Consider the following 284,103-nt stretch of genomic DNA (forward strand, 5'->3'; position numbering starts at 1 on the left):
TGATGTTGATAAAAGCCTCCATCCTCTGAAACTCAGCTGCCTTATCAGCTCATATTTTGTCATCTTTGGTCAGTGTAGCCTGTGAGCGTGTGATGGAGCTCTGGCAGACAGACCTTGCCATTACAAGCATTCATATGTGCCATTTTGCAATCAGGTTTCTAAATAAAAACCTGAGCAGCAATTGTCAGAGCTGATTACCATCTATCTCATTAGTGGATCTTTTCATGGGTATGAGGACCTTTGGTTTCCTTATTATATATAAAAAGCCTGGACTTGGGTTTAGGGAGCACAATTTTGAAATTTGCAGGAGATACAAAACTTGGCAATGTCGTAAGTAATGAGGAGGATCGTAGCAGTCTTCAGGAGGACTCAGATGGGCTGGTGAAATGGGCAGGCAAATGGCAAATGCAATTTAATGCAGACAAGTGTGAAGTGATGCACTTTGGGTGTAACAGCATGGAGAGGCAGAATAATCTAAATGGTACAATTTTGAGGAGGGTGGAAGGGCAGGGGGACCTGGGGGCACTTATTCACAAATCTTTGAAGGTGGCAGGGCAAGTTGATAAGGCGGTTAAGAAAGCGTATGGTGGACATAGCTTTGTAAACTCAGCTGCCTATAGTAAAATCAGCTAATACTTTGACATCTTTGGACAGTGAGAGCTCATTGCATGGACTGCGTGTCAGTGCAGCCTGAGAGTGTGTGATGGATCTGGGTCAGACAGATCTCGCCATTGCAAGCGTTTGTATGTGAGACTTTGAGATCAGGTTTCTAAACAAAACCCGAAGGAGCGATTGTCAGATCGGATTACAATCTCCTCATTGGTGGATCTTTTCGTGGGTTGAGGAACTTTGGCAGGGTAAGTTGATAAGGCCGTGAAGAAAGCATATGGAGTACATGGCTTTGTAAATATTGGCATTTAATACATAAACAAGGCATTCATGCTTAAGATTTACAAATCACTGGTGAGGCATCAGCTGCAGCATTGTGTACAATTCTGGGCATCACACTTTGGGAAAGATGTCAAGGCCATGGAAAGGGTACACAGGAGGTTTGGAATGATGATGCCAGGGATGTGGGACTTCAGTTATGTGGAGAGATTGGAGAAGCTGGGATTGTTCTCTTGAAAGGAGAGCAGGTTATGGGGAGACCTAACAGAGGTATTCAAAATTATGAGGGGGTTTGATTGTGCCAGTAGGGGGAAATTGTTTCCACTGACAAGTGGGTCAGTAATCAAAGGTTTAAAATAATTTGCAAAAACACTAGGGGGGAAATCAGGAGAAATTTTTTCACACAGAGGATTGCTGCGATCTGGAACGAATTGCCTGAAATGGTGCAGATTCCATTGGAGCTTTCAAAAGGCAATTGGACATCTATTTGAAGAGGGCAAATTGGCAGGGTTATGGGAAAATGCTGGAGGGTGAGACTAAATTCGACAGGTCTTTCAAAGAGCAGTCACCAGTACGATGGGCTGACTGGCCTCTTTCTATCCTGTAAGTTTGCATGATTCTCGAGGGAATTTAGCATTGTCAAATTTTTTTGTATTCGTTCATGGGATGTGGGCGTCACTGGCGAGGCCGGCATCTATTGCCCATCCCTAATTGCCCTTGAGAAGGTGGTGGTGAGCTGCCTTCTTGAACCGCTGCAGTCCGTGTGGTGACTGTGCTCCCACAGTGCTGTTAGGAAGGGAGTTCCAGGATTTTGACCCGGCGACAATGAAGGAACGGCGATATATTTCCAAGTCGGGATGGTGTGTGACTTGGAGGGGAACGTGCAGGTGGTGTTGTTCCCATGTGCCTGCTGCTCTTGTCCTTCTAGGTGGTAGAGGTCGCGGGTTTGGTAGGTGCTGTCGAAGAAGCCCTGGCAAGTTGCTGCAGTGCATCCTGTGGATGGTACACACTGCAGCCACAGTGCGCCGGTGGTGAAGGGAGTGAATGTTTAGGGTGGTGGATGGGGTGCCAATCAAGCGGGCTGCTTTGTCCTGGATGGTGTCGAGCTTCTTGAGTGTTGTTGGAGCTGCATTCATCCAGGCAAGTGGAGAGTATTCCATCGCACTCCTAACTTGTGCCTTGTAGATGGTGGAAAGACTTTGGGGAGTCAGGAGGTGAGTCACTCGCCGCAGAATACCCAGCCTCTGACCTGCTCTTGTAGTCACAGTATTTATATGGCTGGTCCAGTTAAGTTTCTGGTCAATGGTGACCCCCAGGATGTTGATGGTGGGGGATTCGGCGATGGTAATGCCGTTGAATGTCAAGGGGAGGTGGTTAGACCCTCTCTGGTTGGAGATGGTCATTGCCTGGCACTTGTCTGGCGCGAATGTAACTTGCCACTTATGAGCCCAAGCCTGGATATTGTCCAGGTCTTGCTGCATGCGGGCTCGGACTGCTTCATTAGCTGAGAGGTTGCGAATGGAACTTAACACTGTGTAATCATCAGCAAAATCCGCATTTCTGACCTTATGATGGAGGGAAGGTCATTGAAGAAGCCACTGAAGATGGTTGGGCCTAGGACACTGCCCTGAGGAACTCCTGCAGCAATGCCCTGGGGCTGAGATGATTGGCCTCCAACAACCACTACCATCTTCCTTTGTGCTAGGTATGACTCCAGCCACTGGAGAGTTTTCCCCCTGATTCTCATTGACTTCAATTTTACTAGGGCTCATTGGTGCCACACTTGGTCAAATGCTGCCTTGATGTCAAGGGCAGTTACTCTCACCTCACCTCTGGAATTCAGCTCTTTTGTCCATGTTTGGACCAAGGCTGTAATGAGGTCTGGAGCCGAGTGGCCCTGGCGGAACCCAAACTGAGCATCGGTGAGCAGGTTATTGGTGAGTAAGTGCCGCTTGATAGCACTGTCGACGACACCTTCCATCACTTTGCTGATGATTGAGAGAAGACTGATGGGGCGGTCATTGGCCGGAACGGATTTGTCCTGTTTTTTGTGGACAAGACATACCTAATGAATGTAAGAAATGTGGTGGCTGGGCACTCACCACCATCACACAGCTGAAAGCTATACTTGACACACAGTATAATGTATAGGTTTTGAATAGAAACCTGATTTCAAAGTGACACATATGTATGCTTGCAATGACAAGGTCTGTCTGCCTGTAGTTCCCTGTTTTCTCTCTCCCTCCTTTCTTGAATCACGGTGTTACATTTGCTACCTTCCAATCCGTTGGGTCCACTCTAGAATCTATGGAATTTTGGAAGATCACAACCAATAGATCCACAATCTCTGCAGCCACTTCTTTTAGAATCCTCGGATGTAGGCCATCAGGACCAGGGGATTTGTCGGATTTTGTTCCCATTATTTTCTCCAGTGCTTTCTCTCCACTGATATTAATTACTTGAAGTTCATAAGCATGCTTGTAATGGCAAGGTCAGTTTGCCAGTGATCCATCACACGTTCACAGGCCACATTGACATGCAAGTCCATGCAATGAGCTCTCACTGTCCAAAGATGTCAAAGTATTAGCTGCTGAGGGAGCCGGGTTTCAGAGGACGGAGTCTTTCATCAACATCAGAGGCGTTTTTCCAGTTGGTGTTTGGGAATTAGACCCTGAGAAGGCAGAAGTCGACAAAATGGAAAGAGTGTGAAAGGAATTGCATATTGAGCCTTTAAATATCTTGAGAGATGGTTAAATTGATTTGATTGTCAACATTTTGTTATTCTCTTTCTTTGTGAGCTTTCCTTTTTCTGTGTATATTGCTTTTTGTGTGAATATTTCATTTCATAAATACTTTCGAATTGCTTAAAAGAAAATAAGATACTTCAGAGCAGGCTGTAGGATTACTATACTGTGTGTCAAAAGGGGGCTTTCAGCTGTGTGATGGTGGTGCAGTGGTGAGCATGGCTACTTTCCAAGCAGTTGACCTGGGTTCAATTCCCAAACATCACATTTCTTACTTTCAATTTGACAATATAAAGTTCCTTATTGAATCACACAAGCTAACAGCATGGAGAAAGGCTGATCGGCCCATCGTGCTGGTGCCAGCTCTTTGAAAGAACTGTCCAATTTATTCCCACACCCACCATTTTCCCCATAACCTTGCCAATTCGTCCTCTTCAAGTAGTTCCTATGGAATCTGCTCCATTTCAGGCAAAGTATTCCAGATCATAACAATCCTGTGTTTTAAAAAATTCCCCTCATTTCCGCTCTAGTTCTTATGACAATTATTTTAAATCTATGTCCTTTGGTTACCAACCCACTTGCCAGAGGAAACAGTTGCTTCCTACTTGCTCTATCAAAATCTTTCATCATTTTGAATACCTCCATTAGGTCTCCAGATAACCTTCTCTGCTCCAAGGAGAAAAATCCCAGCTTCTCCAATCTCTCCACATAACTGAAGTCCCTCATCCCTGGTACCATCATGCTAAGCCTCCTCTGTATCCTCTCGAAGGCCTTGACACCCTTCCTAAAGTGTGGTGCCCAACATTGTACACAATACTCCAGCTGTTGCCCAACCAGTGATTTGAAAATGTTTAGCATGACTTCCTTTTTTGTATTCGCATTGTATTCAATGCTAATATTTACAAAGTGATGTATCCCATCTACTTTCTTAAAAACCTTATCAACTTTCTCTGCCACTTTCAAAGATTTGTGAATATGTACCCCCTTCAAAATAGTACCATTTAGATTATACTGCTTCTCCATGTTGTTACTCCCAAAGTGCATCACTTCACACTTATCCACATTAAATATTCTAAGAGGAACTTAGTATCGTCAAATTGAAAGTAAGAAATGTGATGGGTGGGAATTAAACCCAGGTGAATTGTTTGGAAGACGACCATGCTCACCACTGCACCACCATCACACAGCTGGAAGCCACACTTTGCAGCACAGTAAACCTCCAGCCCTGCTCTGAAGCATCTGTTTTTCTGATTATGCAATTCGAAAGCATTTATGAAATGAAATATTCACAGAAAAAGCAAGATAGTCAGAAAAATGAAAGAGTTGAAATAAAGAGAATGAAATTTCAACAAAATGTTGACAATCAAATCAATGTAATCATCTCTCAAGGTTTGTCAAGGCTCAATTTGGGATTCCATTCACACAATTCCCATTTTGTCTACCTCTCCCCTTTCAGGGACCACTTCCCAGACACAACGAGAAAAACACCATGGATGTTGATAAAAGCCTCCATCCTCTGAAACTCAGCTGCCTTATCAGCTAATACTTTGTCATCTTTGGACAGTAAAAGCGTGCATGTGAGTGTAGCCTGTGAGTGTGTGATGGATCACTGGCAGACAGGCCTTGTTATTGCAAGCATACATATGTACCACTTGGAATTCTGGTTTCTAAACAAAACCCGAGGCAGCAATTATCAGAGCAGATTACAATCTGCCTTTTTAGTGGATCTTTTCGTGGTTATGAGGACCATTGGTTTTCTTGTTATTTATAAAGGAGGACTTGAGTATAGGAAGTACAATTTGGACGTTTGCAGATGTTGAAAACCTTGGTAACATCGTAAATATTGGGAGGATAGTAGCAGAGTTCAGGGGAACTTCGATAGGCTGGTGAAATGGGCAGACAGATGGCAGGTGCCATTTAATGTGGATAAGTGTGAAATGATTTAGTCCGGGAGAAACAACATGGAGCGGCAGTATAATCGAAATGGTATTATTTTAAGAGGGGTGCAAGAACAGAGGGTTCTGGTGGTTCATATTCACAAATACTCGAAGGTGGCAGGGCAAGTTGATAAGACAGTTAAGAAAGCCGACAGGCTGCTTGGCTTTGTAAAGAGCGGCATTGAATATAAAAACAAGGAAGTCATGCTAAACATTTACAAATCACTGGAGTATTGTGAGCAATTCTGGGCACCTCACTTTAGGAAGGATGTCAAGGCCTTTGAGAGAGTACAAAGGAGGTTTGCCAGGATGATAGCAGGTATGAGGGACTTCAGTTATATGGAGGGATTGGAGAAGCTTTGATCGTTCTCCTTAGAACAGAGAAGGTTATGGGAAGACCACATTGAGGTATTCAAAATTAGGAGGGGTTTTGATTGAGCAAGTAGACAGAAAGAGTTTCCTCTGGCAAGTGGGTCGGTAAAATGGGGTCATAGATTTGAAGGAATTGGCTGAAGAACTGGAGGAGAAATTAGGAGAATTTTTTTCACACAGAGCGTTGTTACGATCTGGAGTGTCATGCCTGAAAGAGAGCAGATTCCACAGGAACTTTCAAACTGCAATTTGATATGTACTTGAAGAGGATTAATTTGCACGGTTGCGGGACTAAATTAGACAGCTCTTTCAAAGACCCAGCACAGGCACGGTGGGCCGAATGGCCTCCTTCTGTGCTTTAAGATTGAGTGATTCTCTGAGTGAAACTTGGAATCCTGAAATAAAAAGTAAGAAATGTGATGGCTGGGAATTAAACCCAGGTCAACTGCTTGGAAGGTAACCATGCTCACCACTGCACCACCATCACACAGCTGAAAGCATCCCTTGATACACAGTACAGTAATCCTGCAGCCTGCTCTGGAGCATCTTTTTTTCTTTTTGTGCAATTCGAAAGCATTTTTGAAATGAAATATTCACACAAAAAGCAAGATAGACAGAAAAAGGAAAGCTTGCAAAGAAGGATCCTAAATTTCTACAAAATGTTCAGAATCAAATAATTTCAAACATCTCATAAGATATGTAAAGGCTCAATATGGGATTCCATTCACAATCTTCCCATTGTGTCTACTTCTGCCCTCTCAGGGATCGGTTCCCAAACACCAACTGGAAAAACGCCACTGATGTTGATAAAACCCTCCATCCTTGAAACTCAGCTGCCTTATCAGCTCCTACTTTGATATCTTTGGACGAGCTCATTGCATGGACTTGCTTTTCAGTGTAGCCTGTGAGCATGTGATGGATCACTGGCAGACAGACCTTGACATTGCAAGAACACATATGAGCCACTTTTAAATCAGGTTCCTAAACAAAACACTGGGCAGCAATTGTCAGAGCTATTTACAACAGCCTCATTAGTGGATCTTTTTGTGGGTATGAACCATTGGTTTTTTTTGTCTTTTTAATTGTCCTGGACTTGGGTATAGGGAGTACAATTTCGAAATTTTCAGGTGATGCAAAACTTGGCAACTTGATCAATATTGTGGAGGATAGTAGCAGACTTCAGGAGGACTTACGGAGTCTGCTGAATTGGGCAGACTGATGGCAGATTCAGTTTAACGCAGATTAGTGTGAAGAGATCTCCCAAAGTTCCCGAGAATATAGAATGGGCCCAGTGGATTGAAAGGTAGCAAATGTAACACCGCTATACAAGAAAAGAGGAAGAGAGAAAACAGGGAACTACAGGCCAGTTAGCCTGACATCAGTCGTCAGGAAAATATTGGAATCCATTATGAAGGAAGTGGTAAAGGGCACCTAGAGAATCATAATTTGATTAGGCAGAGTCAACATGGTTTTATGAAAGGGAAATCATGCTTGACAAATTTATTAGAGATCTTTGAGGATGTAACTAGTGGGGTAGATAAAGAGGAACCAGTGGATGTAGTATATTTAGATTTCCAAAAGGCATTCAATAAGGTTTCACGTAAAAGGTTGTTATGCAAGATAAGGGTTGGGGGTAATATATTAACATGGATAGAGGATTGGTTAACGGAAAGATCTCAGAGTGTAGTGATAAACAGATCATTTTCAGGTTGGCAGGCTGTAGCTAGTGGGGTCCCGCAAGGATTGGTGTTTGGGTCTTAGCTATTTACAATCTGTTTTAATGACTTAGATGAAGGGACCGAGTGTAATGTATCCAAGTTTGCTGATGAGACAAAGCTAGATGGGAAAGTAGGTTGTGAGGAGGACACAAAGAGTCTGCAAAGGGATATAGACAGGACAAGTGAGTGGTCAAGAAGGTGGCAGATGGAGTATAATGTGGGGAAATGTGAGGTTATCCACTTTGATAGGAAGAATAGAAAAACAGAATATTTTTTAAATTGTGGGAAACGAGTAAATGTTGGTGTTCAGGGGGATTTGGGTGTCCTTTTCTTTTATTCGTTCATGAGATGTGGGCATCGCTGGCGAGGCTGGCATTTATTTCCCTCCCTAATTGCCCTTGAGAAGGTGGTGGTGAGCCGCCTTCTTGAACCGCTGCAGTCCGTGGCGAGTTGCTGCAGTGCATCCTGTGGATGGTACACACTGCAGCCACAGTGGGCCGATGGTGAAGGGAGTGAATGTTTAGGGTGGTGGATGGGGTGCCAATTAAGTAATTCTGCGCCCTGCTCTGCAGCATCTTTTTTCACGCAATTCCAGAGCACTTTGAAATGAAATATTCAATCAAAAAAGCAAGATAGACAACAAAAGGAATGCATGCAAAGAAAGAGACCAAAATTTCAATAAAATGTTCACAATCAAATCAATTTTCCCGTCTTGCAAGGTCTGTAAAGGCTCAGTTTGGGGTTGTTTTCACAATAGCGATCATAATATAATAAGGTTTATTGTGATCGTAAAGTAATTAGGGTTAAAATAATGATCGTGAAAGACATAAGTGAGACTAAGAGCAAAGTAATAGATTGGGGAAAAGCTAACTGATAATATAACTCGGGAAAGTAAACTGGAAAAAACATTTGACCAAAAATGAAATCGAACATCATTGGGAAATATTTAAAACAGTGATCAATAGATTTCAGGAGAAATACATTCCTCTAAAATACAAGAACAAACTGGACAATAGCGAAACACCCTGGATGAATTAAGAGATAAGGGTACAATTGAAACTAAAGACAATGGCATACACTGAGCACTTAGACAATAAATGACAGCAAGACAAAAGGGAATACGAAGAGGTTATGAAAGAAGTCAATTAGGAAAGCAAAGAGGAAATACAAAATTAAATTGTCAAGGAATATAAAAAGAGGAATTGAAGGGTACGCTGATAAGGTTAGATGAAGAGGAGTGGGAGGAAGCTTATGTGGAGCATAAATTCCAGCATGGACTAGTTGGGCCAAATGGCCTGTTTCTGTGCTGTAGACTTGATGTAACTCTTCCCATTTTGTCCACCTTTGCCCTCTCAGGGACCACTTCCCAGAGCCACAATGTCACACTTTCATCATTTTGTGAGCAACTGCATTCTGTTCTGTGACCCTCAACACTGTCTCAAGTTCCGTTCAAAATCGTTACACTCACATTGAGAACCTGGATTGACTCAGTTGGGTGCTCGCTGTGTTCTCAATTCCTGTCCTGGTTGTGCTCTTGATATATCTGTGCCCAAGTCACAAAACAAAAATGTTTCACTGCTGTGAAGTAATGGGCAACCAGTGTTTTTTTTTATTTGTTCATGGGATGTGGGCGTCGCTGGCAAGGCCAGCATTTATTGCCCATCACTAATTGCCCTTGAGAAGTTGGTGGTGAGCTGCCTTCTTGAACCGCTGCAGTCCGTGTGGTGAAGGTTCTCCCACAGTGCTGTTAGGAAGGGAGTTCCAGGATTTTGGCCCAGCGACGATGAAGGAACAGCGATATATTTTCAAGTCGGGATGGTGTGTGACTTGGAGGGGAACATGCAGGTGCTGTTGTTCCCATGTGCTTGCTGTCCTTGTCCTTCTAGGTGGTAGAGGTCGTGGGTTTGGGAGGAAGAAGCCTTGGCAAGTTGCTGCAGTGCATCTTGTGGATGGTACACACTGCAGCCACGGTGTGCTGGTGGTGAAGGGAGTGAATGTTTAGGGTGGTGGATGAGGTGCCAATCAAGTGGGCTGCTTTGTTCTGGATGGTGTCGAGTTTCTTGAGTGTTGTTGGAGCTGCACTCATCCAGGCAAGTGTAGTTCCAATCTAATGGAAAAATACCACTAATGCTGATAAAGTCCACCATCTTCTGAAACTCCATTGCCTTATTCCCAAAAGATGGCCACAACTCCTACTTTAACATATTTGGACAGTGAGAGCTCATTGCATGGGCTTGGGTGTCAGTGTAATCTGTGAGTTTGTGATGGATCGCCGGCAGACAGCCCTTGCCATTGCAAACATATATATGTGGCACTTTGAAAATGAGGTTGCATCGCAACATCCCATGGCGGCAATTGTCAGATCTGATTACAATCAGCCTCATTAATGGATCTTTCATCCTCAAGAAATGTGATGGATGGGAATTGATCCCAAGCCAACTGTTGAGAAGGCAACCATGCTTACCACTGCATCACCATCACACAGCTGAAAGCATCACTTGATATACAGCTCAAGAATCCTGCAGCCTGCTCTGAAGCATCTTTTTTTCTTTTTATGCAATTCAAAAGCATTTATGAAATGAAATATTCACACAAAAGCAAGACAGGCAGAAAAAGGAAAACATGCAAAAAAAGTGAGTTCAAATTTCAACAAAATGTTCACTATCAAATCAATATAAGCTTCTCGCAAGGTATGTAAAGGCTCAATTTGGGATTCCATTCACACAATTCCCATTGTGTGCACCTCTGCCCTCTTAGTGACAACATCCCAGACATCAACTAGAAAAACACCACTTATGGTGATAAAAGCCTCCATCCTCTGAAACTGGGCTGCCTTTGTTATCTCTGGACAGTGAGAGCTTATTGCATGGACTTGTCTGTCACTATAGCTTGTGATGGATCTCTGGCAGGCAGACCTTGCCATTACAAGCATTCATATGTGCCACTTTGCAATCAGGTTTCTAAATAAAAACCTGAGCAGCAATTGTCAGAGCTGATTACCATCTCCCTCATTAGTGGATCTTTTCATGGGTATGAGGACCTTTGGTTTCCTTATTACATATAAATAACCTGGACTTGGGTTTAGGGAGCACAATTTTGAATCTTGCAGGTGATACAAAACTAGGAAAATTAGTAAACAATGAGGAGGATCGTAGCAGTCTTCAGGAGGACTCAGATGGGCTGGTGAAATGGGCAGGCAAATGGCAAATGCAATTTGATGCAGACAAGTGAGAAGTGATGCACTTTGGGTGCAACAGCATGGAGAGGCAGAATAATCAAAATGGAACTATTTTGAGGAGGGTGCAAGGGCAGAGGGACCTGGGGGTGCTTATTCACAAACCTTTGAAGGTGGCAGGGCAAGTTGATAAGGCGGTTAAGAAAGCGTATGAGATGCATGGCCTTGTAAATATTGACATTGAATACAAAAACAAGGAAGTCGTGCTAAACCTTTGCAAATCATTGGTTTGGCATCAGCTGGAGTATTGTGTACAATTGTGGGCACCACACTTTAAGAAGGATGTCAAGGCCTTGGAGAGGATACAGAGGAGGTTTAGCATGATGATACCAGGGATGAGGGACTTCAGTTATGTGAAGAGATTGAAGAAGCTGGGATTGTTCACCTTAGAGCAGAGAAGATTATGCAGAGACCTAATAGAGGTATTCTATTTGGTTAGATTTAAGGAACAATAGAAGTGCCATTACACAGAGGTGTATTCTATAGGCCACCAGCTAGTGGGAAGGATATGGAGGAGCAAATTTGCAGGGAAATTATAGAGAGGTGCAAAAGCCATCGTGTAGTGATAATGGGGGATTTTAACTATCCTTATATAGACTGGGATAACAATAATATAAGGGGCATAGAATGAGAGGAATGTTTGAAATGTGTTCAGGATAACTTTCTCGACCAGTACCTTCCCGGCCCAATGAGGAAGGAGGCATTAATGGACTTGGTTCTGGGGAATGAGACGGGCCAAGTGGAGCAAGTGTCAGTGGGGGAGCATTTAGGGAGCAGCGATCATAGTATCATAAGGTTTAGAATAGCTATGGAAAAGGACTTTGACTACTCTAAAGTAAAAATACTCAATTGAAGGAGGGACAATTTCAGTGGGATGAGAACAGATCTGGCCCAGGTAAATTAGAATCAAAGATTGGCAGGCAAAACTATAATTGAACAGTGGACGGCCTTTAAAGAGATGATGATTTGGGTACAGACAAGGTACATTCCAAGGAGGGAGAAAGGTGGGGCAACTAAAGCCAGAGCTCCCTGGATGACAAAGGAGATAGAGAGTAAGATGAAGTGGTAAAAGGGGCATATGACAAATGTCAGGTTGATAACACAAGTGAGAACCAGGCAGAATATAGAAAGTTCAGAGGGGAAGTGAAAAAGGAAATAAGAGGAGCAAAGGAAAAGTCTGAGAATAGACTGGCGGCCAACATAAAAGGGAATCCAAAAGTCATCTACAGACATGTTAACAATAAACGGGTAGTAAGAGGAGGGGTGGGGCCGATTAGGGACCATAAAGGAGATCTCCTCATGGAGGCAGAGGGGATGGCTGAGGTACGAAATGAGTACTTTGCATCGGTCTTTACCAAGGAAGAAGATGCTGCCAGAGTCTTCGTAAAGGAAGATGTAGTTAAGACACTGGAAGGGTTAAAAATTGAGAAAGAAGAGGGACTAGAAAAGCTATCTATACTTAAAATAGATAAGTCACCCGGTCCGGATGGGATGCATCCTAGGATGCTGAGGGAAGTAAGGGGGGAAATTGCGGAGGTACTGGCCATAATCTTCCAGACATCCGTAGATACGGGGGTGGTTCCAGAGGACTGGAGAATTACAAATGTTACACCCTTGTTCAAAAAAGGGTGTAAGGATAAACCCAGCAATTACAGGCCAGTCAATTTAACCTCAGTGGTGGGAAGCTTTTGGAAACGATAATCCGGGACAGAATTAACAGTCACTTGGATGAGTGTGGATTGATTTGGGAAAGCCAGCGCGGATTTGTTAAAAGCAAATCGTGTTTAACCAACTTGATAGAGTTTTTTGCCAAGGTAACAGACAGGGTAGATGAGGGCAATGCAGCTTATGTGGATTTTCAAAAAGCATTTGATAAAGTGTCACATGTTAGGCTTGCTATTAAGATTGTGGCCCATGGAATAAAGGGGGCAATAGCAACATGGATACAGAATAGGCTAAATGACAGGAAACAGAGAGTAGTGATGAGCGGTTGTTTTTTGGACTGGAGGGAGATGTAGAGTGGTGTTCCCCAGGGGTCAGTGCTGGGACCACTGCTTTTCTTGATATATATTAATGACTTGGACTTGGATGTACAGGGCATAATTTCAAATTTTGCAGATGACAAGGTGATTGACAAAAGAACCGAGTGACATAAGGAAAAACATTTTTACACAGCAAGAGGTTGCAATCTGGAATGCACTGCCGGGGGGGTGATGGAGGCAGATTCAATCGTGGCCTTTAAAAGGGACCTGGATAAGTATTTGAAATGAAAAAATGTGCAGGGCTACGGGGATACTCTCCACTTGCCTGGATGAGTGCAGCTCCAACAACACCCAAGAAGCTCGACACCATCCAGGACAAAGCAGCCCGCTTGATTGGCACCCCATCCACCACCCTAAACATTCACTCCCTTCACCACCTCCCTGCACAGTGGCTGCAGTGTGTACCATCCACAGGATGCACTGCAGCAACTCGCCAAGGCTTCTTCCTCCCAAACCCGCGACCTCTACCACCTAGAAGGACAGGAGCAGCAGGCACATGAGAACAACAGCACCTGCACGTTCCCCTCCAAGTCACACCCAAACCGATTTGAAAATATATTGCCGTTCCTTCATCGTCGCTGGGTCAAAATCCTGGAACTCCCTTCCTAACAGCACTGTGGGAGAACCTTCACCACACGGACTGCAGTGGTTCAAGAAGGCGGCTCACCACCACCTTCTCAAAGGCAATTAGGGATGGGCAATAAATGCTGGCCTCGCCAGAGACATCCACACCCCATAAACGAATAAAAAAAAACACTGGTTATCCGTTACTTCACAGCAGTGAAACATTTTTGTTGTGTGACTTGGGCACAGATATATCAAGAGCACAACCAGGACAGGACTTGAGAACACAGCGAGCACCCAACTGAGTCAATCCAGGTTCTCAATGTGAGTGTAACGATTTTGAGGGCCACAGAACAGAATGCACTTGCTCGCAAAGTGATGAAAGTGACATTCTGGCTCTGGGAAGTGGTCCTTAACAATTTAATTATCTATTTCCTCTTTGCTTTCCGAATTGACTTCTTTCATAACCTCTTCATATTTCCTTTTGTTTTGCTGGCCTTTATTGTCTAAGTGCTCAGTGTATGCCTTTGTTTTTAGTTTCAATTTTACCCTTGTCTCTTAATTTATCCAGGGTGTTTCGTTATTGTCCAGTTTGTTCTTGTATTTTAGAGGAATGTATTTCTCCTGAAATCTATTGATCACCATTTTAAATATTTCCCAATGATGTTCGATTTCTTTTTTGGTCAAATGTTTTTTCCAGTTTACTTTCCCGAGTTATATTATCAGTTAGCTTTTCCCCAATCTATTACTTTGCTCTTAGTCTCACTTATGTCTTTCTCGATCATTATTTTAACCCTAATTACTTTACGATCGCAATAAACCTTATTATATTATGATCGCTATTGTGAAAACAACCCCAAACTGAGCCTTTACAGACCTTGCGAGACGGGAAAATTGATTTGATTGTGAACATTTTATTGAAATTTTGGTCTCTTTCTTTGCATGCATTCCTTTTGTTGTCTATCTTGCTTTTTTGATTGAATATTTGATTTCAAAGTTCTCTGGAATTGCGTGAAAAAAAGATGCTGCAGAGCAGGGTGCAGAATTACTGTGCTGTCTGTCAAGTATGGTTTTTAGCTGTGTGATGGTGGTGCAGTGGTGAGCATGGTTACCTTCCAAGCAGTTAACCTGGGTTCAATTCCCAGTCATCACATTTCTTACTTTTTATTTCAGGATGCTAAGATCCACTCATGGAATCAAATCATCTTAAAGCACAGAAGGAGGCCGTTCGGCCCATTGTGCCTGTGCTGGGTCTTTGAAAGAGCTGAATAATTTAGTCCCGCAACCCAGCATTTTCCCCATAACCCTGCAAATTAATCCTCTTCAAGTACATCTGTTATTGCAGTTTGAAAGTTCCTGTGGAATCTGCACTCTTTCAGGAGTGGCACTCCAGATCGTAACAACGCTCTGTGTGAAAAAAATTCTCCTCAAGTTCTTTAGCCAATTATTTTAAACCTATGACCCCGGTTACCGACCCACTTGCCAGAGGAAACTCTTTCTGCCGACTTGCTCAATCAAAACCCCTCCTAATTTTGAATACCTCAATGTGGTCTTCCCATAACCTTCGCTGTTCTAAGGAGAACAAACAAAGCTTCTCCAATCCCTCCATATAACTGAAGTCCCTCATCCCTGGTATTATCCTGGCAAACCTCCTTTGTACTCTCTCAAAGGTCTTGACATCCTTCCTAAAGTGAGGTGCCCAGAATTGCTCACAATACTCCAGTGATTTGTAAATGTTTAGCATGACTTCCTTGTTTTTATATTCAATGCTGCTATTTACAAAGCCAAGCAGCCCGTAGGCTTTCTTAACTGTCTTATCAACTTGCCCTGCCACCTTCGAGTATTTGTGAATATGAACCACCAGAACCCTCTGTTCTTGCACCCCTCTTAAAATAATACCATTTCGATTATACTGCCGCTCCATGTTGTTTCTCCCAGACTAAATCATTTCACACTTATCCACATTAAATGGCATCTGCCATCTGTCTGCCCATTTCACCAGCCTATCTAAGTTCCCCTGAACTCTGCTATTAGCCTCCCAATATTCAATATTTACTATGTTACCAAGGTTTTCAACATCTGAAAACATCCAAATTGTACTTCCTATACTCAAGTCCTCCTTTATAAATAACAAAAAAACCAATGGTCCTCATAACCACGAAAAGATCCACTGAAAAGGCAGATTGTAATCTGCTCTGATAATTGCTGCCTCGGGTTTTGTTTAGAAACCAGAATTCCAAGTGGTACATATGTATGCTTGCAATAACAAGGCCTGTCTGCCAGTGATCCATCACACACTCACAGGCTGCACTGATATGCAAGCTCTCACTGTCCAAAGATGACAAAGTATTAGCTGATAAGGCAGCTGAGTTTCAGAGGATGGAGGCTTTTATCAACATCCATGGTGTTTTTCTAATTGTGTCTGGGAAGTGGTCCCTGAAAGGGGAGAGGTAGACAAAATGGGAATTGTGTGAATGGAATCCCAAATTGAGCCTTGACAAACCTTGAGAGATGATTACATTGATTTGATTGTCAACATTTTGTTGAAATTTCATTCTCTTTATTTCTACTCTTTCATTTTTCTGACTATCTTGCTTTTTCTGTGAATATTTCATTTCATAAATGCTTTCGAATTGCATAATCAGAAAAACAGATGCTTTAGAGCAGGGGTGGAGGTTTACTGTGCTGCAAAGTGTGGCTTCCAGCTGTGTGATGGTGGTGCAGTGGTGAGCATGGTCGTCTTCCAAACAATTCACCTGGGTTTAATTCCCACCCATCACATTTCTTACTTTCAATTTGACGATACTAAGTTCCTCTTAGAATATTTAATGTGGATAAGTGTGAGGTGATGCACTTTGGGAGTAACAACATGGAGAAGCAGTATAATCTAAATGGTACTATTTTGAAGGGGGTACATATTCACAAATCTTTGAAATTGGCAGAGAAAGTTGATAAGGTTTTTAAGAAAGTAGATGGGATGCATAACTTTGTAAATATTAGCATTGAATACAATGCCAATACAAACAAGGAAGTCATGCTGAACATTTTCAAATCACTGGTTGGGCAACAGCTGGAGTATTGTGTACAATTGTGGGCACCACACTTTAGGAAGGGTGTCAAGGCCTTCGAGAGGATACAGAGGAGGCTTAGCATGATGGTACCAGGGATGAGGGACTTCAGTTATGTGGAGAGATTGGAGAAGTTGGGATTGTTCTCCTTAGAGCAGAGAAGGTTATCTGGAGACCTAATGGAGGTATTCAAAATGATGAAAGGTTTTGAGAAAGCAAGTAGGAAGCAATTGTTTCCTCTGGCAAGTGGGTCAGTGACCAAAGGACATAGATTTAAAATAATTGGCAAAAGAACTAGAGGGGAAATGAGGAGAAATTTTTACAACACGGGATTGTTACGATCTGGAATGCATTGCCTGAAATGGTGCAGATTCCATAGCAACTTGCAAAAGGACATATATTTGAGGAGGACTAAATGACAGGGCAATGGGACTATTTGAACCGCTTTTCCCAAGAGCCAGCACCACCACAAAGGGTTGATTGGCCTCTTTCTATGCTGTAAGTTTGTATGATTCTGTAAAGTACTTAATATCATCAAATTGATGGTAGGAAATGTGATGACTGGGAAATTGAAACTAAATCAATTGTTTGAAAGGTAATTATGCTTACCACTGCACCAACACCACACAGCTGAAAGCTGTTTTTGATACACAGTATAGTGATCCTGCAGCCTGCTCTGAAGTCACTTTTTTTCTTCTTATTCAATTCGAAAGCATTTTAGAAATTAAATATTCACACAAAAAGCAAGTTCATCAGAAAGGTAAAGCATGCAAAGAAGGAGACTGAAATTTCAACAAAATGTTCACTATCATTATCATTTGAACCATCTCTCAAGGTATGTAAAGACTCAATATGGGATTCCATTCACACTCTTCCCATTGTGTCTATTTCTGCCTGATCAGGGACCAGTTCCCAGACTCCAACTGGAAAAACACCACGGATGTTGATAAAAGCCTCCATCCTCTCAAACTCGGCTGCCTTATCAGCTAATACTTTGACATCTTCGGACAGTGGGAGCTCATTGCATGGACTTGCGTGTCGGTTTAGCCTGTGAATGTGTTATGGATCACTGGTTTACATTGCAGATAGAATCATGGAAATCATAGAAAGGTTACAGCACAGAAGGAGACCATTCAACCCATCGAGCTGGTGCCGGCTCTTTGTAAGAGCAGTCAATTGGTGCCATTCCCCCGCTCTTTCCCTGTAGCCCTGCAAATTTTTTCGCTTTAACTCTTTATCCAATTCCTTTTTGAAAGCTATGATTGAATCGGCTTCCACCACCCTTTCAGGCAGCGCATCAGAGATCATAAATACTCGCAGCGTTAAAACGTTCTTTTTCATGTCGTCTTTGGTTCTTTTGCCAGTCACCTTAACACTGCGTCCTTTCATTTTCAACTCTTCAGCCAATGGGAACAGTTTCTCTTTATTTAATCCAAAGGCTGATAATTTTGATGATTCTATGAATGGAACTTAACATCCTCAAGTAGGAAATAAGAAATGTGATGGCTGGGAATTGAACCTAGATCAACTGCTGAGAACACAACCATGTTTCCCACTGCACCACCATCACACAGTTGAAAGTAAGAACATGATTTAGAGCTCAAGAATCCTGCAGCCTGCTCTGAAACATCTTTTTTTCTTTTTATGCAATTCAAAAGCATTTATGAAGCGAAATGTTCCCACAAAAAGCAAGACAGGCAGAAAAAGGAAAACATGCAAGAAAGAGAATAAAATTTCAACAAAATGTTGACAATCAAATCTATATAAGCTTCTCAAATGGAATGTACGAGCTCAATTTGGGATTTCTGTCCCACTCCACCCAGACATCGATTGGAAAATCTCAACTGATAGAATCATAGAATCATAGAATCATAGAAGTTACAACATGGAAACAGGCCCTTCGGCCCAACATGTCCATGTCGCCCAGTTTATACCACTAAGCTAGTCCCAATTGCCTGCACTTGGCCCATATCCCTCGATACCCATCTTACCCATGTAACTGTCCAAATGCTTTTTAAAAGACAAAATTGTACCCGCCTCTACTACTGCCTCTGGCAGCTCGTTCCAGACACTCACCACCCTTTGAGTGAAAAAATTGCCCCTCTGGACCCTTTTGTATCTCTCCCCTCTCACCTTAAATCTGTGCCCCCTCGTTATAGACTCCCCTACCTTTGGGAAAAGATTTTGACTATCGACCTTATCTATGCCCCTCATTATTTTATAGACTTCTTCATCCTCTGAAACTCGGCTGCATTATCAGCTGAAACTTTGTCAGCTTTGGACAGTGAGAGCTCATTGCATGGATTGTGTGTCAGTATAGCCTGTGAGCGTGTAATGGATCTCTGGTGGACAGACCTTGCCATTGGAAGCACATGGTCGAAGGTTGTTTTTGTGACTGGAAGCCTGTGGCCAGTGGGGTACCACAGGGATCTGTGCTGGGGCCCTTGCTGTTTGTGGTCTACATTAGCGACTTGGATATGAATGTAAAAGGTATGATCAGTAAGTTCGCTGATGATACAAAAATTGGTAGGGTGGTAAATACCGAGGAGGATAGCCTCAGTCTGCAGGACGATATAGATGGGTTGGTCAGATGGGCGGAACAGTGGCAAATGGAATTTAACCCGGAAAAGTGCGAGGTGATGCACTTTGGAGGGACTAACAAGGCAAGGGAATACACAATGAATGGGAGGACCCTAGGCAAGACAGAGGGTCAGAGGGATCTTGGTGTGCAAGTTCACAGATCCCTGAAGGCGGCGGAACAGGTAGATAAGGTGGTAAAGAAGGCATATGGGATACTTGCCTTTATTAGCCGAGGCATAGAATATAAGAGCAAGGAGGTTATGATGGAGCTGTGTAAAACACTGGTTAGGCCACAGCTGGAGTACTGTGTGCAGTTCTAGTCGCCGCACTACAGGAAGGATGTGATCGCTTTGGAGAGGGTGCAGAGGAGATTCACCAGGATGTTACCAGGGCTGGAGCGCTTCAGCTATGAAGAGAGACTGGGAAGATTGGGTTTGTTTTCCTTGGAGCAGAGGAGGTTGAGGGGGGACATGATTGAGGTGTACAAAATTATGAGGGGCATAGATAGGATGGATACTAAGGAGCTTTTTCCCTTCGTTGAGGGTTCTATAACAAGGGGGCATAGATTCAAGGTAAAAGGCGGGAGGTTTAGAGGGGATTTGAGAAAGAACTTTTTCACCCAGAGGGTGGTTGGAGTCTGGAACTCACTGTCTGAAAGGGTTGTGGAGGCAGGAACCCTCACAACATTCAAGAAGCATTTGGATGAGCACTTGAAATGCCATAGCATACAAGGCTACGGACCAAATGCTGGAATATGGGATTAGATTAGACAGGGCTTGATGGCCGGCGCGGACACGATGGGCCGAAGGGCCTCTATCCGTGCTGTATAACTCTATGTCTATGACGTTTGTGCCATTTTGCAATCAAGTTTCTAAACAAAATCCTGAGCAGCAATTGTCAGAGCTGATTACCATCCGTCTCACTAGTGGATCTTTTCGTGGGTATGAGGACCATTGGTTATCTTGTTATATATAAATGACCTCACCTTGGGTTTAGGGAGTACAATTTTTAAATTTGCAGGTGATACAAAACTTGGCAATGTAGTAAGTAATGAGGAGGATCGTAGCAGTCTTCAGGAGGACTCAGATGGGCTGGTGAAATAGGCAGGCAGATGGCAAACGCAATGTGAAGTGATGCACTTTGGGTGCAACAGCATGGAGAGGCAGTAAAATCTAAGTGGTACTATTTTGAAGGGGGTGGAAGGGCAGAGGGACCTGGGGGTACTTATTCACAAATCTTCGAAGGTGGCAGGCAAGTTGATAAGGCAGTTAAGAAAGCATATAGGATATTTAGCTTTGTAAATATTGGCATTGAATGCAAAAACTTTACAAATCACTGGTTAGGCATCAGCTGGCGTAATGTGTACAATTGTGGGCACCACACTTTAGGAAGGATGTCAAGGCCTTGGAGAGGATACAGACGATGTTTAGCATGTTGATACCAGGGATGAGGGACTTCAGTTATGTGGAGAGATTGGAGAAGTTGAGATTGTTCTCCTGAGAGCAGAGAAGGTTCTGCAGAGAGCTAATAGAGGTATTCAAAATTATGAAAGGTTTTGATAGAGCAAGTAGGGAGAACCTGTTACCTCTGCCAAGTGGGTCGGTATCGAGAGTTCATAGACTTATCATAATTGGCAAAAGAACTAGAGGGGAAATTAGGGGAATTTTTTTCACACAGAGGATTGTTACGATATGCAATGCAATGCTGAAAGGATGCAGATTCCAGAGGAACTTTCAAAAGACAATTGGATGTTTCCATGAAGAGGACTAATTTGCAGGGTTATGGGGAAAATGCTAGGGTGTGGGATAAAATTGGGCAGCTCTTTCAAAGAGCAGGTACTGGCTCAATGGGCCGAACATCCTCCATCTGTACTGTAATGATACATGATTTTATGCATGGAACTTAGCATCATCAAATGGAAAATAAGAAACATGATGGCTGCAAATTGAACCCAGGTCAAATGGTTAGGAGGTAACCTTGCTTACCACTGCACCACCATCACACAACTGAAAACTAGGTGTGATAAACAACACTGTAATCTTGCAGCCTGCTCTGAAGCACCTTTTTCTCTTTTCATGCTATTCCAAAGCATTTTTGAAATGAAATATTCAAACAAAAAGCAAAATAGACAGAAAAAGAAAGATAATGAAGTTTCAACAAAATATTGACAATCAAATCAATTGAAACATCTCTCAAGATATGTAAAGGCCTAATTTGGGAATCCTTTCACAATCTTCCCATTTTGTTTACCTCTGCCCTCTCACGGACCACTTCCCAGATCTGGAACATCACTGTTTCTACAATTTATTGGCAAATGCATTCTGTTCTTTGACTCTGAAGACTGCTTCAAATTCCGTTCTAAAGCATTACCTCACATTGAGAACCTGGATTGACTCAGTTGGGTGCTCGCTGTGTTCTCAAGTCCTGTCCTGGTTGTACTCTAACTATATCTGTGCCCAAGTCACACAACAAGAATGTTTCACTGCTGAGAGATTTTTGGCAACCAGTGTAATTTCAATTTACTGGAAAAACACCACTGATATTGATGAACTCTTCCATCCTCTTCCTTATTCCCAGAAATTGACCCCAGCTCCAACTTTGACATCTTTGGACAGTGAGAGCTCATTGCAGGGATTTAGGTGTCTGTCGCCTGAGAGCGTGGATCACTGGCAGACAGATTTTGCCACTGCAAGCGTACATATGTGGCACTTTGAATCACAAACCCCTGGGCAGTAATTGTCAGAGCTGATTACAATCAGCATCGTTAGTGGATCTTTTCATCCACAAGTAGAAAGTGAGAAATGCGATGGCTGGCAATTAAACCCAGGTCAATTGCTTAGAAGGTAACCATGCTCACCACTGCACCACCATCACACAGCTGAAAGAAGCAATTGATACACACCACAGTAATCCTGAAGTTTGCTCTGAAGGAACTATTCTCTTTTTATGCATTTCGAAAGCATTTATGAAATGAAATATTCCCACAAAAAGCAAGATAGACAGAAAAAGGAAAGCTTGCAAGAAAAGAGAATATCATTTCTACAAAATGGTCACAATCAAATCATTTCAAGCATCTCGTAAGGTATGTAAAGGCTCAATTTGGGATTCCTTTCACACTCTTCCCATTTTATCCACCATTGCCCTTTCAGGGACCCCATGCCTAGCCTGGAACATCATTCATTCTACACTTTGCAAGCAACTGCACACTGTTCTTTGATCCTGAACACTGCTTCAAGTTGCTTTCCAAAGCATGATCCTCACGCTGAGGAACTGGATTGACTCAAGACAAGATTGCTAAAGCAGACATATGTGGCACTTTGAATCACAAAACCCCTGGGCAGTAATTGTCTGAGCCAATTACAATCAGCATTGTTAGTGGATCTTTTCATCCTCAAGTAGAAAGTAAGAAATGTGATGGCTGGGAATTGAACCCAGGTCAACAACTTGGAAGGCAACCATGCTCACCACTGCACCACCATCACACAGCTGAAAACCATTCTTGATACACAGTACAGTAAGACTGCATCGTGCTCTAAAAAATCTATTTTTCTTTTTGTGCAATTCACAATCATTTATGAAATGAAATATTCACACAAACAGCAAGATAGACAGAAAGAGGAAAGCATGCAAAGAAAGAGAATAAAATTTCAACAAAATGTTGACATTCAAATCAATTTAAACATCTCTTAAGGTATGTAAAGGCTCAATTTGGGATTCCACTCACATAATTCCTATTTTGTCTACCTCTGCCCTATTAGGGACCACTTCCTAGACGGCAATTGGAAAAACACCACAGGTGTTGATAAAAGCCTCACATCCTCTGCAACTCGGCTGCCTTATCAGCTAATACTTTGACATCTTTACACACTCAGAGCTCACGGCATGGGCTTGCGTGTCAGTGTAGCCTGTGAGCGTGTGATGGATCTCTGACAGACAGACCTCGCCATTGCAAGCGTATGTATGTGAGTCTTTGAAATCAGGTTTCTAAACAAAACCCTGAGCAGCAATTGTCAGAGCTGATTACAATCTCCTCATTAGTGGATCTTTTCGTGGGTATGAGGACCATTGGTTTTCTTTTTATATATATATATATTCTTGGGTATAGGAAGGACAATTTTGAAGTCTGCAGATGATACAAAGCTTGGCCACGAAGCAAATAGTGAGGAGGATACGAGCAGACTTCAAGAGGATGAGATAGGCTGGGGAAATGGCCAGACAGTTGACTTATGCAATTTAATGTGGATAAATGTCAAATGATGCAGTTTGGGAGGAACAGCATGGAGAAGCAGTGTAATCTAAATGGTACAATTATGAGAGGGTTGCAAGAGCAGATGGACTGGGGGTACATATTCACAAATCTTTGAAAGTGGCAGGGCAAGTTGATAAGGCGTTTAAGAAAGTGAATGGGATACTGACTTTGTAAATGTTGTCATTGAATACAAAAACAAGGAAGTCATGCTAAACTTTACAAATTACTGGTTAGGCATCAGCTGGAGCATTGTGTTCAATTGTGGGCACCACACTATAGGAAGGGTGTCAAGTCCTTGGAGAGGATACAGAGGAGGTTTAGCATGATGATTTCAGGGATGAGGGACTTCAGTTGTGTGGAGAGATCGGAGAAACTGGGTTTGTTCTCCTTAGAGCAGAGCAGGTTATGCAGAGAGCTAATGGAGGTATTCAAAATTATGAGAGATTTTGAGAGCGCAAGTAGGGAGAAACTGTTTCCTCCGGCAAGTGGATCAGTATCGAGAGGTCATTGACTTAACATAATTGGCAAAAGAACTAGAGGGGAAATGAGGAGAATTTTTTTCACACAGAGGGTTGTTACGACATGGAATTTTTTAAAAAATTTGTTCATGGGATGTGGGCTTCGCTGGCAAGGCAGCATTTATTGCCCATCCCTAATTGCCCTGGAGAAGGTGGTGGTGAGCCGCCTTCTTGAACCGCTGCAGTCCGTGTGGTGAAGGTTCTCCCACAGTGCTGTTAGGTAGGGAGTTCCAGCATTTTGACCCAGCGACGATGAAGGGACGGTGATATATTTCCAAGTCAAGATGGTGTGTGACTTGGAGGGGAACATGCAGGTGGTGGTGTTCCTATGTGCCTGCTGCCCTTGTCCTTCTAGGTGGTCTAGGTCACGGGTTTGGGAGGTGCTGTCGAAGACGCCTTGGCGAGTTTCTGCATTGCAGCCACAGTGTGCCGGTGGTAATGGGAGTGAATGTTTAGCGTGGTGGATGGGGTACCAATCATGCGGGCTGCTTTGTCCTCGATAGTGTCGACTTTCCTGAGTGTTGTTGGAGCTGCACTCATCCAGACAAGTGGAGAGTATTCCATCACACTCCAGACTCGTACGTTGTAGATGGTGAAAAGGCTTTGGGGAGTCAGAAGGTGAGTCACTCGTTACAGATTACCCAGCATCTGACCTGCTCTTGTAGCCACGGTATTTATGTGGCTGGTCCAGCTAAGTTTCTGGTCAATGGTGACCCCCTGAAAGGGTGAAGATTCCATAGGAATTTTCAAAATGCAATTGGACATTTACTTCAGGAGGACTAATTTGCAGGGTTATGGAAAAAAATCTAGAGTGTGGTTCTAAATTGGGCAGCCCATTCAAAGAGCAGGTACCGGCACAATGGTCCAAACGGCCTCCTTATGTACTGTAGCGATACATGATTCTATGTGTGGAAATTAGCATCGTCAAATGGAAAATAAGAAACATAATGGTCAACAGCTTGGAAGGTAACCATGCTTACCACTGCACCACCATCACACAGCTGAAAGCTGCACTTGATACACAGTACAGTAATCCTGCAGCTTGTTCTGCAGCATCTTTTTTTCTTTGTATGCAATTCGAAAGCATTTATGAAATGCAATATTCCCACAAAAAGCAAGATAGACGGATGAAAGAAAGCATGCAAGAAAAGAGCATATCATTTCTACAAAATGTTCACAATCAAATCATTTCAAGCATCTCGTAAGGTATGTAAAGACACAATTTGGGATTCCTTTCAAAATCTTCTTATTTTGTCTACCTTTGCCCTTTCAGGGACCCCATGCCTAGTCTGGAACATCATTCATTCTGCACTTTGCCAGCAACTGCATACTGTTCTTTGATCCTGAACACTGCTTCAAGTTGCCTTCAAAAGCATGATCCTCACATTGAGAACCTGGATTGACTTGCTGTGTTCTCAAGTCTTGTCCTGGTTATGCTCTTGCTATATCTGTGCCAAAACATACAACAGGAATGTTTCACTGCTGAGAGATTTTTCGTACCCAGTGCATTTCCAGTTTACTGAAAAAATACCACTAATGTCGATAAAATCTACAATCGTCCGAAACTCCTTTGCCTTATTCCCAGAATTTGGCCCCAGCTCCCAACTTTGAGACATTTGGACAGTGAGAGCTTATTGCATGGATTTGGATGACTGTCGTCTGTGAGCGTGGATCACTGGTAGATAGATTTTGCCACTGCAAGCATGCATGCGTGGCACTTTGACTATCAGATCGCTAAACAAAACCCCTGGGCAGAAATTGTCAGAGCTGATTACAATCAGCATTGTTAGCAGATCTTTTCATCCTCAAGTAGAAAGCAAGAATTGTGATGGCTGGGAATTGAACCCAGGTCAACTGCTTGGAAGGCAACCATGCTCACCACTGCACCACCATCACACAGCTGAAAACCACATTTGATACACAGTACAGTAATCCTGCACCCTGCTCTGAAGAATCTGTTTTACTTCTCATGCAATTCACAATCATTTATGAAATGAAATATTCACACAAACAGCAAGATAGTCTGAAAAATGAAAGCATGCAAAGAAAGAGAACAAAATTTCAACAAAATGTTGATAATCAAATCAATTTAAACATCTCTCAAGGTATATAAAGGCTCAATTTAGGATTCCACTCACATAATTCCGATTTTGTCCACCTCTGCCCTTTCCAGACACCAATTGGAAAAACACCACGGTTGTTGATAAAAGCCTCCGTCCTCTGAAACTCGGCTGCCTTATCAGCGAATACTTTGACATCTTTGGACAGTGAGAGCTCATTGCATGGACTTGCGTGTCAGTGTAGCCTGTGAGCATGTGATGGATCACTGGCAGACAGACCTCGTCATTGCAGGCGTATGTATGTGAGACTTTGAAATCAGGTTTCTAAACAAAACCCTGAGCATCAATTGTCAGATTGGATCACATTCTCCTCATTAGTGGACCTTTTTGTGGGTATGAGGACCATTGGTTTTCTTTTTATATAAAGACATCCTTGGGTATAGGAAGGACAATGTTGAAGTCTACAGATGATATAATACTTGGCCACGTAGCAAATAGTGAGGAGGATACTCGCAGATTTCAAGAGGATGGGATAGGCTGGTGAAATGGGTGGACAGTTGGCCGATGCAGTTTAATGTGGATAAGTGTCAAGTGATGTACTTTGGGAAAAACAACATGGAGAAGCAGTGTAATCTAAATGGTACTATTATGAGAGGGTTGCAAGAGCAGAGGGACTGGGGATAAATATTCACAAATCTTTGAAAGTGGCAGGGCAAGTTGATAAGGCATTTAAGAAAGCATATGGGAGAACTGACTTTGAAAATATTGGCATTGAATACAAAAACACGGGAGTCACGCTATATGTACAGGGAGTGCAATTTTGAAGATTGCAGATAGAATCATAGAAATCATCGAATCATCAAAAGGTTACAGCACAGGAGGCCTTTCGGCCCCTCGAGCCTATGCCGACTCTTTGTTCGAGCAGTCCAGTTGATGCCTTTCCCCTGCTCTTGCCCTGTAGCCCTGCAAATTTGTTCCCCTTCAGGTATTTATCCAATTCCTTTTTGAAAGCCACGATTGAATCTGCTTCCACCACCCTTTCAGTCAGCGCATCAGAGATCATAACTACTCGCAGCGCAGAAAGGTTTTTCCTTATGTCGTCTTTGGTTCTTTTGCTAATCACCTTAAACTTGTGTTCTCTCATTTTCAAACCTTCCGCCAAAGGGAACAGTTTCTCTTCATTTACTTCATCCAAGTGCTGATGGTTTTGATGATCCTCTGAATGGAACTTAACATCCTCAAGTAGAATGTAAGAAACGTGATGGTTAAAATTAAACCCAGGTCAACTGCTTAGAAGGAAACCCTGCTCACCACTGTACCACCATCACACAGCTGGAAGCAATCATCAATGATACGAAACTTGGCCACATGTAAATACTGCAAAGGCTAGCAGTTGACTTCAGGAGGACATGGATCGGCTGGTGTAATGGCAAATAGATGGCAGATGCAATTTGATGCACATAAAAATGAAGTGATTTACTTTGGGAGGACTAACATATAGAGGCAGTATAATCTCATTGGTACTATTTTGAGTGTGGTGCAAGAGCAGATGGACTTGGCGGTACATATTCATTACATTTGAAGGTGGTAGGGAAAGTTGATAAGGCAGCTGATAAAGCGTTTGGGATGCTTGGCTTTGTAAATAGTGGCACTGAATATAAAAACAAGGAAGTCATGCTAAATATTTACAATTCACTGTTTATGTATCAGCTGGAGAATTTTCTACAATTCTGGGCATCACACTTTAGGAAGGATGTCAAGGATTTGGAGAGTGTACAGAGGAGCTTTAGCAGAGTGATGTCAGGGATGAGGGACATCAGTTATGTGGAGAGATTAGAGAAGCCGGGAGTGTTCTCCTTAGAGCAGAGAAGGTCATGAGGAGACCTAATAGAGGTACTCAAAATTATGAGGAGTTTTGAAAGATCAAATGGGGATAAACCATTTCCTCTGACAAGGTAACCAGAGGTCACAGATTTAAAATAATTAGCAAAACAACCAGAGGGGAAATGAGGATAATTTTCTTCACACAGAGGGTTGTTACGATGTGGAATGCACTGGCTGAAATAGTGCAGATTCCATTGGAACGTTCAAAGGCATTTAGACACGGACTTAAAGAGGACGAATTTGCAAGGTTATGGGGAAAATGCTAGTTGTGGGACGAAATTGGCCAGCTCTTTCACAGAACCGGCACAGTCACAATAAGTTGAACAGCCTCCATCTGTGCTGTAAGATTATAAGAGGAACGTAGCATCCTCAAATAGAAAGTAAGAGATGTGATGGCTGGGAATTGAACCCAGATCAACTGCTGAGAAGGTAACCATGCTCACCACTGCACCACCATCACACAGCAGTAGCCCTTCCCTGACACACAGCATAATAATCCTGCACCCTGCTCTGTACCCTATTCTTATGCAATTAGAAAGCATTTATGAAATGAAATATTCACACAAGATTGACACAAAAAGGAAAGCACACAAAGAAAGAGCCCAAAATTTTTACAAAACGTTCACAATCAAATCGTTTCAAGCATCTCGTAAGGTATGTAAAGGCTCAATTTGGGATTCCTTTCACAATCTTCCCATTTTGTTCACCTTTATCCTTTCAGGGATCCCATACCTGTCCTGGAACATCATTCATTCTGCACTTTACTAGCAACTACATACTGTTCTTTAACCCTGAACACTGCTTCAAGTTGCCTTCAAAAGCATGACCCTCGCACTGAGAACCTGGATTGACTCAGATTGGTGCCTGCTGTGTTCTCAAGACCTGTCCTGGTTATGCTCTTACTATATCTGTACCCAAATCACACAACAAGAATGTTAAACTGCTGAGAGATTGTTCGTGACCAGTGTATTTCCAGTTTACTGAAAAAATACCACTGATGTCGATAAAATCTACAATCGTCCGAAACTCCTTTGCCTTATTCCCAGAATTTGGCCCCAGCTCCGACTTTGAGACGTTCGGACAGTGAGAGCTCATTCATGGATTTGGATGTCTGTCGTCTGTGAGCGTGGATCACTGGTCGATAGATTTTGCCACTACAAGCATGCATGTGTGGCACTTTGACTATCAGATTGCTAAACAAAACCCCTGGGCAGTAATTGTCAGAGCTGATTACAATCAGCATTGTTCGTGGATCTTTTCATCCTCAAATAGAAAGTAAGAGATGTGATGGCTGGGAATTGAACCCAGGTCAACTGCTTGGAAGGCAACCATGCTCACCACTGCACCACCATCACACAGCTGCCATGGTCCCTTGACACACAGCATAATAATCCTGCACCCTGCTCTGTACCCTGTTCTTCTTATGCAATTAGAAAGCATTTATGAAATGAAATATTCACACAAGATTGACACAAAAAGGAAAGCACACAAAGAAAGAGCCCAACATTTTTACAAAATGTTCACAATCAAATCATTTCAAGCATCTCGTAAGGTATGTAAAGGCTCAATTTGGGATTCCTTTCAAACACTTGCCATTATATCGACCTTTGCCCTCTCAGGGACTTCCCTGACCTGGACTATCACTTATTCTGCACTTTCTTGGCAACTACATACTGTTCTTTAACCCTGATCACTGCTTCAAGTTGCCTTCAAAAGCATGACCCTCGCACTGAGAACCTGGATTGACTCAGACGGTGCTAACTGTGTTCTCAAGTCCTGCCCTGGTTGTGCTCTTATATCTGTGCCTAAGTCACAAAACAAGAATGTTTCACTACTGAGAGATTTTTGGTAACCAGTGTATTTCCAGTTTAATCAGAAAACACCATTGATGTTGATAAAATTCTCCTTCCTCTGAAACTCCACTGACTTATTCCCAGAAATTGTCCCCAGCTCTGACATGGACATCTTTGGACAGTGAGAGCTCATTGCATGGACTGGGTGTCTGTAACCTGTGAGCCTGTGATGGATCGCTGGCAGGTAGATTTTGCCATTGGAATGTGGCACTTTGAAAATCAGGTTGCTAAACATCACCCTGGGCAGTAATTGTCAGAACAGGTTACAATCAGCATCATTAGTGGATCATTTCATCCTCAAGGAGAATGTCAGAAATGTGATGGTTGGGAATTGAACCCAGGTCAACTCCTTGGAAGGGAACTCTGCTTCGAGGAGGACCAGGAGAATCGTTCCAGTGTTAACTTCACCCCCCACAATAACAGCTCCACACTGAAGGGTCTGTGATGGATTCGACACACCAGCCTCAGAGGCCCAGTTGTTGGAGACAACATTTTTTTTTAGACATAGTTACTCAGCCACTCTGCAGTTTCTCAAAGATAAAATAATAACCTAGTTGTCTGGTTGGTGAGATTTAATTTAATAATTTTCATTTGCCTGAAATGCCTTGCGTTGTTGAAGAGCTGTGACTGTACAGAGTCGTACAAAATGTGTAAACTGTGACTTAAGTTTGGCCCTTCTACGATGAGGAAAGAACCAGACCTCCATACTGATAGAGAAGATCGGATATACGTGGCAACTCAGTTGGTAGTGCTCTTGCCTCTGAGTCAAAAGGTCATAAGTCATAGGTCAAAGAAGAGCAGGGGAGTGTTGTGGCCGTTATTTGTTATCTGTTTGTGGGATCTTGCTGTGCACAAATCAGCTGCCGTGTTTCCTACATTACAACAGTGACTACACAGTAAGATTACTTCATTGGTTGTGTAACACTTTGGGACGTCCTGAGGTTGTGAAAGGCGCTGGATAAGGGCAAGTTCTTTCTTAGAATTCAAAACATTGTCGTATCTTTTCTAGACCCCGAGTGTTTATCACAACCGCTCTCATGCAAGTCCCTCTCCGCCACTAGTCCTCCCATCCCGTCGAACGTGAGAAACATGTGACATGGTAGTAAATGTGGTACTGAACAATCACGGGCATCGTGCACCATTGGCATCTCTGCTGATAGTCTTTATGGTGTCACTTTTCTTCAGATTGGACCCCTACTTCCACAATTCTTTCCAGATGTGGGCACCACTTTCACCACCACCCCAACCCCGACCCTGGACAAACACTTCCCCCCATGTACCAGACAGTCACCTCCCCCCGCCCCCAGACAGTCAACTCCCATGCCCCCAGACAGGCACCTACCTCCCCCTGCTCCCAGACAATCACCTCCCCCCGCCCCCAGACAGTCACCTCCCACGCCCCCAGACAGACACCTACCTCCCCCCGCCCCCAGACAGTCACCTCCCCCCGCCCCCAGACAGTCACCTCCCCCCGCCCCCAGACAGTCACCTCCCATGTCCTGCCGCTGGTTGGATGCTGTCCTTCCGAACAATAGAAGACCTTTTGTCTTTCCATGCCACTGTTCACAATTACCTGAAGGGTCTCCTCAAAGAAATAATAACTTTCTATGCTTACTCCTTCCAATTGGCACACTCCAAACAGCTGGATTGATGCATTGTTTCGAGCGTTACCACACCCATTAATGGAAGATTCACAACCATTTCCAAGTTTGTCGTGAATTAGCTGCTCAGCTCTGCATTCGTTATAATGCAAAAAAACTCCAAGAAAGTGTCCCGACTCTTCCTATATCTCCTGCAAGTGTGCTGAAAGGGACAAAATTAACTCATTTAACTCAGAATCAATGTGCTAACAGTGAGTTAAGCTCCTAGGAGGGATTTTGAGTTGAGGATTAAGGAAACGTCCTACAATTCCCCTTCCTTTCCTAAACACCGTGTTGTTCACAGCTCCTACTTTGACACCTGTGGTCAGTGAGGGCTCATTGCATGGACTGGGTGTCTGTAACCTGTGAGCCTGTGATGGATCACTGGCAGATAGACTTTGCCATTGGAAGTGTACATATGTGGCACTTTGAATCTCGGGTTGCTAAACAAAACCCTGGGCAGCAATTGTCAGAGCTGATTACAATCCGCCTCGTTAGTGGATCTTTTTGTGGGTATGAGGACCATTGCTTTTATTGATATGTATAAATGACCTGGTCGTAGGAACATAGGAACATAGGAACAGGAGTAGGCCATTCAGCCCCTCGTGTACCCTGTTCTATCCTTTTTTGATCCAAAGTGGATGACCTTACATTTGATTACATTGAATTCCATTTGCCACAGTTTTGCCCATTCACCTAATCTATCAAATCCCTTTGTAATTTTATGTTTTCATCTACACTGCTTACAATGCCACCAATCTTTGTGTCATCGGCAAACTAAGATATGAGACTTTCTATGCCTTCATCTAAGTCGTTAATAAATATTGTGAATAATTGAGGCCCCAATAAAGATCCCTGCGGGACTCCACTAGTCACATCCTGCCAATGTGAGTACCTACCCACTATCCCTACTCTCTGTCGCCTTTCGCTCAGCCAACTTCCTAACCAAGTCCGTACTTTTCCCTCGATTCCATGGGCTTCTATCTTAGCTGACAGTCTCTTATGTGGGACCTTATCAAATGCCTTTGGGAAGTCCATCTAAATAACATTCTTTGACATACCCCTGTCCACTACTTTAGTCACCTCTTCAAAAAATTCAATCAGGTTTGTCAGGCACGACTTACCTTTCACAAATCCATGCTGGCTCTCTCTGATTAACTGAAAATTCTCATTTTCCCCACAACAGATGTTAGGCTAACTGGTCTATAATTCCCTGGTTTCCCTCTCTCTCCTTTCTTAAAAAGTGGAGTGACATGTGCAATTTTCCAATCTGGAAGGACAGTTCGTGAATATAGAGAACTTTGAAAGATTATAGTTAGGGCATCTGCAATGTGCTCACCTACTTTCTTTAAAACCCTTGGATGGAAACCATCTGGTCCTGGGGATTTGTCACTCTTTAGTGCTACTATTTTCTTCATTACTGTTGCTTTGCTTATATTAATTTTATTGAGTCCCTGTCCCCGATTCAATATTAGTTTTCTTGGGATTTCCGGCATGCTATCCTCTTTTTCTACTGTAAATACTGTGCAAAGTAATTGTTCAACATGTCCACCATTTCCCCATTGTCAATGACAATAACCCCACTTTCAGTTTTTAAGGGGCCATCACTGCTCCTGACCACCCTCTTTTTCCTAATGTAACTACAAAAGTTCTTGGGTACAGGGCATACAATTTTGATGTTTGCAGATGATACAAAACTTGGCCATGTGGTAAATAGTGAGGAGGATAATGGTAAACTTCAAGAGGACTTAGATAGGCTGGTGAAATGGGCAGGCAGATGGCAGATACAATTTAATGTGGATAACTGTGAAGTGATGCACTTTGGGAGCAACAGCATAGAGATGTAATATAATCTAAATGGTATTATTTTGAGGAGGGTGCAATGACAGAGGGACCTGGGGGGACATATTCACATATCTTTGAAGGCAGCAGGGCAAGTTGATAAGGCGGTTAAGAAAGTGTATGGGCTGCATGGCTTTGTAATTATTGGCATTGAATAAAAAACAAGGAAGTCATGCTAAACCTTTACTAATCACTGGTTAGTCATCATCAACAACAACAACAACTTGCATTTATATAGCGGCTTTAACGTAGTAAAACATCCCAAAGCACTTCACAAGAGTATTACCAAACAAAATTTGACACCGAGACACATAAGGAGATATTAGGACAGGTGTCCAAAAGTTTGCTCAAAGAGGTAGGTTTTAAGGAGTGTCTTAAAGGAGTAGAGAGATCGAGAGGCGGAGAGGTTCAGGGAGGGAATTCCAGAGCTTAAGGCCTAGGCAGCTGAAGGCATGGCCGCCATTGGTGGTGCGATTAAAATCGGGGATGTGCAAGAGGCAAGAATTGGAGGAGCGCAGATATCTCGGAGTGTTGTAGGGCTGGAGGAGGTTACAGAGATAGGGAGGGGTGAGGCCATGGAGGGATTTGAAAACAAGGATGAGAATTTTTAAAACGAGGCATTCCCGGGCCGGAAACAATGTAGGTCAGCGAGCACAGAGGTGATGGGAGAACAGGACTTGGTGCGAGTTAGCATATAGGCAGTAGAGTTTTGGATGAGCTCAAGTTTATGGAAGGTCAAAAGTGGTAGGCCAGCTAGGAGAGCATTGGAGGTAACAAAGGCATGGATAAGCTGGAGTATCGTGTATAATTGTGGGCACCACACTTCAGGAATGATGTCAAGGCCTTGGAGAGGATACAGAGGATGTTTAGCATGATGATACAAGAGATGAGGGACGTCAGTTATGTGGAGAGATTGGAGAAGCTGGGATTGTTCTCCTTAGAGCAGAGAAGGTTATGCAGAGAACTAATACAGGTATTCAAAATTATATGGGGTTTTGATAGGACAAATAGGGAGAAATTGTTTCCTCTGGCAAATGTGTGGGCAACCAGAGTCATAGATTTAAATAATTGGCAAAAGAACTAGAGGGGAAATAAGCAGAATTTTTTTCACACAAAGGGTTGGTACGATCTGGAATACAATGTCTGAAATAATGCAGATTCCATTGGAACTTTTATAAGGCAGTTGGACGTGTGCTTGATGAGGACTAATTTACAGGTTCAATGGGGAAATGGAGGGAACTGAGACTAAGTTGAATCGCTCCTTCAAAGAGCTGGCACTGGCACAATGGGCCGAATGGACTCTTTCTGTGCTGTAAGATTGTATGATGCTGTGAGTAGTACTTAGCATTGATAAATAGAAAGTGATGCATATAATTGAACCCCGGCCAGTAGCTTATCAGGAAACCATGCTTCCCATTGCACCAACATCACACAGTTGAAAACAGAACTTGCTGCACATCACAGTAATCCTGCAGCCTTCTCTAAAGCATCTTTTTTTCTGTTAAGCAATTCAAAAGTATTTATGAAATGAAATATTCACACAAAAAGCAAGATCGACAGAAAAAGGAGCGCCTACAAAGAAAGAGAATAAAACTTCAACAAAATGTTGACAATCAAATTAATTTAACCATCTCACAAGGTATGTGAAGGCTCAATTTGGGTTTCCATTCACACAATTCCCACTTTGTCTACATCTGCCCTGAGTGAGAGCTCATTGCATGGATTTGCGTGTCAGTGTTGCCTGTGAGCATGTGATGGATCACTGGAAGACAGACCTCGCCATTGCAAGCATCCCTATGTGCCACTTTGAAATCAGGTTTCTAAACAAAACCATGGGCAGCAATCGTCAGATCTGATGACAATCCACCTCATCAGTGGATCTTTTTGTGGTTGTGAGGACCATTGGTTTTCTTGTTATTTTTAATTGACCTGGACTTGGGTATAGGGAGTACAATTTTGAAATTTGCAGGTGATACAAAACTTGGCATCTTGTTAATCAGTGAGCAGAATCATTGCAGACTTCACAAGGTCTTAGGTGGGCTGGTGAAATTAGCAGACAGATGGCAGATTCAATTTAATGCAGATAAGTGTGAAGTGATGCACTTTGGGAGGAACAACATGGAGAGGCAGTATAATCTAAATGGTACTATTATGAGAGGGGTGCAAGGGCAGAGGGACTGGGGGTACATATTCACAAATCTTTGAAGATGACAAGACAAGTTGATCAGGTGCTTAAGAAAGCTTATGGGATACCTGACTTTGTAAATATTGGCATTGAATACAAAAACGAGGAAGTCATGCTAAACCTTTACAAATCACTGGTTAGGCATTAACTGGAGTAATGTGTACAATTCTGGGCACCACACTTTGGCAAGGATGTCAAGGCCTTAGAGAGGGCACAGAGGAGGTTTAGCATGATGATGCGAGGGATGAGGGACAACAGTTATGTGGAGAGATTGGAGAACCTGGGCTTGATCGCGTTAGAGCAGAGAAGTTTATGGGTAGACTTAATAGAGTTATTCAAAATGATATTCGGTTTTGATAGAGCAAGTAGGGAGAAACTGTTTCTTCGGGCAACTGGGTCAGTAACCAGAGGTCTTAGATTTAAAATAATTGGCAAAAGAACTAGGGGCGAATTGAGGAGAATTTTTTTCACACTGAAGGTTGTTAGGATCTGGAATACATTGCCTGAAAAGGTGCAAATTCCACAGGAACTTTCAACAGGCAATTGGTCATGTGCTTAAAGAAGACTTATTTGCAGGGTATGAGGAAAATGCTGGGATGTGGGACTAAATTGGACAGCTCTTCCAAAATCCGGAACAGGCATGATGGGCCGAATGGCTTCCTCATGTGCTCTAAGATTGTTTGATTCCATGAGTAGAACGTTGCATCTTCAAAGAGAAAGTAAGAAATGTGATGGCTGGAAATCAAACTCAGGTCATTGGTTGGAAAGCAACCATGCTTCTCACTGCACCACCATCACACAGCTGAAAGCATCACTTGATACAAAGCACAGTAATCCTTCACCTGTCTGAAGCATTTTTTTTGCTTTGTTGCAATTCAAAAGCATTGATTAAATGAAATATTCACACAAAAAGCAAGATAGACATAAAGCATTCAAAAAAAGAGTAAAATTTCAACAAAATTTTGAAAATCAAATCAATTTAACCATCTCACAAAGTACGTAAAGGCTCAATTTGGGATTCCAGTCACACTTTTCCCATTTTGTTTACCTTTGCTCTCTCAGGGACCACTTCCCTGACATGGAACATCACTCTTTCTGCAATTTGTTGGCAACTGCATACTGTTCTTTGACACTGAACACTGCTTCAAGTTCTGTTAAAAGCATGACCCTCACACTGAGAACCTGGATTGACTCAGTTGGGTGCTCGCTGTGTTCTCAAGTCCTGTCCTGGTTTGTGCTCTTACTATATCTGTGCCCAAGTCACGCAACAAGAATGTTTCACTGCTGAGAGATTTATCGTAACCAGTTTAGTTCCAATTTAATGGAAAAACACCACTGATGTTGATAAAATCCTCCATCCGCTGAAACTCCTTTGCCTTATTCCCAGAATTTGACCCCAGCTCCTACTTTGACATCTTTGAACAGTGAGATCTCATTGCATGGACTTGGTGTCTGTTGCCTGTAGTGTGTGATGGATCGTTGGCAGATAGATTTTGCCACTGCAAGCATACATATGTGGCACTTTAAATATCAGGTTGCTGAACAAAATCCCTGGGCAGTAATTGTCTGAGCCGATTACAATCAGCATCGTTAATGGATCTTTTCATCCTCAAGTGAAAAGTAAGAAATGTGATGGCTGGGAATGGAACCCAGGTCAACAACTTGGAAGGCAACCATGCTCACCACTGCACCACCATCACACAGCTGAAAAGGAGATTTGATACACAGTACAGTAATCCTTCACCCTTCTCTAAAGCACCTCTCTTTTTTGCAACTGAAAAGCATTTTTGAAACAAAATATTCACACACAAAGCAAGATAGACAGAAAAAAAGAAAGCATGCAGAGAAAGAGACTGAAATGTCAACAAAATGCTGTCAACCAAATCTATTTAACCATCTCTCAAGATATCTAAAGACTCAAAATGGGATTCCATTCACACTCTTCCCATTGTGTCTATTTCTGCCCTCTCAGGGACCACCTCCCAGACACCAACTGGAAAAACACCACTGATGTTGATAAAAGCCTCCATCCTCTGAAACTCGGCTGCTTTATCAGCAAATACTTTGTCATCTTTAGACAGTGAGAGCTCATTGCATTGATTTGCATGTCAATGTAGCCTGTGAGTGTGTGATGGATTACTGGCAAACAAACCTTGCCATTGCAAGCGTGTATATGTGGCACTTTGAAATCAAGTTACTAAACAAAACCCTGGGCAGCAATTGTCAGAGCTGATTACAATCTCCCTTAATAGTGGATCTTTTTGTGGGTATGAGGACCTTTGTTTTTCTTGTTATATATAAATGACCTGGTCTTTGCTCTTGGGAGTACAATTTTGAAGTTTGCAGGCTCATAGATATTATAGAATCATAGACTGGTTACAGCACAGAAGGAGGCCATTCAGCCCATCAAGCCCGTGCCTGCTCTTTGTAAGAGCAATCCACTTGGTCCCATTACCCCGCTCTTTCTAAGTTGCCCTGCAAATTTTTTCCCTTCAAGTATTTATCCAATTCCATTTTGAAAGCCATGATTGAATCTGCTTCCACCACCCAGCGCATTAGAGATCATAACTACTTGCTGTATAAACAGATTTTTCCTCATGTCACCTTTGGTTCTTTTGCCAACCACCTTAAACCTGTGTTCTCTCAATTTCGACTCTTCTGCAAATGGGAACAGGTTCTCTTCATTTACTTTATCCAAACGCTCATGATTTTGATGATTCTATGAATGGAACATAACAACCCAGGTCAACTGCTTGGAAGGTATTCTTGCTTACCACTGCACCACCATCTCACAGCGGAAAGCAACAGTTAATGATACAAAACTTGGCCACATATAAATAGTGAGGAGGCTTGCAGTAGACTTCAGGAGGACATGGATAGGCTGGTGAAATGGGCAGATAGATGGCAGATGCAATTTAATGCGGATAAGGGTGAAGTGATTTACTTTGGGAGGAATAACATAGAGAGCAGGAGAATCTAAATGGTACTATTTTGAGGGAGGTGCAAGAGCAGGGAGACCTCGAGGTACATAGAATCATAGAAAGGTTGCAGCACGGAAGGAGACCATTCGGCCCATCGAGTCCGCGCCGGGACTATGCAAGAGCAATCCAGCTAGTCCTGCTCCCCGGCCCTATACTCGTTGCCCTGCAAATTATTTTCCTTTCAAGTACTTATCCACTTCCCCTTTGAAGGCCACGATTGAATCTGCCTCCACCACTCCAGATCATAACCACTCGCTGTGTAAAAATGTTTTTCCTCATGTCACCTTTGGTTCTTTTGCCAATCACTTTCAATCTATGTCCTCTGGTTCTTGATCCTTCTGCCAATGGGAACAGTTTCTCTATCTACTCTGTCTCGACCCTTCATAGTTTTGAATACCTCTATCAAATCTCCTCACAACCGTCTCTATTCCAAGGAGAACAACCACAGCTTCTCCAGTCTAGTCACGTAACTAAAGTCCCTCAGCACTGGAATCATTCTGGTAAATCTCTTCTGGACCCTCTCTAAGGCCTCCACATCTTCCCTAAAGTGCGGTGCCCAGAACTGGACACAATACTCCAGTTGTGGCCGAACCAGTGTTTTATAAAGGTTCATCATGACTTCCATACATTTGTTCTCTATGCCTCTGTTTATAAAGCCCAGGATCCCGTATGCTTTTTTAACCGCTTTCTCAACCTGCCCTGCCACCTTCAACGATTTGTGCACATACACCCCCAGATCTCTCTGTTCCTGCACCCCTTTTAGAGTTGTGTCCTCTAGTTTATATTGTCTCTCCTCATTCTTCCCACCGAAATGTATCACTTCGCATTTCTCTGCGTTAAATTTCATCTGCCACATGTCCGCCCATGCCACCAGCCTGTCTATATCCTCTTGAAGTCTATCACTATCCTCCTCACTGTTCACTACACTTCCAAGTTTTGTGTCATTTGCAAATTTTGAAATTGTGCCCTGTACACCCAAGTCCAAGTCATTAATATATATCAAGAAAAGCAGTGGTCCTAGTACTGACCCCTGGGGATCACCACTGTACACCTCCCTCCAGCCCGGAAAACACCACGACTCTCTGTTTCCTGTCACGTAGCCAGTTCTGTATCCATGTTACTACTGCCCCCTTTATTCCATGGACCGCAATCTTGATGATAAGCCTACCATGCGGCACTTTATCAATCGGGTTTTGAAAGTCCATATATACCACATCAACTACATTGCCCTCATCGACCCTCTCTGTTATCTCATTAAAAAACTCTATCATGTTCGTTAATCATGATTTGCCTTTAACAAATCCATGCTGGCTTTCCCTAATCAATCCACACTCGTCCAAGTGACTGTTAATTCTGTCCCGGATTATCGTTTCTAAAAGTTTCCCCACCACTGAGGTTAAACTGACTGGCCTATAGTTGCTGGGTTTATCCTTGCACCCTTTTTTGAACAAGGGTGTAACATTTGCAATTCTCCCGTCCTCTGGCACCACCCCCCGTATCTACGGATGTTTGGAAGATTATGGCCAGTACCTCAGCAATTTCCACCCTTACTTCCCTCAGCAACCTGGATGCATCCCATCTGGACCGGGTGACTTATCTACTTATCTACTCCAAGAAGATCGCGCATTTAGACACAGACATCAAGTTTTTACAGAGCTGCAAGAAAGCAGACAAGATCCCGAAAGGACTCCAGATCACGAACCCACTCAAGTCCACATACAACTCGGATTACGCTGAGAGACTCTGCCGCCGTACCTCTCGCACACTCCGCAACCATCTCATACACCAACTCTACAGCAGACGCCACAACCTCGAAACCAAGATAGAGTCCATACTCTCAACCTGTACTCAGGACACAGCAGACCAGCTACGTTATACCGCCAAACAGACGAGGCAACGGAACTACGCTGCCTACATGAAAACCAAGAGCAGGAAGCTTGAGAAACTCGGCATCACCACCAGCAACGACCAAGCTTCCCCTGGTACCACGGTTGCAACCACAGGGAAGTCTATTGTCAATTTATCCGACCACACCCTTCAACCAGACGAAATCGAAGTTCTCAGCCGAGGGCTCAATTTCTGCCCCACTACCAAAATGGACCCCACTAGTCTCGCGGCGGACACAGAGGAATTCATCAGGAGAATGAGGCTCCGGGAATTCTACCACAAACCCCAAGATTTCAGCAGCGAACCCAATGAGACAATCGACGATCCGGAACAGCAGACAGAGGGATCCGCGGTACAGCAACCGAAGAGGAAAGAGTCAAACTGGACTCCTCCGGAGGGTCGCTGCCCTCAGCTGGACATGTATGCTCAAGCTGTCAGGAAATGCGTCAATGCCAGATTCATCAGCCGCACTCAGAAGACAGTCCAGAATGTCACCCGAGCACAACGCAACGCCATCAACGCTCTCAAGACCAACCGCAACATCGTCATCAAACCAGCGGACAAAGGAGGAGCCATAGTCATACAGAACAGAACAGACTATTGCAAAGAAGCATACCGACAACTGGACAACCAGGAACACTACAGACGGTTACCCGCAGATCCGACCAAAGAACACACCCACCAGCTCAACAAACTGATCAAGACCTTCGATCCAGACCTTCAAAGCATCCTACGCATTCTCATCCCACGTAATCCCCGCGTGGGAGACTTCTACTGCCTCCCAAAGATACACAAAGCCAACACACCCGGACGTCCCATCGTATCAGGCAACGGAACCCTGTGTGAGAACCTCTCTGGATACATCGAGGGCATCCTGAAACCCATCGTACAGGGAACCCCCAGCTTCTGTCGTGACACTACAGACTTCCTACAAAAACTCAGTACCCACGGACCAGTTGAACCAGGAACACTTCTCACCACGATGGACGTCTCGGCACTATACACCAGTATCCCCCACGATGACGGCATCGCTGCGACAGCATCAATACTCAACACCAACAACAGCCAATCTCCGGAAGCCATCCTACAACTCATCCGCTTCATCCTGGATCACAATGTCTTCACCTTCGATAACCAGTTCTTTACCCAAACACACGGAACAGCCATGGGGACCAAATTCGCACCCCAATACGCCAACATTTTCATGCACAAGTTCGAGCAGGACTTCTTCACTGCACAAGACCTCCAACCAACACTATACACCAGATACATCGACGACATTTTCTTTCTATGGACCCACGGCAAGGAATCACTAAAGAGACTACACGATAACATCAACAAGTTCCATCCCACCATCAAGCTCACCATGGACTACTCCTCAGAATCAGTTTCTTTCTTGGACACACGAATCTCCATCAAAGACGGGCACCTCAGCACCTCACTCTACCGCAAGCCCACGGACAACCTCACGATGCTCCACTTTTCCAGCTTCCACCCTAACCACGTCAAAGAGGCCATCCCCTATGGACAGGCCCTGCGAATACACAGGGTCTGCTCAGACGAGGAGGAACGCGATGGACACCTACAGACGCTGAAAGACGCCCTAGTAAGAACGGGATATGACGCTCGACTCATCGATCGACAGTTCCGACGGGCCACAGCAAAAAATCGCATAGACCTCCTCAGGAGACTAACACGGGACGCAACCAACAGAGTACCCTTTGTCGTCCAGTACTTCCCCGGAGCGGAGAAACTACGCCATGTTCTCCGCAGCCTTCAACATGTCATCAATGAGGACAAACACCTCGCCATGGCCATCCCCACACCTCCACTACTCGCCTTTAAACAGCCACCCAACCTCAAACGGACCATCGTTCGCAGCAAACTACCTAGCTTTCAAGAGAACAGCGTCCACGACGCCACACAACCCTGCCACGGTAACCTCTGCAAGACATGCCAGATCATCGACACAGATACCACCATCACACGAGATGACACCACCCACCAGGTGCATGGTTCATACTCCTGTGACTCAGCCAACGTTGTCTACCTCATACGTTGCAGGAAAGGATGCCCCAGAGCATGGTACATTGGCGAGACCATGCAGACGCTGCGACAACGGATGAACGGACACCGCGCAACAATCGCCAAACAGGAGGGTTCCCTCCCAGTCGGGGAACACTTCAGCAGTCATGGACATTCATCCACCGACCTTCGGGTAAGCGTACTCCAAGGCGGCCTTCGAGACACACGACAACGCAAAATTGTCGAGCAGAAATTGATAGCCAAGTTCCGCACCCATGAGGACGGCCTCAACCGGGATCTTGGGTTCATGTCACGCTACACGTTACCCCACCAGCGAACAAATGTTATCTGTTTTTAATATAATGGGTCATTTGCTGGCTCTCTCTGCCTTCCGGATGTTTCTGCCTCTCTCTGTGTTTTTTTTTTCTCTGTTTTTTTTCCCTGTTTGTTTTTTTGTTGAATGTGTATTCGGAGGTTCTGCAGGTAACACCTCTCTGTCTGAACACGGTGATTGCCTTGGCAACGGGCAGTTGCAGGGGCAGTCTGTAAACACCATGTATTATTGTTCAATATGTATAAATGCGTAGGCTTCAAGGAGATCTTGAAACATTTGCCTGAGGAAGGAGAAAATCTCCGAAAGCTTGTGAATTTAAAATAAAATTGCTGGACTATAACTTGGTGTTGTAAAATTGTTTACTTTAAGTACAGCTAGCCTTACTAGTATCTCTTCTTTATCAATTTTTAGCCCATCCAGTAACTCAACTATATCTTCCTTTACTGGGACTCTGGTGGCATCTTCTTCCTTAGTAAAGACAGATGCAAAGTATTCATTTAGTACTTTGGCCACATATTCACAAAACTTTGAAGTTCGCAAGGCAAGTTGATAAGCCAGTTAAGAAAGTGTATGGGATACTTGGTATTGAGTAAAAGAACGGGGAAGTCATGCTAAACCTTTTAAAAATCATTAGTTAGGCATCAGCTGGAAGGTTGTCTCAGCCTTGGAGAGGATACAGAGGAGGTTTAGCATGATGGTACCAGGGATGAGGGACTTCAGTTATGTGGAGAGACTGGAGAAACTGGGATTGTTCTCCTTAGAGCAGAAAAGGTAATGGGGAGAACTTATAGAAGTACTCAAAATTATAAGGGGTTTTGATTGAGCAAGTAGGGAGAAACTGTTTCCTCTGGGAAGTGGGTCAGTATCGAGAGGTCATAGATTTAAAATAATTGGCAAAAGTACTAGAGGGGAAATGAAGAGAAATTTTTCATGCAGAGGATTGTTAAGATCTGGAATGCATTGCCTGAAATGGTGCAGATTCCATAGGAGCTTTCAAAAGGCCATTGGACATGTACTTGAAGAGGGCCAATTTGCAGGATTATGGGGAAAGTACTGGGGTGTAGGACTAAATTAGGCAGCTCTTACAAAGTGCCAGCACAAGCACGATGGGCCAAATGGCCTCCTTCTGTATTGTACGTTTGTATGATTCTATGAGTGGAACTTTGCATCTTCAAGTTGAAAATAATAAAAGTAATGACTGGGCAGTGAACTGCTTGGAATGCAACCATGCTTACCACTGCACCACCATCACACAGCTGAGAGCCACACTTGATACACAGTACAGTAATCCTGCAGCCTGCTCTGAAGCATCTTTTCTTATTCTTATGCAATTCGAAACAATTTATGAAATGAAATAGTCACACAAAAAGCGAGATAGATAGAAAAAGGAAAGCATGCAAAGAAAGAGAGTATCATTTCTACAAAATCATTTCAAGCATCTCGTAAGGTATGTGAAGGCTCAATTTGGGATTCCTTTCACACTCTTCCCATTTTTTCTACCTTTGCCCTCTCAGGGACCACTTCCCTGACCCGGAAGATCACTCTTCCTGCACTTTGTTGGCAACTGCGTACTGTCCTTTGACCCTGATCACTGCTTCAAGTTGCCTTCAAAAGCATGACCCTCACACTGAGAACCTGGATTGACTCAGTTGGGTGCCCGTTGTGTTCTCAAGTCCTGTCCTGGTTTGTGCTCTTACTATATCTGTGCCCAAGTCACACAACAAGAATGTTTCACTGCTGAGAGATTTTTCATAACCAGTGTAATTCCAGTTTACTGAAAAATACCACTGATGTTGATAAAATCATCAGTCCTCTGAAACTCCTTTGCCTTATTCCCAGAAATTGGCCCCAGCTCCTACTTTCATATCTTTGGACAGTGAGAGCTCATAGACTTGGGTGTCTGTAGCCTGTAAGCATGGATCGCTGGTAGATAGGTTTTGCCATTGGAAGTGTACACATGTGGCACTTTGATTCTCAGGTTACTGAACAAAACCCCTGGGCAGTAATTGTCAGACTGATTACAATCAGCATCGTTAGTGGATCTTCTCATCCTCAAGTAGAAAGTAGGAAATGTAACGGCTGGGAATTGAACCTAGGTCAATCTACTTGGAAGGTAACCATGCTCCCCACTGCTCCACCATCACACAGTTGAAAGCAGCATTTGACACACAGTACAGTAATCCTGCACCCTACTCTCAAGCATCTTTTTTCCTTTTTATGCAATTCAAAAGCATTTATGAAATGAAATATTCACACAAAAACCAAGATAGACAGAAAAAGGAAAACATGCAAAGGAAGAGGCTAAAATTTCAACAGAACATAACATCATAAGAAATAGGAGCAGGAGTAGGCCATACGGCTCCTCGAGCCTGCTCCGCCATTCAAGATCCACTAACGATGCTGACTGTAATCAGCTCTGACAATTACTGCCCAGGGGTTTTGTTTATCATCCTGATATTCAAAATGCCACATCTGTAGGCTTGCAATGGCAAAATCTATTGGGCAGTGATCCATCACAGGCTACAGACACACAAGTCATAGAACATAAGACGTAAAAAATAGGAGCAGGAGTAGGCCAATCAGATTATGGCTGATCTTCAACCTCAACTCCACTTTCCGGCCCTATCCCTTGATTCCCGTAGTGTCCAAATATCCATCAATCTCAGTCCTGAATATACTCAACGACTGATCATCCACAGCTCTCTGAGGTGGAGAATTCCAAAGATTCACAACACTCTGAGTAAAGAAATTGTTCCTCATCTCGATCCTATGTGGCTGAGCCCTTATCTGAATTCTAGGTCTAGACTCTCCAGCCAGGTGAAACAGCCTCTCATCATCTACCCTGTCAAGACCTCTAAGAATTTTATACATCACCTCTCATTCTTCTAAACTCCAGAGAATATAAGCCCATTCTAATCAATCTCTCCTCATAGGACAACCCTCTCATCCCAGGAATAAATCTAGTGAACTTTCGTTCACTATGCAGAATGTTGAAATTAAATCATTTCAAGCATCTCGTAAGGTATGTAAAGGCTCAATTTGGGATTCCATTCACACTCTTCCCATTTTGTCTACCTTTGCCCTCTCAGGGAGCAGTTCCTAAACTCCAACTGGAAAAACGCTACTGATGTTGATGAAAACCTCTGTCCTCTGAAACTGGGCTGCCTTATCAGCTAGTTGAACCTTCATAAATCCCTGGTTCGGCCACAACTGGAGTATTGTGTCCAATTCTGGGCACTGCACTTTAGGGAGGATGTGACGTCCTTAGAAAGGGTGCAGAAAAGATTTACTAGAATGGTTCAAGGGATGTGGGACTTCAGTTACGTGGATAGACTGGAGAAGCTGGGGTTGTTCTCCTTAGAGCAGAGAAGGTTGAGAGGAGATTTGATAGAGGTGTTCAAAATCCTGATGGGTTTAGATAAAGTATCTAAAGAGGAACTGTTCATAATGGTGGAAGGGTCGACAACCAGAGGACACAGATTTAAGGTGATTGGCAAAAGAACCAAAGGCAACATGAGGAAAAACTTTTTTACCCAGCAAGTAGTTATGATCTGGAATGTGCTGCCTGAAAGGGTGAGTGGATGAAGACTCAACCATTGTTTTCAAAAAGGAATTGGATAAATATTTGAAGAGAAAAAATTTGCAGGGCTACAGGGAAAGTGCGCGGGAATGGGACTAACTGGATTGCTCTTACAAAGAGCCGGCACGGGCTAGATGGGCCGAATGGACTTCTTCTGTGCTGTAACAATTCTATGATTCTTTGATTCTAATACTTTGACATCTTTAGACAGTGAGAGTTCATTGCTCGGACTTGCATGTCAATGTAGCCAATGAGCATGTGACGGATCACTGGCAGGCAGACTTTGCCATTGCAAGAATACATATGCCCCACTTCGAAAGCAGGCCACTAAACAAAACCCTGAGCAGAAATTGTCAGAGCTAATTACAATCTGCCTCATTAGTGGATTTTTTTGTGGCTATGAGGACTATTGGTTTTCTTGTTATTTTTAATTGACCTGGACTTGGGTATAGGAAGTACAATTTTGAAATTTGCAGGTGATACAAAACTTGGCAACTTAGTAAAGAGCGAGATGGATAGTAGCAGACTTCAGGAGGACTCAGATAGGCTGGTGAAATGGGCAGACAGATGGCAGATTCAATTTAATACGGGTAAGTATGAAGAGATGCACTTTGGGAGGAACAACATGGAGAAGCAGTATAATCTAAATGGAACTATTATGAGAGGGTTGCAAGGGCAGAGGGATTCACAAATCTTTGAAGGCGACTGGGCAAGGTGATAAGGCGTTGAAGAAAGCACATGGGATACCTGACATTGTAAATATTGGCATTGACTACAAAAACGAGATAGTCATGCTAAACCTTTACAAATCACTGGTTCGGCATCAGCTGGAATAATGTGCACAATTCTGGGCACCACACTTTAGGAAGGATGTCAAGGCCTTGGAGAGGTTACAGAGGAGGCTTAGCATGATGATACCAGGGATGAGGGACTTCAGTTATGTGGACAGATTGGAGAAGTTGGGATTGTTCTCATTACAGCAGAGAAGGTTATGGGGAGGCTTAATAGAGGTATTCAAAATGATATTGGGTTTTGATAGAACAAGTAGGGAGAAACTGTTTCCTCTGGCAAGTGGGTCGGTAACCAGAGGTCACAGATTTAAAATAACTGGCAAAAGAACTAGCGGGGAATTCAGGAGAATTTTTTCACTCAGAGGCTCATTAGGATCTGGAATGCATTGCCTGATTGGGTGCAGAGTCCGCAGGAACTTTCAACAGGCAATTGGACATGTACTTAAAGAAAGACCGGTTTGCAGGTTTATGGGGAAAATGCTGGGGTGTGGGACTAAATTGGACAGCTCTTCCAAAGAGCTGGAAAAGGGAACACTGGGTTGAATGGCCTCCTCATGTGCTCTAAGTTGATGTGCTTCTATGTACTTAGCATCCTCAAACAGAAAGTAAGAGATGTGATGGCTGGGAATTGAACGTAGCACAACTGCTTGGAAGACAACCATGCTCACCACTGCACCACCATCACACGGCTGAAAACAGCAATTGGCACACAGCACAGTAATCCTGCCCCTGCTCTGAAGCATTTTTAAAATTTTTTTTACAATTCAAAAGTATTTATGAAATGAAATATTCACACAAAAAGCAAGAGAAACAAAAAAAGGAAAACACGCAAAGAAAGGGAATGAAATTTCATTAAGATGTTGATAATCAAATCAATTGAACCATCTCACAAGGTATGTAAAGTCTCAATTTGGGATTCCATTGACATTCCTCCCATTGTGTCTACCTCTGCCCTCTCAGGGACCACTTCCCAGTCTCCAACTGGTAAAACACCATTGATGTTGATAAAAGCCTTCATCCTCTGAAACTCGGATGCCTTATCGCTAATACTTTGAAATATTTGGACAACGAGAGTTCACTGCATGGACTTGCTTGCTAGTGTAGCATGTCAGCGTGTGATGGATCACTGGCAGACAGACCTTGCCATTGCAGGCATACGTATGTGCCACATTAAAATCAGGTGCCTAAACAAAACCCTGGCCAGCAATTGTCAGAACTGATTACAATCCGCCTCATTAGTGGATCTTTTCGTGGGTATGAGAACAATCGGTTTTCTTGTTGTATTTAAAGGACCTGGACTTGGGTATAAGGAGTACAATTTGGAAGTCTGCAGATGATACAAAACTGCGCAATCCAGTAAATAGTGAGGAGGCCATAGTAGACTTCAGGAGGACTTAGATAGGCTGGTGAAATGGCAGACAGATAGCAGATGCAGTATAGTGTGGATAAGTGTGAAGTGATGCACTTTGGGAAGAACATTGAGAGGCAGTATAATGTAAATGATACTATTTTGAGTGCGGTGTAAGAACAGATGAACCTGGGGGTACATAGTCACAAATTCTGAAGGTGGCAGAGCAAGTTGATAAGGCAGTTAAGAAAGTGTACGGATGCTTGGCTTTGTAAATAAGGACATCGAATATAAAAACATGGTAGTCATGCAAAACTTTTACAAATCACTGTTTAGGTGTCAGCTGGAGAATATTGTGCAATTCTGGGCACCACTGTTAGAGAGTGTACAGAGGTGGTTTACCAGGGTCATACCAGGAATGAGTGACTTCAGTTATGTGGAGAGATTGGAGAAGCTGGGATTGTTCTTCTTACAGCAGAGAAGGTTATGGGGAGACCTAATAGAGGTATTCAAAATTATGAGGGGTTTTGATTGAGCAAATAGGGAGAAACTGTTTCCTCTGGCAAGTGGGTCGGTAATCAGAAGTCATAGATTTAAAATAATTGGCAAAACAACTAGAGGGGAAATTAGGAGAATTTTCTTCACACAGACGGTTGTTATGATCTGGAATGCACTGGCTGAAAGACTGCAGATTCCATAGGAATTTTCAAAAGGCAATTGGACACATACTTAAAGAGGACTAATTTGCAGAGTTATGGGAAAAATGCTAGGGTGTGGGACTAAATTGGATAGCTCTTTCAAAGAACCAGCATGTGCATAATCACCACTTTCTATGCTGTAAGTTTAGAGCTTAGCATCTTCAATTTAAAAGTAAGAAACTTGGTGGTTAGGAATTGCACTGAGGTCAACTGCTTGGAAGGTAACTATACTTACCACTGCTCTACCATAATACAGCAGAAAGCAACACTTGATACACAGCAAAATAATCCTGCAGCCTGCCCTGAAGCATCTTTTTTTCGTTTTATGGAATTCAAAAGCATTTATGCTTTATTCACACAAAAAGCAAGACAGATAGAAAATGGAACGCATGCAAAGAGAATAAAATTTCAACAAAATGTTGACAAATCAATTTAACCATCTTGCAACGCTCAATATTGGATTCCTTTTACATTCTTCCTATTTTGTCTACCTCTACCCTCTCAGGGACGACTTCTCTGACCCAGAATATCACTCTTTCTGCACTTTGTTGGTAACTGCATGCTGTTCTCTGGCCCTGAACACTGCTTCAAGACTTCTTCAAAAGCATGACCCTCACATTGAGAACCTCGATTGACTCAGTTGGGCGCTCGCTGTGTTCTCAAGTCCTGTCCTGTTTGTGCTCTTACTATATCTGTGCCCAAGTCACACAACAAAAATGTTTCACTGCTGAGAGGTTTTTGGCAACCAGTGTAATTCCAATTTAATGGAAAAACACCACTGATGTTGATAAACTCCTCCATTCTCTGAAACTCTTTGCCTTATTCCCAAAAGTTAACCCAACTCCTACTTTAACATCTTTGGACAGTGAGAGCTCATTGCATGGACTTGGGTGTCTGTAAGTGAGAGTGTGTGATGGATCACTGGCAGACAGACCTTGCCATTGCAAGCAAACATATGTGGCACTTTGAATATCAGATTGCTAAAAAAAAAATCCCCTGGGCAGTAATTGTCAGAGCTGAATCCAATTAGCATTGTTAGTGACTCTTTTCAACCTCAAGTAGAAAGTAGATAGCTGGAAAGTGAAGCCAGGTCAACTGCTTGGAAGGCAACCATCCTCACCACTGCACCACCATCACACAGCTGAAAATAGTACAGTAATCCTTCAGCCTACTCTAAAGCACCTTTCTTACTTTTTTGCAATTCGAAAGCATTTATGAAATGAAATATTCACATGGAAAACAAGATAGACCAAAAAAGGAAAGCATATAAAGAAAGAGACTAAAATTTCAACAGAACGTAACAACTCAAGAAATAGGAGCTCTGCCATTCAGGAAGGTCATGGCTGATCTTCTACCTCAACTCCACTTTCCCACCCTATTCCCATATCCCTTGATTCCCTTAGTGTCCAAATATCCATCGATCTCAGTCTCGAATACATTCAACAACTGAGCATCCACAGTCCTCTTGGGTAGAGAATTCCAAAGATTCACAACCCTCTGAGTTAAGAAATTTTTCCTCATCTTGGTCCGAAATGGTTATGATCTGGAATGAACTGCCTGAAAGGGTGGTGGAGGCGGATTCAATCCTGGCTTTCAAAAGGGAATTGGATAAGACTTGAAGGAACAAAATTTGCAGAGCTACAGAGAAAGGGCAGAGGAGGTGGGATTAGCTGTATTGCTCTTGCAGAGAGCCGACATGGGCTCGATGGGTGAATAGCCTTCTTCTGTGCTGTAACCATTCTATGATTCTTTGATTCTAAATGGCTGACCTCTTATCTTGAGAAAAACACCGCTGATGTTGATAAAATCCTCCATCCTCTGAAATTCGGCTGCCTTATCAGCTAATATTTTGACATCTTTGGACAGTGAGAGCTCATTGCATGGACCTGAGTGTCAGTGTAGCCTGTGAGCGTGTGATGGATCACTGGCCAACAGACCTTGCCATTGCAGGCATATATATGTACCACTTTGAAATCAGGTTTCTAAACAAAATCCTGGGCAGCAATTGTCAGAGCCGATAATAATCTCCTCAATAGTGGATCTTTTCATGGGTATGAGGACCATTGGTTTTCTTGTTATTTATAAATGACCTGTACTTGGGTGTTGGGAGTACAATTTTGAAGTTTTCAGTTGATACAAAACTTGGCAATGTAGTAAACAGTGAAGAGGATAGTAGCAGACTTCAGGAGGACTTAGATAGGCTGGTGAAATGAGCAGACACATGGCAGATGCAATTTAATGCGGATAAGTGTCAAGTGATGCACTTTGGGAGGAACAACGTGGAGAGGCAGTATAATCGAAATAGTTCTGACGAAAGATCTTCGACCTGGAACGTTAACTCTGTTTCTTTCTCCACAGATGCTGCCTGACTCGCTGAGAATTTCCAGCAATTTCTGTTTTTATTTCACATTTCCACCATCCGCAGTATTTTGCTATTGATAATCGGTATTATTGTCATGGGGATGCAAGAGCAGAGGGACCTGGGGGTACATATTCACAAATCTTTGAAGATGGCAAGTTGATAAGGTGATTTAGAAAGCATATGGGCTACATGGCTTTGTAAATATTGGCATTGAATACAAAAACAAGGAAGTCATGCTAAACCTTTACAAATCACTGGTTAGGCATCAGCTGGAGTAACGACTACAATTCTGGGCACCACACTTTATGAAGGCCTTGGAGAGGGTACAGAGGAGGTTTAGCATTATGATGCAAGGGATAAGGGACTTCAGTTATGTGGAGAGATTGGAAAAGCTGGGATTGTTCTCCTTAGAGCAGAGAAGGTTATGGGGAGACTTAATAGAGGAATTCAAAATTATGAGGGGTTTTGATAGAGCAAGTAGGGAGAAACAGTTTCCTCTGGCAAGTGGGTCAGTAACCAGAGGACATAGATTTAAACTAATTGGTAAAAGAACTAGAGGGGAAAAGAGGAGAAATGTTTTCACACCGAGGATTGTTACGATCAGGAATGCATTGCCTGAAATGGTGCAGATTCCATTAGAACTTTCAAACAGCAATTGGACATGAACTTGATGCGGACTGATTTGCAGGGTTATGGAGAAAAATCTGGGGTGTGGGACTATTTTGGACGGATCATTCAAAGAGCTGGCACTGGCACGATGGGCCAAATGGACTCTTTTTGTGCTGTAAGGTTGTATGATTCTGTGAGCAGAACTTAGCATTGTCAAATAAGATATGCAATGGTGAGGAATTGAGCCCAGGTTAATTGCTTGGAAGGCAACCATGCTTACCACTGCACCACCATCACACAGCTGAAAGCAGCCTTTGGTACACAGTACGATATTCCTGCAGCCTGCTCTGAAGCATTTTTTTTTTCTTTTGATGCAATTCAAAAGCATTTATGAAATGAAATATTCACACAGAAAGCAAGATACACAGAAAAGAGAAAGCAAGCAAGGAAAGAGCATATCATTTCTACAAAATGTTCACAATCAAATCATTTCAAGCATCTCGTAAGGTATGTAAAGGCTCAATTCGGGATTCCTTTCATACTCTTCCCATTTTGTCTACCTTTGCCCTCTCAGAGAGCCTTTCCCTGAACTGGAGCATCACACTTAATGCTCTTTGTTGGCAACTGCATACTGTTCTTTGACCCTGAACACTGATTCAAGTTGCCTTCAAAAGCACGACCCTAACATTGAGAACCTGGATTGACTCAGTTGGGTGCTCGCTGTGTTCTCCAGTCCTGTCCTGGTTTGTGCTCTTACTATATCTGTGCCCAAGTCACACAACAAGAATGTTTCACTGCTGAGAGATTTTTGGTAACCAGTGTAATTTCAATTTAATCACCACTGATGTTGATAAACTCCTCCATTCTCTGAAACTCCTTTGCCTTATTCCCAGAAGTTGGCCTCAGCTCCTAATTTGACATTTTTGGACAGTGAGAGCTCATTGCATGGACTGGGTGTCTGTAACCTGTGAGCCTGTGATGGATCGCTGGCAGGTAGATTTTGCCATTGGAATGTGGCACTTTGAAAATCAGGTTGCTAAACATCACCCTGGGCAGTAATTGTCAGAACAGGTTACAATCAGCATCATTAGTGGATCATTTCATCCTCAAGGAGAATGTCAGAAATGTGATGGTTGGGAATTGAACCCAGGTCAACTCCTTGGAAGGTAACTCTGCTTCGAGGAGGACCAGGAGAATCGTTCCAGTGTTAACTTCACCCCCCACAATAACAGCTCCACACTGAAGGGTCTGTGATGGATTCGACACACCAGCCTCAGAGGCCCAGTTGTTGGAGACAACATTTTTTTTTAGACATAGTTACTCAGCCACATGATTTCTGCAGTTTCTCAAAGATAAAATAATAACCTAGTTGTCTGGTTGGTGAGATTTAATTTAATAATTTTCATTTGCCTGAAATGCCTTGCGTTGTTGAAGAGCTGTGACTGTACAGAGTCGTACAAAATGTGTAAACTGTGACTTAAGTTTGGCCCTTCTACGATGAGGAAAGAACCAGACCTCCATACTGATAGAGAAGATCGGATATACGTGGCAACTCAGTTGGTAGTGCTCTTGCCTCTGAGTCAAAAGGTCATAAGTCATAGGTCAAAGAAGAGCAGGGGAGTGTTGTGGCCGTTATTTGTTATCTGTTTGTGGGATCTTGCTGTGCACAAATCAGCTGCCGTGTTTCCTACATTACAACAGTGACTACACAGTAAGATTACTTCATTGGTTGTGTAACACTTTGGGACGTCCTGAGGTTGTGAAAGGCGCTGGATAAGGGCAAGTTCTTTCTTAGAATTCAAAACATTGTCGTATCTTTTCTAGACCCCGAGTGTTTATCACAACCGCTCTCATGCAAGTCCCTCTCCGCCACTAGTCCTCCCATCCCGTCGAACGTGAGAAACATGTGACATGGTAGTAAATGTGGTACTGAACAATCACGGGTATCGTGCACCATTGGCATCTCTGCTGATAGTCTTTATGGTGTCACTTTTCTTCAGATTGGACCCCTACTTCCACAATTCTTTCCAGATGTGGGCACCACTTTCACCACCACCCCAACCCCGACCCTGGACAAACACTTCCCCCCATGTACCAGACAGTCACCTCCCCCCGCCCCCAGACAGTCAACTCCCATGCCCCCAGACAGGCACCTACCTCCCCCTGCTCCCAGACAATCACCTCCCCCCGCCCCCAGACAGTCACCTCCCACGCCCCCAGACAGGCACCTACCTCCCCCCGCCCCCAGACAGTCACCTCCCCCCGCCCCCAGACAGTCACCTCCCCCCGCCCCCAGACAGTCACCTCCCATGTCCTGCCGCTGGTTGGATGCTGTCCTTCCGAACAATAGAAGACCTTTTGTCTTTCCATGCCACTGTTCACAATTACCTGAAGGGTCTCCTCAAAGAAATAATAACTTTCTATGCTTACTCCTTCCAATTGGCACACTCCAAACAGCTGGATTGATGCATTGTTTCGAGCGTTACCACACCCATTAATGGAAGATTCACAACCATTTCCAAGTTTGTCGTGAATTAGCTGCTCAGCTCTGCATTCGTTATAATGCGAAAAAACTCCAAGAAAGTGTCCCGACTCTTCCTATATCTCCTGCAAGTGTGCTGAAAGGGACAAAATTAACTCATTTAACTCAGAATCAATGTGCTAGGAGGGATTTTGAGTTGAGGATTAAGGAAACGTCCTACAATTCCCCTTCCTTTCCTAAACACCGTGTTGTTCACAGCTCCTACTTTGACACCTGTGGTCAGTGAGGGCTCATTGCATGGACTTGGGTGTCTGTAACCTGTGAGCCTGTGATGGATCACTGGCAGATAGATTTTGCCATTGGAAGTGTACATATGTGGCACTTTGAATCTCGGGTTGCTAAACAAAACCCTGGGCAGCAATTGTCAGAGCTGATTACAATCTGCATCGTTAGTGGATCTTTTTGTGGGTATGAGGACCATTGCTTTTATTGATATGTATAAATGACCTGGTCGTAGGAACATAGGAACATAGGAACAGGAGTAGGCCATTCAGCCCCTCGTGTACCCTGTTCTATCCTTTTTTGATCCAAAGTGGATGACCTTACATTTGATTACATTGAATTCCATTTGCCACAGTTTTGCCCATTCACCTAATCTATCAATATCCCTTTGTAATTTTATGTTTTCATCTACACTGCTTACAATGCCACCAATCTTTGTGTCATCGGCAAACTAAGATATGAGACTTTCTATGCCTTCATCTAAGTCGTTAATAAATATTGTGAATAATTGAGGCCCCAATAAAGATCCCTGCGGGACTCCACTAGTCACATCCTGCCAATGTGAGTACCTACCCACTATCCCTACTCTCTGTCGCCTTTCGCTCAGCCAACTTCCTAACCAAGTCCGTACTTTTCCCTCGATTCCATGGGCTTCTATCTTAGCTGACAGTCTCTTATGTGGGACCTTATCAAATGCCTTTGGGAAGTCCATCTAAATAACATTCTTTGACATACCCCTGTCCACTACTTTAGTCACCTCTTCAAAAAATTCAATCAGGTTTGTCAGGCACGACTTACCTTTCACAAATCCATGCTGGCTCTCTCTGATTAACTGAAAATTCTCATTTTCCCCACAACAGATGTTAGGCTAACTGGTCTATAATTCCCTGGTTTCCCTCTCTCTCCTTTCTTAAAAAGTGGAGTGACATGTGCAATTTTCCAATCTGGAAGGACAGTTCGTGAATATAGAGAACTTTGAAAGATTATAGTTAGGGCATCTGCAATGTGCTCACCTACTTTCTTTAAAACCCTTGGATGGAAACCATCTGGTCCTGGGGATTTGTCACTCTTTAGTGCTACTATTTTCTTCATTACTGTTGCTTTGCTTATATTAATTTTATTGAGTCCCTGTCCCCGATTCAATATTAGTTTTCTTGGGATTTCCGGCATGCTATCCTCTTTTTCTACTGTAAATACTGTGCAAAGTAATTGTTCAACATGTCCACCATTTCCCCATTGTCAATGACAATAACCCCACTTTCAGTTTTTAAGGGGCCATCACTGCTCCTGACCACCCTCTTTTTCCTAATGTAACTACAAAAGTTCTTGGGTACAGGGCATACAATTTTGATGTTTGCAGATGATACAAAACTTGGCCATGTGGTAAATAGTGAGGAGGATAATGGTAAACTTCAAGAGGACTTAGATAGGCTGGTGAAATGGGCAGGCAGATGGCAGATACAATTTAATGTGGATAACTGTGAAGTGATGCACTTTGGGAGCAACAGCATAGAGATGTAATATAATCTAAATGGTATTATTTTGAGGAGGGTGCAATGACAGAGGGACCTGGGGGGACATATTCACATATCTTTGAAGGCAGCAGGGCAAGTTGATAAGGCGGTTAAGAAAGTGTATGGGCTGCATGGCTTTGTAATTATTGGCATTGAATAAAAAACAAGGAAGTCATGCTAAACCTTTACTAATCACTGGTTAGTCATCATCAACAACAACAACAACTTGCATTTATATAGCGGCTTTAACGTAGTAAAACATCCCAAAGCACTTCACAAGAGTATTACCAAACAAAATTTGACACCGAGACACATAAGGAGATATTAGGACAGGTGTCCAAAAGTTTGCTCAAAGAGGTAGGTTTTAAGGAGTGTCTTAAAGGAGTAGAGAGATCGAGAGGCGGAGAGGTTCAGGGAGGGAATTCCAGAGCTTAAGGCCTAGGCAGCTGAAGGCATGGCCGCCATTGGTGGTGCGATTAAAATCGGGGATGTGCAAGAGGCAAGAATTGGAGGAGCGCAGATATCTCGGAGTGTTGTAGGGCTGGAGGAGGTTACAGAGATAGGGAGGGGTGAGGCCATGGAGGGATTTGAAAACAAGGATGAGAATTTTTAAAACGAGGCATTCCCGGGCCGGAAACAATGTAGGTCAGCGAGCACAGAGGTGATGGGAGAACAGGACTTGGTGCGAGTTAGCATATAGGCAGTAGAGTTTTGGATGAGCTCAAGTTTATGGAAGGTCAAAAGTGGTAGGCCAGCTAGGAGAGCATTGGAGGTAACAAAGGCATGGATAAGCTGGAGTATCGTGTATAATTGTGGGCACCACACTTCAGGAATGATGTCAAGGCCTTGGAGAGGATACAGAGGAGGTTTAGCATGATGATACAAGAGATGAGGGACGTCAGTTATGTGGAGAGATTGGAGAAGCTGGGATTGTTCTCCTTAGAGCAGAGAAGGTTATGCAGAGAACTAATACAGGTATTCAAAATTATATGGGGTTTTGATAGGACAAATAGGGAGAAATTGTTTCCTCTGGCAAATGTGTGGGCAACCAGAGTCATAGATTTAAATAATTGGCAAAAGAACTAGAGGGGAAATAAGCAGAATTTTTTTCACACAAAGGGTTGGTACGATCTGGAATACAATGTCTGAAATAATGCAGATTCCATTGGAACTTTTATAAGGCAGTTGGACATGTGCTTGATGAGGACTAATTTACAGGTTCAATGGGGAAATGGAGGGAACTGAGACTAAGTTGAATCGCTCCTTCAAAGAGCTGGCACTGGCACAATGGGCCGAATGGACTCTTTCTGTGCTGTAAGATTGTATGATGCTGTGAGTATTACTTAGCATTGATAAATAGAAAGTGATGCATATAATTGAACCCCGGCCAGTAGCTTATCAGGAAACCATGCTTCCCATTGCACCAACATCACACAGTTGAAAACAGAACTTGCTGCACATCACAGTAATCCTGCAGCCTTCTCTAAAGCATCTTTTTTTCTGTTAAGCAATTCAAAAGTATTTATGAAATGAAATATTCACACAAAAAGCAAGATCGACAGAAAAAGGAGCGCCTACAAAGAAAGAGAATAAAACTTCAACAAAATGTTGACAATCAAATTAATTTAACCATCTCACAAGGTATGTGAAGGCTCAATTTGGGTTTCCATTCACACAATTCCCACTTTGTCTACATCTGCCCTGAGTGAGAGCTCATTGCATGGATTTGCGTGTCAGTGTTGCCTGTGAGCATGTGATGGATCACTGGAAGACAGACCTCGCCATTGCAAGCATCCCTATGTGCCACTTTGAAATCAGGTTTCTAAACAAAACCATGGGCAGCAATCGTCAGATCTGATGACAATCCACCTCATCAGTGGATCTTTTTGTGGTTGTGAGGACCATTGGTTTTCTTGTTATTTTTAATTGACCTGGACTTGGGTATAGGGAGTACAATTTTGAAATTTGCAGGTGATACAAAACTTGGCATCTTGTTAATCAGTGAGCAGAATCATTGCAGACTTCACAAGGTCTTAGGTGGGCTGGTGAAATTAGCAGACAGATGGCAGATTCAATTTAATGCAGATAAGTGTGAAGTGATGCACTTTGGGAGGAACAACATGGAGAGGCAGTATAATCTAAATGGTACTATTATGAGAGGGGTGCAAGGGCAGAGGGACTGGGGGTACATATTCACAAATCTTTGAAGATGACAAGACAAGTTGATCAGGTGCTTAAGAAAGCTTATGGGATACCTGACTTTGTAAATATTGGCATTGAATACAAAAACGAGGAAGTCATGCTAAACCTTTACAAATCACTGGTTAGGCATTAACTGGAGTAATGTGTACAATTCTGGGCACCACACTTTGGCAAGGATGTCAAGGCCTTAGAGAGGGCACAGAGGAGGTTTAGCATGATGATGCGAGGGATGAGGGACAACAGTTATGTGGAGAGATTGGAGAACCTGGGCTTGATCGCGTTAGAGCAGAGAAGTTTATGGGTAGACTTAATAGAGTTATTCAAAATGATATTCGGTTTTGATAGAGCAAGTAGGGAGAAACTGTTTCTTCGGGCAACTGGGTCAGTAACCAGAGGTCTTAGATTTAAAATAATTGGCAAAAGAACTAGGGGCGAATTGAGGAGAATTTTTTTCACACTGAAGGTTGTTAGGATCTGGAATACATTGCCTGAAAAGGTGCAAATTCCACAGGAACTTTCAACAGGCAATTGGTCATGTGCTTAAAGAAGACTTATTTGCAGGGTATGAGGAAAATGCTGGGATGTGGGACTAAATTGGACAGCTCTTCCAAAATCCGGAACAGGCATGATGGGCCGAATGGCTTCCTCATGTGCTCTAAGATTGTTTGATTCCATGAGTAGAACGTTGCATCTTCAAAGAGAAAGTAAGAAATGTGATGGCTGGAAATCAAACTCAGGTCATTGGTTGGAAAGCAACCATGCTTCTCACTGCACCACCATCACACAGCTGAAAGCATCACTTGATACAAAGCACAGTAATCCTTCACCTGTCTGAAGCATTTTTTTTGCTTTGTTGCAATTCAAAAGCATTGATTAAATGAAATATTCACACAAAAAGCAAGATAGACATAAAGCATTCAAAAAAAGAGTAAAATTTCAACAAAATTTTGAAAATCAAATCAATTTAACCATCTCACAAAGTACGTAAAGGCTCAATTTGGGATTCCATTCACACTTTTCCCATTTTGTTTACCTTTGCTCTCTCAGGGACCACTTCCCTGACCTGGAACATCACTCTTTCTGCAATTTGTTGGCAACTGCATACTGTTCTTTGACACTGAACACTGCTTCAAGTTCTGTTAAAAGCATTACCCTCACACTGAGAACCTGGATTGACTCAGTTGGGTGCTCGCTGTGTTCTCAAGTCCTGTCCTGGTTTGTGTTCTTACTATATCTGTGCCCAAGTCACGCAACAAGAATGTTTCACTGCTGAGAGATTTATCGTAACCAGTTTAGTTCCAATTTAATGGAAAAACACCACTGATGTTGATAAAATCCTCCATCCGCTGAAACTCCTTTGCCTTATTCCCAGAATTTGACCCCAGCTCCTACTTTGACATCTTTGAACAGTGAGATCTCATTGCATGGACTTGGTGTCTGTTGCCTGTAGTGTGTGATGGATCGCTGGCAGATCGATTTTGCCACTGCAAGCATACATATGTGGCACTTTAAATATCAGGTTGCTGAACAAAATCCCTGGGCAGTCATTGTCAGAGCCGATTACAATCAGCATCGTTAGTGGATCTTTTCATCCTCAAGTGGAAAGTAAGAAATGTGATGGTTGGGAATTGAACCCAGGTCAACAACTTGGAAGGCAACCATGCTCACCACTGCACCACCATCACACAGCTGAAAAGGAGATTTGATACACAGTACAGTAATCCTTCACCCTTCTCTAAAGCACCTCTCTTTTTTGCAACTGAAAAGCATTTTTGAAACAAAATATTCACACACAAAGCAAGATAGACAGAAAAAAAGAAAGCATGCAGAGAAAGAGACTGAAATGTCAACAAAATGCTGTCAACCAAATCTATTTAACCATCTCTCAAGATATCTAAAGACTCAAAATGGGATTCCATTCACACTCTTCCCATTGTGTCTATTTCTGCCCTCTCAGGGACCACCTCCCAGACACTAACTGGAAAAACACCACTGATGTTGATAAAAGCCTCCATCCTCTGAAACTCGGCTGCCTTATCAGCAAATACTTTGTCATCTTTAGACAGTGAGAGCTCATTGCATTGATTTGCATGTCAATGTAGCCTGTGAGTGTGTGATGGATTACTGGCAAACAAACCTTGCCATTGCAAGCGTGTATATGTGGCACTTTGAAATCAAGTTACTAAACAAAACCCTGGGCAGCAATTGTCAGAGCTGATTACAATCTCCCTTAATAGTGGATCTTTTTGTGGGTGTGAGGACCTTTGTTTTTCTTGTTATATATAAATGACCTGGTCTTTGCTCTTGGGAGTACAATTTTGAAGTTTGCAGGCTCATAGATATTATAGAATCATAGACTGGTTACAGCACAGAAGGAGGCCATTCAGCCCATCAAGCCCGTGCCTGCTCTTTGTAAGAGCAATCCACTTGGTCCCATTACCCCGCTCTTTCTAAGTTGCCCTGCAAATTTTTTCCCTTCAAGTATTTATCCAATTCCATTTTGAAAGCCATGATTGAATCTGCTTCCACCACCCAGCGCATTAGAGATCGTAACTACTTGCTGCATAAACAGATTTTTCCTCATGTCACCTTTGGTTCTTTTGCCAACCACCTTAAACCTGTGTTCTCTCAATTTCGACTCTTCTGCAAATGGGAACAGGTTCTCTTCATTTACTTTATCCAAACGCTCATGATTTTGATGATTCTATGAATGGAACATAACAACCCAGGTCAACTGCTTGGAAGGTATCCTTGCTTATCACTGCACCACCATCACATTTGATGATACAAAACTTGGCCACATATAAATAGTGAGGAGGCTTGCAGTAGACTTCAGGAGGACATGGATAGGCTGGTGAAATGGGCAGATAGATGGGAGATGCAATTTAATGCAGATAAGGGTGAAGTGATTTACTTTGGGAGGAATAACATGGAGAGCAGGAGAATCTAAATGGTACTATTTTGAGGGAGGTGCAAGAGCAGGGAGACCTCGAGGTACATAGAATCATAGAAAGGTTGCAGCACGGAAGGAGACCATTCGGCCCATCGAGTCCGCGCCGGGACTATGCAAGAGCAATCCAGCTAGTCCTGCTCCCCGGCCCTATACTCGTTGCCCTGCAAATTCTTTTCCTTTCAAGTACTTATCCACTTCCCCTTTGAAGGCCACGATTGAATCTGCCTCCACCACTCCCTCGGGCAGTGCATTCCAGATCCTAACCACTCGCTGTGTAAAAATGTTTTTCCTCATGTCACCTTTGGTTCTTTTGCCAATCACTTTCAATCTATGTCCTCTGGTTCTTGATCCTTCTGCCAAAGGGAACAGTTTCTCTCTATCTACTCTGTCTCGACCCTTCATAGTTTTGAATACGTCTATCAAATCTCCTCACAACCGTCTCTATTCCAAGGAGAACAACCACAGCTTCTCCAGTCTAGTCACGTAACTAAAGTCCCTCAGCACTGGAATCATTCTAGTAAATCTCTTCTGCACCCTCTCTAAGGCCTCCACATCTTTCCTAATGTGCGGTGCCCAGAACTGGACACAATACTCCAGTTGTGGCCGAACCAGTGTTTTATAAAGGTTCATCATGACTTCCATACATTTGTACTCTATGCCTCTGTTTATAAAGCCCAGGATCCCGTATGCTTCTTTAACCGCTTTCTCAACCTGCCCTGCCACCTTCAACGATTTGTGCACATACACCCCCAGATCTCTCTGTTCCTGTACCCCTTTTAGAGTTGTGTCCTCTAGTTTATATTGTCTCTCCTCATTCTTCCCACCGAAATGTATCACTTCGCATTTCTCTGCGTTAAATTTCATCTGCCACATGTCCGCCCATGCCACCAGCCTGTCTATATCCTCTTGAAGTCTATCACTATCCTCCTCACTGTTCACTACACTTCCAAGTTTTGTGTCATTTGCAAATTTTGAAATTGTGCCCTGTACACCCAAGTCCAAGTCATTAATATATATCAAGAAAAGCAGTGGTCCTAGTACTGACCCCTGGGGATCACCACTGTACACCTCCCTCCAGCCCAGAAAACACCACGACTCTCTGTTTCCTGTCACGTAGCCAGTTCTGTATCCATGTTACTACTGCCCCCTTTATTCCATGGACCGCAATCTTGATGATAAGCCTACCATGCGGCACTTTATCAATCGGGTTTTGAAAGTCCATATACATCACATCAACTACATTGCCCTCATCGACCCTCTCTGTTATCTCATTAAAAAACTCTATCATGTTCGTTAATCATGATTTGCCTTTAACAAATCCATGCTGGCTTTCCCTAATCAATCCACACTCGTCCAAGTGACTGTTAATTCTGTCCCGGATTATCGTTTCTAAAAGTTTCCCCACCACTGAGGTTAAACTGACTGGCCTATAGTTGCTGGGTTTATCCTTGCACCCTTTTTTGAACAAGGGTGTAACATTTGCAATTCTCCCATCCTCTGGCACCACCCCCATATCTACGGATGTTTGGAAGATTATGGCCAGTACCTCAGCAATTTCCACCCTTACTTCCCTCAGCAACCTGAATGCATCCCATCCGGACCGGGTGACTTATCTACTTTAAGTACAGCTAGCCTTACTAGTACCTCTTCTTTATCAATTTTTAGCCCATCCAGTAACTCAACTATATCTTCCTTTACTGGGACTCTGGCGGCATCTTCTTCCTTAGTAAAGACAGATGCAAAGTATTCATTTAGTACTTTGGCCACATATTCACAAAACTTTGAAGTTCGCAAGGCAAGTTGATAAGCCAGTTAAGAAAGTGTATGGGATACTTGGTATTGAGTAAAAGAACGGGGAAGTCATGCTAAACCTTTTAAAAATCATTAGTTAGGCATCAGCTGGAAGGTTGTCTCAGCCTTGGAGAGGATACAGAGGAGGTTTAGCATGATGGTACCAGGGATGAGGGACTTCAGTTATGTGGAGAGACTGGAGAAACTGGGATTGTTCTCCTTAGAGCAGAAAAGGTAATGGGGAGAACTTATAGAAGTACTCAAAATTATAAGGGGTTTTGATTGAGCAAGTAGGGAGAAACTGTTTCCTCTGGGAAGTGGGTCAGTATCGAGAGGTCATAGATTTAAAATAATTGGCAAAAGTACTAGAGGGGAAATGAAGAGAAATTTTTCATGCAGAGGATTGTTAAGATCTGGAATGCATTGCCTGAAATGGTGCAGATTCCATAGGAGCTTTCAAAAGGCCATTGGACATGTACTTGAAGAGGGCCAATTTGCAGGATTATGGGGAAAATACTGGGGTGTAGGACTAAATTAGGCAGCTCTTACAAAGCGCCAGCACAAGCACGATGGGCCAAATGGCCTCCTTCTGTATTGTACGTTTGTATGATTCTATGAGTGGAACTTTGCATCTTCAAGTTGAAAGTAATAAAAGTAATGACTGGGCAGTGAACTGCTTGGAATGCAACCATGCTTACCACTGCACCACCATCACACAGCTGAGAGCCACATTTGATACACAGTACAGTAATCCTGCAGCCTGCTCTGAAGCATCTTTTCTTCTTCTTATGCAATTCGAAACAATTTATGAAATGAAATAGTCACACAAAAAGCGAGATAGATAGAAAAAGGAAAGCATGCAAAGAAAGAGAGTATCATTTCTACAAAATCATTTCAAGCATCTCGTAAGGTATGTGAAGGCTCAATTTGGGATTCCTTTCACACTCTTCCCATTTTTTCTACCTTTGCCCTCTCAGGGACCACTTCCCTGTCCTGCAATATCACTTTTCCTGCACTTTCTTGGCAACTGCATACTGTTCTTTGACCCTGAACACTGCTTCAAGTTGCCTTCAAAAGCATGACCCTCACATTGAGAACCTGGATTGATTCAGTTGGGTGCTCGCTGTGTTCTCAAGTCCTGTCCTGGTTTGTGCTCTTACTATATCTGTGCCCAAGTCACACAACAAGAATGTTTCACTGCTGAGAGATTTTTCATAACCAGCGTAGTTCCAGTTTACTGAAAAACACCACTAATGTTGATAAAATCATCAGTCCTCTGAAACTCCTTTGCCTTATTCCCAGAAGTTGGCCCCAGCTCCTACTTTCATATCTTTGGATAGTGAGAGCTCATAGACTTGGGTGTCTGTAGCCTGTAAGCATGGATCGCTGGTAGATAGGTTTTGCCATTGGAAGTGTACACATGTGGCACTTTGATTCTCAGGTTACTGAACAAAACCCCTGGGCAGTAATTGTCAGACTGATTACAATCAGCATCGTTAGTGGATCTTCTCATCCTCAAGTAGAAAGTAAGAAATGTAACGGCTGGGAATTGAACCTAGGTCAATCTACTTGGACAGGAAATTGGACATGAAGCTGAGTTCGGATCGGTCAATGCCCTGTGGGTGGCGGAGAGGGCCCAGGGGCTATGTGGCCGGGTCCTGCTCCGACTTCTTGTGTTCTTTAGATTTGTGGTTGGGATCAGATCAGCCATGATCTTATTGAATGGCGGAGCAGGCTCGAGGGGCCGATTGGCCTACTCCTGCTCCAATTTCTTATGTTCTTATGTTCTTATGTTCTTATGTAACCATGCTCCCCACTGCTCCACCATCACACAGTTGAAAGCAGCATTTGACACACAGTACAGTAATCCTGCACCCTACTCTCAAGTATCTTTTTTCCTTTTTATGCAATTCAAAAGCATTTATGAAATGAAATATTCACACAAAAACCAAGATAGACAGTAAAAGGAAAACATGCAAAGAAAGAGGCTAAAATTTCAACAGAACATAACATCATAAGAAATAGGAGCAGGAATGGGCCATACGGCTCCTCGAGCCTGCTCCGCCATTCAAGATCCACTAACGATGCTGACTGTAATCAGCTCCGACAATTACTGCCCAGGGGTTTTGTTTATCATCCTGATATTCAAAATGCCACATCTGTAGGCTTGCAATGGCAAAATCTATTGGGCAGTGATCCATCACAGGCTACAGACACAAAAGTCATAGAACATAAGACGTAAAAAATAGGAGCAGGAGTAGGCCAATCAGATCATGGCTGATCTTCAACCTCAACTCCACTTTCCGGCCCTATCCCTTGATTCCCGTAGTGTCCAAATATCCATCAATCTCAGTCCTGAATATACTCAACGACTGATCATCCACAGCTCTCTGAGGTGGAGAATTCCAAAGATTCACAACACTCTGAGTGAAGAAATTGTTCCTCATCTCGATCCTATGTGGCTGAGCCCTTATCTGAATTCTAGGTCTAGACTCTCCAGCCAGGTGAAACAGCCTCTCATCATCTACCCTGTCAAGACCTCCAAGAATTTTATACATCACCTCTCATTCTTCTAAACTCCAGAGAATATAAGCCCATTCTAATCAATCTCTCCTCATAGGACAACCCTCTCATCCCAGGAATAAATCTAGTGAACTTTCGTTCACTATGCAGAATGTTGAAATTAAATCATTTCAAGCATCTCGTAAGGTATGTAAAGGCTCAATTTGGGATTCCATTCACACTCTTCCCATTTTGTCTACCTTTGCCCTCTCAGGGACCAGTTCCTAAACTCCAACTGGAAAAACGCTACTGATGTTGATGAAAACCTCTGTCCTCTGAAACTGGGCTGCCTTATCAGCTAGTTGAACCTTCATAAATCCCTGGTTCGGCCACAACTGGAGTATTGTGTCCAATTCTGGGCACTGCACTTTAGGGAGGATGTGACGTCCTTAGAAAGGGTGCAGAAAAGATTTACTAGAATGGTTCAAGGGATGTGGGACTTCAGTTACGTGGATAGACTGGAGAAGCTGGGGTTGTTCTCCTTAGAGCAGAGAAGGTTGAGAGGAGATTTGATAGAGGTGTTCAAAATCCTGATGGGTTTAGATAAAGTATCTAAAGAGGAACTGTTCATAATGGTGGAAGGGTCGACAACCAGAGGACACAGATTTAAGGTGATTGGCAAAAGAACCAAAGGCAACATGAGGAAAAACTTTTTTACCCAGCAAGTAGTTATGATCTGGAATGTGCTGCCTGAAAGGGTGAGTGGATGAAGACTCAACCATTGTTTTCAAAAAGGAATTGGATAAATATTTGAAGAGAAAAAATTTGCAGGGCTACAGGGAAAGTGCGCGGGAATGGGACTAACTGGATTGCTCTTACAAAGAGCCGGCACGGGCTAGATGGGCCGAATGGACTTCTTCTGTGCTGTAACAATTCTATGATTCTTTGATTCTAATACTTTGACATCTTTAGACAGTGAGAGTTCATTGCTCGGACTTGCATGTCAATGTAGCCAATGAGCATGTGACGGATCACTGGCAGGCAGACTTTGCCATTGCAAGAATACATATGCCCCACTTCGAAAGCAGGCCACTAAACAAAACCCTGAGCAGAAATTGTCAGAGCTAATTACAATCTGCCTCATTAGTGGATTTTTTTGTGGCTATGAGGACTATTGGTTTTCTTGTTATTTTTAATTGACCTGGACTTGGGTATAGGAAGTACAATTTTGAAATTTGCAGGTGATACAAAACTTGGCAACTTAGTAAAGAGCGAGATGGATAGTAGCAGACTTCAGGAGGACTCAGATAGGCTGGTGAAATGGGCAGACAGATGGCAGATTCAATTTAATACGGGTAAGTATGAAGAGATGCACTTTGGGAGGAACAACATGGAGAAGCAGTATAATCTAAATGGAACTATTATGAGAGGGTTGCAAGGGCAGAGGGATTCACAAATCTTTGAAGGCGACTGGGCAAGGTGATAAGGCGTTGAAGAAAGCACATGGGATACCTGACATTGTAAATATTGGCATTGACTACAAAAACGAGATAGTCATGCTAAACCTTTACAAATCACTGGTTCGGCATCAGCTGGAATAATGTGCACAATTCTGGGCACCACACTTTAGGAAGGATGTCAAGGCCTTGGAGAGGTTACAGAGGAGGCTTAGCATGATGATACCAGGGATGAGGGACTTCAGTTATGTGGACAGATTGGAGAAGTTGGGATTGTTCTCATTACAGCAGAGAAGGTTATGGGGAGGCTTAATAGAGGTATTCAAAATGATATTGGGTTTTGATAGAACAAGTAGGGAGAAACTGTTTCCTCTGGCAAGTGGGTCGGTAACCAGAGGTCACAGATTTAAAATAACTGGCAAAAGAACTAGCGGGGAATTCAGGAGAATTTTTTCACTCAGAGGCTCATTAGGATCTGGAATGCATTGCCTGATTGGGTGCAGAGTCCGCAGGAACTTTCAACAGGCAATTGGACATGTACTTAAAGAAAGACCGGTTTGCAGGTTTATGGGGAAAATGCTGGGGTGTGGGACTAAATTGGACAGCTCTTCCAAAGAGCTGGAAAAGGGAACACTGGGTTGAATGGCCTCCTCATGTGCTCTAAGGTGATGTGCTTCTATGTACTTAGCATCCTCAAACAGAAAGTAAGAGATGTGATGGCTGGGAATTGAACGTAGCACAACTGCTTGGAAGACAACCATGCTTACCACTGCACCACCATCACATGGCTGAAAACAGCAATTGGCACACAGCACAGTAATCCTGCCCCTGCTCTGAAGCATTTTTTAAAATTTTTTTACAATTCAAAAGTATTTATGAAATGAAATATTCACACAAAAAGCAAGAGAAACAAAAAAAGGAAAACACGCAAAGAAAGGGAATGAAATTTCATTAAGATGTTGATAATCAAATCAATTGAACCATCTCACAAGGTATGTAAAGTCTCAATTTGGGATTCCATTGACATTCCTCCCATTGTGTCTACCTCTGCCCTCTCAGGGACCACTTCCCAGTCTCCAACTGGTAAAACACCATTGATGTTGATAAAAGCCTTCATCCTCTGAAACTCGGATGCCTTATCGCTAATACTTTGAAATATTTGGACAACGAGAGTTCACTGCATGGACTTGCTTGCTAGTGTAGCATGTCAGCGTGTGATGGATCACTGGCAGACAGACCTTGCCATTGCAGGCATACGTATGTGCCACATTAAAATCAGGTGCCTAAACAAAACCCTGGCCAGCAATTGTCAGAACTGATTACAATCCGCCTCATTAGTGGATCTTTTCGTGGGTATGAGAACAATCGGTTTTCTTGTTGTATTTAAAGGACCTGGACTTGGGTATAAGGAGTACAATTTGGAAGTCTGCAGATGATACAAAACTGCGCAATCCAGTAAATAGTGAGGAGGCCATAGTAGACTTCAGGAGGACTTAGATAGGCTGGTGAAATGGCAGACAGATAGCAGATGCAGTATAGTGTGGATAAGTGTGAAGTGATGCACTTTGGGAAGAACATTGAGAGGCAGTATAATGTAAATGATACTATTTTGAGTGCGGTGTAAGAACAGATGAACCTGGGGGTACATAGTCACAAATTCTGAAGGTGGCAGAGCAAGTTGATAAGGCAGTTAAGAAAGTGTACGGATGCTTGGCTTTGTAAATAAGGACATCGAATATAAAAACATGGTAGTCATGCAAAACTTTTACAAATCACTGTTTAGGTGTCAGCTGGAGAATATTGTGCAATTCTGGGCACCACAGTTAGAGAGTGTACAGAGGTGGTTTACCAGGGTCATACCAGGAATGAGTGACTTCAGTTATGTGGAGAGATTGGAGAAGCTGGGATTGTTCTTCTTACAGCAGAGAAGGTTATGGGGAGACCTAATAGAGGTATTCAAAATTATGAGGGGTTTTGATTGAGCAAATAGGGAGAAACTGTTTCCTCTGGCAAGTGGGTCGGTAATCAGAAGTCATAGATTTAAAATAATTGGCAAAACAACTAGAGGGGAAATTAGGAGAATTTTCTTCACACAGACGGTTGTTATGATCTGGAATGCACTGGCTGAAAGACTGCAGATTCCATAGGAATTTTCAAAAGGCAATTGGACACATACTTAAAGAGGACTAATTTGCAGAGTTATGGGAAAAATGCTAGGGTGTGGGACTAAATTGGATAGCTCTTTCAAAGAACCAGCATGTGCATAATCACCACTTTCTATGCTGTAAGTTTAGAGCTTAGCATCTTCAATTTAAAAGTAAGAAACTTGGTGGTTAGGAATTGCACTGAGGTCAACTGCTTGGAAGGTAACTATACTTACCACTGCTCTACCATAATACAGCAGAAAGCAACACTTGATACACAGCAAAATAATCCTGCAGCCTGCCCTGAAGCATCTTTTTTTCTTTTTATGGAATTCAAAAGCATTTATGCTTTATTCACACAAAAAGCAAGACAGATAGAAAATGGAACGCATGCAAAGAGAATAAAATTTCAACAAAATGTTGACAAATCAATTTAACCATCTTGCAACGCTCAATATTGGATTCCTTTTACACTCTTCCTATTTTGTCTACCTCTACCCTCTCAGGGACGACTTCTCTGACCCAGAATATCACTCTTTCTGCACTTTGTTGGTAACTGCATGCTGTTCTCTGGCCCTGAACACTGCTTCAAGACTTCTTCAAAAGCATGACCCTCACATTGAGAACCTGGATTGACTCAGTTGGGCGCTCGCTGTGTTCTCAAGTCCTGTCCTGTTTGTGCTCTTACTATATCTGTGCCCAAGTCACACAACAAAAATATTTCACTGCTGAGAGGTTTTTGGCAACCAGTGTAATTCCAATTTAATGGAAAAACACCACTGATGTTGATAAACTCCTCCATTCTCTGAAACTCTTTGCCTTATTCCCAAAAGTTAACCCAACTCCTACTTTAACATCTTTGGACAGTGAGAGCTCATTGCATGGACTTGGGTGTCTGTAAGTGAGAGTGTGTGATGGATCACTGGCAGACAGACCTTGCCATTGCAAGCAAACATATGTGGCACTTTGAATATCAGATTGCTAAAAAAAAAATCCCCTGGGCAGTAATTGTCAGAGCTGAATCCAATTAGCATTGTTAGTGACTCTTTTCAACCTCAAGTAGAAAGTAGATAGCTGGAAAGTGAAGCCAGGTCAACTGCTTGGAAGGCAACCATCCTCACCACTGCACCACCATCACACAGCTGAAAATAGTACAGTAATCCTGCAGCCTACTCTAAAGCACCTTTTTTACTTTTTTGCAATTCGAAAGCATTTATGAAATTAAATATTCACATGGAAAACAAGATAGACCAAAAAAGGAAAGCATATAAAGAAAGAGACTAAAATTTCAACAGAACATAACAACTCAAGAAATAGGAGCTCTGCCATTCAGGAAGGTCATGGCTGATCTTCTACCTCAACTCCACTTTCCCACCCTATTCCCATATCCCTTGATTCCCTTAGTGTCCAAATATCCATCGATCTCAGTCTCGAATACATTCAACAACTGAGCATCCACAGTCCTCTTGGGTAGAGAATTCCAAAGATTCACAACCCTCTGAGTTAAGAAATTTTTCCTCATCTTGGTCCGAAATGGTTATGATCTGGAATGAACTGCCTGAAAGGGTGGTGGAGGCGGATTCAATCCTGGCTTTCAAAAGGGAATTGGATAAGACTTGAAGGAACAAAATTTGCAGAGCTACAGAGAAAGGGCAGAGGAGGTGGGATTAGCTGTATTGCTCTTGCAGAGAGCCGACATGGGCTCGATGGGTGAATAGCCTTCTTCTGTGCTGTAACCATTCTATGATTCTTTGATTCTAAATGGCTGACCTCTTATCTTGAGAAAAACACCGCTGATGTTGATAAAATCCTCCATCCTCTGAAATTCGGCTGCCTTATCAGCTAATATTTTGACATCTTTGGACAGTGAGAGCTCATTGCATGGACCTGAGTGTCAGTGTAGCCTGTGAGCGTGTGATGGATCACTGGCCAACAGACCTTGCCATTGCAGGCATATATATGTACCACTTTGAAATCAGGTTTCTAAACAAAATCCTGGGCAGCAATTGTCAGAGCCAATAATAATCTCCTCAATAGTGGATCTTTTCATGGGTATGAGGACCATTGGTTTTCTTGTTATTTATAAATGACCTGTACTTGGGTGTAGGGAGTACAATTTTGAAGTTTTCAGTTGATACAAAACTTGGCAATGTAGTGAAGAGGATAGTAGCAGACTTCAGGAGGACTTAGATAGGCTGGTGAAATGAGCAGACACATGGCAGATGCAATTTAATGCGGATAAGTGTCAAGTGATGCACTTTGGGAGGAACAACGTGGAGAGGCAGAATAATCGAAATAGTTCTGACGAAAGATCTTCGACCTGGAACGTTAACTCTGTTTCTTTCTCCACAGATGCTGCCTGACTCGCTGAGAATTTCCAGCAATTTCTGTTTTTATTTCACATTTCCACCATCTGCAGTATTTTGCTATTGATAATCGGTATTATTGTCATGGGGATGCAAGAGCAGAGGGACCTGGGGGTACATATTCACAAATCTTTGAAGATGGCAAGTTGATAAGGTGATTTAGAAAGCATATGGGCTACATGGCTTTGTAAATATTGGCATTGAATACAAAAACAAGGAAGTCATGCTAAACCTTTACAAATCACTGGTTAGGCATCAGCTGGAGTAACGACTACAATTCTGGGCACCACACTTTATGAAGGCCTTGGAGAGGGTACAGAGGAGGTTTAGCATTATGATGCAAGGGATAAGGGACTTCAGTTATGTGGAGAGATTGGAAAAGCTGGGATTGTTCTCCTTAGAGCAGAGAAGGTTATGGGGAGACTTAATAGAGGAATTCAAAATTATGAGGGGTTTTGATAGAGCAAGTAGGGAGAAACAGTTTCCTCTGGCAAGTGGGTCAGTAACCAGAGGACATAGATTTAAACTAATTGGTAAAAGAACTAGAGGGGAAAAGAGGAGAAATGTTTTCACACTGAGGATTGTAACGATCAGGAATGCATTGCCTGAAATGGTGCAGATTCCATTAGAACTTTCAAACAGCAATTGGACATGAACTTGATGCGGACTGATTTGCAGGGTTATGGAGAAAAATCTGGGGTGTGGGACTATTTTGGACGGATCATTCAAAGAGCTGGCACTGGCACGATGGGCCAAATGGACTCTTTTTGTGCTGTAAGGTTGTATGATTCTGTGAGCAGAACTTAGCATTGTCAAATAAGATATGCAATGGTGAGGAATTGAGCCCAGGTTAATTGCTTGGAAGGCAACCATGCTTACCACTGCACCACCATCACACAGCTGAAAGCAGCCTTTGGTACACAGTACGATAATCCTGCAGCCTGCTCTGAAGCATTTTTTTTTTCTTTTGATGCAATTCAAAAGCATTTATGAAATGAAATATTCACACAGAAAGCAAGATACACAGAAAAGAGAAAGCAAGCAAGGAAAGAGCATATCATTTCTACAAAATGTTCACAATCAAATCATTTCAAGCATCTCGTAAGGTATGTAAAGGCTCAATTCGGGATTCCTTTCATACTCTTCCCATTTTGTCTACCTTTGCCCTCTCAGAGAGCCTTTCCCTGAACTGGAGCATCACACTTAATGCTCTTTGTTGGCAACTGCATACTGTTCTTTGACCCTGAACACTGATTCAAGTTGCCTTCAAAAGCACGACCCTAACATTGAGAACCTGGATTGACTCAGTTGGGTGCTCGCTGTGTTCTCCAGTCCTGTCCTGGTTTGTGCTCTTACTATATCTGTGCCCAAGTCACACAACAAGAATGTTTCACTGCTGAGAGATTTTTGGTAACCAGTGTAATTTCAATTTAATCACCACTGATGTTGATAAACTCCTCCATTCTCTGAAACTCCTTTGCCTTATTCCCAGAAGTTGGCCTCAGCTCCTAATTTGACATTTTTGGACAGTGAGAGCTCATTGCATGGACTGGGTGTCTGTAACCTGTGAGCCTGTGATGGATCGCTGGCAGGTAGATTTTGCCATTGGAATGTGGCACTTTGAAAATCAGGTTGCTAAACAAAACCCCTGGGCAGTAATTGTCGGTACAGATTAGACTCTGCCTCATTAGTGGATCATTTCATCCTCAAGCAGAAAGTAAGAAATGTGATGGCTGGGAATTGAACCCAGGTCAACTCCTTGGAAGGTAACTCTGCTTCGAGGAGGACCAGGAGAATCGTTCCAGTGTTAACTTCACCCCCCACACTAACAGCTCCACACTGAAGCGTCTGTGATGGATTCGACACACCAGCCTCAGAGGCCCAGTTGATGGAGACAACATTTTTTAGACATAGTCACTCAGCCACATGATTTCTGCAGTTTCTCAAAGATAAAATAATAACCTAGTTGTCTGGTTGGTGAGATTTAATTTAATAATTTTCATTTGCCTGAAATGCCTTGCGTTGTTGAAGAGCTGTGACTGTACAGAGTCGTACAAAATGTGTAAACTGTGACTTAACTACGGCCCTTCTCCGATGAGGAAAGGACCAGACCTCCATACTGATAGAGAAGCACAGATATACGTGGCAACTCAGTTGGTAGTGCTCTTGCCTCTGAGTCAAAAGGTCATAAGTCATCGGTCAAAGAAGGTCAGGGGAGTGTTGTGGCCGTTATTTCTTATCTGTTTGTGGGATCTTGCTGTGCACAAATCAGCTGCCGTGTTTCCTACATTACAACAGTGACTACACAGTAAGATTATTTCATTGGTTGTGTAACACTTTGGGACGTCCTGAGGTTGTGAAAGGCACTGGATAAGGGCAAGTTCTTTCTTAGCATTCAAAACATTGTCGTACCTTTTCTAGACCCGGAGTGTTTATCACAACCGCTCTCATGCAAGTCCCTCTCCGCCACTAGTCCTCCCATCCCGTCGAACGTGAGAAACATGTGACATGGTAGTAAATGTGGTACTGAACAATCACGGGTATCGTGCACCATTGGCATCTCTGCTGATAGTCTTTATGGTGGCTCTTTTCTTCAGATTGGACCCCTACTTCCACAATTCTTTCCAGGTGTGGGCACCACATTCACCACCACCCCACCCCCGCCCCTGGACAAACACTTCCCCCCATGTACCAGACAGTCACCTCCCCCCATCACCGGACAGCCATCCCAGACAGTCACCTCCCATGCCCCCAGACAGTCATCTCCCATGCCCCCAGACAGTCACCTCCCATGCCCCCAGATAGTCACCTCCCATGCCCCCAGATAGTCACCTCCCATGCCCTCAGACAGTCACCTCCCATGCCCCCAGACAGTCACCTCCCATGCCCTCAGACAGTCACTTCCCCCGCCCCCAGACAGTCACCTCCCCCCGCCCCCAGACAGTCACCTCCCATGCCCCCAGACAGTCACCTCCCATGCCCCCAGACAGTCACCTCCCATGCCCCCAGACAGTCACCTCCCATGCCCCCAGACAGTCACCTCCCATGCCCTCAGACAGTCACCTCCCCCCGCCCCCAGACAGTCACCACCCCCCGCCCCCAGACAGTCACCTCCCCCCGCCCCCAGACAGTCACCTCCCATGCCCCCAGGACAGTCACCTTCCATACCCCCAGACGGTCACCCGCAATGCCTCCGGACAGTAACCTCCCATGCCTCTGGTCAGTCATCTCCCCCCATGCCCCCAGACAGTCACCTCCCATGCCCCCAGCCAGTCAACTCCCATGCCCCCAGACAGTCACCTCCCATGCCCCCAGACAGTCACCTCCCATTCCCCCAGACAGTCACCTCCCATGCCCCTAGACAGTCACCTCCCATGCCCCCAGACAGTCACCTCCCATGCCCCCAGACAGTCACCTCCCATGCCCCCAGACAGTCACCTCCCATGCCCCCAGACAGTCACCTCCCCCCGCCCCAAGACAGTCACATCCCATGCCCCCAGAGAGTCACCTCCCCCCGCCCCCAGAGAGTCACCTCCCCCCGCCCCCAGACAGTCACCTCCCATGCCCCCAGGACAGTCACCTTCCATACCCCCAGACGGTCACCCGCAATGCCTCCGGACAGTAACCTCCCATGCCTCTGGTCAGTCATCTCCCCCCATGCCCCCAGACAGTCACCTCCCATGCCCCCAGACAGTCACCTCCCATGCCCCCAGACAGTCACCTCCCATGCCCTCAGACAGTCACCTCCCATGCCCCCAGACAGTCACCTCCCATGCCCCTGGACAGTCACCTCCCATGCCCCCAGACAGTCACCTCCCATGCCCCCAGACAGTCACCTCCCATGCCCCCAGACAGTCACCTCCCATGCCCTCAGACAGTCACCTCCCATGCCCCCAGACAGTCACCTCCCATGCCCCCAGACAGTCACCTCCCATGCCCCCAGACAGTCACCTCCCATGCCCCCAGACAGTCACCTCCCCCCGCCCCCAGACAGTCACCTCCCCCCGCCCCCAGACAGTCACCTCCCCCCGCCCCCAGACAGTCACCTCCCATGCCCCCAGGACAGTCACCTTCCATACCCCCAGACTGTCACCCGCAATGCCTCCGGACAGTAACCTCCCATGCCTCTGGTCAGTCATCTCCCCCCATGCCCCCAGACAGTCACCTCCCATGCCCCCAGACAGTCACCTCCCATGCCCCCAGACAGTCACCTCCCATGCCCTCAGACAGTCACCTCCCATGCCCCCAGACAGTCACCTCCCATGCCCCTAGACAGTCACCTCCCATGCCCCCAGACAGTCACCTCCCATGCCCCCGGACAGTCACCTCCCATGCCCCCAGACAGTCACCTCCCATGCCCCCAGACAGTCACCTCCCATGCCCCCAGACAGTCACCTCCCATGCCCTCAGGCAGTCACCTCCCATGCCTCTGGACAGTCACCTCCCATGCCCCCAGACAGTCACCTCCCATGCCCCCAGACAGTCACCTCCCATGCCCTCAGACAGTCACCTCCCATGCCCTCAGACAGTCACCTCCCATGCCCCCAGACAGTCACCTCCCATGCCCCCAGACAGTCACCTCCCATGCCCCCAGACAGTCACCTCCCCCCGCCCCCAGACAGTCACATCCCATGCCCTCAGACAGTCACCTCCCATGCCCCCAGACAGTCACCTCCCCCCGCCCCCAGACAGTCACCTCCCATGCCCTCAGACAGTCACCTCCCATGCCTCTGGACAGTCACCTCCCATGCCCCCAGACAGTCACCTCCCATGCCCCCAGACAGTCACCTCCCATGCCCTCAGACAGTCACCTCCCATGCCCTCAGACAGTCACCTCCCATGCCCCCAGACAGTCACCTCCCATGCCCCCAGACAGTCACCTCCCATGCCCCCAGACAGTCACCTCCCATGCCCCCAGACAGTCACCTCCCATGCCCCCAGACAGTCACTTCCCATGCCCCCAGACAGTCACCTCCCATGCCCCCAGACAGTCACCTCCCATGCCCCCAGACAGTCACCTCCCATGCCCCCAGACAGTCACCTCCCATGCCCCCAGACAGTCACCTCCCATGCCCCCAGACAGTCACCTCCCCCCGCCCCCAGACAGTCACCTCCCATGCCCTCAGACAGTCACCTCCCATGCCTCTGGACAGTCACCTCCCATGCCCCCAGACAGTCACCTCCCATGCCCTCAGACAGTCACCTCCCATGCCCTCAGACAGTCACCTCCCATGCCCTCAGACAGTCACCTCCCATGCCCCCAGACAGTCACCTCCCATGCCCCCAGACAGTCACCTCCCATGCCCCCAGACAGTCACCTCCCATGCCCCCAGACAGTCACCTCCCCCCGCCCCCAGACAGTCACCTCCCATGCCCTGCCGTTCCGAACAATAGAATACGTTTTTCCTTTCCATGGCACTGTTTACAATTACCTGAAGGTCCTCCTCAAAGAAATAATAACTTTTAGCACACTCCAAACAGCTGGATTGATGCATTGTTTCGAGCGTTACCACACCCATTAATGGAAGATTCACAACCATTTCCAAGTTTGTCGTGAATCAGCTGCTCAGCTCTGAATTCGTTATAATGCGAAAAAACTCCAAGAAAGTGTCCCGACTCTTCCTATATCTCCTGCAAGTGTGCTGAAAGGGACAAAATTAACTCATTTAACTCAGAATCAATGTGCTAACAGTGAGTTAAGCACCTAGGAGGGATTTTGAGTTGAGGATTAAGGAAACGTCCTACAATTCCCCTTCCTTTCCTAAACACCGTGTTGCACACCATAGTGATGGAGTATTGGCCAACCATGACTTGTCTTCTTGTTGGCTTTCTTGCTAATGTGTGACACCGACAGGTTAAAGTAGACAGTTTGTTATGACCATTTGCTGCGATGACTATCCTTTTCTTTGCATTTGTTTTCAGGCTGATAGTTGTACTGCTTTTCGTTTCTCAACGACTTCATTCCTTCATGACGTAAATTTGATAAAATGCTCCTCGCAAAGTACAAAGCTGACTCACAACCAAGATCAGGGAGGGAGTGAAACACCTGCCACTACACTTTGTGGGTGGGTTGGGTGGGGGGAGGGGGGAAGTCTTTCCATCATCTTCACTGTCTTCATTCCTAACCCTTCACAATGCAATGTAGGCATCAACGTGTTTTGCTTCAAAGTTGAGAAAAAATGCAGTCGGGGGGAATTTTGATCGTATCAACAGGCCTGCAGGGACAGAGGGAATTCCACAATTTTGGTCCGAATATTTGATGACTGATTCCTGGTGATTTTATCTCAAGCCTTCTATGGGGAAGAAAGAATCTAAAATATCCAGAAAGAATCCAGAATGTTCAAACGTTTGTTTCAGGGGTTTACTAGGTCCTTGGTAAACGGCTGGACTCAGTGTTATGAAGTCTTTGATCTGTTCCATTGCCATTTATAACACAGAAGCCAACAATGCTCTTTAGAAGTAAAAAGAGGGAAAAAAATGACTACGACAGGGCAGGATCAGCATAGACGAAAGGTATGTCAGGATTTTAGCTGTAAACCCTTCAAGAGCTCTTCATGTAATGGGTGGGTGGGGTTCTGTTAACCTGTGTATTCTCCTCACAGATTCTAAGGGACCTATGTGACCATACTTAAGAAAAGACATACTTGCTCTCGAGGCAGTACAAAGAAGGTTCACTCGGTTAATCCCGGGGATGAGGGGGCGGACCTATGAGGAGAGGTTGAGTAGATTGGGACTCTACTCATTGGAGTTCAGAAGAATGAGAGGCGATCTTATTGAAACATATAAGATTGTGAAGGGGCTTGATCGGGTGGATGCGGTAAGGATGTTCCCAAGGATGGGTGAAACTAGAACTAGGGGGCATAATCTTAGAATAAGGGGCTGCTCTTTCAAAACTGAGATGAGGAGAAACTTCTTCACTCAGAGGGTGGTAGGTCTGTGGAATTTGCTGCCCCAGGAAGCTGTGGAAGCTACATCATTAAATAAATTTAAAACAGAAATAGACAGTTTCCTAGAAGTAAAGGGAATTAGGGGTTACGGGGAGCGGGCAGGAAATTGGACATGAACTTAGATTTGAGGTTAGGATCAGATCAGCCATGATCTTATTGAATGGCGGAGCAGGCTCGAGGGGCCGATTGGCCTACTCCTGCTCCTACTTCTTATGTTCTTATGTTCCAGTGTTTTCTGCTTTTATAACAAAACTCCTCAGTTAACACAACAGGTAGAGAACTTGTCCTGTTTACATTGCAGTCACCTGCCCATGTGAAGAGTTTTTAAGCTAAACTTGGCCCAATGCTCTCTGATTATCCAAGGCTATACAAATACAGAGTCCAAGGCCATGCAAATACATAGTATAGTAAATTTGGAAGAGTATACTGCCCTTGTGACAGCTGGCAACTGGCAGACAACTTACCCATTAAGTACTGTGCATGAGAGCAATGAAAGCTTTTACATCTTGACTCAGGATGGTTCTGAAAAATTTCAAAGAGGCACAGATCGCAAAGACTCAGGCCTGGGGTGGGGGTGGAGTGGCGCTGGTGGGGAGTGGGGGGTGGAGGGAGGGAGGGAGGCTTACTGTCATGTGACACACAATCTGTATTACGACTGCCTCTCCTGAGTTCGAAAGCAGGTGCTGCTCACTTCTGTTCAATTGGGTCTGAGAGGGTGTAGTCAATGGGCAATGAGAGATTGTGTGTTTCACTCCTTAATGGAGAATGGAGTGGGGACTGAGGGTTTGCTCAGAGACAGCTTGGACTGAAGAGGCCCGTGTCGGGGTACAGTACCAAGCTGTAAAATGACCACTATATTCCCTCTCTATATAGGTTCTGCTGGACTTGTGGCACCAAGACAGGTCATCATAATCTGTCTCATAAATCTTCCTACATTGAACAAATAGAACACTCTGGCTGGGAATTTCTTTCCCCCTCTCCCCCCACCACCCTGATAGTTCTGTTAGCAAGTTCACTGTCCACCGTAGCACTGAGGTGTTCAGAGACAAAGCTCCAGTCTTCAATTGCTGATCTGATAGCTGGTCTCAGCCAGGGAGCCAGTAGGGGTGCCATTATTGGCATTGATGTCTATGGCAAGAACACCTCAATTTTAAAATTCTCATCCTCGTGTTCAAAGCCCTCTATGGCCTCGCCCCTTCCTATCTCTGTAACGTCCTCCAGCCCTCCAACCCTCCGAAATTTCTGTGTTCCTCCTACTCTGGCCTCTTGTGAATCCCCCACTTCCTTCACTCCATGATTGGCAGCCATGCCTTCAGCCGTCTAATCCCGAAACTCTGGAATTCCTATCTCTCTTTACCTCCCTCTTCCTTTAAGATGCTGCCTATAACCTACCTTTTTGACCAACCATTTGGTCACCTGTCTTATATCTCCATCTTTGGCTCAATGTCAAATTTTGTCTGATTACCGCTCCTGTGAAGCACCTTGGGACGTTTTACCAGGAATAAGGTGATATATAAATGCATGTGGTTGTTGTTATAAATTCAATTCTCATTGCCAGAAGAGAGTTAGACACACATGTGCTCACAGACATGTACTATACACATGCTCACAGACACATTCTATACACATGTGCTCACAGACATGTCCTATGCTTGTGTACTCACAGACATGTACTATACATGTGTGCTCACATATACTATACAGGTGTGCTCTCAGACATGTACTATACAGGTGTACTCACAGACATGTACTATACACGTGCTCACAGACATGTACTATACAGGTGTGCTCACAGACATGTACTATACACGTGCTCACAGACATGTACTATACACGTGCTCACAGACATGTACTATACAGGTGTACTCACAGACATGTACTATACACATGCTCACAGACATGTACTATACATGTGCTCACAGACATGTACTATATAGGTGTGCTCACAGACATGTACTACACACATGCTCACAGACACGTACAGAGCTCTCAACTGGTAATTCTCACGGGTTTTGAGAGTGGGGCAGCAACGCTTCAAATTATAACTTGCTCAGGAGATCCTGCACTGTTTCTTTTAAACTCGGCTTGACTCAGCACCCGAGATATACTCCACAGGATGCCAAGCCGAGTCATGTATAACAACCTTCCCCAAGGAGGCCTGACAACCTCTGCAACTCCGGAGTCAGGTCAGAACCCAACTCTGGAGTTATACTGTCACTGGTGCAACACTGCAAGGGCATAAAACTAGCAGTATGATTGCGCACGTAGTGCCCAAGATTCCGATTGGGCCCCGAGCAGAACTGAGGTGGGTTGTTTGACTTGGGGACTGGAAAAATGTGGCAGAATCTGATTCCACCGTAAGATTCCACTGGTTGGGTCAACCCAACGGTTTTCCGGTGTGGAGGAAGATGGTGAATCTTCGGTCTGCCTCCCTCCTCTCCCCATGTCAAGGGGGCCGTGTCTGGGCGGGGGGAGATCCCAGGCTATTCTAGGGATTCCACCCAGTATCCCCTTAGCAGGCCTCAGTGGCATCTGGGACCTGAGTGAACAGAGCGAGCAACTGTGTATCTCCTTCATCAATCAGATTGAAGGATTGTGAGATTACCAGCACAGAGCCTGAACCAGGAGGTGTAAGTTAGAATAATGAATTCAATGTCAAAAAGGGAAAGAAAAATGGGATTAAGAGAGAGAGAAAAAAGAGACATAAAGAAAAAGTCCAAAAAAATTAATTTACTTTTTTTAAAAATCTCCAACAACAATTAAAAGCTGAAGGAATGAGACTCCACACCTGTAATGGTTAATTTTCAGTGCCAGAGGGGTTGTTTGGCAGTAATTACCACAGTTAAACATTATTAAAAAGGGTACTTAGACTGAAATGGGCAAGCCTTAACTTCCTGTGGCAAGTTTAGTCCGTATCTACCATCCAAATACAGGAACTACGCGCGGTTAAACTTTGCACATTTGAACGGTCAGCCAGATGGCGAGATACTGTTTTCGTGACGCATCTCGGACAGCAACTTCCGGGTTTTCACGTTTAACCGTGCATCTGCCCTCGCCTGGAGTTGCTATGCGATTTGTGCATAAATAACGGTGAGCGCGTTAGCCTCACCTTTACCTCTGCAGCAAATTCTGGGCCAATATAGAAGGACAAAAACTCAGTCAATACTTCTTAAAAACAGCAGTTTTTTTTTACTATATCGTAACTGTTAGTGCTCCCTTGACATGCCTCAGTGGAGTTCTCCTCAGCTGAGAGGTGGCATGAGTTCTGACTAGGCCCCAGAAGCCTTGCTGCCCAGAGTCCGAATAGATTACATGCTCACTTATTTGTTTCTGGAAACAGGGTCTCGACACACGGTTTGAGGCACTTGTCCAATAATTGCAATTACTGATGATTAACGGGAAGCAACACAATCTCAGGTCATCTTAGGTCAAAGGGTAGAAAAACAAAGAATATTAATGTGCACCTTCAGGGCGTAATTAACCAATTTAAGACAAGATTTCTGATCCTTATATTTTACGGTTATATAAACCCTGACCCTAAGCCCGAGCAACTTATACACAAAGAAGCTCCCTACCTCAGCAAACAAGGTGAGTTTGCAGTCATTTTAAGTTCTTACATTTATTGGCATTTTATGTGATATCTTTAAACTGTTTAATATCACCAGTTTGTGTGCTGCCTCACTCAACAGCCAGTGTCTGATGTGAAGGTAAAGTTGAGCCTGTTTCAATCTGCTTTTATATTACCCGGGTGATGTGCCAATGTTACCAGCTCGTGCCACCTGGGTCAGTTGACAGCACTGGTAACATACAGAGCAATGTAAGAGTAGCTGTAGTTAAGATACAGAATAATACAATTGTTATTGAGAGCTTCAAAGTTTTGAATGGTTCCTAACAGCCACTCTAATTAGAAGTACAGCTCCCATCTTATAACGAGCACGTTGGTGTTAACATAATTTGGCCGCTATATGCAGTGTCTGGTTAAACCATAACAGGTTAAGTCTCCTCATTTCAATCTCAATGTTAAATTTCCTCATTTCAATCTCAATGTTAAATTTCCTCATTTTAATCTCAGTGTTAAATTTCCTCATTACGATCTCAGTGTTAAATTTCCTCATTTCAATCTCAGTGTTAAATTTCCTCATTACGATCTCAGTGTTAAATTTCCTCATTACGATCTCAGTGTTAAATTTCCTCATTACGATCTCAGTGTTAAATTTCCTCATTTCGATCTCAGTGTTAAATTTCCTCATTACGATCTCAGTGTTAAGTCTCCTCATTTTTTGATCTCAGTGTTAAATTTCCTCATTACGATCTCAGTGTTAAATTTCCTCATTTCAATCTCAGTGTTAAATTTCCTCATTACGATCTCAGTGTTAAATTTCCTCATTACGATCTCAGTGTTAAATTTCCTCATTTCGATCTCAGTGTTAAGTCTCCTCATTTTTTGATCTCAGTGTTAAATTTCCTCATTACGATCTCAGTGTTAAATTTCCTCATTTCGATCTCAGTGTTCAGTCTCCTCATTTTTCTATCTCAGTGTTAAGCCTCCTGATTCCGTTGCTCTAACAGACTGAAGTGAGCTAAGAGAATTCTCAACAGGCTGAAATCAAACAATATTCAGGTCTTAAGGATTAACAGCAACCTTTGAATTCACGGCCAATTCGATTGTGTCTTTCTCTCTTCCTCTCTTCCCCCTTCACGGCTCCATTTTGATGCCTTTGATGAATCCAATTGCCAAGGACAGATATCACAAATATGGGGGATTAGCACAGTGCAAATTTATTGAAGAACCTATTGAGGGGCCCAAAGTAGCTGGTGGCCTTAATGCATTATAAGCGGTGCCTTTGTAATTGACTTCTATGGTAATGGCAAATGTTTAGTGCCATTTGCCTGATAAAGGCATGAGAAGTGCGGACAGTGTCAGTGGTGGGGACTGTACTTCCGATAAACGATCAGGAAAGGAGATAGTAACTAGAGGTGCTAATATATCAAAGGAGTGCAATCGATGGAGATGCAATGGGTCTCCTTCTATCGTGTAAGCACGGTGAGCTTTCAAGACAAGAGTCTACGAATGCTGACAGGTTAAGGGAGCAGCTTTCAGTAAATGGTGAGTCAGTTCTGGCTGTTTAATCCTTAGGGCTGAATATTGTTTGATTTCAGTCTGTTGAGAATATGTTAGCTCGTTTCAGTCTGTTAGAGTCTGTTTGCAGCATATTAAGGAACTGAAGCCCAGGACCTGTAGTGGGGACACTCCCAGGCTTACCCTGGGAGTCCTGCCAGACACACGTCTGATAGGCCGAGCAGTACCTACATCTACTGAGAACAGGTGTGGACGCTGTTCGAGGCCGTACGTAGGCACCACCTAGCATTAACTCAAAGTAGGATCAATAACCATTCGATTAGGGGCCTTCCATCAAGAGAGGGAGAAACTTAAAAATGTCCTGCCTTAGATCTAACTTTGGTAAGACAGTTTTAGCTACCAAAGCAAAACAGTGCTATGATTTCAGAAAACATTTTTATTAGTATAATAATAGTAGTGATGTCCACTAAGTTAGCCACTAGCCACATGGGGCTAATTGGAAATCCACATGTGGCTAATTGGAAATCCAGATGTGGCTAATTGCATTTCTAATTAGTAAATAAAAAGTTGAGTAATACACACTGTCATTGGGCCTGTGATCTCAATACTCATTCGCACGGAGTGTGCATGTGAACTTTAACCTTTTTGTACGTTTGTTGGTAAAATGATGAGATGAAAAGCAGAGTGTGCGAGTGTTTGTTTGGTCGTTGTGGGTTACTGAACAGTGGGAGATGTTTGTTAAGTAAATATGCACATGTGAAGTACATTTACCTGCATGGTGTGTGAGGTGTTTTCTATTAAAATTAGTGCCTGTGGCTAAAACAGTGTCGCCATAGCCACACATGTGGCTAGTCAGCAATTTCTTTTGGACAACATTGGTGTAGTCAACACAATAACAGGCTTCTACGTCATCAAACAAAAGAATCTGATGTTAGTCCTGCTCATATCCAGGGGTCTCATTTCGAGATGTTTCAGCACAGTTTCTTGCATCTATAAAGCACCTTATCACCTCTCACAGAAATGTCTCAAGCCGCCTCATAAACAATGAGTTATGTTGAAATGCAGTGACGCTTGTTATTTGGGCAAAAACAGCAGCCATTTTATGCACAGCAAGATCCCACAAACAACTAACCTGTTTTTGGTGTGTTTGTTGAGGGAGGAATGTTGGCCAAAACACCAGGTGAATTCACTGCCCTTCGTAAAAGAAATCCAGGCAAATAAGCTACAACATTGAAACAGGCCATTTAGCCCAACCAGTCCGTGTCAGCGTTTGCCCTCCATACGAGCAAATAGACACATTTACCTGCCCTGTTCCCATGCACCTTCATCCACCTATGCAATCTAATCTTGAATGTTGAAGCAGCTTCTGTCTCAAACACCAACCCTGAAAGTGAATTCCCCAGCTTGACCAGCCTTTCCCAAGGTGCCAGCTGTGGCTCAGTGGGTTGCACTCTTGCTTCTAAATCAGAAGGTTGTGGGTTCATAATCCCACTCCAGTGATTTGAGTGTATAATCCAGGCTGATACCTCAGTACAATACTAAGGGTGTGCTGCATTGTCAGAGGTGCCCTCTTTCAGAAAAGTTGTTAAACCAAAGCCCTGTCTACCTTCTCAAGTGGATGTTAAAGATCATAAAGGCATGACTTGAAGAAGAGCAGGAGGTTGTCCTGGCCAATATTTATCCCTCAATCACATCACTGAAAAAAAACAGATTGGGCTCTATTTTCACACCCGCGATCGGGTGCGTTGGTGGCAGGGTGGGGGGGCTGCGAAAATCCGGGATTCCCAGGGCGGGTGGGGAGCCCGGCTCCAACACCGCCCATTTCCGGGTTCCCCAGTCACGTGCTCACATGCACACACAGCCCCCACATGTGGGACTCCCACCGGCAATTAAAGTCAGCGGGGTGCCAATTAAAGTAATTGAACAGATACTTCAGGTTGTTTACAGACCCGATTGACCTGATATTTTAGGAGGGATCGGATTTTGCAATTAACTGGGGGAAACACTCCCAGTTGAAATGGACGTGTTGCAGCCATCAGCCTGCAGCAGCTGCAAAGGTCCTTTTGACAGGTGGTTGGGGGAGACCCTCACTCATTGCAGGAGGTCACTCTATCACTTTGGACAAAGTTTGGCCTCCACCACCCTCCTCCTAACAATCAAATGCATAAACTTGCACACTTACCCCGGTGTCCAGACACATTTACCTACCTTGCGGACCCCCTCAAATGTCTTCTTACTATCTTACCACTATCTTCTTACCTGTCGCTGTCAAAGTCGCCACTGCCCTCAACAACGTCTCCTCCGCATCCTTCCAGGGTGCCACCGGGGACATCGCCGACATCTCTCAGTCGTTGAAGCGCCTCCTGCACTGTATGCAGGTGGGCGATATGTTGGTGGTGCAGGTGACCTCCTCTGCCACCTCGAGCCAGGCCTTCCTGGTGGCAGAGGCAGGCCACTTCCTCCCGCCCGCCGGGGGGAAGATCTCTGTCCTCCCCCTCCTCCTCACCCCATCCAATGATACCTGGAGTGAGGCATCATTAAACCTGGGAGCAGCCTTCCCCCTGGGCTGCTCCATGCTGTAATTTTTCCTATTTTCTGGAGCATCAGTCAGCGGAGGACTGCCCCTTTAAATAGAGCTCCTCCAGCTGACAGACCTTACTGCGCATGCGCAGTCCGCCCGCTGCGCAGCTCAGCAGCGAGGAACCCGGAACAAGAGGTAAGTGGCTCCAATTATCCTGTAATTGCGTGCAGAGCACCCCGATTTCACAGAGCGCGTTACCCATGCGCCCAGTCGACCCCCCGCTGAAAACCCGCCGCCCTGCTAATATCGAGCCCATTATCTGGTCATTATCACATTGCTGTTTGTGGGATCTTGCTGTGTGCAATTTGGCTGCTGCGTTTCCTACATTACAACAGTGATTACACTTCAAATAGTACTTCATTGGCTGTAAAGCTCTTTGGGACGTCGTGATAGGTGCTAAATAAATGCAAATTCTTTCTTTCTGGAGCTGCGTTTACATCAGGCAAGCTCAGTTCTAGCCCCTCCCTGCCTCGAACATGGTTCTTGAGCAGCTGGCTGCTGCTCGACGGTGAACCCACTGGATTCACTTAGGCCGCGTTCAGCGGGTCGACCAGCCTGAGGTAATCTGCAGTTTTCCCCACCGGTTACAGCTGGCTTCAATAACCCATTGATCAGGAAGCAGCGGTGAGGAGAGCAGATTCTCTGGGACAACGCAGCAGAGCCTCAACTCTTTATGACCACTCGTGTCTGGCAAGGTGACAGGGAATTTACTTTCAAAACGTCGAGGAGTTACACATTATGCGAATTGTTTAATGCTAAACAGGTTTTCTTCTCGGTTGTTGTACAATGGCAGTCACAGGTAAAGTGGCACTACGCCATCTCCCAACTCTTTCCCTTTGATAAACTAAACCCTTCTCTTGACTTCATTTCAGCCACTTTGTCTGGAAGATTACAGGTTTGTTGAATGAAGCTTTGAAAAATAATTTGAATTTTAACCGCCTTGGTTAGAAACCCCAAATGTCCTGGATATTGTCCAATGAGTCTTTAATAAAACCCCAAGAAAATATTCCAATTATATATGACAGAACGCAGCACCAATATAACACAGTTATTAACATCCAGCTCATAAAGAACTCACAGCTTGTGAGCTATGAGGTAAAAACTCAACGGTTCAAGTCCCACTATAGATTTCAGCATAGAATCTAGGCTAGTGCTTCAGTGCAGTACTGAGGGTATGCTGCATTGTCATGCTATCTTTTGGATGAGACGTTAAACCAAGGCCATGCCTGTCCTCTCAGGTGCACGTAAAACGTCCAGAGGAGCTTTTTGAAGATGAGTAGAGGCATTCTGGATCCTGACCAAAATTCTTCCTTCAGCCAATATCATCAAAAAACAGTTTGTTCTTTATCCAATTGCTGCTTATGGGACCTTGCTGCATGCTTATTGGCTGCTATGTTTGTCTATCTAACAGTAACTTCAAACGTAATCCGATGCTTCAAGATCTCCTGTTCTTATAGGCAAGGATCTCCTCTAAGGAAATGTAAGGCATGTCATTTGTGAGCCTCTTCCAATTCAAATCTGTTCCCTTGTATTCTCTGCCATCTTGTCACATAAGCATAGAATTAGACTTCAGATATTGTAAATTGAAGGAATTCACACACACACACACACACACGCAATGACAGATGCGCTCAATCTTCAACCCATCTTGGATGTGAGTAGACAATCATGCATTACGCTGCTAGGTTGTCTTACAGCAATTATATGTGTGAAGATCCTTGAAATATGTATGAATGTGCCTGGGGTTTCAATTGTAAGTTGCAACCTGAATGTATGCCTTGCTGCAGTGCGGGTATGCATGGTCAGCAGTGAAAGAGCAGCAAATTGTCTGAAGGCTTGGCGTGGCCATCAGTAAATGAGTTGACAGTTTGACAGGCAACACTTTGGGTTATCTGCCTGGTAAATGGTCCTGTTAGATCATCTTCACTTGGCAGCTTCTCCTCTATCTGTTCCCAGATTGTGTTCGTACAGCTCTTAGCATTGACCCAGGCCAACACCACCGGGCATACTGCAACTCCTGGACTTGGAGGGAGAATGCCCTGGGGTGCCAAACTGGGAAATCTTCCTCACTCCCCCTCTTCATGGTGGAGCACCTCCACATCACCAGGTAGTCTGGGGGCTTCAATGCTCCATCACGTTCCCTTTCCAACTCCACATTTATTTTGGATGCCATTCATTTTTTCCGTCCATCTTTTTGCCCCTTCAGAGCCTTTTATAAAGGATGAAAGACACGTTTGATACATATACGGGTTCTGCAAAAGCTGCAATAGTTTATGCCCCCATTGTGGCCGTGTACCTTTAGTTAGCCGCCTCCTTATATATTTAAGGGCTGCTGGCGTCTAATTCCATCCCCTTTGCCCCCCCCCCCACTTTTTGTTGAGCTCCCAGTTCCAGCCCCAGAGCACACCCTGAATAACTAATTAGGGCTGACTCCAGAAAACCCCAGAAGGCTGGCCAAGTGGAAGGTCGGTGAAAGCTAAGATCACCGTGCTCCGGATCTCAGAGAAATTACCGCCATACTTTTCATTTCTGAAACGTCTGCATGATTGAGGAGATCCTGCACGGACTGTGGAAGGAAGGGGCCCGAGGAGCCGAGTGGTCTGTTCTCATTTCAAGCCATGTTATATTGTTGTGTCAAACAGTTGACACCATTGAGTATCCAGGCCCACACCTAGGCAAGGTTCTTGAGAGCTACCACTCCCTTGGAGCCATACTGCAGTGTGACTCAGTGACTTTAGAAGAGGGAGAAACGAGTAAGGAAAATGGGGTGAAATTAGAGCTTTGTGAAGGAAAGGAAAGTTATTAACTTATTAACAAGCGTCCATGACTGACTTTCCCCTTTCAATCCAGAGCTCTCCACAAGGCGTTTTCGCTGTGACATGTCACCTTCTAGATACTGCTTGATGGAGCTTTACCTGCTTGTGACCTGTGTTCTGATCACAGTCTGTGCCTCCTCAACCACCCCAAGCTCAAATGAGGACTGGGAAACCTGGAAGGCCATCCATGGGAAGAAATACAGCAGTAAGGTGAGAAACAGGAGAAGAAATTCCAATTGCGGAGAAAATCTCCCATCCCTGCTGTCCCTTGAATTGGACAGCTAAGTTTCGTCTAATAGTGGCATTTTCAACATATATTATATGAAGGTTCCCCAATGGTGGTATAGTCTGGAATCTCAAAAAAGGAAGTGCTCAGCATCATATTAGACACAGTAAAATAGCAAGTCGATCATAACAATCTTAAGTTTCAGCCGTGGCTCAGTGGTAGCATTCTCTGAGTCAGAAGGTTGTAGGTTCAAGTCGCACTCCAGGGACTTGAGCACAAAACCTAGGCTGACAATCCAGTGTGCTGCTGAGGGAGTGCTGCAATGTCGGAGCTGCTGTCTTTTGAATGAGACGTTAAACTGAGACCCCGTCTGCTCTCTCAGGTGGATGTAAAAGATTCCATGGCACTATTCGAAGAAGAGCAGGGGAGTCCTCCCTGTCCTGGGCAATACTTATCTCTCAACCAACACCTAAAAACAAATGATCTGGTCGTTATTTCACTTCAAAATTACTTCATTGGCTGTAAAGCACTTTGGGATGTCCTGAGGTCATGAAAGGCGCAATAAAAATGCAAGTTCTTCCTTTACAAGTCAGTAACAGTCTAACACCTGAGGTAAAATTAAGCCAATTGTTACAGATTCAAGTCTTCTCGTCTTCAGTAGTATCAGTTACTCCAGTAAGTGATCTGAACATCTTACTTTTGCTGTTGGCCCGTGCTGCCCCATATCTGCTTGTGAGGTAGTGTAACCTAGGGGCGTAACAGTAGCAGCCCATTGTAATCTGAATTTGTGTCTTTCACAATCTTCATTGTCTCTGAAGGTGGACCAAGCAAACACTTAGTGAGAAAGGGAAAATGAATAGAGTTGTGGCAGCAGCAATAAGTGTGAATGACCACTAGAATGTTAAACTATCTTTCATTGTCTGTAACACACAATATCATCCGAAAACACAATGTCAGGATCCACATATACGCTGACGACACCCAGATCTACATCACCACCACCTCTTTCCACCCCTCCAATGCCTCCAATTTGTCACGCTGCTTGTTCGACATCCAGTATTGGATGAGCAGAAAGTTCCTCCAATTAAATATTGGGAAGACTGAAGCCATTGTCTTTGGTCCCCGCCACAAACTCCGTTCCCTACCCACCGACTCCATCCCTCTCCCTGGCCACTGTCTGAGGCTGAACCAGACCGTTTGCAACCTTGGTGTCCTATTTGACCCTGAGCTGAGCGTCCGACCCCATATCCGCTCCATCATCAAGACCGCCTACTTCCAACTCCGTAACATCACCCGTCTCCGCCCCAGCCTCAGCTCATCTGCTGCTGAAACCCTCATCCATGCCTTTGTTACCTCTAGACCGACTATTCCAATGCTCTCCTGGTCGGCCTCCCATATTGTACCCTCCATAACCTGGAGCTGATCCAAAATTCTGCTGCCCGTATCCTATCTCGCACCAAGTCCCGTTCACCCATCGACACTGTGACCTACATTAGTTCCCAGTCTGGCAACACCTCAATTTTAAAATTCTCATCCTTATTTTAAAATTCCCCCATGGCCTCACCCCTCCCTATCTCTGTAACCTCCTCCAGCCCTACAACCCTCCGAGATCTCTGCGCTCCTCTTGCATAACCTCGATTTTCTTCATTCCACCATTGGCAGCTGTGCCTTCAGCTGCCTCGGCCCTAAGCTCCGGAATTCCATCCCTATACCTCTCCACCCCTCTCCCTGTCTCTCTCTCCTCCTTTAATACGCTCAATAAAAACTACCTCTTTGACCAACCTTTTGGTCACCTGTCCAAATATCTCTTTATGTGGCTCGGTGTCAAATTTTGTTTGATAATCGCTCCTGTGAAGCACTTTGGGATGTTTTACTATGTTAAAGGTGCTATATAAATGCAAGTTGTTGTTGTATTGTTGTTCACCTAATCTGAATCCTAATCTCTATCTCCCAGCCCTGCTGTGCTGTGAATTTAACCCCATGACAGCGAAGTTTAGCTTAATAGTATCATTTCCAACATATATTACATCAAGGTTCCCCCAATGTCATCATAGTCTGGAATCCCACTTGACATCAATGAACAGTAACATCGAAAGGACAAACAAACTAAAGCTGCCTTTGCAGCCCAGGAGTCCTGTACGAGTGATACTGGCACCTGATGTGCAGGTCTCATGCAGCCGACAAAGTCACCAAAGTAAACTTGCTGGGTTCACCAAGGCCGACGATCCCTGAAGACCTGTTTTTACCAAGTCTTCCCTTCCACTGGCAAATCTGGAGAGTTCACTTCGGGCTTGTTGCTCCCTGTGTGAGAGCCATGTGTCAGGTGTCAGCCATGGCTCAGGGGACGCACACTCACCTCAGGGTCAGAAGGTTGTGGGTTCAAGTCCCACTCCAGCGAGTTGAGCACAAAATCTAGGCTGACACTTCAGTGCAGTATAGAGGGAGTGCTGCACTGTCAGAGGTGCTGTCTTTTGAATGAGACATTAAACCGAGGCTCCATCTGCCTCTCAGGTGGTCGTAAAAGATCCCACGGCACTGTTTTGAAGAAGAGAAGGGAGGTTCTCCCTAGTGTCCTGGCCAATATTTAACATTAAAACAGATCATGTGGCTATTGTTGTTTGTGGGATCTTGCTGTGCACAAATCGGCTGCCGCATTTCCTACATTTCAACATTGACTGCACTTCTAAAAGAACTTCATTGGCTGTAATGCGCTTTGGGATGTCCTGAAGTCATGAACAAGGAACAAGGAAATGGCAGAGCAATTAAACAAATACTTTGGTTCTGTCTTCACGGAAGAGGACACAAATAACTTCCCAGAAATGCTAGGGAACCAAGGGACTAGTGAGAAGGAGGAATTAAAGGAAATTAGTATTAGTAAAAAAATAGTGCTGGAGAAATTAATGGGACTGAAAGCCAATAAATCCCCAGGACCTGATAATCTACATCCCAGAGTACTAAAAGAGGTAGCCATGGAAATAATGGTTGTCATTTTCCAAAATTCTATAGATTATGAAACAGTTCCTGCAGATTGGAGGGTGGCAAATGTAACCCCACTATTTAAAAAAGGAGGGAGAGAGAAAACAGGGAATTACGGACCGGTTAGCCTAACATCAGTAGTAGGGAAAATGCTAGAGTCTATTATAAAGAATGTGATAACAGGACACATAGAAAATATCAACGGGATTAGACAAAGTCAACATGGATTTATGAAAGGGAAATCATGTTTGACAAACCTACTGGAGTTTTTTGAGGATGTAACTGGTAGAATAGATAAGGGAGAACCAGTGGATGTGGTTTATTTAGATTTTCAGAAGGCCTTTGATAAAGTCCCACATATGAGGTTAGTGTGCAAAATTAAAGCACATGGGATTGGGGGTAAGATACTGGCATGGATTGAAAATTGGTTAACAGACAGGAAACAGAGAGTAGGAAAAACAGAAAGGCAGAGTATTATTTAAATGGCGATAGATTGGGGAATGTTGATGTACAAAGGGACCTGGGTGTCCTTGTACACCAGTCACTGAAAGCAAACATGCAGGTGCAGCAAGCAGTTAGGAAGGCAAATGGTATGTTCGCCTTCATTGCAAGAGGATTTGAGTAAAGGAGCAAGGATGTCTTACTGCAGTTATACAGGGCCTTGGTGAGACCACACCTGGAGTATTGTGTGCAGTTTTGGTCTCCCTACCTAAGAAAGGATGTACTTGCCACAGAGGGAGTGCAGCGAAGGTTCACCAGACTGATTCCTGGGATGGCAGGACTGTCATATGAGGAGAGATTGGGTTGACTTGGCCTGTATTCACTTGAGTTTAGAAGAATGAGAGGGGATCTCATTGAAACATATAAAATTCTGACAGGGCTAGACAGACTGGATGCAGGGAGGATGTTTCCCCTGGCTGGTGGGGGGGGGGTCCAGAACGAGGGGTCTCGGGTTACGGGGTAGGACATTTCGGACTGAGATGAGGATAAATTTCTTCACTCAGAGGGCGGTGAACCTGTGGAATTCTCTACCACAGAAGGCTGTGGAGGCCAAGTCACTGAATATATTTAAGAAGGAGCTAGATAGATTTCTAGACACAAAAGGCATCAAGGGGTATGGGGAGAGAGTGGGAATATGGTATTGAGACAGAGGATCAGCCATGATTGTATTGAATGGCAGAGCTGGCTCGAAGGGCTGAATGGCCTACTCCTGCTCCTATTTTCTATGTTTCTATATTTCTGTGAAAGGCTCTATAGAAATGCAAGTCTTTCTTTCTTTAATGTCAGGAACCAACGACACCAACATGGCACTTAGTAGCTTTAGACAAGTGGTACTGTAGTGGATGTCTCACACTAGAAATACAGATGAGCGAGGCCATTTAACTCCATGTAGCTCATCTGCCTGGAAGAAATAAACTTACACTCCCCTCATCACATTATTTAACTGACTGAAGAATGATTTTCCACTTTTGTCTCCTCTACTCCACCCAGCGTTGATTTCTCTTTGTATGAAGAAATTCTTTCTGACATCATTCCTGAATTCACCATTGACCAAGCTGAGGAAACCGTGAGGCCAGTTTTGGCCCAAAGTTGACAGGGGAGGTTGGGACCAAGACAAGTCATGGAATTTAGAGTAGGAATGGCTGGGCCTCAAACATTACTGTGTATGAGACTTTGGATGAGACATTAAGCCGAGGCCCCTTAAACAACATCACTAAAACAGATTATCTGATCATTATCACGTTGCTGTATGTGGGATCTCGCTGTGCGCAAATTAGCTGCCTCGTTTCCTACATTACAACAGTAACTTACACTTCAAAAGTACTTCAATGGCTGTAACGCGCTTTGGGACGCCCTGAGGTTTTGAGTGGCGCTATATAAATGCAAGTCTTTCTTTCTTTCTTTTTATGTGTCTCTCATTCATGTTGACAACATCTTATAGTAACTTACCACTGTTCTGTGTTCAGAAAACCGAGTCTCTCAGGAAAGAAATCTGGCAGAACAATCTGAAGAATATTAACGCCCACAATTCCATGCATGGAAATTCGACATATATAATGGTCATGAATAGTTTTGGCGATTTGGTGAGTAATGTTATGGAGTATGGTAGCCTACTGGTTATGGTACTGGTCTAACACTCTATAGAGGTTGTGGGTTCATAATCCTATGATATCATGTTGGGGAAGTTAAATTTAGTAAAATCTTGGTAATTTGTGGGCTGGCACCAGAAGAATAACCATGAAAAGTATTGGTTTAGGTGTAAAGGAAAAACTGGTTTATTAATGTCTTTTCGGGATGGGAATGTTCTACTCCTATCTGGTCTGGCCTACATGTGACTCCCGTTCCACACTACATGGTTAAGTTTTAACGACCTCAGGTCATTTAGGGATGAGCAATAAATGTGGCCTTGCTAACATTGCCTACATCCCGAGAATAAATATTTTTTTTAAATAATCGCTACAAGATCTGCGATCAATATGATCCGTAGTAACTGGGCCCCAGTTAAACAAGCACACCTCCTAGAATAAGCACACTGAAAGCTCCGTTAGCTGCTTTCGGTTATCTGCAAGACTTTCTATAGGAGTCAATGATTTATTTTGCATAAACCAGCTGTAGTGAATTGAACATTTTGATTTGAATTTTTACAATGGGCTGTTGGTCCAACAGAATAAATGGTTGTCTCCTAATTTAACTTTGGGCTGGGAGACCAGTGGTAACCAGAGCTTTGGATGAGGAAGATCAACAGGAGTTGGAGAGATGGGCCATTCAAGAATACTTAAGTTTTTAAAAAGGAAAAACATGGGTCTTATCTACAGATAATGGGATCTTGATTAGATCATCTAAATAGACCAATCAAAAGCTAAAAACTCACTATTCTCTGCAAGTTCCCATTATCCTTGCCTCTAGTTTGTCAATGGTATTCACTTGAGAAGTCCAATATGCCCCAAATATTATCTAAACATAGTCTCATGATTAATATAGCTCTAGATGTCATTTCAGTGGGTGATGTGGGATCAGATATATTTCTTTAAGGTGTCAGCTATGGCTCAGTGGTAGCATCTCACCTCCGAATCAGAGAGGTCATGTATTCATAGACGCACCCCAGGGACTAATGAACATAATCCAGGCTGATATTCCAGTGCTGTACTGAGGGAGTGCTGCACTGTCAGAGGTGCTGTCCTTTGGATGAGACGTTAAACCGAGGCCCAGTCTACCCTTGCAGGTGAATGTTAAAGATCCCAAGGCATATTCGAAGAAGAGCAGGGGAGCTCACCTGGTGTCGTAGCAAATATTTATCTTCCAACCATTGTCACTAAAACAGGTGATCTGGTCATTATCTCATTGCTGTTTGTGGGACCTTGCTGTGTGCAAATTAGCCGTCGCAATTCCTACATTGCAACATTGACTGAATTTCAAAAGTGCTTCATTGGCTGTAAAGCGCTTTGGGACGTAATGAGGTTGTGAAAAGTGCCATAGAAATTCAAGTCTTTCTTTCTTTTCCTTCAGACAGAAAAGGAGTTTGCTCAATTCTTCAATACACAGGACAGGAAAGAAGTGGCAGTGAATAACCAGACACAAGAGGAGACTAAGGCCAGACAGGCCCATCATCTTCCAGAGAGCGTGGACTGGCGCACAGCTGGCTACGTTACCTCACCGAAGTACCAGGTACCAACTCTTTTCACGCCGTCAATTCAACATTCCACGCAGGGCTGCCTGCTCACGGCGCTTGTGTGATGGCTTAGTTCAGTCATCTGCCCTCTGGAGATCCCCCTGAGCAGTATTCCACCATTAACCAACGGCACCAGTAAAACACATTAACTGGTCACTCATCTTTTTGCTGTTTATGGGATGTTGTTGCCATGGAATGGCTGCCCTGTTTGCCTATGTAATTGTCCCATCATTTCAGAAGTAAAACTGAGATATATGCCCACTGACTACCTACTATGGATGTTCCTTCATCATCATCGCTGGGTCAAAATCCTGGAACTCCCTACCTAACGGCACTGTGGGAGAACCTTCACCACACGGACTGCAGCGGTTCAAGAGGAAGGCCCATCACCACCTTCTCAAGGGTGGGCAATAAATGCCGGCCTTGCCAGCAGCGCCCACATCCTGAAGAATGCTTTTTTAACAACTAATTTACTCTGTGAGATGTTTCAGTGTGATATAAAATGGCAGATTTTACTTATTATTATGATACAGGTTCAGAATAAGCAAAAGCACCCAGTAAATTAGATACGGTCATGACCTTCATCGTGACATGTGTCAGCCGTGGCTCAGTGCCTGAGTCAGAAGATTGTGGGTTCAAGTCCCACTCCGGAGACTTGAGCACAAAATCTAGGCTGACACTCTAGTACAGTACTGAGGGAATGCTACACTGTCGGAGATGTCGTCTTTCGAATGAGACTTCTGCCATCTCAGGTGGATATATTGCGGTGAAGAGCAGGGTAGTTCTCCCCGGTGTCCTAGCCAATATTTATCTCTCAACCAACATAACTAGAAAAGCAGATTATGTGGTAATTATCTCATTGCTGTTTGTGGGATCTTGCTATGCACAAATTGGCTGCTACCTTTCCTGCATTACAACAGTGACTACACTTCAAAAGTACTTATTTGGCTGTAAAGCGCTTTGGGACGTCCTGAGGTCTTGAAAGGCTTCCCCATTGAGAGGTTCACAGGTTTACTGAGCCTTATTAATTTCTGTAGTGCAAATTCATTTTGTTAGGATTTCTTTTCCCCTGGTTCCCCTTTTCTCCTAAAGTTGGGGTTGCATGTTAGGGCACGGTTCCATGGACACCAGTCATCCTCCGGTACCTCTCTCGAGTGATGTACGACACTGATTTGAGAGAGCCAGGTACTAACTGCCCCTCCCGTGGTAATTTTGAGGACTCACAATCCACTCCCAACCCCAAGCCTGCCACCCGATGATTGCCTCAATTGGAGAGTCAGTAGTTGTTGTTTTCCTTTCTTTGCGCTATTCCCTTGGAGATTAGTGTGAAGTAGTCGCAGGCTGATTAACAGTCTGACAGGATGGTGTTGTTATTGTTTTCGTGATATGTACGGCAATGTAGACTCTTTCAGTACTCCACCTGCTCAAGTCAAGGAGTGGAGCTGAAACTCATAACCTTCCAATTCCTCACCAGGGTAGGTGCAGCGGCTGCTGGGCGTTTAGTGCAACCGGGGCATTGGAAGGGCAGATGTTTAAGAAGACGGGCAGCCTCATCACCTTGAGTGAACAGAACCTCATTGACTGCGCAAAGGGTCACGGAACCTATGGATGCAATGGAGGCTGGGCATCCGGTGCCTTTGACTACATACGTGACAATGGAGGAATAGAAGCCATGTCCACCTATGCCTACACTGCGAAGGTACCTCCACGTTCTGAATTTCACCATTCTGACAGTGACTCACACTTAAAATACATTTAAACGTAGATATGTATTTTAAAAGCTCCACTGAATTATTTAAATGAAGCTCTCCAAACTTTTCTTTGTTAACCATAGAATATTGAGCCCTCTCATTGGAATAAATATGTAACCAATTATAGTGTCGAATAGATAAGAAAGTACGACCTGCATTTTTAGAGCGCCTTATCAGAAATATCTCCAGGACACTGATTTACAGCAACTGTTATGCAGGTAAATGTGGCAGCCATTGGCGCAGAGCAGGATCCCACAAACAGCAGTGAGATGTGGTTCAGTTTGTAGCAATCCCACCTCAGGTTCAGAAAGGTCTGGATTTCATGCACCGCTCAAGGACTTGAACGTATAGCAGATACTGGCACTGAGGGGGTGCTGCATCGTTAGCGATGCCAACCTTCGGACAAGATGATAAGCCGAGGCTCCAACTGCCTGTGTCAAGGGGTAGAGTTCGGTGTTAAAGATTTCATGGCACTATTCAGAGAAAAACAAGGAGTTGCCCTCATCAGTATTCTTCCCTCAATCAGCAGATGGACTGATCGTTCCTCTCAGTTTTGTTTATGGGACCTTGCTCTGTACAAAATGGCTACTGTGCTTGCCTACATAACATCAGTCACTGCATTTCACAGTAATTCACCTCAAAGTAGGTGAAGTGCTTTGAGATGTGATACAATGTTATATAAATACAAGTCGTCCTTCCTTGGCATCACCCAATCACTATTTCATGATTTGCTTTGACCCTTCACCAATGTTTCTCAATAAAGAAGAAAAACCTTCAGAATTCAGCTTGAAAAGATATATTTTAAAGGGTTGACGCAGTGACAGTTATAATTAATTAATTTAAGTTTAATGGATTCAATGTATGGGGAGTAATCACTTGTACAAATGCTGTGGGGAATAAAAGATTTCCATGAGGCACCATGGAGCAAAGGCATTTGGAATCGATCTTCTGCCATGTCAGCACTCTTGCCTCTGAGTCAGAAGGTTGTGAGTTCAAGCCCCACTCCAGAGACTTGAGCATAAAACCTAGGCTGATACTCCAGTGCAGTACTGAAGGAGTGCTATACAGTCGGAGGTGCCGTCTTTCGGATAAGATGTTAAATCGAGGCCCTGTCTGCCCTCTCTGGTGGATGTAAAAGATCCCATGGTATTCTGTTGGAGAAGAGCAGGGGAGTTCCCCTCATAGCCTGGCCAATATTTATCCCTCAACCAACATCACTAAAATGTGACTACACTTCAAAAAGTAATTCATTGGCTGTAAAGTGCTTTGGATGTCCTGAGATTGTGTAGTGAGGTGAGATCCCCAGCCTCTGTTGAGCAGTTTTTACTTTCACTTGAGAGAGTAGACAGGGCCTCGGTTTAATGTCTCATCCGAAAGATGGCACCTCTAACAGTGCAGCGCTCCCTCAGTACTGCACTGGATCGTCAGCCTAGATTTTCTGCTCAAGTCTCAAGTCTCTGGAGTGGGACTTGAACCCACAATCCCAATGAACCCACAATCTTCTAACATGGAAGCAAGAGAGTTACCTCTGAGCAACAGCTGACATAAACCTAAGATCTGTGAATTTGACACCTATATTTTTCCGCCTGTTCTTTTTTCCCACAGGACGGCGAATCTTGCAAATACTGTACGTCTAAGAGTGTGGCTTCCATCATGGGCTATGAGATGCTTCCTTATGGTGACGAAGAAGCCTTGACTAGAGCAGTGGCTGATATTGGACCCATAGCTGTGGTGATTGATGCAGGACTGAAATCCTGGCAGTTTTACAGCTCAGGTGAGGACCCCCATTGGTCCTGCAACCAACTCTTCAAAGCACAACCTGCAGGCTAATTTTATCAGATTTCCATGTAGAATCTTGTCGGGCCCTGGAAGGGAGGGAGTTGAGGGGGGAGGAGGGGCGGCGGTGGAGGTGCAGCCGAGCGGGTCTTCCATCCATACTCTGGCTTCTCGGTGACCTCTTCCCAAATCACTGTGACAGGGTCATCGGGATAATCGCGGTGTGGGGGGGGCATTTGTAGAGCGCAACAGGGACCGTTGTCCCTCTGCGCTGCCAGAGTCTCAGAGCGGCACGTGGCTGATCCAAGCTGAACAATCTTTTTCTCAAAGTGCCTGCAGTGGACAATTGGCTGGCCATTAGCGGCTGGTCGAGCCCTCTGGGATCACCAGGTGCAGGAACCATTGGATAGAAAGTTGGGATTCCTGGGGGGAAATTCCGGGAATGCCCTCCCCCCGCCCCCCGCCAGACATGCTGGCAAACTGCTGTCGGAACGTAAGCAGGACAGTCGGAAGATGCACCCAAGGGTTCGGAATTGAAAACCTAAGTTAAGTGGAGTGAAATGGCAGTGAATCCACTCTTCCATCTCCACCTCCATCCCAATTCCACCAGAATTCCACCCCCACCCATTGCTGCATCTAATTGTTTCTTAAATGATTCCAGAGTTTTTTTTCTCAGAGTCCATCCTAAGTGTTGGTCACTCTCTGCATGAAGTGGCACCTCCTAAACTTACTGTTCACTAGTTTGAACTTGTGTCTCCTTGAACTACTCTCACTGTTTAATTTAATGTAGTGTTCCTGATCTCCCTTTGCCATGTCATTTACTATCTCATATAACTCTATAAGATCACCTCTCGGATGTTCCTTTTACTGCTGAAAAGCCCAGGTCTCTCCAGTTCTTTACTCATAACTCTGACCCCTGACACTAGGGATCAGACTTGTGGCTATCTCTGCTCTGCCTCCAGGTATTGGATACCTCTCTTGTATCTTGGGGACCAGAACTGGACACAGTCTCCAATTGTGCTTTGATCACTTCTCTCTTGTGTTGTACACTCTGTGTAGTTTAACATTGTACTGTCTGTGTAGTTTAACATTGTACTGTCTGTGTAGTTTAACATTGTACTGTCTGTGTAGTTTAACATTGTACTCTCTGTGTAGTTTAACATTGTACTCTCTGTGTAGTTTAACATTGTTCTGTCTGTGTAGTTTAACATTGTACTGTCTGTGTAGTTTAACATTGTACTCTCTGTGTAGTTTAACATTGTACTGTCTGTGTAGTTTAACATTGTACTCTCTGTGTAGTTTAACATTGTACTCTCTGTGTAGTTTAACATTGTACTCTTTGTGTAGTTTAACATTGTACTGTCTGTGTAGTTTAACATTGTACTGTCTGTGTAGTTTAGCATTGTACTCTCTGTGTAGTTTAACATTGTACGTTTTGTGTAGTTTAACATTGTACTCTCTGTGTAGTTTAACATTGTACTCTCTGTGTAGTTTAGCATTGTTCTGTCTGTATAGTTTAACATTGTTCTGTCTGTGTAGTTTAACATTGTTCTGTCTGTGTAGTTTAACATTGTTCTGTCTGTGTAGTTTAACATTGTTCTGTCTGTGTAGTTTAACATTGTACTCTCTGTGCAGTTTAACATTGTACTGTCTGTGCAGTTTAACATTGTACTGTCTGTGTAGTTTAACATTGTACTCTATGTGTAGTTTAACATTGTACTCTATGTGTAATTTAACAATGTACTGTCTGTGTAGTTTAACATTGTATTTTCTGTGTAGTTTAACATTGTTCTGTCTGTGTAGTTTAACATTGTACTCTCTGTGTAGTTTAACATTGTACTCTCTGTGTAGTTTAACATTGTACTCTCTGTGTAGTTTAACATTGTACTGTCTGTGTAGTTTAACATTGTACTGTCTGTGTAGTTTAACATTGTACTCTCTGTTTAGTTTAACATTGTTCTGTCTGTGCAGTTTAACATTGTACTCTCTGTGTAGTTTAACATTGTACTGTCTGTGCAGTTTAACATTGTACTCTCTGTGTAGTTTAACATTGTTCTGTCTGTGTAGTTTAACATTTTACTGTCTGTGTAGTTTAACATTTTATTGGTTTTATTGATTGCTGCTCTGCTTTAGTTGGATTGTTGAGCGTTGAATATGCTAAGATCCCTGGGTCTCTTTAAACTTTATCTGTAGCCATTTCAACACCATTCATGGAATATGTGTGCTGCCCATTTGTGCTTTCTACGTGCAGTACTTCACACTTGTCTGCATTAAATTTCATCTACCACTGATCCGCCCACTTACATATTTTGTAAAAACACATTCTATAAATTCTGAGGGGCCTCCTTTGTCCCTCCCAGTTCAGTATCATTGAAAATTTGATCAATTTGCATTGGGTTTCTGAATCCAATTCATTAATATAAATTAGAAGCAGTAATGGTCCCAGCACTAAGCTCTAGGGAACATGCCTTCTTCACCCTACCTGGACATCCCTTCCATGAAGAAAACCTTTCTCCATCCGTCCTAAACTTGCCATTCATTAGTTCCCCTTGTCCTACTGTCATGGTTTAATATTGAAGTGTGCTCTTTACAATCTGATATCTTGATATAGTTGGCACTAAATTGGGCCATGTAGCGCCCGTTGTTTCCGTGCCACGTGGCCTCCCGAATATCCAAGATAGTGTCTTGGATGCACAGGTACGAGCGACAGACGCCATCTTGGTAAAGGATATCGGGTATGCGGAGATAACGGATGCTGGCATCATGTAAAGTAGGGAGAATATGCGTTTGATTAATGCGCAACGCTGATTTAAACTGATAGACACCATTTTGGCACTTATCACTCCACTCAATGCGCAGTCTTAACCACGACCATCCAAATATGTCTTAGAGTGCCTGGAGGACCCCCAACCACTGCTATTTAAAGGGAACATGCAGGATTTACAGGTTAGTTGCTGGATTATTGCTTCTGGCTACTGATGCATTTGTAACTGTTTTTGGAGGTCTCCTAGACTTGAATACCAGGATGAGGGGACATAGCCTAACATTTAGAGCCAGGACGTGCAGGAGTGAAGTTAGGAAATGCTTCTACATGCAAAGGGTGGGAGAAGTTTGGAACTCTCTTCTGCAAATGGCAGTTGATGCTAGCTCGATTGTGAATGTTAAATCTGAGATTGATAGATTTCTGTGAACCAAGGGTATTAAGGGATATGGGGCTAAGGTGGGTGTATGGAGTTAGGTCACAGGTCCACCATGATCTCACTGAATGATGGAACAGGCTCAAGAGGCTAAATGCCACTGCCACTTGCTGCCTCCTGCTCTGCCCCACCGTCTCCAGCAAGAAAGCGAGAAGTGTGTCTGGGTGATGTGTCATGGTTGAATAGCTGCCATGTGTGTGGCCTGTGAGTTCTGGGTGGGAGGCTTGCAACAGTGATAATGTGTGAAGGTGAGAGGAAGCATTTGATTGAAAGAGTTGGGTACTGATTGAAAGAGTTTGTTGGTGGGTGGGTGATGGGGGGATGTGGTGTGTGGATCAGTGGATGCGGCCAATAGTGCAGTTTATAGGAGACGCCACTTGACAGTTGACCTCACTCACCTTGACCACTCACGTCAAAGCACTGAACTTCTTCCTGCACTGCATCCATGTTCCTGGTGCTGTGCGCCTGGCAGTGACTTTGTCCCCCGCTGCCTCCCACTGCCTTTTGGGCCTATGTCTGGAGGGCATCTTGCCCACTTCAGCCCCTACGGATATAGGATGTCTTTCCTTCTGTCCACCTTTTGCACCAAGGCCTCTAGTGCATCAGCAGTGAACCTTGGTGTACGCACTCTCGCAGGCCTGGTACCAACTCAGATCGGCAGATTGGTGAGGTCTGGCACGCAGTTTGGAGGATGTGGAATTAATAGTGCGCAACCTTTATTCAATGTTTTAACATAACTCCACAGTTTGTAAACATAGGGACGGGACCTGAATCTGTGTTTCACGTGTGCGATGTCTGATCTCCGTTCAGACTCCATGCAGACCCGTATTTTATTTTTAGCAAATATCAGGTATCATCTACCTTTAAGAGATGCAGGCTGCCTGTCAGAGATTGGCCCCCCCCTGTTGGTGGAAAGTATGAATGTCGTGGAATCCTCGTGTCAAGGCCTGGATTTTTCACATGATACGTTCTCTGGTAGCACAGATGTCTTGTCTACCTGCGACAGGTCGACCAGGCACGGGTTAAACACACAATGCGATGCCCGCGCCCGTTTCCGGGGGTTAACAAATTTAACCCCCAGTAAATCCCCGCCCAGCCACTTCTTTTCAAGAGACTCTTGCTGTAGGAGTGACAGCAGAGAAATACTCTTGGAATGTGTTTCATTTTCAGTTTTAGATGAAAATTATATATTGATGTGATTAATATGATCTTTTCATGAGACGGTACAGTCATTACCAAATCTTCATAAACTTAGAAATATTAGAACAGGAGTAGGCCATTCAGCCCCTCGAGCCTGTTCCACCATTCAATTAGATCATGGCTGATCTGTATCTTAACTCCATTTACCAGCCTTAGTTCCCTAACCCTTAATACCCTTGCCTAACAAAATTCTATCAATCTCAGTTTTGAAATATTCAATTGGTCCCCAGCCTCAACAGCTTTTTGGGGGAGAGAGTTCCAGATTTCCACTCCCCTTTGTGTGAAGGAATGGAAGGGATATGGGGATCGGGCGGGAAAGTGGAGTTGAGGTTGAAGATCAGCCGTGATCTGATTGAATGTTGGAGCAGGCTCGAGGGGTCATGTGACCCACTCCTGCTCCTATTTCTTATGTTCCTGATATCACCCCTGAACGGCCTGGCTCTAATTTTAAGGTTATGCGCCCTTGTTCTGGACTCTCCCACCAGAGGAAATAGTTTCTCTCCATCTACCCTCTCAAATCCTTTAATCATCTTAAACACATCAATTAGATCACCCCTTAATCTTCTATCGTCAAAGGAACACAAAAACCTTTGAAAGGTGAGTTTTGATGGACTTCTTGCTGTGGTTATGACAGTGTGTTTAATTTTACAGGTGTTTATTATGATGCTAATTGCAGGACTAACACTTTTAACCATGCTGTACTCGTTGTGGGATATGGAGTTCAATCAGGAATGAAGCACTACATTGTTAAAAACAGGTTTGTTAAACCAGTAATAAAACCCCAGGACTACTTGGAAACTAGGAAGGAGGAGAAACTTTCGGATCAGACATTAAACCGAGCCCTATCTGCCCTCTCAGGTGGACGTAAAAGATCCCATGGCACTATTTGACGAAGAGCAGGGGAGTTCTCTCCAATGTCCTGGCCAATATTTATCCCTTAACCATCATTACTAAAAATCAGATTGTCTGGTCATTATCACATTGCAGTTTGTGGGATCTTGCTGTGTGCAAATTGGCTGCTGTGTTTCCTACATTACAACAGTGACTACCCTTCAACAGTATTTCAAAGGCTGTAAAGCGCTTTGGGCTGTCCTGAGGACGTTCCCCTCAGGATCACCTCACATTACCCTCCCTCCCCATTCCCGGACTGTTGATCAGCTCCGTGTAGGAGCAGAATGATTTTCCGCCTTCCCTGCCAATTACCGGCCACAAAATCCTGACGGTAATGGCAGCGGGACTACGGCGGCAGCACCAGGAGAGGCAGCCAGGTAATTGAAGGGCAAAAGTGCCATGAAGATGGCAAGATGGCCGTCCTGGTAGGCCTCGGCAGAGGACAAGGCCTACACAAGGTGAACAGGGGCTGAACGGGAGGGAGTGGAAGCTACAACAAGGCCCTCTCCTCCCACGCTGGCAACTGAGGCTCGTCACTCCTGCTTCCCAGTGACTACCACCAGCTGTCGCATAACAGCTTCGGGAAGCAGGGCTAACATGGCCAGAAGGGAGGTAAGTCCTCCTGGGACCCGGGCCTCATCCCTTCCCTTCCCACTGCCATTTACATTAGGAGGTAGGGAAGAAGAGGCCAGCAGCGGTCCTAAGGGGGGCAGCCGGGCAAGGGGAGGGAAATCCAAGTTGGGGCAGGTGATGCAGCAAAAGTGATAGCAGAAGAGAATCACGGCCTTGAACTCTGAACTCTGCGTAGGCAAACAATTTTTACTTTCCAAGTATATTTTCTAAACTATAACAATTTTGAATTTTAACTACTGTTACTTCTTGCCACTGTGTGTACAACAAGAACAACGACTTGCCTTTATACAGGGCCTTTAATGTAGTAAAACGTCCCAAGGCGCTTCACAGGAGCGATTATCAAACAAAATTTGACACTGAGCCACATAAGGAGATATTAGGACAGGTGACCGAAAGCTTGGTCAAAGAGGTAGATTTTAAACAGTGTCTTAAAGGAGGAGAGAGAGAGAGAGAAGTGAAGAGGTTTAGGGAGAGAATTTCAGAGCTTAAGGCCGAGGCAGCTGAAGCGATTAAAATCAGGGATGCGCAAGAGGCCAGAATTGGAGGAGCACTGAGATCTCGGAGGGTTGTGGGGCTGGAGGAGGTTACAGAGATAGGGAGGGGTGAGGCCATGGAGGGATTTGAAAACAAAGATGAGGATTTTAAAATCGAAGCATTGCCGGACCGGAGTGATGGTTGAGCACAGGAGTGATGGTTGAGCACAGGAGTGATGGGTGAGCACAGGAGTGATGGTTGAGCACAGGAGTGATGGTTGAGCACAGGAGTGATGGTTGAGCACAGGAGTGATGGGTGAGCACAGGAGTGATGGGTGAGCACAGGAGTGATGGGTGAGCACAGGAGTGATGGGTGGCTGGGACTTTGGATACTCTCAGCAGAGTTTTGGACGAGCTCAAGTTTACGGAGGGTTCAAGGTGGAAGGCCGGCCAGGAGAGCATTGGAATAGTCTCTAGTAATAATCGCCTTTTATCTCAGTGCTCCTAACCTCTTACTTGAGGGGGTCACTGAGTGATGTGAGGCTGATCGGTGGGTAGCAAGATTCCTCTGGAGCCTTCGAGAACGAGACGAACCTTGTCTCAGTGAAGCTGAGGGTCCTGCTTGTGGTATCCTTTCTCTTGCTATGTCAAGGTCTGAAGCTCCTTCACGTGGGGGCACTGGGAGAGGCACCTTCAAATTAACCAGTCATGAGGCATTCCCTGAGTGCAGGGCGCCATCAATTTATCTCAAGCCCCCACTCCAGAGACTTGAGCACATAATCCAGACTTACACTCTAGTGACACTAATTTTGGTAGATTACTGAGGAGAGGCAATATAAACTAAATGGTACAATTTTAAAGGGGGTGCAGGAACAGAGAGACCTGGGAGTGTACGTAAACAAAGCTTTGAAGGTGGCAGGAAAAGTTGAGAAGGCTATTAAAAAAGCATCTGGGATCCTGGGCTTTATAAGCAGAGGCATAGAGTACAAAAGCAAGGAAGTTATGCTAAACCTTTATAAAACACTGATTAGGCCCTTGTCAGAGAATTGTGTCCAATTCTGGGCACCACAGTTTAGGAAGGATGTGAAGACCTTAGTGAGGGTGCAGAGGAGATTTACTAGAATGGTACCAGAGATGGGACTTCAGTTATGTGGGGAGACTGGAAAAGCTGGAGTTGTTCTCCTTAGAGCAGAGAAGGTTAAGAGGAGATTTAATAAAGGTGTTCAAAATCATGAAGGGTTTTGATAGAGTAAATAAGGAGAAACTGTTTCCAGAGGCACAGATTTAAGATAATTGGCAAAAGAACCAGGGGCAAGATGAGGAGAAATTTTTTTATGCAGCGAGTTGTTATGATCTGGAACGCACTGCCAGAAAGGACGGTGGAAGCAGATTCAATAATAACTTTCAAAAGGGAATTGGATAAATACTGGAAGGGGAGAAATTTGCAGTGCTATGGGGAAAGAGTGGGGGTGTGGGACAAATTGGATAGCTCGTTTACAGAGCCGGCACAGGCACGATGGGCCGAATGACCTCCTTCTGTGCTGTATCATTCTACCATTCTATGATTCCTTTCTGTTTAATTTTTATTCCAGTTGGGGAAAAGATTGGGGCCAATCCGGCTACATCTATATGTCCAGGGGGAGGAACAACAATTGCGGAATTGCCAGCTATGCCACATATCCTCTCGTCTAAGGGTCCAGGCTTCAGAAGATCCAAATGCAACTTCTCTGACAAGCAACCTTTCGGAATTAGTCGAGCGACGATGCTGTTTAGCAATCAGAGTGTAAGAGAGATCCCGACAGTTTACCCAGAGCTCATGGTCATGTCTTTTTTACTTTCAAAAACTCCACTTCCTCGGACTGGAATTCCCCACTTTCCAAATAAATGATTTCATTAGGAAGCTTTAGAGTGGACGTGTCCAACACACAGCCTGCGAACCCCTTTATCCAGCCTGCGAACCCCTATATCAGGCCCACAAGCTCCTTGATCCAGCCCACAAGCTCCATTATCTGGCCCATGAGCCCCTTTCTCCGACCTGTGAGCACTTTATCCAGCCCGAGCTCTGTACTTGCTTAAAAGCTGTTCATCTCGAACATCTTCCCGTTCCAATGAAATGTCATCGATCGGAAAATTTAACTCTGTTTCTCTCTCCACAGATGCTGAGTGTTGTTAATTGTATCCATGTGATTTATATCAATTAGTGTTAATTGTATCCATGTGATTTATATCAATTAGTGTTAATTGTATTCAGGTGGTGCATATCAATTAGTGTTAATTGTATTCAGGTGGTGCATATCAATTAGGGACTCTCTTGTATCCATTTATGAGAGCTTATCTAGGGGGTGCACCATGTGGGTAATGTAGATCTCTGTGAATAAAGGCTTGGAAGCAACTGAAGACCAGGCTCTCGTATTCTATCCTTCACCACCTGGCTATCCAGTTTATTACAAGTGTTTCCAGCATTTTCTGTTTTTATTTCATATTTCCAGCATCCATGGTATTTTGCTTTTGTTATAGTTTTTGATATTGAGTTTGTTTCATTTTGTAAAACAATGTAAGATTTTAGTCACCAGCATGTGCAGCAATAAAATTCCTTAAAGTTTTCAGACTCTGTCTATTCTCATGCTCTATACATTTGGTATTTCAATTACAGGGCAGTTAGATGTGTTTGTTCACATACAGTCCAGTGACGCCCCCAGTCTGACAATCACAGTACAAGTTATATGTTATATGGTCACGTCTAACAGTGACTGCCAGGTAGAGGTGTCTGTTTCTTTTTGTGGAGAGTGAATGTCTTGTAAATGAACTACTTAAGCTGAGGCTGACAATGCACATGTCAATTGACCCTTGCTTTAAGTCCAATGACCCAGTAAGACCAGGATGACATTTATATCCTTGAATGGAGTGGCCTGTCTCTTTAAGGTCGCTGCTTAGGTGTTTCCTACGAGGGATCTAAATAGGCACGTCATGAGGTCAAGTAGTTGCTAAATGCTAAAGTAGCTGCTTATATATAATTGACGTCATGGAACCCCATTCTGCATACGTCAATTAGGACCCTGCAGGCGTCAAGCAGGTGCCTTTGCTGGCTGCTGGGAAGTGCATGTTAAAATTGGACATGGCAGGATCCAGGCAGCTTTCCGGTGGGTAAGTAACCCGGGGCATTTTAACTGCCTACCCGCCTGGTTTCCGCTGGGTGTGTAGGGTTAAAATCTCCCCCCTTGGTCAACAGAGGCGGAAAATCATTCAGAGTTTCTGCTCCTATTTCGGATCCAGTGGGATCTTGCTTGAAAATGTGCCTGTGCAGATTTAGGGCCGGGTTGTTATGCTTGGCTGTGATGCTGCCAATAGTTGAATAGTTCATCTATTTACTCAGTTCAGGTTAACATTTGAAAAATGGTTCCCTAATGACAGAGGGCCTCTGGTGTCAGTAGAGCTGCTGCAGGAGTAAAAACTGGGCTAAAGATTTTCGGACCCGACAACCAGGAGGCCCGAGGCCGGCCCAAAATTGGGCCTCTGGCCTCATGAATATTTTACGCGCAAGCTGCCAGCACCAGTCGCACCTCCACGAGCAGCTCATCCATTTGAACAGCACAAACATCAGACCATTAGCCTCCCCGGGTTCAATCAGGCAACCAGGGAGGAGGGTGACCATGAGGACCGGGGAGATGAGGAGAACTCCTCCTGGCTTCGCAGAAAGATTCTTTTCAAAAACTTCCCTCTCGTTGGTGGCCGCAGCTTAGGCCCCAGAAGCAGCTAAAGAATCCTAAGGCCTGCCTCACACGTCGCCGTTCAATTTGTGCCTCATTTACATAGTTAAGAGGCCTAACACCCGTTTCAGGCAGCCACCAGGGACGCCTGAAAAATGTACCTCAACTCTATTTACCCGCCTTTGCTCCATATCCCTTGATTTACTTACCCAACAAAAATCCATCGATCTCAGTCTTGAAAATGCCAATTGTCCCCAAGCATCCTTTTGGGGGAGAGTTCCAGATTTCCACTACCCTTTACATGAAAAAGTGCTTCCTGCTTTCACTTATGAGCAGCCTAGCTCTAATTTTAAGATTATGTTCCCTCGTTCTTCATTCCCCCATCAGAAGAAATAATTTCTCCATTTAACCCTATCAAATCCTTATACCATTTTAAACATCTCAATCAGATCATTCCTCAATCTTATAAACTCAAGGGAATACAACCTGTCCTCATAATTTAACCCTCTAAGCCCCAGCATAACTCTGTTCAATCTGCGATGCACCCCTTCCAAGGCCAATATATCCTTCCTGAGGTGCAATGCCCAGAACTGAACGCAGTATCTCCAGATGGGGTCTGTACAAGGCCCGCGTGATTTTACAAACGTTAATTTTAATAGATGGAAAATCGCGGATCGAGTTCACTAGCTGCCATGTCCAAATTCCCAACGTGCACTCCCATGGCGTGAAACAAGATTTATTCCAAAAAGAAATCACTCATGTCTATAATATCGTCACAAATCACACAGTTTAGGAAACGATTTGACACAAGTGTATTTCACAAAGAAAAGATGCATAAAAAGTGTATAGACTATATCTGCCGTGCTTATTGGTAATTAGTTTTTAGTGAAATGCTCCACCTCTGTGTGTCTGCTCCTTTGATGGAAACCCGTAAGAAATGCTTGGTGTGTCAGCGGTTATAAGCACTTTGCCACCTGGAGCAGATTTAGCCTCAGAAACGCCAGCACTTGCACAGTTTAATCACACTCAATTGGACCATAGACGTGCAGAGACAGCCGGGCTCCAATCACTGGATTCACCATTGTCAATAAAATCCTTTGCTGCAACTTCCACAAAGTATAAAGCTCGGGATCGCAGGCCGCTCAGGGTATAGCTGGTTTGATCGCTGACCTCAATCTGTGGGGCATAAAAGAAACAGGAAGCCAATTTTACCAAAGCTCAAAGGTAACTTGACAACTGAGAAAAAGGTTAATGGACAACTGAGAAAAAGGGTAATGGACAACTGAGCAAAAGGGTAATGGACAACTGAGAAAAAGGATAATGGACAACTGAGAAAAAGGGTAATGGACAACTGAGAAAAAGGGTAATGGACAACTGAGAAAAAGGGTAATGGACAACTGAGAAAAAGGGTAATGGACAACTGAGCAAAAGGGTAATGGACAACTGAGCAAAAAGGTAATGAGCAACTGAGAAAAAGGGTAATGGACAACTGAGAAAAAGGATACTGGACAACTGAGCAAAAAGGTAATGGACAACTGAGAAAAAGGATAATGGACAACTGAGAAAAAGGATAATGGACAACTGAGAGGAAGGATAATGGACAACTGAGAAAAAGGGTAATGGACAACTGAGAAAAAGGATAATGGACAACTGAGAAAAAGGGTAATGGACAACTGAGAAAAAGGATAATGGACAACTGAGAAAAAGGGTAATCAACAACTGAGAAAAGGGATAATGGACAACTGAGAAAAAGTGTAATGGACAACTGAGAAAAAGGATAATGGACAACTGAGAAAAAGGATAATGGACAACTGAGAAAAAGTGTAATGGACAACTGAGAAAAAGGGTCATGGACAACTGAGAAAAAGGATAATGGACAACTGAGAAAAAGAGTCATGGACAACTGAGAAAAAGGATAATGGACAACTGAGAAAAAGGGTCATGGACAACTGAGAAAAAGGATAATGGACAACTGAGAAAAAGGATAATGGACAACTGAGAAAAAGGGTCATGGACAACTGAGAAAAAGGATAATGGACAACTGAGAAAAAGGGTAATGGACAACTGAGAGAAAGGGTCATGGACAACTGAGAAAAAGGATAATGGACAACTGAGAAAAAGGGTAATGGACAACTGAGAAAAAGGGTAATGGACAACTGAGAGAAAGGATAATGGACAACTGAGAAAAAGGGTCATGGACAACTGAGAAAAAGGATAATGGACAACTGAGAAAAAGGATAATGGACAACTGAGAAAAAGGATAATGGACAACTGAGCAAAAGGGTAATGAGCAACTGAGAAAAAGGGTAATGGACAACTGAGAAAAAGGGTAATGGACAACTGAGAAAAAGGATAATGGACAACTGAGAAAAAGGGTAATGAACAACTGAGAAAAAGGGTAATGGACAACTGAGAAAAAGGATAATGGACAACTGAGAAAAAGGGTAATCGACAACTGAGAAAAAGGGTAATGGACAACTGAGAAAAAGGATAATGGACAACTGAGAAAAAGGGTAATGGACAACTGAGAGAAAGGATAATGGACAACTGAGAAAAAAGGTAATGGACAACTGAGAAAAAGGGTAATGGACAACTGAGAAAAAGGATAATGGACAACTGAGAAAAAGGGTAATGGACAACTGAGAAAAAGGATAATGGACAACTGAGAGGAAGGATAATGGACAACTGAGAAAAAGGATAATGGACAACTGAGTAAAAGGATAATGGACAACTGAGAAAAAGGGTAATGGACAACTGAGAAAAAGGATAATGGACAACTGAGAAAAAGGGTAATGGACAACTGAGAAAAAGGATAATGGACAACTGAGAGGAAGGATAATGGACAACTGAGAAAAAGGATAATGGACAACTGAGAAAAAGGATAATGGACAACTGAGGAAAAGGATAATGGACAACTGAGAAAAAGGGTAATGGACAACTGAGAAAAAGGATAATGGACAACTGAGAAAAAGGATAATGGACAACTGAAAGCATTCACAGATTACGTCACTACCTCACTACCTCACAGATCAATCTGTGAATTCTGATCAATCTGACATCTATTTCCACTACCAAACAATCTAAAAAGATCAGCTCCAAGGCCAGGCCCTTAAACATCGATTTAGTAATTCCCGTACTATCTGCCAGTTTTCCAATAGACTTTGATGAGTTCTATTGAGTACTCAACAGAGAACTGCATTTGCTGGAACTGGAGAGGTAAATTTGGTACAGCTTTGTTACTTAGTTCTTAGTTCCATAATCTTTGAATTTAATCCGGTCTGGTGAAAGCTCGTACTCCCAGCAACTAGTGTGACTCGTCCTGTTAACTGATGGAAGTCACAAAACAAGAGTCTGAGGGGTACTATCACCCAGGAAAGTTATTTGGAAAGCTTTTGTCCTAATTTTGATGAACATGCAATGGAAAAACATCATCCACATCGTAATAACATCATTCCAAACATGAAAATGACCACGTGTGGCATTATGTTCCACCCCTCCCATCTAAGAATGGGGAGAAAAGCTTCTTTACAACAGGTGAGAGAAGTATTGTCTTTGCCTATTGCCAGCATTCCCTTTTGTACAGAGGGCTTATCTGCACCAACATGACCCATGGAAATGCCTACTTTCCTGGATACCAGTCTACTCTCTGCCTTATCCTGTGAGTGGGACTCCTTCTTGAACAATGTGCAGAGGAGATGAAAGTGGTGGGCTAAAATCGGGTAGATTGTCCATGGTCTGAAGCAGGCTTTATTGGCCAAATAACTTTTTCCTCAAACCCTTCTTTCTTAACTACAATAAAAGTTATTTGGTAGCAACATTGCACGTTCATTCCTGGGAATTTTATCTGGTATTTCTAGCAAGAGCTTAAACAAATTCAATTTACAATGTAATTCCACCTGTGACCAAGGGCATTCTTTCGCCACTGATCCTGGAAGTCGAGTGAAGCTGCTGAAGACCCTATTGACTGCTCTTGGATGGGTGAAGAATAGATTGTAAAGTGAGGATAAATGAAGAGGAGAATATGAGGCAGAGAAGAGTTTTAGACATTCGTGAATCAATGGGATAAATTTTCACCTTCACTGTCTGGGCAGTAATCTGGCGGAGGACTTTGTCCACTCTTTATAGTACCTGACGGATCTTCATCCCAGATTACCACTCAGGCGGTGAAGGTGAAAATTTTACATACATAGAATCTACAGCAGAAACAGGTCATTCGGCCCAACTGGTTCATGCCTGTGTTAACACTACACACGAGCCTTCTCCCGCCCTACTTCATCTAACCCTCTCAGTATATCCTGCTAGTCCTTTCTCCCTCAAGTACCTTATCTAGCTTCCCCTTAAATACATCTATGCTAGTTGCCTCAACTACTCTTGAAGTTCCAATTCCAACTACTCTCTGGGTAAAGAAGTTTCTCTTGAATTCCATATTGGATTTATTAGTCACTATCTTATATTTATGGCCCTTAGCTTTTAACTCCCCCATAAGTGGAAACATTGTTTCCACGGCCACCCTATCGAACCCCTTCATAATTTTAAAGACCTTTATTAGGTCACCCCTCAGCCTTCTCTTTTCTAGAGGAAAGAGCCCCAGCCTGATCAGCCTTTCCTGATAGTTATAACCTCTCAGTTCTGGTATCATCCCGACGACTCGATTTATTTATCCAGCTAACAATGAGAGGAAAGGTTGCCTTTACCATTCTGGGTCTGTTAGATCCTGCTCGCCAGTACTTTATTGTGTACTTCAACAAAAATAAATCGGAATCAGGCCATGTGACAGGTGGTTTCCACTGTAGCAGTAACTTCTTCGGTTGGTTGGATATTGGAGAAAGCCTGACATCTGTAGGTGGATCTGGCTTAACTAGTGGTGAAAGATACGTTTAGAACTTCTATCAAAAACCATGGAGATTTTCACTGATCTTTGATTTAGTGTGTCGCGATATTATATGTAGATACTATGATTAGCTTTCACTGTTTGGTCAGGAGCTAATTTTACTGGTTTCTACACATTGGGCTACAAATAACAATTCATTCATGTCTCTGATTTCTATGGGTAGTGTATCAGATAGGCTTAAAGAGCTGGGTCCATTTACTTTACAGCAGTGTAGACTTAGAGGAGACCAGATATAAAATAATGAAAGGGCTGGATTGCATGCCTATTGATAGATTATTTCAGTTTGACAGGTTGGGGAGGACCAGGGGACATGAGTTTAAACTACGCAAGAGTAGGAATAGACTGGACGTTGGGCGATTCTTCTTTTCCCAGAGAGTAGTCAGCCTCTGGAATGCATTGCCGGCTGCTGTGGTGGGTGCCGACTCTCTGCAATCCTTCAAGAGGGAGCTGGACCGGTTATTGACTGGGGCGGAGATCGCATCACATAAAAGGTAAGTGGTTTAACATTTAACATAAGCATGGTTAATATAATCTCCTAGACTGCTTTTGATTGCCTGAGTGGGAGGGGCGGTGTGTGGGACAGGAATTTTCCTGTTTTTTATTTCCCTTTTTGACCCTGTTTGAGACGCAGGCCCGAGACACCTCTTTTTCTGCCTTTACCAATATGGTGGGTTGTGCACGTCCGGTGCGTAACGAGCACATGTGCCCCAACCGCCATATTGGATGCTTAGGCGTCCGTTTCGCGCCTGAAAAGCGGGTGCGGCACCATTGAATTTCTAGGCCAGTAACTACAGAGCTACATTGTTTAAAGCTCACACACTACTGTTTAAAATGAACCGCGTAATGTCTTTTCTTAAAATAGCAACAAAGGAATTTTCATGTAAATGTGTTTATTACCAATGTTGCGCATCCAGCTTCAAGACATAAGTCCTTACACACATTTCTGATTTACACTGGAATAGGTAAATAGTGACACTTACTTATCTTCTCCACAATGAATTGTTTAAAAGTAGACCTGAATCCCAGTGGGTTTGTTGCCATCACCTTCACTGTGTAGGGAATCTCTGAAAAGAGATTGACGTACTCGATTATGCAGCTTCCCTCCATTGTCCATCCTGTTGAGCAGATTTTGACATCTCCCATTCCATATCTTTGAGAAATCCAGAAATGTTATTGTCTGAATGAGAATGACAGGGAACTTCTTGTCAAGGCCTTGACAATCAGAAGCTAAATCACTGTTGCTGCTGTGGGTTTGGATTCCCCTACTACTATACAATGTTAACTTGGCTCAGTTGGTAGGACTCCTCCCTCTGGGTTAGAAGGTTGTGGGTTCAGACCTCATTCCAGGGCTTTAAGCACATTTGGCTCCAGGGACTTTCAGGCCCATGGCAAATTTTGGGCGTAAAGGCCCTGCAGAGATGGGGTGCCCTGGACATGCTCAGAATCCCAGTGGCAGCCAATTCCCAACAGGGCCTGGGAAGGGTGGAACTTCTGCCCAGGGCTTTCCTGGGGTCATGGGGAGCTGGGCCTGTGCTGCAGTAAGCACAGAGCCATTGCAGGCATATAAATGAGGCAGGCTGGAGCATTCCCGGCCCTCCTGCCAGGTTTTCCTGGGAGAATGTTTGCTAGGTGACCCAGCGCAGGGGCACCTTGTGCAAGGTGGCATAATGGCCTGCTCCCTAGGCCTCCATCAGCTAGAGGGTCAACGGGGGTCTGGAGGCAGGTCAAAGACACTAAGGCAAGGTAGGAGAGGCCTCTCCAGACATTTGCATGCAATCAGGACCTTCTGCCTGTTGATTCCAAATCTCAGAAGCCCAATGGACAGCTGCAGGCCTCTGAGCTCAAAGTTCCTTCCCCCTCTACCAGTGCTAGGCCCTTCCGAGGGGCAGGTCTGCACTAGGAAGAGGCCCTTCCTGGGCCATACCAAGGATGAGAAAAGCCCATTCAACCAAGAGAAACTTCTTTCCTCTCATACCCTAACTCTCCCGCTGTAGCACGCAGCTGAATTTTGAACTCCCCTAATAGTTCTGCCTCCATTACCAATCTCGGCTATTATTCTGAACATTTAACAATCTTTGAGTAAAGAAGTTCTTTCTGATATCTGTTTCAATTTACTTTTTAATCATTTAAATTTATGTCCTCTGGTCAAATTTTATTGGCTTGGTTTGAAGTCACATCCTGTGTTCATTTCCCTGGACCATTTAATATTTTGTATATCCCTCTTCCTCTTAACCACCTTCTCTCCACACTGTAGTGCTCGGCCTTCCCTCATCTTTCCTCACAGCTCGTTCTTTTTCCACTCTGGTTCTGTCTTGTTGCTCTTCTCTGCACCCACTCCAGAGCTGATATATGTTTTCTTGGAGTGGTTAATGGTATTGGACACAGTACTCCTAGTGTGTTCTGACCAGTGTATTGTGCAGCCCCAGAATAACACCTTAGCCTAGATTTTCCGATTGGCATTATTTTAACTCTAGAGTAATCCAAAATGAACCTCGTCGCCCTGTATCTTCCATTGCTTCTCGAGGTCTCCACTGCAACCTCTCTTAAAAGATGCAATGGTCTCCCTGTGGCAAAGCATTCCATGTTCCAACGATCCTCTGTGTAAACAGGTTTCTCCTAACGTCTCTCCTCTCTCTTAGTGACAACTCTGAATCGATGACCCCTCGCCACTGACTCCCCTATTTATTGGAAATCCATTACCTGTATGTGACGTTGACTTCTGTGGGAAGGTAGGTTTTGTTTTCCAGTTTCCAGGAGCAGGCCACATTCAGCGGGTATCTCACTGACCAACAGGTGACCTGAGGCTTTCCTGGTGGATCTGCAATCAGGAAAACACAATGGAGAATCGCAACCCTTGAGACGCAGAGCAGCAGTGACCCCATCTCCTCAATGGGGCCTGTAAATTCTAAACCTGTGGCTATCAAGGTGAGAGATGTCAGCAATGGTACCTAGTGTTGGTGTCACACACTCCCAGGCCAGGCATAACACAGCCAGACACAGAGTGAAGCTCCCTCGAGCTCTCTGCAGCTACGTGTGACCCTAATGAACCAAGGTGAATTTTTCCATATTCCACTTCGAATTAGCTGGTTGAGATTGGAAGTCTATTGTCCGTGTTCACTGAATGACGGGTAGTTATTTACTATGTGCCTCACTCATGGGGTACTAGGTTACAAGTACCCTAACTCCTTTTATTTACAGCAGTCAGAAGGAGGGGGCTTTCACTCCATCAGTCTGTGTTGGAATCAAACCCAGTGAAACAACGGTAATGCAGAAATGCATCTTGGGCAGGAGAACGCCATTAGCCCATCCAATCAGCCCAGCCAATGATCGCTGTTCTTTCTCATGAGATACCTCATATATAGAGTTTAATCACTGGGAATCCATTCAATGCCTGTTTCCTCTCTGAAACTCCTCAAACTTTCCCATCCAGCCACCTGCACTCTCACCTTGCTCCACCTGTCCTTTCTGCCTTTTTTAGAGAAATCCTGTCTTAATTACCTATTTCATTTCTCTTATCGTGGGTCCAAGCCCCCGGCTTTTGAGAAAATCCTATCCGCGGGCCTGTGATCCCAGCAATTACGGAGGCTGGGAATGTCCACGAGGATCAGGGAATGCTCCCTACTTGGCATTCTAATGGCGGGCTCTATAGACGCATCTTGGGTGCTCTCCTGCCCCTGGAGGTCACAGTATGCAGCGCATTGTGCCCCGTCCTGGGGGTACCACTCCCCCACCAGAAAGTGGAAAAGTGAATCCCCATGTCCAACCCTCCACCCCCGACCTTTATTAGGGGGCTACTTTACAATTTCAAAAAGAATTCCAAGCCTTAAATCTTCAACAACAACAACTTGCATTTATATAGCATCTTTAACATAGATAAACATCCCAAGGTGCTTCACAGGAGTGTAAATCAGACATAATTTGACACCGAGCCACATAAGGAGATATTAGGACAGGTGACCAAAAGCTTGGTCAAAGAGGTAAGTTTAAAGGTGCGTCTTAAAGGCAGAGAGAGAGGTGCAGAGACGAAGAGATTTAAGGAGGGATTTCCAGAGGTTGGGGCTTAGACAGCTGAAGGCACGGCCACCAATGGCGGGGTAAAGAAAATCGGGGATGTACAAGAGTCCAGAATTGGAGGGACAGACAGAGCTCCCGGGGAAATGGTGTAAATGGTCACTTTAGAGCCCCAGGTCAATAATGGCAAAAGAACCAGAGGGGAGATGAGGAGAAATTTTTTTACGCAGCGAGTTGTTCTGATCTGGAGTGTGCTGCCTAATAGGGCGGTGGAAGCAGATTCAATGGTAACTTTCAAAAGGGAATTGGATAAATATTCGAAAAGGAAAAATTTACAGGGCTATTGGGAGAGAGCGGGGATGTGGAACTAATTGGACAGCACTTTCAAAGAGCTGGCACAGGCACGATGGGCCAAATGGTCGTCTTCTGTGCTGTACGATTCTACGATTCTATGATTCTATGATATGAGTGGGTTAACGCATTGCAACAGATTCCAACTAAAGTGTATTGTACTATAGGCCCCGATTTTAACGAGGGAGCAGACGGCCCACCAGGAAACAATGGAGGTGTCCATAAATTTTGACGGACTCCCGTCTGGCCAGATCCACTACCTGGCCGGCGGACAGGAACAGGAGTTGGAGGCCCAAGGTAAGCGGAGGGAGGAGGAAGCTCCATGGCAAGGGAGGCCCAAGGTTTCCTTGTTGGGGCCCAGAGGAGCACCACAAGGAAACCTAAAACAAACTTTAAATTACTTACCTTGCTGGGCCTCTTCTGGCCCACAAGCCCCCTCCAGGCAGGTCTGGCCTATCGGGGAAGTTGCCACTGCCCCCCCCCAACTCAGGCCTCTAACTAAAATTGCAGTCGGGTCCCGATGATATCATCAGACCCTGATCTACATATTTAAAGCAGGACCCCGCTTACTTCCTGAGAATGTCCTGCTCACCTGCTCAAAGGAACAGGTTAATATTGGGACATGGCAGAAAGGCAGGAAGATCAGAGGTGGCAAGTGAATGGCCTCATTTTAACTGCTCCCTCGCCCGGATTCCACCAGGCCCAAAGTGTCTGGTAGTAGAAACAGGAAGATTGCTTCTTAAACCTGCTGGCTACAAACCATTGAAACTGCCTCTCTACTTCTAATGATGTGGAGATGCCGGTGATGGACTGGGGTTGACAATTGTAAACAATTTTACAACACCAAGTTATAGTCCAGCAATTTTATTTTAAATTCACAAGCTTTCGGAGATTTTCTCCTTCCTCAGGCAAATGTTTCAAGATCTCCTTGAAGCCTACGCATTTATACATATTGAACAATAATAAATGGTGTTTACAGACTGCCCCTGCAACTGCCCGTTGCCAAGGCAATCACCGTGTTCAGACAGAGAGGTGTTACCTGCAGAACCTCCGAATACACATTCAATAAAAAAACAAACAGGGAAAAAAAACAGAGAAAAAAAACAGAGAGAGAGGCAGAAACATCCGGAAGGCAGAGAGAGCCAGCAAATGACCCATTATATTAAAAACAGATAACATTTGTTCGCTGGTGGGGTAACGTGTAGCGTGACATGAACCCAAGATCCCGGTTGAGGCCGTCCTCATGGGTGCGGAACTTGGCTATCAATTTCTGCTCGACGATTTTGCGTTGTCGTGTGTCTCGAAGGCCGCCTTGGAGTACGCTTACCCGAAGGTCGGTGGATGAATGTCCATGACTGCTGAAGTGTTCCCCGACTGGGAGGGAACCCTCCTGTTTGGCGATTGTTATCGCCAAACAGGAGGGTTCCCTCCCAGTCGGGGAACACTTCAGCAGTCATGGACATTCATCCACCGACCTTCGGGTAAGCGTACTCCAAGGCGGCCTTCGAGACACACGACAACGCAAAATCGTCGAGCAGAAATTGATAGCCAAGTTCCGCACCCATGAGGACGGCCTCAACCGGGATCTTGGGTTCATGTCACGCTACACGTTACCCCACCAGCGAACAAATGTTATCTGTTTTTAATATAATGGGTCATTTGCTGGCTCTCTCTGCCTTCCGGATGTTTCTGCCTCTCTCTCTGTTTTTTTTCTCTGTTTTTTTTCCCTGTTTGTTTTTTTATTGAATGTGTATTCGGAGGTTCTGCAGGTAACACCTCTCTGTCTGAACACGGTGATTGCCTTGGCAACGGGCAGTTGCAGGGGCAGTCTGTAAACACCATTTATTATTGTTCAATATGTATAAATGCGTAGGCTTCAAGGAGATCTTGAAACATTTGCCTGAGGAAGGAGAAAATCTCCGAAAGCTTGTGAATTTAAAATAAAATTGCTGGACTATAACTTGGTGTTGTAAAATTGTTTACAATTCTCTACTTCTAGCAAAGGAATCAGACAAACCTCAAAGCTGTTGATGGCACATTCCACGGCTTGCAGACCACAAAATGTCTGCACATTCATGGTAGTTAATTTGCATTCGACTAATGGGCTGGGGAAGGTGAATGTTGCTTCTTAAAAGGTACTGATTTATAACACCAGGTGTCAGCGGGAGATTTCCTCTGCATGTCAAGTATGGTGTGATCATAAAGATGTCCTTTAGAAACAGATTTACAGTTTCATTAACACAGATGGAAGTCCAATATTCAGGCTCTCGGCCGAACGTGCGATCAATACAAATGGTCACTGAGCATCTCTTGAGATTAGTAGGATATGCAGATTGCGTACTGTCACCAAGAATCTCAACAGCTTATTTCGTTCTGATGCTTAGCTCGAAGGCCTGTACATAAGGAGCAAGGGATCGAGCACAGGGGGCTGTGAGGAGAGCAAACAAAGACTGAAGCAGCAGGGAGATGGGAATGTCACCATAAGCATGGCAGGAACGGAGATAAGGCTATCTTTTATTTATCGAACTTGCTGCCTCCTCCCGAAAGGTATGACTCTCACTGGGGTGCGGGTGAGACACATCAAAGTTCTGTATTTCTCCCAAATGGCCAACCTTCAGCTTTGATGCATGGGTAGTCAGTATTGACAGGCTATTCGATTATGGAGGGATGGTTCTGTTCTTACCCAATATCCGGGGTTAAATTATGAGGACAAGTTGCATAGATTAGGCTTGTGTTCCCTAGAATATAGAAGATTAAGGGGTGATCTAATTGAGGTGTTTAAGATGATGAAAGGATTTGATAGGGTAGATGGAGAGAAACTATTTCCTCTGGTGGGGGAGTCCAGAACAAGGGGGCATAACCTTAAAATTAGAGCTAGGCCATTCAGGGGTGATTTCAGGAAGCACTTGTTCACACAAAGGGTAGTGGAAATCTGGAACTCTCTCCCACAAAAAGCTGTCGATGATGAGGGTCAATTGAAAATTTCAAAACTGAGATTGATAGATTTTTGTTAGGTAAGAGTATTAAGGGTTACGGAACCAAGGTGGGTAAATGGGGTTGAGGTACAGATCAGCCATGATCAAATTGAATGATAGAATAGGCTCGAGGGGCTGAATGGCCTCCTCCCGTTCCTATGTTCCAATCCACACACAAGCATGGCTGATTCTCCAATCTCTAACCCAGGGGCACTAAAACCAATCACTGGGCCCCCAATTGCTGCCAGGAGTGAACTCTGCATAGACTGGGGAGCTGCATTAGGGTCAGAGATTACAAATTGTGTTTGTTAATCTCAGAGATTCTCAGCTGCCATGAGTCCCATGTCCACCCAGGACCCTGAATGTTGCACATTCCCAGGAACTCATTCCAATGGAAGAGATTTCCTCCATGCAGTCTGTTAATGAAACTATAAATCTGTTTATAAAGGACATGTTTATGATTGCACTACATTCAGGTCCAGCAGGACTTAATAATACATCATGTTGAGCCTTCAGGCCAATGCTAGCAAGATGACACCAAATGATAAATTATCCATTTTATTGAGAACCTTACTAGACAGGCAGACAGACAAACAGACAGGGGAGGATTGCAGATTTTTTGGAAGGGTTGAATGGCCCCATTTACACCCGCCCCGTTTACACACCGTCTGATTTACACACCGTCTGATTTACACACCGTCTGATTTACACCCACCCCATTTACACACCGTCTGATTTACACACTGTTTGATTTACACACCGTCTGATTTACACACCGTCTGATTTACACCCGCCCCATTTACACACCGTCTGATTTACACACTGTTTGATTTACACACCGCCTGATTTACACACCGTCTGATTTACACACTGTTTGATTTACACCCCGTCTGATTTACACCCGCCCCGTTTACACACCGTCTGATTTACACACCGTCTGATTTACACCCCGTCTGATTTACACCCGCCCCATTTACACACCGTCTGATTTACACACCGTCTGATTTACACCCGCCCTGTTTACACACCGTCTGATTTACACACCGTCTGGTTTACACACCGTCTGATTTACACCCCGTCTGATTTACACCCGCCCCATTTACACACCGTCTGATTTACACACCGTCTGATTTACACCCGCCCCGTTTACACACCGTCTGATTTACACACCGTCTGATTTACACCCCGTCTGATTTACACCCGCCCCATTTACACCCTGCCTGATTTAAACTCCTGCCCGACTTACGTTTCCATTGAAATCAACAAGGGGTGTAAATCGGAGTGTAAATCGGGGTGTAAATCGGGCGGGGCATAAATCGAGGTGTAAATCGGGCGGGGTGTAAATCAGGGTGTAAATCGGGTGGGGTGTAAATCGGGGTGTAAATCGGGGTGTAAATCGGGTGGGGTGTAACTCGGGCGGGGTGTAAATCAGGGTGTAAATCGGGTGGGGTGTAAATCGGGCGGGGTATAAATCGGGGTGTAAATCGGGCGGGGTGTAAATCGGGGTGTAAATCGGGCAGAGTGTAAATCAGGGTGTAAATCGGGTGGGGTGTAAATCGGGGTGTAAATCGGGGTTTAAATCGGGTGTGGTGTAAATCGGGCGGGGTGTAAATCAGGGTGTAAATCGGGTGGGGTGTAAATCGGGGTGTAAATCGGGGTGTAAATCGGGTGGGGTGTAACTCGGGGTTTAAATCGGGTGGGGTGTAAATCGGGCGGGGTATAAATCGGGGTGTAAATCGGGCGGGGTGTAAATCAGGGTGTAAATCGGGTGGGGGTGTAACTCGGGCGGGGTGTAAATCAGGGTGTAAATCGGGTGGGGTGTAATTCGGGGTTTAAATCGGGTGGGGTGTAAATCGGGCGGGGTATAAATCGGGGTGTAAATCGGGCGGGGTGTAAATCGGGGTGTAAATCGGGCGGAGTGTAAATCGGGGTGTAAATCGAGCGGGGTGTAAATCGAGCGGGGTGTAAATCGGGATGTAAATCGGGCGGGGGGTAAATCGGGGTTTAAATCGGGTGGGGTGTAAATCGGGCGGGGGTGTAAATCGGGGTGTAAATCGGGTGGGGTGTAAATCGGGGTATAAATCGGGCGGGGTGTAAATCGGGTGGGGTGTAAATCGGGGTGTAAATCGTGGTGTAAATCGGGCGGGGTGTAAATCAGGGTATAAATTGGGCGGGTGTGTAAATCGTGGTGTAAATCGTGGTGTAAATCGGGGTGTAAAGTGGGCGGGGTGTAAAGTGGGCGGGGTGTAAATTGGGTGGGGTGTAAAATGGGCGGGTGTAAAGTGGGCGGGGTGTAAAGTGGGCGGGGTGTAAAGTGGGCGGGGTGTAAATTGGGTGGGGTGTAAAATGGGTGGGTGTAAAGTGGGCGGGGTGTAAAGTGGGCGGGGTGTAAATTGGGTGGGGTGTAAAATGGGCGGGTGTAAAGTGGGCGGGGTGTAAAGTGGGCGGGGTGTAAATCGGGCGGTGTGTAAACTGGGCGGGGTTGTAAAGTGGGCGGGTTGCAAATCGGGGAGGGTGTAAAGTGGGCGGTGTGTAAAGTGGGCGGGGTGTATAGTGGGCGGGGTGTAAAGTGGGCGGGGTGTAAATCGGGGAGGGTGTAAAGTGGGCGGGATGCAAAGTGGGCGGGGTGTATAGTGGGCGGGGTGTAAAGTGGGCGGGGTGTAAATCAGGCGGGGTGCAAAGTGGGCGGGGTGTATAGTGGGCAGGGTGTAAAGTGGGCGGGGTGTAAATCAGGCGGGGTGCAAAGTGGGTGTGGTGTATAGTGGGTGGGGTGTAAAGTGGGCGGGGTGTATAGTGGGTCGGGTGTAAATCGGGCGGTGTGCAAAGTGGGCGGGGTGTATAGTGGGCGGGGTGCAAAGTGGGCGGGGTGTAAATCAGGCGGGGTGCAAAGTGGGTGTGGTGTATAGTGGGTGGGGTGTAAAGTGGGCGGGGTGTATAGTGGGTCGGGTGTAAATCGGGCGGTGTGCAAAGTGGGCGGGGTGTATAGTGGGCGGGGTGCAAAGTGGGCGGTGTGTATAGTGGGCGGGCTGTATAGTGGGCGGAGTGTAAAGTGTGCGGGATGTATAGTGGGCGGGGTGCAAAGAGGGCGTGGTGTATAGTGGGCGGGGTGCAAAGTGGGCGGGGTGTATAGTGGGCGGGGTGCAAAGAGGGCGGGGTGTAAAGTGTGCGGGGTGCAAAGTGGGCGGGGTGTATAGTGGGCGGGGTGTAAAGTGGGTGGGGTGTAAATCAGACGGGGTGTATAGTGGGCGGGGTGCAAAGTGGGCGGGATGTATAGTGGGCGGGGTGCAAAGTGGGCGGGATGTATAGTGGGCGGGGTGCAAAGAGGGCGTGGTGTATAGTGGGCGGGGTGCAAAGTGGGCGGGGTGTATAGTGGGCGGGGTGCAAAGAGGGCGGGGTGTAAAGTGTGCGGGGTGCAAAGTGGGCGGGGTGTAAAGTGTGCGGGGTGTAAATCAGGCGGGGTGCAAAGTGGGCGGGATGTATAGTGGGCGGGGTGCAAAGTGGGCGGGGTGTATAGTGGGCGGGGTGCAAAGTGGGCGGGGTGTATAGTGGGCGGGGTGCAAAGTGGGCGGGGTGTATAGTGGGCGGGGTGCAAAGTGGGCGGGGTGTATAGTGGGCGGGGTGCAAAGAGGGCGGGGTGTAAAGTGTGCGGGGTGTAAATCGGGCGGGGTGCAAAGTGGGCGGGGTGCGAATCGGGCGGGGTGCAAAGTGGGCGGGGTCCACAGTGGGCGGGGTGTATAGTGGGCGGGGTGTATAGTGGGCGGGGTGTATAGTGGGTCGGGTGTAAATCGGGCGGGGTGCAAAGTGGGCGGGGTGCAAAGTGGGCGGAGTGTAAAGTGGGCGGGGTGTAAAGTGGGCGGAGTGTAAAGTGGGCGAGGTGTAAGGTGCGGGGTGTAAAGTGGGCGGGGTGTAAATCGGGCGGGGTGCAAAGTGGGCGGGGTGTAAATCGGGCGGGGTGCAAAGTGGGCGGGGTGTAAATCGGGCGGGGTGCAAAGTGGGCGGGGTGCAAATCGGGCGGGGTGTAAAGTGGGCGGGGTGTAAATCGGGCGGGGTGTAAAGTGGGCGGGGTGTAAATCGGGCAGGGTGTAAAGTGGGCGGGGTCTAAAGTGGGCGGGGTGTAAAGTGGGCGGGGTGTAAATCGGGCGGGGTGTAAAGTGGGCGGGGTGTAAAGTGGGCGGGGTGTAAAGTGGGCGGGGTGTAAAGTGGGCGGGGTGTAAATCGGGCAGGGTGTAAAGTGGGCGGGGTGTAAAGTGGGCGGGGTGTAAAGTGGGCGGGGTGTAAATCGGGCGGGGTGTAAATCGGGCAGGGTGTAAAGTGGGCGGGGTGTAAAGTGGGCGGGGTGTAAACAGGCAGCTGATCCATTAGCGCCTGTTTTTCTGCTGAGTGGTGAAAGTGTAAATTCACCACCAGTGTCTGCGTAAGTCCCAAAAAATCTCCAAAGCCGGGATCTCCGCCAACTAATGACACAGAATGACCATGTGGTGCACCATGAAATTGTCTTTAAACCTACATCCTAACATCAAAGAGACTCTGTTGTAAGCGTTGCCTGACTCCTGGTCGTGGCAGCTGTACTCCCCCTCCTTGGATGGATTGGCGTTGAAAAGGGTGAGGTTTGTTCGAGTTAGTTCCATGCCCCTGGCCTCGATGATTTTCAAGTCATTCAGCCTCCATTCAGCCACTCTATTGCCTGTGTTGTTGCAGCTGAGAGTGATATTCCTCCCGATCTGACCATACTGTACGACAACACCTTAAATACAAGCAGAAAACACTCAAGCTTTGATGTAACTGTGCAATTTATATATGGAGACATTTATACAGAGCTCTCCCTCTGTATAAATGACACCAGATTAGACAGACCAGGAAGGTCCTGTGATCCATCACTGGGCTGTGCCGAGTTAGTTGAGGCTATTTTAGAGATATTGCAATTTGCCTTAATGTCCTCAAGCGAGGGAGATAAATCAGGCAGGGTTCCCACCCCTGATCGCTATCCACTGACCCCTGTGGGAAATTACATCTGTGTGGATGTCGGATGAGGGCAGGTTAAGGACTGGCCATAATGCCTTATAGGAAGATAGGAGCAGGAGTGGGCCATTCAGCCCCTCGAGCCTGTTCTGCCATTCAATGAGATCATGGCTGATCTGTATCCTAACTCCATTAACCCGCCTTGACTCCATATCCCATAATACCCTTGGCTAGCAAAACTCTGTCATTCTCAGATTTTAAATTATTAATTTCCCCTTTGTATTCTAGCCCTCGAGATATAAAGGCTAACATTCCATTAGCCTTTTTGATTATTTTCTGTACCTGATTACTACATTTTAGTGATCTGTGTACACGGACCCCTAAATCTCTTTGGACCTCCACTGCTCCTAGCTTTGCATCATTTAAAAAATAATCTGATCTCTCCTTTTTTGGTCCAAAATGGATGACCTCACACTTATCTGCGCTGAAATCCATCTGCCTCAGTTTTGCCCACTCATTTAATCTATCAATGTCTCTTTGTAATTTTATGCTCCTGTCTATACTACTTACTATGCCACCAATCTTTGTGTCATCGGCAAACTTGGATATATGGCTCTCTATTGTCTTATCTAAGTCATTAATAAATATAGTGAATATTCGATGGCCCAGCACAGATCCTTGTGGGACACCACTCGTCACTTCCTTACCTACATGCAGCATCTAGGGTCAGACATGAAAAATTCATGTGCAACTAAAGCTCAAAAGCTGCCAGTGCCCTTGGATATATCAGAGAGGAAAACATTGAAACTTATCTCTTTGGTTTGGTCCATTTTACTTACTGTGTTTTAAAGTATTGCCATTAAATAGATACAGAAAATTCTTGTTCCAGATGTCTATAATATTTGTCTCCCTCTAAAGAATCACAGGGGGAAGGATTGGATGGGGCCTGTTTTTGGGCGGGGGTAGCACGATCTGCTATTACCCCACGCTCAATGGCCCCTGCGCAGGCAGGGCGAGATTTTCGTCAGGCCTGAGGACTCACCTGCAATCTGCGTTGGAAATCAGCGTTGAATGAGGATTCCATACAATTCACACTTTCCACCAGCAGGGGGAAGCTCCAATCTCTTAAAGGCAGGCTGTCTGTTAGAAATCTCTTAAAGGTAGCTGGTACCTGTTATTTGCTGAATATAACAGCCTGCTGTCTGCACGGAGTCTGAACGCAGATCAGACATCGCACACATAAAGCACAGATTCAGGTCTCATCCCTATTTTTACATACTGATGAGTTATGTTAAAACATTGAATAAAGGTTGCGCACTACTAAATCCCGCATCCTCCAAACTGCATGTCAGACCTCACCAATCTGCCGATCTGAGACTCTGTGCACCAAGGTTCTCTGCTGATGCACCAGATGCCTTGGTGCAAGAGGTGGACAGAAGGAGGGACATCGTATATCTGCAGGAGGGGGGGGAGCAAGAGGCCCTCCAGGCATACACCCAAAAGGTAGTGGGAGGCAGAAGGGGACGAAGTCAATGCCAGGCGCACAGCATCATGAGCATGGATGCAGAACAGGAAGAAGTTCAATGCTTTGACATGAGTGGTCAAGGTGAGTGAGGTCAACTGTCAAGTGACGTCTCCTACCAACTGCACCACACACTACACCCCCCATCACCCACATACCAACAAACTCTTTCCATCAGTACTCAACCCGCTCACCCTTACACATTACCACCGTTGCAAGCCGCCCACACACAACTCACAGGCCACACACACTGGCAGCTATTCAACCATGACAGGCACATCACCCAGACACATGTCCCGCTTTCTTGCAGGAGAAGCTGGCACATATCAGGAGGCAGCAAGTGGTGGTGGCATTTTGCCCCTCAAGCCTGCTCCACCATTTGATCAGATCAGGGTGGACCTGTGACCTAACTCCATATACCCGCCTTAGCCCCATATCCCTTAATACCCTTGGTTCACAGAAATTTATCATTCTCAGATTTAGAATTCTCAATTGAGCTAGCATCAACTGCCGTCTGCAGAAGACTGTTCCAAACTTCTCCCACCCTTTGCACGTAGAAGCATTACATAACTTCACTCCTGCAAGTCCTGCTCTAAATGTTAGTCTATGTCCCCGCGTCCTAGTATTCAAGTGTAGCAGACCTCCAGCAACAGTTACAAATGTCTCGGCAGCCAGAAGCAATAATCCAGCCATTAACCTATAAATCCTGCATGGTCCCTTTAAGTAGCACCAGTGGGGGGTCCTCCAGGCACTCTAAGACACGTTCAGATGGTCGGGGTTAAGACTGTGCGTAGAGTTGATCGTTAAGTCACAAAATGGTGTCTATCACTTTAAATCAGCGTTGCACACTGATTGAAGCCATTTTCTCCCTACTTTACATGATTCCAGCGTTCGTTACCTGCGCCTGCGCAAACTCCTATACCAAGATGGCGTCTGGCACACGTCACGCAGGAAACGTGCGTGCGCATCCAAGACGCCATCTTGGATGTCGAAGAGGCCGTGTCGCGCCGAAACAACGGGCGCTACACGGCCCAATTTAGCGCCCATAGAATCTTACAGCACAGAAAGAGGCCAATCGGCCCATTGTGCCATTGCCAGCTCTTTGAAAGAGCTGTCAATTTAATCCCATACCCGGGCTTTTTCCCCATTACCCTGCAGATTAGTCCTCTTCAAGCACATGTACAATTGCCTCTTGAAAGTTCCTTTGGAATCTGCTTCCACCATCCTTTCAGACATTGCATTCCAGATCTAAACAATCCTCTGTGTAAAAAAATTTCTCCTCATTTCCCCTCTATTTCTTTAAACAATTATTTAAATCTATGTCCTCTGGTTACCGACCCACTTGCCAGAGGAAACAGTTTCCCCCTACTGGCTCAATCAAACCCCCTCATAATTTTGAATTCCTCTATTAGGTCTCCCCATAACCTGCTCTGCTTTAAAGAGAACAATCCCAGCTTCTCCAATCACTCCACATAACTGAAGTCCCTCATCCCTGACATCGTCATGCTAAACCTCCTACAGTACACTCTCCAAGGTCTAGACATCCCTCCTAAAGTGTGGTGCCCAGAATTGTACACGATACTCCAGCGGAGGCCGAACCAATGATTTGTAAAGGTTCAGCATGACTTCCTTGTTTTTGTATTCAATGCCCCTATTTACAAAGCCAAGTATCCCATACACTTTCTTAACTGCCTTATTAACTTGCCCTGCCACCTTCAAAGATTTGTGAACATACACTCCCAGGTCCCACTGCTCTTGCACCCTCCTCAAAATTGTACCATTTAGATTATTCTGCCTCTCCATGTTGTTCCTCCCAAAGTGCATCACCTCACACTTATCTGCATTAAATTGCATCTGCCACCTGTCTGCCCATTTCACCAGTCTGTCTATGTCCTCCTGAAGACTGCTACTATCCTCCTCATTATTTACTATGTTGCCAAGTTTCGTATCATTCACAAACTTCGAAATTGTACTCCCTACACCCAAGTCCAGGTCATTTATATATAACAAGGAAAGCAATGGTCCTAAAACCAACCCCTGGGGGACGCCACTGCATACTTCTCTCCAGTCACAAAAACACCCATTCACCACTGGTCTCTGCCTCCTATCCCATGGCCAATTCTATACCCAAGTTACCACCGTCCCTTTAATCCCATGTGTTTCTATTTTCTGATTAAGTCTGTTATGTGGTACTTTATCAAATGTCTTTTGAAAGTCCATATACACAACATCTACTGCACTACCTTCATCAACCCTCTCTGATCATTGAAGAACTCAATCAGGTTAGTCAGACATGATTTGCCTTTAACAAAATCCCTTATTAACCCATGCTTCTCCTAATGAAAGTTAATTTTGTCCTTGACAATGGTCTCTAGTAGTTTTCCCACTATTGACGTTAAACTGACTTGCCTGTAGTCACGAGGTTTATCCCTTCCCCCTTTTTTTGAATAGGGGTGGAACAATTGCAACCCTCCAGTCCTCTGGCACTACTCCCATATCCAAGGAGGATTGAAAGATTGTGATCAGAGTTTCAACCCCGGGGGGCCAGGATTCCCTGGCCTTCTCTTTCACGCCTCGTGAAGGCCCGAAACTAACAGGTAGGTGCCTTTCTGGCACAGCTTGTGGGCCCGGAGGAGGAGGAGTGCTTCACCTAGGCCCAACAAATCTAACTGAAGCAATCCCCCAACGATCGCGGACCCCCGACCCCGATCTCCGCCCCCCCCCCCCCCCCAACGATCGCGGACCACCGACCCCGATCTCCGCCCCCCCCCAACGATCGCGGACCCCCGACCCCGATCCCCAATCGCGGACCCCCGACCCCGATCCCCAATCGTGGACCCCCAACCCCAATCTCCCCCCAACGATCGCGGACCCCCGACCCCGATCTCCGCCCCCCCCCCAACCCCAATCTCCCCCCAACAATCGTGGACCCCCGCGATGACCACCGATCCTGACACCCCCCTCATGACTGACCCCTGATCCCTCCCCCATGACTGACGACCCCTGTGACCCCTTGCCAACCCATACCCCCTTGCCCTCCCAGTGTCCCCCCTGCCCACCCGTGCCCCCCATGTCCCCCCTCCCCCATCCATACAAACAAAGATGTCAAAATTGTAAGGAAGTCCAGGAAACCCGTACTTCCGGTTTTCCCGTCTGCGATTTGACCTCCCGCCCCCTTCCCGGCTCGGGGTCAAAATCATGCCCAGGACTTTCTATCGCAGGGTTCCTTATCTGGTGCACCTCACACCCTCCCTAAATAGTCAGACCGAAGCAGTGACTAAAGCAAAGAGCTGCCCGACCTTGACCTCCAGAGTTGTCCGTGATGGCAAAGCTCATTTGCAGCCTGTGGACCTAACTGGGCTCATATTCGGCCCGATTGGCTAGGCCTGAGTTCCTGAGTGCTGAAACTGGCCATCCCCAAAATCCTAGCAGGCAACAGGTCCAGTGTGGGAGCCCCTGTTGCTGGGCTGGCTGGTGGAGGTGGGGGGTTCATGACACATGGGTCCACCTGACCTCTGCGACATTACTTCCGGGTTTAAGGAGTCTGATGGGGAACTGCCTGGTCTCTGGCCCACAGGGCAGGCTGTCCCTTTCTCTGTTTGATGTGTTGTTGGATCCCCGGGTGTCTCCACTAACTTCCAATTTAAATGTTATTAGAGGGGATGGAAGGACCAGGTGATGCGTGACTTGCAGTGGGCTCACTGCGATTGCATCACATGTTTGTAAATTAAGCTTCAATTAAAAAAAAAGTTCACAAAGGTGGAGGTCCTTTAAATATTAAGTATGTAAAATAGTTTACAGAAATAAACAACAACAACTTGCATTTATATAGCGCCTTTAACGTAGTGAAACGTCCCATGGTGCTTCACAGGAGCGATTATCAAACAAAACTTGACACCGAGCCACATAAGGAGACATTAGGTCAGGTGACCAAACACTTGGTCAAAGAGGTCGGTTTTAATCAGCATCTGAACAGCCTGAGCCATTGGATAAGAAAACCAATCAAAACAAGGTGGGCGGAGCTTTCAACTACAGCGGGGCTGTAAAACAGGCAGTAGTGGATTGGCCGCTCATCATACAGACCGCTCGATTTCCCTTTCTGTAGGCTTCAATGGAACTTAATATTGGGCAGCGTGGATAACGAGCTCAACCCACGACTGCCCGTTCACCCCGCCGAAGGTGAAAGTTCCGCCCAGTCTCCACAGCGCAGCAAGAATGGAAAAGTGTTTGACATTTTTGCCGCCTACTTTGAAAGTTCAGTTCGAAGCTTGAAGCAGGTATCAGGGTATAACTCACCACCCATGACCGATTGCCCCACCGTCGTGCCACTGGTATTTAACAGCACCATCGCAGCACCTAGGATTACAGTCAGCTTCTCGTACATCTCGGGCACCTGTGAACTGAAATGCAGCAATCAGACTAAAGGGGAGAATAAAGGGGAGAATAAAGAGGAGAATAAAGGGGAGAATAAAGAGGAGAATAAAGGGGAGAATAAAGGGGAGAATAAAGGGGAGAATAAAGAGGAGACCAAAGGGGAGACGAAAGGGGAGAATAAAGGGGAGAATAAAGGGGAGAATAAAGGGGAGAATAAAGAGGAGACCAAAGGGGAGACTAAAGGGGAGACTAAAGGGGAGAATAAAGAGGAGACTAAAGGGGAAAATAAAGGGGAGAATAAAAGGGAGAATAAAGAGGAGACCAAAGGGGAGAATAAAGGGGAGACTAAAGGGGAGAATAAAGGGGAGAATAAAGGGGAGAATAAAGAGGAGACCAAAGGGGAGACTAAAGGGGAGAATAAAGGGGAGACTAAAGGGGAGACTAAAGGGGAGAATAAAGGGAAGAATAAAGAGGAGAATAAAGAGGAGAATAAAGAGGAGACTAAAGGGGAGAATAAAGGGGAGAATAAAGGGGAGAATAAAGGGAAAAATAAAGAGGAGACCAAAGGGGAGACTAAAGAGGAGAATAAAGGGGAGAATAAAGAGGAGACTAAAGGGGAGACTAAAGGGGAGAATAAAGGGGAGAATAAAGGGGAGAATAAAGAGGAGACCAAAGGGGAGACTAAAGGGGAGAATAAAGGGGAGACCAAAGGGGAGACCAAAGGGGAGAATAAAGGGGAGAATAAAGAGGAGACCAAAGGGGAGACTAAAGGGGAGAATAAAGGGGAGACCAAAGGGGAGACTAAAGGGGAGAATAAAGGGGAGAATAAAGGGGAGAATAAAGGGGAGACCAAAGGGGAGACTAAAGGGGAGAATAAAGGGGAGAATAAAGGGGAGAATAAAGAGGAGACCAAAGGGGAGACTAAAGGGGAGACTAAAGAGGAGACTAAAGGGGAGAATAAAGGGGAGAATAAAGAGGAGAATAAAGGGGAGAATAAAGGGGAGAATAAAGGGGAGAATAAAGAGGAGACCAAAGGGGAGACTAAAGGGGAGACTAAAGAGGAGACTAAAGGGGAGAATAAAGGGGAGAATAAAGAGGAGAATAAAGGGGAGAATAAAGGGGAGAATAAAGGGGAGAATAAAGGGGAGAATAAAGAGGAGACCAAAGGGGAGACTAAAGGGGAGACTAAAGGGGAGAATAAAGGGGAGAATAAAGGGGAGAATAAAGGGGAGAATAAAGAGGAGACCAAAGGGGAGACGAAAGGGGAGAATAAAGGGGAGAATAAAGGGGAGAATAAAGGGGAGAATAAAGAGGAGACCAAAGGGGAGACTAAAGGGGAGACTAAAGGGGAGAATAAAGAGGAGACTAAAGGGGAAAATAAAGGGGAGAATAAAAGGGAGAATAAAGAGGAGACCAAAGGGGAGAATAAAGGGGAGACTAAAGGGGAGAATAAAGGGGAGAATAAAGGGGAGAATAAAGAGGAGACCAAAGGGGAGACTAAAGGGGAGAATAAAGGGGAGACTAAAGGGGAGACTAAAGGGGAGAATAAAGGGGAGAATAAAGAGGAGAATAAAGAGGAGAATAAAGAGGAGACTAAAGGGGAGAATAAAGGGGAGAATAAAGGGGAGAATAAAGGGGAAAATAAAGAGGAGACCAAAGGGGAGACTAAAGAGGAGAATAAAGGGGAGAATAAAGAGGAGACTAAAGGGGAGACTAAAGGGGAGAATAAAGGGGAGAATAAAGGGGAGAATAAAGAGGAGACCAAAGGGGAGACTAAAGGGGAGAATAAAGGGGAGACCAAAGGGGAGACCAAAGGGGAGAATAAAGGGGAGAATAAAGAGGAGACCAAAGGGGAGACTAAAGGGGAGAATAAAGGGGAGACCAAAGGGGAGACTAAAGGGGAGAATAAAGGGGAGAATAAAGGGGAGAATAAAGGGGAGACCAAAGGGGAGACTAAAGGGGAGAATAAAGGGGAGAATAAAGGGGAGAATAAAGAGGAGACCAAAGGGGAGACTAAAGGGGAGACTAAAGAGGAGACTAAAGGGGAGAATAAAGGGGAGAATAAAGAGGAGAATAAAGGGGAGATTAAAGGGGAGAATAAAGGGGACAATAAAGAGGAGACCAAAGGGGAGACTAAAGGGGAGACTAAAGGGGAGAATAAAGGGGAGAATAAAGAGGAGAATAAAGGGGAGAATAAAGGGGAGAATAAAGGGGAGAATAAAGGGGAGAATAAAGAGGAGACCAAAGGGGAGACTAAAGGGGAGACTAAAGGGGAGAATAAAGGGGAGAATAAAGGGGAGAATAAAGGGGAGAATAAAGGGGAGAATAAAGAGGAGACCAAAGGGGAGACTAAAGGGGAGACTAAAGGGGAGAATAAAGAGGAGACTAAAGGGGAGAATAAAGGGGAGAATAAAGAGGAGAATAAAGGGGAGAATAAAGAGGAGAATAAAGGGGAGAATAAAGGGGAGAATAAAGGGGAGAATAAAGGGGAGAATAAAAGGGAGACTAAAGGGGAGAATAAAGGGGAGAATAAAGGGGAGAATAAAGGGGAGAATAAAGGGGAGAATAAAGGGGAGAATAAAGAGGGGAATAAAGGGGAGAATAAAGGGGAGACTAAAGGGGAGAATAAAGGGGAGAATAAAGGGGAGAATAAAGAGGAGACCAAAGGGGAGACCAAAGGGGAGACTAAAGGGGAGAATAAAGAGGAGACTAAAGGGGAGAATAAAGGGGAGAATAAAGAGGAGACCAAAGGGGAGACGAAAGGGGAGAATAAAGGGGAGAATAAAGGGGAGACTAAAGGGGAGAATAAAAGGGAGACTAAAGGGGAGAATAAAGGGGAGAATAAAGGGGAGAATAAAGGGGAGAATAAAGGGGAGAATAAAGAGGAGACCAAAGGGGAGAATAAAGGGGAGAATAAAGGGGAGAATAAAGGGGAGAATAAAGGGGAGAATAAAGGGGAGACCAAAGGGGAGACTAAAGGGGAGACTAAAGGGGAGAATAAAGAGGAGACTAAAGGGGAAAATAAAGGGGAGAATAAAAGGGAGAATAAAGAGCAGAGCAAAGGGGAGAATAAAGGGGAGAATAAAGGGGAGACTAAAGGGGAGAATAAAGGGGAGAATAAAGGGGAGAATAAAGGGGAGAATAAAGAGGAGACCAAAGGGGAGACTAAAGGGGAGAATAAAGGGGAGACTAAAGGGGAGACTAAAGGGGAGAATAAAGGGGAGAATAAAGAGGAGAATAAAGAGGAGACTAAAGGGGAGACTAAAGGGGAGAATAAAGGGGAAAATAAAGGGGAGAATAAAGAGGAGACAAAAGGGGAAAATAAAGAGGAGACCAAAGGGGAGACTAAAGAGGAGAATAAAGGGGAGAATAAAGAGGAGACTAAAGGGGAGACTAAAGGGGAGAATAAAGGGGAGAATAAAGGGGAGAATAAAGAGGAGACCAAAGGGGAGACTAAAGGGGAGAATAAAGGGGAGACCAAAGGGGAGACCAAAGGGGAGAATAAAGGGGAGAATAAAGAGGAGACCAAAGGGGAGACTAAAGGGGAGAATAAAGGGGAGACCAAAGGGGAGACTAAAGGGGAGAATAAAGGGGAGAATAAAGGGGAGAATAAAGGGGAGACCAAAGGGGAGACTAAAGGGGAGAATAAAGGGGAGAATAAAGGGGAGAATAAAGAGGAGAATAAAGGGGAGAATAAAGAGGAGAATAAAGGGGAGAATAAAGAGGAGAATAAAGGGGAGAATAAAGAGGAGAATAAAGGGGAGACCAAAGGGGAGACTAAAGGGGAGAATAAAGGGGAGAATAAAGGGGAGAATAAAGGGGAGAATAAAGGGGAGAATAAACAGGAGACCAAAGGGGAGACTAAAGGGGAGACTAAAGGGGAGAATAAAGAGGAGACTAAAGGGGAAAATAAAGGGGAGAATAAAAGGGAGAATAAAGAGGAGACCAAAGGGGAGAATAAAGGGGAGAATAAAGGGGAGACTAAAGGGGAGAATAAAGGGGAGACCAAAGGGGAGAATAAAGGGGAGACCAAAGGGGAGACTATAGGGGAGAATAAAGGGGAGAATAAAAGGGAGAATAAAGAGGAGACCAAAGGGGAGAATAAAGGGGAGAATAAAGGGGAGACTAAAGGGGAGAATAAAGGGGAGAATAAAGGGGAGAATAAAGGGGAGACCAAAGGGGAGACCAAAGGGGAGAATAAAGGGGAGACTAAAGGGGAGACTAAAGGGGAGAATAAAGGGGAGAATAAAGAGGAGAATAAAGAGGAGACTAAAGGGGAGACTAAACGGGAGAATAAAGGGGAGAATAAAGGGGAGAATAAAGAGGAGACTAAAGGGGAAAATAAAGAGGAGACCAAAGGGGAGACTGAAGAGGAGAATAAAGGGGAGACTAAAGGGGAGAATAAAGGGGAGAATAAAGGGGAGAATAAAGAGGAGACTAAAGGGGAAAATAAAGGGGAGAATAAAGGGGAGAATAAAGGGGAGAATAAAGAGGAGAATAAAGGGGAGACTAAAGGGGAGAATAAAGGGGAGAATAAAGGGGAGAATAAAGAGGAGACTAAAGGGGAGACTAAAGGGGAGAATAAAGGGGAGAATAAAGAGGAGACCAAAGGGGAGAATAAAGGGGAGAATAAAGGGGAGACTAAAGGGGAGAATAAAGGGGAGAATAAAGGGGAGAATAAAGGGGAGAATAAAGAGGAGACCAAAGGGGAGACTAAAGGGGAGAATAAAGGGGAGACTAAAGGGGAGACTAAAGGGGAGAATAAAGGGGAGAATAAAGAGGAGAATAAAGAGGAGACTAAAGGGGAGACTAAAGGGGAGAATAAAGGGGAGAATAAAGAAGAGACAAAAGGGGAAAATAAAGAGGAGACCAAAGGGGAGACTAAAGAGGAGAATAAAGGGGAGAATAAAGAGGAGACTAAAGGGGAGACTAAAGGGGAGAATAAAGGGGAGAATAAAGGGGAGAATAAAGAGGAGACCAAAGGGGAGACTAAAGGGGAGAATAAAGGGGAGACCAAAGGGGAGACCAAAGGGGAGAATAAAGGGGAGAATAAAGAGGAGACCAAAGGGGAGACTAAAGGGGAGAATAAAGGGGAGACCAAAGGGGAGACTAAAGGGGAGAATAAAGGGGAGAATAAAGGGGAGACCAAAGGGGAGACTAAAGGGGAGAATAAAGAGGAGACCAAAGGGGAGACTAAAGGGGAGAATAAAGGGGAGACCAAAGGGGAGACTAAAGGGGAGAATAAAGGGGAGAATAAAGGGGAGAATAAAGGGGAGACTAAAGGGGAGAATAAAGAGGAGAATAAAGGGGAGAATAAAGAGGAGAATAAAGGGGAGAATAAAGAGGAGAATAAAGGGGAGACCAAAGGGGAGAATAAAGGGGAGACCAAAGGGGAGACTAAAGGGGAGAATAAAGAGGAGACCAAAGGGGAGAATAAAGAGAATAAAGGGGAGAATAAAGGGGAGAATAAAGGGGAGAATAAAGAGGAGACCAAAGGGGAGAATAAAGAGAATAAAGGGGAGAATAAAGGGGAGACCAAAGGGGAGAATAATGAGGAGAATAAAGGGGAGAATAAAGAGGAGACCAAAGGGGATACTAAAGGGGAGCATAAAGGGGAGAATAAAGAGGAGACCAAAGGGGAGAATAAAGAGAATAAAGGGGAGAATAAAGGTGAGAATAAAGGGGAGAATAAAGGGGAGAATAAAGAGGAGACCAAAGGGGAGACTAAAGGGGAGAATAAAGGGGAGAATAAAGAGGAGACCAAAGGGGAGAATAAAGAGAATAAAGGGGAGAATAAAGGGGAGACCAAAGGGGAGAATAAAGAGGAGAATAAAGGGGAGAATAAAGAGGAGACCAAAGGGGAGAATAAAGGGGAGAATAAAGGGGAGAATAAAGGGGAGACTAAAGGGGAGAATAAAGGGGAGAATAAAGGGGAGAATAAAGGGGAGACCAAAGGGGAGAATAAAGAGAATAAAGGGGAGAATAAAGGGGAGAATAAAGGGGAGAATAAAGAGGAGACCAAAGGGGAGAATAAAGGTGAGAATAAAGGGGAGACCAAAGGGGAGAATAAAGAGAATAAAGGGGAGAATAAAGGGGAGAATAAAGGGGAGAATAAAGAGGAGACCAAAGAGGAGAATAAAGAGAATAAAGGGGAGAATAAAGGGGAGAATAAAGGGGAGAATAAAGAGGAGACCAAAGAGGAGACTAAAGGGGAGACTAAAGGGGAGACGGCCACAGATTTACATCACAGAGACGTAAACGTTGCACAGTACTCATCCAATCGAAGTGTTGAGCAAACATCGTAAACAGAAATAGTGCAGTGTAGCAATCATCTGAATCCTGACAGTCACTTATTGTGGAGGGACTGAGTGACACAATGTGTCAGTGCACTATTGTGGAGGGACTGAGTGACACTGTGTGTCAGTGCACTAGTGTGGAGGGACTGAGTGACACTGTGTGTCAGTGCACTAGTGTGGAGGGACTGAGTGACACTGTGTGTCAGTGCACTAGTGTGGAGGGACTGAGTGACACTGTGTGTCAGTGCACTATTGTGGAGGGACTGAGTGACACTGTGTGTCAGTGCACTAGTGTGGAGGGACTGAGTGACACTGTGTGTCAGTGCACTAGTGTGGAGGGACTGAGTGACACTGTGTGTCAGTGCACTAGTGTGGAGGGACTGAGTGACACTGTGTGTCAGTGCACTAGTGTGGAGGGACTGAGTGACACTGTGTGTCAGTGCACTAGTGTGGAGGGACTGAGTGACACTGTGTGTCAGTGCACTAGTGTGGAGGGACTGAGTGACACTGTGTGTCAGTGCACTAGTGTGGAGGGACTGAGTGACACTGTGTGTCAGTGCACTAGTGTGGAGGGACTGAGTGACACTGTGTGTCAGTGCACTAGTGTGGAGGGACTGAGTGACACTGTGTGTCAGTGCACTAGTGTGGAGGGACTGAGTGACACTGTGTGTCAGTGCACTATTGTGGAGGGACTGAGTGACACTGTGTGTCAGTGCACTAGTGTGGAGGGACTGAGTGACACTGTGTGTCAGTGCACTAGTGTGGAGGGACTGAGTGACACTGTGTGTCAGTGCACTATTGTGGAGGGACTGAGTGACACAGTGTGTCAGTGCACTAGTGTGGAGGGACTGAGTGACACTGTGTGTCAGTGCACTAGTGTGGAGGGACTGAGTGACACTGTGTGTCAGTGCACTATTGTGGAGGGACTGAGTGACACAGTGTGACAGTGCACTAGTGTGGAGGGACTGAGTGACACAGTGTGTCAGTGCACTAGTGTGGAGGGACTGAGTAACACAGTGTGTCACTGCACTAGTGTGGAGGGACTGAGTGACACTGTGTGTCAGTGCACTAGTGTGGAGGGACTGAGTGACACTGTGTGTCAGTGCACTAGTGTGGAGGGACTGAGTGACACAGTGTGACAGTGCACTAGTGTGGAGGGACTGAGTGACACAGTGTGTCAGTGCACTATTGTGGAGGGACTGAGTAACACAGTGTGTCACTGCACTAGTGTGGAGGGACTGAGTGACACAGTGTGTCAGTGCACTAGTGTGGAGGGATTGAGTGACACTGTGTGTCAGTGCACTAGTGTGGAGGGAATGAGTGACACTGTGTGTCAGTGCACTAGTGTGGAGGGACTGAGTGACACAGTGTGACAGTGCACTAGTGTGGAGGGACTGAGTGACACAGTGTGTCAGTGCACTATTGTGGAGGGACTGAGTAACACAGTGTGTCACTGCACTAGTGTGGAGGGACTGAGTGACACAGTGTGTCAGTGCACTAGTGTGGAGGGACTGAGTGACACTGTGTGTCAGTGCACTAGTGTGGAGGGACTGAGTGACACAGTGTGTCAGTGCACTAGTGTGGAGGGACTGAGTGACACAGTGTGTCAGTGCACTAGTGTGGAGGGGCTGGATGGCACAGTGTGTCACTGCACTAGTGTGGAGGGACTGAGTGACACAGTGTGTCAGTGCACTAGTGTGGAGGGACTGAGTGACACAGTGTGTCAGTGCACTAGTGTGGAGGGACTGAGTGACACAGTGTGTCAGTACACTAGTGTGGAAGGACTGAGGGGCACAGTGTGTCAGTGCACTATTGTGGAGGGACTGAGTGACACAGTGTGTCAGTGCACTAGTGTGGAGGGACTGAGTGACACTGTGTGACAGTGCACTAGTGTGGAGGGACTGAGTGACACAGTGTGTCAGTGCACTATTGTGGAGGGACTGAATAACACAATGTGTCACTGCACTAGTGTGGAGGGACTGAGTGACACAGTGTGTCAGTGCACTATTGTGGAGGGACTGAGTGACACAGTGTGTCAGTGCACTAGTGTGGAGGGACTGAGTGACACAGTGTGTCAGTGCACTAGTGTGGAGGGACTGAGTGACACTGTGTGTCAGTGCACTAGTGTGGAGGGACTGAGTGACACAGTGTGACAGTGCACTAGTGTGGAGGGACTGAGTGACACAGTGTGTCAGTGCACTATTGTGGAGGGACTGAGTAACACAGTTTGTCACTGCACTAGTGTGGAGGGACTGAGTGACACAGTGTGTCAGTGCACTAGTGTGGAGGGACTGAGTGACACTGTGTGTCAGTGCACTAGTGTGGAGGGACTGAGTGACACTGTGTGTCAGTGCACTAGTGTGGAGGGACTGAGTGACACAGTGTGACAGTGCACTAGTGTGGAGGGACTGAGTGACACAGTGTGTCAGTGCACTATTGTGGAGGGACTGAGTAACACAGTGTGTCACTGCACTAGTGTGGAGGGACTGAGTGACACAGTGTGTCAGTGCACTAGTGTGGAGGGACTGAGTGACACTGTGTGTCAGTGCACTAGTGTGGAGGGACTGAGTGACACAGTGTGTCACTGCACTAGTGTGGAGGGACTGAGTGACACAGTGTGTCAGTGCACTAGTGTGGAGGGACTGAGTGACACAGTGTGTCAGTGCACTAGTGTGGAGGGACTGAGTGACACAGTGTGTCAGTGCACTAGTGTGGAAGGACTGAGGGGCACAGTGGGGGTGATTTTAAACCCCAAGAACGGGTGGGTTGGGGGCGGGTGGGAGTTGAAAATAGTTGTTTTTTGGGTCGCGACCGCAACCCGGTTTTATTTCTGGGTTTAACGTGGGCAGTAAAACTACAGGCTTCCCACTGGGAATACAAAGTCTGAAAGTTTTGTGGTTGCCACCCAAAAAAACAAACCATTTTCAACTCCCACACACCCCCAATCCACCCATTCTTGGGATTTAAAATTACCCCCAGTGTGTCAGTACACTAGTGTGGAGGGACAGGGTGACACAGTGTGTCAGTACACTAGTGTGGAGGGACAGGGTGACACAGTGTGTCAGTACACTAGTGCGGAGGGACAGGGTGACACAGTGTGTCAGTGCACTAGTGTGGAGGGACAGGGTGACACAGTGTGTCAGTGCACTAGTGCGGAGGGACAGGGTGACACAGTGTGTCAGTACACTAGTGCGGAGGGACAGGGTGACTCAGTGTGTCAGTACACTAGTGCGGAGGGACAGGGTGACACAGTGTGTCAGTACACTAGTGCGGAGGGACAGGGTGACACAGTGTGTCAGTACACTAGTGCGGAGGGCCAGGGTGACACAGTGTGTCAGTACACTAGTGCGGAGGGACAGGGTGACTCAGTGTGTCAGTACACTAGTGCGGAGGGACAGGGTGACACAGTGTGTCAGTACACTAGTGCGGAGGGCCAGGGTGACACAGTGTGTCAGTGCACTAGTGCGGAGGGACAGGGTGACACAGTGGGCTCAATTTTGAAATGGTGGGGGGTTGGCAGCGGGGGAAGGGGTGAAGGTGCGCGTGGCAAACCCGAATAAACAAAATTTACCGTTCCCGACGCGATCGCGATGTATTTGATAGTGATTAACGTCCTCACCGGGTTTCACACCCGGTAGCCAACCTGATTGACAACGCGGGGGGGGGCGGAGAAAGAGAGAAAGCAAGACATCATCCACGCTGGAACAGAAGATCGGGGGGGGGGGCGGGGATGGGAATTCGGGGGAGGAGAGGGGAAGATCGGGGGGGAGAGGGGAAGATCGAGGGGGAGAGGGGAAGATCGGGGGGGAGAGGGGAAGATAGGGGGAGATGGGAATTCGGGGGGGAGAGGGGAAAATCGGGGGGGAGAGGGGATGATCTGGGGGGGAGAGGGGAAGATCGGGGGGAGAGGGGAAGATCAGGGGGGAGAGGGGAAGGTAGGGGGAGATGGGAATTCGGGGGGGAGAGGGGAAAATCGGGGGGGAGAGGGGAAGATCGGGGGGGGAGAGGGGAAGATCGGGGGGGAGAGGGGAAGATCGGGGGGAGAGGGGAAGATCGGGGGGGGAGAGGGGAAGATCAGGGGGGAGAGAGGAAGATCGGGGGGGGAGAGGGGAAGATCAGGGGGGAGAGGGGAAGATCGGGGGGGGAGAGGGGAAGATTGGGGGGGGAGAGGGGAAGATCAGGGGGGGGATGGGAATTCGGGGGGAGGAGAGGGGAAGATCAGGGTGGGAGAGGGAAAGATAAGGGGGGAGAGGGGAAAATCGGGGGGGAGAGGGGAAGATCGGAGGGGAGAGGGGAAGATCGGGGGGGAGAAGAGGGGAAGATCGGGGGGACATTAGGGAGGTGAAGAGGGGGAGATGGGGGGACATTGGGGGAGGTGAAGAGGGGGAGATCGGGGGGGGAGACATCGGACATCAGAGCAGGGTGGAAAGGTAGGTTGATTTTGTGTTTTAACTTCGTGCAATGGTTTTTTATTTAATTTATTTTGTTTCTTTTTGCCTGTTCCGGCCCTTCACACCCGGTTTCACCAGGAATGAATCAGAAGTCGTGGGAAAGCCGCCCAGATAAGTTAAAAATCGTTCTAACTACCTAATATGTCACAAGTAAAGTGTCTTAAATACCTCACTGAGGTACATTTGGTTCTTTAACTATCATCCCGCTGGTTTTAATTGCCAATGGGACTTCCGGATTTGGGATGTCTGTGCGCACACAGCTGCGTCCGTGGGGAACTCGGAAGTCGCCAGGTTGGAGTTGGCTTCCAAACCCGAATGGGATTTCTCTGATTTTCGGAGCCCCATGCTCCCACACCCTCAATTTCCTGGGAAAATCAAGCCCAGTGTGTCAGTACACTAGTGTGGAGGGACTGAGTGACACAGTGTGTCAGTGCACTAGTGTGGAGGGACTGAGTAACACAGTGTGTCAGTGCACTAGTGTGGAGGGATTGAGGGTCACAGTGTGTCAGTGCACTTGTGTGGAGGGGCTGGATGGCACAGTGTGTCAGTGCACTAGTGTGGAGGGATTGAGGGGCACAGTGTGTCAGTGCACTAGTGTGGAGGGGCTGGATGGCACAGTGTGTCAGTGCACTAGTGTGGAGGGATTGAGGGGCACAGTGTGTCAGTGCACTAGTGTGGAGGGGCTGGATGGCACAGTGTGTCAGTACACTAGTGTGGAGGGACTGAGTGACACAGTGTGTCAGTGCACTAATGTGGAGGGGCTGGATGGCACAGTGTGTCAGTGCACTAGTGTGGAGGGACTGAGTGACACAGTGTGTCAGTTCACTAGTGTGGAGGGACTGAATGGCACAGTGTGTCAGTGCACTAGTGTGGAGGGATTGAGGGTCACAGTGTGTCAGTGCACTTGTGTGGAGGGACTGAGTGACACAGTGTATCAGTGCACTAGTGTGGAGGGATTGAGGGGCACAGTGTGTCAGTGCACTTGTGTGGAGGGACTGAGTGACACAGTGTGTCAGTGCACTAGTGCGGAGGGACTGAGTGACACAGTGTGTCAGTGCACTAGTGCGGAGGGACTGAGTGGCACGGTATGTCAGTGCACTAGTGTGGAGTGGCACAGTGTGTCAGTACACTAGTGTGGAGTGACACGGTGTGTTTTTATATTAGTGTCTCACCTCATGGAACAGGATTCAATCAAACCCAAAATAATGGATGAAAGTCTCTTTTGTGTGTTGGTTGTAAGGATCCTATGGAAATTGAGATGAGTCGTCTCAATCAAGCTCCCGTAAGAACGTAAGAAATAGGAGCAGGAGTAGGCCATCCGGCCCCTCGAGCCTGCTCCGCCATTCAATAAGAACATGGCTGATCTTCTACCTCAACGCCATTTTCCTGCTCTCTCCCCATGTCCCTTGATGCCTTTAATATCTAGAAATCTATCGATCTCCGTTTTGAATGTACTCAATGACTGAGCCTCCACAGCCCTCTGGGATAGAGAATTCCAAAGATTCCCCACCCTCTGAGTGAAGATATTTCTCCTCATCTCAGTCCTAAATGGCCTACTCTTTATTCTGAGACTGTGACCCCTGGTTCTAGACTCCCCAGCCAGGGGAAACATCCTCCCTGCATCTACCCTGTCGAGCCCTGTAAGAATTTTGTATGTTTCAACGAGATCCCCTCTCATTCTTCTAAACTCTAGAGAATACAGGCCTAGTCTACTCGATCTCTCCTCATAAGACAATCCCGCTATCCCAGGAATCAGTCTGGTGAACCTTCGTTGCACGCCCTCTATGGCAAGTATATCCTTTCTTAGGTAAGGAGACCAAAATTGTACACAATACTCCAGGTGCGGTCTCACTAAGGCCCTATATAATTGCAGTAAGACATCTTTACTCCTGTACTCAAATCTTCTTGAAATAAAGGCCAACATACCATTTGCCTTCTTAATTGCTTGCTGCACCTGCTCGTTAGCTTTCAGTGACTCATGTACAAGGACACCCAGGTCCCTGTAAACATCAACAATATCTTACAATTTAAAATATACTCTGCATTTCTGTTTTTCTTACCAAAGTGGATAACTTCACATTTTTCCACATTATATTCCATCTGCCATGTTCTTGCCCATTCACTTAGCCTGTCTATATCCACTTGAAGCCTCTTTGCATCCTCCTCACAACTCACATTCCCACCTAGTTTTGTGTCATCAGCGAACTTGGAAATATTACATTTGGTCCCCTCATCCAAATCATTGATATAGATTGTGAATTGCTGGGGCCCAAGCTCTGATCCCTGCGGTACCCCACTAGTCACAGTCTGCCAACCTGAAAAAGACCCGTTTATTCCTACTCTCTGTTTTCTGTCTGTTAATTCTCAATCCATGCCAGTATATTACCCCCAATTCCATGTGCTCTAACTTTGTTCACCAACCTCCTGTGTGGGATCTTATCGAAAGCATTCTGAAAATCCAAATACACCACATCCACTGGCTCCCCCTCATCTATTCTACTTGTTACATCCTCAAAGAACTCCAATAGGTTTGTCAAACATGATTTCCCTTTCATAAATTCATGTTGACTCTGCTAAATCCTATTATTATTTTCTAAGTCTCCTGTTATCACATCCTTTATAATAGATTCTAGCATTTTCCCTACGAATGATGTCAGGCTAACAAGTCTGTAGTTCCCTGTTTTCTCTCTCCCTCCTTTCTTAAATAGTGGGGTTACATTTGCCACCCTCCAATCTGCAGGAACCGTTCCAGAATCTATAGAATTTTGGAAGATGACAACCAATGCATCCATTTTTTTCTATAGCCACCTCTTTCAAAACCCAAGGATGTGGATTATCAGGTCCTTGGCATGTATCGACTTTCAGTCCCATTAATTTCTCTAATACTATTTTTTTACCAATACTAATTTCCGTCAGTTCCTCATTCCCGCCAGACCCTTGGTTCTCTAGTAAGCAGGAGCCCACAGTACAGAGCGGCCCCTAATAATTTGATGCCATGTTAGCAATCTCAAACAGAGGGGATGCTGGGCGGCTGGTATGGGAAATGTTAGACTGTTGTTTATGGGGTGGTCTTCTCAAATTGCAGCTGGGGAAAGCATCTCAGCTTCACTCTGCCTCTAACTATATTGTACCTGGCCTTGGAATACTTGATCCTGGCGCGGGATGGCCGAATTAGGCACAGTGTTCCATTTCCTAGCAAGCTTTCCCTCACCTTGACAAGCATAAAGCTGCTCGTAACTTGAGAAGCAGGTGGTCCTTCTTGAAAGCGAACATTTGTACAACTGTAATAATGTAACTATGATAACAAGTGCAGAGAATCCATTACACATCCAAATCACACTGTAACAAGTGCAGAGAATCCATTACACATCCAAATCACACTGTAACAAGTGCAGAGAATCCATTACACATCCAAATCACACTGTAACAAGTGCAGAGAATCCATTACACATCCAAATCACACTGCAACAAGTGCAGAGAATCCATTACACATCCAAATCACACTGTAACAAGCGCAGAGAATCCATTACACATCCAAATCACACTGTAACAAGTGCAGAGAATCCATTACACATCCAATTCACACTGTAACAAGTGCAGAGAATCCATTACACATCCAAATCGCACAGTAACAAGTGCAGAGAATCCATTACACATCCAAATCACACTGTAACAAGTGCAGAGAATCCATTACACATCCAAATCACACTGTAACAAGTGCAGAGAATCCATTACACATCCAAATCACACTGTAACAAGTGCAGAGAATCCATTACACATCCAAATCACACTGTAACATGTGCAGAGAATCCATTACACATCCAAATCACACTGTAATAAGTGGAGAGAATCCATTACACATCCAAATCACACTGTAACAAGTGCAGAGAATCCATTACACATCCAAATCACACTGTAACAAGTGCAGAGAATCCATTACACATCCAAATCACACTGTAACAAGTGCAGAGAATCCATTACACATCCAAATCACACTGTAACATGTGCAGAGAATCCATTACACATCCAAATCATAGAACTGTAACAAGTGCAGAGAATCCATTACATATCCAAATCATAGAACTGTAACAAGTGCAGAGAATCCATTACACATCCAAATCATAGAACTGTAACAAGTGCAGAGAATCCATTACACATCCAAATCACACTGTAAAAAGTGCAGAGAATCCATTACACATTCAACTCATAGAACTGTAACAAGTGCAGAGAAGCCATTACACATCCCAATCACACTGTAACACGTGCAGAGAATCCAATACACATCCAAATCACACTGTAAAAAGTGCAGAGAATCCATTACACATTCAAATCATAGAACTGTAACAAGTGCAGAGAAGCCATTACACATCCAAATCTCACTGTGACTAGTGCAGAGAATCCATTACGCATCCAAATCACACTGTAACACATACACAGAATCCATTACACATCCAAATCATAGAACTGTAACAAGTGCAGAGAATCCACTACACATCCAAATCATACTGTAATAAGTGGAGAGAATCCATTACACATCCCAATCACACTTTAACAAATGCAGAGATTCCATTAAACATTCAAATCACAGCACTGCAGTTATTGTAGAAAGCTCATTACGTATCCAAAGCTTAATTTCAACTGATCTATACTTTCTAAAAGGAGATTAATTTAAACTGATTGATTACAAAAAATGAGCTTTTAGAGGAGGTCACATTACCAGTAGGAAAAATTAACTCCTTCAAATTTGCATGTCGACTATAAAGTAGAATTGCATATAAATGCTTTTAGAGACTAACTGATGTAGCTACACTGTTTTGTAGCTGCATTGACTTGCACTGAATCTCCTCAACCCTTCATCAGACTCAACCCTTTATCATTGCAGAACTAAACATCAGATTAATTGCAAAAGACTGTCAGAATCAAAATACTTACTCCTTCCAGTAAGGTATTGGGATAAGAAAGGTTTGCCCTGATAGTCTCTGCAGTAGTATCGACTGTAAAACTTTGACTCCACTATTCAGAAGCTATGTTCAATGAAGCCAATTTCCCTCAGCAAATACGGACAAATTCCTGAATACTGACAAAAGATTTCTTTTCCTGATTGAAGTTGCGACTGATTCCCCTTTGTGTGAAAGTCAATGGTGGCTTGCGTGAGATTAATCTCAAGTTTTATATAAACAGCCACAAATTACTTCCTTGAAGTGGAGCCCTGTTTGTGTTTTGTACACTGGGGAAATATTGCCAACAACAAGCCGATTTTGGTAGCGCGATTGGGTGTCTCACAGGCCTGGTACAAACTCAGATCGGCAGATTGGTGAGGTCTGGCATGCAGGTTGGAGGATGTGGGATTTATTAGTGCGCAACCTTTATTCAATGTTTTAACATAACTCATCAGTTTGTAAACATAAGGATGGGACCTGCATCTGTGTTTTGCATGTACAATGTCTGATCTCCGTTCAGACTCCGTGCAAATAACAGACTGTTATTTTCAGCTCATAACAGGTTCCAGCTACCTTTAAGAGATTTTAAGAGACAGCCTGCCTTTAAGAGATTGGGGCTCCCCCTGTTGGTGGAAAGAACGAATTGCATTGAATCCTCGTGTCAACGTTGATTCGGAATGCTGCTTGAAGGTAAGTCCTCAGGCCTCACGAAAGACTTGTCCTCCTGCGCAGGGACCATTGGGCACGGGGTGATAGCGGATCGCGCTACCCCCGCCCAATAATAGGCCCTATCCAATTTTTTTCCCCAAGCAGCTTTTAAGTGAATACTTAAAGATTTACTAGAGTGGTTCTAGGGATGAGGTACTTCAGTTATGTGGATATACTGGAGAAGCTGGGGCTGTTATCCTTAGAGCAGAAAAGGTTGAGAGGAGATTTGATAGAGGTGTTCAAAATCATGAGGGGTCTAGACAGAGTAGAAAGAGAGAAACTGTTCCCACTGGTGGAAGGGTCAAGAGCCAGAGGACACAGATTTAAGGTGATTGGCACAAGATCCAAAGGCGACATGAGGAAAAGCTTTTTTACGCAGGGAGTGGTTATGATCTGGAATGCACTGCCCGAGGGGGTGGTGGAGGCAGATTCAATCGTGGCTTTCAAAAGGGAACTGGATAAGAACTTGAAGGGAAAAAAATTGCAGGGTTACGGGGAAAGGGTGGGGGGAGTGGGACTAACTGGATTGCTCTTGCAGAGAGCTGGCATGGGCTCGACAGGCCGAATGGCCTCCTTCTGTGCCGTAACCATTCTATGATTCGATGAACAGCTTTTAAGTGAATACAGAGCCAGGAAAAGAACAAAAGGGAGAGGTCTGTGATAGGGTGGAGGGCAGGAGTGATTAAATGACAAAAATGATGATGGTGCAAGGTAAAAGGGGGTGATAATGGGACAAGTGTAGAAGCAAAAATGGGTCCAGAGGAGGTGTAAAGTTTGGCTTTACGTTTTCTTTACAAGAATCTATGATCTGAATCCCACAAGCCACTACGCATCACTATTTGAAACAGTAATTGTTTACTCTGAATCATATTTGGGAGTCACAGAAACTGTGTACCGTTAATCAGGAGAAAGGAATGTAAACAAAGTAATAACAGAAAGTTCCAGCGTTTGCCTTTGTTGATATATCTAATTCCTGTTTTTCAGAAGGTAATTGGGGAACAGGATTCTAATTTCTGTAACAGTTACAGGAACTATTAAAGCCCTTCAAACATGATGAAACCACATCTTTTTTTTACATTGTTTAATTGTGTTTATGAAAAATCTGGGATTTTAATCCAGGCCGTTCATGTTAAAGAGACACAACTTTCAGGAGAAAGGTGCTTGCAAACGTTTTTTTTTGTTATGACTCCAATAAAGGCGCACAAATCACTGACCTCTCCATGGCATTCAACCATTCCACCCTCCTCTACTGTCTCTCCTCCATGGTCCACTGCTTGCCTGGTTCCATTTCTACCTATCCCAACATGGCCAAAACATTTCCTGTTATGGTTTCTCCCTCCACTCCTGCACAGTCATACCAGGAATGCCCAAGGTTCCATTCCAGTCCTCCTCCTATTCCTTGTGCACATAATGCCCCTTGTGAGATGATCCGTAGGCATGGGGTCAACCTTTATTTAATTCTGACGACACTCATCTCCACGACCATGACTTTAATGCCTGTCTACTTGCCTAACCTCAAGTAATTGATGAACCAGAGCTTCCTCTATTGTAGCATTGGCAAGACGAAAGCCATCTTGTTTGGCTTGCACCAAAATGTTCCACCCTGCTGCTCCCTCAGCCCAAGCCTGATGTCCTATTTGACCTTGAGCTGAGCTTCAAAACCCAATTAGTCTATCAACTAGACTGCTTATCTTCACCTTCACAACACTGCACTCCATCTCTACTTAAACCCCATCCCCAGTGAAACTCTCATGCATGCTCGAATCATCTTCAGGCTCAACTTCTCCAGCGCCCTCCTCCTGGTCTCCTCTGCTCCACCCTACATAAACTCCAGCTCGTCCTAAACACTACCAGCTGCATACTATTTCGTACCTCTCCTCCTATTCCTCCTGCCCTCACCTACCTTCATTGGCTCCTCATCCCCCAACATCTGAATTTCAAGATTCTTGTTGTCATCTACAAGACCATCCTTGGCCTCACCCCTGCTCTGCAACCTCCCTCAGTCTTATGTTCAAGTATCTCTGTTCTTCCAACTCTGGCCTGCATTATCTCCTTCCTCCACTCCACCATCAGCCTTTTTGGCCCCACATTCTGGAACAGTCTCCCTAAACTTCTCCATCATTCTGTTTCTCTTCCTTCCTTCAAAAGCCTCTTCAAATGATGGACGATGCAAACATTGTAGTTAAGGAGGAGCAGTGCGAAATATTGGATGGGATAAACTTAGCGAGAAAGGAAGTATTATGGGGATTAGCATGTTTGAAAGTAGATAAATCACCAGGGCCGGATGAAATGTATCCCAGACTGTTAAAAGAAGCAAGGGAGGAAATAGCGGAGGCTCTGACCATCATTTTCCAATCCTCATTGGATACAGATGTGGTGCCGCAGGATTGGAGGACTGCTAACGTTGTACTGTTGTTTAAAAAGGGAGCGAGGAATAGACCAAGTAATTGCAGGCCAGTCAGTCTAAACTCGGTGGTGGGCAAATTATCGGAATCAATTCTGAGGGACAGGATAAATCGTCACTTAGAAAGGCACGGACTAATCAAGGACAGTCAACATGGATTTGTTAAGGGAAGGTCGTGTCTGACTAACTTGATTACATTTTTTGAGGAGGTAACAAGAAGGGTTGATGAGGGTAGTGCATTTGATGTAGACTACATGGATTATAGCAAGGCTTTTGACAATGTCCCACATGACAGACTGGTCAAATAAATGCAAGCCCATGGGATCCAAGGGAAAGTGGCAAGTTGGATCCAAAATTGGCTCAGTGGCAGGAAGCAAAGGGCAATGATCGACAGGTGATTTTGTGACTGGAAGTCTGTTTCCAGTGGAGTTCCGCAGGGCTCAGTACCAGGTCCCTTGCTTTTTGTGATATATATTAATGATTTGGACTTAAATGTAGGGGGCATGATTAAGAAGTTTGCAGATGATACAAAAATTGGCCATGTGGTTGATGGTGAGGAGGAAAGCTGTAGATTGCAGGAAGATATCAATGGACTGGTCAGGTGGGCAGAAAAGTGGCAAATGGAATTCAATCCAGAGAAGTGTGAGGTAATGCATTTGGGGAGGGCAAACAAGGCAAGGGAGTGCACAATAAATGGGAGGTTACTGAGAAGTGTAGAGGAAGTGAGGGACCTTGGAATGCATGTCCACAGATCCCTGAAGATAGCAGGACAGGTAGATAAGGTGGTTAAGAAGGCAAATGGAATACTTTCCTTTATTAGCTGAGGCATAGAATATAAGAGCAGGGAGGTTATGCTGGAACTATATAGGTTATAGCTTTAGTACTGTGTACAGCTCTGGTCACCACATTACAGGAAGGATGTAATTGCACTAGAGAGGGTACAGAGGAGATTTACGAGGATGTTGCCAGGACTGGAGAATTTTAGCTATGGGGAAAGATTGGATAGGCTGGGGTTGTTTTCTTTGGAACAGAGGAGGCTGAGGGGTGATTTAAGTGAGATGTATAAAATTATGACATTACTAGATAGAGTGGATAGGAAGGACCTATTTCCCTTAGCAGAGAGGTCAATAACCAGGGGGCATAAATTTAAAGTGATTGGTAGAAGGATTAGAGGGGAGCTGAGGACATTTTTTTTCACCTCGAGGGTGGTGACGGTCTGGAACTCACTGCCTGAGAGGGCGGTAGAGGCAGAAACCCTCAACTCATTTAAAAAGTACCTGGATGTGCACCTGAAGTGCCGTAACCTACAGGGCTACGGACCTAGTGCTGGAAAGTGGGATTAGGCTGGGTGGCTCATTTTCGGCCGGCGCAAACATGAGGGGCCGAATGGCCTCCTTCTGTGCCATAAATTTTCTATGATTCTATTAAAAAAATCATCCCTTTGATCATGCCTTCTGCCACCTCCCCTAACCGTTCTTCAAACATTGTCTGATTATTTATTTATTCGACCTTTAGCATTAAAGGAGTGATATAAGTGTAAGCTGCTGAGAAGGATGATGGAGGGTGCATAGATACTAATAACACTGCCTATGTTTTTTATTATGGAGCTGGGGAAGGATCTTTGTGTTCCTTGCAGAGGGGGGCTATAGGACAATCATAATTTGGCTCTGGATGGAGTGGGCTTGAGAGTTCAAAAAATATTTATATCCCAATAGTGTCATTTAGCTCAACCCACTCAAGCATTTGGTGCTTCTCAGCGGGGCAAGTGATTTGCTATTGCTCAGGTTGCCTCGGAAACCAGGATTTACATGACTCCCAAGACCATCTTTGCAAAATACAATGTTCAGGCTTCAAATGATGCTAAACATTGCTCCAGTATTACCTGAGAAAACAAATACTTCAATGATGTCTGGACCTCTGGGAGCCAAAATTATCCAGTTTGGGTCACCATGGATTTGCACTTTGATTCAGATCTCACTTTTTTTTGTTTCTATTTTTTTCTACCTCATTTTTCCACCAAGGTTCTTCCCTCTCCTCACCTGAAGCTAATTCCTCACTGGAGCCCGTGCTCTGTGGGCAATTCTTTTACACCTCGTCCGAGTTTGGCCGAGACAACGAGCCCAGCTTGATCGTGACCTCACCCAATGTGCACTTCCAGCAGAGGTCACTGGATACCAATCAGGAATGGCAATCCCATTAGGTTTTTCCCTCTCTTTCCCAGGAGTGCTAATGGCAATTCCCATTCTCCCACAGTTGTCCCAGCTAAGATAAGCAAACACAGACCAAGGATCAGACCGAGGGACCTTCCTGGAGCCACGGGTGACCAGCATTTTCTTTCAACTCGTCTAAATGACCATTCTTCATGTGTTATGATTTGTCTGAAGTTTCTGTGCTGAACACATGGTCATTGTTCTTGTCCGGTATTACCAGTATCAAAGAGCTAGTGATATTGGGAATTTGTCAAATGAGTCTGTCTCAAACTCTGGCATTGATTAGTGCACCTGTGGATCATCAAAGGTAAACCTCATTATCCAAAGCTTTCGTTTCAGGGGATGAGTTCCCGAACCGGCTACCTCTGAAGATCCCTTACCAGTGAGTCCATTTTCTCCCCCTCCGTTCCCCCCCTGCGCCCAGTCAGTGATAAAGGCAAATAAAAACAAGGCTTATTCCCAAACCAGAAACTTCTTTTCAGCAGAATTAATGTAAAATAAAACAGGCCAAACAGATGAAACTGAAACCACATCCTGGCAATGTGGAGGTGACTTTAATTCCGAAGTGAAAGGACCCCACTCCATCGCCATAGCAACGCTGAACACCAGGGACTGAGAAGCATCCCTGAACACGCACCGTATCGCAAATTGTAGGTTGGAGGACGTACTGCCTTCGTTTACATCTTTTCCAAACACACCCATCCATATCTGGGCAGATACATTGAACATCACCAGGCCCAAATAACTGGAAATGGGGGGAGGTCACAAAAGAAGGCAGATTGCAGCCCCAAGCAATTGCCCACCCATCCCTGTTCAGTCGCACTGAAATATCAGAGTGGTGGTAGGGAGGTGGGGTGGATTTGCAGGTGGGAGTCCTGGGCGCTAACTGCTGGCGTTGGTGTATCTGAGGCGATGACTTGGGGCCAAAATTCCTTCATACCGCACCGTCACCCTAACTGTGGCGGAGCGGGTATCGAGATCCACCTACACACCCGACCCAGGTTCAAAGGGCACCGATCTGTGGTAATCGGGCCCCTTTAAGACAGAGCTGATGTGAAATTTGAATTCACCTAACTCCAGGGGTTTTCTAGGCCATGAGCTCCGCCTGGAAACCCCTAAGGGCCTCACTTCCTCCGCGTCTTTGACTGGAAGCTGGTATCTTGCAGATATCCCAGTCTCTCGGGGCAAAGGAGGAGGGAGCAGCAGTAATTCAGGCCCCCACCTGCTTCTTGATGTCAGACCATCGATGGGGTGGGTAGAACTTCCTCCCGCCCCCACCCCCCCAAATCAGGGAATTCCCCAATGTCCATCTTCCGTGTTTGTGGGTTTTGCCGGATTTCTCAGACTCACCAGCACTCTCCCACTCTAGAGTTGCCAACTCTGGTTGGACATATTCCTGGAGGTGTCGTCACATGACCTCCTGCTTCCAACCGCCCCGCTCCCACACACACCCGCCATTGGTCGCCCAACACTGCTACACTTGTGGCGCTGTGCCTTCCCGGCTAATTGGAAAATGAATAGACTGCTTCAGTATGATTTTCACTCCGAGCCGGGGACCCCGTGCAGCCTCAGGTATTCCCGTGGGGAACCCAGAAGCAAATTGAGTGTGTCGCAATCTGCGATCGCGGGGTTGGGGAGTAGGTAGGGGGACGTGGACGACATCGGTGGGGGGCGGTCAGCCAGAATCGGGGATCATGGGGGTGGGGGGAGGGGTCAGCCAACGACAGCATTGGGGGGGGGAGAGGAATCAGCCAGCATCGGACATCGGGGGGGGGGAAGGTCCACTATCGGGGCGGAGTTGGTCGGCCGATTGCTGGGCTCCTGTGGGCCAGGTGAGCTTGTTGGGCCTGGATGAAGCACTCCTGCTCCTCAGGGCCCACAAGCAGTGCAATAAAGGCCCTCACCTCATGGATTCGGCCTTTCCCGCCTCCTTTCACCTGACGTGAATTGGAAGCGATGGGAAACCCAGACAGGAAAGGTTAAATTCATTTACGTTTTCCAATACACAAAATACGAAGTACCTCAAGTATCTCTGAGGTACATTGCCCCTTTAAGTATCGGCCCGCCGGCTTTAAGTGGGGGTGGGACTTCCTGGTGTCTGCTGTGCATGTGCATCCAAACCGGCCTGGGTCAAACCCGGAAGTGGGTGAGTTGAAGCCGGGATGTGGTCCTGCTCCAAATATCTACTACTTTGACCACCTGCCCCCCCCACCAACCCACTTGTTCTTGGGGGTTAAAATGACCCCCTTTGTTACCTGATTGACTGACAGTCAAGAATCATCCCAAACAGCCTTTTTTCTAATGGTCGATATTTTAATAACTAATAAACAAAAGTAGTCAAAGAAATTTTTTTTTAAAAAGCACAATTTTTAATGCCTATGATTTTTCTCCCGGGTTGCTTGCAACAGTGTCCTGGAGATTAGCCTTTAATTCCTAGAGACTCCAGGACAATCCTGGAAGATTGGCGTCCCTATCTTATTCCACTGGGACAGCAGATCGCTACCCCAGGCTTCAAGGAAATTCAGGGCCTCTGTCTTTTGGATGAAGAGGCTAGACTTGTCTCAAAAAGAGTAACATAAATTGGGTGTGGTTTATGTATTTCCACTTTATTGGTTCGGAGTCTATACCAGTACACTCAGTGCAGGCCTGCAATACGAACCGACTCACCCACTACATCACTTTCATTTCCACACGTTATCCATCAATAAAATAAGTGCAACACCACAGAGCCTATTTCCCTGTTTGTTTTAAACCTCTGTTGCTTCTTTAATAAGTCTTGAAAAGGGAAAAAAAAAATATACTAAATAATTTAAACCTTGTCGTCGGGCGCGATAAATAGCTCATTATCTTAAAAGTGTCACATGGCCTGCTCGTGATGTTTGTGCATCTTTAAGATCTGAAGTAAGACATTTTGGACATCTTCATCCATTTGACCCTGCAAAAAAGGAGCACAGCAAATCAGGTGATTTAACCAGCGATAAGACTGACCTCAGTCCTATCTATCTGCTGAGCGTCAAAGTTTTGAGCTACATTATAAACTGCAAAATCAGCAGCGTAATTCGTCATGGAATTGTCTCTCTTTTAGCTCTAGGCTTTCCTCTTATTTGCACAAGCACAACTTCAAAACTAAAGGATCTCATACACAAATAAACAAAAAGTTTGGCTCACTCCCAGTAACTTCAGTGCATTACCAAACCTGCACCTACTTGCTGTGGCTCAGCAGTATCTCTCTCGCCTCTGAGTTAGGTTTATGGGTTCAAATCCCACTCCAGAGACTGAGCACAAAATCTAAGCTGACACTTTAATGAAGTACTGAGGGAGCACTGTGGTGTCAGTGGTGTAATCTTTCGGATGAGACCTTAAACCAAAGGCCCTATCTGCCCTCTTCAATGGGTGTAAAAGATCCCATGGCCACTATTGGAAGAAGAGCAGGGGAGTTCTCCCTGATGTCCTGGCCAATATTTATCCCTCAACCAACATCACTAAAAACAGATTATCTGCTCATTGCAGTTTGTGGCATCTTGCTGTGCACAAATTGGCTGCCATGGCCCCAACATTACGACAGTGACTATACTTCGAAAGTACTTCATTGGCTGAAAAGCACTTTGGGATATCTTGAGGTGCTATATAAATGCAAGTTCTTTCTTATCTTCTTTTACCAGTGACAGTGCGAGTGGCAGAGATAATCCCATCTGCTGCTCCTGGACTCGGTACAAGCAAAGCCAGGCAGACCAGTGGTGAGATTGGTCTCCTGCATGTCGGAGACTTCATTCTCTCCAGCACTGAGGGGTTGCCAATCCGTTCCCAGATTACGACTGGAGCAGTACCACAAGAGATACTGGTGCTTACGGCAGATCCCCATTCTATGTCAACGACACAAGCCCTGCTGCAGACACTTCTACATTCTGTGTCGTACAACAGGTACACACACAGAATGCTGCACCAGTACTGCACATTCTGCCCTCCCTCTCTCAGGAACCCACCGCCACTTGGGCATCTCCCTTACATAGGGTCGCCAACCCTCCAGGGTTCTCCTGGAGTCTCCAGGAATTAAAGATTAATCCCCTGGACACTCCTGCAAGCAGTAGTTATAAAAAGAAAATGGTGTTCTTCTCATTTTCTTTGAACACTTTCATTTATTCGTTATAATAATAGCGGAGATGGAAAAGGAGGCAGTTAGATTGGGCAGGGGAGTGGGAGATCTTGTGATGAAAGCTCCAGGAATACGGCCAACCAGATTTGGCAACCCCTTCCCTTGCAGGCAGAAGGTCAAATGTCCAAAATGCTAAGCTGCCTTTTGTTTACAGATGTTGTCAGACCTGCTGCCTATTTCCAGCATTTTTCTTTGGTAAAATCCCAGAATTCCAGCATTCGCAGTTCTTTTACTTTCTGAAGCAGCTGGAGTGTTCATTAAGCCAGGAGAAATCAGTCGGCCCTTGGTGCAATTCCTCCACCTTCTCAACCCGTCGCCAGAGAGAGGAGAGAAAATGGGATGGGGAATCGCCACCGGGCCATTGCCACTCGTCTCCTGGCAATCGGCAAAGGGCTTCCTTGGTGGTAGGCCGGGAGTAGGCCACCGGTGTCCTCGGTGAAGAGTACATCCCTCAAATAGAAGAGTAACTCCTCCTAAAGTCATTCTTGCCATTGTGAATCCCTTTGGTGCTAATTCTCAATCAACTCATCCTCTAGATCCAACTGGCCGGCCTATGGTGAGTAAACCCTGCCAGAAGTGTGATGTCTACATTGAGCTCCTTACCTGAACAGCATAAAGGAGATGTGATCGGTAAATGGTCACGATGGCTCTATGGTCGCTCTCTGCCTGCTGTCAAGAACAACAGACCCACTTTTACTGGAGCAATTCCAAACAATGACATTTTCTGACAAATTGGCCGAGAATTTCCTCGAAGCGAGTTACAGCGCTACTACCCGGCAGAAAGAGTTGCTCGCAAGTTTCCTGGGTCTGCTCATTTGCATTCCCGTTGGCGAAGTCATTGGTGTAAAATGGGTGGAAGTAGCAGAAATACCTGGAAACTCCTGTGCAACCGTTATTATACAGTTCAGCCTGCAATCTTCAGCAGCAGACTGGGCGACAGTCAGGTAAGAAAGGTTTTAAGCAGCGAGTTATGGTCTAGAAGGCACTGCCTGAAAGGGCAGTGGAAACAAATTTAACGCTGACTTTCAAAAGGGAATTGGATAAATATTTGAAGGAGAAATATTTGGAGGGCTGTGGGGAAAGAGCAGGAGAATGGGAGTAATTGGATAGCTCTTTCAAAGAGCTGGCACAGGCATGATGGGCCAAATGGCCTCCTTCTGTTCTGTATCATTCTATGATTCTATGAGAGGATCAGTGCTTGGCTCTTTTACTTCATGCTCTAATAACTTCACTGCATGTCTTAGCAATATGTTTATTATATTTGTTTAGAATTATGACTGCGGAGATACCATCTGGACCCAGAAGGCAGCAGGTGAGGGCACCAAGCCAGAGGAGAAGAGCACAGAATTTCACTGATTCGGATCTCCCTCGAGGAAATCGAAGGCAGGAGGCAGGGTCTCCTGGGTGTGGGTGCCACCAAGCCACCCAGAAATATAGTTCTGGCACTGAGTGCCAACGCCTTCACCTCAGGACAGTAAAACAGTACCATAAAAAGTTCAATGACTTCACCAGGGCTGGCAAGGTAACACATTGGACATTCTCTTACCCACCCTTGGTACCAGCACACTCTTCATCCTCTTAAAACAACATTTGCACAACTAACCCTTTATACTGCATTTTGGTTAATTCAACACCTTGTACGATGGCTAACCAGCTCCCCTAACAGTTACTTGCATCTACAACCCTAAAACCCCTTCTTCCACTTTAACACCTTCATACCCCCACATCCCTTACTTCACCTCTCCTATGCCCCTTGGCACAAACTCCTCAACTGCTAGCCTTCCCCTCACGCACTCTATCTTCTTGCAGGATAAGTTGGCACGCAATCGCTGCCAAAGACAGGCCACCGGTGGGGGCATTGCCATTTTAAACTCCTCACCCCCTTCCAGAACAAGGTCATGCAGCTCGTGGATACTCACACAGCTCTTGCTGTGGGAGATGGTGAGGTCAGTGGCATCTTGCTCACCCACTTACCTTCTACCCTGCTTTCCTGTAGATCCACCACAGCGACAGGGGGCACAAGAGAAGGAAGATGATGAGGAAGACCAACCCATTCATCTGTTGCAACTGCTTATCCTGCCCTGTCTTTCGCTGCCCTCCAACTCACCATCTGTGGCATTTGCTTCCTCCCTCCCTGGCACCAGCTCAGAGGCTTTCACCCGGGTGGGGAGGGGGAATTACACAGTGGTAGTGAGGAAATGGCATTGGGTGAGTCACAGGGCATGGGCGAACCAGAGCAGCGGGTGAGGATGCCATCGCAGGAGAAGGCTGCCAATGGCTTTGGAGTTGAGACCAAGAATTCATGGGTGCTCGACTGAAAGGAAGGATGTTTGAGGAAGATCATATCTATGTGGAGGCTGATTTCAATCTCTGAGGATGTGTAGCAACTGACTGATGTGGCTCTCGAATCTACAGCTATCCTGTGGGGCAACATCATGGAAGCTTTGTCTTCCTGGCAGTGGAGCGAGTGGCAGCTTCTCTGGAATAATCCATAGGCCAAGCAATGGCCTCCACCTCTCCATGGAAGCTCTGTAGTCAATAGGGGACAGACTGGAGCTCAGCGTGAATCCTGGATTTCAGACCATGTTGACCACAGTGTCTCGGAGCTTTCAGGATCTGCTGGCTGCCATTAGATCAGCCATCCCACTGATCAGTGGAGACACAGATCCAGGGCCCAGCGGAATGGTGATGGCTGGAGTCCACCTGCCTGATACGGCCTTCTCTCAGGACAAGAGCACACGCCCGGCCTCCAGTCTTCCCCCTCAGAGCCCCACACTAGTGGAACAGGGGAAGTGGGACAAGGTTGCCCAGGAACAAGCTCCAGAGATGCAGCCAGCAGCAGTTCCCTACCAGGTGCAAGCTGCCATGGGAGGAGGGACACCTCAGTCACATGAGCCTTTTGTAGAGCGGCCAATCACCTTTCGCGATACTGGCCCTCAGGTGGCATCTAGAATGAGCATGAGAATAGGTTTCTAAAAAAAGGCATGTGTAGGCCCCCCCAGGGAAAGCATGGAGTTAGGAAAAAGCAAGTTAATTTGGAACTGAAGCTCTGGAATTCCCTCCCTAAACCTCTCCACCTCTCTCTCCTCCTTTTAAGACACTCCTTAAAATCTACCTCTTTGACCAAGTCCTGTCCTTATAATCTCCTTAGGTGACTCGGTGTCAAATTTTTGTTTGATAACACTCCTGTGAAACGCCTTGGGACATTTTACTACGTTAAAGGCACTATATAAATGCAAGTTGTTGTTGAATTCACTGCAATAAAATAGAAAGTGCTCTGACATGGTGTTTTGTAATGCTGGAGGTGAGAGCCCGTCAGGAAAGGGGCCACTTATTTGGTGCTGACGTCAACTCAGGTGATGATGATTGGCACGGTCATGTAGGGCAAAGAGGGCTGATATGTTGCCATGTGGTAGGATGGGCAGTGGATTGAGGGAATGTCCCTTTATTTGAAAGTGGGGGAGAAGGAGGCAAGGTTGTGGTGTCAGAGGTAGAGGGTGTTCCACAGAAGAGAAGACTTGTGGGATGAGATGTGCTGTGATGCCTCTTGCAGCCTGAATCTCTACTAACCCATCTTGTAGTGTTCCTCCTCCTCAAATATAAGGGAATGCCACACCTACTCCCGAAGAGCCCTCACTGTGGGGGATCTACTGGTGGTCTAACCCTGTGGGAAGCAAGTCTAGGTATGTAGGTGGAATGGTCAAACTCTCCAGACTCCTCTGGGTCAGGAACTCCTCGCTTGTCTCAATTGATCCCGGCCACTGCTGCACCTCACTAGTCTCAGTCTAACTGACCCAGAGTGCAAACCCAGGAAACTCGCGGCTACACCATTCATTGGCTCTCACTCTCACATGAGCAAATGAGGCCAGTGGGGGCTCGACAGGAAGGCTCAAACTCGGGGGAAGCATTTTAAAGTCGCACAAGTGGTGGAAACGACTTCCACTGCTGCTAAAAAGAAATTCCTACACCGTTTACACACCGCGAATGGGCTGAAAACAGGGAGGCAGTTTACCTCCATTATCTTCAACTGTGTATTTACAGCAGTACCTGACATTTCCCCAAATCGGTTAAGTGCTCTTTCTACTATTGCCCCACGGGATGGGTTTTCCATTCAGCAGTAAACGTGCTCCCCTATTTTACAATGGTTTTAACCAGGCATTAATAGCAACCACCAGGTCACACTTCTTCCAAACTGCAACCATAAGGGTTTGGCAGCCAACTAGTTAGAATTGGCCAATCGAAGGTGAGCTGGAAGTTAATTTCCCATTTTTGTGACTCCATGAAAAGGGTAGGTAGGAGTATATACAGTTATAAAATAACAAAGAAATCCAGCCTCCTTATTGTATTTGGCAAGAAAGTGTCAAATAAAAGGTTCTGCTAGGCCGCACATCCCTCCTTCCATTTCCACTGGTGGATCTCCGTTACCCTTGCAGTAAGAATGGCCAAATGTTAGCAGCAAAAAGCTGGCATGTTTTAAATGTGCACCGAGTACCAGCAGTAGAAAATAACAATTTGTATATTGGTGTGTGTGAGTGTATTTGTATATTGTGGAGTGTGTATGTGGAGTTATAGCTCCACATACACACTCCACAATATACAAATACTCACACACACACACACACAGAGACGACTCACACATAAAGAGACATATATACATTTACACATACATAAAAATGAATCTCCTTATTACCCAGAGTATCAATTTCCAGGTGCTCATTCTCACTTTGAAATGCTCCCATGGTAACCCTCCACTTTATCTGAGCTATCTTCTTCATAGCTTTCCTTACAAATTTGCCTCTGACGTATACATTCCCTCCTTAGTTTTCCCTTCTGCTCCATAATCCTCCTCTCTGTAAATACAGGTCACTGATCACTGTCCAATCTGACAGTTTCACCCAATCAGGGTTGAATAGGGTGAATTTTGTTTTGCTGGAGGTCCTAAAATAGGTCACAGAGATCTGTGAGATGGGGCTCCTCCTATGGAGGACAGTGTTATCACTTGGTTATCTGAAGTTCAGCAATCCTCCTTTCATAGCTGTGTTCTTCCGTTAGTAAATACTGTGCTGTTAGTCACAAAGTACTATAGACCTCAATCCTGCAGAAAGCCTAGAGGAGTATAGAAAGTGCAGGGGTGAAATTAAAAAGGAAATTAGGAAGGCAAAGAGAGGGCATGAAAAAATATTAGCAGGTATAATCAAGGAAAACCCAAAGATGTTTTATAAATACATTAAGAGCAAGAGGATAACTAAGGAAAGAGTAGGGCCTATTAGAGACCAAAAAGGTAACCTGTGTGTGGAGGCGGAAGATGTGGGTGTGGTTCTTAATGAACACTTTGCATCTGTCTTCACAAAAGAGAGGGACGATGCAGAGATTGTAGTTAAGGAGGAGGAGTGTGAAATATTGGATGGGATAAAGACAGTGAGAGAGGAAGTATTAAGGGGTTTAGCATCTTTGAAAGTAGATACATCACCAGGGCCGGATGAAATGTATCCCAGGCTGTTAAAAGAAGCGAGGGAGGAAATAATGGGGGCTCTGAGCGTCATTTTCCAATCCTCACTGGATACAGGCGTAGTGCCACAGGATTGGAGGACTGCTAACGTTGTACCATTGTTTAAAAAGGGAGCGAGGGATAGACCAAGTAATTGCAGGACAGTCTAACCTCAGTGGTGGGCAAATTATTGGAATCAATTCTGAGGGACAGGATAAACCGTCACTTGGAAAGGCACGGAGTAATCAAGGACAGTCAGCATGGATTTGTTAAGGGAAGGTCGTATCTGACGAACTTGATTGAATTTTTTGAGGAGGTAACAAGGAGGGTGGATGAGGGTAGTGCATTTGATGTAGTCTACATGGATTATAGCAAGGCTTTTGATAAGGTCCCACATGGCAGACTGGTCAAAAAAGTACAAGAGCATAGGATCCAAGGGAAAGTGGCAAATTGGATCCAAAATTGGCTCAGTGGCAGGAAGCAAAGGGTAATGGTCGACGGGTGTTTTTGTGACTGGAAGGCTGTTTCCAGCGGGGTTCCGCAGGGCTCAGTACTAGGTCGCTTGCTTTTTGTGATATATATTAATGATTTGGACTTAAATGTAGGGGGCATGATTAAGAAATTTGCAGATGATACAAAAATTGGCCAGGTTGTTGATCTTGAGGAGGAAAACCGTAGACTGCAGGAAGATATCAATGGACTGGTCAGGTGGGCAGAAAAGTGGCAAATGGAATTCAATCCGGAGAATTGCGAGGTAATGCATTTGGGGAGGGCAAACAAGGCAAGGGAATACACAATAAATGGGAGAATACTGAAAGGTATAGAGGAACAGAGGGACCTTGGAGTGCATGTCCACAGATTCCTGAAGGTAGCAGGACAGGTGGATAAGGTGGTTAAGAAGGCATATGGGATACTTTACTTTATTAGCCGAGGCATAGACTATAAGAGCAGGAAGGTTATGCTGGAACTGCATAAAACACTGGTTAGGCCACAGCTTGAGTACTGTGTACAGTTCTGGTCACCACATTACAGGAAAGGTGTGATTGCACTAGAGAGGGTACAGAGGAGATTTACGAGGATGTTGCCAGGATTGGTGAATTTTAGCTATGAGGAAAGATTGGATAGGCTGGGGTTGTTCTCTTTGGAACAGAGGAGGATGGGGGGTGATTTAATTGAGGTGTACAAAATTATTTGGGGCCTAAATATAGTGGATAGGAAGGACCTATTTCCCTTAGCAGAGAGTTCAATAACCAGGGGGCATAGATTTAAAGTGATTGGTAGAAGGATTAGAGGGGAACTGAGGAAAAGAATTTTCATCCAGAGGGTGGTGGGGGTCTGGAACTCACTGCCTGAAAGGGTGGTAGAGGCAGAAACCCTCAACTCATTTAAAAAGTACCTGGATGTACACCTGAAGTGCCGTAACCTACAGGGCTATGGACCAAGTGCTGGAAAGTGGGATTCGGCTGGGTGGCTCATTTTCAGCCGGCACGGACATGATGGGCCGAATGGCCTCCTCTGTGCTTTAAATTTTCTACGATTCCATGAAAATGACTGGTGTCAGGGTCGCTGGTTTATAGAGACTGAATAAATCAGATTCCGTGTTTATTACAGAGAGTTCCAGGATCTTTACCAATGTTTTGGAGATTGCATTTCACAATGTTGTCAATCAGACCAGTGGCCCTGCTGTTTATTTCAGTGAGCGAGTGGTCAATCTGTGGGACAGGCTCCCGATGGTGAGGGTGGAAGCAGATTGTGTTGATTCGTTCAAAAGCAAATGAGAAAGATTTCTTTCAGAAAATACAATTTTGAGATATAGTACATCAGTCATTTGAGACGTGAGATGTGGTAAGTGTAAAGCAGGCTTGGGAGAAACTTTGGACCTCTGGTTCCCAAAGCTTGCCTTCACTGGGGTTTTCCTCATGTCTGGGTGTGTTGCAGACTAATTGAGAGATTGATGGCTGTGATTAGTCAACAAAAATTAGAGCCAGGCCATTTACGAGTGAAATCAGGAAGCACTTCTTCACACAAAGGGTAGTGGAAATCTGGAACTCTCTCCCCCAAAAGGCCGTGGATACTGGGGGTCTGCTGAAACTTTCAAGACTGAGATTGATAGATTTTTGTTGGGTAAGGGTATCAAGGGATATGGAGCAAAGGCGGGTAAATGGAGTTAAGATACAAATCAGCCATAATCTAATTGAATGATGGAACAGACTCGAGGGGCTGAATGGCCTACACCTGTTCCGAAATTAACAACTCCATTATTGTTGTATCATACGAATACCAGGATGGTAGGAGACCAACTAGAAGGACCATGGTCTTTTATTCGTCTAGCAATTCCTATGGTATCCCCCTACCCATGCCCCCGCTGGGGCAGAACGCCCTACTTACTGCTAACTGCTGCTGTAGTGATCTGATCTGCCTCTGCGTGGATTCCGCTTGCTGTTGGTTGGGTTGGGAGGCTGGTTTCGGAGGTAGTGCTGCAGCACTGGACCGCTCCGACAGACTGTTCAAAGCCTCCTTCAGTTTAAACACCTCTTTGGATAGTTCAGTTATCTACAAAAAGAAGAATTGCAACAGGAAACTAGCAGCAAGGAACATTCTGGATACAAGAAGAAGATACTAACATAGAGAGCTGAGACTCCATTTGGGATAACACTGACCACCCCTCCCACCCACTCTTTGATCTTGGGGGATGGGGTCAGAGTGCGATTGACATGCACATTTGAATGCAACTATCCAGAAGGAAACTTTTCCTAATGCACCAAGCCATTGACTGATCGCTAAACAGAAGATTATTGAGAGCAATTTGATCAACACTAATGGTCTTGCAATTAAAACGTGCTCAGAAATTAAGTCCGTCGAGACTCCAAGGGCCGGATTTTACTGTAAAAATAACGGTGAGGCCAACAGTGCTACCGGTATTTTTGTGCAAATCCTACAGCAGCTTCCGATGAGCGTAATTGCGCAGTTAAACGTGGAAATCCGGAAGTTGCTGCACAAGATGCAATCCTCCTCTGTACGCTCCGCGAAAACGGCATCTCACCGTCTGGCTCCCCATTCAAATGGATGGGACAGCGTGAAGTTCCTACTCTGTCATCGTAGATACGGCCTAATCTCACCAGAAAAAGTTCGGGCTTGTCCATTCCAATGTAAGTGCCCTTTAATGGCGTGGTAAGTCTTAATGACTGCCAAATAACCTCTCTGGCACTGAAAATTAACTTTTACAAGTGTGGAGTCTCATTCCTTCAGGTTTTAATTGTTGTTGGATATTTATTTTAATCCAATCTTTCTTACCCTCTCTTATTTCACTTACTGTACCCGATTTGACGTTGAATTCACTATAGTAACTTACACTTCCTGGTTCAGTCTCTGTGCAGCTTATCAATGATGCTTCAATCTGATTGGTGAAGGAGATACACAGTTGCTTGCCCTGTTCACACAGGTCCCAGATGCCCTGTAGGGGGCACCGCACTGTTTGACTCTCTAATTTCGAGGAAGTTGCCGTGCAAAAGCTCGTAGAAAGTCTACGGGCAAATACAACTCTAACGAATGACAGATGCTGTTCATTCCCCGCTCACAGGAAAATCCGACTCCTTCTGTCTCGATTCGCCAGTCACAGAACAATGCAAGTAAACGAGGGATGAAATTTGGACAGTCAGTTTTAGAGTTTCCTGCTGATTTTGTACATTCAACTCAAAGAACAGAAGCAATAAGATAAATGTAAAGTTATCAGCCCTCTCTCATCCCAGAATCGTATGCGGGTAAGATCTAAGGCAGAGCTTTCCCCAGTTGGATATAGGTGTCCTTTGGTTCGAGCCAATAAATTGGTTGTTGTCATGTTCCAGGATGTTTGACCATTTTGCCACAGAGCCTCTGGGTGTGCTTCATATTGAATTTTTACTTTCAAGTTAAATTGAATTTACAAAGGATTAAAAAGTGAATCTTCCGCAGGAAACTACAGGAAGTGAGGGGTCGGGGGAAAGATTTTTTGTAAAGCCAGATGGACCAGCCTGTGGAACGTTGAGTGAATTTTGTCTGATTACACTCCTGTGAAGCACCTTGGGACGTTTTACTATGTTAAAGGCACTATATAAATGCAAATTGCTTTTGCTGTTGTTGTCTTCAGACGAGATGATGAGAAACCACTTGTGTTGAGGTGACCCTGTTCATTTTGAAAGAGATAGGTGTTAATTGCCAGGTGTCTCCACGCAGAGATAAGATAGTAAGATGGTATGGAAAGGTCTATTCCACAAGTGACGGAAGGTGTCATCGACAGTGCTATCAAGCAGCACTTGCTCACGAGTAACCTGCTCACCGATACCCAGTTAGGGTTCCGCCAGGACCACTCGGCTCCAGATCTCATTACAGCCTTGATCCAAACATGGACAAAAGAGCTGAATTCCAGCGGTGAGGTGAGAGTGACTGCCCTTGACATCAAGGCAGCATTTGACTGAGTGTGGCACCAAGGAGCCCTAGAAAAATTGGAGTCAATGGGAATCAGGGGGAAAACTCTCCAGTGGCTGGAGTCATACCGAGCACAAAGGAAGATGGTAGTGGTTGTTGGAGGCCAATCATCTCAGCCCCAGGACATTGCTGCAGGAGTTCCTCAGGACAGTGTCCTAGGCCCAACCATCTTCAGCTGCTTCATCAATGACCTTTCCTCCATCATAAGGTCAGAAATGGGGATATTCGCTGATGATTGCACAGTATTCAGTTCCATTCACAACCACTCAGAAAATGAAGCAGTCCGAGCCCGCATGCAGCAAGACCTGGACAACATCCAGGCTTGGGCTGATAAGTGGCAAGTAACATTCGCGCCAGACAAGTGCCAGGCAATGACCATCTCCAACAAGAGAGAGTCTAACCACCTCCCATTGATATTCAACGGCATTACCATCGCCGAATCCCCCACCATCAACATCCTGGGGGTCACCAATGACCAGAAACTTAACTGGACCAGCCATATAAATACTGTGGCTACAAGAGCAGGTCAGAGGCTGGGTATTCTGCGGTGAGTGACTCACCTCCTGACTCCCCAAAGTCTTTCCACCATCTACAAGGCACAAGTCAGGAGTGTGATGGAATACTCTCCACTTGCCTGGATGAGTGCAGCTCCAACAACACCCAAGAAGCTCGACACCATCCAGGACGAAGCAGCCTGCTTGATTGGCACCCCATCCACCACCCTAAACATTCACTCCCTTCACCACCGGCGCACTGTGGCTGCAGTGTGTACCATCCACAGGATGCACTGCAGCAACTTGCCAAGGCTTCTTCGACAGCACCTCCCAAACCCACGACCTCTACCACCTAGAAGGACAAGGGCAGCAGGCACATGGGAACAACACCACCTGCACGTTCCCCTCCAAGTCACACATCAACCCGACCTGGAAATATATCGCCGTTCCTTCATCGTCGCTGTGTCAAAATCCTGGAACTCCCTTCCTAACAGCACTGTGGGAGAACCTTCACCACACAGACTGCAGCGGTTCAAGAAGGCGGCTCACCACCACCTTCTCAAGGGCAATTAGGGATGGGCAATAAATACTGGCCTTGCCAGCGACGCCCACATCCCATGAACAAATAAAGAAAAAAATATTACTTTAAATTATACCGTGGAAGGAGGACAAGGGATAATAGTTTCAAACTTGGAAAAGGGAACTTTGGGACTGATGTCAGGAGGAGGTTGTTCTTTGCACAGAGTGGTCAATACTTGGAATGGACTCTGAGCAGAGTACTGGAGCAAAAAACCCTGGAATCATTTAAAGAACAATTAGATGCAGCAACGGGCCATGTGGGGTAGTTTATGTTGTTCTCAATGGATGCATTAAGATTGGCCAAACAGCCTTCCTCATCCATAATTACTTTGTGATCTTGTTGGCTGGAACACTTGGAGATCTCCCCTACTCTTCAAATAATGCTGTGAGATCTTTAACATTCATCTGAACAGACAGAGGAGACTTCAGGTTAACATCTCATCTAAAAGACGACACCTCCAACAGTGTAGTATCAGCCTAGATCATGGGCTCAAGTGCAAGAGTAGGGCTGGAACCCACAACCTTCCGACTCAGAGTTGAATGTGGTACCATTGAGCCAAACTGACACTTATAATAGCCATACTAACAATTATTATAAATACCTCGACTACAACAACTTGCATTTAGCTGCTTCATATAGGAAATTATCTCAGAGCACTTTACAATGAAGGGAACAGAGCATCACACAGGAGATGGGAAACATTAATGGATGGAGGGAAACACAATCAAAGAGGTAGGTTTTTAGGAGGCTTTCGAAGGAAGGGAGAGAGTGATGAGGCAAAGTGGTTTTGGGAAAGGGTCTCAAAGAGCAGGTTATAGTGTAGCTCCCAATGGTAATGCAGGGGAACTCAGTGTAGCTTTGAGATTTACTGGTAGTACTATGTAGGAGATTAAATCAAAGCAGTCGTTCCATGATTGGGTGGATTGCACATGTTCGGTGGAAGGAGTGATTTTTAATGGCTAATAGGCCTGCATCATTCCATGCTTTATATCGTTAAGAGATGATACTGAAGTAAAAAATAGGCAAACAAATTTCAGAATGTACAACAAAAACATCTAAGAGAGATCAGCAGACACGTGAGATAATATTGATTCCACAACACTGAAGATTGTGAAATCTTTCAATACCTTCTTATCCTTTTCCTTAACAAGACCAGCGGAGTCTTCGATGTGTTTGTGCAGTTCAATGATCCTCTTTGACTCGGATTTTAAGTCATTGAGCTGTTTCTGCACTGCAGCCAGCTGATCCTCTGCAGCGTGCTTCTCACTCTTCATAAAGAGTGCCTCCCTCTGTACCTGGAACACCTCAGTACAGGTCTTCTCATGCTTCTTGGTCAGATCGTTCAATTTAATTATCAATGAATTTACCTCAGCCTTCAGTGAGGTGGCGATCTTTTCATGCTCTTCTTTTTGAATGGTTCGACCTTTCATTGTCTCCAGCTCCTTCTGTTGCTCGGAGATCTCTCTTTCCTTCAAGGCCAATTGATCCTTCAGATTGTTAATTGTCCCTTTTGTATCCTGCAGGGATTTCTCAAGTGATTCCTTTGTTTTCGCGTACTCATTCCGAGATATGGAATTCATCTTTTGATGTTCTACCTCATTTTGTAGCCTTGTGATTTCTTGCTGGATTGCATTGTGCTTCACTTTTAAATCAGAGAGCTGTTTGTTGGCTTCACTGAGGGATTTACTTAACTTCTCCTTCACCTCTTCATGCTCCTCTTTCGGGACATACGTGGACTTTAATTCTTCACGTACTGACCCGAGTTCTTCAACTTTCTTTTCATATTCTGCTTGAAGCTCTCGCCAATTTTCCTGCAATTCTTTGTGGGCTTTTGTCAGTTCTTCTGACTGTTCTTTGGTTTCTCTGGATGCTTCAGTTCCATCTTCCGTGAGCACTCCAAAATGGCTTCTCTTCAGTTCCTTGAGTTCATCTTCCACCTCATTATATTTTTCTATTAGTAAGGAATTCTCTTTAGAAATTTCTTCAAGTGAAATATTTAGTGACATTCTCATTTCATCGTACTCTTCCAAAGGGACACTGTGAATCAGAGTCTTCTCTATTTCATTCACCTTTTCCTCCAGTGCCTTCACCTTCTTTTCTTCTTGTACTTTGGCTTTAAGCGCTCGCAGAAGTTCCATTTTGACACTCTCTAACTCATGTTCAGGGATCGTTTTATTTATAGTCTCTATATTTTTTACAGCTTCCTTTTCTTCCACTGAAAGGATGCCCAGTTGAATCTGCTCTTCAAGTCGTTGGACCTCAACCATTGCCGCCTCATATTTGTCTTGGGTTTCCTTCAATTTTTGAATGAGTTCTTGGACATCTTGCCTTTCATGTTCTGTCACGTCTTTCACATCTATGGTTGGAACTTCTACCTTCGAGTCCGTCTTGGCCTCGAGCTCATCAAGGACTTCTTGCAGCCTTTGAACCTCTTGCTCATGTTCCACCTTTAGTTGCTCGTACACTTCCACTGAGACTAGCTTTTCAGAGGGTGCTGAGTTAATCCCCTCCTCATGGGCCATGATTGTAGCCTGGGCCTGTTCATACTGTTCCTTCAGCTTCTCAAACTCTGCTTGTAAGGAGTTGTAGAGAAGAACTGGAATAAAATCCAGGCTTCCTGAAGATTCCTCTTCATTTGCTCCTTTCTGCAAATATTCCAACTCCTGAAAAAAATTGCAAGAGTGATAAAGTTGAAGTTCCTAAATACCGATTAATAACTCATCTTGTAATAGGTCAGACATTGTCCACGTGTTAGTTATCTTGGCTTAGTTGTTTTAATGCCCCAGTGTACCACTGCTGCAACTACTTAGCAAGTCTATTTTGCAAGGCCCAATCCCCATCCCAATCCCACTGAGCTACTCTTTTGCACAACTTGAACCCTCCTCGACCTTCTCTCACTACAATCCTTTTGATACAGGCCAACCCAAAAAGCTAGCAAACAGCTGACAGGTCCTCAATATAGCACTGATGACAGGTGAGACTACATTTTCCAATCAGCATTACTTAACTGCCAGCATTAACCGGTTTAAATAAACGGGTTAATGTTTTCTTTATGGGCATCGCTGGCACTTATTACCCAGTGGTTCGATACCTTGCTAGGCCACTTCAAAGGTCAGTTCACTGTCATCCACATTGGTGTGGGACTAGAGTCACCTTTAGGCCAGACCAAGTAAGGACGACAGGTTTCCTCCCCTAAAGGACATTAGATTTTTAAAATTCATTCTTGGGATGTGTGCATCTCTGCCAAGGCCTGAATTTATTGCCCATCCCTTGTTGCCCTGAGAAGGTGGTGATACTACTAAGTGGCTTACTAGGCCACTTCATGCTTTTTTAAACTAAATTCAAATTCTCAAATTGCTAGGGTGGGATTTGAATTTACATTCTCTGGATTATTAGTCCAGTGACATAACCATCACATCACTATACCCGAAAGTCAGCAGTGAAATAATGCAGATCAGAAAGTCTAGTCCATTGGAGATTAGGAGCTGACTCCTTGCAGCGAGACACGGACTGTCCATAACATACCCATCACTTAATTACACAAACCCACAGTTTGAAGCAGTGGTGAATTTAGAAATGACTGAAGAGGGATGTGAGCACTCAAGACGTGAGAGGGATGATTTTTCTCTCTGAGCCCCACCCCCACCCGACAGGTGCAGTGTACCTGAGATGTACATTCAGGTCAACAAGGCCACAAAAAGGGCAAACAGAGCATTCGGGTTCATTTCTAGAGGAATAGAATTGAAAAGTAAAGAAGTTATGTTAAACTTGTGTAGAACCTTGGTTAGACCACACTTGGAATACTGTCAACAGTTCTGGTCTCCATATTATAAAAAGGATGTCGAGGCACTTGAGAAGGTGAAACAGAGATTTACAAGGATGATACCGGAACTGAGAGGTTACAACTATCAGGAAAGATTTAACAGGCTGGGGCTCTTTTTCCTAGAAAAGAGCAGACTGAGGGGTAACCTAATGGAGGTCTTTAAAATTCTGAAGGGGTTCAATAGGGTAGACGTAGGGAAGATGTTTCCAATTCTGCAGGAGTCCAAAACTAGGGGCCATAAATATAAGATCGTCTCTAATAAATCCAATAGTGAATTCAGGAGAAACATTGTTACCCAGAGAGTGGTGAGAATTTGGAACTTGCTACCACAAGGAGTGGTTGAGGTGAATCGCATAGATGCATTTAAGGGGAAGCTAGATAAGCACATGAGGGAGAAAGGAATAGAAAGATATGCTGATGGGGTAAGATGAATTAGGGACAGAGGAGGCTCATGTGGAGCGTAAACACCAGCAGAGACCAGTTGGGTCGAATGGCCTATTTCTGTGCTGTGAATTCTCTGTGTAATGTGCTATGCTTTTGATGAGAGAGCTGCCAGGATTTTCCTGGCCTGGGCCATTTTTGTGGCCTAGAAGCAGAGACAGGCACAGGCCCACCTCCAAGCAGGGTCTTGAGCTGGGATTGAGTGGGGGGGGAGGGGGGGGGCGGAGATTGGGGGGTGGGGGAGGGAGGGAGAGGGTAATGGAAACAGGAGTGTAAGTCCGGGCCTGAGAGGCTCCTATAATCCTGGCCACTGACATCAGGGCCTTTTGGCTGCTGCTGGGGAGGGAGGGAAGAATTCCTAAAAATGAAAAGTGCCTTTGCTGCTCCCTGTGTCTTTGGGACCTCCACAGATCTGTGGTCCGCGGGGGTCTCGGTGGAAGCACCAATGTCAGGTATCTTCAGGCAGCCCGCCGATTGGGCATCCAACAGGCTGACGAGGAGGAAAGTGAGGCAGGAGGGCCAGGAGCACGCCCTCCTGCCTGATTATCATGCTTACTCTGGACCTGCACCCACTCCAGGCACAGGCCCAGTTATGTGGCCGGGAGGAAGCCCAGGGAAATCGCAGAGCAACATAATGGAGGAGTATACCCACATTCATTTCCTCTTCACCGCCCCAGGGAACTGAGCTTTCCCATGGCCATCGGGCTGTGTGCGACAAGGGCAAAATCACCTTTATTGCCCGTCCCTAGTTGCCCACAGAAGGTGGCACTGGACCTTCTCCTTGAACCGCTGCAGGCCTTGTAGTGATGGTGCTCCCACGATGGTATTTGATAGGGAATTGCAGGATATTGACCCAGTGACAACTGCAATTCTGCCTTTCAATCCAAAAATATTTGAAACTGAAGATAAAAGTAGTTGTGTAGACTTCAATACAATTTTAAGAAAGAGGGAACTTGCATTTATGTAGCGCCTTTCATGACCTCAGGACGTCCCAAAGCGATTTAAAACCGTTTACGTACTTTATAAAGTATAGTCACTGTTGTAATGTAGGAAATATGGCAGCTAATTTGCACACAGCAAGGTCCCACAAACAGCCATAAATAAATGACCGAATCATCTGTTTTTGTGATGTTGGTTGAGGGATAATTGTTGGCCAGGACACCGGGGAGAACTCCCCTGCTCTTCTTCAAATAGTGCCATGGGATCTTTTACGTCCACTTGAGAGGGCAGATGGGGCCTCGGTTTAACGTCTCATCCAAAAGATGGCACCCCTGACAGTGCAGCACTCCCTCAGTACTGCACTGGAGTGTCAGCCTAGATTATGTGCTCAATACTCTGCAATGGGACTTGAATCCACAAACTTCTGACTCAGTCCCTTTCAATTGGGAATCTAACCCCAGATATGTCATGTTAATTAGTGAACTGAACCCTTTTAGAAAGACAACTGAAGACCTTGTCTAAAAGCCATTGGAATCGATTACATCTAATTTCCTTTCCCTTCCTCAAACACACTGGAATTTTAACCCCCCCAGGACGGATGGGAGAGGGGCCGGGGTGAGGAAGGGTTAAAATTTCAAAAGTCGGAAACATGAACCCAATAACCTCGAATGCTCCCACTTCCGGTTTTAAATGGAGGCGGGCAACTAAGCTGCTTTCCAGAGGCGGGTCTGCAATTTAAATATGTTACAAGGCTGCGTGCCTCAAATTTTACCAGAGTTTTACATTTGACTCCAGCTGAAGAGAAGCAAGAACGGCCGGGTCCAGCACGTAAATGCCTTTCCAGCATTGCCTGTGGGCCAGGAGTGCTTACCCCCAGACCACCAAGCTAACCTGCCACGATCAGCCTCCCTCCCAGTGATCCGCGACCTACCGACTACTCCTCCATGATCAGCCTCCCTCCCCCCGAGCCGATGTCCCCGACCCACGATCGCCCTCCTGCTCTCTCCCGACGATCTCCCCTCCCTCCCTCCTGCTCCCTCCCGACGATCTCCCCTCCCTCCCTCCCGCTCTCTCCCGACGATCTCCCCTCCCTCCCTCCCTCTCCCGACGATCTCCCCTCCCTCCCGACGATCTCCCCTCCCTCCCTCTCTATCCCGACGATCTCCCCTCCCTCCCGACGATCTCCCCTCCCTCTCTCTCCCGACGATCTCCCCTCCCTCCCTCTCTCTCCCGATGATGTCCCCTCCCTCCCTCTCTATCCCGACGATCTCCCCTCCCTCCCTCCTCCTCTTCCGACGATCTCCCCTCCCTCCCTCCTCTCTTCCGACGACCTCCCCTCCCTCCCTCCTCCTCTTCCGACGACCTCCCCTCCCTCCCTCCTCTCCCGACGATCTCCCCTCCCTCCCTCCTCCTCTCCCGACGATCTCCCCTCCCTCCCTCCTTCTCTTCCGACGACCTCCCCTCCCTCCCTCCTCCTCTTCCGACGATCTCCCCTCCCTCCCTCCCTCCTCCTCTTCCGACGACCTCCCCTCCCTCCCTCCTCCTCTTCCGACGATCTCCCCTCCCTCCCTCCTCCTCTCCCGACGATCTCCCCTCCCTCTCTCCCTCTCTCCCGACGATCTCCCCTCCCTCCCTCTCTCTCTCTCTCTCCCTCTCCCGACGATCTCCCCTCCCTCCCGACGATCTCCCGATCTCCCCTCCCTCCCTCCTGCCCTCTCCCGACGATCTCCCCTCCCTCCCTCCTGCCCTCTCCCGACGATCCTCCCTCCCGACGATCTCCCCTCCCTCCCGACGATCTCCCCTCCCTCCCGACGATCTCCCCTCCCTCCCTCCTGCCCTCTCCCGACGATCTCCCCTCCCTCCCTCTCTCCCGACGATCTCCCCTCCCTCCCTCTCTCCCTCTCCCGACGATCTCCCCTCCCTCCCTCTCTCCCTCTCCCGACGATCTCCCCTCCCTCCCTCTCTCCCTCTCTCGACGATCTCCCCTCCCTCCCTCTCCCGACGATCTCCCCTCCCTCCCTCTCTCCCTCTCCCGACGATCTCCCCTCCCTCCCTCTCTCCCTCTCCCGACGATCTCCCCTCCCTCCCTCTCTCCCTCTCCCGACGATCTCCCCTCCCTCCCTCTCTCCCTCTCCCGACGATCTCCCCTCCCTCCCTCTCTCCCTCTCCCGACGATCTCCCCTCCCTCCCTCTCTCGACGATCTCCCCTCCCTCCCGACGATCTCCCGATCTCCCCTCCCTCCCTCCTGCCCTCTCTCGACGATCTCCCCTCCCTCCCTCCTGCCCTCTCTCGACGATCTCCCCTCCCTCCCTCCCTCTCTCGACGATCTCCCCTCCCTCCCTCCCTCTCTCGACGATCTCCCCTCCCTCCCTCTCTCCCTCTCTCGACGATCTCCCCTCCCTCCCTCTCTCCCTCTCCCGACGATCTCCCCTCCCTCCCTCTCTCCCTCTCCCGACGATCTCCCCTCCCTCCCTCTCTCGACGATCTCCCCTCCCTCCCTCTCTCCCTCTCCCGACGATCTCCCCTCCCTCCCTCTCTCCCTCTCCCGACGATCTCCCCTCCCTCCCTCTCTCCCTCTCTCGACGATCTCCCCTCCCTCCCTCTCTCCCTCTCTCGACGATCTCCCCTCCCTCCCTCTCTCCCTCTCCCGACGATCTCCCCTCCCTCCCTCTCTCCCTCTCCCGACGATCTCCCCTCCCTCCCTCTCTCCCTCTCCCGACGATCTCCCCTCCCTCCCTCTCTCGACGATCTCCCCTCCCTCCCGACGATCTCCCGATCTCCCCTCCCTCCCTCCTGCCCTCTCCCGACGATCTCCCCTCCCTCCCTCCTGCCCTCTCCCGATGATCTCTCCCCAACCCTCGATATCTCCCTCCCTCCACGATCTCTCCCTCCTGACCAGTGATCCTCTCAATCTGGCCAGCTGCCGGCCGGGTAACAGAGAAAAAAAAATTAATGAGATCCTACCGTTAAATTCGGCAGGACCTCCACGTTACCCCCATTTCTGGGTTTCCCGGCCACGATGACCCCTCCCCTCCAACCCCAGCTCCCTCCCCTTCTCCTGTATATATCGAGGCCTCTAAGTTTTGAAGGTCCATTACCTGTAGTCGTCCTTGCAGTTCCTGGTTTTCAGTAGTGAGTGACTCCACCTGACTCTGCAGTAATCCAACCCATTCTTCGCCAGAATTGTTAAGAGTTTTTTTCGAAAGTAGCTTCTCAGTCCCTGAAACAACATGATACAACAACAGTAGACAATTTAATGAAGCACGTTAAGGTTCATTCAAATCCCAAATTGAAAGGAAAAGGAAGACTAGCGACAGTCAGCGCCGGGGGAACTGTGCGCCAGTGAGAGTCGGCGCCGGGGGAACTGTGCGCCAGTGAGAGTCGGCGCCGGGGGAACTGTGCGCCAGTGAGAGTCGGCGCCGGGGGAACTGTGCGCCAGTGAGAGTCGGCGCCGGGGGAACTGTGCGCCAGTGAGAGTCGGCGCCGGGGGAACTGTGCGCCAGTGAGAGTCGGCGCCGGGGGAACTGTGCGCCAGTGAGAGTCGGCGCTGGGGGAACTGTGCGCCAGTGAGAGTCGGCGCTGGGGGAACTGTGCGCCAGTGAGAGTCAGCGCTGGGGGAACTGTGCGCCAGTGAGAGTCAGCGCTGGGGGAACTGTGCGCCAGTGAGAGTCAGCGCTGGGGGAACTGTGCGCCAGTGAGAGTCGGCGCCTTCAGGGGAACTGTGCGCCAGTGAGAGTCGGCGCCGGGGGAACTGTGCGCCAGTGAGAGTCGGCGCCGGGGGAACTGTGCACCAGTGAGAGTCGGCGCCGGGAGAACTGTGCGCCAGTGAGTGTCAGCGCCGGGGGAACTGTGCGCCAGTGAGAGTCGGCGCCGGGGGAACTGTGCACCAGTGAGAGTCGGCGCCGGGGGAACTGTGCGCCAGTGAGAGTCGGCGCCGGGGGAACTGTGCGCCAGTGAGAGTCGGCGCCGGGGGAACTGTGCACCAGTGACAGTCGGCGCCTTCAGGAGAGGAGGGGAAAATATTTGGGAAAAGAACAAAAAAACAAACAAAAATGCTTGGAAGGGGGAATATTGTATTGGGAAGGCAGAATTCACCTTTAAATACTGGGCTATTAAGAGGTGTTACTTTAAGGTGTTGTGTGGCTGACCTTTCTGACCTTTGGTCCAAAGTGGTCACATTGTTTGTCAGGAGCTGAAACTCACTGATTCGGATTCTTTCTTCCTTCACATAGTTTGAGTAGTTCACGTACACCTTCCCGGTCCGTTTAAACCTCAGTGAAAGACCAGCCCCGGGAATCCCCTCTCGTCCTCGAGCCAAGGGGAGGTCAGCACCGCCTTGGTGAGGTTCAGGAAAGGTCTGTCTAAGCGCGAGCCGATGGGGCAGGTCGACCCGCACCAGCCCGGCGATGAATCAGCAAAAGGTCCCATCATTGGCCTGCAGCACGGCCACCGCGTTCCAACTTCCTGCAGGCAATGCTGGAGGCAGCCAGAGAAGGGAAAGTGGGCAGGTGCAAAGGTGAAGTACTTTTCTCCTGAGTCGCTAGCAGCAGATCAATCTTCCGTTCCGGGACACTCCCAGACAATCCAGGAGGGGTCGTCCACCTTAGCTCCAATTGCCCTGTCCATACTCAGGGGTGGAATTCTCAAATAATGCCCTCTTTTCTCCATAATGAATAACATATTACCTAAATCATGGGGAGTTGTGGTTTTAGAACAATTTCTGAGAATGTGATTGCGTTAGTTAATTATGGAGACAGGTTCTTCATAGGAGGTTCACCCTGAACTGTGACCTCCAATGTTTCACTGACCTTATACCAGGCTCCATCCTATTGAACCTATGTTGTACTCTCTCTAAAGCCTCACCATCCTTCCTATGATGTGGTACCCAATACTGCACACAGTACTCGAACAGAGGTCCTATTAAAGTTTTATAGAGGGTCATCATTTCCTTTTGGCTTTTATATTCGATGCCTCTTGTGATAAAACCTGGAACTACATTAGCTTTTTTTTCAAAAAAGACTTATCCTGAGATGCTGCCTTCTACAAACTTTCTCTACCATTAAAATTTCCTTGACCTCTTCATTCGGGTACAGTGGCTCCTGGTCTTCCTGTTTTGTCCTTTTTTTAATATTCCTTGGAGTAGTTGTTCCCCAGCACGGCCCCTCCTCCTGTTGGGACTGTAGTATTGTCCGAGCCAGCCGCTTGAACGCCAGAAGCAGAGGTCTTAGGTTTTGGGGTCAAATCCCAACAGGATTCACTCAGTGTCTCAACTTTCTGAGGTGGATGGAACGAGTACAGTCCCCACCGCTTGTAGCGGGCGCGGTGGAGTCAACGCGATTTGCCCGCTATACAGGGCGGCCGGTGTAGCAAAATAAACACGGAAAGAAATTTTATAAGTAGGAATACCTACACTGTGTAAAGGACAATCCTCCTAATGGTGATGAAAATGACACTTCCAGCCATCCTGGAGACCCTGGAGCTGGCGGGCATGGACAACAATGGGTCGGGCATCATCCCCTGCCATCCACAACCACGAGGAGCTCAGCGAGCTGGCAAGGAGAGCTGGCAGCAGTCGCAGGAGCACTGGAGGTCCCGGGGGGAGGGGGCTGGAGGTGGCGGGGCTGCCTGATCAAAGTCACAGACACTAAGGTAACCGCAGTTTAGCGAGGTGCGAACAGCTGATTGAACTGCGCTCAATATGTTTTAAGCGGCGTCTTTGTGATTGACACCTATGGATACTGGCAAACGGTTAGCGCCATTCACCCGATGTAGGCGACTGCCCGTGATAACCGCGGACGGTGTAAGTGGTGGTGACTGTATTGTGCCTTAGGATGCAGAGAGAAAACAGGAGACAGCACAGACTGTGTGCAGTACGTCCCAAACTGTTGCAGCATCCGTGAACATCCCTGAGCGTTCAGCGCAGAAATGGACATCAATGCTACACAGAGCCTGACCTCCAATCGATGGTCTCTCACTAATCATTCATGTGTCAATTTCAGGTGAGTTTCATAAGCTTAGCGAGCACCATACCACCAGTAACCTCCATCCTCTCAGTTTGATGTCAACACCATTAAAACACAGTCACCACAAGTTTTTTTTATTCGTTCATGGGATGTGGGCATCGCTGGCGAGGCCGGCATTTATTGCCCATCCCTCATTGCCCTTGAGAAGGTGGTGGTGAGCCGCCTTCTTGAACCGCTGCAGTCCGTGTGGTGAAGGTTCTCCCACAGTGCTGTTAGGTGGGGAGTTCCAGGATTTTGACCTGGTTAAACCTTCTTTTTGTGGATTTCAACTCTGCTTCATCCCATTCCCTGAAGACACTTCAATTCTTCCCATTATTATGTACATCATCTGGTATCACAGAGGTCAAATTATCTTGCTATTTCAACATTCAAGAGGAGATTGGATAAGTGAATGATGGAAAAGGGGCTTGATGAGATGTGGGAACAGGACGGGGGGTAAATATGATTAGAGCTTTTTGCTCAAGTGGAGATTAAACACTGACATGGACTGGTCGGGCCAAATGCCCTGTTTCCGTGTTGTAACTTCTATGTATTTCTATGCATTATCAAAAGTCCTAAATTCACTTGATTACACAGAGTTACAATGGATGCAAAAACGTGATTACATTGAAGAACAGTGTACCTGCGAAACCGCAGAGCATCTCTTCCTCATCCATGAGTTCACTCTCATTGTCCTCACTATGTTTTCCCTGCTAAGATTAGAAAGTGGTTCAATTAGAGAAGGCACCTCTAGATACTCCCCACCCATCCCAGTGTCCTGGCCAATATCCATCTCTCATACAACACTACCAAAAACTAACTGGTCTAACTGGTCATTTATATTACTGCTATTTGTGGGACCTGGTTGTGCACAAATTGGCAGCAGTGTTTGCCTACATAACAACAGTGATTCACTTCAAAAGTAATCCATTGGCTGTGAAGTACCTTGAGACATCCTGAGGATAAGGTGCGATATAAATGAAAGTTCTTCCCCTTCTTTCTGCTCAATGAGCATTCAAGGGAAACAAAGTACTGTGGGGATGGGAGGTAACTCTACATGTCAAGAGTGCTTGACACACACCATTATTATACTCTAAGTAATGGTGGGATCTGCTGCCTTGGCTCATTTAGTCAAGTTATTAAACTTTTTACAATACTCCAGCCACGTCTGCCGAGTTTCTTATTTATTCAATTTTGGGATCTGGGCATTGCCGGAAAGGCCGGCATTTATTGCCCATCCCTAGTTGCTCTGAGAAGGTGGTGGTGGGCCTTCTTGAACCGCTGCAATGATACAGCTAAGTACCTTTCTAGGCCACTTCAGAGGCCGTTAAGAGTTTGTTGTGGGACCGGAGTCACATATAGGCCAGTCCGGGTAAGGATGGCAGGTTTCCTTCCCTAGTGAACCAGTTGGGTCACTTAGAGATCACAGGTTGACTAGTGAGGGATATGAAAATGTCCCACTGGTGCAGTGGGGGGCACTCTTGAGATTGGGGTTAAGGCAGGCTAAGCGGCAGGAGATAGCCACAAGCATTAACACTGATAGTTGCACCCTAGGGGTGCGGTAGTGTAATAGTGATGTTACTGGACTAATATCCTAAAGGCCTGGCCATGAGTTCAAATCTCACCCTGGCAGTTTGAGAATTTGAATTCAGTTTTAAAAATCTGGTATCAGTAAGAGTGGCCGTGAAGCTGTCGGATTGTCATAAAATCCCAACTGGTTCACTAATTACTAATTTCCTACATTACAACAGCGACTACACTTCATTGGCTTAAAGCACTTTGGGAGGTCCTGAGGTCATAAAAGACGCTATATAAATGCAAGACTTTCTTTTTAATGTCCTTTAGGGAAGGAAACCTGCCGTCTTTACCCGGTCTTGCCTATATGTCACTCCCCAGTGCCATACCAATGTGCTTGATTCTCAACTGCCCTCTGAAGTGGCCTTGCAAGTCACTCAGTTGTATCAAACTCTCAGGGCAACATAGGATGGGCAATTAATGCCACCCTTGCCAGTGACGCCCGCATCCCAAGAATGAATTTTAAAAACAGGTACCCTATGGTACAATGTTAATCTAATATATCTATTTAAATGAACCATTTACCTCATGCAAAGACAATCTGCCCTGTAGGATTTCAATCTGCTTGATAACATCTTGATTTTCTTGCTCTTTGTCAGTTAGTTTGTTCGTAAGCTCCTGTATCTGTCAACATTACCAAACTTATTAACAAGGAATAAAAAGTTTAGTTCGTGCTTAACTTAGAATAGATTATGTAGATTTTCCTCTTCAGTAAGCTGGGACCATCACAGGAAAATTGACCCTCATATTTTTACGTCTAACAGAAATGACTTGGCTTGCAGATATTGACCCTGATATTTCCACTGGATTCTCCCAATCTCCTGCCATAACAGTTTAGTCTGCTGATGTTTATGGACCAAGTCTTTGCCCTCTGTTAATTAAATTTACAGCATATCTTGAACGAACGCAGTCCGCTGTAATTACAATTGAACTTGATCCAGTGCAATGCTACATATCAGTGAAGTATGTTGATAAATTTGATAGTCTTGCTGATAACCCAAAGGCCTTTGCAGATACTTTGGTCAGTTCTTGAATGTTTGATATGTGGTAGCATTATGTAAATATTTCGATTCTGGGCTCATGCAAATAAATCAAGATAATCAGAACGGAACGAGCTGCTAGTTTGCAAATTAAATGTGGATTGTTATTAAAACTAAAATGCACACCAAGATCCTTGTTGATAATTAGAAGTACAGTCTACTCCAGTGAACTCCGAATTAAGCAATAAAACAGCATTAGATGCTGTTTTAGTGCCAACAAATTTGAATGATCTTGTAATTCGAAATGAGCTGCTTCGAATTAACAGCAGTACACTGCAGTGGCTAACACTATCCAAACTAATTACTATCCAACACTGAAAGAACAGTGAGACAGTCTGACTGGCAGAAATTATTTAAAAGTCGAAGTACCTGATTCTCCAGCTTCTGGATTCCACTGTCTTTTGCCATCAGCACTTTCTGAAATCAAAAGGAATTTCAAAGATATTACTGGTTCTTTCCCATGTGGGCCACTTATACCACAGCCAATGTGGAAAACCGGTCATGCAGTTGGCTGAAAGCCTGATCTACCAATCCCTGAACCCGCTACAGTTGATAAACCTACCAATTAAGAGTTGGCTTTTACAGATGTTGGAAATGCTAACTTTTCAAAAAACTGATGTTGGAAAGGAAAAATTTGCAGGGCTATGGAGAAAGAGCAGAGGAGTGGGATTAATTGGATAGCTCCTTCAAAGAGCTGGCACAGGCACGATGGGCCGAATGGCCTCGTTCTGTGCTGTAAGATTCTAAGCGAAGTTCACCAGTCAAAATGGAAGCAACAGGACTATAGAGCACTTTCACGACTGCAAAGGAACATGGGTAAGGCTGACACCATATAAGCATGAGCTCTGCTTCCACGTGAGTGTGAGCTTAAGTAAGAGCTGGTGAATGTTAAACCCAGAGTGGGCGACTCAGGTCAAAATCTGCAGTTTCAGGATTCTGTGTTGGGACACAGCAAATGTGAACTGAATAGAGGTAACCTGGTCTGGATTGGCATAGAATGATAGTTTGGGTACATAGACAAGGTTTTCCAATTTGTGAAAAATTCCCATTTGCAAAAAGGAAATCCTTTACAGGCACACTTATAACGTTCTTCAACACTGACCTGGTTTAGCCTTTCATGGCTTTGATTACATTGGTACAATTTTAAAGGGGTGCAGGAACAGAGAGATCTGGGGGTTCACATACACAAATCTTTTAAGGTGGCAGGACAAGTTTGATCAGGCTGTTAAAAGTACAGAGGGGATCCTGGGCTGTATTAATAGAGACCATGGGCTAGAAATTGGGCCGTGTAGCGCCCGTTGATTCGGCGCTACGCGGCATCTCGAAGTGCCAAGATGGCGTCTTGTCTGCGCAGGCACGTTTCCAGCATGACCTGTGCCAGATGCCATCTTGGTAAAGGTAGTGGCGCATACACAAATAACAAATACCGGCTGCATGTAAAGTAGGGAGAAAATGAGTACAATCATTGTGCAACACTGATTTAAAGTGATAGACGCCATTTTGGGACTTAATGCTCAACTCAACGCACAGTCTTAACCGCGACCATCTGAACGTGTCTTAGAGTGCCTGGAGGAGCCCCCCCACCAGCGCTATTTAAAGGGACCATGCTGGATATACAGGTTAGTTGCTGGATTATTGCTTCTGGCTGCTGATGCATTTGTATCTGTTGTTGGGGGTCTCCTATGCTTGAATACCAGGACGCGGGAACATAGCCTAACATTTGGAGCCAGGACATGCAAGAGTGAAGTTAGGAAACACTTCCACATGGAAGAAGTTTGGAACGCTCTTCTGCAAATGGCAGTTGATGCTAGCTCAATTGTGAATTTTAAATCTGAGATCGATAGATTTCTGTGAACCACGGGTATTAAGGGATATGGGGCTAAGGTGGATATATGGAGCTAGGTCACAGATCAACCATTATCTCATTGAATGGCGGAACAGGCTTGATGGGCTAAATGCCACGGCCACTTGTTGCCTACTGATATGCGCCATCTTCTCCTGCAAGAAAGTGGGACATGTGTGTGGGTGATGTGCCTGTCATGGTTGAATAGCTGCCAGTGTGTGTGGCCTGTGAGTTGTGGGTGGGCAGCTTCCAACAGTGGTAATGTATAAGAGTAAGAGGAAGCATCTGATTGGAAGAGTTGAGTACTGATGGAAAGAGTTTGTTGGTATGTGGGTGATGGGGGGTGTAGTGTGTGGTGTAGTTGGTAGGAGACGCCACTTGACAGTTGACCTCACTCACCTTGACCACTCGCGTCAAAGCATTGAACTTCTTCCTGCACTGCATCCATGTTCATGATGCTGTGCGCCTGGCATTGACTTCGTCCCCCGCTGCCTCCCACTGCCTTTTGGATATATGTCTGGAGGGCCTCTTACGTTCCCCCCCCCCCCCACCCACCCCAGCCTTGGATTTAGGATGTCCCTCCTTCTGTCCACCTCTTGCACCAAGGTCTGTAGCGCATCAGCAGAAACCTTGGTGCACGCACTCTCGCAGGCCTGGTACAAACTCAGATTGGCAGATTGGTGACATCTGGCATGCAGATTGGAAGATGTGGGATTTAGTAGTGCGCAACCTTTATTCAATGTTTTAAGATAACTTATCAGTTTGTAAAAACAGGGATGGGACCTGCATCTGTGTTTTACGTGTGTGATGTCTAATCTCCGTTCAGACTCCGTGCAGACAGCAGACTGTTAATTTTAGCAAATAACAGGTACTGGCTCCCTTTAAGAGATTTTAAGAAACATCCTCCCTTTAAGATATTCAGGCTCCCCCTGCTGGTGGAAAGTGTGCATTTCCTTCAATCATCATGTCAGGCCAAGTTTTTAACACTGCTTGAAAGTAAGTCCTCAGGCCGGACGAATGTCTCGCCCTGCCTGCACAGGTAGCACCGGGCCTGGGTTAGTTGCGGATCGCGCTACCCGCACCCAATTATTGGCCTTGTCCAATTTAGCCCCCATACAGTACCAAAGCAAGGAAGCTATGCTAAACCTTTTTAGATCACTGGTTGGACCTCAGCGGGAGTATTGTGTACAATTCTGGGCACCACACTTTAGGTAGGATGTCAAGGTCTTAGAGAGGATGCTGGGAGATTTACCAGAATGATATCTGGGATAAGGGACTTCAGTTATGTGGAGAGACTGGAGAAGCTGTGATTGTTCTCCTTACAGCAGAGATGGTTAAGGGGAGATTATGAGGGGTTTTGATAGAGTTGAAAGGGAGAAACTGTTTCCTCTAGCAAGAGGGTCAGTAACCAGAGGTCACAGATTTAAGGTAATTGGCAAAAAGAACAAGAGGGGGAAAATTAGGAGAATTTCTTTTAGCTAGCAAGCTATTATGATCTGGAATGCAAAGGGTGGTGGAAGCAGATTCAGTAGTAACTTTCAAAAAGGAATTGGATAAAAGAGAGTGCTGGCCATAATCTTCCAATCCTCCTTAGAAATGGGGGTGGTGCCAGAGGACTGGAGAATTACAAATATTACACCCTTGTTCAACAATGAGTGTAAGGATAAACCCAACAACTACAGGCCAGTCAGTTTAACCTCGGTGGTGAGAAAGCTTTTAGAAACAATAATCCGGATTCGTTAAAGGCAAATCATGTTTAACTAACTTGATTGAGTTTTTTGATGAGGTAACAGAGAGGGTTAATGAGGGCAATGGCAGTTGATGTGGTGCACATGGACTTTCAAAAGGTGTTTGATAAAGTGCCACATAATAGGCTTGTCAGCAAAATTGAAGCCCATGGAATAAAAGGGACAGTAGCAGCATGGATACAAAATTGGCTAAGTGACAGGAAACAGAGAGTATTGGTGAACGGTTGTTTTTCATACTGGAGGCAGGTGTACAGTGGTGTTCCCCAGGGGTCGGCACTGGGATCACTGCTTTTTTTGATATATATTAATGACTTGAACTTGGGTGTACAGGGCACAATTTCAAAATTTGGAGATGTAGTAAACAGTGAGGAGGATAGTGATAGACTTCAAGAGGACGTAGACAGGCTGGTGGAATGGGCGGACACACAGCAGATGTAATTTAACGCAGAGAAGTGCGAAGTGATACTTTTTGGCAGGAAGAATGAGGAGAGGCAATATGAACTAAATGGTACAATTCTAAAGGGGGTGCAGGAACAGAGAGATCTGGGGGTATATGTGCACAAATCTTTGAAGGTGGCAGGACAGATTGAGAAAGTGGTTAAAAAAGCATATGGGATCCTGGGCTTTATAAATAGAGGCATAGAGTACAAAATCAAGGAAGTTATGTTGAACCTTTATAAAACACAACTGGAGTATTGTGTCCAATTCTGGGCATCGCACTTTAGAAAAGATGTAAAGGCCTTAGAGAGGGTACAGAAAAGATTTACTAGAATGAATCCAGGGATGAGGGACTTTAGTTACGTGGATAGACTGGAGAAGCTGGGGTTGTTCTCCTTGGAACAGAGAAGGTTGAGAGGAGATTTGATAGAAGTGTTCAAAATCATGACGGGTTTAGAAAAAGTAAACAAAGAGAAACTGTTCCCATTGGCAGAAGGGTCGAGAACCAGAGGACATAGATTTAAGGTGATTGACAAAGGCGACATGAGAAAAAACATTTTTACGCAGCAACTATTTATGATCTCTAATGCGCTGCCAGAAAGGGCGGTGGAAGCAGATTCAATCGTGGCTTTCAAAAAAGAATTGGATAAATACTTGAAGGGAAAAAATTTGCAGGGCTACAGGGAAAGAGTGGGGGAATGGGACGAACTGGACTGCTCTTACAAAGAGCCAGCTTAGGCTCGATGGGCCAAATGGCCGCCTTCTGTGCTATAACCTTTCTATCTATGATTCTTTGATTCTATGAAAACTTGAAAAGGAAAAACTTGCAGGGCTACGGGGAAAGAGCAGGGCAGTGGGACTAATTGGATAGCTCTTACAAAAAGCCAGCACAGGCACGAGGGGTCGAATGGCCTCCTTCTGTGCTGTATGATTCTATAACCCAGCCTCACATTTTCATAGCAATGCTTAATTAGGTTCCTGCTTTGATTCAGTCGTGGTTTGGTGTTTTGTTGTAAATATGAAATTGGAGCCAATCAGGTGTCACTGTGACAAGTGTGTGGAGCAAAACGGGCACTAGATGCAAAACATTTATATAAATCATCATTAATTATATTAAAATGGAGCATTATGAAAACTGGACAAGAAACGCTCCAAGGTTGAAGTGATTAATTAATCTGTTATAAGGCTTCCTGATGCTTTCTAATAGCGAGCTGAGCTTTTTGGTAGCAGGCCTGAGGCCTGCAGCTGGATTAATGACAACCCGTGTGCTATTGGTGTGACTCCTCATGTACAGGTACAAGATGGTGCATAGAGTTACCTCCCTCTGGCACTTGTCCACCAGCTGCTCCAGGTTGCTAATCGTCTGCAGCAGATGTTGCCGCTCCTGTTGAAGTAGGAATATCTCCTCGCTCAGTCTCTGATCGTCCTGTGAAACCAATAGAGGTGGTTAAAGAAGAGGTGTGATCACAGCAAAACATGTACTGGTGTTACTTTAATATCCATCCCCCTCCCCCTTCCCTAGTTGCCTCCCTTATTCTCCTTTGGTCACTGGCAGGCACTGCTGATGAACAGGTTTTGCTGAGGTCCTCCAGTATCACAGGCCGATGGGCATCGTCCGCGTGTGAGTCTGGACAGTGAGTGTCAGTGAGCTATTCAACCACATGAGGCACCACTGCTAAGCCTGATGTCGTCCTCACCTGATGACCACACACATGCACAGTCCAGCATCAATCATTAGTCAGCGATGATGAGCATTTAAAACAGGTTATAATGAAAATTTAGGAATTGTGAATACTCCATTATCTCTACTTCATCACTTGCAAATTCTCCCTTTTACTTTCTCCTTCTGCCTTATTTACTTTTAGAAACTTAAATTGTACTTTTTTTTATTTAACTTTTCTAGAAACTTCTCCAGAAACAGCGCTCCCTCGTGTCAGTCTATATTAGGGATCTAACTCCTGGATTAGGGCTTGAATCTACAGAGTCAGAGAAGAGAGGGCCAGCAGTGGCAGAAGTTGGTTGGTGGCTTTGTGGTTGTAGCATCTTAGCATCTGAATGGTCCAATACAGCACAGGCCTCATTGGCTGATGTTAATGGTTTTGATTGATTAATGTGGAATGAGTTTGATTGATTAATGTGGACTGGGTTTGATTGATTAACATGGACTGGGTTTGATTGGTGAATGTGTAACAGGTGTGATTAGATAAATGGCCTGTATTATTCTGTTTGGTGTTCTGAAGGCTGAATGAGTGGGATGTGCTCACCTTTGGTGTGAGTGTTTCTGTTGAAGAGTAGGATGGACTGGTTGATTCACTGGTGGAGAGAATCTCAGAAGAATGTGACGGGCTCTGGGTCCAGCAGCACAAGAGAAGAAATGTTTCAGTTTTAAAGCAACAAATGACAACTACGACACAGTAGTCAATAAATCACTAACTTTTTCCCTTCTTCCCCATGCTCTGCCCTTCTGAAGGTGATGACTCATATCGAGGTTAAGGTTCAAACAGCACCATTGGTTCTCTGGTTCCTTGTTTAAATCACCATGTTTCATTTGTGATGCTAAACATTGAGAATATGCAGACTATTCTACCAATGGGGGATCACAGTGAAGCCCATTCTTGTCCTCATTTTCCAGCAGGGTCACTGTATAATGATCAGGAGCAGGAGCCCTGCCTGATTTTTTTTCACCTCCCTAGACTGGGACAAATTGCAGTTCATCCACTGGCTAACATCAAGGTAACTCAGCATAAACCGGGGTCACTGAATAGTGAGGTGCCTGGCTGGTTTCCCTCCCAGGGATTGAGCCTTGGACCTTCTGGTATGCATGGCTGAGTCTCGCACAGCTTTCATTTGCCAAATAAGCTCTCAAGGGAGCCTTGTGCCAACATTCGAGCTCAATAATCTCACTGGATTCATTCTTAAGAATTCATAAACATATTCCCCCAGAATTTCCACGACTGTTTGCGACAGGTGATGGGAGGGAAACCCCCCTGGAGAAACATCACGGCCACACAAAGTTAGGGGGTGAAATCAGGAGAACCCCCACAGAAATTCTTCCCCGTTGCTTTAACCTCTTCCCATATATATTACTGGTAACGTATTTCAGAAATAGGGCCCGAAATTTGATCTGTGTCCTTTTCGATTGAGGGCAAAGGAGACCTTCAGTTTGGTGCATCTGAAAGAGGTTAAACCAGTATCTGCGATTGTGAATGTGCCTCAGACGACACACCGAATGCAGCTGGATTGTTACAGTCTATTTGGAATATTGGAGCCGGTTCCAGTTACCTGGGTAGAAGGGGTGCTGGGTGGCAAGGGGGCTTGCCTCTTTCGGGGACTTGTATTTTTCTCTCTTGCCAAAACCTGTAAAATTTGAGAATAAATCAAATGAAAAAAGCCAGCAAAAGAGATAAGATACCGAACGAGGGGCGGGGGACACGGCAAGAGAAGTTTAGGTGCAGACAAACTGGAAGGGTAAAATCTCAGAGACACGCAAGGGGCAGGAGGGCTTTCTAAGGGAGGACAGGGAGATAGTAGAGAGATGTAGAGGATAAGACACGACTTGGAAGGATGAAGGAAAAATATGAGACACAGAGCAGCAGGTGCAGAGGGAGGCATGGAGCAGAGAGGGAAGATTCTGGGGATATGGTTAAGAGGTGGTGACAGGCATGTTTCATAAGGCCTGCATTATTAATTAAAATAGTGAAAAGTCATTGGGAGCTATTAGTGTTGGATCAACCAAGAAAATTAAAACAAGAGATATAGGTTTGGACACCAGAAATCAATCAATTTGTTGGCTTTATTAATATCAACAGAAAGTACAAGCAAGTTATATTTCTATATACTTACTAGTAGGATACCCATCAGGGTCTGCAAACTACTAACCAATCCAGGCAAGTTCTCAGCACAGAATATCAAAGAATTGCCAAAAGTGAACCTATTTATAAACCTAGATGGACAATGTCAGATGATTTGCTCTAAACCTATCAATTCTGAGATTATTGTCATGTGAGCTTTATGTGTCATGTGCTACTACACCAGTAAATGGTAATGTCGCACCACATACACTCCATTCTCACTGGAACGTGGGTGTTGTTTATGTAGAAGATAATACAAATTGGTATGGTTATAAACATTACACCTTAACAGCTGGATTCTAGACATGTTATCTCCAAACATTGGAGAAACTATTTGTGTTCTTAAATTGCATTAACCTGACACCTAGCATTCCCCTGCAGCATCCCACAGTCCTAATCTAAACCATGCGTTAATCTCTATCACACAGAATACATACTCACAGTACAATGAAATTAATACAGACGTCTGTATTTTTAAGCTATGATATTATACACTATCCTACACTTAGCTGACGACTGTTCACGCCTCTACTAAAGGAAATATTACTCTAGAGAGAATAGCACCACATCACAATGATTACTTAATACATAAAATAATGTCGTAGATTTCTCTTATCCTCTTCATCTGTACAAGGGAGACACAAAGAGACTGTGTTTAGTGAGTGTACGAGAGAGAGAACAACTGGGAGAAAAGAAAGGGCAAGACCACAAGGAAAGGAGAGGGATAGAGAGAAACGGGATTCCTAAAGGAAATCAGAGAAATTGGAGGGAAGGGGAAAAGAAGAGAAAGAGAGAGAGAGACACGGGGATAGAGAGGGATGGAAGGAAAAGGACAGAAAGAGAGATATACATACTGATGGGGTGATTTTCAACTCTTACTGCCTGTTTCTTGCCTGAAAAACAGATGGCCAGCAGTTGAAAATCAGCGGGGGATTGGGGTGGGTGGGGGAGGTGTGTGGGGGAGGCCTTAACTGCCCCATTAATGCCCAAGGCCTGCCTGATGCAATTTTCAGGCGGGCCTATAAATCGACGAGCAGCCTGACCACCTACTTCTGACCGGAGGCTGCCTAAATATGCAAACTGGGGTCCTATGCTGCTTGATAGAGATTGATTGCTATGATTATAGTCAACAACTCCGTTATCATTGTATCATGTGACCACCAGGATGGTAGAAGGCGAACTAGATGGAACTTGGTCTTTTATCATCTCGCGATTCCTATGTTCCCAGGAAATCTTCAGAAGCATGTTCACAATATTGTTAGCCCTAATGATAGGAAGGAAGGAACATAGGAACAACAGTGGGCCATTCAGCCCCTCGAGCCTGTTCCGCCATTCAATTAGATCATGGCTCATCTGTATCTTAATTCAATTTACCCGCCTTAGTTCCGTAACCCTTCATACCTTTACCGAACAAAATTCTATCAATCTCAGTGTTGAAATTTTCAATTGACCATTGTGAACCAACAGATTCTAACCCCAACATCTCTATTTTACTGTCAGAAATTTGGAGTAAAGCATTCTGTAACTGGGATTTTTGAAATTAAAGGTGTCGTCTATACCAAAGCATGCTGTACCTCCCTGTTTTGATTTTGGACAAAGATGGATAATGTAATGGGAGCACATCCAGTGCGGTTCTGATCATGTTGTGGGGTCATTGACAATCAGAAGTCCAGTTCCTTTACCTGATGCTGCCTCTTTCTTAATTCTGGCTCTGCTGAGGAATAAATGAAACACAGAAATAAGGTCCATGCAACGCGGAATATTTTACAGCGTCTAACAATCTAAATCACTCTGGGGCAGTATGGTGGCACAGTGCAGTAGTGTTCCAGGGCCCAGTGCCATGGGTGGGAGGACACCACTTATGCCCAGGTATTATTTGAGCTTGCGATTTCAGCCGCGCCACCGCGCAGAGGGACCGCACGGATCCAAGCATTTGCTAACAGACCGGCAAGGAGGAAAAATCAGGATGCTTCTATGCTTCACTCATAACCCTTTATAATGCAGCATTGGCTACCTCCCCTGCTATCTCCGGCCAATCTTCATGGACGTGGAAGGTAAGTGTGCAGGAGAAAAATACCTTTCTCTCTACCTCCCCCGTTCCTGAATCCTTACAGTTCTCGCTGGTTAACCTGGGGTTGGTGGGCCTCCAGTACCTCACTTCACATCATTAATTCTTGGTAGGGTTTTTGCCATTGCATGGGGTGGGGATAGAGAAGAGCTATTCACAAACGACGACCCATCTCAACGTGAATTATGTCATTGTGTTGTGCGTTGACAAACAAAGGATTAAATGTTTGCCAAACACTTTTCACCACTGATGATCCACCTTTAAATTTAGCTTTTCTATCAAAAGGAAACACTTTCTGTGTCGCAATAGAAAAGTTTGCAGCGTGTTCCCCTCACTTTTAAAGGGGCCGTGTTACCTTGGTTATCTGACGTGAAAAACATTTTGCTGCCCCCCCCACCCATGGCTCTCTGGTTAGGCCACACGGTGCAGAAAGGTCCCTGGGTTAACCTCCGGGCAGCAGTAAGTGGATCTACAAATGGTCCCAGCTCCATGGTGGGGGGTGCGGGAGGTGATGACGTAGATGATGTTTCCACTTGTGGGAGAGACCAGGACTAGGGGCCATAAATATAAGATAGTCACTAATAAATCCAATAGGGAATTCAGGAGAAACTTCTTTACCCAGAGAGTGGTTAGAATGTGGAACTCATTACCACAAGGAGTAGTGGAGGCGACTGGCAGATGCATTTAAGGAGAAGCTAGATAAACACGAGAGAGAAAGGAATAGAAGGATATGCTGATCGGGTTAGATGAAGCAGAGAGGAAGGAGGCTCGTATGGAACATAAACACCGGCTCGGACCTGTTGGGCCGAATGGCCTGTTTCTGTGCTGTACATTCTATGTAATTCTATGTGATGATCGACCAGGGTTCCCGCGACTGATCACGATCCAGCCACTCCTGTTGGATGCGCAGTTGCTTGGTTGTTGAGTGAGGACGTGATCAGGTTGGGCTCTGGTGCCAACCCAATGGCTGCTTGAGGGAGATGCCAGGGCGAAACCAGTGCCCATAGAACTGCACCCTAGCAAGGAGTCAACACTTTTAAGGGAGAAGGTGAAGGGGGGAGAAACTTGGTAGAAAAAGGAGGGAGGAACAAAAAGTGAAGGGCTTTAATGTGTGTGTGCAAAGCAAGGTGACTGCCCCAGCAAAGGAGAGAAGGCACTGTATTGTGACAATATCCAGTATTCAGTCAATACAGGATCTTATTGTAGTGCATAGTAAAAACTCAACATAGGGCTACAAACATGCTAAAAATGCCACTATTTCTAAGCTTTAAAAATCACTGCAAATTGGGGGTGGGGGAAAGGCCCAGCTTGCCCCTTTCGGGGAAGTGTCCAGTCTCAGGCGTCAGCATCCCCCTCTATCCAGCTGATTGCTGTTGGGAGGAAGGTGATGGTTCCTGTGCTGCTGGGGCTTTAGTTAAATCATCGGTGGAACAAGACTGGTCAGAGCTGTAAGTTTGGGTTGGGTGGCATTTTGTTTGATGGCTGCAGAGCCATTTCAGAGAGATTTAACTTCATGGGGTATCGTCATTGGTTGTCAGAAGCAGAGTCCATGATACTGCAATAGGTACGTGGTCCGTGAAAGTGGTTGACAGGCCGAGATGGCTCATGCCTGCTCACATACGAGTATTACACAAATGAGCCATCTCTTCAGTGCAAGAAGCCTTGCTGCCAATCGTAAGGAACTAATGGAGAACTGGCAGTGCCATAGGTTAGTCGGGTGCATGGTTGCCCTTGAAAATTTCAGGGTGGCCAGTTCCTGATGCAACCTGGCAGAAAAATCATTCCTAGCTGGTTACAGAGCTGTATTGTTGGGGCCCGGAAGAAGTCCATCTCCCCTTGATCCCTGGTCTGAGATCTGGACTATCAAGGTGGGAGAAATCTATTTTGGGTAGGCTGTTGGAGGGAGAGGGGGAGGAGGAGAAAAAGAAAGGAATCTTTTGTTTGGCCGAAGGATAACGTAATGCCGTCCAAAAGATATCGGGGCATAAGGAACATGACTTACCGCTGTTCCAGTAGCTTCTATGAGGGATTGCGTGAAGCAGCTGCAGGATGTCTGAATTTCCTGTCACCATGCTGTAGTGTATAGCATCATGACCCAAGGCATCCACAAGACTGATGTTGGCTCCACTCCTGACTAGAACATCCACCGTCTCCACACTGTCGTTTTCGCAGGCCAGCATCAAAGCTGTTCTGTATTTAGGAAAGGAAGCAGAGAATGAGCCAACTTGTTAGCAGTGAGAAAACCCAACACAAAGCATCTTTCTGGACGGTTATCTAAGAACGAGCTCTCCCCGCGGTACAGAGGTTAATGGCCAAAGGTTTTGGGTGGTCTTCAGCTTCTCTGCTATGAAGTAGGAAGTCTCGTGGCAGCGGACTGCGTTCATCTACGGGGAGATTAGACAATGAGACCCATCAAGACATGGTTCGTGTGAGCCCTAAAGAAGCTAATCGATGACAAGCTGTTTCACCCTGTCCAGAACAGCAGAACCAGAGGACACGGCCTGCACTTAAACAGGGGCAAATTCAAATATAATCTGCAGGATCGTTATTTCAGTGAGCGAGTGGTCAATCTATAGAACAGGTTCCCGAGGGGAGAGGGTGGAAGCAGATTGTGTTGATTCATTCAAAAGCAAATTAGATAGATTTCTTTCTGAAAATAGTATTTTGGGATATGGGGCACGATTTTAAAAGGGAAAAACGGGTGGGTTGGGGGCAGGAGAGGGCAATCAAAATCTCTGTTTTAGGAAGCGGGCAGAAATCCCGGCTGAAACACACACATTTTTGAATGAGACTCAGGCAAATCTGTATGTGTGCCTCATTGAGGTATTTGAGGTAGTTTATTTTTTGTGTATTGGATAGTTAAAAAGATTTTAACGTTTCCTGGGCGGCTTTTGATTCACGCCCGGTAAAACCAGGACCGGATCAGTGCAAAATAAACTAAATAAATTAAATAAAATTACATTTCCCATTGCAAACAAATTAAATAAACATACCTTAAAAAACAATGTTGCCTGGACTTTCCCCCACTCTGATCCCGATGTCCGAAGTCTGCCCTCTGATCCCGAAGTCCGATGTCTCCTCTCTAATCTTTATTCCCCCCCCTCCCTGATTTCTATCCTAACTGCCGATGAGGTCTCTCTCTCTCTCTTTCTCCCCCATACCTCGGACATGCAGCTCCTGTCTGCAGCCATCCTGTCAATCGGGCTGGCTGCCGGTCATGAAACCCGGAAGAGACTTTGATTGGCCTCATTAGGGTCGCGATCCTCGCAACTCGCCTACGTCCCTTCCGGGTTTTGCGCCCGCAACTCACCAGCCCACCCCCCCGGACTCTTCATATTAAAATTATGCCCATAGTATCTGAGTAATCTGAGAGTGCCAACAGTCAGCCAATACTTGCTGTCAAGATTCCGACTTTAGACAGGTTCAGAGGCTGTCAGCATCTCCAGAACAACAGGTCAGCATCAGCCACTGAGGGGGAGGGAAGAAAATGGAAGGAGAAAAATATAGTTGTTTAAAATGCACATTTTGATGTACAGTTTTCAGGAGAGCATCACTCAGACCCTCCTGCGATAACCTTCAATAGAATGGCACGGACTGTAGCTGCCTGTCTCACCCCCTCCTGTTCACAACTGCTCAGCATCAACTTGGCTCAGTGATAGCACCCTGGCCTCTCAGTGATGAATGTTGTGGGTTCACAGTCCCACTATAGACCAGAGCACATATGACACTTCAGTGCAGTACTGAGGGAGAGCAGCACTGTCAGTGGTGTGGACTTTTGAAATGAAGTATTAAACTAAAGTCCTGTCTGCCTGTTCAGCTGGGTATAAAAACTTCTGTGGCACTATTTAAAGAAGAGCGGTCAGATCTCCCCTTAACCACCACCACCAAAAATGGATAATCTTATGGGGCCTTGCTGAGCACCAAATGGCTGCAGTGTTCCTTTGATTGCTTCGATTTTAAAATTCTCATCCTTGTGTCCGAATCCCTCCATGGCCTTGCACCTCCCTATCTCTGAAACCGTCTCCAGCCCCGCAACCCTCCAAGAACTCTCTCTGCATTCCTCCAATTCTGGCCTCTTGTGCATCCCCGATTTTAATCGCTCCACCATTGACGGCCTTGCCTTCAGCCTAAGCTCTGGAATTCCCTCCTAAATCTCTCCGCCTCTCCACCTCTCTCTCCTCCTTTAAGACGCTCCTTAAAACCTACCTCTTTGAACAAGCTTTTGGTCACCTGACCTAATGTCGCCTTATGTGGCTTGGTGTCAATTTGTATCTGGTTTATGCTCCTGTGAAGCGCCTTGGGACATTTTGCTACATTAAAAGCACTATATAAATGCAAATTGTTGTTGAGTGAAATACAATAGTGGAGTGCTTTGGGATGTCCTGAGAATGTGATAAGGTGCTTTTAAGGCAAGTTTTTATTTACTTCCCACTCACCACACCTCGCCTCCCTTCCTGTTGACTAGCAGTTGGGTACTTTCCTGGCTGACAGACACAGCTCACCTTCCCTGTTTGTCCCTGCTGTTGACATCTTCTCCTCTTACAATCAGGCACCTGCACATCTCGTAGTTGCTCATCTGAGCGGCCAGAATCAGTGGAGTGCAGCCATCCTGCAGTGATAAGAGAGAGAGAAGATACTTCACCTGCCCAGAGCCAAGACAACTACCAGAACACTGTGGCATTGGGTCCTTTTGTTGTGCCCACTGGCCTCCCACTCAATTAAATCTCCCCTCAGCCTCCTCTGTTCCAAAGGGAACAATCCCAGCCTATCCAATCTTTCCTCATAGCTAAAATTCTCCAGTCCTGGCAACATCCTCGTAAATCTCCTCTGTACCCTCTCTAGTGCAATTACATCTTCCCCGTAATATGGTGACCAGAACTGTACACAGTACTCAAGCTGTGGCCTAACTAGTGTTTTATACAGTTCAAGCATAACCTCCCCGCTCTTATATTCTATGCCTCGGCTAATAAAGGAAAGTATCCCGTATGCCTTTTTAACAACCACCTTATCTACCTGTCCTGCTACCTTCAGGGATCTGTGGACATGCACTCCAAGGTCCCTCTCTTCTTCTACACCTCTCAGTACCCTCCCATTTATTGTGTATTCCTTGCTTTTTTGACCTCCCCAAATGCATTACCTCACACTTCTCTGGATTGAAGTCCATTTGCCACTTTTCTGCCCACCTGACCAGTCCATTGATATCTTCCTGCAGTCGACAGCTTTCTTCCTCATTATCAACCACACGGCCAATTTTTGTATCATCTGCAAACTTCTTAATTATGCCCCCTACATTTAAGTCTAAATCATTAACATATATCACAAAAATCAAGGGACCTAGTACTGAGCCTTGCGGAACCCCACTAGAAAGAGCCTTCCAGTCACAAAAACACCCATCGACCATTATCCTTTGCTTCCTGCCACTGAGCCAATTTTGGATCCAATTTGCCACTTTTCTTTGGATCCCATTGGCTTTTACTTTTTTGACCAGTCTGCCATGTGGGACCTTGTCAAAAGCCTTGCTAAAATCCATGTACACTACATCAAACGCATTACCCTCATCGACCCTCCTTGTTACCTCCTCAAAAAATTCAATCAAGTTAGTCAGGCACGACCTTCCCTTAACAAATCCATGTTGACTGTCCTTGATTAATCCGTGCTTTTCTAAATGTCGATTAATACTGTCCCTCAGAATTGATTGCAATAATTTGCCCACCAACGAGGTCACACTGACTGGTCTGTAATTACTAGATCTATCCTTTTCTCCCTTTTTATACAACGGTACAACGTTAGCAGTCCTCCAGTCCTCCGGCACCACGCCTGTAGCCAGGGAGGATTGGAAAATGATGGTCAGAGCCTCCGTTATTTCCTCCCTTGCTTCACTTAACAGCCTGGAATATATTTCATCTGGGCCTGGCAGTTTATCTACTTTCAAAGATGCTAAACCCCTTAATACTTCCTCTCTCACTATGTTTATCCCATCCAATATTTCACACTCCTTCTTAACTACAATCTCTGCGCCGTCCCCATCCTTTGTGAAGACAGACGCAAAGTGTTCATTAAGAACCAGACCCAGATCTGCCTCCACACACAGGTTACCTTTTTGGTCTCTAATAGGCCCTACTCTTTCCTTAGTTATCCTCTTGCTCTTTATGTATTTATAAAACATTTTTGGGTCTTCCTTAATTTTACTTGCCAGTATTTTTTCATGCCCTCTCTTTGCTTTCCTAATTTCCTTTTTAATTTCATCCCTGCACTTTCTATACTCCTCTAGGCTTTCTGCAGTATTGAGCTCTCAGTGTCTGACATAAGCTTCCCTTTTTTGCCTTTTCCTACCCTGTATGAGGAAACCGGAATACATCGGGACACCGGGAGACACCAGGACACTGGAACACACCGGGACATACCGGGAGACACTGGGCCACAGGGAAACAGGGACACACCAGGACCCTGAGTCACCAGGCCACAATGAGATGCACCGGGACATACTGGGACACACCAGGAGACACCGGGACACACTGTGACATGGGACGCACTGGGAGATGGGAGACACTGGGACAGACCAGGAGACACCGGGACACACTGGGACATGGGACGCACTGGGAGATGGGTGACACTGGGACAGACCAGGAGACACCGGGACACACCAGGAGACACTGGGACACACTGGGACATGGGACGCACTGGGAGACACTGAGATACACCGGGACACCAGGACATGCCGGGACACTCTGGGACACACCAGGAGACACCGGGACACACTGGGACATGGGATGCACTGGGAGACAGGGGAAGACACCGAGATACACCGGGATATGCCGGGACACACGTGGACACACGATGGGTAGATCTTGGCTTTGTGCAACAATGTAAATCGGGTGTTAGGGAATCGCATTGGCTTCAATGGACATAAAAATCGGGAGAGATGTAAAATGGGCTGCCGATTCACTATCACCCATTTTACACTATCGCACAAAGTCAAGATCGAACCCACTGTGTTATAAAGAGGTACCATCACGGTTCAAAAGGAGCTTTCGGTCTTGGTTCTTGCAACGGCCAGGGACAATTCCTTCCAAATTCTCAACTTCTGGGCGGCCAAATAGGTGGTTTGGGGAAGTTTGTGCTGCAATAGCCAAAAATCCGCTATCCTTGCAGCGCACTCCCACCACAAGTCTGGGAGGAGGCCCGGATATTGGGCCAGGGCCCCGTGTTGCCGGGTCCTGGCCTTCCCTTCAGTTTGTGCAGGCCCCAAACAAGGAGACCAGCATCAGAGGGGTCATGGTCAGATCAGGAGGTCCCCCAGCCCAAGAGTTTCCCTCGTCCCCAATCTAGGAATCCGCTGGCAAGCTAGTATAGTGAAGTGAGACCCAGGAACATGGCACTGAACCCCCGAAGATGTCAAAAACTTTTGGAAGTATTTTCCGACTCGACAGACCACTCCAAACATTTTCAGGAGGGCTCTGGACTTCCCTCTCCAACAGGTGGAGATGCCGGTGATGGACTGGGGTTGACAATTGTAAATAATTTTACAACACCAAGTTATAGTCCAGCAATTTTATTTTAAATTCACAAGCTTTCGGAGGCTTCCTCCTTCCTCAGGTGAATGTTGTGGAAATGTTGTGGAATTTCCACAACATTCACCTGAGGAAGGAGGAAGCCTCCGAAAGCTTGTGAATTTAAAATAAAATTGCTGGACTGTAACTTGGTGTTGTAAAATTGTTTACAACTCTCCAACAGGAACAGACATCTTCTCCTGATGTTCCCTTGAATTGTGAGAAGCTCCCCGCCAGAAATATCGAACCTTCCCCACCAACTCTACATACTTGGCTGGATGAAGGCGGGAGATTCCAGGCGGACTCGATCGCAGTAATTACACTGGGACACACCAGGAGACACCGGAACACACAAGGAAACCAGGATACACCAGGACACAACGGGAAGCACCAGGAGACACTGGGACACCGGAACACGCAAGGAAATCAGGATACACTGGGAGACACCAGGACATTGGAACACACCGGGACACACCGGGAGACACTGGGACACGGGGATACAGGGACACACCAGGACCCCGGGTCACTGAGCCACATTGGGACCCACTGGGACACACCAGGAGACACCGGGACAGACCAGGACACATTGGGATAAGGGACGCACTGGGAGACATGGGAGACACCAGGATATACCAGGACACCGGGACACACTTGGAGACACTGGGGCACACCATGACAACGCAACACACCAGGAAACGCCGGGACACTGGGACACACTGGGACCCCCATACACCGGGACACTGGGATGCACCAGGGCACTGGGACGCACCGGGACACTGGGACGCACCGGGACACTGGGACGCACCGGGGCACTGGGACACTGGGACACTGGGACACTGGGACGCACCGGGACACTGGGACGCACCGGGGCACTGGGACACTGGGACACTGGGACGCACCGGGACACTGGGACGCACCGGGACACTGGGACACTGGGACACTGGGACACACTGGGACCCCCATACACTGGGACACTGGGACGCACCGGGACACTGGGACACACTGGGACGCACCGGGACACTGGGACACACTTGGAGACACTGGGGCACACCATGACAACGCAACACACCAGGAAACGCCGGGACACTGGGACACACTGGGACCCCCATACACCGGGTCACTGGGATGCACCAGGGCACTGGGACGCACCGGGACACTGGGACGCACCGGGACACTGGGACGCACCGGGGCACTGGGACACTGGGACACTGGGACGCACCGGGACACTGGGACGCACCGGGGCACTGGGACGCACCGGGGCACTGGGACACTGGGACACTGGGACGCACTGGGACACTGGGACGCACCGGGACACTGGGACACTGGGACGCACTGGGACACTGGGACACACTGGGACACCGGGACACTGGGACACACTGGGACGCACCGGGACACTGGGACACACTGGGACGCACCGGGACACTGGGACACACTGGGACGCACCGGGACACTGGGACGCACTGGGACACTGGGACACACCGGGACACACCGGGACACACCGGGACACTGGGACGCACCGGGACACTGGGACACTGGGACGCACCGGGACACTGGGACGCACTGGGATGTACTGGGACACCGGGACACACCGGGACACTGGGACGCACCGGGACACTGGGACGTACTGGGACACCGGGACACACCGGACACTGGGACGCACTGGGACACTGGGACGCACCGGGACACTGGGACACTGGGACGCACTGGGACACTGGGACGCACTGGGACACCGGGACACACCGGGACACCGGGACGCACCGGGACACTGGGACGCACCGGGACACTGGGACACACCGGGACACACCGGGGCACTGGGACGCACCGGGGCACTGGGACGCACCGGGACACTGGGACACTGGGACGCACCGGGACACACCGGGGCACTGGGACGCACCGGGACACACCAGGGCACTGGGACGCACCGGGACACTGGGACACTGGGACGCACCGGGACACCAGGACACTGGGACGCACCGGGACACCGGGACGCACCGGGACACTGGGACGCACCGGGACACTGGGACACACCGGGACACACCGGGGCACTGGGACGCACCGGGACACACCGGGGCACTGGGACGCACCGGGACACTGGGACACTGGGACGCACCGGGACACACCGGGGCACTGGGACGCACCGGGACACACCAGGGCACTGGGACGCACCGGGACACTGGGACACTGGGACGCACCGGGACACCAGGACACTGGGATGCACCGGGGCACTGGGACACACTGGGACCCCCATACACCAGGACACTGGGACGCACCGGGACACTGGGACACTGGGACGCACCGGGACACCAGGACACTGGGACGCACCGGGACACGTAGAGACACGGACACTCCGGAACATATCAGGACACATTGGCATACAAGGCACACATCCCGCGGGACACACCAGAACACACCAGCACATACCAGACACCAGCCCCACAGGTTTTCTGCGCCTGCAGCCCAGAATAATGGATATGGTTCTCATTCACACAACTATCGTTTAAAACAAACAGAATTAATCCTTGCACAACCGGTCATGATAGCATGGCATCACCGCTCATACGTCTGTTTAAAAGCCTGATAGATAAGCAGAAAGCAGAGAGTAGCGGTGAACAGTTGTTTTTCAGACTGGAGGGAAGTGTACAGTGGTGTTCCCCAGGGGTCAGTATTAGGACCACTGCTCTTTTTGATATATATTAATGACCTGGACTTGGATATAGAGGATATAATTTCAAAGTCTGCAGATGACATAAAACTCGGAAATGTAGTAAACAATGTGGAGGATAGTAACAGACTTCAGCAGGACAGAGGCAGACTGGTGAAATGGGCAGACACATGGCAGATGAAATTTAACGCAGAGAAGTGTGAAGTGATACATTTTGGTAGGAAGAATGAGAAGAGGCAATATAAACTAAATGGTACAATTTTACAGGAACAGAGAGACCTGGGAGTATGTACACAAATCTTTGAAGATGGCAGGACAAGTTGAGAAGGCTGTTAAAAAAGCATATGGGATCCTGGGCTTTATTAATTGAGGCATAGAGAACAAAAGCAAGGAAGTTATGCTAAACCTTTATAAAACGCTGGTTAGGCCTCAGCTAGAGTATTGAGTTCAATCCTGGGCACCACACTTTGGGAAGGATGTCAAGGCCTTAGAGAGGGTGCAGAAGAGATTTACTGGAATGCTGCCAAGGATGAGAGACTTCAGTTATGTGGAGTGACTGGAGAAGCTGGGGCTGTTAAACCTGTGTCCTCTGGTTACTGACCCTTCTGCAACTGGAAACAATTTCTCCTTATTTACTCTATCAAAACCGTTCATGATTTTGAACACCTCTATCACATCTCCTCTTAACCTTCTCTGCTCTAAGCAGAACAACCCCAGCTTCTCAGTAAATCTCTTCTGCTCCCTTTTTAAGGCGTACGGGGTGTACGGGGGACACGGTGTCTCCAGATGTGTCCTGGTGTATGTATCCTTTCTCAAGTGAGGTGCCCAGGATTGAACTCAATACTCTAGCTGAGGCCTAACCAGCGTTTTATAAAGGTTTAGCATAACCTCCTTGCTTTTGTTCTCTATGCCTCTATTAATAAAGCCCAGGATCCCATATGCTTTTTTAACAGCCTTCTCAACTTGTCCTGCCATCTTCAAAGATTTGTGTACATATACTCCCAGGTCTCTCTGTTCCTGTAAAATTGTACTATTTAGTTTACATTGCCTCTCCTCATTCTTCCTACCAAAATGTATCACTTCACACTTCTCTGCGTTAAATTGCATCTGCCATGTGTCTGCCCATTTCACCAGTCTGTCTCTGTCCTCCTGAAGTCTGTTACAATCCTCCACATTGTTTACTACATTTCCAAGTTTCATGTCATCTACAAACTTTGAAATTATGCCCTGTATACTCAAGTCCAGGTCATTAATATATATCATAAAGAGCAATGGTCCTAATACTGACCCCTATGGAACACCACTGTCTACTTCCCTCCTGTCTGAAAAACAACCGTTCACCTCTGCTTTCTGTCCCTTAGCCAATTTTTTATCCATGGCCCTTTAATCCCATGGGCTTTACTTTTGCTTACAAGTCTATTATGTGGTACTTTATCAGATGCCTTTTGAAAGTCCATATACACAACATCAACCACACCACCCTCATCAACCCTCTCCGTTACTTCCCTCAGTAACCTAGGATGCATCCAATCGGAGTACTGCCAATCTTTTTAAGTACCTCCTCTTTATCTATTTTTATCCTATCCAATATCACTACTACCTCCTCCTTTACTGATACATTGGCAGCATCCTCTTCTTTAGTGAAGACCGGTGCAAAATATTCATTTAGTACCTCAGCCATACCCTCTGCCTCCACAGGAAGATCTCCTTTATTGTCCCGAATCGACCTCACCCTTCCTTGGATTGCCTTTTTACTATTTATATGTTTATAAAAGGCTTTTGAGTTCCCTTCCAAATCAGCCGCTAATCTATACTCATACTCTCTCTTTGTCCCTCTTATTCCCTTTTTTAGATCACCCCTGTACTTTCTGGATTTAGCTTGGTTCTCGACTGTATTATGAAACTAAATTCACATTAAATTCCTCTCTGCACTATTTTAATGCAGTTGTTAACCCAATAATAATAAACAGAAGAAATTGACCTTGTCACGGCTTTGAATGAATCCGCAGAGGGCAGGTAAGAACCGTCACTTACATCGTCACGGACATTTAAAGGGCCCTTGAAATTGCACAGCGTCTGAACACAGGAAAAATTCCCACTTGTAGCTGCAACAAGAGAGAGAAATACAAAGAGGATTTTGAAAGTGCCGAGAACATGGTTATACCTAACATGCTGACAGTGTGAATCTGAACTGAAGCATCTGCCCCTTAATAATGTGTGTCGATGGCAGAAAGGACTTAACTGTCTTTTATTACAGTTGTTTCGATGAATGGGCAATGGATCAGTCCTGATCCTGGTACAGGTGGACTAGTCCAGATCCTGGCACAGGTGGACCAGTCCTGATCCTGGCACAGGTGGACCAGTCCTGATCCTGGCACAGGTGGACCAGTCCTGATCCTGGCACAGGTGGACCAGTCCTGATCCTGGCACAGGTGGACCAGTCCTGATCCTGGCACAGGTGGACCAGTCCTGATCCTGGCACAGGTGGACCAGTCCTGATCCTGGCACAGGTGGACCAGTCCTGATCCTGGCACAGGTGGACCAGTCCTGATCCTGGCACAGCTGGACCAGTCCTGATCCTGGCACAGCTGGACCAGTCCTGATCACCTCCCCCTCCATACTCACTGGCCTCTCTAACCCCACTCCCGGGATTTACCTTCGAACCGCTGCTGGCGAGGTAAGCAGCCCGACATTCATCATCCTCAAAATATTACTGAGGCCCGAGGCCCAATTTCAGGCCAGCCTTGGCCTCCTGGTTGGAGCACTTGCTGCCTGCAGAGATCCAGGTCTGGGCCCGAACACGGGCTTAGGCGAATTTCCAGCCCGTTTTGTCCTTACGTGGTCCCCAGCTAAGACAGTCGGTGGTACGGCCTGCTCCCTTGCTTGCCAATATCTGGCCATTAGCAAGAGAGCAGGAATTGCCCAGAGTGACGGTGCCTCTCTGTTCTGCCCTGGGCTCTTCCTCATGCAGAGAACTGCAGGTGTGAGCCCCACTGAGAAATACGACTTATAGATCAAGTCATAGTCATGTATCCCATCCTGCAAAGTGAGGCTGTGGGCAAACCTTGCGTCTGTGAGAATACAAAGGGAACCAGTATCCCACAGAAAATGACATGCCTGACATTAGGCAAACTAATTGAGAATATTGCAAAGACAATAAAACTGTGAACAGACACACTGAAGACCAAATTGTCAGAAACAGATGACAAAACGTCTCAAGGCATAATCAAAGACTCAGGACCTGGACACAGACTAATCCTGTTATGTTAATTGCAGGAGCTTTGTTCAGTTAATTATTGTAAACAATTTTACAACACCAAGTTATAGTCCAGCAATTTTATTTTAAATTCACAAGCTTTCGGAGGCTTCCTCCTTCGTCAGGTGAACGATGTGAAAAGTTACCTAATTCAGTTAATTAGGTAACTTTCGTCATTGGCACACACAGGATGCGACATCTTAAATATCTGTATCCGAACAATCAAAATACACAGAAAGATAAGGACATGTCCCTCCCCCATAAGATAGATAGAACGGACAATAGTTAACACCATAGGATGGATATCGGAAAGGTGTCTGGAACGATGGGCACCCTGGTGGGGGGACAGACGACATCATGAGACTAATGTCGTTAAGCTACCAGAAGCAAATGTGCTTCAGAAAGATATATAAACTGAGACACTGTCCCACTAAAGTCATGATGTGGAGATGCCGGTGATGGACTGGGGTTGACAATTGTAAACAATTTTACAACACCAAGTTATAGTCCAGCAATTTTATTTTAAATTCACAAGCTTTCGGAGGCTTCCTCCTTCCTCAGGTGAACGATGTGAAAATGAAATCCTCGAAAAGGTAGAAGCAGCTTCTGGAGCCACAGAGGCCCACACACCCTACGATACCAGGCCTGATCAGCTTGAAACTTCCTAGGGGCAGGTTGTGCCATCCTTGTTTATTTGATATAACTATTAGAACGTTCTTATATAAATACTTGTTGTTTGGTAAAACCGCATTAGAACATTGTTCTTGTGTCTACAATAAAGTTTGAATGTGCGGTCACACTCGGGCCCGAATCACTGTGGAAATTATTATTAAGAATGATTAACAACCCTTGGTAGCATTAATAAAAGCATATTTCCAACAGTCCCAACCCAAGTTCTGCGATCCAGGGGTCTCCGTAGTCATTACTATTAAACTCCGCAGGCACTGGCCTATCGACAGGCTCAATGTCAACACATTAAAACAGGCAGAAAGAAACAATGGCAGGTTTGGAAGGTTGGGCACTGACCTGCATGATGTAACGCGATCCTTCCATAACTGTCGACTGCATTCACTGGGCATTTTTCCTAAAGAAATAAAGAACGATAAACTTGAATTTATATCGCGCCTTTCCCGACTACATAAATGGCCCTAGAACTGAACCCTGAGGGACACCACTACCCACTTCCAACCACTCTGAAAAACTGCTCCTAACTCATCCTGTTTTCTACCATCTAACCACTCTTTAATCCAATTTGTTCTCCTTCACCAAGTCCATCCCTTAATGTTCTCCAATCTCCATTGTGGTTTCGAATGCTTCTTCTGGCCCCAGAAAAATATTTTGGTCCATTGCCCCACTCTCAACGTGGACATCGTGCAGGTGGTACAGTCGCACCGCCTACCACTCGCCCGCTGTCCACCCAAAGTCAAAATTGCCGCCCATAACTGCTCCATCTCTCATACCCCGCACACCCTCTCTCTGCCAAACATCTATGCATTTCCTCCTTGAATGTGCTGACAAGATCCATTGAAATGAACAGGGAGTTTCATCATTTATGAATCATAAAGGAGTTTGTATATTTCTAATACCTATCTGTCTGACGGGTCACTTAAAATTTAGTTATATTCATAGAACCTTACAGCACAGAATGAGGCCATTCAGCCCATCGTGTCTGTGCTGGCTCTTTGAAAGAGCTATATAATTAGTCCCACTCCCCTGCTCTTTCCCCATAGCACTGCAAATTTTTCCTTTTCAAGTATTTATCCAATTCCCTTTTGAAAGTTACTATTGAATCTGCTTCCACCGCCCTTTCAAGCAGTGCATTGCAGATCATAACAGCATTGCTCCTAAGCTGTTCTCCCTTTGTTGTAATATCCTGGTCCACCTTGGAGTTGTACTCTGGATTATGCCAATGAATGTCTTGTGTGCCAATAAGATCCTATTGGTGGTGAACCCTGAACATTCCTCTGTCTGCTTTGGAAAGGAAGGTGTTAATCCACCTAAAAGTAATATCGGGCTCTCAAAATCTCTGTGACCCCTTCCAACTGTAAATGTTTGGGACTGTGAGCATGGGGCCTAGTGTTCTGTGCACTTGCTATATGGCTTGGACATTGATGGTACCACTGCCAGGGAAATAGCCAGGCTGGGCCAATTGCGAGCCCTCTGTGGAAACAACATCGGTCCAATCTGGAATATGGCCGTCCAGACTGGTGCACTCCAAGTCAGCCACTAATAAGGAGGCTACAAACAGTGCAGAACCAAGCAGCATTATTTGATATCCACACTAAGGTACAGTGCTGTAGGTGGTTGCCCTCCAATATCTTGACCGAGCGGCCATTATTCAGGAGTCTTAACTTGCTGTTGGAAGGCCTCTGAAAATGGAAAGGATGTCACAGCCAAGCTCTGGCCTGTCTTTGCCCAGTGCCCACACATGTACTTCCAGCAGGGGTCTCTTTAGTAATCAGGAATGGACACCCTGGGGGTAAGGTTCACCCATTATATAACTAGGCTTGAATTTTCATTCCTATTGGAACATATGAACACAGGAACAGGAGGCCATTCAGCCCCTCGAGCCTAGGCTACCATTCAATTAGATCATGGCTTATCTGTCTCTTAACTCCATTTACCCGCCTTGGTTCCGTAATCCTTAATACCCTTGCCTAACAAGAATCTATCAATCTCAGTTTTGACATTTTCAGTTGACCCCAGCCTCAACAGATTTTTGGGGGAGAGAGTTCCAGATTTCCACTACCCTTTGTGTGAAGAAATGCTTCCTGAAATCACCCCTGAACAGCCTAGCTCTAATTTTAAGACTGTGCCCCCTTGTTCTGGACTCCCCAACCAGAGGAAATAGATGCTCTCTATCTACCTGATCAAATCCTTTAATCATCTTAAACACTCGAAATCAATGGAAATGAGAATTGAGCAAGGGGCCCACTCTTGCAGTTAGCCAGTTGTGAGCAACAAGAGCAGCACATTGCCCCTCGGGCTTTATATGCCCAACCAATCTGTACATCTGTGAACTCCAAACAATGGAAAAAGGGATTCCTCGAGTCTCCAACAGAGGTCAGTGGACAAGGTGAGGTCTGATCCATCACTGTCAACAACAACACTTCTTGCATTTATATAGCGACTTTAACGTAGTAAAATGTCCCAAGGCGTTTCACAGGAACGTTATCAGGCAAAATTTGATACTGAGCCACATAAAGAGATATTAGGAAAGGTGACTAAAAGCTTGGTCAAAGAGGCGGGTTTTAAAGAGTGACTTAATGGAGGATAGAGAGGTAGAGAGGTTTAGGGAGGGTATTCCGTGGCTTAGGGCTTAGGCAGCTGAAAGCACGTCCGCCAATGGTGGGGTGAAAGAAATTGTGGGTGCGCAAGAAGCAGGAATTGGAGGAACGCAGAGATCTCGGAGGGTTGTAGGGCTAGAGGAGGTTACAGAGATAGGGAGGGGCGAGGCCATGGAGGAATTTGAACACAAGGATGTGAATTTTGAAACCGAGGTGTTGCCGGATCAGGAGCCAATGTAGGTCAGCGAGCACAGGGATGATGGGTGAATGGGAATTGGTGCGAGACAGTATACGGGCAGCAGAGTTTAGAATGAGCTGACGCAAATAGAGGAACGAGGACGGAATCCATCTGATCGATTTACAACCCGGCACTGTCTGTGGGCCTGAAATAGATGGCAGACCTCAGCAACGATTGTGACACAAGGGTCAAGGTGAGCGGCACTGAGATTTATGAATTGGTCACAATTGATTGTCACCAATTCCAGAATATCGGACGTAAAAAGGATGTGAATGGGATAATAATTCCTGGGCCATCCTTAGCAAGCTCCCAGCCTCATTGCTAGGGCCCAGTCGAAGGTGGGCTGATGCCATCCATCCAAAGCACTTTCCGGTTCCCCTCCTCCTGGAGCAGAAGTCCGCATGCGATGACGGAAGGGGAATATCTGAGAATAACAAGAGATTACAGGTTTGCTGCGGTGTTTCCCCTTCTGAGACTGGGACCCCTGAACCGCTGCTTTAATATGAAGAAGGATTACCCCGGAGTGCTCATACCTGGAGAAGTCTCTTCACACACTGATGGTGGCCATACTTCGCTGCCAAATGAAGCGCATTCAACCCTAGATTGCAACCAGACACACACATCAGACAAAGGGAATGGAGTTCGTTCCCACATAGCATCGTCTGAAAATAAAACATCTGGGGGCCGAGTTTCCGCTCGTTCCCGTTGGTTATATCAGCGCAACCCGCTCAGAGTCGCCCGAACCAGCGCAAACGATCGAGGAATTTTAAACGCAAGTGAGTTACGCCCAAAGCCATTACACTCGTGTTTACTGCGATCTTTTACGGTGGTTCAAGATTCAATTTGCCCGAATCAGGCCCCGCCCACAAACTGGTCACACCCCCCAGGGTGAAATTCCGAAATTCCGCCCATTGTGCTGGTTCGGGAAGGATCTCCCAATTGCAATCAGTAAGTACGTTTTAAAAGCCTTCTCATATCAAAAAATATTTATTTTATTAAGAAACTTACCAGTGTACACCAATGAAACTATTAAATGGTTCAGTATTGTTTGTTTGTCATTTTCAGTGATTTTTAAATCAGATTACTCACAGATGGAGGACTGGACACCCTTTGTTAAAAATGCTTATTTTTGTTGATAAACCCATTTTTAGCCGTATTAATAAAACTGCCCCAGTTTACCACTCTTAAATACAACAAGCAATACTTTTTAGTGGAAATAAAAAAAAGAAACAACTACGTCCTATTACGCTGCCCGATTGCACTGATCCATGGAAGATTTTACGTTTGTGATCATGCAAATGAATTTTAGCAGAAACTTGAAGCCGAACCAATATAATTCAATGATAAGCAGATTTGGTAACGTCAACCAATGGTGACTTTTACAGCAGGGGGTTGAATTTCCACTTGAGTTCTCCCGATCATCCACCGTAACTTGGGCGCAAGATCTGCGGAGACCCCGGAGAAACAGTGTAAGCGTTATGACGGACAATCGGCAGAACCCACCCCCCTCAGAAATTGAACCCCCAGATCTTAAGGCTCCATCTCAGTAGAAGAAAGTCCAGAAAACCCTTTGAGTGTGAAATGTTTACCTGACCCGTCCAGTGCGGTGACGTCCACCCCGTGCGCCAGGATGACCTCCAGACAGTCCACATGACCCTTCATTGCTGCCAGGTGGTACCTAAGGTAGAGGTGGGCAGAGCAGCTGAATTAATGGCAGAGGCATGGAGTACAAAAGCAAAGAAGTTATGCTAAACCTTTATAAATCACTGGTTAGGCCTCAGCTGGAGTATTGTGTCCAATTCTAGGCAACACACTTTAAGAAGGATGTCAAGGCCTTGGAGATTTACTAAAATGATATCAGGGATCGGGGACTTCAGTTATGTAGAGAGACTGGAGAAGCTGGGATTGTTCTCCTTAGAGCAGAGAAGATTAATAGGAGATTTAATAGAGATGTTCAAAATTATAAGGAGTTCTGATAGAGTAAATAAGGGAAAACTGTTTCTCTGATAGGAGGGTCAGTAACCAGAGGGCAAAAGAGAGGGGGGAGAGATGGAGAACTTTTTTTACGCAGCGAGTTGTTCTGATCTGGAATGCACTGCCTGAGAGGGTGGAAGCAGATTCAATAATAACTTTCAAAAGGGAACTGGATATATACTTGAAAAGGAAAAATTTACAGGGCTATGGGGAAAAAGTAGGGGAGTGGATGCAATTGGATAGCTCATTCAAAGAGCCGGCACAGGTAAGATGGGCTGAATGGCCTCCTTCTGTGCAATGGCTCAACACCACCTTCTCAAGGGCAATTAGGGATGGGCAATAAATGCTGGCCTTGCCGGCGACACCCGTGGTGAGCAACCTGTAAGACATTTGCAAGCTTGCCATTCCCAAAATTCAGCTTACAGGGTCTTATCTCCTCTCAGCGACACTCAGATTACCCTTGTGACTTTGTTAAAGATCACCATCAACCTCATTCTGATCCTTCCATTCATTCCAGCCAACTGACTGCCAGATGTTACCTGGAGACGTTTTGTCTGGAATATTCTGTTGACTGTTTTCTGTTCTGCCTGTGTGGCCCAAACCAAAGGCCCGTGGTTTTAGAGTTTGCCAATTATCTTAGAAGGAGGCCATTCAGCCAATCGTACCCGTGCTGATCCTTTGAAAGACCTATCCATTTAGTCCCACTCCCCTGCTCTTTCCCCATAGCCCTGCAATTTTTTCTTTTTAGGATATATCCAATTCCCATTTGAAAGTTACTGTTGAATCTGCTTCTGAGGCTTTCCAGAACATAACAATTCGCTGAGTGAAAATATTTCTTCTTATCTCCCCTCTGATTCTTTTGCCAATTAACTTAATTCTGTGTCCTTCTGCCAGTGGAAACAATTTCTCCCTGTCTACTCTATCAAAACCCCTCATAATTTTGAACACCTCTTTTAAATCTCCCCTTAACCTTCTCTGCTCTAAGGGGAACAATCCCAGTAATCCTAGTTTTGTGCAAAGTACAATCCCTGATGCGAATGTGACTGTCATTAAATGTTGATAAATACAGGAGTGCAGCAAAAGATGAATGAGCCAGTTCTCTCACTGGTACTCTCAGAGGGAAATGCAGAAAGGTTCAGGAGCCATTAAAATATTGATTATTTAACTCTGAGTCAATAATACGCTGGCATACGCTGTGAGTTCTCAAATCATTGTCTGCAAGGATTTCCAGCTGAATCTTTGACTGACAATCCGGTCTTTGGGGTAGAAGTCACAGTATGATATTAATATTGTTCATATTAACAGCTCAATACGTTCGCACAGAATTCTTTTTGTCGCCTATTTTAATGAGCAGGGTGACCTGTTTATTCTGAGTGGTTTAAATGCCTTTGTTAAAACAGCAGACAACAGAATTTCGTACAATTGTGTTAACACCCCTGTTAATAATGTCGCACACAGTGGGGGTAATTTTAACCTTGATCGACAGTGTAAAATGGGTGAGAGCGAGTGGGCAGCCCATTTTACATCTCATTCAATTTTTATTTCCGTTGATTTAAATGGGGAGAGATGTAAAACAGGCTGCCGACTCGCTATCACCTGTTTTACACTATCACACAAAGTCAAAATGACCCCCATTCAGCATGGAGCAGGTGCCTCATCAGAGAGAGAGAGAGGAAATCAGAGTGGGGACATTTAAACGGCCAGATCCAAACCCACCACTGCTGACCCTGCTTGAGTTTACAGGGTCATCAAAAGGGCACCTCATCAGCACGAGGCAGGAGGACGCTAAAGCCACCTCCAGTGCCCACTTGCCCAATGCCAATGGAAACATCCACCTTGTAACACATTTGGCGGTGTGGAGTGCTCAGAACTCCTTCTCCCCCCTCCCCCCGAACTCAAGAAATCGTTCGATCGGACCCCCTGAGCCCGGGAGATGCTCTGGCTGTAACCAAAAAAAAAGATTAATTCTTCTGGAGTCTTCACAAGATCCTCATGGAGGTCCTTAAGGCTCTACTCACTCGACGTATCAGTTACCAGGTTCTGACAGAGGCTCAGGAGCAAAAACACCCAGGGTAAGTAGCCCCTGCTCCTGGTGCCAAATCACGCCCCGCCCCGCTCCTCCCGCTAGATGGTCGGCCGCCATTTTTTTTCTCTTATTAAGGGCTTGTTAACATGTGAGCATGAAGCTTCTCAAACATGAGAACACGATTGGTGGGCTGGTAATCACAGAGAAAACCAGGCCTGGTTCACCTTTGTTTATGTTAAAACACCAAGTTCCACCCCCTCCGCCCCCCCTCCCCCCAACCTCCACCTTTTTTATGTTGTTGACTGGAGTGTAATTGGGCCCAACAATTTTTCACAAAACGCCTCTTCAAATGCAGCAAGATAATTCCGGACTCACGCTGATCGGCCCTCCGTGTCCAGCTTCGTGGTGAGAAGAGTCCTTTTGTTGAGGAGCGAGGCCACTTTCTCAGGGTCACTGCCATCCACGGCCTGTAGCAGCTTCTCGTCATATTTACTCCAGTCCTGGCTCTGAAAAGAAGCAGGGTCATTAAAGAAAGACAGACTTGCATTTATATTGCACCTTTCACAATCTCAGGACGTCCCAAACTGCTTTACATCCACCGAAGTACTTTTTGAAGTGTAGTCTCTGTTGTGATGTATGAAATGCAGCAGCCAATTTGCACACAGCAAGATCCCACAAACTGCAATGTGATAATGACCTGATAATCGGTTTCAGTGATGTTGGTTGAAGGATAAATATTGGCCAGGACACCGGGGAGAACTCCCCTGCTCTTCTTGAACAGTGCCACGTCCAAATGAGAGGGCAGACGGGGCCTCGGTTTAACGTCTCATCCAAAAGATGGCACCTCCAATGGTGCAGTGCTCCCTCAGTACTGCGCTGGAATGTCAGCCTAGGTTATGTGCTCAAGTCTCTGGAGTGCGACTATGAACCCATGACCTTCTGACTCAGAGACGAGAGTGCTACCCACTGAGTCACAGCTGGCATCGCGGATGCTCCTCCTACAGACTCTTCCCAACATTTTTCTGTCTAGATCACAGTTTCTATAAGTCCGTGGTGGAACTTTCAACTGCAGCAGGGCATAAAAAATGAGTGATATTGGATCGGCCGACAGTTATACAACTCCTCCCGCCCTCCCCTGATTCTATAGTATGGTTTCCAATTCTGGCCTCACCACTTTAGGAAGGATGTCAAAGCCTTGGAGAGGGTGCAGAGAGATTTACTAGAACGGTACCAGGGATGAGGTATCATTCAGTTACATGTAGAGACTGGAGATGCTGGGATTGTTCTCCTTAGAGCACAGAAGGTCAAGGGGAGATTTAATAGAGGTGTTCAAAACTATGAGGGGTTTTGATAGAGTAAATAGGGAGAAACCATTTCCACTGGTGGGTGGGTCAGTAACCAGAGGACACAGATTGAAAGTAATTGGCAAAACAACCAGAGGGGAGATGAGGAGAATTTTTTTTACTCAGCGAGTTCTGATCTGGAATGCACTGAAAGGGCGGTGGAAGCAGATTCAATAGTAACCTTCAAAAGGGAATTGGATAAATACTTGAAAAGGAAAAATTTGCAGGGCTATGGGGAAAGAGCTGGGAGTGGAACTAATTGGTAGTACTTTCAATGAGCTGACACAGGCATGATGGGCCAAATGGCCTCCTTCTCTGCAGTATGATTCGACGATTCTTTGATTGAAGTTGATGGAAAGAAACACTGGGCAGGGTACAATGGACAGCCGATTCAACATTGCCAGCTTTATGTCCCCGCCAAAGATGGAAGTTCCACCCCAAGTCTTTTCTGAACTGAAAGCTATGGATTAATGTCACCCTGGTTTAACAACTAGCACTGAATCAAGGTAAATCTCTTCCATCATCTCATATGGCAGAAAAATAACACACTGCTACACCACTGTGTACAGGCTAAAACTACATGGTCTGATTTATTTATGGATTAAAGACTACATTGAAGCAAAAAAAAAGATGCAGTAAGATGCCCAAGCTGTTATTCTTCTCTGTGATCTCACCTGAAATTGGGCAGGGCCGCTTGAAAGAATTGGGTAACAACAACAACAACTTGCATTTATGTAGTACCTTTAACGTAGCAAAATATTCCAGGGAACTTTATCAAATAAAATTTGTCACCGAGCCACATAAGGAGATATTAGGACAGGTAGTAGGTTTTAGGGAGCGTCTTAAAGGAGGAGAGAGAAGTAGAGAGGTTTAGGAAGGGAATTCCAGAGTTTAGGGCCTAGGCAGCTAATGCCATGGCCACCAATGGTGGAGCGATTAAAATCGGGAATGTGCAAGATGCCAGAATTGGAGGGGCACAGAGATCTCAAAGGGTTGTGGGGCTGGAGGAGGTTACAGAGATAGGGAGGGGCGAGGCCATGGAAGGATTTAAAAATAAGGATGAGAATTTTTAAATTGAGAGTTGCCAGACTGGGAGCCAATGTAGATCAACAAGCACAGAGTTGATGGGGGAACTGGACTTGGTGCAAGTTAGGACGGGCAGCAGACTTTTAAATGAACTCAATTTTACGAAGGGTGCAAGGTGGGAGGCTGGCCAATAGAGCAGCGAAATAGTCGAGCCTAGAGGTAAGAACGGCATGGATGAGGGTTTCAGCAGCAGATGAGCTGAGGCAGGGGCGGAGACACCAATGTTAAGAGGCATCTCCACACACAGATGGTGCTGAACAGCTGCAGTGTATTGGCAGGAAGGATGGTCGATGCAAGGACACTAGACTCATTTAAGAAAGAGCTGTATAATGCCATGAGAAGGTGGGAGGGGTTTGTATTTGGGGACGATGAGGTCAAGTGGGCTGAAGGGTCCTTCCTCATCCAAACCGATCTTGTGATTTTTCTCTTAAAATTTCTTCAAACCTCTAGACAAAATAATGCTGTAATATTTCGTATATATTACGCACATGGCAGTTGCTTCTCCCTGTTTCTGTAAAGCCCTCTTTTCCGCCGAGGTCCTCCCACTGGGAGGAGATTCCAATTTTGTGGGTTATTTTATGAAGATCGCCGTACATACAGTATTTACACCTTATCCAAATAACGCTCAAGCTTCACATATCACCTCTCCTGCCTGTGGGACTCTCTCCCATATAGAGTTGTCACCCAGATCACTATCCTCGTCACGCAGATATTTAAGCGTAGCATTGTTGACCGGCAGCTGTGCTAATGCATTAGGCCACAGGAATTCTGTTTCTCATTTGTATCTCGGTGCAAATTCCAGCAAACACTAGTCTCCGATTCCCGACCTTTCTGTCTCTGTTACAGTTCTCCCTGGCCGCAGCCTGTTGTTAGGAATGAGATGAGCTTGCCCTCCTGATTTCCCGCCCAGCGAGTGCCCGATCTCAGGCGTGACACCTGCAGGACTCCAGGAGGAGGGAGAAAACCGGCAGAGACAACCTGGCCAGTTTCAGGCACCTGTCGGCCATCCAACAGGCAATGCCAAGTTCAGCCGTGCCATCAGGGGGCGATGGTGAGCAGAGACTGGCAGAGCAATACTCTTCCTGACACTCAGGAGGCCTGAGGATGGCAATTGGCACCATCAGGGTCAGGAGAGGGGCCAGCGAAACAAAAATAGAAATAGCAGCAAATGGCCCTGCATATCGCTTTTAATGGAACGATTGTATTTATTTGTACCTTTGCCCCTGATATCCTCGATATAGGGAGAGCAGTTTACACTAAAATGGGGAAATGACTGCTGGCGATGCTGTCAGACTCAGCACACATAACAAATTCCTCTCTCTGCTATTTTAACCCTCGGAGAGAGGAATCTGATACACGCGGGTTAAACATTTGAATGATAACATCACTTCCGATGACACCTCCTGTTTAACACCATAGGGTGCTGTGAACAAACACTGACCACCCTCTAATTTACGATACACAACGGCAACAATCCAAAGGGATATTCCATAGATAGTTTTCATCAGCGGATAAAGAAAGTACGGCCAACTATTTGTCCCTTAAAGGGGCCAGTCACTTGTACTTTTGGTTTTTTTACACATCTGTAAAACCACAGCACCACAGACCACAAAGGCTGTTATTAACAACAGCTGTAGTTGTTCTGGTCTGAAATACAGATTAAACTCTGGAGATTTCCGCTTTCTTCCCACCAGCTGCTGAATGAACGCAACTTCACCGACAGCAAGTGGGGTTTTAAAGGAGGTGGTTTGGATTAATGCGATGCAGCGTCAGTGCTCTCTATACAACCATGGCTGAATGCAGTAGGGAGAATGCGAGGAGGATGAAAATATAAAAGAGAGAGAAAGAAAACATACTGAGAAAGAGGCAGCACAGAGACAGATACGTTTCATAACAGCTCGCAGTCGTCTGATTGCCATGCAGCTCCAATGGATAATGCCCACCCCCACCTCCCCCAAACAGCCTTCCTCAGATAATCTCCTGCTGCTGCTCTTCCCCAGCCAGGGTCAGTCCTGCTTCATCGCCAAGCCTCTCCTTCACGAACGCCCGTGCCTCCATCTCCCCAGCACGGCAATCACACTGCAGCTAAATGCAGCATCTGGCCTCTGATCTATCCCCTCTCCAAGCTGGGAGATCACAGCCAACTGCCGGATAGCACACACCGCCGCAGGTCCAGATATCCTCCGCCTTGCTTCGAAAGGCAGCATGCAATGCTCAGAGTCATCAATCAACCACTCTGCATTTAAATCCAACGCCAGAAATGTATGCAGAGCTGCAATCAGAAGCAGGCAGCTTCTGTCAGCTTGCGTGCTTGCTCACAGGACGATTGCCAGTGCAGTGCGTCTCTCTGAATTAATACCTCACACACGTTAGCTTTTCCAGATCCATAAATTATGTTTGAACGTGCAGCCTTGTCACAACTTAAGACTTTTGCTTGGAGTTGCACTGAATGCTGCCTCATTAACACTTTGCTCGGATTTTCTTCAGCAGTTAAAATATCTCCGGTGTGTTTTGAAAGCAACTCTTTTGCCACGTGTTTCGTTTTCTCCAGGGAAGGTGAATCAGGTGCTCTTGGTTTGGCTTCTAATGAATTCTGACCTCTGCCCTTCAGCCCTTAAGCCTGCCTTTGTGATTGGTAGGATCCAGGAGCAAAGGGCAAAGGTTAGTAACAAATAAGGCTGCAAACGACCACCTCTGCTGAGAAAAAATACTTGGATCAAGGACAAAGGTGTTGAAACTGGGGGGTACAATGTGAAAGCATAATTCATTGCGATGTAATTCTTTTGTCTGTTAATCCAACAAAGACTTGAGGCTGAATTTTCTCCGTGATCCTGTCTGGAAACAGTGGGAAAACGGGGCAGTGAGGCCTAGTGTCACCTCCCGACCCTGACCTGGATTTCCCTTCCCCTGCCCCCACCAGCACGGCCACTGGGCACCCCCACCCCATTCTTACCCACGACACATGTAAATGCCATTGGGGTGTGTGGGGCCGGGGGGGGAGGAACCGGAGCCCGGGTTTTCATCCCATTTCCCTCCCATCCACCCCAGTTACCGCCGTGCCACAGAACCACCTGGTAGAAGGTGAGGCCTAGGAAAACCACAGCCGAGACTCTTCGTTGGGGCTCTTCTGCCCCTTTAATTGTTGTTGACCTTCTTTGGGTGCTGCAGCACCGCCCGATGTCCCTGGTTGACAGTGGCAGGCTTCCTCTTCATGCCGGGAATCCCATCAGGAGCCCACCTAGGGTTGCCAACCCTCCAGGATTGTCCTGGAGTCCCCAGGGATTAAAGACTAATCTCCAGGACACTACTGCGAGCCACCCAGGAGAAAAACCAAAGGGGCATTAAAAAAATTGTGCTTTTTTCAATTTTCTTGTTCATTAGTTACAAGAATATTGGACATGGAAATAAAGGCTGTTTGACTGACAGTCAAGAATCATCCAATCAAGTAATTAAGAGTCTATTAGCTTTCTAATTGGCTGGGAAGGTGGGGCGACCAATGGCAGGAGTGTGGGGGTGGGGCAGTTGGAGGCAGGAGGTCATGTGATAACACCTCCAGAAATATGCCCATCCAGAGATGGCAACCCTAGGCCCACTATATGTCAATAAGGACATTCCCCCCACCCCCCACAAACCGGGCAAATGGGTCAAGGTTGGAGAGGAGTCCGAGGGGCGATCAGGCGACTTGGCCCTTCTGCTGCTCCACCCCAAAGAGGAGAAAGACGCCCCAGGTTTGTTGAAATAATAGACAGAGGAATGTCATACAAACACCCTGACCTCAGTGACAATAACTTGGTGACAGGTCACACTCGGAGATAAGAAGAATGTAAAGGAAGATCTCATATGGGTGAAGACTCAACCAGGTGCAATCGTCATTGAATCTTACAGCACAGAAGGAGGCCATTTGGCCCATCGTGCGTGTGCCGGCTCTTTGAAAGAACTATCCAATTAGTCCAACTCTCCTGATCTTTCCCCATAACCCTGCAAATTTTTCCTTTTCAAGTATTTATCCAATTTCCCTTTGAAAGTTACTATTGAATCTGCTGCCACCAGTCTTTCAGGCAGTGCGTTCCAGATCATAACAATTCCTTTTCTCTCTTTGCATTAAAACTCTGTGCGGCGCCTTCTGCGCTTGAAACCTGCGTTCTTAATCCATGCTATTCCCCCCTCCGCAACCTTCCTCACTGATGAATTGACCCTCTGTGTCTCACTTCTTACTGTTGTGTCAGTGTCGGTGGAGCACTACCCTTGATTTGTTGGATGGTGAATGAGGTAACTGGTGTGGAGAGCAGAGAGGGAGAGAAGAACCTTGTGCATTTGGCTCAGGGTCATGTCTAACTGACCATTTTCTCTTATGTCCGAGAGAGTGCTTTCGCTGGACCAGATATCTAAATAAATGAGTAGTGTGCCCAGGGGTCAGGCAGAGAACCCCTCTCGCTTTATTTTGACTTACTGGCTTCATCACATGATCTTCCTTGCCTTTGTAAAGCAGCAAGATAACATTACACTAGATCCTGATTTATATTCTAACTGCAAAACAAATTTATGAAACAGTAAAAGAATGAGGAAACTGTAATACAGATACAATGTAAATTGTACAGGAGTTACGAAGCTTAACTATCTCCTTGAGGAAGTAGAAAGGAACAAATAGTCACAACTTCTGCACGAAACTATGACGTATTGTTACATGGCAATTTGTTCTCGCCATCCATGGAAGCTATCTCACTGAACTCACTCTGAAAACGTCACATAGACTCTCCAATTTGGACCAAACAGACTGAGAAATACTTTCAAAAAATGGGCAAGCAAATTTAAATAACTGCCTGTTGAATTAGAAAAAAGGATCTAATCATGCACATATTTGAAGAACTCCCACGGGATGTTTGTATTTGAATTGAGTGGGTTGCACACCTCCCCCTCCCCTGGACACTGGAGACAAAATGACTAAAATCTGAAACATTTGTATTAAAATAAATTAGGGCATGTTTTTTTCTGTGAGTTAAGTTGGTTTTTAACCCACTTGTGAAACACTACAGAATTTTAAAAATCAACATCATGCTGAATTTTGGACAAAAATGCTTCAAATCAGGATTTCTGTCTCTCTCTCTCTCTCTCTCTGGAAAGCCGTTCAAGGAGTGCAGACTGAATTCTGGCAGTTAAACAGTAGCCTTTCTGCCACCAGCAGTCCACCAGTTAGAAATAATAATTATTTTGTAACTGCCTCTTATTGGGGTGGGTTTCTTGACTTTGTTTCCCAGTCAGCCTGTGAGTCAGTGACTGACACAACAGGGTATTGAGCCTGTCGCTGGAGAGGCAGAGAGAGGGGTGATGGGCTGGGGGTTCACCGGGGATGTTTTTTAAGAGCACTCCCTTTCAAAGGGTGGCAGTAAATGACACCCTGTTTTACAATAAAGCGGATATCAAGGCACAGTCATCATCAGAAAAACATGCTGTAACGTCTTGACAAATTCTCAAGCGATGATACAATTCACTCCCGGGGGTGAAATCCCTCTTGAATGGCAGTGCAAAAATGGGCAATAGCAACTTGGCAGCCCATTGACTTCAATGGGCTGCCAATTCGCTATCCTATATATAATTGCTATTCCGCGCTCTCAGCCAAGGCTGATTTCACCCCCATCGTGTCATGCCCCAGCACGTGACATTACAAGGCAGGCTGTTTTGACTCTTCCCTCCTCACCCATGATGACAGCATCTCATTCGCCAACTTCTATCTTTTTAAAGAAAAGGAGGGCGAGAAATGATAGCGAACGAGTGACGGAACACGTCGGCAGCCGTTTCTGAGCAGCTGTCTCCGCATCTCTACCCAGGATCGCAGCCCCCCCACCCCGCCTTTGCCTCATCACTGCAAGATGGAACCCCTCCTCCAGCTCTGCGAGGAATACAATTCTGCTCTAATTTGCTTGACTGCTGGTCCTTCTCTGCCCCTCACGCCGCTCATCGTTTGATTTATTAATTGCGACTCAAAATTTCAGCACGAGTGGAAAAAAATAGCAGTTTCCCCTCCAAGAAAAGACCAACTGCTAATTATACTTACAGTCGCTTCATTTATTGATTAATATTCAGTAAATCTTCCTGCGACATGAGTGAAAACTGAAAGTAAGATGCTGCCTTCTCTTTTTAGTGACCTACCTACCCATTAGCTGACCAATTAACTCTTGCTGTGAGGGGTTTCTCCCCCATTAAAAGCATTCGGCTTCAGTGGAATCGGTTCAGTTCAGTGTCAGAGGGCCCCGCACCGGGAGGTTAAGAGGTCACTCACCATCGTAGTAAGTACATTGTTTCTTTCATACTCAGCATGGGAAACAGAGTCACAGCAGGGAAGTGCACACAGTTCAAAGCGAGAGGTTCCAGAGAGTCTGCCGACATTGTCACACATTTGCTCTTCTGCAAATTTGTCAGATGCTGGTTGGAATGGACTCGGCCCGTTCTATTCTTTTGATTTTGCTTCGTATCTCCAGAAAAAGAAATAGCAGCTTTCTCTGCTCAGCTCGCACGTTTCCACAGGTAGTTGTCTTGAGGCCGATCGTTCAGTGCTATTTAGAGAGGCACTGTCTTCACAGTAAAGTGTTTAATCAAACCTTCCCCTTTTATTTGGAGAGGGAGAACCAGGTGTCACCTGCGTCATGATATCACCTATTTCTAAAAATGAGTTGTTTTTTTTTTCTTTCTGAAGTGTCCCCTCCTCGACTGAAGGCACTGACTCAATGTGGGGTGTCCAAAGATCTCAGGTGACCTCCAACACCTCACCAATGTAGAAGGCAACACAACAATAACAGCTTGCATTTATATAGCGCCTTTAACATAGTAAAACATCCCAAGGTGCTTCACAGGAGCGTAATCAGACATAAATTGACTCCAAGCCCAAGATTAGGACAGGTGGCCCTAATCCGGCTAGGACAGGTGGCCCTAATCCGGCTAGGACAGGTGGCCCTAATCCGGTTAGGACAGGTGGCCCTAATCCGGTTAGGACAGGTGGCCCTAATCCGGCTAGGACAGGTGGCCCTAATCCGGTTAGGACAGGTGGCCCTAATCCGGCTAGGACAGGTGGCCCTAATCCGGTTAGGACAGGTGGCCCTAATCCGGTTAGGACAGGTGGCCCTAATCCGGCTAGGACAGGTGCCCCTAATCCGGCTAGGACAGGTGGCCCTAATCCGGCTAGGACAGGTGCCCCTAATCCGGCTAGGACAGGTGGCCCTAATCCGGTTAGGACAGGTGGCCCTAATCCGGCTAGGACAGGTGGCCCTAATCCGGCTAGGACAGGTGGCCCTAATCCGGTTAGGACAGGTGGCCCTAATCCGGTTAGGACAGGTGGCCCTAATCCGGTTAGGACAGGTGGCCCTAATCCGGTTAGGACAGGTGGCCCTAATCCGGTTAGGACAGGTGGCCCTAATCCGGCTAGGACAGGTGCCCCTAATCCGGCTAGGACAGGTGGCCCTAATCCGGTTAGGACAGGTGGCCCTAATCCGGCTAGGACAGGTGGCCCTAATCCGGCTAGGACAGGTGGCCCTAATCCGGCTAGGACAGGTGGCCCTAATCCGGTTAGGACAGGTGGCCCTAATCCGGCTAGGACAGGTGGCCCTAATCCGGCTAGGACAGGTGGCCCTAATCCGGCTAGGACAGGTGGCCCTAATCCGGCTAGGACAGGTGGCCCTAATCCGGCTAGGACAGGTGGCCCTAATCCGGCTAGGACAGGTGCCCCTAATCCGGCTAGGACAGGTGGCCCTAATCCGGCTAGGACAGGTGGCCCTAATCCGGCTAGGACAGGTGGCCCTAATCCGGCTAGGACAGGTGGCCCTAATCCGGCTAGGACAGGTGGCCCTAATCCGGCTAGGACAGGTGGCCCTAATCCGGCTAGGACAGGTGGCCCTAATCCGGCTAGGACAGGTGCCCCTAATCCGGCTAGGACAGGTGGCCCTAATCCGGCTAGGACAGGTGGCCCTAATCCGGCTAGGACAGGTGGCCCTAATCCGGCTAGGACAGGTGGCCCTAATCCGGCTAGGACAGGTGGCCCTAATCCGGCTAGGACAGGTGGCCCTAATCCGGTTAGGACAGGTGGCCCTAATCCGGCTAGGACAGGTGGCCTAAAGCTTAGTCAAAGCGGTAGGTTTTAAGGAGCATCTTAAAGGAGGAGAGAGAGGCGGAGAGGTTTAAGGAGGGAATTCCAGAGCTTAGGCTCCAGACGACTGAAGGCACCTCCACCAATGGAAGTGTAGGATGCACAAGAGGCCTGAGTTGGAGGAACGCAGAGTTCTTGGAGCTCAGCTTAGCCTCGTCCTCTCCTCAGCCAAAACGCTTTTTGAACAAGGGTCATGGGATGGCTATCAGGAGCAGGAAAGTCTATTGTCGCACCCCTACCATCGCCCTGACTGAGGTCCTTGTGGCCAAGCGGTCGAAACGTGTTTGTAAGGCTTGGTTGTGCACTGCATTTACCAACTGAATCATTGGGGGAGGGGGCCACGGGGCTGCATTTCAAAATGACTTGTGTTGTATCAGGTCTTTATAAATCAACTGAAAAAATTTTGCTCATTTTTTTTTTCCATGATGGTGGCGTCCCCTTTAAAGCTGGAGGAACTCACCAGCTAGCATTTTACAACTCGAAAATCTGGGCCAGGATTGAAGGTGATCAGAAAGGCTTACAGCAACGGAGGGACTGGAAAAGATCAGAGAGGGTCTAAACGGGGAGAAGGGGAGGGGTGAGGATAAATGCCAGGGTCTCAACGAGGGGAGGGTTTGGGAAGGAAGGATTGGGTCATCACAAGGGGGAGGTCAGGTATCCTTGACACCAAGCAGAGGGGACATTACTGACACAGTGGAGCGATGTGGTGTCAGCGAATCAGGGAAACATTTGTCAAGAAAGATTTGTAAAAAAAAATCTCATCAAATAGAGATAGCAGATAGAAATTAGGTCCTGGAACAAGGGGCTGAACATTAGGTCACAGCAGAGCGAACTCAGAAGTCAGGTAAAGGGGGAATTGAGAGTGAAATTGGGGCTTTAGACACAGGATTTACTGCTCTACTGAAAACATTTGAAACTGATGTACCGTGTTTCTTTCCTGAGTGAACCCTCTATTTAAAGAGGCTTACTTGTTAAAAGCTGGATTTGAAATGCATCTTATTTAAAAGATATTGAATTATAAGTTATGGCCTTTATTTCTGTGTTTGGTGTCCCTTTAACCCATGAACCATCAAGAGCCAAGAGAATGAGAAGGAGAGCCTGGTCCCAGGCTCCTGTCGATGAACATAGGAACAGGAGTAGGCCATTCAGCCTCTCAAGCCTGTTCCACCATTCAATTAGATCAGGGCAGATCCGTCTCTTAACTCCATTTAAACACCTTAGCTCCATATCTCTCGATACCCTTACCTAACAAAAATCTATCGACCTCAGTCTTGAAAGCTCCAATTGTCCCAGCATCCACGGCCTTTTGGGGGAGAAAGTTTCAGATTTCCACTACACTTTGTGTGAAAAAGTGATTCCTGATTTCACTCCTGAACGGCCTAATTTTAATATTATGTCCCCTCCTTCTTGATTCCCCCATTGGAGGAAATAGCTTCTCTCTATCTAGCCTAGCGAATCCTTTTAACATTTTAAACGCCTCGATCAGATCACCCCTCAATCTTCTAAACTCAAGGGAATATGAGCCAAGTTTATTCAACCTGACCTCATAATTTAGAGCAGGCCAGTAGGAGACCCCACTCTCGGCCCAGTTCCACTGCTGTGTTCTTATCTCCATGGTTTGACTCTTATTTGAATTATGATCTCCTCTACAAACAAACCAGCACTGAAGTGGGGAAGTGTTGTTTGTGGGGAGGGAGAATTTCCTGGCAATATATCTACAAGGTGTGTGTGCGCGAGCAGCACCGGGAGAGGGGGCAGAGGGGCCAAGTTTAATGAGCCATCCTTTATGATTTCCCTGCAAACATGCAGCACAGTGATGAAAACCACATCGAAACACATCAAATACTTCACCTGTGCACAACTTGATTGTGGAGGAGAATGATCGCTCGAGGTATACCCTCTGCCTCCCCCCAAACCTTTTCCACAAAGACAATGTCCCTTTAAAAAAAGACGTAGCTCCTGAAAGGTGAATTCTTTCCATTGAAGATCTGCATTGTCCCACTTGAGTCTATAAAAAGAAAAGTCAGCCCCAGTGTCCTTGTTGGTTCGGTCTCCACCAGGTTAGCTGACAGCAGATGATGAAGAGCACAATCTGCAGTATCAGAGCCTGCCGGATATGCTGGAAATGGGCCGCCATGCTGCTCTGAACAGAACTATTTCATACACAGCTCAAGAATGTATATATATAGGTGTGTGTGTGTGTTTATTATACATTTTATATATATATATAAAATTAATATATACAAATGCACATAACATATATCATAGAAATATGTATGTATGTATATGTGTGTATATATATATATAATCTATACATGTGCATAATATCATATAATTTCCACAATGACCGTTTTGACTTTGAGAACAGTATCTGAGGGACCAATCCACAAATGACAATCACGGCCACAGGCAATCCAGACAATTCTCTCTCCAGGCTGACCGGCCCGGCCTGTGTTATGTTCTGCTACTTCTCTGGATTTTCTCTCTCTCTGGGTTAACCTGGTTCGTATTGCGTTGAATGTGCAAGCGCCTGGCTGTAATTTGCTGTGCCACTGCTTCCTGTTCTGGGCAGGGCTGAGTGGGACTATCACCCACCTTTCAGCACTCTTTAGGGGTGCAGTGATGTGAGGGGGGGGGACAGTGCAAGAACCCTCCGGGAGGCCATCTCACACCCCTCGGGTAAACCTCAAGTGCGCTGGTTTAAATAGTGCTGCCTTGGATCACCTGGTACCTTCTCAACTTATGAGGTGTATTTTGGAATGAATCCTTAGTTCAAAAGCTCCCTCCGGCCTCAAAAACGTTACGATTTATGTGAAGTCCGCATGTGTGTAGAGTTCTCAGCAGCCCTCAGAGTTCAGTTCACAGCCAGGTGGCATAAGTCAGGTTCTGTGAAGCTGTGAATTGACTCAGTTGTTGCCAGCCTCACGCTGATAGCCACAGTGTAAATGCAGCCTGTCTTTATAGTTCTGTATTGATGCTGCAGGCTCAATAGAAAGAAAGAAAGAACTTGCATTTATATGGTGCCTTTCATGACCTCAGGATGTCTCAAAACACTTTACACCCAATGAAGTACGTTTGACGTGTAGTCACTGTTGTAATGTAGGAAATGCAGCAGCCAATTTGCACACAGCAAGATCCCACAAACAGCAATGAAATAAATGACCAGATAATCTGTTTTAGGTGTTGGTTGAGGGATAAATATTGGCCAGGACACCGGGGAGAACTCCCAGCTCTTCTTTGGATAATGCCACGGGATCTTTCATGTATATCAGATGGGGCCTCAGTTTAATGTCTCATCTGAAAGACGGCACCTCTGACAGCGCAGCACTCCCTCAGTACTGCACTGGAGTGTCAGCTTAGATTTTGTGCTCAAGTCTTTAGAGTGCGACATGAACCCATAACCTTCTGACTCAGAGGCTAGAGTGCTACCACTGAGCCGCGGCTGACACGTATACTAAATAAATAATCCCGACCGCTGGCATCAGCACATCCATCAAATTCACGTTGGGTTTGCTGCCAACTCCCAGCATGCACGCCTCACTCAGCCAGCAGCACTAAGACACCAGCAGAGCAACGTGAGAGCAGCTTTGGGCTGTTTTCGTATCTTTTACATTATTCATCCAGTGCCTTTCTTATATGGGTCAGAAACAATTTCCAGTTGTTGTGCAACTCCAAGCAGATTATACTTTCTACTGTTATGAAGCGAACACAGCTTGCAGTGAAACAGACTGTTCTCCGGGTTTTGCTGCATCGGCAGTGTGGCTTGAATATTCAGAGGCGAGAACGGAGGGGAACGATTTGTTAATTGTGATCATTGAGCCATTCACAAAATGTTTCCATGGTCATCATGGTCCCATTGACATCGAGAAACCAATTACACTACTATCTGTCCCTGGGCCTTGCTGATGAATGATTTGTATTGTGTGTGCTGAGTGGAGTTTAAGTGATGTTACCTGACACGGGGGAAGAAGTAGCAAATTTCCTCACTGTTGGGCTTTCACACTGTACATATGTCAACCAGACTCATTAAATGGAGTCTATACCCATCCATGTCTTGAAACTGAGATCAGTAACAGCAGGGCCATGGTGTCATCTTGAGTGAGAGAGGCTTACTAGAGCAAGAATGATAAAGGAAGCAAGGGGTTAGGATCCCAATCGCCATAGCTTACTGGGCAAAGGCACCCATGGTACAGTACAAGCTATATCCAGGCCACAAGGACCCATATTCAGTTGAGTTAGAAAATGATATTCACCTCAGCCAGGTTGGGCATAGGGCGGCCAGAATTGGCCTCATAATTGCTAGGCCAGAGAAGGTTTCCTGCTCCCCATTGACTCCTGCTGGAAAGTGAATGTACGTGGACTTTGAGGGAGGAGAGGTTTTGACTTGGCTTTGGTGCTCTCCTGTGATCAAAAATAGCTTGTTGGTGCTCACTGTCTTGGCTAATACATGAAGGGCAGCCTTTTGGGTGAAGTACAGGAAGGAACCCAACCATTGTCGAACCTTCCCTAGCATCATACGGGGGAGCAAAGAGGAGGAAAAGATTAGAGGACCTGGTACAAATTGCCCAAAGGAACATGTTTTATTTTTATATTCATTCTCGGGATCTGGGCGTCGCTGGCAAGGCCGGCATTTATTGCCCATCCCTATTTGCCTTTGCGAAGATGGTGGTGGGCCTTCTTCTTGAACCGCTGCAGTCCGTGTGGTGAAGATTCTCCCACAGTGCTGTTAGGTAGGGAGTTCCAGGATTTTGACCCAGCGAAGATGAAGGAACGGAGATATATGTCCAAGTCAGGATGGTGTGTGACTTGACAGGAATTTGGAGATGAAACCACAGGAAAATGATATTGCTTTAGAACTGGCTTGTTGTTGATGACATTGGCACCGTGGGGCAAAGGTCAAAGTCAACCTTTTAAAATTACCCATGTATAAGATGGCCCCCCAAACTTCCACCCAAAATTGGGAAAAAATCCAAGACTTTTGTATGACAACGCTCAACATTGTAAACCTTCCAATGACCAAACTTCTCACTTTCATGCTGGCCTGTGTCCACAAAGACATTTTTACTCCCAGTTCTTTCTCATTTCAACCAGTGCATTCCTACCTAAGATATCAGCTGTGGCTCAGTGGTAGCACTCTCACCTCTGAAATCAGAAGGTTATAGGTTCAAATCCCACTTGAGAAACTTAAACACATAATCTAGACTGAAACTCTAGTGCAGTACTGAGGGAGTATTTTACTCTCAGAGGTGTTGTCTTTTGGATGAGACGTTAAAGTGAGTCCCCGTCTGCCCTCTCAGGTGGATGTAAAAGATCCCACGGCACTATTTGAAGAACAGCAGGAAAGTTCTCCCTGGTGTCTTGGTCAATATTTATCCCTCAACCAATATCATTAAAACAGATTATCTGGTCATTATCACATTGCTGTTTGTGGGACCTTGCAGTGCACAAATTTGCTGCCATGTTAACTACATTACAACAGTCACTGCACTTCAGAAAGCACTTCATTGGCTGTAAAGCACTTTGGGATGTCCTGAGGTCGTGAAAGGTGCCAAGTGAATGCAAGTTCTTTCTTTACCCACTTCTCCTGTGCAGCACGGGTTCAATAACCACTCGACCTCCCGCCTTCAGTCCTGGCTCCTGCTACTAGTATGAAATGTCCCTCTCCCACTGTCTGTCGTGCTGGGCTGTCTCCGCTTACGAAACCAGCAACGGGAGCCTGGACTGAAGCTGGAGCGGAAGTCGCTGTGTAAATGTTGCAGAGTTGGAGGAGAGGAGCAGAGCAACAGCTCATGGGATTTCTCACTGCTGCGGTGCTGCTACTGGATCCTGCAACGTTCAGGGAAACCAGCCAGGTGGAGAGCCTGAGGGAACATTCAACCGCTGTAGAAGTCGGGATGCCAACCCTGATTGGACATATTCCTAAAGGTGTCATCACATGACCTCCTGCCTCTAACCGCCCCGCCCCCGCACTCCTGCCATTGGTTGCCCAACACGTCCGTATTTGAGGCAGCCCACCTTCCCAGCCAATCGAAAAATGAATAAACTCTTGATTAGCCAATTGGATGACTCTTGACTGTCAGTCAAACAGCCTTTTTTCCCGTCTCAGATATTTTTATAACCAATACCCAAAGTGTTCAAATAATTTTTTGTTTAAAAACACAATTTTTTAATGCCCCTATGATTTTTCTGCTGGGTTGCTTGCAGCAGTGTCCTGGAGATTAGTCTTTAATTCCTGCAGGGTGGCAGCTCTATGTAGAAGACAACCCTCTGCTTTAGCTTTAAACAGAGATAAATTTCCAGTCTTACACATGAGTACATGCAGTAGTAAAATTACCTTGGCAACATACAGGCTTGCTTGACTATCCTGTGGGGATCCGGGAACATTGTCTCAGAAACCTCCTTCTGGAGTTTACCCTCTGTGTAGAGTCCGTGAATGAGTGGATTGTAGATGGTAGGGGAGATTTACTTGGGTTTGTGCCCAGGCCCCCTGGATGGTCTGAGTGTAGCAAGAATCAGGCGGGTAAAGGAACCTGCTGGATTTTACTTCCACTTAAATTAGTGAGGTAAAGCCAAGCGTGTTCCTTTATAGGTGTATCTTCCCAAATTTGCTTCATTCAGGTGATCCGGGTACAGACTCAAGTAAATCTGCCCCGGGCTTTAAAGGGTGAATGGCCTTTTCTAATTCCACACTTTCTTTTACTCTTAACTTACTCATATAGTCGGGTAACTCCTTCATGGAGACGCACTGCAAATCTTCCACAATGTTGTTAATAGAGGGGAATACTACTGGTCAGGTTGCTTGCTATTAACAGCATGATCGACTCACATGCCACACTATTTAGTGGTGCTGCTGCTATAAAATCTTAATGTGACTTCCTGGCCAGTGTTGTGAGTTTGTGCCAGTGTCTGGTAAACTCTTCAGTGAGTTACATGTCCTATCTGCAGACGAGTACTTTTATAACTCTCTTCCCTTTGCCAGCTTCTGTGTGACTTAAGCTTGGCCGTAAGTTAGCACAGCACGTTGGACTTAAGAAGATAAGAAGGTTGAGGGTCGGTGCATCGGTGCTCATCCCTCCAGTGGCATAGCTCTCCCAGTTAACAACCAACTGTGTGTTGAGTGCACTTTTAATGGTCTCCAGTATCCTGCCCAGCAGAATGTTAAGAACACAGACTCAGTCACAGTCAGTACTACACCAGGGAACTAGGACCGAGGACCAGAGGTCAGAGGCTAAGGACCAGGAACAAAAGGTCAAATAGCCAGGAATCAAGGACCAGGGACCAGGAGCCAGGGAGTGGGGACCGGGGGCCAGGACCAGGGAGCGGGGACCGGGGGCCAGGACCAGGGATTGGGGACCAGGGGCCAGGACCAGGGAGCGGGGACCGGGGGCCAGGGACTGGCGACCAGGGGCCAGGGACCAGGGACAGGGGGCCAGGGGCCATTGACCAGGAGCCAGGGACCAGAAGCCAGGGACCGGGGATCAGGGACCGGAGACCAGGGGCCAGGGACCGGGAGTCAGTGACCGTGGACCAGGGGCCAGGGACCAAGAGCCAGGAACCAGAAATCCAGGCATTCCTGGGGCAGCTCCTGCCTAGCACCCGGGCAGAAGGGGACATAAGAAAATTAGCCCTGTTATTGGAGGTTGGGAAGACTCTGGGCCAATGTGCACCTGTTGTTGCACGGTACAAATTTTCCCTCTATATATATTAAAAAAATCAAACTCACACATTCCCATGAATTGCTATTCTATTCATGGATTACACTATACACGTGCTGCAGGTTAAAACCCAAGTCTCAGTGTCACTGGAATCAGACGCATCTCACACGGACATTAATCCCATGTAATTAGACAGCTGATAGCTCAATAAATAATTCACTGGTCAATGCACCATTTGGCAGCATTTCAGTCAGTATTCCAAGCAGTTTATAAGCAACTCCTAGTAAGGGGCCATGCCCTTGTGTACATGACTGATGGGCAGTCACACAGGATCAGCAGGAAGAAATTTACAGACTGAGCTGTAATGGCTGAGCTGGGCCTGGAAAAGGACAGGACACTCGGTTCCTTACAACAGGCTGTTTGGAGACAAACGCCGGGAATTTGCTCAGGGACTGCTCCCGATCGGCCATCGTAACTTCAACAGAAGATCAACGGAAGCCTTGTTTAACCCCTTTAGTTACAGCATCACGATCGGGAGAATCCCCCCGGGGAAATTCCTGGCATCAGTTCCTTGTTTGCTTCCAGTTTTCTCCCTGAAAGTCCTGATTCCTGTTTTTAGTTTGACAGTGAATCCTGATGATATGAACAAGGGGATTGGTCTGGATGAGTTACTGAATCTGAATACATTAAATGAACATATCCGCAGTTGGAGTGCCAACATCTGCTGAGGCACCGTGTTAATGACTGGTACTGATATTCAGCTCATCTCCCTTGCACTGTCAGAGTTAGTAATGCCTCTGTACCCTCTGTTGCGGCTGATTTATTTCCCAATTATTTTGCACGACTTGTGCCAGAGTGTCTGGATCTTTTGTACTGCTCTGATGCAACACACTCCTCAGAGTAACATTGCTGATCTGGCATCACAGAACGTAGAACCATAGCAACAGGAGGAGACCATGCAGCCCATCGAGCCTGCTCCACCATTTTGTTTGCTATGGCAACTCCCTCTTTTCAATCCCAGCTCCCTGCTTTTTTTTACATTCCTCAATGCCCTGACTTCCTAAGTAAGTATCCGTCTCCCTTCTAAACATCTCATTGCCTTTGCATCTATAAAGAAAGAAAGACTTGCATTTCTACAGCGCCTTTCACATCAGGACGTTCCAAGGCACTTTACAGCCAATTTTTTGAAGTGTAGTCACTGTTGTAACATAGGAAAGACAGCAGCCAATTTGGCACAGCAAGCTCCCACAAGCAGCAATGTGATAATGACCAGTTAATCTGTTTTTTTTAGTGGTGTTGGTTGAGGGATAAATGTTGGCCAGGACACCGGGGAGAACTCCCCTGCTCTTCTTCAAATCGTGCAATGGGATCTTTAACGTCCACCTGAGAGGGCAGACGGGCCTTGGTTTAACGCCTGATCTGATAAACAGCACCTCTGACAGTGCAGCACTCCCTCAGTACTGCACTGGAGTATCAGCCTAGATTATGTGCTGAAGTCTCTGGAGCGGGGCTTAAACCCACAACCTTCTAACTCAGAGGCAAGAGTGCGACCGACTGAGCCACTGGGGTAGAAATTCGGTCGCATATGCAAAGGGCCTAATGCTTGTTTCAGGCGTGGCCACTGTACAACAATGTTTTTTCCTTTCCCAATATGGCGGTCAGCGCACTTCAGGCCCACGTTGTTGGTGGCTTAGTAGGCTGGTCAAGTGCCCGAAAATCTAGTTGCATTTCTAGGTCACTGTGTTCCATCTGCTCACAAATCTTTGCGTGAAGATTTTTATTTTCTGGATTGACTTTGATCTACTTTGAATCAGCTCAACTCGAAGCCTAAGACGAAGTCTGTTTTTTCTGGGTTTGGAGCCCCATTGACCAGCGGTAGTCCCAAACCACTGTCGGTTCTCTGGTTGGATTGTTCGGCTTCAATTCTTCAATCTTTCTTCACCAATTTCCCCCCCCACCGCCATAGAGGAGGGTTTCATTTCCATGGTGACGGCCGTCCTCCATTATCTGGCCAAAATGGCTATTCTTGCTGTGTGACTCTTTACAATGAGGCTATTCTACATGGGGGTATCGCCACCTAGTGACATCCTGCCCTCACCTGACAGCCACAAACTCCCACCTTCCGCGTGGATCGCTGAATACCGCGACTGGCAAATCCTGGGATTCGAACTTACTGCACCCATTGTTTCGAGTGGTCAGATTTGCTGAGCCTGTGTCAGCTCTTTTGAATCTGTTCAGCACCTTTTCCCAGTTTTCCAGGTTGGCCTGTACGGGCCACCCCACTGCAAGTGGTTTCGAAGTCCCATTTGGAACTGGGTGGAGTGTGAGTTAGCACCCCGTCCTTTCACCTCAGGCACCGAATTTTGAATTCACTCAGGCCGATCAGATTAAGGCCTCCCCATCTCTCTGTCTCTCTCTCTCTCTCTCTCTGCTGGCTGTAAAGGGCCTGAGTCTGAGAAGCTTTTACCCTACATTACAGCAGTGACCACACTTCAAAAAAAGTACTTCATTAACTATAAAGCACTTTGGAACGTCCTGAGGTTGTGAAAGACGCTATATAAATGCAAGTCTTTCTTTTTACCTAGTTCCTAGTGGGCTCCAGTCAACATCTGTCCTTTCTACATAAACACATGAGGGAGAAAGGAATAGAAGGTTATGCTGATAGGGTTAGATAAAGAGGGGTGGGTTAGATGTAGAGGGGTGGGAGGAGACTCATGTGGAGCATAAACACCGTCATGGGCCAGTGGGCCGAATGGCCTGTTTCTGTGCTGCACATTCTATGTAATTCTATGTAACTTTGGCATTGAGCACCACTGAGTTTGCACAAAAAATGAGTTTGGCCAGTCTCAATTCACTTACTAGTTGGCGTGCATCCATATTTTGGAACTCATTACCTTTCACAATCTCACTTGATGGGGCAATAAGGAACGACTGGTTTCAGAAATGGAAACGTCTTCTGATGTTGGCTTTAAGGCACATTCCTGGAACAGGCTAGAGGCAGCTCGATGCAGCATCTGACCCCTACTACACTGAGGCTAACTGTTAAAGGTCAGTTGTAGCACTCTCACCTCTCAATCAGCAGGTTGTACGTTCAAGTCACACTCCAGAGACTTGAGCACATAATCCAGGCTGACACTTCAGTGCAGCACTGAGGGAGTACTGCACTGTCGGAGGTGCCGTCTTTCAGATGAGACATTAAACCTAAGCCCTGTCTGCATGGATGTAAATGATCCCATGTCACTATTTGAAGAAGAGTAGCAGAGCTATCCCTAGTATCCTAGCCAATATTTATCCCTCAACCAACACCTAGAAACAAATTATCTGGTCATTATTTAATTGTTATTTGTGGGATCTTGCTGTGTGCAAATTGACTGCCATGTTTCCGACATTACAACAGTGACTACACTTCAAAAAGTACTTCATTGGTTATAAAGCACTTTGGGACATTGTGAGGTTGTGAAAGGCGCTGTAAAAATGCAAGTTTATCTTTGCTTGTACTCTCCCAGCAGTTTAAAAAAATCTGACACAGGCCCAACAAAGTTAACATCTGACAAACAGTCCTGAATAAAGAGCTCTGACCAAGGTCACAACTTCAAGGTGACTGAATAAATTAAACTCCTCTTGATTGCACTGGATGTCAGGTTTTGCATTCGTGCTTTGGGATCACAATCTGCCATGAGTATATAATGAATGTGCACTGAGGAATATTGGGCTGCTTCTCAACAGTAAAACACCAAAGGGTTGAAGGACATTTCTTGTGTAACTCTGGCAGTAAATCCGCCGATGAAGATAATCGAACCCCAATTATTGGCAAGTTATTTGACAGCAGAGGGCACTTTCCAGCAGGATAACAGCAAGGAAATAGCTGATTTTCTCTTTGCTAACCCCGGGGGTCCTGAAACTAATTTTAGCCCTACTATTGCAGTCTTAGCTGAGATTAGCTAACGTGACCCAGACTAAGGATCGAACCTGGGATGTAGGGCAGTGGTGTCAGTGCAACGTATGAAAACAAAGAGTTAGCTTAGATGCCAGGAGGAGGTGGTCCTTTACAGAGAGTCATCGAACCTCTGCAATGGATTACCAAAATGTGAGGTAAGTATGGTTTCATCATCGGCCTTCAAAAGGGAGCTGGAGCGTCAAAGATATCCCATGTTTCACAAGGTAAATAAGGGACAGCTGTAATTATTGATGAGTTGCTGTAGTCTCCTGGAATTTGCATGAAGACCTTTGGAAATCAGAGAGGAATTTCCCATATTGTTTTTCCTAAATTGGCCTAAGGTTTTTTTTCCCTGTAGTCTTTGCCTCTCCCATAGGATTGGCAACTAACCAGGTTTGTCCTGGAGTCTCCTGGAATTAAAGATTAATCTCCTGGACACTGTTGTGAGCAACACCCAGGTGAAAATTGTTAGGGGCATTAAAAAAGAATTGTGTGTATTTTTTCATTTTCTTTGAACACTTTTGTTTATTAGTTATAACAATATTGGAGATGGGATAAAAGGCTGCTTGACCGGGTGTGGCGGTTTAAGGCAGGAGGTGATGTGATGACACCTCGAGGAATACCAGAGTTAGCAAACCTACTCTCCCAGGGGATTGTGTGACGGGGAGAGGGGGTGTGTTTCAGGGGTTTATGGTACGTGTAGGCTGCACTTTGTCTGGTTGGAACAGGCTGAATGAAGCATTTGGTCATTTCCTGACCTCTAGGGTTTGCTACTATTTTGGGCAGTGCTTGGATCAGCTGAACCATCATGGGCAAGAGTTGTCTGTGCTGGTTTACATTGAGTCACGGAGCTCTGTGACATGCAGAAGGGTGACTTTCGTCTTTGGGAGAGCTTGTGAAATAGCAGTTCTTCATAAGAGAGTGATAATGACAATCAGACTGGCCAGACTCCAGGGCTGTACTGATTGCCTGTGGCCTGTGCCAGGTCCCCAGGTAGAACATCGCTTGGAATCAGTTACCTCAAGAGAGCAAAAAAACACAAAGGGCTCAATTTTGAAATGAGGGTGGGTTGGCAGCAGTTGGGGGGGAGGGGGTCGTGCAGTGAAGGTGTGCGTGGCAAACCCAGATTAAAAAAACTTCACTTTTCCGACGCGAACGCGATGTAATTGAAGGTGATTAAAAGTCTTAACAGGTTTCACGCCCGGCAGCCGGCCTGATTGACACCCCCGAGGTGGGGAGTGAGAAAGAGAGAGAGCGAGACGTCATCCAGCGCTGGAACAGAAGATCGAGGGGGGAGTGGTAGAGGGGTGGATCGGGGGGGGAGAGGGGAATATCGAGGGGGGAGAGGGAAAGATCGTGGGGGGGGAGAGTGGAAGATCGGGGGGGGGAGAGTGGAAGATCGGGGGATGGAGAGGGGAAGATCGGGGGTGGAGAGTGGAAGATCGGGGGGGAGAGTGGAAGATCGGGGGGGAGAGTGGAAGATCGGGGGGGAGAGTGGAAGATCGGGGGGGAGAGTGGAAGATCGGGGGGGGGGAGAGTGGAAGATCGGGGGGGAGAGTGGAAGATCGGGGGGGAGAGTGGAAGATCGGGGGGGGGGAGAGTGGAAGATCGGGGGGGAGAGTGGAAGATCGGGGGGGGGAGAGTGGAAGATCGGGGGGGAGAGTGGAAGATCGGGGGGGGAGAGTGGAAGATCGGGGGGGGAGAGTGGAAGATCGGGGGGAGAGTGGAAGATCGGGGGTGGAGAGGGAAAGATCGGGAGAGGGACATCAGGGGGGGGAAGAGAGGGAGATCAGAGAGGTACATCGGGAGCTGAGAGGGACATCAGAGAGAGAGACATCAGACATCGGAGCATAGTGGAAAGGTAGGTTGATTTTGTGAATTGGAAGCCGTGGGAAAGCCACCCAGGTAAGTTAAAAATCGTTCTAACTACCTAATATGTTACAAGTAATTGCCAGCGGGACTTCCGCGGACACACAGGTGCCTCTGTGGGGAACTCGTAAGTCGGCGGATTTGAGCCGACCTCCGAACCCGGTCTGCATTTTTGCCGACCCTCACTCCCAACGCACCCGCAATTTAAGTTAAAATTGAGCCCAAAGAGTCACTTGACAATGAGTGTGCCACCAGTGAGTCAGCTGTGCAGCAGCTCACGGTAAAAGAGTACAGCATTTGGATCCCTTTTCAATCCTGGCTTCCCCCCAGTTTGGGAAATTGCCTGCCTGGGGAACAATACAACAAGGCCCCAGGGTCAATCCCCAGTCGGTGCAGCATCAGCTGACCTCAGCTGGAGCTTTAACTGGGCCTCTACAATTGGCCTGAGTGCCCCCAGGTAGATGAGTGGGGGGGAGGGGAGGGGAGTCAGGAAGACTCCCGCTCCTGATCTCTATCGAGTGACTCCTCGTAGAAAGAAAGTACGTCTGGACATAGGGTAAGGGCAAGATCAGGCTTTGTCATGATGCCCCTTGCAGTCGAATAGCCCACTACCTCGGTTCACACGTGGGCAAGGAATGAGAAGCCTACCGGTATGCGTGGAACCTTACACCAACACAGGTCAGTGCCTTTCGGACATGACAAGAGAAATTAGAGAGGGAATGAAAAAAATTAATTGGAAACAATAAGCTTCGTGGACATGAGATTCTCGAAGAAACTAGTGGGGGGAGGGGGAGAAAGAGGAAGATAAAAATAAATGTATTTAAAATTCATTATACAAAGAAAGACAGGATGGTGACACAGCAGAACGTGAGCTAGTGACATCAGGGCAGCCTGTGTTAGCACTGCAGTCTCTAGGGAAGCAATTTAAATGTTCTGTTGTTTAAATGGTGTCATTTGTAACCCTCCTATGAATTGCAGCTTCATTCTCGACAGACGGTGAGCTGACGCAGTGAACATACTCACCTCGCTCTTCTTGAATTTTGCCTTTAAACTCTTCATTGTTTGACCCAACTCCTGCCTGTCTGTGGGATGCTGTGAGCTGGCAGCTGAGGAAAAAAAAGTGTAGTCAGTATCACAGCTGATTAAACCGTTCGATCGGGCAGAGATCGGAACCTGAAGAGGCTGCATTTTAATAATGCAGCTCGTCCCCAACTGCAATTACCATATACATATTATACTGAATACTCTGTAATGTACACAGGAGATCGGTTACTCTGTGGTATACAAGGGCATTGATTATCCTGTAATATAGACATGAGATCAATTACTCTGCAAAATATACAGGGAATCAATCAATCTGTAATATACATAGGGGATCGATTGCTCTATAATATACATAGGACATCAATTATTCTGCAATACGCACAGGACATTGATTACTCTGTAATATACACAGAGGATCGATTGCTCTTAATATATACAGGAGATCGATTGTTTTTTTATTCATTCATGGAATGTGGGCATCACTGGCAAGGCCAGCATTTATTGCCCATCCCTAATTGCCCTTGAGAAGGTGGTGGTGAGCCGCCTTCTTGAACCGCTGCAGTCCGTGTGGTGAAGGTTCTCCCACAGTGCTGTTAGGAATGGAGTTCCAGGATTTTGACCCAGCGACGATGAAGGAACGGCGATATATTTCCAAGTCGGGATGGTGTGTGACTTGGAGGGGAACGTGCAGGTGGTGTTGTTCCCATGTGCCTGCTGCCCTTGTCCTTCCAGGTGGTAGAGGTCGTGGGTTTGGGAGGTGCTGTCGAAGAAGCCTTGGCGAGTTGCTACAGTGCATCCTGTGGATGGTACACACTGCAGCCACGGTGCGTCAGTGATGGAGGGAGTGAATGTTTAGGGTGGTGGATGGGGTGCCAATCAAGCGGGCTGCTTTGTCCTGGATGGTGTCGAGCTTCTTGAGTGTTGTTGGAGCTGCACTCATCCAGGCAAGTGGAGAGTATTGCAGAAATCTCATCATTAACAGGGTCCTTAGGTTGTGAAATAGCAGCCCTAACTTTCTGGGGCGAGTTTAATTGGGAATTAATGAGCAAATGCAGCAATTTCCTGAAACTCACGGGGAGGTTGAGAGCGAGCTCCCGTTTTCGCGAGGCTAACGGCAGAGCGGCGCAAATCGTCCAGCAACTCGTGGCGATTCGCAACGCACGGCATATCTCTTCCACGCCACAAATCGCTGGGTTATTTACGCACTAATAACGGGGTGTGCATCAAACTCGCTGTTATATTGCCAGCAAATTCAGGGCCAATGTCTTCAAGAGGAGAGAAAATTGGAGAGAGAGAAAAAAAAACTGGAAAAGGAATAGAGTGAAAAGTGAAGCCAAGGAAAATGACCAGAAAGTAAAGGTAGCAATAAAGGCAGAAAGAAAACCACGAGTAATAGAGGGCTATAATTAGCTGAAGGAATGAGATTTGTTAAAGGTTAGAAAATTGTCCAGAGCAGAAATCTGATCTATAGATGCCAGCGTTCAGACAGGACTCCAGGGTTTTATGTTTTTAGCTTGAGGTGAAGATGCACATTTCTGGCCATATTTGTTATTGAGGATGACATCACCTGAAGAAGCCACAAGCAAAGGCAGGGTTAAAAATATAAAAATAAAAACAAAATATTTTTCTCCGGAACTTCAGGTCGTCGCTCCAACAACTGTGCCCTGGCCCAGAATAATGGGTCGAGACTGAAACAGGGCCGGTGACAAAATAATACATAACTTCACCGGGAGAGTGGGCAGAATCACCCATCTATAGAAGATTAAGGGGTGATCTAATTGAGGTGTTTAAGATGATGAAAGGATTTTAATAGGGTAGATAGAGAGAAACTATTTCCTACATTACAACAGTGACCACACTTCAAAAGTACGTCATTGGCTGTAAAGTGCTTTGGGATGTCCTGAGGTCATGAAAAGTGCTATATAAATGCAACTCTTTCTTTCTTTCTATTTCCTCTGGTGGGAGAGTCCAGAACAAGGGGGCATAACCTTCAATTAGAGCTAGGCCATTCAGGGGTGATGTCAGGAAGCACTTCTTCACACAAAGGGTGGTGGAAATCCGGAACTCTCTCCCCCAAAAAGCTGTTGAGGCTGGGGGTCAATTGAAAATTTCTAAACTGAGATTGATAGATTTTTATTTGGCAAGGATATTAAGGGTTACGGAACCAAGGCAGGTAGATGGAGTTAAGATACTGAGCAGCCATGGTCTAATTGAATGGTGGAACAGGCTCGAGGGGCTGAATGGCCTCCTCCTGTTCCTATGTATTTCATTCATTCTTGCATTTTGTGTAGAATTCCACTCAACTTTGTTAAAAGTAATTCTTGATCCAATTGTATTTAGTCGGCACTAATGATTCTGGTGAGATTCTGCCCTTCCTCCTTTTGCCTTGGACCCACTGAATTTGCAGTGTGTCATCAGAGAAAGCACAAAGGGAATGTTAATGCTGAATAATATAAAGCGATGAGGAATTGAAAGGAACAGGCTAGCTGCATGGCCATGGAAACATCGATAAAATATAGAATACAGCTTAGTCCAATGGCGTAGGTTCAGTAACGGCACTGTCTCACTCCATCGTTAGATTGGAAAGTGCCGTCTCAAAAAATTAACTTCCTTGCTGCCGCCTAATGTAGACTCTCAATCGTTTTAAAGAAAAGAAAGATCTTGTACATTTATATGGCACCTTCACGACGCACTGTCGCTGCAGTATGTACTATCTACAGGGTGCACTGCATAAACTTACCAAGGCTACTTTGACAGGATCTTCCAGCCCTGCAACCTCTGCCACCAAGAGGGACAAGAGCAGAAAGATCAAGGGACCACCATCACATACCATCCTGACTTGGACATAAACTGCTGTTCCTTCTTTGTCAGTGTGTCAAAATCTTGAAATTCCCAACCTAACACCATTGTTAGAGCTCCATCATCATAAGGACTGCAGCAATTCAAGGAGAAGACCTTTTCAGGGCAACTAGGGATGGACAATAAATTAATACGTGGCTTTGCCAGCGTTGCTCACAGCCCAAGAACTAATTTAAAATTAGGGCAACCACCCTCAATTTATGTAGAAATAAAAACAGAAAATGTTGGAGAAGATCTGGAGGTGAGGCAGCATCTGTGGAGAACGAAACAGAGTTAACGTTTCAGGTCGAAGACCTTTCGTCAGAACTGGAAGATGTTAAAGAATTAAAATTTTTGAGCAAGTACAGAGCCAGGGAAAGGGGGGGAGGGGACGGGAGGAAAGAACAAAAGGGAAGGTCTGTGATAGGGTGGAGGGCACGAGTGATTGAATGACAAAATGGATGATGGTGCAAGGCAAGGAGGGTGGGAATGGGACAGGTAAAGAAACAAAAGGTTGGTCAGGAGTAGCTGCAAATGGCAGCAGCAGAACCATTACCGACACTGGCTGACCGAAAAAATGGGAGCAGTGGTTATGATCTGAAGTTATTGAAATCAATGTTGAGTCCGGAATGTTGTAAAGTGCCTAAACGAAAGATGAGGTGCTGTTCCTCGAGTTTACATTGAGCTTCATTGGAACAGTGTAAGAGGCCGAGGACAGAGAGGTCAGAGTGGGAGTAGGAAGGGAATTAAAATGACAAGCGTCCAGAAATAGACTGTGTAGGTGGGATCTGCAGTGAGGTGCTAAAGGGAAGGTCTTCAATGAGTGATGTTCGTTGGCAATTTAGCCTGTGATCCAGAGCAGTAGATCGATCCGTAACTGCTCTTCCCCCCGAAGTGGGAACAGGACTTTGGAGCACAGCCAATGAGTTTTTTAAAAATTTGATCTCAGGATGTAGGAACACTGGCAAGGCTAAAAGAAAAAGGAAAAGAAAGAAAGACTGGCATTTATATAGCGCCTTTCACAACCTCAGGATATCCCGAAGCGCTTTACAGCCAATGAAGTAATTTTGAGACGTAGTCATTGTTGAAATGTAGACAACGTGGCAGCTAATTTACACACAGCAAAGTCCCACAAACAGCTATGTGATAATGACCAGACAATCTGCTTTAATGATGTTGGTTGAGGGATAAATATTGGCCAGGGCACCAGGGAGAACTCCCCTGCTCTTCTTCGAATAGTGCCACGATTAGATTCCAGCCTGTAACTCACTCCAGGGTACCCATTATTCTACATATAAACCTCCTGAACTCATTGATTAGTTAAACATTGGAAAGATCAAATCCATCATCTCCAGCCCCGCCACAAACTCTGTACTCTTGCCATTGATTCCAACCCCCTCCATGGCCACTGTCTTAAGGCATCATATTTGACTCCGAGCTCAGCTTCTGACCCCTTATCTTCTCCATCATAAAGACTATCTACTTCCACCTCTGTAACATCGCCCAACTCTGCCCCTACTTCAACCTATCTGCTGCTTAAACCTACTTCCATGCCTTTATCACTTCGACGCTCTCAAGACCAACCGCAACATCGTCATCAAACCAGCGGACAAAGGAGGAGCCATTGTCATACAGAACAGAACGGACTATTGCAAAGAAACATACCGACAACTGGACAACCAGGAACACTACAGACGGTTACCCGCAGATCCGACCAAAGAACACAACCACCAGCTCAACAAACTGATCAAGACCTTCGATCCAGACCTTCAAAGCATCCTACGTGCTCTCATCCTACGTACTCCCCGCGTGGGAGACTTCTACTGCCTCCCAAAGATACACAAAGCCAACACACCCGGACGTCCTATCGTATCAGGCAACGGAACCCTGTGTGAGAACCTCTCTGGATACGTCGAGGGCATCCTGAAACCCATCGTACAGGGAACCCCCAGCTTCTGTCGCGAAACTACAGACTTCCTACAAAAACTCAGCACCCACGGACCAGTTGAACCAGAAACACTTCTCACCACGATGGACGTCTCGGCACTCTACACCAGTATCCCCCACGATGACGGCATCGCTGCAACAGCATCAATACTCAACACCAACAACAGCCAATCTCCAGACGCCATCCTACAACTCATCCGCTTCATCCTGGATCACAATGTCTTCACCTTCGATAACCAGTTCTTTACCCAAACACATGGAACAGCCATGGGAACCAAATTCGCACCCCAATACGCCAACATTTTCATGCACAAGTTCGAGCACGACTTCTTCACTGCACAGGACCTGCAACCAACGCTATACACCAGATACATCGACGACATTTTCTTCCTATGGACCCATGGCGAAGAATCACTAAAGAGACTACACGATAACATCAACAAGTTCCAACCCACCATCAAGCTCACCATGGACTACTCCTCAGAATCAGTTTCTTTCTTGGACACACGAATCTCCATCAAAGACGGGCACCTCAGCACCTCACTCTACCGCAAGCCCACGGACAACCTCACGATGCTCCACTTTTCCAGCTTCCACCCTAACCACGTCAAAGAGGCCATCCCCTATGGACAGGCCCTGCGAATACACAGGGTCTGCTCAGACGAAGAGGAACGCGATGGACACCTACAGACGCTGAAAGATGCCCTCGTAAGAACGGGATAGGATGCTCGACTCGTCAATCGACAGTTCCGACGGGCCACAGCGAAAAATCGCATAGACCTCCTCAGAAGACTAACACGGGACGCAACCAACAGAGCACCCTTCGTCGTCCAGTACTTCACCGGAGCGGAGAAACTATGCCATGTTCTCCACAGCCTTCAACATGTCATCGATGACGACGAACACCTCGCTATGGCCATCCCCACACCTCCACTACTCGCCTTCAAACAGCCACCCAACCTCAAACAGACCATCGTTCGCAGCAAATTACCTAGCTTTCAGGAGAACAGCGTCCACGACACCACACAACCCTGCCACGGCAACCTCTGCAAGACATGCCAGATCATCGACACAGACACCACCATCACACGAGAGGACACCACCCACCAGGTGCATGGTTCATACTCCTGTGACTCGGCCAAAGTTGTCTACCTCATACGTTGCAGGAAAGGATGCCCCGGAGCATGGTACATTGGCGAGACCATGCAGACACTGCGACAACGGATGAACGGACACCGCGCAACAATCGCCAGACAGGAGGGTTCCCTCCCAGTCGGGGAACACTTCAGCAGTCAAGGACATTCAGCCACCGATCTTCGGGTAAGCGTTCTCCAAGGCGGCCTTCGAGACACACGACAACGCAAAATCATCGAACAGAAATTGATAGCCAAGTTCCGCACCCATGAGGACGGCCTCAACCGGGATCTTGGGTTCATGTCACGCTACACGTAACCCCACCAGCGAAAAAAGTTATCTGTTTTTAACACAACGGGTCATTCTCTGTCTTTCTCTTCCTTTCGGATGTTTCTCTCTCTCTCTCTGTCTGTCTTGTGTTCTGGCCGTTTGTGTATTCGGTGGTCCTGTAGGTAACATCACTCTGTCTGAACACTTTGATTGCCTTGACAACGGGCAGTTGGAAAGATTATCTGTAATCACCAGGTATTGTTCTCTGAATATAAATGCGGTAACCTTCCATGGAATCCCACACTCGCTCACCTGACGAAGGAGAAAGCCTCCGAAAGCTTGTGATTTTCAAATAAAACAGTTGGACTATAACCTGGTGTTGTAAGATTCCTTACGTTTATCACTTCCAAACTTGACTATTCCAATGCTCTCCTGGCCAGACTTCCAATCCTCTACCCTCCAAAAACTCAGTTCATCCAAAACTCTGTTGCCCGTATCCTATCCTGCACCATCCCGCTCACCCATCACACCTGTACTCGCTGACCTAAGTTGGCTCCTGGTCCCCCAAACACCTCAAATTTAAAATTCTCACCGCTGTCTTGAAATTCCTTCACGGCTTCGCCCCTCCCTATACCTGTAACCTCCTCCGGCCCTACAACCTCCCCCAAAGCTCTCTGTTCCTCTGACACTGACCTCTTGTGTATCCCCCCCTCCCTACGCCCCATCGCTGGTGGCTGTGACTTCAGCTGCCGAGGCCCCAAGGTCTCTTTGTAAACCCCGCCACCTCTCCACCTCGCTCTCCTTCTTTAAGACTCTCCTTAAAACCTACCTTTTTGACCAAGTTTTGATCACCCTCCTAATATCTCCTTTGGCTCAGCATTTTTTTTTATTAGTCCTTTGTGAAGCCCCTTGGGTTGCTTTTCTACCTTATAGGCACTATATAAATGTAAATTGCTGTGGTTAGATTCAAGCCTGTCCCTCACTCCCAGATATCTATTATTCTATATATAAACCACTGAACACCAGAATTAAAATCCAATTTGTAGCTAATTCCCAGAATATATTCTATAATTAAACCACTGAACCCCTTGATTATTATCCAACTTGTAGCTCATTCCCAGAATCCATTATTCTACATATAAACAACAGCAACAACTTGCATTTATATAGCGCCTTTAACATAGTAAAATGTCCCACGTCGTTTCACAGGAGCGTTATCAAGCAAAATTTGACACTGAGCCACATAAAGAGATATTTGGACAAATGTCCAAAAGCTTGGTCAAAGAGGTAGGTTTAAAGGAGGAGAGAGCGGTAGACAGACGGAGAGGTTTAGGGAGGGAATTCCAGAGCTTACAGCCGAGGCAGCTGAAGGCACGGCCGCCTATGGTGGAGCGATTAAATCGGGGATGTGCCAGAGGCTAGAATTGGAGGAGCGCAGAGATCTCGTAGGGCTGTAGGGCCGGAGGAGGTCACAAAGATAGGGAGGGGTGAGGCCATGGAGGACTTTGAACACAAGGTTGAGAATTTTAAAATCGAGGCGTTGCCGGACTGGGAGCCAATGTAGGTCAGCGAGCACAGGGGTTGATGCGTGAACGGGACTCGGTGTGAGTTAGGATACGGGCAGCAGAGTTTAGGATGAACCCCTCGATTAGATTCCAGCCTCTACCTCACTACCAGGTATCTATTATTCCCGATACAATGTCTAAAATTTGAGAATAAGTCAATGTACAGAACATCATCAAAGAAAGAACATTTTCTCTTTTGTTTAAGTAGATGTGATCAACTGAACCTGCTTCAGGCTAAGGAAATGTGCCAATGCCTCTTTTTATCCGAGATGATCAATGACCCAATTGTTCTCTCCTGTATTAAATATCTACTGGTAACGTTTGAGGTAAAACTCACCTATAGTTCAAACTTGCAACAAGTCGTTGATAACGTCTGGCCATTCTTGTGCCCTCCTCAACAAGTGAACATGTTTCAATAGTTTTGTCTTTTGTCTTTGTTGAATTGTAACTGTTGGCATGTTGCCTCATGTCACTTAGTGCAGCCTGATACCGTCTAATGACTGACAAGTGAGGGACCAATCAGGAGCAACAGGAAGCACTCTAAATGTGGTTGTCTGAACCAATCAGCTAAGGCTGAGGGTGGGACAGGATGAGCTCTACTGCTCGGTGTTTAGAGTTACATTGCTCTGTTTCAAACATTGTGAACAATGGCAAGCAAGATGTGCATTTAAAGGGGGCGGGATCTGGATCTCAGAAAGCACAAGAACAGCCACAGAAAAATTCATCTCCCACATAAGAGACTGTTAGCTAAGATAGAAGCCCATGGAATCGAGGGAAAAGTACGGACTTGGTTAGGAAATTGGCTGAGCAAAAGGCGACAGAGTGTAGGGATAATGGGTAAGTATTCACATTGGCAGGATGTGACTAGTGGAGTCCCGCAGGGATCTGTCTTGGGGCCTCAATTATTCACAATATTTATTAACGACTTAGATGAAGGCATAGAAAGTCTCTTATCTAAGTTTGCCGATGACGCAAAGATTGGTGGCATTGTAAGCAGTGTAGATGAAAACATAAAATTACAAAGCAATATTGATAAATTAGGTGAATGGGCAAAACTGTGGCAAATGGAATTCAATGTAAACAAATGTGAGGTCATCCACTTTGGATCAAAAAAGGATAGAACAGGGTATTTTCTAAATGGTAAAAAGTTAAAAACAGTGGATGTCCAAAGGGACCTAGGGGTTCAGGTACATAGATCATTGAAGTGTCATGAACAGGTGCAGAAAATCATCAATAAGGCTAATGGAATGCTGGCCTTTATATCCAGAGGACTGGAGTACAAGGGGGCAGAAGTTATGCTGCAGCTATACAAAACCCTGGTTGGACCGCACCTGGAGTACTGTGAGCAGTTCTGGGCACCGCACCTTCGGAAGGACATATTGGCCTTGGAGAGAGTGCAGCGTAGGTTTACTAGAATGATACCTGGACTTCAAGGGTTAAGCTACGAGGAGAAATTACAAAAATTGGGGTTATATTCTCTGGAGTTTCGAAGGTTAAGGGGTGATCTGATCGAAGTTTATAAGATATTAAGGGGAACAGATAGGGTGGATAGAGAGAAACTATTTCCGCTGGTTGGGGATTCTAGGAGTAGGGGGCACAGTCTAAAAATTAGAGCCAGACCTTTCAGGAGCGAGATTAGAAAACATTTCTACACACAAAGGGTTGTAGAAGTTTGGAACTCTCTTCCGCAAACAGCAATTGATACTAGCTCAATTGCTAAATTTAAATCTGAGATTGATAGCTTTTTGGGAATCAAAGGTATTAAGGGATATGGGCCAAAGGCAGGTATATGGAGTTAGATCACAGATCAGCCATGATCTTATCAAATGGCGGAGCAGGCACGAGGGGCTGAATGGCCTACTCCTGTTCCTATGTTCCTATGTTCTGACTTTGTCTGTTTACTGTTTTCAAATCACCCCTCCCTATCTCTGTAACCTCCTCCATCCCCACAACCCTCCGAGATCTCTGCACTCCTCCAATTCTGGCCTCTTGCACATCCCCGATTTTCATTGCTCCATCATTGGTGGCCGTGCCTTCAGCTGCCTAGGCCCTGAGCTCTGGAATTCCCTCCATAAACCTCTTTGCCTCTCTCTCCTCCTCTCCGCTCCTTTAATTTCCTTCTTAAACCCTACCTCTTTGACCAAGCTTTTGGTCACCTGTCCTTAGATGTCCTTATGCAGCGCAGTATCAAATTTTGTTTGATAACATTCCTGTGAAGCACCTTGAGATGTTTTACTACATTAAAGGTGCTATATAAATGCAACTTGTTGTTGTTGCTAAGTAGGTGCAAGTTATTTTTGTGCTTAGACCCTATGGAGTAGATTTTAACCTCCCCGCTGGGCAGATGGACAATCGGGCGGGGGTGGATAATGGGCGGCCCATCCGCTACCACCAGTTTTAGGCCCAGCCATGAAAGTTAAAATCTACCGCCCGTATCTCAGTCCGTTTAATGTTGTGTTTGGCCTTCCTCTCTGCCCTTCTGTCTCATTACATGTCTCTGTTTGCTGTTGGGACGATTTTAACTCCCTCCGCCTGACGGAAACGAGGCGGTGGTGGATTTAAAATCCAAGCGGTGGATTCACCCTATCGTCTCCCGTCCACCGCCATATTCCCCCTGGTGGTTTCATCGGTGGCTGAGCCACTCGCCTGAATCAGGCAGCAACCTTGTGAAATAGGGTCCCGATGCCAATTTAACGGCCTGTGTAGGACGCTTCTCTCAGCAAAACACAGAAAGAATCCAAAAAGGTGTCTGTGGGGCCTGGAGGAACAGGAGTGCTTCTCCGAGCTCCACTAGATTAATATGACCCACTGCCACCCTCCGCTCCCCCATCCCACGATCGCAACCCCTCCCTTACTTTATTCCGGCCGGGTCAGCCTCTTGGCTGCCTGATATTATATTGGCCTGGAGCTGGTAAGCTGCGTCAGGATGCCCAGTCAGTGTGTGCAGCTCGCCCCATGTAAGTTAATGAGGCCCGACCCTTAAAATGGACCATGCCTCCTGTGCGAGGGATCGAGCGGCCAGCCTTCGCCCCTCCCCCCTCCGCCACCCGATAGTTAAAGTCCACCTTTGCGTGTTTTGCCTCAGTCTCTGCCTGTCTCACTATGTATCTCTGTCGGTTTACTGTTGTGTTTTGTCTCGATCTCTCTGCCTGTCTGTGTATCTCTCTTTCTATCTCACATCCTCTCGCCCCGATTTTAACTCAACCCGCCCTGCAGGAACGGGGCCGGTTCGGGTTATACGCCCATTTTACTCCCTTCCTGATTTTACGCCCTAATGAAGTCAGCGGTGAATAAAAACGGGCAGGATGTTAAACGAGCATCCAACCCAAACCGGCCATGTTCCTGCCAGGTGGGTTAGTTTAAAAACGGGCCTTGTATCTTTGTTGCTTTTTTCCTGTATTTCTCTTCCTGTCCACTCTCTCTTTGTTTCTTCTCTAAGTGTCTTTCTTTGTTCCCCTCTCTCTCTTCTCGTGTTCCTTTCATCCTATTCTAACATTGCTTTACCTTCACCACATGGACAGCAGTGGTTTAAGACGAAGGCCCACCACCACCTTCTCAAGGAGCAACTATGGGATGGGCAATAAATGCCGGCCTTGTGAGAACTAATATTAAACAAAAGTCAGGAGTTTCCAGTGAACCTGCTGTTGCATTACTGCAAAATCAAGTAGCGCCTCACACACAAACATTAAAACCACATGACCCACCTTCAATGTGTCAGCTGTAGCTCAGTGGTAGCACTCTTGCTTCTGAGTCAGAAGGTTGTGGGTTCATAGTCCTACAAAATCCAGGCTGATACTCCAATGCAGTACTGAGGTGCCATCTTTCGGATGAGATGTTAAGACTGAGGCCCTGTCTGCCCTCTCAGGTGGACATAAATGATCCCATGGCACTATTTCGAATAAGAGCAGGGGAGTTCTCCCTGGTGTCCTGGCCAGCATTAATCCTTCAACCAACATCACGAAAGCAGATTATCTGGTCATTATCACATTGCTGCTTGTGGGATCTTGCTGTGCACAAATTGGCTGCCATGTTTCCTACATTCCAACAGTGACGACACTGCGAAAAAGTACTTCATTGGCTGTGAAATGCTTTGGGACATCCTGAGGTTGTGAAAGGTGTGATATAAATGCAAGGTTTTTTTCATACAGGGTACCTGCTTCGAATGAGCAACAACTTTTTACTGTAATATTTTACCAGACTAATAAAAAAAATTCTGGCACGACTCGTGCCAAAAAAATCCACAACATAAACAGAACAGTCCGCACGGTACGAGGGGTTGAAATGTGTCTGGTGAAGTCACTCACAAGTTCGCTCTACGCTTTGCATTGTTATTCTTTACTGTCGATCCTTTCAGCTAAATGTAAGCTTAAATTTTATAACTTAGCGCTCCTGGAGTGCGAATCGGGAACTTGAGCGTGGATGTCGGGCAATCAGTTCACGGCCCGCTTGATTTTCTACTGAGTATCAGCCGTAGCTCAGTGATAGATCTCTCGGATCAGAGGCAGGTAGGTGGAAAAGGTCCCATGGCACTATTCGAACATTTATATCCATCACCCACTCACATTGCTGTTTGTGGGACCTTCCTGTGCACAAATTGACGGCTGTGTTTGCCTACATGACAACTTTGGGGCATTTTTGGTTTGACCAATGCAAATTACAGAGCAATATGATTGAAATGTTAAAAAGTTATGAAAGGATGGGACAGGGTAGATAGAAGCAGCCTGCTTCCAGTAAAGGGTCGAGAACAAGGGGCCATAGATACAAGATTAAACAGCAGATTTAGAACAGGAGAAACTTCTTCACACAGAGAGCTGTGAGGCTGTGGAATTCACTTCCAGGGTTCGTGGTTGAGACAGAAACTATGTCAACATTCAAGATTAGATTGGATAGGTGGATAATGGAAAAGGTGATAAAGGAATATGGGAACAGGACGGGTAAATGTGATTAGAATTATTTGCTGGTGTGGAGGGTAAATACCGACAGACTGGTTGAGCCGAATGGCCTGTTTCCACGTTGTAGCGTCTAATTATAACCGTGGCAATGCTTCAAAAGCACCTCATTGGCTGTGAAGTGCTTTGGAATGCCACATAAGGTGCAATGTACATGCAAGTTCTTTCTTTAATGGTCAGGAAACCGTGTAAGCTGTGAATCGGGCATGGTGACCTCTGCACCCAGATTCATGATACGCACTGCCATTGAGTGAAACTCTCCACTTGGAGTACTAATGAGTAAAATTTACCTCATGGGTTTTTTGGGGGACAATTTCCCCCCTTGCAGTTTTCTCCCCTCTTCTTTCCTTCTGGAGGCACTGACTCAGACTGGGGTACAGTTCCACCAGCACCAGCAGACGTCACTCAATTGGACGTGTTTCACATAGAAGCCTGGATAGTGAGTTGTAAACAATTTTACAACACCAAGTTATAGTCCAACGATTTTATTTGAAATTTACAAGTTTTCGGAGGCTTCCTCCTTCCTCAGGTAAATGTCAGGAACTCCTCGAAGCCTACGCATTTATAAATCACAGAACAATACATGGTGATTACAGATAGTGTTTGCAACTGCCCGTTGCCAAGGCAATCACCGTGTTCAGACAGAGAGGTGTTACCTGCAGAACCCCCGAATATACAGTCAACAAAAAAAAAGAAACAAACAGAAAAAAAAAACAGAGAGAGAGAGGCAGAAACATCCGGAAGGCAGAGAAAGCCAGCAAATGACCCGTTATATTAAAAACAGATAGCTTTTGTTCACTGGTGGGGTTACGTGTAGCGTGGCATGAACCCAAGATCCCGGTTGAGGCCGTCCTCATGGGTGCGGAACTTGGCTATCAATTTCTGCTCGACGATTTTGCGTTGTCGTGTGTCTCGAAGGCCGCCTTGGAGTACGCTTACCCAAAGGTCGGTGGCTGAATGTCCCTGACTGCTGAAGTGTTCCCCGACTGGGAGAGAACCCTCCTGTCTGGCGATTGTTGCGCGGTGTCCGTTCATCCGTTGTCGCAGCGTCTGCATGATCTCGCCAATGTACCATGCTCTACAGCAGACGCCGCAACCTTGAAACTAAGATAGGGTCCATACTCTCAACCTGTACTCAGGACACAGCAGACCAGCTACGAGATATCGCCAAACAGACGAGGCAACGGAACTACGCTGCCTACATGAAAACCAAGAGCAGGAAGCTTGAGAAACTAGGCATCACCACCAGCATCGACCAAGCTTCCCCTGGTACCACGGTTGCAACCACAGGGAAGTCTATCGTCAATTTGTCCGACCACACCCTTCAACCAGACGAAATCGAAGTTCTCAGCCGAGGGCTCAATTTCTGCCCCACCACCAAAATGGACCCCGTTAGTCTCGCGGCGGACACAGAGGAATTCATCAGGAGAATGAGGCTCCGGGAATACTTCCACAAACCCCAAGATTTCAACAGCGAACCCAATGAGACAATCAACGATCCGGAACAGCAGACAGAGGGATCCGCGGTACAGCAACCGAAGAGGAAAGAGTCAAACTGGACTCCTCCGGAGGGTTGCTGCCCTCAGCTTGACATGTATGCCCAAGCTGTCAGGAAATGCGTCAATGCCAGATTCATCAGGCGCACTCAGAAGACAGTCCAGAATGTCACCCGAGCACAACGCAACGCCATCAACGCTCTCAAGACCAACCGCAACATCGTCATCGAACCAGCGGATAAAGGGGGAGCCATCGTCATACAGAACAGAACGGACTATTGCAAAGAAGCATACCGACAACTGGACAACCAGGAACACTACAGACGGTTACCCGCAGATCCGACCAAGGAACACACCCACCAGCTCAACAAACTGATCAAGACCTTCGATCCAGACCTTCAAAGCATCCTACGCACTCTCATCCCAAAGATACACAAAGCCAACATACCCGGACGTCCTATCGTATCAGGCAACGGAACCCTGTGTGAGAACCTCTCTGGATACATCGAGGACATCCTGAACCCATCGTACAGGGGACCCCCAGCTTCTGTCGCGAAACTACAGACTTCCTACAAAACTCAGTACCCACGGACCAGTTGAACCAGGAACACTTCTTACCACGATGGACGACTCAGCACTCTACACCAGTATCCCCCACGATGACGGCATCGCTGCGACAGCATCAATACTCAACACCAACAACAGCCAATCCCCAGACGCCATCCTACAACTCATCCGCTTCATCCTAGATCACAATGTCTTCACCTTCGATAACCAGTTCTTTACCCAAACACACGGAACAGCCATGGGGACCAAATTTGCACCCCAATACGCCAACATTTTCATGCACAAGTTCGAGCAGGACTTCTTCACTGCACAGGACCTCCAACCAACGCTATGCACCAGATACATCGACGACATTTTCTTTCTATGGACCCACGGCGAAGAATCACTAAAGAGACTACACGATAACATCAACAAATTCCATCCCACCATCAAGCTCACCATGGACTACTCCTCAGAATCAGTTTCTTTCTTGGACACACGAATCTCCATCAAAGACGGGCACCTCAGCACCTCACTCTACCGCAAGCCCATGGACAACCTCACGATGCTCCACTTTTCCAGCTTCCACCCTAACCACGTGGGTCAAAGAGGCCATCCCCTATGGACAGGCCCTGCGAATACACAGGGTCTGCTCAGACGAGGAGGAACGCGATGGACACCTACAGACGCTGAAAGACGTCCTCGTAAGAACGGGATATGACGCTCGACTCATCGATTGACAGTTCCGACGAGCCACAGCGAAAAATCGCATAGACCTCCTCAGAACACTAACATGGGACGCAACCAACAGAGTACCCTTCGTCGTCCAGTACTTCACCGGAGCTGAGAAACTACGCCATGTTCTCCGCAGCCTTCAACATGTCATCAATGATGACGAACACCTCGCTATGGCCATCCCCACACCTCCACTACTCACCTTTAAACAGCCACCCAACCTCAAACAGACTATCGTTCGCAGCAAATTACCCAGCTTTCAGGAGAACAGTGTCCACGACACCACACGACCCTGCCACGGTAACCTCTGCAAGACATGCCAGATCATCGACACAGATACCACCATCACACGAGAGGACACTACCCACCAGGTGCATGGTTCATACTCCTGTGACTCGGCCAACGTTGTCTACCTCATACGTTGCAGGAAAGGATGCCCCAGAGCATGGTACATTGGCGAGATCATGCAGACGCTGCGACAACGGATGAACGGACACCGCGTAACAATCGCCAGACAGGAGGGTTCCCTCCCAGTCGGGGAACACTTCAGCAGTCAAGGACATTCAGCCACCGACCTTCGGGTAAGCGTATTCCAAGGCGGCCTTCGAGACACACGACAACGCAAAATCGTCGAGCAGAAATTGATAGCCAAGTTCCGCACCCATGAGGACGGCCTCAACCGGGATCTTGGGTTTATGTCACACTACATGTAAGCCCACCAGCGAACAAAAGCTATCTGTTTTTAATATAACGGGTCATTTGCTGGCTTTCTCTGCCTTCCGGATGTTTCTGCCTCTCTCTCTCTGTTTTTTTTTCCTGTTTGTTTTTTTTTGTTGACTGTATATTCGGGGGTTCTGCAGGTAACACCTCTCTGTCTGAACACGGTGATTGCCTTGGCAACGGGCAGTTGCAAACACTATCTGTAATCACCATGTATTGTTCTGTGATTTATAAATGCGTAGGCTTCGAAGAGTTCCTGACATTTACCTGAGGAAGGAGGAAGCCTCTGAAAGCTTGTAAATTTCAAATAAAATCGTTGGACTATAACTTGGTGTTGTAAAATTGTTTACAATTGTCAACCCCTGTCCATCACCGGCATCTCCACATCATGGATAGTGAGTGTCACTAGGCTGCACAGCCAAGTCTGATCCTGTCCTCAACCAATGCACCCACAGCAGAGGTCACTGGATTATGACCCAGACCTACGACCACAGTTGATTTTATCTCACACTAGCCCTGGGGCACTGAGGGCAATTGGAGAACCTCCATTGTCACCTCAGCTCAAACAAACTCACTGAGCACAGTTCAGGAATTGAAGCTGGGACTGTCTGGTCGATGTTCTCTAGCATCACACTGGAAGATGTATTTTCTCACTGAGCCATTGGGACAGATTGCATCTATAAGGGGTTGAATTAACTGAAGGACTTTGTCAGCTTTCAAAGCACACACTTCCTTTCCTTTCTGCAAAAGTAATTTTCCATACAATCATAATCATTAATGTTAGAAACTGTATCTTGTGAAACACGCAGAGACAAAGGACATTGGGTAATTTATACAGTATGGGTCATTGGCTCCAAAAAAGGAATCATATGTGTACATATTCAAATTAATTTTCATGGCGAAAAGCTGCCAGAGACCTCACAGAAAGCAAAGAACAAGCCTTTTTTTATGCAAAGCACCAGGTCTGTGTTCCACCACCATCTTCTCAAGGGCAATGAGGGATGGGCAACAAATGCTCGCCTTGCCAGCAACGCCCACATCCCATGAACGAATAAAAAAAAATACAAAATGAATAGACCAAAGTCAATTGTGTGGCATCAGGATGAAGGGGAGAGGAGGATTTCAGGGCCAAGGGTCGATCCAGATCTCCCACATGCTGTTTGCACTGAGCTGGCCTTTGTCATTTGGGCTTAAATGTTTAACCAAACCACTGAAACCACACACTGATGTTCTGCTTGTCCCTTCAATACATGAAGGTAGGTTTTCATTAAAAAACACAAGTAAAAATTCCTTGGTGTTCCTCTAACCTCATGAACAGTGACAGGCATAGTGATAGCTGTATCCCAGCTTGGTAATAATTGTACCCCAGCTTGGTAAAAATTGTACCCCAGCTTGGTAATATTTGTATCCCAGCTTGCTAATAAGTGTATCCCAACTTGGTAATAATTCAATCCCAACTTGGTGATAATTGTATCCCAGCTTGGTAATAAGTGTATCCCAGCTTGGTATTAATTGTATGCCAACTTGGTAATAATTATATGCCAACTTGGTAATAATTATATGCCAACTTGGTAATAATTGTATGCGAACTTGGTAATAAGTGTACCCAAGTTTGGTAATAATTGTACCCCAGCTTGGTGATAATTGTACCCCAGCTTGGTAATAATTGTATCCCAGCTTGGTAATAATTGTACCCCAGCTTGGTAATAAGTGTACCCCAGCTTGGGAATAATTGTATCCCAGCTTGGTAATAAGTGTATCACAGCTTGGTAATAATTGTACCCCAGCTTGGGAATAACTGTATCCCAGCTTGGTAATATTTGTTTCTCAGCTTGGTAATAAGTGTACCCCAGCTTGGTAATAATTGTACCCGACCTTGGTAATAATTATATCCCAACTTGGTAATAATTGAACCCCAGTTTGGTAATAATTGTATCCCAACTTGGAAAAAATTGTACCCCACCTTGGTAATAACTGTATCCCAGCTTGGTAATAATTGTATCCCAGCTTGGTAATAATTGTACCCCAGCTTGGTAATAATTGTATCCCACCTTGGTAATAATTGTACCCCAGCTTGGTAATAAGTGTATCCCAACTTGGTATTAATTGTACCCGACCTTGGTAATAATTGTATCCTAGCATGGTGATAATTGTATCCCAACTTGGTAATAAGTGTATCCCAACTTGGTAATAATTGTACTCCAGCTTGGTAAAAATTGTACCCCAGCTTGGTAATAATTGTATCCCCAGTTTGGTAATAATTGCACCCCACCTTCATAATAATTGTACCCCAGCTTGGTAATAATTGTACACCAGCTAGATAATAATTGTATCCCAACTTGGTAATAATTATATCCCAACTTGGTAATAATTGTACCGCACCTTGGTAATAATTGTATCCGCAGCTTGGTAATAATTGTACCTCAGCTTGGTAATAATTGTATCCCAACTTGGTAATAAGTGTATCCAAGCTCGGTAATAACTGTACCCCAGCTTGGTGATAATTGTACCCCACCTTGGTAATAATTGTATCCCCAGTTTGGTAATAATTGTACCCCACCTTCGTAATAATTGTATCTCAGCTTAGCAATAATTGAACCCCACCTTGGGAATAATTGTACCCCACCTTCGTAATAATTGTATCCCAACTTGGTAATAAGTGTATCCCAACTTGGTAATAATTGTACCCCAGCTTGGTAATAATTGTACCCCACTTTGGTAATAATTGTATCCCCAGCTTGGTAATAATTGTACACTACCTTGGTAATAATGGTACCCCACCTTGGTAATAATTGGATCCCAGCTTGGTAATAAATGTACCCCACCTTGGGAATAATTGTATCCCAGCTTGGTAATAATTGTATACCAGCTTGGTGATAACTGTATCCCAGCTTGGTCGTAATTGTATCCCAGCTTGGTGATAATTGTACCCCACCTTGGTAATAATTGTACCCCACCTTGGTAATAATTGTATCCAAACTTGGTAATAATTGTACCCCACCTTGGTAATAAGTGTATCCCAACTTGGTAATAATTGTACCCCAGCCAGGTAATAATTGTATCCTAGCTTGGTAATAACTGTACCGCACCTTGGTCATAATTGTATCCCCAGCTTGGTAATAAGTGTATCCCAGCTTGGTAATAAGTGTATCCGAGCTTGGTATTAATTGTATCCCAACTTGGTAATGATTGTATGCCAACTTGGTAATTATTGTATGCCAACTTGGTAAAAAGTGTATCCCAGCTTGGTAATAATTGTACCCCAGCTTGGTAATAATTGTACCCCAACTTGGTAATAAGTGCACCCCAGCTTGGGAATAATTCTATCCCAGCTTCGGAAAAATTGTACCCCAGCTTGGGAATTATTGTACCCCACCTTCGTAATAATTGTATCCCAACTTGGTAATAAGTGTATCCCAACTTGATAATAATTGTACCCCAGCTTGGTAATAATTGTACCCCACTTTGGTAATAATTGTATCCCCAGCTTGATAATAATTGTACACTACCTTGGTAATAATGGTACCCCACCTTGGTAATAATTTTATCCCAGCTTGGTAATAATTGTATCCCAGCTTGGTAATAATTGTACCCCACCTTGGTAATAATTGAACCCCACCTTGGTAATAATTGTACCCCACCTTGGTAATAATTGTATCCAAACTTGGTAATAATTGTACCCCACCTTGGTAATAAGTGTATCCCAGCTTGGTAATAAGTGTATCCCAACTTGGTAATAATTGTACCCCAGCCAGGTAATAATTGCATCCTAGCTTGGTAATAATTGTACCTCAGCTTGGTAATAATTGTACCCCAGCTTGGTAATAATTGTACCGCACCTTGGTCATAATTGTATCCCCAGCTTGGTAATAATTGTACCCCAGCTTGGTAATAAGTGTACCCCAGCTTGGTAATAAGTGTATCCGAGCTTGGTATTAATTGTATCCCAACTTGGTAATGATTGTATGCCAACTTGGTAATTATTGTATGCCAACTTGGTAAAAAGTGTATCCCAGCTTGGTAATAATTGTATCCCAGCTTGGTAATAATTGTACCCCAACTTGGTAATAAGTGCACCCCAGCTTGGGAACAATTCTATCCCAGCTTGGGAAAAATTGTACCCGAGCTTGGGAATAATTGCACCCCTTCTTGATAATAATTGTATCCCAACTTGGTAATAAGTGTATCCAAACTTTCAAATAATAGTACCCCAGCTTGGTAATAATTGTATCCCAGCTTGGTAATAATTGTACCCCAGCTTGGTAATAACTGTATCCCAGCTTGGTAATATTTGTACTCCAGCTTGGTAATAAGTGTATCCCAACTTGGTAAAAATTGTGCACCACCTTAGCAATAATTGTACCCCAGCTTGGTAATAATTGTATCCCAGCTTGGTAATAATTGGACTCCAGCTTGGTAATAATTGTACTCCACCTTGGTAATAATTCTATCCCAGCTTGGTAATAATTGTACCCCAGATTGGGAATAATTGGACCCCACCATGATAATAATTGTATCCCAGCTTGGTAATAATTGTATCCCAGCTTGCTGATAATTGTATACCAGCTTGGTGATAACTGTATCCCAACTTGGTAGTAATTGTATCCCAGCTTGGTGATAATTGTACCCCAGCTTGGTAATAAGTGTACCCCAGCTTGGGAATAATTGCATCCAAACTTGTTAATAATTGTACCCCCCCCCCCTTGGTAATAAGTGTATCCCAGCTTGGTAATAAGTGTATCTCAGCTTGGTAATAATTGTACCCCAGCTAGGTAATAATTGTATCCGAGCTTGGTAATAAGTGTATCCCAGCTTGGTATTAATTGTATCCCAACTTGGTAATGATTATATGCCAACTTGGTAATAATTGTATGCCAACTTGGTAATAGGTGCACCCAAGCTTGGTAATAATTGTACCCCAGCTTGGTAATAAGTGTATCCCAACTTGGTAAAAAGTGTATCCCAGCTTGGTAATAATTGTACCCCAGCTTGGTAATAATTGTATCCCAGCTTGGTAATAATTGTACCCCAGCTTGGTAATAAGTGTACCCCAGCTTGGGAATAATTGCATCCCTTCTTGATAATAATTGTATCCCAACTTGGTAATAAGTGTATCCCAACTTTCTAATAATTGTACCCCAGCTTGGTGATAATTGTACCCCACCTTGGTAATAATTGTATTCCCAGTTTGGTAATAATTGTACCCCACCTTCGTAACAATTGTATCTCAGCTTAGCAATAATTGAACCCCACCTTGGTAATAATTGTACCCCACCTTCGTAATAATTGTATCCCAACTTGGTAATAAGTGTATCCCAACTTGGTAATAATTGTACCCCAGCTTGGTAATAATTGTACCCCACTTTGGTAATAATTGTATCCCCAGCTTGGTAATAATTGTACACTACCTTGGTAATAATGGTACCCCACCTTGGTAATAATTTTATCCCAGCTTGGTAATAATTGTACCCTACCTTGGTAATAATTGTATCCCAGCTTGGTAATAATTGTATCCCAGCTTGGCGATAATTGTATCCCAACTTGATAATAATTGTACCCCAGATTGGGAATAATTGTACCCCACCTTGATAATAATTGTATCCCAGCTTGGTAATAATTGTATACCAGCTTGGTGATAACTGTATCCCAGCTTGGTCATAATTGTATCGCAGCTTGGTGATAATTGTATCCCAACTTGGTAATAATTGTACCCCAGATTGGGAATAATTGTACCCCACCTTGATCATCATTGTATCCCAGCTTGGTAATAATTGTATACCAGCTTGGTGATAACTGTATCGCAGCTTAGTCGTAATTGTATCCCAGCTTGGTGATAATTGAACCCCACCTTGGTAATAATTGTACCCCACCTTGGTAATAATTGTATCCAAACTTGGTAATAATTGTACCCCACCTTGGTAATAAGTGTATCCCAGCTTGGTAATAAGTGTATCCCAACTTGGTAATAATTGTACCCCAGCTAGGTAATAATTGTATCCTAGCTTGGTAATAATTGTACCTCAGCTTGGTAATAATTGTACCCCAGCTTGGTAATAACTGTATCGCAGCTTAGTCGTAATTGTATCCCAGCTTGGTGATAATTGAACCCCACCTTGGTAATAATTGTACCCCACCTTGGTAATAATTGTATCCAAACTTGGTAATAATTGTACCCCACCTTGGTAATAAGTGTATCCCAGCATGGTAATAAGTGTATCCCAACTTGGTAATAATTGTACCCCAGCTAGGTAATAATTGTATCCTAGCTTGGTAATAATTGTACCTCAGCTTGGTAATAATTGTACCCCAGCTTGGTAATAATTGTACCGCACCTTGGTCATAATTGTATCCCCAGCTTGGTAATAATTGTACCCCAGCTTGGTAATAAGTGTACCCCAGCTTGGTAATAAGTGTATCCGAGCTTGGTATTAATTGTATCCCAACTTGGTAATGATTGTATGCCAACTTGGTAATAAGTGCACCCCAGCTTGGGAATAATTCTATCCCAGCTTGGGAAAAATTGTACCCGAGCTTGGGAATAATTGCACCCCTTCTTGATAATAATTGTATCCCAACTTGGTAATAAGTGTATCCAAACTTTCAAATAATAGTACCCCAGCTTGGTAATAATTGTATCCCAGCTTGGTAATAACTGTACCCCAGCTTGGTAATAACTGTATCCCAGCTTGGTAATATTTGTACTCCAGCTTGGTAATAAGTGTATCCCAACTTGGTAAAAATTGTGCACCACCTTAGCAATAATTGTACCCCAGCTTGGTAATAATTGTATCCCAGCTTGGTAATAATTGGACTCCAGCTTGGTAATAATTGTACTCCACCTTGGTGATAATTCTATCCCAGCTTGGTAATAATTGTACCCCAGATTGGGAATAATTGGACCCCACCATGATAATAATTGTATCCCAGCTTGGTAATAATTGTATCCCAGCTTGCTGATAATTGTATACCAGCTTGGTGATAACTGTATCCCAACTTGGTAGTAATTGTATCCCAGCTTGGTGATAATTGTACCCCAGCTTGGTAATAATTGTACCCCACCTTGGTAATAATTGTATCCAAACTTGTTAATAATTGTACCCCCCCTTGGTAATAAGTGTATCCCAGCTTGGTAATAAGTGTATCCCAGCTTGGTAATAATTGTACCCCAGCTAGGTAATAATTGTATCCTAGCTTGGTAATAATTGTACCCCAGCTTGGTAATAAGTGTATCCCAGCTTGGTATTAATTGTATCCCAACTTGGTAATGATTATATGCCAACTTGGTAATAATTGTATGCCAACTTGGTAATAGGTGCACCCAAGCTTGGTAATAATTGTACCCTAGCTTGGTAATAAGTGTATCCCAACTTGGTAAAAAGTGTATCCCAGCTTGGTAATAATTGTACCCCAGCTTGGTAATAATTGTATCCCAGCTTGGTAATAATTGTACCCCAGCTTGGTAATAAGTGTACCCCAGCTTGGGAATAATTGCATCCCTTCTTGATAATAATTGTATCCCAACTTGGTAATAAGTGTATCCCAACTTTCTAATAATTGTACCCCAGCTTGGTAATAATTGTATCCCAGCTTGGTAATAATTGTAACCCCAGCTTGTTAATAACTGTATCCCAGCTTGGTAATATTTGTTTCTCAGCTTGGTAATAAGTGTACCCTAGCTTGGTAATAATTGTACCCCACCTTGGTAATAATTATATCCCAACTTGATAATAATTGAACCACAGTTTGGTAATAATTGTATCCCAACTTGGAAATAATTGTACCACACCTTGGTAATAATTGTATCCCAGCTTGGTAATAAGTGTATCCCAGCTTGGTAATAATTGTATCCCAGCTTGGTAATAATTGTACCCCAGCTTGGTAATAATTGTATCCCAGCTTGGTAATCATTGCACCCCAGCTTGGTAATAATTGTACCCCACCTTGGTAATAAGTGTATCCGAGCTTGGTATTAATTGTATCCCAACTTGGTAATGATTGCATGCCAACTTGGTAATTATTGTATGCCAACTTGGTAATAATTGTACCCCAACTTGGTAATAAGTGCACCCCAGCTTGGGAATAATTCTATCCCAGCTTGGGAAAAATTGTACCCCAGCTTGGGAATAATTGCACCCCTTCTTGATAATAATTGTATCCCAACTTGGTAATAAGTGTATCCAAACTTTCAAATAATTGTACCCCAGCTTGGTAATAATTGTAACCCAGCTTGGTAATAATTGTACCCCAGCTTGGTAATAACTGTATCCCAGCTTGGTAATATTTGTACTCCAGCTTGGTAATAAGTGTATCCCAACTTGGTAAAAATTGTGCACCACCTTAGCAATAATTGTACCCCAGCTTGGTAATAATTGTATCCCAGCTTGGTAATAATTGTACCCCACCTTAGTAATAATTGTACTCCAGCTTGGTAATAATTGCACCCCACCTTGGTAATAATTGTATCCCACCTTGGTAATAATTGTTTCCCAGCTTGGTGATAATTGTATCCCAACTTGGTAATAATTGTACCTCAGCTTGGTAATAATTGTATCCCAACTTGGTAATAAGTGTATCCAAGCTCAGTAATAATTGTACCCCAGCTTGGTAATAATTGTACCCCAGCTTGGTAATAACTGTATCCCAGCTTGGTAATATTTGTACTCCAGCTTGGTAATAAGTGTATCCCAACTTGGTAAAAATTGTGCACCACCTTAGCAATAATTGTACCCCAGCTTGGTAATAATTGTACCCCACCTTGGTAATAATTGTATCCAAACTTGTTAATAATTGTACCCCCCCTTGGTAATAAGTGTATCCCAGCTTGGTAATAAGTGTATCCCAGCTTGGTAATAATTGTACCCCAGCTAGGTAATAATTGTATCCTAGCTTGGTAATAATTGTACCCCAGCTTGGTAATAAGTGTATCCCAGCTTGGTATTAATTGTATCCCAACTTGGTAATGATTATATGCCAACTTGGTAATAATTGTATGCCAACTTGGTAATAGGTGCACCCAAGCTTGGTAATAATTGTACCCCAGCTTGGTAATAAGTGTATCCCAACTTGGTAAAAAGTGTATCCCAGCTTGGTAATAATTGTACCCCAGCTTGGTAATAATTGTATCCCAGCTTGGTAATAATTGTACCCCAGCTTGGTAATAAGTGTACCCCAGCTTGGGAATAATTGCATCCCTTCTTGATAATAATTGTATCCCAACTTGGTAATAAGTGTATCCCAACTTTCTAATAATTGTACCCCAGCTTGGTAATAATTGTATCCCAGCTTGGTAATAATTGTAACCCCAGCTTGTTAATAACTGTATCCCAGCTTGGTAATATTTGTTTCTCAGCTTGGTAATAAGTGTACCCTAGCTTGGTAATAATTGTACCCCACCTTGGTAATAATTATATCCCAACTTGATAATAATTGAACCACAGTTTGGTAATAATTGTATCCCAACTTGGAAATAATTGTACCACACCTTGGTAATAATTGTATCCCAGCTTGGTAATAATTGTATCCCAGCTTGGTAATAATTGTACCCCAGCTTGGTAATAATTGTATCCCAGCTTGGTAATAATTGTATCCTAGCTTGGTAATCATTGCACCCCAGCTTGGTAATAATTGTGCCCCACCTTGGTAATAATTGTATCCCAGCTTGGTAATAAGTGTATCCGAGCTTGGTATTAATTGTATCCCAACTTGGTAATGATTGCATGCCAACTTGGTAATTATTGTATGCCAACTTGGTAATAATTGTACCCCAACTTGGTAATAAGTGCACCCCAGCTTGGGAATAATTCTATCCCAGCTTGGGAAAAATTGTACCCCAGCTTGGGAATAATTGCACCCCTTCTTGATAATAATTGTATCCCAACTTGGTAATAAGTGTATCCAAACTTTCAAATAATTGTACCCCAGCTTGGTAATAATTGTAACCCAGCTTGGTAATAATTGTACCCCAGCTTGGTAATAACTGTATCGCAGCTTGGTAATATTTGTACTCCAGCTTGGTAATAAGTGTATCCCAACTTGGTAAAAATTGTGCACCACCTTAGCAATAATTGTACCCCAGCTTGGTAATAATTGTATCCCAGCTTGGTAATAATTGTACCCCACCTTAGTAATAATTGTACTCCAGCTTGGTAATAATTGCACCCCACCTTGGTAATAATTGTATCCCACCTTGGTAATAATTGTTTCCCAGCTTGGTGATAATTGTATCCCAACTTGGTAATAATTGTACCTCAGCTTGGTAATAATTGTATCCCAACTTGGTAATAAGTGTATCCAAGCTCAGTAATAATTGTACCCCAGCTTGGTAATAATTGTACCCCACCTTGGTAATAATTGTATCCCCAGTTTGGTAATAATTGTACCCCACCTTCGTAACAATTGTATCTCAGCTTAGCAATAATTGAACCCCACCTTGGTAAAAATTGTGCACCACCTTAGCAATAATTGTACCCCAGCTTGGTAATAATTGTACCCCACCTTAGTAATAATTGTACTCCAGCTTGGTAATAATTGTACCCCACCTTGTTAATAATTGTATCCCACCTTGGTAATAATTGTTTCCCAGCTTGGTGATAATTGTATCCCAACTTGGTAATAATTGTACCTCAGCTTGGTAATAATTGTATCCCAACTTGGTAATAAGTGTATCCAAGCTCGGTAATAATTGTACCCCAGCTTGGTGATAATTGTACCCCACCTTGGTAATAATTGTATCCCCAGTTTGGTAATAAATGTACCCCACCAACGTAACAATTGTATCTCAGCTTAGCAATAATTGAACCCCACCTTGGTAATAATTGTACCCCACCTTCGTAATAATTGTATCCCAACTTGGTAATAAGTGTATCCCAACTTGGTAATAATTGTATCCCAGCTTGGTAATAATTGTACCCCACCTTAGTAATAATTGTACTCCAGCTTGGTAATAATTGCACCCCACCTTGGTAATAATGGTACCCCACCTTGGTAATAATTTTATCCCAGCTTGGTAATAATTGTATCCCAGCTTGGTAATAATTGTACTCCAGCTTGGTAATAAGTGCATCCCAACTTGGTAAAAATTGTGCACCACCTTAGTAATAATTGTATCCCCAGCTTGGTAATAATTGTACACTACCTTGGTAATAATGGTACCCCACCTTGGTAATAATTGTATCCCAGCTTGGTAATAATTGTACCCCACCTTGGTAATAATTGTATCCCAGCTTGGTAATAATTGTATCCCAGCTTGGTGATAATTGTATCCCAACTTGGTAATAATTGTACCCCAGATTGGGAATAATTGTACTCCATCTTGATAATAATTGTATCCCAGCTTGGTAATAATTGTATACCAGCTTGGTGATAACTGTATCCCAGCTTGGTCGTAATTGTATCGCAGCTTGGTGATAATTGTATCCCAACTTGGTAATAATTGTACCCCAGATTGGGAATAATTGTACCCCACCTTGATAATAATTGTATCCCAGCTTGGTAATAATTGCATACCAGCTTGGTGATAACTGTATCCCAGTTTGGTCGTAATTGTATCCCAGCTTGGTGATAATTGTACCCTACCTTGGTAATAATTGTACCCCACCTTGGTAATAATTGTATCCAAACTTGGTAAAAAGTGTATCCCAGCTTGGTAATAATTGTATCCCAGCTTGGTAATAATTGTATCCCAACTTGCTAATAATTGTACCCCAGCTTGGTAATAATTTGTATCCCAGCTTGCTAATAATTGTACCCCAGCTTGGTAATAATTGTATCCCAACTTGGTAATAATTTGTATCCTAGCTTGGTAATAATTGTACCCCATCTTGGTCATAATTTGTATCCCAGCTTGGTAATAATTGTATCCCAACTTGGTAATAATTTGTATCCCAGCTTGGTTATAATTGTACCCCAGCTTGGTAATAAGTGGTCCAGGAATGTGGACTTATATAATTGCCCGCAAAGTGTTTCTTCCCCCTCACACTGGCCTGCAGTCCTTTGAATGCTTACTATCTCGTGGCAGGGTAAATTTTTCACTGGCAACTTACATCTCTATTTCTTCCTTCAGTCACAGCCTTAAAGGGATTCACCTGAAAAAAGGATCCAGATATCTCAATGCAGCTGCATGATGCATGTAAATCTAATTACATCCATGGCACTTGATTATCACTCTGTGTCCTGACAATCTTCTTTGCTGCTTCCAGGACAAGGTGGAACACAGTAGGTTTAAGCGAAACAGGACAGGAGGTGGGCCCCACAACATCGTGCCCTCAATGACTTTGAGGTGGCCGCCTTGCAGATCATTGGCCCAGAGGGTATGCAGCAAGTTGGGGAGGGTGCAGTTAGTGGGTTCCTCCAGCTGAATTTTATTCCCATCTTTCTCATTCTCTTCCTTCTCGCTCTACTCATTTAGTCAGACGCTTGCTCCGTGGCAGCAAACCAAACCAAACCGAAGCACTGTCGCATGTGACTCACTCTGGTATTGGTTTAAGGGTGGTCCTGATGACAGCATTGTAACCTACGTTCCTCTTCCCATTCTCTAGGTGTACCAGGGGGCGAGTGCCTCAGATGTGCCACTCCTGTGCAAGCACCAGCTCAATACGTCCATCCCGGGGGGATTTGGATTTAGTGAGGGAGTGGAGAGTGATGCACAGCCATGCAGGATCACATGGTGCTGGCAGAGGAGGAGAAGGAACCTGCTGAAGGCCCGGCTCATTCCCATTCTCAGCTGTGGGGCCCAGGGACACTTTCTATGTCCAGGACCTGTATAAACTCATCGGAGACTGTGCCATGAAACCAACAACAGCTGAAGACTCGTGTGAAAGTGTCCATCACCCTCAGCTACGCAGCGATGGGGACGGATTGGCTGCACTGCACTGCAGACCACCATAGAGCACAAGACAACCTCATTGGATGTCTACAATGAAGTCCCCACTGCCAGGGGCACTAAGGTCAATCTCCCATGAACGCTAGACTGCTGCTGCAGAGACCCTTAGGGCCCCCCCTGTAAGTCTGAGCTGTGCCCTCAAAGAAAGAAAGGCTTGCATTTATACAGAGTCTTTCATGAACTCAGGATATCCAAAAGCGCTTTACAGCCAATTAAGTACTTTTTGAAGTTTTGTTACTGTTGTAATGTAGGAAACGCAGCAGTCAATTTGCACACAGTCTGTGGTCTGTGACTATCCTGGGCAGTGCCCTCTTTCCTGGGCATTGCCCCCATCCCGGGCTGTGCCCCCTGTCCCAGACATTGCCCCCTGTTCCAGGCATTGCCCCTTCTCTGTCCTGGGCTCTGTCTCCTGTCCCGTCTCCTGTCCCGGGCATTGCCCCTGTCCCAGGCTATGCCCCTGTCCCGGGCTGTGCCCCCTGTCCCGGCCTGTGCCCCTGGTCCTGGGCATTGCACCCATCCCGGGCTGTGCCCTGTCTCCGAACATTGCTCCCTGTGCTGGTTTGTATCCCCTGTCCCAGGCATTGCCCCCTTTTCTGGGCATTGCCCCTTCTCTGTCCTGGGCTCTGTCTCCTGACCCAGGCATTTCCCCTGTCCCAGGCTATGTCCCCCGTCTCGGGCTGTGCCCCTTGTCCCGGGCATTGCCCCCGTCCTGGGCTGTGCCCCCTAACCGAGCATTGCCCCCTGTCCCGGGCAATGCCCCAAGCCGGGCTGTGCCCCAACCCAGGCATTGCCTCCATTGCAAGCATTGCCGCCTGTCCCGAGCATTGCCCCCTATCCCCGGCTATGCTCACTATCCCGGGCATTGCTCCCTGTCCCAGACATTGCCTCTGTTCCGGGCATTGCTTCTATCCCAGGCATTACCCCTTATCCTGGGCTGTGCCCCCTATCCCGGGCATTGCCCCCTCTCCCAGGTTACGCCCTCGATCCCAGGCATTGCCCCTATCCCGGGCATTGCCACCTATCCTGGACTATGCCCTCTATCCTGGGCATTGCCCCCTATGCCAGGCATTGCCCTCTATCCGGGGCTGTGCGCCCTATCCTGGTCATTGCCCCCAATCTGGGGCTGTGCCTCCTATCCTGGACAAATGTAAGGAGTCTTACAACACCAGGTTATAGTCCAACAGTTTTATTTGAAATCACAAGCTTTCGGAGGCTTCCTCCTTCATCAGGAGAGTGTAGGAAGCTTGTGATTTCAAATAAAACTGTTGGACTATAACCTGGTGTTGTAAGCCTCCTTACATTTGTCCACCCCAGTCCATCACCGGCATCTCCACATCATGGCCTCCTATCCTGGGCATTGCCCCCTATTCGAGGCATTTCCCCTAGCCTGGGCATTGCCCCCTATCTGGGGCTGTGCCCACTATCCCAGGCATAGCACCCTATCCCGGGCACAGCCCCCTATCCTGGGCATTGCCCCCTATCCTGGGCTGTCCCCCCTATCCTGGTCTGTCCCCCCTATCCCGGGCATTGCCCCCTATCCTGGGCATTGCCCCGTATCCTGGGCTGTCCCCCCTAACCTGGACATTGCCCCCTATCCCGGGCTGTGCCACCTATCCTGGGCATTGCCCCCTATCCTGGGCATTGTCCCCTATCCTGGGCATTACCCCCTATCCCGGGCATCGCCCCCTATCCTAGGTATTACCCCCTATCCCAGGCATTGCCCCCTATCCTGTGCATTGCCCCCTATCCCGGGCTGTGCCCCCTATCCTGGGCATTACCCGCTATCCCGGGCATTGCCCCCTATCCCGGGCTGTGCCCCCGATCCTGGGCATTACCTGCTATCCCGGGCATTGCCCCCTATCCCGGGCATTTCCCCTATCCCAGGCATTGCCCCCTATCCTGGGCTGTCCCCCCTATCCTGGGCATTGCTCCATCCTGGGCATTGCCCCCTTTTCTGGGCATTGCCCCCTATTCTGGGCATTGCCCCCTATCCCGGGCATTGCCCCCTATCCTGGGCATTACCCCCTATACCATGCATTGCCCCCTATCCCGGGCTGTGCCACCTATCCCGGGCTGTGCCCCCTATCCTGGGCATTACCCCCTATACCGCACATTGCCCCCTATCCCGGGCTGTGCCCCCTATCCTGGGTATTGCCCCCTATCCCGGGCATTGCCCCCTATCCCGGGCTGTGCCCCCTATCCTGGGTTGTCCCCCCTATCCTGGGCTGTCTCCCATATCCCGGGCATTTCCACCTATCCAGGGCTGTCCCCCCTATCCCAGGCATTGCCCCCTATCCTGGGCATTGTCCCCTATCCTGTGCATTGCCCCCTATCCCAGGCATTACCCTCATCCTGGGCATTACCCTCTATCCCGGGCATTGCCCCGTATCCCGGGCATTGCCCCTATCCCGGGCAGTGCCCCTATCCCGGGTTTTGACCCCTATCCTGTGCATTGCCCACTATCCCGGACTTTGCCCCCTTTCCTGGGCTGTGCCCCCGATCCCGGGCATTGCCCCCTATACTGAGCATTGCCCCCTATCCCGGGCATTGCCCCTATCCTCTACATTGCCCCCTATCCTGTACATTGCCCCCTATACTGAGCATTGCCCCCTATCCTGGGCATTGCACCCTATCCCGGGCATTGCCCCCTATCCTGTACATTGCCCCCGATCCCGGGCATTGCCCCCTATCCTGTACATTGCCCCCTATCCCGGGCATTGCCCCCTATCCTGTACATTGCCCCCTATCCCGGGCATTGCCCCATATCCTGTACATTGCCCCCTATCCCGGGCATTGCCCCCTATCCTGTACATTGCCCCCTATCCTGTACATTGCCCCCTATCCCGGGCATTGCCCCCTATCCCGGGCATTGCCCCCTATCCTGTAAATTGCCCCCTATCCCGGGCATTGCCCCCTATCCTGTACATTGCCCCCTATCCCGGGCTGTGCCCCCTATCCTGGGCATTGTCCCCTATCCTGGGCATTGTCCCCTATCCCGGGCATTGCCCCCTATCCTGTGCATTGCCCCCTATCCCGGGCATTGCCCCTATCCTGTACATTGCCCCCTATCCCGGGCATTGCCCCTATCCTGGGCATTGCCCCTATCCCGGGTAGTGCCCCTATCCCGGATTTTGACCCCTATCCTGTGCATTGCCCACTATCCCGGACTTTGCCCCCTTTCCTGGGCTGTGCCCCCGATCCCGGGCATTGCCCCTATCCTGTGCATTGCCCCCTATCCCGGGCATTGCCCCTATCCTGTGCATTGCCCTCTATCCCAGGCATTAACCCCTATGCCGGGCTTTCCCCCTATCCTGGGCATTGCCCCCTATCCTGTGCATTACCCCCTATCCCGGGCTGTGCCCCCTATCCCGGGCATTGCCCCCTATCCTGTACATTGCCCCTATCCTGTACATTGCCCCCTATCCCGGGCATTGCCCCCTATCCTGTACATTGCCCACTATCCCGGGCATTGCCCCCTATCCTGTACATTGCCCCCTATCCCGGGCATTGCCCCCTATCCTGTACATTGCCCCTATCCTGTACATTGCCCCCTATCCCGGGCTGTGCCCCCTATCCCGGGCTGTGCCCCCTATCCTGGGCATTGTCCCCTATCCTGGGCATTGTCCTCTATCCCGGGCATTGCCCCCTATCCTGTGCATTGCCCCCTATCCCGGGCATTGCCCCTATCCTGTACATTGCCCCCTATCCCGGGCATTGCCCCTATCCTGGGCATTGCCCCTATCCTGGGCATTGCCCCCTATCCCGGGCATTGCCCCCTATCCTGTACATTGCCCACTATCCCGGACTTTGCCCCCTATCCTGGGCATTGCCCCCTATCTCGGGCATTGCCCCCTATCCTGTACATTGCCCCCGATCCCGGGCATTGCCCCCTATCCTGTACATTGCCCCATATCCTGTACATTGCCCCCTATCCCGGGCATTGCCCCCTATCCTGTACATTGCCCCCTATCCCGGGCATTGCCCCCTATCCCGGGCATTGCCCCCTATCCTGTACATTGCCCCCTATCCCGGGCATTGCCCCCTATCCTGTACATTGCCCCCTATCCCGGGCATTGCCCCCTATCCTGTACATTGCCCCTATCCTGTACATTGCCCCCTATCCTGTACATTGCCCCCTATCCCGGGCTGTGCCCCCTATCCCGGGCTGTGCCCCCTATCCTGGGCATTGTCCCCTATCCTGGGCATTGTCCCCTATCCCGGGCATTGCCCCCTATCCTGTGCATTGCCCCCTATCCCGGGCATTGCCCCTATCCTGTACATTGCCCCCTATCCCGGGCATTGCCCCTATCCTGGGCATTGCCCCTATCCCGGGCAGTGCCCCTATCCCGGGTTTTGACCCCTATCCTGTACATTGCCCACTATCCCGGACTTTGCCCCCTTTCCTGGGCTGTGCCCCCGATCCCGGGCATTGCCCCTATCCTGTGCATTGCCCCCTATCCCGGGCATTGCCCCTATCCTGTACATTGCCCCCTATCCCGGGCATTGCCCCTATCCTGTGCATTGCCCTCTATCCCAGGCATTACCCCCTATGCCGGGCTTTCCCCCTATCCTGGGCATTGCCCCCTATCCTGTGCATTACCCCCTATCCCGGGCTGTGCCCCCTATCCCGGGCATTGCCCCCTATCCTGTACATTGCCCCTATCCTGTACATTGCCCCCTATCCCGGGCATTTCCCCCTATCCTGTACATTGCCCCCTATCCCGGGCATTGCCCCCTATCCTGTACATTGCCCCCTATCCCGGGCATTGCCCCCTATCCTGTACATTGCCCCTATCCTGTACATTGCCCCCTATCCTGCACATTGCCCCCTATCCCGGGCTGTGCCCCCTATCCCGGGCTGTGCCCCCTATCCTGTGCATTGTCCCCTATCCTGGGCATTGTCCCCTATCCCGGGCATTGCCCCCTAGACTGTGCATTGCCCCCTATCCCGGGCATTGCCCCTATCCTGTACATTGCCCCCTATCCCGGGCATTGCCCCTATCCTGGGCATTGCCCCTATCCCGGGCAGTGCCCCTATCCCGGGTTTTGACCCCTATCCTGTGCATTGCCCACTATCCCGGACTTTGCCCCCTTTCCTGTGCATTGCCCCCTATCCCGGGCATTGCCCCTATCCTGTACATTGCCCCCTATCCCGGGCATTGCCCCTATCCTGTGCATTGCCCTCTATCCCAGGCATTACCCCCTATGCCGGGCTTTCCCCCTATCCTGGGCATTGCCCCCTATCCTGGGCATTGCCCCCTATCCCAGGCATTGCCCCTATCCTGTACATTGCCCCCTATCCTGTACATTGCCCCTATCCTGTACATTGCCCCCTATACTGAGCATTGCCCCCTATCCTGGGCATTGCCCCCTATCCCGGGCATTGCCCCCTATCCTGTACATTGCCCCCTATCCTGTACATTGCCCCTATCCTGTACATTGCCCCCTATACTGAGCATTGCCCCCTATCCTGTACATTGCCCCTATCCTGTACATTGCCCCCTATCCTGTACATTGCCCCTATCCTGTACATTGCCCCCTATCCTGTACATTGCCCCCTATTCCGGGCATTGCCCCCTATCCTGTACATTGCCCCCTATCCCGGGCATTGCCCCCTATCCTGTACATTGCCCTCTATCCCGGGCATTGCCCCCTATCCTGTACATTGCCCCCTATCCTGTACATTGCCCCTATCCTGTACATTGCCCCCTATCCTGTACATTGCCCCCTATCCCGGGCTGTGCCCCCTATCCCGGGCTGTGCCCCTATCCCGGGCAGTGCCCCTATCCCGGGCATTGCCCCCTATCCTGTACATTGCCCCCTATCCTGTACATTGCCCCTATCCTGTACATTGCCCCCTATCCTGTACATTGCCCCCTATCCCGGGCTGTGCCCCCTATACCGGGCTGTGCCCCCTATCCTGGGCATTGTCCCCTATCCTGGGCATTGTCCCCTATCCCGGGCATTGCCCCCTATCCTGTGCATTGCCCCCTATCCCGGGCATTGCCCCTATCCTATACATTGCCCCCTATCCCGGGCATTGCCTCTATCCTGGGCATTGCCCCTATCCCGGGCAGTGCCCCTATCCCGGGTTTTGACCCCTATCCTGTGCATTGCCCACTATCCCGGACTTTGCCCCCTTTCCTGGGCTGTGCCCCCGATCCCCGGCATTGCCCCTATCCTGTGCATTGCCCCCTATCCCGGGCATTGCCCCTATCCTGTACATTGCCCCCTATCCCGGGCATTGCCCCTATCCTGTGCATTGCCCTCTATCCCAGGCATTACCCCCTATGCCGGGCTTTCCCCCTATCCTGGGCATTGCCCCCTATCCTGTGCATTACCCCCTATCCCGGGCTGTGCCCCCTATCCAGGGCATTGCCCCCTATCCTGGGCATTGCCCCTTTCCTGGGCATTGCCCCTATCTCAAGCATTGCCCCCTATCCCGGGCATTGCCCCCTATCCTGGGCATTGCCCTCTATCCCGGGCATTGCCCCCTATCACGGGCATTGCCCCTTTCCTGGGCATTGCCCTCTATCCCGGGCATTACCCCCTATCCCGGGCATTGCCCCCTATCCCGGGCTGTGCCCCCTTTCATGGGCATTGCCCCCTATCCCGGGCTTTGCCCCTATCACGGGCATTGCCCCCTATCCCGGGCATTGCCCCCTATCACGGGCTGTGCCCCTTTTCCTGGGCATTGTCCCCTATCCCGGGCATTGCCCCCTATCTTGGGCATTGCCCCCTATCCCGGGCATTGCCCCCTATCCCGGGCTGTGTCCCCTATCCCGGGCATTGCCCCCTATCCCTGGCTGTGTCCCCGATCCCGGGCATTGCCCCCTATCCCGGGCATTGCCCCCTATCCCGGGCATTGCCCCTATCCTGTACATTGCCCCCTATCCCGGGCATTGCCCCCTATACCGGGCTGTGTCCCCTATCCCGGGCATTGCCCCCTATCCCGGGCATTGCCCCCTATACCAGGCATTGCCCCTATCCTGTACATTGCCCCCTATTCTGTACATTGCCCCCTATACTGAGCATTGCCCCCTATCCCGGGCATTGCCCCTATCCTCTACATTGCCCCCTATCCTGTACATTGCCCCCTATACTGAGCATTGCCCCCTATCCTGGGCATTGCCCCCTATCCCGGGCATTGCCCCCTATCCTGTACATTGCCCCCGATCCCGGGCATTGCCCCCTATCCTGTACATTGCCCCTTATCCCGGGCAATGCCCCCTATCCTGTACATTGCCCCCTATCCCGGGCATTGCCCCATATCCTGTACATTGCCCCCTATCCCGGGCATTGCCCCCTATCCTGTACATTGCCCCCTATCCTGTACATTGCCCCCTATCCCGGGCATTGCCCCCTATCCCGGGCATTGCCCCCTATCCTGTACATTGCCCCCTATCCCGGGCATTGCCCCCTATCCTGTACATTGCCCCCTATCCCAGGCTGTGCCCCCTATCCTGGGCATTGTCCCCTATCCTGGGCATTGTCCCCTATCCCGGGCATTGCCCCCTATCCTGTACATTGCCCCTATCCTGTACATTGCCCCCTATCCCGGGCATTGCCCCCTATGCTGTACATTGCCCCCTATCCCGGGCATTGCCCCCTATCCTGTACATTGCCCCCTATCCCGGGCATTGCCCCCTATCCTGTACATTACCCTCTATCCTGGGCATTGCCCCCTATCCTGTACATTGCCCCCTATCCCGGGCATTGCCCCCTATCCTGTACATTGCCCTCTATCCTGGGCATTGCCCCCTATCCTGCACATTGCCCTCTATCCTGGGCATTGCCCCCTATCCTGTACATTGCGCGGGATAGGGGCAATGTACAGGATAGGGGGCAATGTACAGGATAGGGGCAATGTACAGGATAGGGGGCAATGTACAGGATAGGGGGCAATGTACAGGATAGGGGGCAATGCCCGGGATAGGGGGCAATGTACAGGATAGGGGGCAATGTACAGGATAGGGGGCAATGTACAGGATAGGGGGCAATGTCCGGGATAGGGGGCAATGCCCGGGATAGGGGCAATGTACAGGATAGGGGGTAATGTACAGGATAGGGGGCAATGCCCGGGATAGGGGGCAATGTACAGGATAGGGGGCAATGCCCGGGATAGGGGCAATGTACAGGATAGGGGGCAATGTACAGGATAGGGGGCAATGCCCGGGATAGGGGGCAATGCCCGGGATAGGGGCAATGTACAGGATAGGGGGCAATGCCCGGGATAGGGGGCAATGCCCGGGATAGGGGGCAATGTACAGGATAGGGGGCAATGCCCGGGATAGGGGGCAATGTACAGGATAGGGGGCAATGCCCGGGATAGGGGGCAATGTACAGGATAGGGGGCAATGTACAGGATAGGGGCAATGCCCGGGATTGGGGGCAATGTACAGGATAGGGGGCAATGCCCGGGATAGGGGGCAATGTCCCCTATCCCGGGCATTGCCCCCTATCCTGTGCATTGCCCCCTATCCCGGGCATTGCCCCTATCCTGTACATTGCCCCCTATCCCGGGCATTGCCCCTATCCTGGGCATTGCCCCTATCCCGGGCAGTGCCCCTATCCCGGGTTTTGACCCCTATCCTGTACATTGCCCACTATCCCGGACTTTGCCCCCTTTCCTGGGCTGTGCCCCCGATCCCCGGCATTGCCCCTATCCTGTGCATTGCCCCCTATCCCGGGCATTGCCCCTATCCTGTACATTGCCCCCTATCCCGGGCATTGCCCCTATCCTGTGCATTGCCCTCTATCCCAGGCATTACCCCCTATGCCGGGCTTTCCCCCTATCCTGGGCATTGCCCCCTATCCTGTGCATTAACCCCTATCCCGGGCTGTGCCCCCTATCCCAGGCATTGCCCCCTATCCTGGGCATTGCCCCCTATCCTGGGCATTGCCCCTATCCCAAGCATTGCCCCCTATCCTGGGCATTGCCCCCTATCCTGGGCATTGCCCTCTATCCCGGGCATTGCCCCCTATCATGGGCATTGCCCCTTTCCTGGGCATTGCCCTCTATCCCAGGCATTACCCCCTATCCTGGACTTTGCCCCTATCCCGGGCATTGCCCCCTATCCCGGGCTGTGCCCCCTTTCATGGGCATTGCCCCCTATCCCGGGCTTTGCCCCTATCATGGGCATTGCCCCCTATCCCGGGCATTGCCCCCTATCACGGGCTGTGCCCCTTTTCCTGGGCATTGTCCCCTATCCCGGGCATTGCCCCCTATCCTGGGCATTGCCCCCTATCCCGGGCATTGCCCCCTATCCCGGGCTGTGTCCCCTATCCCGGGCATTGCCCCCTATCCCGGGCTGTGTCCCCGATCCTGGGCATTGCCCCCTATCCCGGGCATTGCCCCCTATCCCGGGCATTGCCCCTATCCTGTACATTGCCCCCTATCCCGGGCATTGCCCCCTATACCGGGCTGTGTCCCCTATCCCGGGCATTGCCCCCTATCCCGGGCATTGACCCCTATACCAGGCATTGCCCCTATCCTGTACATTGCCCCCTATCCTGTACATTGCCCCCTATACTGAGCATTGCCCCCTATCCCGGGCATTGCCCCTATCCTCTACATTGCCCCCTATCCTGTACATTGCCCCCTATACTGAGCATTGCCCCCTATCCTGGGCATTGCCCCCTATCCCGGGCATTGCCCCCTATCCTGTACATTGCCCCCGATCCCGGGCATTGCCCACTATCCTGTACATTGCCCCCTATCCCGGGCATTGCCCCCTATCCTGTACATTGCCCCCTATCCCGGGCATTGCCCCCTATCCTGTACATTGCCCCATATCCTGTACATTGCCCCCTATCCCGGGCATTGCCCCCTATCCTGTACATTGCCCCCTATCCTGTACATTGCCCCCTATCCCGGGCATTGCCCCCTATCCCGGGCATTGCCCCCTATCCTGTACATTGCCCCCTATCCCGGGCATTGCCCCCTATCCTGTACATTGCCCCCTATCCCGGGCATTGCCCCCTATCCTGTACATTGCCCCTATCCTGTACATTGCCCCCTATCCCGGGCATTGCCCCCTATCCCGGGCATTGCCCCCTATCCTGTACATTGCCCCCTATCCCGGGCATTGCCCCCTATCCTGTACATTGCCCCCTATCCCGGGAATTGCCCCCTATCCTGTACATTGCCCCTATCCTGTATATTGCCCCCTATCCTGTACATTGCCCCCTATCCCGGGCTGTGCCCCCTATCCCGGGCTGTGCCCCCTATCCTGGGCATTGTCCCCTATCCTGGGCATTGTCCCCTATCCCGGGCATTGCCCCCTATCCTGTGCATTGCCCCCTATCCCGGGCATTGCCCCTATCCTGTACATTGCCCCCTATCCCGGGCATTGCCCCTGTCCTGGGCATTGCCCCTATCCCGGGCAGTGCCCCTATCCCGGGTTTTGACCCCTATCCTGTGCATTGCCCACTATCCCGGACTTTGCCCCCTTTCCTGGGCTGTGCCCCCAATCCCGGGCATTGCCCCTATCCTGTGCATTGCCCCCTATCCCGGGCATTGCCCCTATCCTGTGCATTGCCCTCTATCCCAGGAATTAACCCCTATGCCGGGCTTTCCCCCTATCCAGGGCATTGCCCCCTATCCTGTGCATTACCCCCTATCCCGGGCTGTGCCCCCTATCCCGGGCATTGCCCCCTCTCCTGTACATTGCCCCTATCCTGTACATTGCCCCCTATCCCGGGCATTGCCCCCTATCCTGTACATTGCCCCCTATCCCGGGCATTGCCCCCTATCCTGTACATTGCCCCCTATCCCGGGCATTGCCCCCTATCCTGTACATTGCCCCTATCCTGTACATTGCCCCCTATCCTGTACATTGCCCCCTATCCCGGGCATTGCCCCCTATCCTGTACATTGCCCCCTATCCCGGGCATTGCCCCCTATCCTGTACATTGCCCTCTATCCCGGGCATTGCCCCCTATCCTGTACATTGCCCCCTATCCTGTACATTGCCCCTATCCTGTACATTGCCCCCTATCCTGTACATTGCCCCCTATCCCGGGCTGTGCCCCCTATCCCGGGCTGTGCCCCTATCCCGGGCAGTGCCCCTATCCCGGGTTTTGACCCCTATCCTGTGCATTGCCCACTATCCCGGACTTTGCCCCCTTTCCTGGGCTGTGCCCTCGATCCCGGGCATTGCCCCTATCCTGTGCATTGCCCCCTATCCCGGGCATTGCCCCCTATCCTGTACATTGCCCCCTATCCCGGGCATTGCCCCTATCCTGTACATTGCCCCCTATCCCAGGCATTGCCCCTATCCTGTGCATTGCCCTCTATCCCAGGCATTACCCCCTATCCCGGGCTTTCCCCCTATCCTGGGCATTGCCCCCTATCCTGTGCATTACCCCCTATCCCGGCGCTGTGCCCACTATCCCGGGCCGTGCCCCCTATCCTGGGCATTGCCCCTTTCCTGGGCATTGCGCCTATCCCAGGCATTGCCCCCTATCCCGGGCATTGCCCTCTATCCTGGGCATTGCCCCCTATCACGGGCATTGCCCCCTATCCCAGGCATTGCCCCCTATCCCGGGCATTGCCCTCTATCCCGGGCTTTGCCCCTATCCTGTACATTGCCCCCTATCCTGTACATTGCCCCCTCTACTGAGCATTGCCCCCTATCCTGGGCATTGCCCCCTATCCCGGGCATTGCCCTCTATCCCGGGCATTGCCCCCTATCACGGGCTGTGCCCCCTTTCCTGGGCATTGCCCCCTATCCTGGGCATTGCCCCCCTATCCTGGGCATTGCCCCCTATCCCGGGCTGTGTCCCCTATCCCGGGCATTGCCCCCTATCCCGGGCATTGCCCCCTATCCCGGGCATTGCCCCTATCCTGTACATTGCCCCCTATCCTGTACATTGCCCCCTATCCTGTACATTGCCCCCTATACTGAGCATTGCCCCCTATCCCGGGCATTGCCCCTATCCTGTACATTGCCCCCTATCCTGTACATTGCCCCCTCTACTGAGCATTGCCCCCTATCCTGGGCATTGCCCCCTATCCCGGGCATTGCCCCCTATCCTGTACATTGCCCCTATCCTGTACATTGCCCCCTATCCCGGGCATTGCCCCCTATACTGAGCATTGCCCCCTATCCTGCACATTGCCCCAATCCTGTACATTGCCCCCTATCCTGTACATTGCCCCCTATCCTGTACATTGCCCCCTATCCCGGGCATTGCCCCCTATCCTGTACATTGACCCTATCCCGGGCATTGCCCCCTATCCTGTACATTGCCCCCTATCCCGGGCATTGCCCCCTATCCCGGGCATTGCCCCCTATCCTGTACATTGCCCCCTATCCCGGGCATTGCCCCCTATCCTGTACATTGCCCCCTATCCCGGGCATTGCCCCCTATACTGAGCATTGCCCCATATCCTGTACATTGCCCCCTATCCTGTACATTGCCCCCTATCCTGTACATTGCCCCCTATCCCGGGCATTGCCCCCTATCCTGTACATTGCCCCCTATCCTGGGCATTGCCCCCTATCCTGTACATTGCCCCCTATCCTGTACATTGCCCCCCATCCCGGGCATTGCCCCCTATCCTGTACATTGCCCCCTATCCCGGGCATTGCCCCCTATCCTGTACATTGCCCCCTATCCCGGGCATTGCCCTCTATCCCGGGCATTGCCCCCTATCCTGTACATTGCCCCCTATCCCGGGCATTGCCCCCTATCCTGTACATTGCCCCCTATCCCGGGCATTGCCCCCTATCCTGTACATTGCCCCATATCCCGGGCATTGCCCCCTATCCTGTACATTGCCCCCTATCCTGTACATTGCCCCCTATCCCGGGCATTGCCCCCTATCCTGTACATTACCCCCTATCCTGTACATTGCCCCCTATCCTAGGCATTGCCCCCTATCCCGGGCATTGCCCCCTATCCTGTACATTGCCCCCTATCCCGGGCATTGCCCCCTATCCTGTACATTGCCCCCTATCCCGGGCATTGCCCCCTATCCTGTACATTGCCCCTATCCTGTACATTGCCCCCTATCCCGGGCATTGCCCCCTATGCTGTACATTGCCCCCTATCCCAGGCATTGCCCCCAACCTGTACATTGCCCCCTGTCCCGGGCATTGCCCCCTATCCTGTACATTGCCCTCTATCCTGGGCATTGCCCCCTATCCTGTACATTGCCCCCTATCCCGGGCATTGCCCCCTATCCTGTACATTGCCCTCTATCCTGGGCATTGCCCCCTATCCTGTACATTGCCCTCTATCCTGGGCATTGCCCCCTATCCTGTACATTGCCCTCTATCCTGTACATTGCCCCCTATCCTGTACATTGCCCCCTATCCTGTACATTGCCCCCTATCCCGGGCATTGCCCCCTATCCTGTACATTGCCCCCTATCCTGTACATTGCCCCCTATCCCGGGCATTGCCCCCTATCCTGTACATTGCCCCCTATCCCGGGCATTGCCCCCTATCCTGGGCATTGCCCCCTATCCCGTACATTGCCCCCTATCCCGGGCATTGCCCCCTATCCTGTACATTGCCCCCTATCCCGGGCATTGCCACCTATCCTGTACATTGCTCCCTATCCCGGGCATTGCCCCCTATCCTGTACATTGCCCCCTATCCTGTACATTGCCCCCTATCCTGTACATTGCCCCCTATCCCGGGCATTGCCCCCTATCCTGTACATTGCCCCCTATCCCGGGCATTGCCCCCTATCCTGTACATTGCCCCCTATCCCGGGCATTGCCCCCTATCCTGTACATTGCCCCCTATCCTGTACATTGCCCCCTATCCCGGGCTGTGCCCCCTATCCCGGGCTGTGCCCCCTATCCTGGGCATTGTCCCCTATCCTGGGCATTGTCCCCTATCCCGGGCATTGCCCCCTATCCTGTGCATTGCCCCCTATCCCGGGCATTGCCCCTATCCTGTACATTGCCCCCTATCCCGGGCATTGCCCCTATCCTGGGCATTGCCCCTATCCCGGGCAGTGCCCCTATCCCGGGTTTTGACCCCTATCCTGTACATTGCCCACTATCCCGGACTTTGCCCCCTTTCCTGGGCTGTGCCCCCGATCCCGGGCATTGCCCCTATCCTGTGCATTGCCCCCTATCCTGGGCATTGCCCCTATCCTGTACATTGCCCCCTATCCCGGGCATTGCCCCTATCCTGTGCATTGCCCTCTATCCCAGGCATTACCCCCTATGCCGGGCTTTCCCCCTATCCTGGGCATTGCCCCCTATCCTGTGCATTACCCCCTATCCCGGGCTGTGCCCCCTATCCCGGGCATTGCCCCCTATCCTGTACATTGCCCCTATCCTGTACATTGCCCCCTATCCCGGGCATTGCCCCCTATCCTGTACATTGCCCCCTATCCCGGGCATTGCCCCCTATCCTGTGCATTGCCCCCTATCCCGGGCATTGCCCCCTATCCTGTACATTGCCCCTATCCTGTACATTGCCCCCTATCCTGTACATTGCCCCCTATCCCGGGCTGTGCCCCCTATCCCGGGCTGTGCCCCCTATCCTGTGCATTGTCTCCTATCCTGGGCATTGTCCCCTATCCCGGGCATTGCCCCCTAGCCTGTGCATTGCCCCCTATCCCGGGCATTGCCCCTATCCTGTACATTGCCCCCTATCCCGGGCATTGCCCCTATCCTGGGCATTGCCCCTATCCCGGGCAGTGCCCCTATCCCGGGTTTTGACCCCTATCCTGTGCATTGCCCACTATCCCGGACTTTGCCCCCTTTCCTGTGCATTGCCCCCTATCCCGGGCATTGCCCCTATCCTGTACATTGCCCCCTATCCCGGGCATTGCCCCTATCCTGTGCATTGCCCTCTATCCCAGGCATTACCCCCTATGCCGGGCTTTCCCCCTATCCTGGGCATTGCCCCCTATCCTGTGCATTACCCCCTATCCCGGGCTGTGCCCCCTATCCCAGGCATTGCCCCCTATCCTGGGCATTGCCCCTTTCCTGGGCATTGCCCCTATCCCAAGCATTGCCCCCTATCCCGGGCATTGCCCCCTATCCTGGGCATTGCCCTCTATCCCGGGCATTGCCCCCTATCACGGGCATTGCCCCTTTCCTGGGCATTGCCCTCTATCCCGGGCATTACCCCCTATCCTGGGCTTTGCCCCTATCCCGGGCATTGCCCCCTATCCCGGGCTTTGCCCCTATCACGGGCATTGCCCCCTATCCCGGGCATTGCCCCCTATCACGGGCTGTGCCCCTTTTCCTGGGCATTGTCCCCTATCCCGGGCATTGCCCCCTATCCTGGGCATTGCCCCCTATCCCAGGCATTGCCCCCTATCCCGGGCTGTGTCCCCTATCCCGGGCATTGCCCCCTATCCCGGGCTGTGTCCCCGATCCCGGGCATTGCCCCCTATCCCGGGCATTGCCCCCTATCCCGGGCATTGCCCCTATCCTGTACATTGCCCCCTATCCCGGGCATTGCCCCCTATACCGGGCTGTGTCCCCTATCCCGGGCATTGCCCCCTATCCCGGGCATTGCCCCCTATCCCAGGCATTGCCCCTATCCTGTACATTGCCCCCTATCCTGTACATAGCCCCCGATACTGAGCATTGCCCCCTATCCCGGGCATTGCCCCTATCCTGTACATTGCCCCCTATCCTGTACATTGCCCCCTATACTGAGCATTGCCCCCTATCCTGGGCATTGCCCCCTATCCCGGGCATTGCCCCTTATCCTGTACATTGCCCCTATCCTGTACATTGCCCCCTATCCCGGGCATTGCCCCCTATCCTGTACATTGCCCCCTATCCCGGGCATTGCCCCCTATCCTGTACATTGCTCCCTATCCTGTACATTGCCCCCTATCCTGTACATTGCCCCCTATCCTGTACATTGCCCCCTATCCCGGGCATTGCCCCCTATCCTGTACATTGCCCCCTATCCTGTACATTGCCCCTGTCCTGTACATTGCCCCCTATCCTGTACATTGCCCCTATCCTGTACATTGCCCCCTATCCTGTACATTGCCCCCTATCCCGGGCATTGCCCCCTATCCTGTACATTGCCCCCTATCCTGTACATTGCCCCCTATCCCGGGCATTGCCCCCTATCCTGTACATTGCCCCCTATCCCGGGCATTGCCCCCTATCCTGTACATTGCCCCCTATCCCGGGCATTGCCCCCTATCCTGTACATTGCCCCCTATCCCGGGCATTGCCCCCTATCCCGGGCATTGCCCCCTATCCTGTACATTGCCCCTATCCCGGGCATTGCCCCCTATCCCGGGCAGTGCCCCTATCCCGGGCATTGCCCCCTATCCTGTACATTGCCCCCTATCCTGTACATTGCCCCT

The 284,103-nt window shown here is 46.4% G+C and overlaps 3 protein-coding genes and 8 non-coding genes across 11 annotated transcripts; 2 read left to right on the forward strand and 9 right to left on the reverse strand.

Moving 5' to 3' along the window:
- Nucleotides 1-6,356: 6,356 nt before the first annotated feature.
- On the reverse strand, nt 6,357-6,428 carry trnag-ucc (transfer RNA glycine (anticodon UCC)). The gene has a single exon. It is a non-coding gene; the product is annotated as a tRNA-Gly (tRNA).
- An 8,153-nt stretch (nt 6,429-14,581) lies between these two features.
- Nucleotides 14,582-14,653, forward strand: trnag-ucc (transfer RNA glycine (anticodon UCC)). Its single transcript has one exon. It is a non-coding gene; the product is annotated as a tRNA-Gly (tRNA).
- Nucleotides 14,654-22,558: 7,905 nt separating this feature from the next.
- Nucleotides 22,559-22,630, reverse strand: trnag-ucc (transfer RNA glycine (anticodon UCC)). The gene has a single exon. It is a non-coding gene; the product is annotated as a tRNA-Gly (tRNA).
- Nucleotides 22,631-25,739: 3,109 nt separating this feature from the next.
- Nucleotides 25,740-25,811, reverse strand: trnag-ucc (transfer RNA glycine (anticodon UCC)). The gene has a single exon. It is a non-coding gene; the product is annotated as a tRNA-Gly (tRNA).
- A 2,436-nt stretch (nt 25,812-28,247) lies between these two features.
- trnar-ucu (transfer RNA arginine (anticodon UCU)) lies at nt 28,248-28,319 on the reverse strand. The gene has a single exon. It is a non-coding gene; the product is annotated as a tRNA-Arg (tRNA).
- Nucleotides 28,320-29,142: 823 nt separating this feature from the next.
- Nucleotides 29,143-29,214, reverse strand: trnag-ucc (transfer RNA glycine (anticodon UCC)). The gene has a single exon. It is a non-coding gene; the product is annotated as a tRNA-Gly (tRNA).
- A 7,793-nt stretch (nt 29,215-37,007) lies between these two features.
- On the reverse strand, nt 37,008-37,079 carry trnag-ucc (transfer RNA glycine (anticodon UCC)). Its single transcript has one exon. It is a non-coding gene; the product is annotated as a tRNA-Gly (tRNA).
- A 23,008-nt stretch (nt 37,080-60,087) lies between these two features.
- On the reverse strand, nt 60,088-60,159 carry trnag-ucc (transfer RNA glycine (anticodon UCC)). Its single transcript has one exon. It is a non-coding gene; the product is annotated as a tRNA-Gly (tRNA).
- A 29,015-nt stretch (nt 60,160-89,174) lies between these two features.
- Nucleotides 89,175-108,149, forward strand: LOC137299363 (cathepsin K-like). The gene is made up of 7 exons (XM_067968055.1): nt 89,175-89,321; nt 94,281-94,397; nt 95,821-95,979; nt 97,458-97,682; nt 99,340-99,508; nt 104,559-104,664; nt 107,497-108,149. The coding sequence occupies exons 1-7, from the start codon at nt 89,175-89,177 to the stop codon at nt 107,594-107,596; spliced, it is 1,023 nt and encodes a 340-aa protein (XP_067824156.1). The 3' UTR covers nt 107,597-108,149.
- Nucleotides 108,150-110,406: 2,257 nt separating this feature from the next.
- LOC137299364 (interleukin-27 subunit beta-like) lies at nt 110,407-148,503 on the reverse strand. The gene is made up of 7 exons (XM_067968056.1): nt 148,374-148,503; nt 132,617-132,720; nt 126,347-126,583; nt 117,203-117,320; nt 115,483-115,652; nt 114,306-114,469; nt 110,407-110,787 (listed from the first exon to the last, which is right to left on the reverse strand). The coding sequence occupies exons 2-7, from the start codon at nt 132,702-132,704 to the stop codon at nt 110,638-110,640; spliced, it is 927 nt and encodes a 308-aa protein (XP_067824157.1). The 5' UTR covers nt 132,705-132,720; nt 148,374-148,503; the 3' UTR covers nt 110,407-110,637.
- Nucleotides 148,504-156,045: 7,542 nt separating this feature from the next.
- Nucleotides 156,046-219,286, reverse strand: ankrd24 (ankyrin repeat domain 24). Its single transcript, XM_067968271.1, has 21 exons — nt 219,224-219,286; nt 217,926-217,996; nt 214,020-214,148; nt 211,234-211,322; nt 210,178-210,242; nt 207,146-207,203; nt 204,898-204,968; nt 197,154-197,260; nt 194,654-194,841; nt 192,266-192,294; nt 190,015-190,089; nt 188,997-189,080; nt 188,051-188,158; nt 183,073-183,120; nt 182,189-182,287; nt 180,732-180,798; nt 177,185-177,306; nt 170,010-171,545; nt 165,733-165,897; nt 158,460-158,525; nt 156,046-156,638 (listed from the first exon to the last, which is right to left on the reverse strand). Exons 1-21 carry the CDS (start codon nt 219,284-219,286, stop codon nt 156,561-156,563), a joined length of 3,318 nt encoding a protein of 1,105 aa, XP_067824372.1. The 3' UTR covers nt 156,046-156,560.
- Nucleotides 219,287-284,103: the final 64,817 nt, after the last annotated feature.

The sequence above is a fragment of the Heptranchias perlo genome, chromosome 29, assembly GCF_035084215.1.
Source record: "Heptranchias perlo isolate sHepPer1 chromosome 29, sHepPer1.hap1, whole genome shotgun sequence".
Taxonomy (NCBI): Eukaryota; Metazoa; Chordata; class Chondrichthyes; order Hexanchiformes; family Hexanchidae; genus Heptranchias; species Heptranchias perlo.

Excerpts from the sequence above, each read along its gene's own strand:
- ankrd24 (XM_067968271.1), bottom strand. The coding sequence starts at position 219,286 with ATGAAGAGGAAGCCTGCCACTGTCAACCAGGGACATCGGGCGGTGCTG. Across the intron at positions 183,121-188,050 it reads TGGACAAGTGCCAGAGGGAG|AAAGTGCTGATGGCAAAAGA; the intron begins GTAACTCTATGC and ends TTTTGATTTCAG. Across the intron at positions 165,898-170,009 it reads TTAAGGAAAAGGATAAGAAG|ATAACTGAACTATCCAAAGA; the intron begins GTATTGAAAGAT and ends TTCTTTTTGTAG.
- LOC137299364 (XM_067968056.1), bottom strand. The coding sequence starts at position 132,704 with ATGTACGAGAAGCTGACTGTAATCCTAGGTGCTGCGATGGTGCTGTTA. Across the intron at positions 117,321-126,346 it reads AGTCTCTTTGATGTTAGGAT|ATCCACCAGGAAAGCCTCAG; the intron begins GTAGGTTTAAAG and ends TCCTGATTGCAG. Across the intron at positions 110,788-114,305 it reads GATCTAACAGACCCAGAATG|ATTGAGGTCAGCGATCAAAC; the intron begins GTAAAGGCAACC and ends TATGCCCCACAG.
- LOC137299363 (XM_067968055.1), top strand. The coding sequence starts at position 89,175 with ATGTCACCTTCTAGATACTGCTTGATGGAGCTTTACCTGCTTGTGACC. Across the intron at positions 94,398-95,820 it reads TGAATAGTTTTGGCGATTTG|ACAGAAAAGGAGTTTGCTCA; the intron begins GTGAGTAATGTT and ends CTTTTCCTTCAG. Across the intron at positions 97,683-99,339 it reads CCTATGCCTACACTGCGAAG|GACGGCGAATCTTGCAAATA; the intron begins GTACCTCCACGT and ends TTTTTCCCACAG.